Raw genomic sequence first — 288358 nt, 5'->3', positions numbered from 1 at the left:
AAATCATTGCTAGAGCTCACGCCTGACATTTCCAGTAGCTTGCCGCCTGTCTTTGTACGTATGCGCATCCACTGGCAAGCGGGAGCATGGCAAAAAAATTGACCGTGCAGCCCCCCAGATGGGGCAATGGTCGATCTCTTGGGTTCCGGCTGCTTTTGAGTCCCTCCCCTTTCTAGTCACGATGGGCTCCGCAGTGTGGTGCCGTTAACAAGGCTCCCTATCCTAGATGTTAGAAACAGGGAGGGAAGACGGGAGAATCGATGCGAGTAAAGGTTATTAGACTTGCATAAAAAATTATCTGGGGGGATGTATAGAAATTAATTCAAGGCGCTTAGATTTGTTGTGGAGGGATGGTGTGGCTGAGTGTGATAAAAGATCGGGGACTGAGCTGAACTGAAGAGTATTCAGTGAACTCTTCTGGTGTCTGAATTTGCTTTCTGTTAGGTTTGTTTTGCTCCAGAGGGCTATCTCTGTTGACACATAGATACGGGATGACAGAGTAATATAACAGGGCTGTGTTAGGGAGGACGGTGCTATTTTGGTACGAGTGTTTAACAGAATGAAATCAGGAATCGTTTATGTTCTGGAACTAGGATTTAATAAAGATATTTTTCTGTTGTCTCCATAAATTTTACTTGCGAAGGAAAAAGAGAGAGTGGCAAGCCTTCTGTGAGGAAAAAAATGAGGATGATACATATCGCAAGCTTAATCAAATGTGTGTGCATTCAAACACGTTCTGAGAGGAGAATTGGATTTCTTGCTGGCCGTGCGTCATTTTCTAAAACGGAGGTTAAACAAGGGTCAAAACGGCACCAGACTCTCTTATTGAATCTCCGCTCTTTGTAACACCCTGCGGAGGGGAAGAGGGCTTGAAGGTGGGGGAGAGGTGGTGCTGCAGCCAGCGCCCCCCGGCGCCGGGGGGGATCGCCCCGAGGGGGCGATCGGCTGGCGGCGTGGGCGAGCTTCTCCAAAAGGTGTCCCCGCTTTTGAGCAGCGTTTCAGCTCTGCCGCCTCAAGCACGAGGGCAGCGATGAAGCCGGCGGAAGAAATGCTGTCTAACCCCTGCACCCGCGGCGGCCAGCGGAGGCAGGCAGCGGCCGTGCCGTGCCGTGCCGCGCCGCGCCGCGCGGGGCGAGCCTTGCGCCCGGCCGCCCTCGGCAGGCTCCTTCCCTCCTTTTATTTCTCTCTCCTCCCTGTTACGACTATCGTTACTGTTCTTCCCCGAGCCAAAGCCGCAGCGCGATCCACCGGCGAATCACCCGTGCAGCGCGGCTGGGCGGCAGGTACGTGCCTCGGGAGCGCGGCTCCCGGCTCTTGTGCAAGTGCTCTGAGGGGACGACGCTCCCCGCCGGGGCCGAGGCTTCGGTTTTTACACGCTGTACAGATACGCAGCCCGGTGACGCCACGCACGAAGGCAGCGGTCGGGCTGCCAGAGCCCCGCCGCGCTCCGTTTCCCCCGGCAGCGCGGACGGCGCCGCTGCCGTTATCGCTGTTGCCGTTTGCCGTTGTCGAAGTGGGGGCGCGGAGGCTGCGCGTGGCGAGCGCCCCCCTGCGCGCTGCCGCGGGGCGCCGCGGCGGTTACGTAAGTGCCGGCGCCCCCCGCGCCGCCCCCCGCCCCGCCGGCGGTTATGCAATCGCCAGCACACAGACCTACTGTACCACACACCGCCCCGCGCCCCGCCCCGCCCCGCCCTCCGCCGCTCCCATTGGCCGTCCTCCGGCAGCGCCCGGCGCCGATTGGGGTGGCACCGCCGCCAGTCACGGCGCGGCGCGGCTGGCATGCGGGCTATGAGGTCCGCGCCGCGCAGTCCTGACCTACTAACACACATCCCTCCGCGCCGCCGCCGTCGTCGCACGCTCCCGCCCGCCCGCTCCGCTGCTGCCTGCACGGCACGGCGCGGCGCGGCGCGGCACCGTACCGAACCGCATCACAGCACAGCACAGCACAGCACAGCACCGCCCGCCCGGCCTCGTCCGCGGCGCGGCACGCCCGGCCCGGAAAGAGCGGAGCAGGGGATGCTCGGCGCCTCGCTGTGCGCTGCAGGTAGGAAGGCGCGCGGAGCGGTGCGCGGGTGTCAAGCGAGGGGTGTGCGCCCGGGCTGCGGCGCCTCGCCGCGCCTCGGCTGGGGGCGTCTGTTGTATAAGGCCGGCCCCGCCGGCTCCGGCTGCCGCCGGGCGGGGAGAGGTCCGTCGGGCCGGCGGAGGGGTGGCGGCTCGGGAGATGCCCGCCGAAGGCTTCCCCTGGCCGTGGAGGACGGGGTGTGTGCGTGTGTGTGCGTGCGCGCTGGTTCTTGGTGTGCCGCGCTGCCCCCCGCTTCTCCCCGCAGCGATCCCGGGGCAGCGCCGCCGGAGCCGCTCTCCCGCCCGTTGCATAATATACCGGCGGGGAGGGAGCGGGCGGCCGCCGTGCGGGACGGAGGGCTGGGTCCCGAGTGCCCGCCGCGCCGCGGCCCCAGAACCCTCGGGAGTTGCGTGCCGCCGGAGCCCGCCGGCCAGACCCCCCTCCTCGAGCGGCGCTGGGGGACGTTGCCCGCGGGCGTGCGGGATTAATGGCAGCGGCCCGGCCCCTGTCCCCGCGCTGTGCGTGCGGGGCTGCGCTTGCCTCAGCCCTTCCCGTCACTTTTTGTCGCTGTTTTTCAGGCGCTGCGGGACCGATCGCATAATAGTTCCTGGAAATGTTGCATTATGTAACCACAGAATTTGCTGGCAGCCGGGCTGGGAAGAGGGAGCTAATTATGCGATTTTATAATCTCGCTACAAAGAAACTAGGACAATCTCGCCCTGAAAAAAAGCCCCCCCGAACCCCTAACTGTAACAGATTTTGTTAAAGCGCGTTTAATAAGGGAAGTAGGCAACCCGGGTAAGCGGAGAGGCGAGGCGCACTCGCCGGCTGCGTGCCGGGTGCCTTAAAACGAGATTTGTGTGTTAGTCTATATTTAGACCCATCGCATTTTAGCAATTGTGGCTTCATGTGCTATTTCTGGTCTTTTCTCCAGAACTGTGCGTGTAGACGTTCGAGGCCATTTGCTCGGATTTTTAACTCCACGCCTTCGGAGACGTTTTATCAAAACGTATTTTTAGGAAGGCGTTTTCGCTCAGACGCCGAGCCATCTCCTCCGGTACGGGCTTTCACTTGCCGTTTCTTTAAAAAAAAATAAATAAATAAAGGGGAACGTATAATTTAAGGGAGGAAGGCGTTTAGGCGATGTCAGCCTCGCCGGAGGAGAGCGGTAGAGCCGTCCTGCCCGTGCCCTGACGGCGGCGGCGGGCGGGGGGCCAGGTGCCTCCGGCCCCCGGGGACAGCGGAGCCGGTCCCCGGGGACAGCCGCCAGCACGACAAGTAGGTTAGTGTGACAGACCCGGCGGGGAGTGGAGCCGGTAACGTGGAGCCCGTTCCCGCGCCCACCTTCCGCTCAGGCTTGCGCCCCGCCGCGCCCGGAGGGTCGCCGTCTTCCCAACGGCCGTTGGGAGCCGTTGGTGGCCGTTGGGGCGCGGCGGCCGCGCGGCGGCGGGCGAGAGAGGGCTGGGGGCGCTGGCGCTCCCCCTCAGCCCTTTGTTCTGGGCTGGGGCGGCGGCGGCGGCGGCGGCGGGCGGGTGGGGGGGGCGGCGGCGGCGGGTTGATACGGCGGGGCCGTGCTGAGGGGGGAGCCGGCCGGGCGCCATGCTCAGCCGGTCACGTAGGGGGCCGCCGGGACGAGCCGGTCAGCCTTTGTGGCGGGCGCGGTGACGGGCCGAGCTGCGGGAAGGCGGCGCCTCCCCGGAGCTCGGCCCCGCACCGCGCCCCGCGGAACGTGTCTCCCCTGCTTGCCTCTCCCCTTGTCCCACCGCCGCCTGCAGGCAGGGAGCGCCAGACAAAGGCCCCCCCACCCCGCCACCCCACGCTGCCTGCCTCCCTGCCCCGCGGGAGGGGTACGGCTCGCAGGTAGGCATGAGATACCACCACCACCACCATCCCCTCCCAGCTCCCGCCACCCGAGTGTTTTCGGCTTTCTCCTTACGTAACGAAGAACAACGACAAAAAAAAAAAAAAAAAAAAAAAAAAAAGAGAAGCCATTGCCCAATTCTGTTATTTTGCCAAGTCACTTCAGCGTTGCAGTGGCAAAAGCCGTGGCTGGGCGTCCCGTACTCTGGGGTCAGCTTGTGCTCTGTCCTCGACAGGAGAATAGCTTGAAAGTCACTGTTGGTAACTTGGCTTTCAAGACGAGGTGATATTTGTGTGTGACTAAAACAATTCCTCTAAGCAGACGAAACCAACACCACTGCGCTTGTGTCCAAAACCTCCAAAGTCCAAACTGAGTACCCCATCCACTGTCTTTATGTTCGGCATACCTGCCGTAGCTAGTAGCAGCAGTGTTTTAAAACTGTGATTCTTGATAGCATGAATAAACTTTTCTGCTACTTGATTGTTGGGATGAAGTAGAGCTTTGATTGTGAGGCTGTCTGTGAGTTTCTGTTGTATTAAAAACAATGGTACTTTTTTTCCCCCTTGTCCTTGTGACTTGAATGATTGCACTCAGTTTCATTGTGTTCGCTCCTGTGTAAGTAACCTACTTTAAGTCATCTTTCCCTCCTCAGTAATTAATTCAGTCCCTATCCTCAGCTAAAATATTGCTATGTGCATCACTTTTATGGTCCTTATTCAATCAAAATGTTGACTTTGATGGGAAACGTGAATGAATAAGAATTTGTGTTTTGGCCCAAAGACCTGATTTAAACCAACAAGTTCAAGTATTACTGAATAAAGATCCTTAATATCGTTGGCATTAACAGTTACTGTTATAAAAGTTCTCATGTTACAGATGTCTTTGACTGTTGAAGTGCTAATGCTGTCTAGAATGATCTGCCTCTACTTTCCATTTTTATTTATTTTTTATTTTTAACTCATTCCCCAAAGGACTCTTAACTAGCTTTTAAAATATGCAGCTTTCTAGATTTGACTTCAAAGCCTCGAGCTTCTGCTGTGGTGCTTTTTTTTTCCTGGGACGGGGGTTGGTTATTTTTTGGGTTTGTTTTTTGTTTGTTTGTTTGGTTTCTTTTTTTTTTTCTTTAAAGGAACCGATCTGAAAGGTGTCAAAAAGCTTAGAGTCTTCCCAAGAGAAATATGAACTTACATGACCTCCTCACAGCTTATCTCATAATAAGAAGCAACAGTATTTGCCATGCTTTGGCTGAAATTTTTAGAATATACAGACATTCTTTCTGTTGTGATAAAGTTTAAACAGAGTCTCTGAAAGATGTCAGTACCATGCTGCTTTTTTCAATCCTTTATCTTGAAATAATGGTCATGAATAAAATAAACCTTTAGCTCATTTTACATTGACTTATTTTAACAAATAGTTATGCAAACTATCCTTATGCAATAGTTTTTTCCAGACAGCAATCTCGCTGCTGTTATAACATCACTGTGATGCAATAATATGAACAATAAAATCTTCTGTTTGAGTCTTATTACACACTGTTAAGCAATGTATCTGACTCATCAGCTTAATTGACTCTTCTAGGTGACCTTGCCATGATCATTACAGCCAGTTATGGGATATAAATGTGCTTAGGATACGTAATAGAAAAAAAATGCAAATAGATGGCCAATTCCTGCAATCCGTTCTAAAAGAAAATGACAGTTGATTTCCGTGTTACAGTATTTTGCAGTGTTTGAAAATAATTTTTTTAAATCTGTTTGTTGGTTTTTTTTTTTTAGACAAGTTATATGTAACTGTCTAAAGCATGACTGTCAAAAATAAGATTGTGTAAGCAAGGGCATCTTTGGACTTGACTCAAAATGTGACAGAAGCAACATTCTTAAAAACCTGTATTAAGAAGTAGATCTGAAAGGAATTATTTTTAAGACCTCCTTATGTATCCAGGTCTTTTCCTAATTCACATGTTGAATTGATCTGTGTCCAAATTAGCATACTATGAGACTGAATCTGGTGACAGATACTACACAAATCTATCTTCTATCAGAAAGAATGCCTTACTTAAGATAGGGGGCTTTTTTCCCCCTTTCTTGAGTCGCTCCATCTTGGTGTAATTTTCAGTCTGTCCTGAAGTATTTGAATAATTAACTAATTTTTGCCACAGAGGTCGCTGTACAACAGTTAGCAGTATAGGCACTAGTGCCGCAAGACCTCCTCTTAGTGGAATGCAATCCAATAAAGAAAATGGTGCTAAAAAAGGGCAGTGGTCTTACTGCCCGGGCCACCTCACAGAATCGGAGTTCTAAAGATTGCTCTTTCTCTGTTCTGTTGGCAGTGAGTGGTAGACACTAGCATTTTACAGGCAGTGTTTGTCTTACATATTTGTACTTCAGTTGTTATATAACAAGATGCATGTTTAGAGCATCAGCTGGGATTAATTGACATAATTCTGCTGCCTTTAAATAGTGCTATATAAATTTAGGTCAGCTGAAGGTCTGGTTCATGCTTGGCATTTTAAGAACACAGTTCAATAATAGAAAGCCATTTGTTGTCAGAATAATAACCGTTTGACTTTGGCTTTTCTATTATTATTATTCTTCACTAGAGGAAAGCTGAGATTGTATTTCCAGAACATTGTGACTATTAAGTTATAGCTCTTTGTGGTCTAGTTTTTTCCTGCTGTTAAGGAGCTATTGAAATTAAGAGAAGCATATTGTCATAGTATTGTAACTTTAGTAACCATTGTTTCTATTGGGGTTTTATTAGAAATACTGGAAAGTGATGTGATATTTAAAATGGCATGATTTATACACAGATACTATACATATATTATATATGTAATTACATATTTAAGCAAGTTATATATTCTTTTCCTTGGCTTCTCAGTTTTAAACTTTTTCGTGGCACTTTGAGTAACAGTCTTAGATTTCATCCCCATCCTTCCCCCCTCCCCAAACCGTAGCAGTGAACACCTCCTTTTGGAACAATTGAACAGATCTGATAGAATCATACTGTCTTCCTAAGGAAATGGAAGAAAATACAGGTCAGTTTTGCACCTATTAACCTTGACTGACCTTTTTGAGCAACAGCTACTTTTAACATATGTTTCGTGCTCTCCAAATAATAATTTTATTTGCATAATTTGTGTAATTTACCTTTGGGAATCAGGCTGTACTTTAATGAGTTAATTTGTAGTTATTAAGATAAACAGTACTTTAAGTAATTTTCCTAACAATGAAAGCCTTTTGTAAAAATTACGTATGACACCAACTTTCTGGGTACAGCTTGGAGGTGGGTAATATGAAGGTGCAGTAGTGTTCTAAGTTCCATGATGATCTTGGTCTTTTTTTTTTTTTAATATTTGATTGAAAAGTGTCGTAATAAATTATTTCTGATGTTCCCAGTGGACTATGTTGTGTAGATGTCTCCCATTTTTTTCTTTCAATGAGATGATCAACATTTTAGCAAAAATGGGTCATCTTGTACAAAGCTATCATCATCAGTGTTCCACTGACCTAATTACACGTTGATCCTGAAACTCTGAGCACTTAAGATGCCCATGAAGCTGTAAGGAAAGGGAACTGTGTACAGGATCAGTAGTTTTGCATTGCTCCATGCCGTTGTAATGGATTCACGGTCTCTAAGCGTGTGACTGTGTAATGGCAGTAACTGATGGTAACATTTGTACTATAAATGCTTTTCCCCTTTGTGACCATGGATAACCTGTCCATCATTGCATAAAATGCAGTCACCTAGTTTTTTCCCCGAAAGTTTGAACTTCCATTTGCTCTACGTTGCCTAGACTGTCTTGCCCGCAAACCTATCCTAGGGATAATGTACTCCTCCAGTGGAGACAGCATTAAAGCTTTTCTTCAACAGGATCATAATTTTGCTAACAATGCTAGATGAAAGGCAAGAAAAAGTGTGTTGAAGGAAATCAGTGGAGGTTGGAACTGGGCCACGTCCTCTGTTGGAGAGGATTTCTTACTTAGGGTAGACCCGAGAGGTGCAGAATTTCATGGCATAATTTTTTTTTTTTTGTCTGTGAAAAGCAGTAGAGGCAGAGGGGCTGCAAATTTCAGAAGTGTTTAGGCAGGCTGTGTATTCACCACCAAAGCTTAAATTCAGCCTCCTGTCCTGTGTGTGCAATAAGGATGACGTTTTCTCTGTACCTCATAACAGTCTCGAGGCAGACGCCAACTGTTTTTAAAACGCTCTGAAGATGAAGTGCAAACTATATTCTTCAGTCTTTCAAAGTTTGGAATGCAAACTGGTCATTTTGGTATCTGTGAGCAGGTTCTACGCCAGCTCTTCTGGTACTTAGATTTTTCAAAATAGATAACCTGTGAGAGAATATAATAGCAATAACATAATCAATGATACCTATGCAAAACATGGATGACAACAACTAAAGATATGCACAGAGTTGTATCAATATGAGCTTTTATTGTTCTTCTGCAGTTTGCCATATAGTGATAGTGGTGATAGAGGCGTGGTTCTTTTTTAAGACAAGAACGAACACTTAACCATTATTTTCTTCCATTTTTGAAGGACTGAGAGAGAATTCTTCTGGATGCATGATGATAGCAAAGTGAATTGTGTTTGAGCATCCGACTGCTGGAAATGGGATTTCATTTACTTTCATAGAATTACTATCAAAATGTCAGAGCAGTAGATTTAAGCAGTTAGTTATCTCATTCTAGGATATGTTTGAAAAAATATGCTTTGTGGTAACACGACTTATTTTGCTAAATACAAATAATAATACGCAGTTACCTTGTGGGGAAGTGTATGTAGATGGGGAGGCCCACGTGCATTCTCTAAAGCAGAAATGACGTGTGATTAAATTACACAGAGGGGAAGGAAAAGATTGTGGCGCTGTCCTTCAACCTTTTGAAACATCTCAATTATTACAGTGTGAATACACAAATGCCCAGGATCAGATCCTTAGTATTCTGTTTTGACACAGTCGGATCACTCAAGTATTTTTTTAAGTCCATGGATGAATTAACTTTTCTTGATTTCTGCATACGTAATTTCTTGCTTCAATAACATGAGTTCTGTACAACCGTTTCATTAATACTTGGATCTGGGATTGTACCCTGCTTCTGTTGAAGCCAATGGCAGAATTGCTGTGGGAGCAAGACTGGGTCTGTAATTAAGTTAATAGGGTCGAGTGTTATTACGTTGTTGAATTGGCACTCAATGCCATTAACATCAACCAACCAAAAAAAAAAAAAATCTTTAACAGTGACTAATGTAAGGCAGTATTAAATGTTGGGTTTATAACACTTTATGAGGGAGTGATAAAGCAATTGAAAAATTAATCATAAGGGAAAATATTGGAATTTGAAATATAGTCAGAGGAATCATTACAGTTCATTAATTTATGTGTAAATACTGATGTTTTCCTGTGGAATTACAAAATGCAAGTGAAGTGAAATGGCTGGTTTCATTGAAGGCATTTTGCCATTATCATCAGATGGAATTTAATTTGTTTACAGACCCCGCATTGGGCTGATCCACATGGAGAAGTATTAATAAACAAGGGCTTTGACTCCTGTTTGTAAAGCAGTAATTCCAGTTACCACGATAGAAGTACTCAAGGAAGATGTGGAAAGAGCTAAAGATTTACTGTTGTTTCGTTAGGTCACTAAAGTAATGGCATTAGGACTAACTACGCAAATAGCAAACCAGTAAGACTATGTCAGTAGTTTACGTGTCTGTTTTGACAGCTTTACTGATGGACTCTGGCAGAGGATGCAAAACCATGGTCGTTTTGATATGCGCTTCATGTTTGCTGTAGGCTTGAATGCTACTTGTGTTCTGTCTATTTGTGCCAGGAACAATGTGAACAGGAGGGAGACTGGCCAAAACAGGAGTTATCTGTCTGTGCTACGGCGAGCAGATCGTACACTGGAATGGCCCAAACTGCAGAAGTCCCGTGGAACAAGGGATGTGAGCTCTGCAGGCTGTTGGGTGGTTAAGTGCGGCTCAGTGCCAGTGTTAGGCTGCAGGAGATAATGTTTGGACATGCCATTGAGCTTTTACTGATACGTACTGATGAACTACACCATTAGTCTACATTCATTTAGGAGAAAAAACTCAAACAAGCCAACAACTTTCTGCTAATTATTTTTATTATTATCATTATTAGTATTTTTCATAGACTGCAGTGTTGGACAACCACCAAAGTGGGATCACTTTGATCTAGAGACTGTCCAGATAGGCAGAAAGTCATAGTTCTTATCCTGAAACAGTCTTGTTCAAGACTAAACGTATGGCTTCTATATCATGTGGAAATGGAAGATTAGAATGTAAGAGGAAAAGGAGTTGTATTACATCTATGTAGGTATAGTTTCATTCTTCCAGAATATGCACAAATCCTGTGTTTGTAAGTACTTCCTTCAGCACGTGTTATACTGCTTCCCGCTGTGTGCCACAGAAGGTGTATGCATTTCGTCAGACACGCAGAAGTTGTTAATAATACAAGTGAATACATCGATTGCAGTATTTCAGGGCAATTATGGATCAATAGCTGTGTGTTCCCAAAGCTACACGATAAAGAAATAAAATCCCAGTATTTTTCTTTTAATGTAAAGTCACGTTAGGGTCTGAATATTGTACAAATGCGACAATGTTCAGGTGGCCTTGTCTTTTAAAATTATTTTTATATTCTGTGTGCTCAACAACGATTTTTTTTTTTTAAGTATTGGGTTGCACTAGATTTAAAGTGGTATATGCATATTAAACCATTGACTCCATGTAGCAGTGGAATGTACAGAACGGCTATACATCTTTAGCAAATCAAATTATACCGAATGTTTGGACAAAATGACGCTGCTTTGTTGTGGGGCGTATTTTTGTTTTTAAACCTGATCCAGCTGCTATTTAACTTGACAGAAAACTCCCTTTGACTCCAGTTTGAGTTTTGGATCCGGATCTAACTATGTAATTACTTGTATATTAGAGATACATTTCTCCTTTATAAACATGGCAATTTGTGGTGCTGCTTTTGCACTAAAAAGTTAGATGCTGTCTTTGGTGTGGCTGGCTTCTAACTCTATTTTCCATTAAGGCTGTATTATCGAAGACAAATAGTTACATGTCAGTAATTAACCACGGATTTTAGGAAATTCTACTTAGCTGTTCTATTAAATGTGTTAATTTTTCATGACAGAAGAGTTGGCATGGTTTGATGGAACAGAACCCAGCTTGAAACCTGAGTCTTTATGACCCTGCTTAATTGTTATTACATCACTCACTCCTCTTTGCCTTCTGGAAAAGACAAGAGAAACTGGCAGAATACAATTCATTAATTATTTTATAACTTTCCCAATTGATAATGTTAAAATTAGTTTCATTAGTCATTGTAAAAACACTCCCAGTAAACAGTGACATTAATCTGTAGTGGCTGATTTTTTTGTTTTGTTACACAGGCAAGAATCACTGCTGACTCGATAGTCAGTTCTATAAAAGCACTTGGCATACTACATTTATTTTACCAGGAACATGACTGATTGTGGAAAATGAGATATTTAAAAGCTATACCTCAGATCAAGACCAAATGATCTCATGAGACTAAAGTATTTTTGCATTAAGAGGGACTTTATAAAATGAAGGCCAAAATAAATGCTAAGTTCAAATTTAATGATTAAAATGTCTGAAGCTAAAGGTTAAGCTAGTTTTCCTTTGTTAATGGTAAGTCTTTTAGATCTAAATTTCCACTTTAATTCAAACACTCTTTTCTGAAGGTGCATGTGCCTTAATGCTATTAAACTTTTCTTTGCTATAATAAGACTATTTTTCAAATGCAAATTATTAATTAAGTGTTATTTCTCTAATGTATTTCAAAATTTTCCCTGTAAGAGACAAGGAAAAATTGCATAATGCTTTTTTTCTTGTAAGTTTTCTTTAATTGTTAGGTATTTGCATAAATTATGTGTGTGCATTTAATAGTTTGAATTGATATGATTGATCTTTAAATAGATACTTTAAAGATACTTTAAAATTCCAAGTGTGCGTATAAACATTTGTATATAGATGTGTGTATATATATACACACATCCCTGTATATGTATTTTTATAGGATGCAAAACCAATAACTAACTCTTTAATAGCTTTAATGGATAGTGGTGTTATTTTAAGACAATGGAAAGCATTCCAGCTTCTCTAAATCAGCTTATGTTATTTTTAATCCATGAGGGTCCCAAATATATAGCATTTCTAAGTCACACATCATAGCTGTTTTCAGAAGAGACACTTTAATGTGAAGAACAAGATACTTTCCAGTGCTGCTCATCAACATGCCTGGTGTCCTGCAGCGTTAAGTGTTGGAAGTTTAGGTTGGTCAGCGGTATCATGGAAAGTTCTGTGACAACATTACTGTAGGATCAAAACTCAAATATTTTTTTATTGATTTGTTTTTTCCTTGGATCATACTGTATCTGGTTTGGAAGCAAATCTGCTACCCAGGTATCATAAAGCTTAGAATAATAGTTTTCAGTGTTGAGCTGTCTTCATATTACAGCAGGTTTAATGAACCAAATGCTAGTCTAAGCTTTTTGTCAAAAGCCACTGTTGCATGTCCTGAGCCGGCAATTCCTAAAGAGTAATCCAATTCTCTATTTATTCCAGGTCTTTAAGAAGATTCCCATTGCCTCTGCCAAGAAAATTGGTTCTAGATACTACTGTCTGAGAATATGAAAGAAAGGGAAGAATGTGCGTGGATTTAAAATTACTGTATTTATCAAGTTGTGGAGTGAGACGTACTGGGGAAATAGCTTGCTCTGGTGCTTGTCGTAGATCTACCACAAATTGTTTCTGATGCAGCTGAGAAAAATGCAGACCCTTAAAAAGGAACACGGACCTGTTGACACAAGTAGCAATGTGGACAAAATCATGGTACTTAAGTCAACTTTAGCAGAAGTGTCTGAAGAATTGTCTACAAACGAAGACATACTACTTACTGAAGCAAGCAGTGGAAAAAGCAAATCCTCAGCTTGCCGGAGAAAGCGAGAATTCATTCCAGATGAAAAGAAAGATGCTATGTATTGGGAGAAAAGACGGAAAAATAATGAAGCTGCCAAAAGATCTCGTGAAAAACGACGACTGAATGACCTTGTCTTAGAGAACAAACTAATTGCACTGGGAGAGGAGAATGCCACTTTGAAGGCGGAGCTGCTTTCGCTGAAGCTAAAGTTTGGTTTAATCAGCTCTGCAGCCTATGCCCAAGAGATACAGAAACTCAGTAGCTCAACAACCGTGTATTTCCAAGACTATCAGAGTTCCAAGTCAAATATTAACTCATTTGTAGATGAACATGAACCATCTATAGTTGGTAGCAGTTGTATTTCTGTCATTAAACATTCTCCTCAAAGCTCAATGTCCGACGTGTCTGAAATATCATCCGTAGAGCACACTCAACCAAGTCGTATACAAAGCAGCTGCAGAAGTCCCGAAAATAAGTTCCAGATCATAAAGCAGGAGCCCATGGAATTAGAGAGAGAGCCAAGAGATGACAGAGGTTCATATAAAGCATCCATATATCCCAACTACATGGGAGCTACCTTTAACGTGTACTCACATTCTCCTCCTCTCTTGCAAGTTAATAGGTCCTCCAGTAATTCCCCCAGAACGTCAGAAACCGATGATGGTGTAGTTGGAAAGTCATCCGATGGAGAAGATGAACAGCAGGTTCCTAAGGGTCCAATCCATTCCCCAGTTGAACATAAAAATGTTCATGCAATAGTTAAAGTTCCAGAAGTGAATTCTTCAGCTTTGCCTCACAAGCTTCGAATTAAAGCCAAAGCCATGCAAGTTAAAGTGGAAGCAATGGATAATGACTATGATGCAACACAGAAATTGTCATCACCCATTGACATGTCCTCAAAAAGACACTTTGAGCTTGAAAAACACGGTGCACAAAACTTGGTGCATTCTTCTCACACTCCTTTCTCGGTTCAAGTGACTAACATCCAAGACTGGTCACTTAAACCAGAGCTCTGGCATCAGAAGGAACTCAATGTAAAAATTCAGAGTGGTTGCAAAACTGGAGTTGTTGAAATAAAAGACAATATCTACAACGTCTCTGAGTCAGAGAACCTGTATTTGAAGCAGGGCATAGCAAACTTATCTGCAGAGGTTGCTTCACTTAAAAGACTTATAACTACACAACAAATCTCTGCGTCAGACTCTGGTTAAGTTACTACTGAACAAAGGCTTATTGTTTTAAAGGATGTCATTTGCAGTAGATCAATATGTTTTGTATTATGCTGAATTTTCACTGGACTTGTGATGTCATTTCACTGTAATGTTCACATAATGTCTGATTGGTGTCTTTTTGTGCACAAATTATTATGAAGACTAGGTTGTGTTATGATCACTATGCCTTGTGTATAGTCAAGTAGCCTGTACAAAGGCTGTATATAGTGAACTTTATTTTCTTTTTGTTCTTCTACTATAAAGCGTGCAAGTTACCAGTTACAATAAAATACTGGTGACAAACACAGAGCATCTACTCCAGTTCAGTTTATTTTATGAACTTGTAAATAAGTTGTTAATTAAAAACTGGCTTTTTTCTTACACTGTGCTCAACCTCACTTACGTGTTTGGTTTTTACAGACTAACAACCAAATTACAATTTACAACGTATGTAATCCTTCTGGCCACCTTTTTCCTTAACACGTTTTTTTAGAAGAGAATAGAAATAAAGTGAATATTTATAAGCGAAGCAGTACCAATTTATAGCCTTAGCCATCTTTAACTTATTTATTAGTTGAAGTTAACCAAAAACCACGCAAATTCTAACCCAGTAACTAATATCAATGACCTTTATTTCTCCTTCTATCTCAGATGAGACAGTAATGAGTTTCCTGAACGTTTTATTGTGACGAACCATTTTTTCAATACTATAACTTGGTGTTTTAGATGAAATTAGTTAAGTTGGATTTGTGCATCTGCAAAGTTCTCAGAGCCTTGCAGTGACAGAATTGGACACCACCATCTCTATCAAGGGGCAGCTTGTGTGTGCAAGGGGTGCAGGCACGGAAAGAGGTCTGCACAAAGGCTGCCTAAGAGAGGCCGTCCCTCTTGCATGCCGTGCCACGGTTCTTTCCACGGCAGACCGTGGGCCACCCGTAGATGAAGGATAAGGCTAGTGGGTCTGTAAACTCTGAGCTCAACTAGGCAAGTATCTACATAAGGGGCAGACAATAGTAGTAGCAGAGTCAGAGGAGATCATCTGCTATTTTAGTTCCCAGTGTGGGACATAATGCGATTGTAAGTGTGAAGTAAGTCTTACCACCAATTTGGCCTTGGTTTCAATGGCTTAGTTAACTGAACTGGAATACCCTGGCTTACTACAGGGCATTTTGCAAGAACTTCTTGAAATAGAGACTACGTGAAGAACTGCACAATCCAGCTACTACTCGCCCCTTACAATTCATGCAGACGGTGAGTTCTTCACTTGATGACTGGACAGGGCTGCAGTGCTCTTAGTCTTTGAGAAGAGCCATTGAACCACGGAGACTAGAATTGCATCACATATCCTTGGTTTGGCTTACCAAAGTCTTTCCTTTTAAAGTTAAAAATAATTTATAAATAGAGCGTAGACTTGGCAGAGGTTCTTTTCATGATACTTCCCCCTTCTTTTAGCATACTAATAAACCAGACTAACAAACAAGCTTTTTCTGAAAAGGCTTTTTATTAATTGCCATACTGTATAATGAACGGAACCTTTCCATAGACTTAAAATACTAATTAAGAAAACAATATGTAGGTATTGTTTTTCAGATTCATACTTGACTTGAGTGAGAGGAAGTTTGTCAATTTTTTGGGGATATGAAGAGGAGTCTGAGTCACTCCCGCTAGCTCTGAAGCTTGGTCCAGCAGTCAAGGCAATGGCAAAATTCCCTGATGTCAGCAAGGCCAGGATTTGATTCTGTACCTTTTCAGGAGCTGATGATTCACAGTCGTGTTCTGGGAGGACCTTGGCACAGAAATCACTGGTACTTTCTGAGCTTTTTTGAGCCTTCTAACTGCTGTGCTGTATTTGTGGCATTCAGAGTTAATAAACTGTTATTCTTTTTTCATGCCTTAATAATACAATAGACCCTATCGCTGGGCTCTGTATGTATTTGGTAATTAATATAGAAGACATTTCAATGTTACTGAAAATAAGCTCAGGATTCTTGCATGAAATGTAAAAATTTGCATTGAATGATGGGGATATGAGACATGAGGCAGTGATTGCTACTGTCTCTTTGCTTGCTAAGTATCTTCTGTAAGCAACAATAAAATTCTTTAAATATTTTGCATATTATTTATCACATGTAATGTGTTCCAGGAGAGGACTTAAATCTCTCAGTGTTGCCATCTGTGTAAGCCTGGATCTATTGGTTTTTTCCCATTTCTTGTTACAGTTGTTTGTCATAATGGAAGAATGTTGTCCTCTTTCTAGCTCATTATATATTTTGTGTATCTGTTTTGTGCAATTAATACTTAACAGTAATGATGTAGTTAATTTGTTGAAGGATGTCATTGCAAGAAAGTTATAGCATGGAGCTTAGGAGCACAATCAGATGTTATTTATACTCCCTTTATACCTTAGTGTTATGCTTCATTTGAAGAAAGAAATAAATAATTTGTCTTTTGTTCAAAACCAGCTCTAATTACAACATGATTTTCTACTATGTTCATCGTCCTAGTCCAACACAGAGGTGTGTGAGCTGCAGCTGAGGACAGGTCTTCCTGTGCTGAAGATACTGTTTCTGCAGCTAGTGTTTGGACTACCTTCCGCGGCCCCAGCGAAGTCACAAGACGCAGGAGTGTGGGTGGTACGTTCAAAGCCCCATTCCTGGCTACAGTGGCAAGCTGGCCGGGTAAAACTCTCGAGGGCTCAGCTGCTGTAAACGTGGCGTAGGTGGCCTTGTCACCAGAGACCCTCACCCCGCTCACCCGTCTGTAGCCTGGTTTCCTTCAAGACACAGTAAGGACGGAGAGTCACACTGGCTGGGGGGAGGGAGAGAACACGGTGGGACTCTGCTCCCCTGCTCCACCTTTGAGCTGGTGCATAGGCACGTACGTAACTACGTGCATGACCGGAGGGGCTGGGGAATCGCATAGCTGCGCCCTTCCAGCCTGCCTTCCCTGTACTGTAGAACAGTACCAGAACCAGCCTCTGTGAAAAGAACGTCTTCGGCTGGTCTACCACTCTCTCCTCTGGTGAACATTGAAGGCTGGTCTGAGCACAAAATGGGCTTTACCTAAGTGGATATAAACTTGCATCACATCCAAAACTCTTGCAAGCTCAGCAATTAACTGACAAAACAACGTGAGACATGCTGAAAGTGGAATCTCATGTGAAGGAACATGGACGACTCAAAAGTAACTGAAAAATGACTGTAGGGCGTACCTTCAAATGAGAATTTTAAGGAAGACCACATACAGAAACTGGCAGCTCCAGAGACTTACTGATACAGATCGTCATTTTTCATGGGAGCACAGGAATTGCCATGCTAGATTAGTTTGGCTAGTCCCAAACCTTGCCTGTGATCACCATTAGTGCGAAGGGCTTCATGGAAAGCTTTCAGAAAAGTCCGTGGCAAATAACTGTTGATTAGCAAGATAAGGTTTTTCCTAGTGACATCAACTGGTGGCTAATCAACATTGTGAAGTGTGAGTATCAGGCCCTCTGTTAAATCTGCCTAACTTAATTACGTATAAACACAGTAATATATCCTCACGTTCTATGAACACCTATCTTTTGGTCTGTACAAAGACTGAGTGTGGATATGACCGTACACACACCAAGCCCATACACTATGATTTGCCGAATCCTCTCAATTTTCTGCCTTCAGTAAAAATTACATATTGAGTGGGTTGTATTTCCATTTTACTAATACTCTGTACAGCCAAATATCCCCTTGTTCATGAACAGGAGACAGGTAACTGGCAATTCCTGGTTAATCTTCTCTTATTATTTTGGATGTTTTCATTACATCCCTATGTCCATATGTGCAGTTTATGAGACTGAAAGCATTTTTTTTTTTGGTAGAACTTAACAGAAATGTAAAATTGCACCATAAACACATTTCTGAAGTTTTATGAAAATACCAACTTCTAAAAATTTCTTCTACTTGCTAGTACATAAATACGCTGTTGAAAATAGGCAGCGTACAAAGAATTTAGCTGAGAACTCCCAGAGACTCTAATTAATATGTCCTGTATTTTGCTGGTTTTGGCTGAGAAGGGGTTAATTCTCCTCACTGTGGGGGTCGGCTACCTTTCCAGCTTCCCGCGTTCTGCCACGTGGTGGGGGGGGGGGGGGGCTGGGAGGGGCAGGGCCATGGCGGGGATGGCTGACCCCGACTGGCAAATGGCATGTTCATCCCATACCATGTGACCCCATGACCAGTATATTGAGGGGGGGCCGTTGTGGCTTGGGGGTGGCGCGTGCTGTTTGTTTCGGCGGTTTGTTCCCCCAGTTTCCAGTGAGCAGGTCCCCAGACAGAGGAGTAGAAGCGCTGATTTTATTTCTAAGTGTAATATAGAAGCGCTGATTTTATTTCTAAGTGTAATAGAGAGACTCTTGATTCACATTTGCAGGAAGTGAGTTGTGACTGCCATGATCAGGACTAGAGTGGCCCTGCCTCCAGCCAGGTGGAGGAAAGGGGTAACCAGGATTACTGGACTGTGTGGATCCGATGGCCTGGCACGTCCGACCCACAGGAGGATAAAGCTTTAGTGGACACCGGCGCACAGTGCACCTTAATGCCATCAAACTATATAGGGGCAGAACCCATCAGCACTGCTGGAGTGACAGGGGGATCCCAAGAGCTAACTGTATTGGAGGCCGTAGTGAGCCTAACCGGGAATGAGTGGCAGAAGCACCCCATTGTGACTGGGCCCGAGGCTCCGTGCATCCTTGGCATAGACTACCTCAGGAGAGGGTATTTCCAGGACCCAAAAGGGTACAAGTGGGCTTTTGGTGTAGCTGCCTTGGAGACAGCAAATTAAACAGCTGTCTACCTTGCCTGGCCTCTCGAAGGACCCTTCTGTTGTGGGGTTGCTGAAGGTCGAAGAACAACAGGTGCCAATCGCCACCACAACAGTGGACCGGCGGCAGTATCGCACCAACTGAGACTCTCTGATCCCCATCCCTGAGCTCATTCACCAACTGAGGAGCCAAGGAGTCATCAGTAAGACCCACTCACCCTTTAACAGTCCCACATGGCCAGTGCGGAAGTCTAATGGAGAGTGGAGGCTAACAGTAGACTATCGTGGCCTGAATGAAGTCACTCCACCGTTGAGTGCTGCCGTGCCAGACATGCTAGAACTTCAATACGAACTGGAGTCCAAGTCAGCCAAGTGGTTATGCCACAATTGATAGCGCTAATGCATTCTTCTCAATCCCTCTGGCAGCAGAGTGCAGGCCACAGTTTGCTGTCACACAGAGGGGTGTCCAGTACACCTGGAATCGACTGCCCCAGGGGTGGAAACACAGTCCTACCATTTGCCATGGGCTGATTCAGACTGCACTGAAACAGGGAGAAGCTCCAGAACACCTTCAATACATTGATGACATCATTGTGTGGGGCAACACGGCAGACAAAGTTTTTGAGAAAGGAGAGAAAACATCACAAATCCTTCTGAAAGCTGGTTTTGCCATAAAACAAAGTAAAGTTAAGGGACCCGCACAAGAGATCCAGTTCTTAGGAATCAAATGGCAAGGTGGTCGTCATCAGGTCCCAATGGATGTGATCAACAAAATAGCAGCCGTGTCTCCACCAACTAGCAAAAAGGAAACACAAGCTTTCTTAGGCGTTGTGGGTTTTTGGAGGATGCATATTCCAGATTACAGTCTGATCGTAAGCCCTCTCTCTCAAGTGACCCGGAAGAAGAATGATTTCAAATGGGGCCCTGAGCAACGACCAGTCTTTGAACAAATTAAACAGGAAATAGTTCATGCAGTAGCTCTTGGGCCAGCCCGGGCAGGACAAGATGTAAAAAATGTGCTCTACACCGCAGCCGGGGAGAACGGCCCTACCTGGAGCCTCTGGCAGAAAGCACCAGGGGAGACCCGAGGTCGACCCCTAGGGTAGGGTTTTGGAGTCGGGGATACAGAGGGTCCGAAGCCCGCTATACTCCAACTGAAAAAGAGATATTGGCAGCATATGAAGGGGTTCGAGCTGCTTCAGAAGTTGCTGGTACTGAGGCACAGCTGCTCCTGGCACCCCGACTGCCAGTGCTGGGCTGGATGTTCAAAGGAAACATCCCCTCTACACACCATGCAACTGATGTTACATGGAGCAAATGGGTTGCACTGATCACCAAGTGGTCTTGAGTAGGAAACCCCAGTCTCCCAGGAATCTTGGAAGTGATTATGGACTGGCCAGAAGGCAAAGATTTTGGATTATCACCAGAGGAGGAGGTAACACGTGCTGAAGAAGCCCCACTCTATAACAAACTGCCAGAAAATGAGAAGCAATATGCCCTGTTCACTGATAGGTCCTGTTGCCTTGTGGGGAAGCACCGGAGATGGAAGGCTGCTGTATGGAGTCCTGCACGACAAGTAGCAGAAACTGCTGAAGGAGAAGGTGAATCGAGCCAGTTTGCAGAGGTAACGGCCATCCAGCTGGCCTTAGACATCGCTGAATGGGAAAAGTGGCCAGTGCTCTATCTCTATACTGACTCCTGGATGGTGGCAAATGTCCCGTGGGGGCAGTTACAGCAGTGGAAGCAAAGCAACTGGCAGCACAGAGGCAAACCCATCTGGGCTGCCACATTGTGGCAAGATATTGCTGCCCGGGTAGAGAACCTGGTTGTGAAAGCACGTCATGTGGATGCTCACGTCCCCAGGAGTCAGGCCACTTGAAGAAAATCGAAACAACCAGCAGGTAGATCAGGCTGCCAAGACTGAAGTGGCTGAGGTGGCTCTGCACTGGCAGCATAAGGGTGAACTATTTCTAGCTCAGTGGGCCCATGACACCTCAGGCCATCAAGGGAGAGATGCAACATACAGGTGGGCTCGTGATCGAGGGGTGGACTTGACCACGGACACTATTGTGCAGGTTATCCACGAATGTGACACATGCGCTGCCATCAAGCAAGCGAAGCGGGTAAAGCCTCTGTGGTATGGGGGACAATGGCTGAACTATAAATATGGGGAGGCCTGGCAAACTGACTATATCACACTCCCACAGACCCGCCAAGGCAAGCGCCATGTGCTTACAATGGTAGAAACAACGACTGGCTGGATGGAAACACATCCCGTGCCCCACGCCACTGCCCGGAACACTATCCTGGGCCTTGAGAAACAAGTCCTGTGGCGACATGGCACCCCAGAGAGAACTGAGTCAGACAATGGGACTCATTTCCGAAACAGCCTCATAGACACCTGGGCCAAAGAGCATGGCATTGAGTGGGTGTATCACATCCCCTGTCACGTACCAGCCTCTGGGAAAATTGAACGGTACAATGGACTGTTAAAAACTACACTGAGAGCAATGGGGGGTGGGGCATTCAGGCACTGGGATACACATTTAGCAAAAGCCACGTGGTTAGTCAACATGAAGGCATCTGCCAATCCAGCTGGCCCTGCCCAGTCAGAAATCCTACATACTGTGGAAGGGGATAGAGTCCCTGTAGTGCACATGAAATATATTTGCTGGGGAAAACAGTCTGGGTTCCTCCTGTCTCAGGCAAAGGCAAACCCATTCATGGGATTGCTTTCGCTCGAGGACCTGGGTGCACTTGGTGGGTGATGCGGGAGGATGGAGAAATCCGATGTGTGCCTCAAGGGGATTTGATTTTGGGTGAAAACAGCCAATGAACTGAATGGCACAATGCGAAGGGCTATATAATATTGTGGTCACCTCTGTGTTGTATCAATGATATCAGAGTACGAGCCTCCCAACCCAGGGAAGAGAAAATGTGGAACAAGCCGTGCAGCAGTGATGGAACAAAGACTGACTCGGTGTGCAGCAACCCAACGCCACACACACCACCTCTCCCACCCTGAAAGACTGGTACGACAGATGGAGCCCGGAGCCATGGGCTGGGTGACCTCAATGGACATTTTAATGGACATTTTACAGGGAAGGTCCATGAACTAAGGGAATGATGTCTGTGTATTATGTCAAAGGATGGGAAGGGGAGGGGTGGTGGTTGGTGGGGTTGTATTGGATCGTATGGGACCTGGGCATGGTGTAAATGGTATGGAATAAGGGGTGGAGAATGTGCTGGTTTTGGCTGAGAAGGGGTTAATTCTCCTCACTGTGGGGGTCGGCTACCTTTCCAGCTTCCCGCGTTCTGCCACGTGGTGGTGGCGGGGGGGGGCTGGGAGGGGCAGGGCCGTGGTGGGGGCGGCTGACCCCGACTGGCCAATGGCGTGTTCATCCCACACCATGTGACCCCATGACCAGTATATTGAGGGGGGGCCGTTGCGGCTCGGGAGCGGCGCAGCGCCGGGTCGGTGGGTGGGTGCAGTGCGTGCAGTTTGTTTCGGCGTTTCGTTCCCCCTCTCCCCTCCCTTCCCCCCTCCCCCGGGGCTTTGCGCCTCTCGTTGTTCTCCTTTACATTGCATTTCGGTTGTTGTTTCTTATAATTTTAGTTATTAAACTGTTCTTATCCCAACCCACGAGCGTTACCCCTCCGATTCTCTCCCCCATCTACCAGTGGGGGAGTGAGCAAGCGGCTGTGTGGGGCTGAGCTGCCGGCTAAACCACGACATGTATTAACGCCATATTGTTTTAGAAATACTTTTACAGTTTATTGCACAGTACGAGCTTGGTAACTACAAGAATACGACAGAACAATTTTTGGTATTTACTGCATAAGAATGAGTAGCTCATACTGTTCCATTACTGTCCAAAATTAGAAGTGAAAAATACTAGGCTAAATCCTCAGGTTTTTACCTCAGTGTTAGATTCTACTTTCCCTAATGAAGCAGACTTTTTCGTGTGTGCGATAAGGGACGTACTCAAGATGAGTGACATTACCAAGCCATAATCTTTGCAGTTCGCTCATGGCATGGTCTCCTACTGATTCTCCTGTCTCTAAGGCTAACTCCATTGTGACACAACAGCGATATATCAGTTACTTTATTCATAACATGAGTTACAGGGAACTTGCTCACATGTGAAAGAGAAGGCAGCCAGATATTCAACTGTTGGGTGTTCAGCGACAGCCCTAAAAGGACTCAGTGAATTCTGAGCAAAAGCTTAGTGCAGAGGTGTAGAGTTCATTTGCTTCAAAGAGAAAGCATCAGAAGACAGTTGGTTTTAGGACTCCAAAACAATAGCAGGAATGCATCTATTCTTTTTATGATTTGACCAGCTATCACCTGCATGCAATCCCAATGGCCATGACTAGAGTCATGGTAATTCCTCCTCCTTAAATACTATGGAGTTCCACAGGATTATGATCAGAAGTGCTTGGGAGCACAGGGCCTGCAACTCTGCCATGATTTTATGTGGGTTTTAACCTCCTGCATGCAAGCATCCTTCCTGCTTGTACTGGATCTGAGAGACATCTGGTCTGAGAAAGCCTGCATCAGGCCAAAGGTTCTGGGGAAGCTAAGCGGCCATTTAATACTACCGACGCTCACTTAACATGGTCCATTTTTTCTCCACCATCCTTTCTTCCCCCTACAAATGGATGCACAACTTAAAATGCCAGGCAGTTGTTACACTTTCCCACGCTATTGCAATTCTTGGATGTGCAAACGTCTGAATGGCCATCTAAGTTAATAACTTACACACATATGTAAAGAGATTGGTCTACCCTGCTATGTGTATGTGCCAGAGTTGGCAGCCATTATGTCTACATTTCTGAGGCATGATACTAGACATGTTTCTTTCTAACGATTTGGACCTCTCAAAATTCTCTTAAGTTTTGTAAATAAATACACCAAGGACATACTGCGTGGATATCCATGGGATATGTGTAATGCAGCCCCGACAGCCGGGGCATCGGTGCTCTGTGTAACAACCAGAAAGTATGAAACCGCAATACTGTGACATGAAAAACAGCTGAAAAGATGATAAAATGCAGTGAGAGCAGTTGCAGCAGAAGGCAGCTCTCCTTTCTCTGGGCCTTGTCCCCTCTAAGGATTTAGAAATACCAGAGGGGGTTTAGAGGAGAACGCAAGTGAAATGATAAGCTCTCAGGGGTGGATCCATCAATTAAAAGTACACACTGAACTCTAAGTCCACGCTATACGCTTCGATGGCCAATGCCTATGCACAAAGTCTTTAGCTCCTGCTCTCAAAAAACGTGTTGATGACACAGGTTTTTTAAAAGCCTGGGAGTTCAAAATGTGATCAATCAATGTCAAAAATATTTACATAAGCAAAACCTTATGGCACAGAGAAAAGAACAGTTAGACAACAGACATGGCCTATAAAGGTTGTATGGGGCTGGAAGATTAATTGTTTACATTTCCTCACTTTCTGTAAGACCAATGACATTATTTCAAAAGGAAGAGTTTTTGGCTTCTTTCATCAGACAATGTTTATGGCAGTGAAAAATACAAAAATTGGAGAAAGGCAAGCGCTGCTGTTGGGATGGTATTGAAAGGTAGTAGAATAGAACAGTTGCAGTTGGCAGGGACACACAGGGATCATCTGGTCCAGCTGCCTGAGCACTCCAGGGCTGACCAGGAGTCCCAATGCCTCTTCTCACGGCATTGACAGGCACGGGGCGTCGACCACCTCTCCGGGAAGCCTGTTGCAGCCTCTGACCACCCTCTCGGCACAGAAACGCTTCCCAGTGTCAAGGCTGAGCCTCCGCTGAGGCAGCTTTGAACCACTGCCATGCTTTGCTCCCCTTGCTGGATCCCAGGGAGAAGAGATGAGCACCCCGTGTCTGCTTCCCCTCCTCAGGAAGCTGTAGAGAGCAACGCCGTCGACCCTCTGCCTCCTTTTCTCCAAAGCAGACAAACGCAGCATCCTCAGCTGCTGGGCATCCCTCTGGCGAGCATCTGCCGAAACGGGTCCTTTCCAAGCAGAGGAGAAGAAATGGCAGTGCCAAGGCTGGGTCTGGATGAGCAGGAGGAAAGCCTGTGCTCGAGGCCAGCAGCGTGGTCACCTTTCCCTGGCTGCTTCCCAGCGGGGCAGCTTGCCGCCTGTGCTGGTGCCTGGGGTTGTCCCTCCGAAGGTGCAGGACTTTGCGCTTCCCCTTGCTGAAGTTCCTGTGGCTCCTGCCTTGGCAGGGTTCGACCCTGGGGTGATGCAGAGAGCAGCACCAAGTTGCGACTCAGGGCAGAAGGAAGGGTTTGGGTGCTGCCATAGCGAGGCTGCAGCCATCCGTGCAGGCTGGCAGGAGAACAGGGCCCCGGGAGGTGGGGGCAGAGGGTGCGGTGAGGAGGAGGCCAGGCCTGAGGTGATGGGCAGTGGGGTGTAGGCTGGCCCTGGACCCCTGGCTGGAAACATCTGCCCCGGGACCACCTGATGGCCCAGTCCTGGTTGGGCCATCCCACAGGGCAGCCTCCAGGGTCACTGATGTGGTGCTGGCCTCTTCTTGGCAGGAGAGGCCTCGGAGCTGCCGGTCTTCCTCTTTGGGGGTCGCCGTGTCCCCCCACGGGAGCGTTCAGTGCCCCGGCTGGAGGTGGAGGGCCCAGGCACAGCCTCCCCTGGCTCCTCCTGGGGCTCTTCTTGCTCCACAGGGATGGCAACAGGAGCAGAGGGGTGGCTGCTGGGGTCCTCACCAGTGGCAACGGGTGAGGTGCCGGGGAGCTCGTCTGTGCTGGTTCTTGCAGGGCTGCTGGTGGGGGCTGGGCTGGGAGTGAGAGACCCTCCTTGGGAGGCAGCAGGGCCAGGGGCAACCGTGGGGCTGCCCTCCCGCTCCCCGGCAGCACGGGCGTCCTGCCAGCCCCGCAGAGGGTGGGTGTCTCTGCTGCGCCCTTGCCCAGCGACACGTGCAGGCTGTTGCACACGTGTTGCCCTGCGGTTTTGCAGGGAGACCCCCTGCATGTGGCCCGGCCCCTCTGTATCCATGCCGTGGTTGCTGAGGATGCCAAAGATCTCCTCTTGCTCCTGATGGACCCAGCGCTGCAGGATGTGGAGGAGCGTTGGCTGGTTCTGGAAAGAGTTCATCCAGTTTGGGGACTGGAGGCCACCCACAGGACGCCTGGGCACCCCTCCTGCAGCCCACCGTTGGGGTGCTCCAGGGTGATGGAGGTTGTGGGCGGCTGGTGGTCTGGGAACTCTTCCTGCCTGGCGGACGGCGACTGATGGTGTCATGGGTGGTGTGAGGACATGCTCCATGTAATCATCATCCTCCTGCACCGAGTGCAAGATGGAGGTCACTGTCCTCTTGCAGAGGGGGCACTCGGGCTTGATCTCAGCCCACTGCAGGATGCAGGGGTAGCAGAACCGGTGGAAGCACGGCATGACAAAGCCGGGCTCCTCGCAGCTGCCCAGGCAGATGGGGCAGCGCTCCTCCAGCTCTGTGACCAGGCTCTCCACGTGCTGCGGTGGGCTGGGGGAGCCGGGCCTGTCGAGCTGCTCCCTCTCTCTGGCGCTGCAGCAGTGGATGTCGTGCTAGAAAAGAAGGAGAGGCCAGGGTCATTGGCTGGGCCGTGGAGGGGTGGCAGCAATGCCCAGGTCCCTGCAGAAGGAAACCCTCCCAGCTCCCCAGGGTGAGGTGTCCCGTCCCTCCCAGCTCACCTCTGCTGCTGTGAGCGCGCCTCCTGGGTGCCCCGGCTGCCTGAAGCTGGCAGGGCCAGGGAAGGTCCTTCGAGGGCTCTGGGATCGGCCACAGAGAGCTGCAGCGAACAACTCCCCAAGCGCGACACCAGCACCAAAGGCCTCGCTCGACACTCCAAACCTCACGAACTCGCTCAGCCGGAGTGCGGGCACGAGCCGGCTGGGTGAGAGTCGGCGCCTGAATATAAGCAGTGAGGGACGCCTCATCACAATCCATCGCTAGCTGACGTCAGAGTCCATCGCTAGGTGACATCACTGTTTATCGCTTGGGGACCTCAGAACAGGACGGCGTCGCTCACGGCGCTCACCCCGACAGCGCTGCGGCCCCAGCAGTCGCGTCCGTGGTTACCCCAGTGCCCCTGCCCCCCCCATCTCCCCTCCTCTTGGCTTGTGCTGGGAATCGGAGTTTCGCAGCAGCGACACCTCTCTAGGCAGCCTCTTGCAGTGCTGGACCGCCCTCGCGGTTTAGAAAGGTTTCCTAATGTCCAAAGGCTGGTTCTTCACCCAGCGCAGTGTGCCCCTGCTGACCTCACAGCTGGATAACTTGTCCCGAAGGATGCTGTGAGGGACGGCATCAAAAGCCTCCCTAAAGTCCAGAAACCACATCCACTGTCTTCCCTTCACCCGCTCGGCAGGCCGTCTGGTAGGAGGATCTCCGATGAGTGAGACGGGGCTTTCCCTGTGCGAAGCCCTGCGGACTGTGCCCGATGATGGCAGTGTCCTGGAAATGCCTTTCCGTAGCTCCGAGCCGGATCTGCTCCAGCATTTTTCCAGGTGCTGAGGTTAGACTGCCAGGTGTATGGTTTGCTGGGTCTTCCCTCCACCTTTGTTGTAAATTGGAATAATTTTGACTAGCTTCCAGCCAGCAGGGACCTCCTCAGACTCTCAAGACCTCTGGTAGGTGATCAAGAGGGGTCCTGCCATAACATCCACGGGCTTGTGTAGTACTCTGGAATTAACCCCACCAGGTCACATGAACTTATGAACATTCCACGGTTACAGCTGGCCCCTTACAACTTCTGTCTCCACAAATGGAAAGTCACTGTTCCCACAGTTGTGGTCCTCCAACTCAGAGGACCAGACAGCCCAAGGTCTATCACGGATATTAAAGACTGAGCCAAAAAAAAAAAAAGCATTCAATGCCTCTGCCTTTTCTGCATCTGGACATCCTCTTGCCATTCAAAAATCCTTTTTTTTTGTCTCATACAACAATAGCCAGTTTCAACCCTAGCTGAGCTTTGGCCTTCCATGTTGTCTCCCTGCATATCCAACTGATGGCTCTGTGGTCTTCCTGTGACGCCCAACCTTGCTTCTAGAGATCATCCAAGCATTGTTTGGTCCTGAGCTCCAAGAACCTGTTCAGCCAAGCTGGTCTTCCGCCCCTGCTTGCTTGACTTGCAACACAATGTGTTGGCTTGCTCCTGTGCTTTTAAACGGTGGTCCACAAAACTGACCAGCACTTACTGGCCCCCGAAGCCCTCAAAGGCAGATTCCCAGGGGGTCTGTGAAGTAGCTGCCTGAGTAGCTTAAAGTTTGCTCTCTTGAAATACAGGGTAGCAACTCTGGTGAACTTTTTTCCCGCTACACTGAAAATTCTGAACTCACCCATTTCATGATCAGTGTGGCCAAGACAGTCAGCTAACATCGCACCTCCCATGAGTCCTTCTCTATTCACAAATGGCAAGTCTAGGCAGGCACCTTTCCTAGTCGGCTGAGTACTTGTGACAAGTAATTACGTTCAACCAACTCCAGGAATTTCTCAGACTTACTTGTCGCAGCAGTATGGTGTTCCCAGCTGATGACTGGGGAGTTGAAATTTCCCGTAAGGACAAGGGCTACTGATCCAGAGATTTCTCCCAATTGCCTATAGAATAACTCATCAGTGCTAATGTTAACAGGTATGGAAAGGACGTACAGTCTTTTGGCTTATGCATTAATCTATTCCAATTTGTACATCAACAACAAATTTCTCTGTAAATCCTAGCAACACAGTGAGAGATACATGGAAACTAAAAAGAAGGCCTTGTATCTGAGAGGCCATTATGGAACTTCCCATGTTTATGCAATCTGCACTATACTCTGCGCTGGCCTCTTCAGGTATAGCAAAAACGGAAGGGGGCTTGTAGATGATGTGCAGAGGGAACAACATCACCTGCAGTCTGAATTCTTTATAAACTACTCTGTTTTGTCAGAAGTCTCTCATGTTCTTAACAAGTGCAAGATTATGGTTGAGAAGGAAACTGATTTCTCTACCTTAAGAGAAATGCTACAAACTCCTCACTTTTATGTATTATGATCATGCTTGATGAGATTATACTTAACATTTAAGAGCATGTCAGATTGCACAAAAAGTCAGCTGGCTCTCAGAAGATTACTTCATAAGCAGGATGTGATAAAATTAATTTGAGTAGTAAGAAAAGCCTGAGAGTCTCCTGGAGCCATTTTGTTACTTTTTGTTACAATCTGTATGTATGACGTTTGTGATAGTATTGTAACTTCAGTAACCATTGTTTCTATTGGGGTTTTATTAGAAATACTGGAAAGTGATGTGATATTTAAAATGGCATGATTTATACACAGATACTATACATATATTATATATGTAATTACATATTTAAGCAAGTTATATATTCTTTTCCTTGGCTTCTCAGTTTTAAACTTTTTCGTGGCACTTTGAGTAACATTCTTAGATTTCATCCCCATCCTTCCCCCCTCCCCAAACCGTAGCAGTGAACACCTCCTTTTGGAACAATTGAACAGATCTGATAGAATCATACTGTCTTCCTAAGGAAATGGAAGAAAATACAGGTCAGTTTTGCACCTATTAACCTTGACTGACCTTTTTGAGCAACAGCTACTTTTAACATATGTTTCGTGCTCTCCAAATAATAATTTTATTTGCATAATTTGTGTAATTTACCTTTGGGAATCAGGCTGTACTTTAATGAGTTAATTTGTAGTTATTAAGATAAACAGTACTTTAAGTAATTTTCCTAACAATGAAAGCCTTTTGTAAAAATTACGTATGACACCAACTTTCTGGGTACAGCTTGGAGGTGGGTAATATGAAGGTGCAGTAGTGTTCTAAGTTCCATGATGATCTTGGTCTTTTTTTTTTTTTAATATTTGATTGAAAAGTGTCGTAATAAATTATTTCTGATGTTCCCAGTGGACTATGTTGTGTAGATGTCTCCCATTTTTTTCTTTCAATGAGATGATCAACATTTTAGCAAAAATGGGTCATCTTGTACAAAGCTATCATCATCAGTGTTCCACTGACCTAATTACACGTTGATCCTGAAACTCTGAGCACTTAAGATGCCCATGAAGCTGTAAGGAAAGGGAACTGTGTACAGGATCAGTAGTTTTGCATTGCTCCATGCCGTTGTAATGGATTCACGGTCTCTAAGCGTGTGACTGTGTAATGGCAGTAACTGATGGTAACATTTGTACTATAAATGCTTTTCCCCTTTGTGACCATGGATAACCTGTCCATCATTGCATAAAATGCAGTCACCTAGTTTTTTCCCCGAAAGTTTGAACTTCCATTTGCTCTACGTTGCCTAGACTGTCTTGCCCGCAAACCTATCCTAGGGATAATGTACTCCTCCAGTGGAGACAGCATTAAAGCTTTTCTTCAACAGGATCATAATTTTGCTAACAATGCTAGATGAAAGGCAAGAAAAAGTGTGTTGAAGGAAATCAGTGGAGGTTGGAACTGGGCCACGTCCTCTGTTGGAGAGGATTTCTTACTTAGGGTAGACCCGAGAGGTGCAGAATTTCATGGCATAATTTTTTTTTTTTTGTCTGTGAAAAGCAGTAGAGGCAGAGGGGCTGCAAATTTCAGAAGTGTTTAGGCAGGCTGTGTATTCACCACCAAAGCTTAAATTCAGCCTCCTGTCCTGTGTGTGCAATAAGGATGACGTTTTCTCTGTACCTCATAACAGTCTCGAGGCAGACGCCAACTGTTTTTAAAACGCTCTGAAGATGAAGTGCAAACTATATTCTTCAGTCTTTCAAAGTTTGGAATGCAAACTGGTCATTTTGGTATCTGTGAGCAGGTTCTACGCCAGCTCTTCTGGTACTTAGATTTTTCAAAATAGATAACCTGTGAGAGAATATAATAGCAATAACATAATCAATGATACCTATGCAAAACATGGATGACAACAACTAAAGATATGCACAGAGTTGTATCAATATGAGCTTTTATTGTTCTTCTGCAGTTTGCCATATAGTGATAGTGGTGATAGAGGCGTGGTTCTTTTTTAAGACAAGAACGAACACTTAACCATTATTTTCTTCCATTTTTGAAGGACTGAGAGAGAATTCTTCTGGATGCATGATGATAGCAAAGTGAATTGTGTTTGAGCATCCGACTGCTGGAAATGGGATTTCATTTACTTTCATAGAATTACTATCAAAATGTCAGAGCAGTAGATTTAAGCAGTTAGTTATCTCATTCTAGGATATGTTTGAAAAAATATGCTTTGTGGTAACACGACTTATTTTGCTAAATACAAATAATAATACGCAGTTACCTTGTGGGGAAGTGTATGTAGATGGGGAGGCCCACGTGCATTCTCTAAAGCAGAAATGACGTGTGATTAAATTACACAGAGGGGAAGGAAAAGATTGTGGCGCTGTCCTTCAACCTTTTGAAACATCTCAATTATTACAGTGTGAATACACAAATGCCCAGGATCAGATCCTTAGTATTCTGTTTTGACACAGTCGGATCACTCAAGTATTTTTTTAAGTCCATGGATGAATTAACTTTTCTTGATTTCTGCATACGTAATTTCTTGCTTCAATAACATGAGTTCTGTACAACCGTTTCATTAATACTTGGATCTGGGATTGTACCCTGCTTCTGTTGAAGCCAATGGCAGAATTGCTGTGGGAGCAAGACTGGGTCTGTAATTAAGTTAATAGGGTCGAGTGTTATTACGTTGTTGAATTGGCACTCAATGCCATTAACATCAACCAACCAAAAAAAAAAAAAATCTTTAACAGTGACTAATGTAAGGCAGTATTAAATGTTGGGTTTATAACACTTTATGAGGGAGTGATAAAGCAATTGAAAAATTAATCATAAGGGAAAATATTGGAATTTGAAATATAGTCAGAGGAATCATTACAGTTCATTAATTTATGTGTAAATACTGATGTTTTCCTGTGGAATTACAAAATGCAAGTGAAGTGAAATGGCTGGTTTCATTGAAGGCATTTTGCCATTATCATCAGATGGAATTTAATTTGTTTACAGACCCCGCATTGGGCTGATCCACATGGAGAAGTATTAATAAACAAGGGCTTTGACTCCTGTTTGTAAAGCAGTAATTCCAGTTACCACGATAGAAGTACTCAAGGAAGATGTGGAAAGAGCTAAAGATTTACTGTTGTTTCGTTAGGTCACTAAAGTAATGGCATTAGGACTAACTACGCAAATAGCAAACCAGTAAGACTATGTCAGTAGTTTACGTGTCTGTTTTGACAGCTTTACTGATGGACTCTGGCAGAGGATGCAAAACCATGGTCGTTTTGATATGCGCTTCATGTTTGCTGTAGGCTTGAATGCTACTTGTGTTCTGTCTATTTGTGCCAGGAACAATGTGAACAGGAGGGAGACTGGCCAAAACAGGAGTTATCTGTCTGTGCTACGGCGAGCAGATCGTACACTGGAATGGCCCAAACTGCAGAAGTCCCGTGGAACAAGGGATGTGAGCTCTGCAGGCTGTTGGGTGGTTAAGTGCGGCTCAGTGCCAGTGTTAGGCTGCAGGAGATAATGTTTGGACATGCCATTGAGCTTTTACTGATACGTACTGATGAACTACACCATTAGTCTACATTCATTTAGGAGAAAAAACTCAAACAAGCCAACAACTTTCTGCTAATTATTTTTATTATTATCATTATTAGTATTTTTCATAGACTGCAGTGTTGGACAACCACCAAAGTGGGATCACTTTGATCTAGAGACTGTCCAGATAGGCAGAAAGTCATAGTTCTTATCCTGAAACAGTCTTGTTCAAGACTAAACGTATGGCTTCTATATCATGTGGAAATGGAAGATTAGAATGTAAGAGGAAAAGGAGTTGTATTACATCTATGTAGGTATAGTTTCATTCTTCCAGAATATGCACAAATCCTGTGTTTGTAAGTACTTCCTTCAGCACGTGTTATACTGCTTCCCGCTGTGTGCCACAGAAGGTGTATGCATTTCGTCAGACACGCAGAAGTTGTTAATAATACAAGTGAATACATCGATTGCAGTATTTCAGGGCAATTATGGATCAATAGCTGTGTGTTCCCAAAGCTACACGATAAAGAAATAAAATCCCAGTATTTTTCTTTTAATGTAAAGTCACGTTAGGGTCTGAATATTGTACAAATGCGACAATGTTCAGGTGGCCTTGTCTTTTAAAATTATTTTTATATTCTGTGTGCTCAACAACGATTTTTTTTTTTTAAGTATTGGGTTGCACTAGATTTAAAGTGGTATATGCATATTAAACCATTGACTCCATGTAGCAGTGGAATGTACAGAACGGCTATACATCTTTAGCAAATCAAATTATACCGAATGTTTGGACAAAATGACGCTGCTTTGTTGTGGGGCGTATTTTTGTTTTTAAACCTGATCCAGCTGCTATTTAACTTGACAGAAAACTCCCTTTGACTCCAGTTTGAGTTTTGGATCCGGATCTAACTATGTAATTACTTGTATATTAGAGATACATTTCTCCTTTATAAACATGGCAATTTGTGGTGCTGCTTTTGCACTAAAAAGTTAGATGCTGTCTTTGGTGTGGCTGGCTTCTAACTCTATTTTCCATTAAGGCTGTATTATCGAAGACAAATAGTTACATGTCAGTAATTAACCACGGATTTTAGGAAATTCTACTTAGCTGTTCTATTAAATGTGTTAATTTTTCATGACAGAAGAGTTGGCATGGTTTGATGGAACAGAACCCAGCTTGAAACCTGAGTCTTTATGACCCTGCTTAATTGTTATTACATCACTCACTCCTCTTTGCCTTCTGGAAAAGACAAGAGAAACTGGCAGAATACAATTCATTAATTATTTTATAACTTTCCCAATTGATAATGTTAAAATTAGTTTCATTAGTCATTGTAAAAACACTCCCAGTAAACAGTGACATTAATCTGTAGTGGCTGATTTTTTTGTTTTGTTACACAGGCAAGAATCACTGCTGACTCGATAGTCAGTTCTATAAAAGCACTTGGCATACTACATTTATTTTACCAGGAACATGACTGATTGTGGAAAATGAGATATTTAAAAGCTATACCTCAGATCAAGACCAAATGATCTCATGAGACTAAAGTATTTTTGCATTAAGAGGGACTTTATAAAATGAAGGCCAAAATAAATGCTAAGTTCAAATTTAATGATTAAAATGTCTGAAGCTAAAGGTTAAGCTAGTTTTCCTTTGTTAATGGTAAGTCTTTTAGATCTAAATTTCCACTTTAATTCAAACACTCTTTTCTGAAGGTGCATGTGCCTTAATGCTATTAAACTTTTCTTTGCTATAATAAGACTATTTTTCAAATGCAAATTATTAATTAAGTGTTATTTCTCTAATGTATTTCAAAATTTTCCCTGTAAGAGACAAGGAAAAATTGCATAATGCTTTTTTTCTTGTAAGTTTTCTTTAATTGTTAGGTATTTGCATAAATTATGTGTGTGCATTTAATAGTTTGAATTGATATGATTGATCTTTAAATAGATACTTTAAAGATACTTTAAAATTCCAAGTGTGCGTATAAACATTTGTATATAGATGTGTGTATATATATACACACATCCCTGTATATGTATTTTTATAGGATGCAAAACCAATAACTAACTCTTTAATAGCTTTAATGGATAGTGGTGTTATTTTAAGACAATGGAAAGCATTCCAGCTTCTCTAAATCAGCTTATGTTATTTTTAATCCATGAGGGTCCCAAATATATAGCATTTCTAAGTCACACATCATAGCTGTTTTCAGAAGAGACACTTTAATGTGAAGAACAAGATACTTTCCAGTGCTGCTCATCAACATGCCTGGTGTCCTGCAGCGTTAAGTGTTGGAAGTTTAGGTTGGTCAGCGGTATCATGGAAAGTTCTGTGACAACATTACTGTAGGATCAAAACTCAAATATTTTTTTATTGATTTGTTTTTTCCTTGGATCATACTGTATCTGGTTTGGAAGCAAATCTGCTACCCAGGTATCATAAAGCTTAGAATAATAGTTTTCAGTGTTGAGCTGTCTTCATATTACAGCAGGTTTAATGAACCAAATGCTAGTCTAAGCTTTTTGTCAAAAGCCACTGTTGCATGTCCTGAGCCGGCAATTCCTAAAGAGTAATCCAATTCTCTATTTATTCCAGGTCTTTAAGAAGATTCCCATTGCCTCTGCCAAGAAAATTGGTTCTAGATACTACTGTCTGAGAATATGAAAGAAAGGGAAGAATGTGCGTGGATTTAAAATTACTGTATTTATCAAGTTGTGGAGTGAGACGTACTGGGGAAATAGCTTGCTCTGGTGCTTGTCGTAGATCTACCACAAATTGTTTCTGATGCAGCTGAGAAAAATGCAGACCCTTAAAAAGGAACACGGACCTGTTGACACAAGTAGCAATGTGGACAAAATCATGGTACTTAAGTCAACTTTAGCAGAAGTGTCTGAAGAATTGTCTACAAACGAAGACATACTACTTACTGAAGCAAGCAGTGGAAAAAGCAAATCCTCAGCTTGCCGGAGAAAGCGAGAATTCATTCCAGATGAAAAGAAAGATGCTATGTATTGGGAGAAAAGACGGAAAAATAATGAAGCTGCCAAAAGATCTCGTGAAAAATGACGACTGAATGACCTTGTCTTAGAGAACAAACTAATTGCACTGGGAGAGGAGAATGCCACTTTGAAGGCGGAGCTGCTTTCGCTGAAGCTAAAGTTTGGTTTAATCAGCTCTGCAGCCTATGCCCAAGAGATACAGAAACTCAGTAGCTCAACAACCGTGTATTTCCAAGACTATCAGAGTTCCAAGTCAAATATTAACTCATTTGTAGATGAACATGAACCATCTATAGTTGGTAGCAGTTGTATTTCTGTCATTAAACATTCTCCTCAAAGCTCAATGTCCGACGTGTCTGAAATATCATCCGTAGAGCACACTCAACCAAGTCGTATACAAAGCAGCTGCAGAAGTCCCGAAAATAAGTTCCAGATCATAAAGCAGGAGCCCATGGAATTAGAGAGAGAGCCAAGAGATGACAGAGGTTCATATAAAGCATCCATATATCCCAACTACATGGGAGCTACCTTTAACGTGTACTCACATTCTCCTCCTCTCTTGCAAGTTAATAGGTCCTCCAGTAATTCCCCCAGAACGTCAGAAACCGATGATGGTGTAGTTGGAAAGTCATCCGATGGAGAAGATGAACAGCAGGTTCCTAAGGGTCCAATCCATTCCCCAGTTGAACATAAAAATGTTCATGCAATAGTTAAAGTTCCAGAAGTGAATTCTTCAGCTTTGCCTCACAAGCTTCGAATTAAAGCCAAAGCCATGCAAGTTAAAGTGGAAGCAATGGATAATGACTATGATGCAACACAGAAATTGTCATCACCCATTGACATGTCCTCAAAAAGACACTTTGAGCTTGAAAAACACGGTGCACAAAACTTGGTGCATTCTTCTCACACTCCTTTCTCGGTTCAAGTGACTAACATCCAAGACTGGTCACTTAAACCAGAGCTCTGGCATCAGAAGGAACTCAATGTAAAAATTCAGAGTGGTTGCAAAACTGGAGTTGTTGAAATAAAAGACAATATCTACAACGTCTCTGAGTCAGAGAACCTGTATTTGAAGCAGGGCATAGCAAACTTATCTGCAGAGGTTGCTTCACTTAAAAGACTTATAACTACACAACAAATCTCTGCGTCAGACTCTGGTTAAGTTACTACTGAACAAAGGCTTATTGTTTTAAAGGATGTCATTTGCAGTAGATCAATATGTTTTGTATTATGCTGAATTTTCACTGGACTTGTGATGTCATTTCACTGTAATGTTCACATAATGTCTGATTGGTGTCTTTTTGTGCACAAATTATTATGAAGACTAGGTTGTGTTATGATCACTATGCCTTGTGTATAGTCAAGTAGCCTGTACAAAGGCTGTATATAGTGAACTTTATTTTCTTTTTGTTCTTCTACTATAAAGCGTGCAAGTTACCAGTTACAATAAAATACTGGTGACAAACACAGAGCATCTACTCCAGTTCAGTTTATTTTATGAACTTGTAAATAAGTTGTTAATTAAAAACTGGCTTTTTTCTTACACTGTGCTCAACCTCACTTACGTGTTTGGTTTTTACAGACTAACAACCAAATTACAATTTACAACGTATGTAATCCTTCTGGCCACCTTTTTCCTTAACACGTTTTTTTAGAAGAGAATAGAAATAAAGTGAATATTTATAAGCGAAGCAGTACCAATTTATAGCCTTAGCCATCTTTAACTTATTTATTAGTTGAAGTTAACCAAAAACCACGCAAATTCTAACCCAGTAACTAATATCAATGACCTTTTTTTCTCCTTCTATCTCAGATGAGACAGTAATGAGTTTCCTGAACGTTTTATTGTGACGAACCATTTTTTCAATACTATAACTTGGTGTTTTAGATGAAATTAGTTAAGTTGGATTTGTGCATCTGCAAAGTTCTCAGAGCCTTGCAGTGACAGAATTGGACACCACCATCTCTATCAAGGGGCAGCTTGTGTGTGCAAGGGGTGCAGGCACGGAAAGAGGTCTGCACAAAGGCTGCCTAAGAGAGGCCGTCCCTCTTGCATGCCGTGCCACGGTTCTTTCCACGGCAGACCGTGGGCCACCCGTAGATGAAGGATAAGGCTAGTGGGTCTGTAAACTCTGAGCTCAACTAGGCAAGTATCTACATAAGGGGCAGACAATAGTAGTAGCAGAGTCAGAGGAGATCATCTGCTATTTTAGTTCCCAGTGTGGGACATAATGCGATTGTAAGTGTGAAGTAAGTCTTACCACCAATTTGGCCTTGGTTTCAATGGCTTAGTTAACTGAACTGGAATACCCTGGCTTACTACAGGGCATTTTGCAAGAACTTCTTGAAATAGAGACTACGTGAAGAACTGCACAATCCAGCTACTACTCGCCCCTTACAATTCATGCAGACGGTGAGTTCTTCACTTGATGACTGGACAGGGCTGCAGTGCTCTTAGTCTTTGAGAAGAGCCATTGAACCACGGAGACTAGAATTGCATCACATATCCTTGGTTTGGCTTACCAAAGTCTTTCCTTTTAAAGTTAAAAATAATTTATAAATAGAGCGTAGACTTGGCAGAGGTTCTTTTCATGATACTTCCCCCTTCTTTTAGCATACTAATAAACCAGACTAACAAACAAGCTTTTTCTGAAAAGGCTTTTTATTAATTGCCATACTGTATAATGAACGGAACCTTTCCATAGACTTAAAATACTAATTAAGAAAACAATATGTAGGTATTGTTTTTCAGATTCATACTTGACTTGAGTGAGAGGAAGTTTGTCAATTTTTTGGGGATATGAAGAGGAGTCTGAGTCACTCCCGCTAGCTCTGAAGCTTGGTCCAGCAGTCAAGGCAATGGCAAAATTCCCTGATGTCAGCAAGGCCAGGATTTGATTCTGTACCTTTTCAGGAGCTGATGATTCACAGTCGTGTTCTGGGAGGACCTTGGCACAGAAATCACTGGTACTTTCTGAGCTTTTTTGAGCCTTCTAACTGCTGTGCTGTATTTGTGGCATTCAGAGTTAATAAACTGTTATTCTTTTTTCATGCCTTAATAATACAATAGACCCTATCGCTGGGCTCTGTATGTATTTGGTAATTAATATAGAAGACATTTCAATGTTACTGAAAATAAGCTCAGGATTCTTGCATGAAATGTAAAAATTTGCATTGAATGATGGGGATATGAGACATGAGGCAGTGATTGCTACTGTCTCTTTGCTTGCTAAGTATCTTCTGTAAGCAACAATAAAATTCTTTAAATATTTTGCATATTATTTATCACATGTAATGTGTTCCAGGAGAGGACTTAAATCTCTCAGTGTTGCCATCTGTGTAAGCCTGGATCTATTGGTTTTTTCCCATTTCTTGTTACAGTTGTTTGTCATAATGGAAGAATGTTGTCCTCTTTCTAGCTCATTATATATTTTGTGTATCTGTTTTGTGCAATTAATACTTAACAGTAATGATGTAGTTAATTTGTTGAAGGATGTCATTGCAAGAAAGTTATAGCATGGAGCTTAGGAGCACAATCAGATGTTATTTATACTCCCTTTATACCTTAGTGTTATGCTTCATTTGAAGAAAGAAATAAATAATTTGTCTTTTGTTCAAAACCAGCTCTAATTACAACATGATTTTCTACTATGTTCATCGTCCTAGTCCAACACAGAGGTGTGTGAGCTGCAGCTGAGGACAGGTCTTCCTGTGCTGAAGATACTGTTTCTGCAGCTAGTGTTTGGACTACCTTCCGCGGCCCCAGCGAAGTCACAAGACGCAGGAGTGTGGGTGGTACGTTCAAAGCCCCATTCCTGGCTACAGTGGCAAGCTGGCCGGGTAAAACTCTCGAGGGCTCAGCTGCTGTAAACGTGGCGTAGGTGGCCTTGTCACCAGAGACCCTCACCCCGCTCACCCGTCTGTAGCCTGGTTTCCTTCAAGACACAGTAAGGACGGAGAGTCACACTGGCTGGGGGGAGGGAGAGAACACGGTGGGACTCTGCTCCCCTGCTCCACCTTTGAGCTGGTGCATAGGCACGTACGTAACTACGTGCATGACCGGAGGGGCTGGGGAATCGCATAGCTGCGCCCTTCCAGCCTGCCTTCCCTGTACTGTAGAACAGTACCAGAACCAGCCTCTGTGAAAAGAACGTCTTCGGCTGGTCTACCACTCTCTCCTCTGGTGAACATTGAAGGCTGGTCTGAGCACAAAATGGGCTTTACCTAAGTGGATATAAACTTGCATCACATCCAAAACTCTTGCAAGCTCAGCAATTAACTGACAAAACAACGTGAGACATGCTGAAAGTGGAATCTCATGTGAAGGAACATGGACGACTCAAAAGTAACTGAAAAATGACTGTAGGGCGTACCTTCAAATGAGAATTTTAAGGAAGACCACATACAGAAACTGGCAGCTCCAGAGACTTACTGATACAGATCGTCATTTTTCATGGGAGCACAGGAATTGCCATGCTAGATTAGTTTGGCTAGTCCCAAACCTTGCCTGTGATCACCATTAGTGCGAAGGGCTTCATGGAAAGCTTTCAGAAAAGTCCGTGGCAAATAACTGTTGATTAGCAAGATAAGGTTTTTCCTAGTGACATCAACTGGTGGCTAATCAACATTGTGAAGTGTGAGTATCAGGCCCTCTGTTAAATCTGCCTAACTTAATTACGTATAAACACAGTAATATATCCTCACGTTCTATGAACACCTATCTTTTGGTCTGTACAAAGACTGAGTGTGGATATGACCGTACACACACCAAGCCCATACACTATGATTTGCCGAATCCTCTCAATTTTCTGCCTTCAGTAAAAATTACATATTGAGTGGGTTGTATTTCCATTTTACTAATACTCTGTACAGCCAAATATCCCCTTGTTCATGAACAGGAGACAGGTAACTGGCAATTCCTGGTTAATCTTCTCTTATTATTTTGGATGTTTTCATTACATCCCTATGTCCATATGTGCAGTTTATGAGACTGAAAGCATTTTTTTTTTTGGTAGAACTTAACAGAAATGTAAAATTGCACCATAAACACATTTCTGAAGTTTTATGAAAATACCAACTTCTAAAAATTTCTTCTACTTGCTAGTACATAAATACGCTGTTGAAAATAGGCAGCGTACAAAGAATTTAGCTGAGAACTCCCAGAGACTCTAATTAATATGTCCTGTATTTTGCTGGTTTTGGCTGAGAAGGGGTTAATTCTCCTCACTGTGGGGGTCGGCTACCTTTCCAGCTTCCCGCGTTCTGCCACGTGGTGGGGGGGGGGGGGGGCTGGGAGGGGCAGGGCCATGGCGGGGATGGCTGACCCCGACTGGCAAATGGCATGTTCATCCCATACCATGTGACCCCATGACCAGTATATTGAGGGGGGGCCGTTGTGGCTTGGGGGTGGCGCGTGCTGTTTGTTTCGGCGGTTTGTTCCCCCAGTTTCCAGTGAGCAGGTCCCCAGACAGAGGAGTAGAAGCGCTGATTTTATTTCTAAGTGTAATATAGAAGCGCTGATTTTATTTCTAAGTGTAATAGAGAGACTCTTGATTCACATTTGCAGGAAGTGAGTTGTGACTGCCATGATCAGGACTAGAGTGGCCCTGCCTCCAGCCAGGTGGAGGAAAGGGGTAACCAGGATTACTGGACTGTGTGGATCCGATGGCCTGGCACGTCCGACCCACAGGAGGATAAAGCTTTAGTGGACACCGGCGCACAGTGCACCTTAATGCCATCAAACTATATAGGGGCAGAACCCATCAGCACTGCTGGAGTGACAGGGGGATCCCAAGAGCTAACTGTATTGGAGGCCGTAGTGAGCCTAACCGGGAATGAGTGGCAGAAGCACCCCATTGTGACTGGGCCCGAGGCTCCGTGCATCCTTGGCATAGACTACCTCAGGAGAGGGTATTTCCAGGACCCAAAAGGGTACAAGTGGGCTTTTGGTGTAGCTGCCTTGGAGACAGCAAATTAAACAGCTGTCTACCTTGCCTGGCCTCTCGAAGGACCCTTCTGTTGTGGGGTTGCTGAAGGTCGAAGAACAACAGGTGCCAATCGCCACCACAACAGTGGACCGGCGGCAATATCGCACCAACAGACTCTCTGATCCCCATCCCTGAGCTCATTCACCAACTGAGGAGCCAAGGAGTCATCAGTAAGACCCACTCACCCTTTAACAGTCCCACATGGCCAGTGCGGAAGTCTAATGGAGAGTGGAGGCTAACAGTAGACTATCGTGGCCTGAATGAAGTCACTCCACCGTTGAGTGCTGCCGTGCCAGACATGCTAGAACTTCAATACGAACTGGAGTCCAAGTCAGCCAAGTGGTTATGCCACAATTGATAGCGCTAATGCATTCTTCTCAATCCCTCTGGCAGCAGAGTGCAGGCCACAGTTTGCTGTCACACAGAGGGGTGTCCAGTACACCTGGAATCGACTGCCCCAGGGGTGGAAACACAGTCCTACCATTTGCCATGGGCTGATTCAGACTGCACTGAAACAGGGAGAAGCTCCAGAACACCTTCAATACATTGATGACATCATTGTGTGGGGCAACACGGCAGACAAAGTTTTTGAGAAAGGAGAGAAAACATCACAAATCCTTCTGAAAGCTGGTTTTGCCATAAAACAAAGTAAAGTTAAGGGACCCGCACAAGAGATCCAGTTCTTAGGAATCAAATGGCAAGGTGGTCGTCATCAGGTCCCAATGGATGTGATCAACAAAATAGCAGCCGTGTCTCCACCAACTAGCAAAAAGGAAACACAAGCTTTCTTAGGCGTTGTGGGTTTTTGGAGGATGCATATTCCAGATTACAGTCTGATCGTAAGCCCTCTCTCTCAAGTGACCCGGAAGAAGAATGATTTCAAATGGGGCCCTGAGCAACGACCAGTCTTTGAACAAATTAAACAGGAAATAGTTCATGCAGTAGCTCTTGGGCCAGCCCGGGCAGGACAAGATGTAAAAAATGTGCTCTACACCGCAGCCGGGGAGAACGGCCCTACCTGGAGCCTCTGGCAGAAAGCACCAGGGGAGACCCGAGGTCGACCCCTAGGGTAGGGTTTTGGAGTCGGGGATACAGAGGGTCCGAAGCCCGCTATACTCCAACTGAAAAAGAGATATTGGCAGCATATGAAGGGGTTCGAGCTGCTTCAGAAGTTGCTGGTACTGAGGCACAGCTGCTCCTGGCACCCCGACTGCCAGTGCTGGGCTGGATGTTCAAAGGAAACATCCCCTCTACACACCATGCAACTGATGTTACATGGAGCAAATGGGTTGCACTGATCACCAAGTGGTCTTGAGTAGGAAACCCCAGTCTCCCAGGAATCTTGGAAGTGATTATGGACTGGCCAGAAGGCAAAGATTTTGGATTATCACCAGAGGAGGAGGTAACACGTGCTGAAGAAGCCCCACTCTATAACAAACTGCCAGAAAATGAGAAGCAATATGCCCTGTTCACTGATAGGTCCTGTTGCCTTGTGGGGAAGCACCGGAGATGGAAGGCTGCTGTATGGAGTCCTGCACGACAAGTAGCAGAAACTGCTGAAGGAGAAGGTGAATCGAGCCAGTTTGCAGAGGTAACGGCCATCCAGCTGGCCTTAGACATCGCTGAATGGGAAAAGTGGCCAGTGCTCTATCTCTATACTGACTCCTGGATGGTGGCAAATGTCCCGTGGGGGCAGTTACAGCAGTGGAAGCAAAGCAACTGGCAGCACAGAGGCAAACCCATCTGGGCTGCCACATTGTGGCAAGATATTGCTGCCTGGGTAGAGAACCTGGTTGTGAAAGCACGTCATGTGGATGCTCACGTCCCCAGGAGTCAGGCCACTTGAAGAAAATCGAAACAACCAGCAGGTAGATCAGGCTGCCAAGACTGAAGTGGCTGAGGTGGCTCTGCACTGGCAGCATAAGGGTGAACTATTTCTAGCTCAGTGGGCCCATGACACCTCAGGCCATCAAGGGAGAGATGCAACATACAGGTGGGCTCGTGATCGAGGGGTGGACTTGACCACGGACACTATTGTGCAGGTTATCCACAAATGTGACACATGCGCTGCCGTCAAGCAAGCGAAGCGGGTAAGGCCTCTGTGGTATGGGGGACAATGGCTGAACTATAAATATGGGGAGGCCTGGCAAACTGACTATATCACACTCCCACAGACCCGCCAAGGCAAGCGCCATGTGCTTACAATGGTAGAAACAACGACTGGCTGGATGGAAACACATCCCGTGCCCCACGCCACTGCCCGGAACACTATCCTGGGTCTTGAAAAACAAGTCCTGTGGCGACATGGCACCCCAGAGAGAACTGAGTCAGACAATGGGACTCATTTCCGAAATAGCCTCATAGACACCTGGGCCAAAGAGCATGGCATTGAGCGGGTGTATCACATCCCCTGTCACGTACCAGCCTCTGGGAAAATTGAACGGTACAATGGACTGTTAAAAACTACACTGAGAGCAATGGGGGGTGGGGCATTCAGGCACTGGGATACACATTTAGCAAAAGCCACGTGGTTAGTCAACATGAAGGCATCTGCCAATCCAGCTGGCCCTGCCCAGTCAGAAATCCTACATACTGTGGAAGGGGATAGAGTCCCTGTAGTGCACATGAAATATATTTGCTGGGGAAAACAGTCTGGGTTCCTCCTGTCTCAGGCAAAGGCAAACCCATTCATGGGATTGCTTTCGCTCGAGGACCTGGGTGCACTTGGAGGGTGATGCGGGAGGATGGAGAAATCCGATGTGTGCCTCAAGGGGATTTGATTTTGGGTGAAAACAGCCAATGAACTGAATGGCACAATGCGAAGGGCTATATAATATTGTGGTCACCTCTGTGTTGTATCAATGATATCAGAGTACGAGCCTCCCAACCCAGGGAAGAGAAAATGTGGAACAAGCCGTGCAGCAGTGATGGAACAAAGACTGACTCGGTGTGCAGCAACCCAACGCCACACACACCACCTCTCCCACCCTGAAAGACTGGTACGACAGATGGAGCCCGGAGCCATGGGCTGGGTGACCTCAATGGACATTTTAATGGACATTTTACAGGGAAGGTCCATGAACTAAGGGAATGATGTCTGTGTATTATGTCAAAGGATGGGAAGGGGAGGGGTGGTGGTTGGTGGGGTTGTATTGGATCGTATGGGACCTGGGCATGGTGTAAATGGTATGGAATAAGGGGTGGAGAATGTGCTGGTTTTGGCTGAGAAGGGGTTAATTCTCCTCACTGTGGGGGTCGGCTACCTTTCCAGCTTCCCGCGTTCTGCCACGTGGTGGTGGCGGGGGGGGGCTGGGAGGGGCAGGGCCGTGGTGGGGGCGGCTGACCCCGACTGGCCAATGGCGTGTTCATCCCACACCATGTGACCCCATGACCAGTATATTGAGGGGGGGCCGTTGCGGCTCGGGAGCGGCGCAGCGCCGGGTCGGTGGGTGGGTGCAGTGCGTGCAGTTTGTTTCGGCGTTTCGTTCCCCCTCTCCCCTCCCTTCCCCCCTCCCCCGGGGCTTTGCGCCTCTCGTTGTTCTCCTTTACATTGCATTTCGGTTGTTGTTTCTTATAATTTTAGTTATTAAACTGTTCTTATCCCAACCCACGAGCGTTACCCCTCCGATTCTCTCCCCCATCTACCAGTGGGGGAGTGAGCAAGCGGCTGTGTGGGGCTGAGCTGCCGGCTAAACCACGACATGTATTAACGCCATATTGTTTTAGAAATACTTTTACAGTTTATTGCACAGTACGAGCTTGGTAACTACAAGAATACGACAGAACAATTTTTGGTATTTACTGCATAAGAATGAGTAGCTCATACTGTTCCATTACTGTCCAAAATTAGAAGTGAAAAATACTAGGCTAAATCCTCAGGTTTTTACCTCAGTGTTAGATTCTACTTTCCCTAATGAAGCAGACTTTTTCGTGTGTGCGATAAGGGACGTACTCAAGATGAGTGACATTACCAAGCCATAATCTTTGCAGTTCGCTCATGGCATGGTCTCCTACTGATTCTCCTGTCTCTAAGGCTAACTCCATTGTGACACAACAGCGATATATCAGTTACTTTATTCATAACATGAGTTACAGGGAACTTGCTCACATGTGAAAGAGAAGGCAGCCAGATATTCAACTGTTGGGTGTTCAGCGACAGCCCTAAAAGGACTCAGTGAATTCTGAGCAAAAGCTTAGTGCAGAGGTGTAGAGTTCATTTGCTTCAAAGAGAAAGCATCAGAAGACAGTTGGTTTTAGGACTCCAAAACAATAGCAGGAATGCATCTGTTCTTTTTATGATTTGACCAGCTATCACCTGCATGCAATCCCAATGGCCATGACTAGAGTCATGGTAATTCCTCCTCCTTAAATACTATGGAGTTCCACAGGATTATGATCAGAAGTGCTTGGGAGCACAGGGCCTGCAACTCTGCCATGATTTTATGTGGGTTTTAACCTCCTGCATGCAAGCATCCTTCCTGCTTGTACTGGATCTGAGAGACATCTGGTCTGAGAAAGCCTGCATCAGGCCAAAGGTTCTGGGGAAGCTAAGCGGCCATTTAATACTACCGACGCTCACTTAACATGGTCCATTTTTTCTCCACCATCCTTTCTTCCCCCTACAAATGGATGCACAACTTAAAATGCCAGGCAGTTGTTACACTTTCCCACGCTATTGCAATTCTTGGATGTGCAAACGTCTGAATGGCCATCTAAGTTAATAACTTACACACATATGTAAAGAGATTGGTCTACCCTGCTATGTGTATGTGCCAGAGTTGGCAGCCATTATGTCTACATTTCTGAGGCATGATACTAGACATGTTTCTTTCTAACGATTTGGACCTCTCAAAATTCTCTTAAGTTTTGTAAATAAATACACCAAGGACATACTGCGTGGATATCCATGGGATATGTGTAATGCAGCCCCGACAGCCGGGGCATCGGTGCTCTGTGTAACAACCAGAAAGTATGAAACCGCAATACTGTGACATGAAAAACAGCTGAAAAGATGATAAAATGCAGTGAGAGCAGTTGCAGCAGAAGGCAGCTCTCCTTTCTCTGGGCCTTGTCCCCTCTAAGGATTTAGAAATACCAGAGGGGGTTTAGAGGAGAACGCAAGTGAAATTATAAGCTCTCAGGGGTGGATCCATCAATTAAAAGTACACACTGAACTCTAAGTCCACGCTATACGCTTCGATGGCCAATGCCTATGCACAAAGTCTTTAGCTCCTGCTCTCAAAAAACGTGTTGATGACACAGGTTTTTTAAAAGCCTGGGAGTTCAAAATGTGATCAATCAATGTCAAAAATATTTACATAAGCAAAACCTTATGGCACAGAGAAAAGAACAGTTAGACAACAGACATGGCCTATAAAGGTTGTATGGGGCTGGAAGATTAATTGTTTACATTTCCTCACTTTCTGTAAGACCAATGACATTATTTCAAAAGGAAGAGTTTTTGGCTTCTTTCATCAGACAATGTTTATGGCAGTGAAAAATACAAAAATTGGAGAAAGGCAAGCGCTGCTGTTGGGATGGTATTGAAAGGTAGTAGAATAGAACAGTTGCAGTTGGCAGGGACACACAGGGATCATCTGGTCCAGCTGCCTGAGCACTCCAGGGCTGACCAGGAGTCCCAATGCCTCTTCTCACGGCATTGACAGGCACGGGGCGTCGACCACCTCTCCGGGAAGCCTGTTGCAGCCTCTGACCACCCTCTCGGCACAGAAACGCTTCCCAGTGTCAAGGCTGAGCCTCCGCTGAGGCAGCTTTGAACCACTGCCATGCTTTGCTCCCCTTGCTGGATCCCAGGGAGAAGAGATGAGCACCCCGTCTCTGCTTCCCCTCCTCAGGAAGCTGTAGAGAGCAACGCCGTCGACCCTCTGCCTCCTTTTCTCCAAAGCAGACAAACGCAGCATCCTCAGCTGCTGGGCATCCCTCTGGCGAGCATCTGCCGAAACGGGTCCTTTCCAAGCAGAGGAGAAGAAATGGCAGTGCCAAGGCTGGGTCTGGATGAGCAGGAGGAAAGCCTGTGCTCGAGGCCAGCAGCGTGGTCACCTTTCCCTGGCTGCTTCCCAGCGGGGCAGCTTGCCGCCTGTGCTGGTGCCTGGGGTTGTCCCTCCGAAGGTGCAGGACTTTGCGCTTCCCCTTGCTGAAGTTCCTGTGGCTCCTGCCTTGGCAGGGTTCGACCCTGGGGTGATGCAGAGAGCAGCACCAAGTTGCGACTCAGGGCAGAAGGAAGGGTTTGGGTGCTGCCATAGCGAGGCTGCAGCCATCCGTGCAGGCTGGCAGGAGAACAGGGCCCCGGGAGGTGGGGGCAGAGGGTGCGGTGAGGAGGAGGCCAGGCCTGAGGTGATGGGCAGTGGGGTGTAGGCTGGCCCTGGACCCCTGGCTGGAAACATCTGCCCCGGGACCACCTGATGGCCCAGTCCTGGTTGGGCCATCCCACAGGGCAGCCTCCAGGGTCACTGATGTGGTGCTGGCCTCTTCTTGGCAGGAGAGGCCTCGGAGCTGCCGGTCTTCCTCTTTGGGGGTCGCCGTGTCCCCCCACGGGAGCGTTCAGTGCCCCGGCTGGAGGTGGAGGGCCCAGGCACAGCCTCCCCTGGCTCCTCCTGGGGCTCTTCTTGCTCCACAGGGATGGCAACAGGAGCAGAGGGGTGGCTGCTGGGGTCCTCACCAGTGGCAACGGGTGAGGTGCCGGGGAGCTCGTCTGTGCTGGTTCTTGCAGGGCTGCTGGTGGGGGCTGGGCTGGGAGTGAGAGACCCTCCTTGGGAGGCAGCAGGGCCAGGGGCAACCGTGGGGCTGCCCTCCCGCTCCCCGGCAGCACGGGCGTCCTGCCAGCCCCGCAGAGGGTGGGTGTCTCTGCTGCGCCCTTGCCCAGCGACACGTGCAGGCTGTTGCACACGTGTTGCCCTGCGGTTTTGCAGGGAGACCCCCTGCATGTGGCCCGGCCCCTCTGTATCCATGCCGTGGTTGCTGAGGATGCCAAAGATCTCCTCTTGCTCCTGATGGACCCAGCGCTGCAGGATGTGGAGGAGCGTTGGCTGGTTCTGGAAAGAGTTCATCCAGTTTGGGGACTGGAGGCCACCCACAGGACGCCTGGGCACCCCTCCTGCAGCCCACCGTTGGGGTGCTCCAGGGTGATGGAGGTTGTGGGCGGCTGGTGGTCTGGGAACTCTTCCTGCCTGGCGGACGGCGACTGATGGTGTCATGGGTGGTGTGAGGACATGCTCCATGTAATCATCATCCTCCTGCACCGAGTGCAAGATGGAGGTCACTGTCCTCTTGCAGAGGGGGCACTCGGGCTTGATCTCAGCCCACTGCAGGATGCAGGGGTAGCAGAACCGGTGGAAGCACGGCATGACAAAGCCGGGCTCCTCGCAGCTGCCCAGGCAGATGGGGCAGCGCTCCTCCAGCTCTGTGACCAGGCTCTCCACGTGCTGCGGTGGGCTGGGGGAGCCGGGCCTGTCGAGCTGCTCCCTCTCTCTGGCGCTGCAGCAGTGGATGTCGTGCTAGAAAAGAAGGAGAGGCCAGGGTCATTGGCTGGGCCGTGGAGGGGTGGCAGCAATGCCCAGGTCCCTGCAGAAGGAAACCCTCCCAGCTCCCCAGGGTGAGGTGTCCCGTCCCTCCCAGCTCACCTCTGCTGCTGTGAGCGCGCCTCCTGGGTGCCCCGGCTGCCTGAAGCTGGCAGGGCCAGGGAAGGTCCTTCGAGGGCTCTGGGATCGGCCACAGAGAGCTGCAGCGAACAACTCCCCAAGCGCGACACCAGCACCAAAGGCCTCGCTCGACACTCCAAACCTCACGAACTCGCTCAGCCGGAGTGCGGGCACGAGCCGGCTGGGTGAGAGTCGGCGCCTGAATATAAGCAGTGAGGGACGCCTCATCACAATCCATCGCTAGCTGACGTCAGAGTCCATCGCTAGGTGACATCACTGTTTATCGCTTGGGGACCTCAGAACAGGACGGCGTCGCTCACGGCGCTCACCCCGACAGCGCTGCGGCCCCAGCAGTCGCGTCCGTGGTTACCCCAGTGCCCCTGCCCCCCCCATCTCCCCTCCTCTTGGCTTGTGCTGGGAATCGGAGTTTCGCAGCAGCGACACCTCTCTAGGCAGCCTCTTGCAGTGCTGGACCGCCCTCGCGGTTTAGAAAGGTTTCCTAATGTCCAAAGGCTGGTTCTTCACCCAGCGCAGTGTGCCCCTGCTGACCTCACAGCTGGATAACTTGTCCCGAAGGATGCTGTGAGGGACGGCATCAAAAGCCTCCCTAAAGTCCAGAAACCACATCCACTGTCTTCCCGTCACCCGCTCAGCAGGCCGTCTGGTAGGAGGATCTCCGATGAGTGAGACGGGGCTTTCCCTGTGCGAAGCCCTGCGGACTGTGCCCGATGATGGCAGTGTCCTGGAAATGCCTTTCCGTAGCTCTGAGCCGGATCTGCTCCAGCATTTTTCCAGGTGCTGAGGTTAGACTGCCAGGTGTATGGTTTGCTGGGTCTTCCCTCCACCTTTGTTGTAAATTGGAATAATTTTGACTAGCTTCCAGCCAGCAGGGACCTCCTCAGACTCTCAAGACCTCTGGTAGGTGATCAAGAGGGGTCCTGCCATAACATCCACGGGCTTGTGTAGTACTCTGGAATTAACCCCACCAGGTCACATGAACTTATGAACATTCCACGGTTACAGCTGGCCCCTTACAACTTCTGTCTCCACAAATGGAAAGTCACTGTTCCCACAGTTGTGGTCCTCCAACTCAGAGGACCAGACAGCCCAAGGTCTATCACGGATATTAAAGACTGAGCCAAAAAAAAAAAAAGCATTCAATGCCTCTGCCTTTTCTGCATCTGGACATCCTCTTGCCATTCAAAAATCCTTTTTTTTTGTCTCATACAACAATAGCCAGTTTCAACCCTAGCTGAGCTTTGGCCTTCCATGTTGTCTCCCTGCATATCCAACTGATGGCTCTGTGGTCTTCCTGTGACGCCCAACCTTGCTTCTAGAGATCATCCAAGCATTGTTTGGTCCTGAGCTCCAAGAACCTGTTCAGCCAAGCTGGTCTTCCGCCCCTGCTTGCTTGACTTGCAACACAATGTGTTGGCTTGCTCCTGTGCTTTTAAACGGTGGTCCACAAAACTGACCAGCACTTACTGGCCCCCGAAGCCCTCAAAGGCAGATTCCCAGGGGGTCTGTGAAGTAGCTGCCTGAGTAGCTTAAAGTTTGCTCTCTTGAAATACAGGGTAGCAACTCTGGTGAACTTTTTTCCCGCTACACTGAAAATTCTGAACTCACCCATTTCATGATCAGTGTGGCCAAGACAGTCAGCTAACATCGCACCTCCCATGAGTCCTTCTCTATTCACAAATGGCAAGTCTAGGCAGGCACCTTTCCTAGTCGGCTGAGTACTTGTGACAAGTAATTACGTTCAACCAACTCCAGGAATTTCTCAGACTTACTTGTCGCAGCAGTATGGTGTTCCCAGCTGATGACTGGGGAGTTGAAATTTCCCGTAAGGACAAGGGCTACTGATCCAGAGATTTCTCCCAATTGCCTATAGAATAACTCATCAGTGCTAATGTTAACAGGTATGGAAAGGACGTACAGTCTTTTGGCTTATGCATTAATCTATTCCAATTTGTACATCAACAACAAATTTCTCTGTAAATCCTAGCAACACAGTGAGAGATACATGGAAACTAAAAAGAAGGCCTTGTATCTGAGAGGCCATTATGGAACTTCCCATGTTTATGCAATCTGCACTATACTCTGCGCTGGCCTCTTCAGGTATAGCAAAAACGGAAGGGGGCTTGTAGATGATGTGCAGAGGGAACAACATCACCTGCAGTCTGAATTCTTTATAAACTACTCTGTTTTGTCAGAAGTCTCTCATGTTCTTAACAAGTGCAAGATTATGGTTGAGAAGGAAACTGATTTCTCTACCTTAAGAGAAATGCTACAAACTCCTCACTTTTATGTATTATGATCATGCTTGATGAGATTATACTTAACATTTAAGAGCATGTCAGATTGCACAAAAAGTCAGCTGGCTCTCAGAAGATTACTTCATAAGCAGGATGTGATAAAATTAATTTGAGTAGTAAGAAAAGCCTGAGAGTCTCCTGGAGCCATTTTGTTACTTTTTGTTACAATCTGTATGTATGACATTTGCTAATCTGATGCTTTCAATCACTAGCTTGGTTTGATGCAATTCTGCATTGTTTGTTAACGTTTATTTTTCTTCCGATAATGCTGCTCGCATAAAACTCACGTGATAACGCTCCTTAAGGAAGACACTCTCTTTCTGTTCATTCTGGCCTCAAGAAATTACAGAGACACTCCATGCCAGAGTCTCCTCTCTCAATACCATGTCTTTATAATGCGGCTGGAAGTTAACTTTTTTCCTAAAAGAGCACTGGAGTTTATCAGGGTAACAATAGCCTAAAATACACTGCTGCTGCTCAGGAGGCATTACTGCATGTCCCCCAATCATTGACTAAGATGTTTTTTTCCCTTCTCTCAATTCCCATGGGCACATCTCAGAAAGCTTTCCTCAGTACCAGCAATCTAATTGAAGCCGCTTCATTTTCCCATCCATTGCAGTTAGTTCAGATTCCAGATGCTCAGATTTTCCGTAAATTGCTGAAGCTATCTCCTAAAATAAGGAAAGCACACGGTCATTAGTTCAGTCCCATGCGCGACCCTTGACTAAAATCTCAAATTAGCCAAGGCCAGTTCTCTTGACTTCAGCATCGTTGCTCAGTTTGAAGTGTTTCTTTTGTTCAGTCACCTGCTCCTTCATTGTGTTTATCTGTATCTCCTCCAAAAGCATTTATGGGTATCTAAGCATAAATGAGTAAACCAAATTAAATTTAAAAAATGAAAATATATAGAGCTGATCCAAAAGAAACTTGACCTCCTTGTTTACTCCTGCTCTCCAGACTCTATCTCTCAATATCAGTTTGAATATTATGGTGTGTTCTTATACACAGAATGCTTTCTCAGTTCTTTCCTGACTCTGGTGTAGTGAGATAATCTCAATTCTGCTACCTTATTGTGGCTTTAATTTAGCATAAATTTTCTGGCAACATTGTATTACTTGATATTTACATCAGATGAAGGAAACAGGATCCAGCCTTCCACAAGGATCTCATTTTGTTATGGCAGAATCTTTCTGTGCAATGTAATAGGGGTGCTGGCAATAAGGAGAATTTAAAAAGGCAAAGCAACAACAGTGTATTCTTTGTCATGTAATGGTGGTTTGGTAGCTTGGGCCATATTTGTTATTCATTATACAAGTCTTTCTCTACAGAACATGGTGTAATAACTAGCTTTCAGTCTTATTTTCTTGGATTGTCTGCCTCTGCTGTGTTAAATATTTTCTGCACCATCTCTGAAAATGCTTGGCTCAAAACCTGTGGTTATTTATGTTGTAGTTACTTCATAGGAATAAAAGCTTTTTGTTGCCACTAGAATCCTTTAGAAGAGTAAGTAAAACTTGCTCCTTGGAGAGGTACTCCTTAGAGAGGTACACAAGGCTTGGGACACAAGGTAATTTTTTTGTTGTTGTTGAAGTGTTGTTGAAGACTGAATACACACACTTTTAATACTCATTCTCTTTCACCGATTCAGCTGAAGTTACAGTCCCAAAATAACCACAGGGCAGTTGCCTGCATATGGCAAATGGTGCTTTTCCTGAACTGCAGCAGATTCTCTCATTGGAATTTCAATCAGGACCATTCATGACTATTAAAGCACTTAGGTAAAGGAAAAAAGAAATAAAACTACAGATGCCAATACATTTTATTTAAATTCAAGGATGACTAGAAGTCCAAGGGCAGTCTGCAACTCACTAAAAGATTACTAAATCTGAGATATGGAAAGAGGGACAGGTTACTGGAATATGAAGTGCTTTTCCTGGAAATGATACAGTGTATGTGTTTGCCTATCTGTCTATTTATAACATGAAACATGACCCAAGCACGTTTTTCCTGTGCAACATGTTAAGCGTTGCATGGGTTTTGGATATGTATGTAATGGTGAAATACACTGAAAAGCTGCTTTTATGGGCCGACCCATTTTTCTCTCAAAACTTGTCAAAATCCCTTAGGAAACAATAATGATAATCAATAAAGAGGTATGTGTAACAGGTTTTGAACCTCAGTCCATAAGAAAATGTTTTGCATGTGGTGTTAAGTAATTTTCCTAACACTGAAATTGCATTTCTGCAGCACTCCAAGCTATTTTTTCACAGTTTGATGCAGAAGACAGTGTTCAAAACTTCTGCTAAATTTATGCGTTAGTACATTTCTGAAGCATTCACTAGAGAAATGGGAGCTCTTCTGTTCTTGTCTGTGACCATTTCACCACTCAAAGGTTATGGGAAAGAACATTAAAATGGGGTAAAGAGCAACAGAATATGCAATGAAATCAAAAGAATTTCTCTCAGTGTAGCTGATTAAGTACAGCATCAGGCAGAAAGTTAAGTAAACATACAGTAATAGAAAAAAAATCCTACACTGGGGGAAAGACTCCTTTGGTTCTTCTAATAAGAAGAATTGCTAGATGGCAAGTCTAATTCTCACAAGAACTTTGTTGCAAACTTTGTACTCAACATTTGGAGCTTATCCTGTCAAGCAGAAAGTACAACCACATGCGGCATGAGAGAAACATTTCAGTTTGTATGACAAATGTCACTTGAAAATCGGCTTTGCTTTTAATTTAGAACATTGTAAACACATCAGGAGAAACTAGTTTTGATCATTTGCCAAATATTGCACAAGTATTTAGACTAATAAATAGCCTTCTATAACAGGAAGTGTACTGTATATTTTATGTGTTCCCACAATTTTTAAGCGAGTCTCATCCCTTCTGTTTCACAGATGTTTCTAGAGAAAAAGAAAACTAGATAAACTAGCATATACTGTTATCAAAAAAAGCATTTCAATCACCAGCTAAAGATTTAGGGAACATTAAGAGTACATTTTAAATAAGAGCACATTTTAATTAGACGGTTTTGCTCACTGATTAGTCTTTCAGACCCCAGGTTAAAGTCATGCCTTACTGAATAAAATATGATGTATCGTTAAGAAAATAATCATAGGGTCTATCATCTCATTATTTGCATTGTGTAAATTACGAAGTAAGGCATATTCCAGCTGTTAGGAAAACCAACTGGTCTAGTTTCCTACACCATTATTAAATCACATGGATCAGACCTACGAATGTACAATGTACCAAATACTCTGTCTCATGCCACTGTTACCAAGGCTCTGATATGCACTGTGAGGGTTTTGTTTGGTAAACTTTGCGCTGGACTTTCCCTTTTGTATCCAAAATGTCACAGGAAGGAAGTAAGCCCAAACAACCTCTACATCTTTTAGGCGTGGCAAAAGCTCTCTTACTTATGTCCTCTACTATCCGTCTTGAAGGGTTGATAGTATGGAACAAGCAAAAGTTATTCTAAACATGGGAAGAATATTTATACCTTTAACCCTCCATGTAAACTGCATGGGGGTGGGGGTGGTACATGTTAGATCAAGGAACACATTATTATCTTTATTTGGGTTTTCACAGGAGAAAAATCTGTGATTAACAGAGTTATCTTCAACTAAATTCTGCAGAAATTTGGTGTGGCTTTGGGGAGGGTACAGGACAGTATGCAGGCTGCTCAGCAAGCTCCTGGAATGACTTAGTAATGATGCTTTGATGCAGTCAGTGAACTTTGCAAACACGGAAATAGTCTTTAAAGTTGGATTCTAACCAATGAGTTTGAGAACGTTGAAAATGTAAAGTGGATCAGAGTGACGATGACATGAGAGCTGATCACTTTTAAAAAGAGATGGAGAAATATAAAATGAAATCAGCAGACTGAAAAAAATGGAGAAATCAGGAAGACAAGTTAAGGAAGTAGAAGGTTTAGGAGAATTGGCAAAGAAGTGATACTAAGGACACAAAGTAGGAGATGGGGAATGTAGGAAGGGAGCAATTTGCTTAATGATGGGTTTCACTGGCACCAAGCATAAGCAAAACATACAGAAGGTGGAAACTAGGTTCAGTTATGTTGGCGCATATGGAGGTCTGAGGTAGAAAATGAGCTAGATACACCAACAGGAATGAGAAGCATATATGCACATCAGCACTGTAAGACTGAGAAGGGAATTGCTGCTCTGCTACAGGACAGAAAGGAGGAACTAATGATCAGTAATGCAGACAAAATTTAAGGGTTTAATATTTTTGGATTAGCATTTTCTAACAAAGTTAATGCAAGTACGTGGCCAAGACAACATCTGTACAGGACAGCAGAAGAATACTTCAGTGAGCTGGATGCCTTCAAATCCACAGGGACCAAAAAATTTCAGGAATTTGTGAGATTCTTGCTTAAACAATTATCCAAAGCTATCTCAGATATTACAGTAGCTGTTCTTGAGGAATGGGGTGATGCTCTGGGGGAAAAAAAGAAATATATTGCTTCTTTCAAAAATGGGGGGCAAACTGAAAAATTATGGATCAATCTACTTGTAAGCACTTGAAAGTTAGTGAGGAAAGTAGTGAGAACAAACAGGAGTTCATCATGAACACACTAAGCTACCTTACTCTGCCACAGGGGTACAAGCCATGGGGCAGGGAAGAATAAATAGATGGTATATATATTGACTACAGTAAGGTTCTTCTGTCTCACATGACAGATCCATAGTAGGCTAGGGAAGTGTGATCAAGATGAAATTGCTAAAATGAGGATGTAAAAGCAGTAGTATACCTTGTGGTGAGTCAACAGTTTTTAATTGCTAAACAAAAGCTAGACCAAGTGGGATTTTGCAGTAGCCTGCACCTAGTTTAATCTCTTAAATATTTCCATTAAAACTATGAAACAGTAATAATGTGTGTATTAAATCTGCAGGCAATTTGGAGCTGAAAGACACTGTCTATAATGCGGCAGACAGGTTTAAGATTCAAAATTACCTTGGAGAAATTGGAGAAAGGATATGCAAGTGAATGGATGATGTTCAACAGCAAATGCAAGATACTGTACTCAGATGAGAACGTCCAATCACACAGTTGCGTGATGAGCAGCAACTGGTTCATGACAGGCCTCCACATGACCTGTGACATGTAATGGATTACCTGTGATCATGGGTTAACAAGATCATGCTCTTGGAAGAAAGCATATTGGAACATACAAAGAGAACAGCTTAGAAGGTGCAGATAGAAATTTTGCATTAAGACTTTGGGTGTTTTCAGTTTTGGATGCTGATTTTCATGAAGAAGATGAAGCAAAGTCCAACCAATGACAGAAAATCCAGAATATGGCCATTAGAAAGTGCTCATCAAATGCAGGACCTACAAGAAAGACTGGGAAAATTGAGGTTAATTAACCTAAAAAAAGAAAAGACTAAGGAATAATACTGATAAGAATCTTCATGTACATAAAATGTTGCTGCAAAGAATAATGTAATTATTTATAGTCTATTGAAGAGGCATAAGATGAGAAGTAATAAGCTTCAACAACAGCAAGAAAAATTAGAACTGGACATTGAGGAAAACTCATAGAAAGGGTTGAGAAGCACTGGACCAGATCACTTGTGAAGGCTGTGAAGTCTCCATTGCTGGAAATTTTTAAGACCACCTCACATAAGGATCTGTCATGATTTTATTTTCTTTTTAGGAAAGGGGATAAATAGATCTATTCCTTAAAGATCCTTTAGCCCTACCTTTGTGCAGTTCTGTAATCTGTCTTGGTTCTAGTTGCTTACCTCCTTAAAAAGTTTCCTTTGCCTCAGAATTCATTATGTATAAAAATTAATCAACATTTGCAATATACTTGGGAATAGTGCTGATTGGGATTGCTGTCGTCTTAGTATAATCAACAAAAAAATGTTTAGATAATTGTCAAGGGATTCACACACTTTTCTATAGCTATACAAACCACATGTGTCCCTACTTAGGAATATAGGCTCAGCTGTACGTGGATTTACTATTGCCAGAAATATCATAGAATCATAGAAGATCTCAAATTGGAAGGGACCCGTAAGGATCATTGAGGCCTGCCCCCTGCTCTTTGCAGGACTACCTAAACCTAAATCATATGACTGAAATACATACAGTGGTGGAGATGCTGCAGGAGTCACTGGTACGTAGAATAAGGAATCATATTCCCAGTCCTTACTAAGAGGGGCCAAGATGATCGTATTATTTCAAGTCTGGCTTTCATTAGATGTTTGTGTTTAACTCCTCTTCCCATTTCCATTTCATCAAATCTTTTATTTACTGCAGCTTATCACTATCATTACAAATAAAAACTCACAGAGTGAAGTTTAATATAATTGGATGATGTTTTCTTTTTATAACATGCAAAAACGCATATATAGCCATTCTGATTTGGTCTGGATCTGACTTCAGCCACTGTTGAAAACATACTGTTCCCTAATAATACATGAAGATGTCAGGTAGTGGTTTAGCTATCTCTGCTCCCGAAGTGGTTTTTGAATTATGGTTCTATTGAAGAAACAGGTGTCTATTATAATTACACTTTTTGAAGGGATTATTTAACTTTTCTTTTCATTATCTTTTAGAGTTGCTACCACATCTTGACCTGTATCCAGTTCCTATGTAATTAAACACTTTATCACCTCATCAATTCCTTTTTGAAATGTCAAATTATCACTACTATTATTTTATTGCATAGCAATAAGAATTATATTGGTAAGAAGACCCAATTCTCTCTTGAAAAAGCTTTAGCTCATTGAATAAAAATTTGCATAGAGATCTAACTAGGAACTTGATTTAGTTCAAAAATGCAGATAAACAGAAAATGATGATATTTCACATTTATGATGTGAAAAAGCTGTATAGTCCAAGAAAGATGTTTTTGAAAGTTTTTAGCTATGCTGTAGTAGTAAAAAATGTATGAATTACTTTTTAAAGATGTAATTCTTAAGAAAAGGAATCTGTAATTCTTTTGACTAGGCTTTATTTTTTCCTGAGCCTTTTCTGCACTTTGATTTCAGACAATGAATCACAGACACTACATTTGGAAAAATCTAGTTCAGTCACATCTACCATCAATGCAAATGAACATATTCTTCACTATTTTTCCAGGCTAATCTAAAAACAGTCAAAGTATTCCCACACTTTCTTTCATTGATACAAATCAAGTGTTTTTCCTCATCCAGTTTAAATACGAATTTTCTCTTTCTAGCTGTACCATGTACCGCTGTAAATATACATCTGCCTAGATTCAGCATCTTTACTTTCCTTGCCACTTTTACATCTGTCACCCCTTTTCAGTTACCTTACCTTTTAAGGAACATGCCTTTCTCAGAGTGAGGAACTGAAATTTTCTAAAAATAAGACCTTTTTGTGTATTTGCATTAAAGCAGATAAAACAATAGTCACCTTCAAATGCAAGGGATTGGAATGGTATTGTGTCTGTGTAATTACATGGTTTATGAAAAAATACATCTAATTTAGCAAAACGGCGGAGGACGCAGAAGAAATATTCAGAACTCGGATTAAAATGATACACAAAAACATAAGGAAACCTTTTTTTCAGGATAAAATAAAGTGAAATCCTCACCCTAATGTAGTTAAAAGGAACGTAGCCATTGAGTTCAGTGGCACAGGATTTTACTATGTTTGTCCTGAAACACATTCAATACTTTGAAAGTTAATTTCATCTGAAGACACAGTGGAGGTCTTCTACTACTTTGTCATAGAGCCGAATGGATAAAAAATGTCTTGCATAAATTGCCCAACAATAATCCAATTTCAGTTGTCTGCTTTAATTTAAAACCCCAAATTAATAAATTTAAAGTGTTCTGTAGTAAAGATTTCCAACATATGTAGGACTGAATATATATTTTCTGATAGTCAGTTAAAAGATAGTTTTTTTGCCCAAATTGTTTTGTTGTTCATCTGCCAAGTCTTGTATAAAGAGTTACTGTTTTTGTAAATCTTTGGAAACTCCTAAGCGTATAAAGTAATTCAGTAGCATTATAGCATAACAAAAAATATACCCAGCAATGTTAAGGCATAACTGGGGAATTGAATCTGAGCATGCTAGGAAACCATTTAAGGGAAAAAAGCATTAGCAAATGCATGTTATTTTGCTTGTGTAATTTGTCATTAAGAAGAGAAAAATAAATATGTAGGTCAGAGGTGAAAGTTTAATTTTAAAAAAGTCCTTTCCGGTATTTTTAGCACTTATTAGAAGGGAAAACGGCAGGTCTTACAATCTCTTCTGGAATTTTCCTGGGAGAGGATGAAAATGTACCCACTCACTCTTGCAGGGGAATTGGAGCTGTTGAGAGCAGATGACATTTACTTCTTTCCATTTGACCTAATGGAAACCCTCTTACCTATGATTCCTGTACACAAGGTTTTGTTAGAGAGGCAGACTAAGGGAGGCAACAAGGTCACCTACAAATTCCCTCAGAAAATGTGTAAGTCATTTCATAGAATCATGGAATCATTGAGGTTGGAAAAGACCTCTAAGACCATCAAGTCCAAACGTCAGTCCAACACCCCCAGGACTCCTAAACCATGTTCCAAAGTGCCATGTCTACATGTTTTTTTAACACCTCCAGGGGTGGTGACTCAACCACTTCCCTGGGCAGCCTGGTCCAATGCCTGACAACCCTTTTGGTGAAGAAATTCTTCCTAATATCCAATCTAAACCTCCCCTGACGCAGCTTGAGGCAACTTCCTCTTGTCCTATTGCTTGTTACCTGGGAGAAGAGACCAACACCCACCTCACCACAACCTCCTTTCAGGTAGTTGTAGAGAGCGATAAGGTCTCCCCTCAGACTCATCTTCTCCAGGCTAAACAAACCCAGTTCCCTCAGCTGCTCCTCAAAAGACCTGCTCTCCAGATCCTTCACCAGCTTTGTTGCCCTTCTCTGGACATGCTCCAGCACCTCAGTGTCCTTCTTGCAGTGAGGGGCCCAAAACTGAACACAGAACTCGAGGTGCGGCCTCACCAGTGCTGGGAACAGGGGCACGATCTCTTCCCTACTCCTGCTGGCCACGCTATTCCTGACACAAGCCAGGATGCTGTTGGTCTTCCTGGCCACCTGGGCACACTGCTGGTTTGTGCTCAGCCAGCTGTCAACCAGCACCCCCAGGTCCTTTTCTGCTGGGCAGCTCTCCAGCCACTCCTCCCCAAGCCTGTAGCGTTGCCTGGGGTTGTTGTGGCCCAAGTGCAGGACCTGGCACTTGGCCTTGTTAAACCTCATACAACTGACCTCAGCCCATTGATCCAGCCTGTCCAGATCCCACTGCAGAGACTTTCTATCCTGGAGCAGATCAAGCCTCCCACCCCATTTAGTGTCACCTGCAAACTTACTGAGGGTGCACTCAATCCCCTCATCCAGATCATTGGTAAAGATACTAAACAAGACTGGCCAAAAAACTGAGCCCTGGGGAACACTGCTTGTGACATGCTACCAACTGGATTTAGCTCCGTTCACCACAACTCTCTGGGCTTGGCCATCCAGCCAGTCTTTTACTTAGTGAAGAGTACACCCATCGAAGCCACGAGCCACCAGCTTCTCTAGGAGGATGCTGTGGGACACAGTGTTGAAGTCTAAAGTCCAGGTAGACAACATGCACAGCCTTTGCCTCATCTACTAGGCGGGTCACCTGGTCATAAAAGGAGATCAGGTTGGTCAGGCAGGACCTGCCTTTCATGAAGCCCTGCTGGCTGGGCCTTATCCCCTGGTTGTCCTGCGCTTGCCTGGTGAGCTGACTCAAGATGAACTGCTCCATAACCTTTCCGGGTACCAAGGTCAGGCTGACAGGCCTGCAGTTCTTTGGATCCTCCTTCCGACCCTTCTTGTAGATGGGCATCACACTGGCAAGCCTCCAGTCACCTGGGACCTCCCCTGTTAACCAGGACTGCTGATAAACACAGAACGGCTTGGCAAACTCCTCTGCCAGCTCCCTCAGTAATATCAGGTGGGTCTCATCCAGCCCTGCCTATGACTGACATGGCCAGCATTGTGAAGAATTAATTGATCTTGCACCTTATTGTTTGAAAACTTTTATGAGGTGGGTTTGGACAACACAAATTGAGAGTCTGAGTGAGTTTCCTAATACTCTTCTGTCCATCTTTGATGTCTCTCGTATGGATAGCTATGCCACCTCAAAGCAAATAATTTTTTCACATTTATCCTTAAGCTTTTGCAAACTTTCTATGTGAGGGCATGACCTGAACTGATTCTAATGGATCATACAATGTTATTTGTATTATTTTTGAGAATTGTGTACAGCTATATGACTATCTTGTTACTTCAGAGCAGTTCATCGCTCCACTGAGGGAAAAAAAGCAGCAATGTGCAAAGACAGTACTGTGTTTTATAGTCGCTATATACAAAATGTAGCTTTAAAAGTGGTTTCAAACAGAGTAGAAAAAAAATAACATATTTGCATGGATTTAACTTCTTCTATGACACTGCTTTAATATTACCATATGGCATCCCTTTTATCCAGAACATACCTGTCTTTTTGTACGGCTCATTTCTAAACTGTAGGCCCTCCAAGTTGGAAATACCGCAACTCAGCCAGTTTGCATGGGCTCTGATGAGAGGCAACAAGAAGATAAAAGTTAGCAAAAGGCAGATGCTTGGCATTCCAGTGATGTTACTGACGAAGTGTAGCACTCTGTAACAAGACATGGAGATGACACATAAGGCTAGCTGGCATATCTTTCAAGACAATTTCCTCCAAGGCCAATCTTAGAAGTGACCAGGCCATTCTAATTTAAACTTAGCGAAAGCCTGTGGCAGGCATTCAGCATGGCAAATCTTAGTCTTAATGGCTAAATTTATTACAGTTGTAATACATTCTATGATGTGGGCAGGTGCAGAAATGTAAGCGGCATCTGACTATAACAGGAAAGTTTTCTGCTTTTGCCCTTCACATACAGAACAAAACCAGGGGGTCTGGATGAACAACACTGTGCCAAAGTCAGCCTCCAAGTAGCTAATTGTCTCTAGCCTATTTTGCATCCCCCACACAAGTGTGTGTGGGCATGCTTGTAAATTTAATGAAGTGCTAACTGAAAGTTTATGCCGGATTGCCAATTAGACACTAATAAGGTAACCTTAGGTAATATAAAATCTTTCTTATTATAAAGATGGAATATGTTAACTATAAGCAACCTCAAACTGCCCAACTTTATAACATGGCCAAGACTTTTTTTTTTTTCACAGTAGAAGCTTTTCCTTTTAACATCTTGACTCAATTTGCTTCTTTTCTGAAGTCACTGTGACCTCTCCATTGATTTTAATGGGTTTTGGATTGGGGTTTTAGATGTGCAGCTGTTGCTAATACAGGGTAACTATTCAAATACTGCAGAAAATTAGTAAGATGGAGTGGTGTGTAAATTTATCTTGTATGATGACCTAGCCCAGAAGATAGAGCAGAGGACAAGAGGGTATCTATTCCTTTTCCTTCGATCTCCGAGGTCACATGCAAATGGTGGTTCTCCACATATTCAGGTCTAGTTGCCCAATCCAACTGTGTCCTGGCTCCAAGTTTAGGCAAGATTGGAGCATACTTGTCCCTCCATTAGAAAGTGGACAGAATAGAAAGGGTCTACCATATGCTTCCCCTGCATCTTTTATGAGTCCACCTGCATGATGCATCTTTAATGTAAACATGGTGGCCTCTGTTACTCTGTACAAACAGTATAATCGTCAGTTTTCTCAGGCATAAGAAGTGAACTTTTACTACATTCTCCAAAAAGTGAGCTGGGTATCATGACACAGAGCATTTCAGCACCCAACTTTTAGTACACCTAGTTGCTCCGCTGTGTTCTTTGGGCTTTTGGAACCTACTTGCCCATGAGAAAATGTGGAGACTTGAGAGCGGGATATCCAAAATGCAATGTAAGCAGCAAACAATCTAAGCTAGCCAATAGGGAAATACTGAGGAAAACAATATATTCCAAAAATTTTATTCTATTCATAAGGCTCCTTATGTATCTATGAAAGAAATTGCTTTGCCACTTACTGGGATTTTTACAAATACATTTGGAAGGCTGCAGCATCTCTTTATATCTTCTTTTTCCAAAAATTGCTCTGACTTCAAATTGTTACGATTAATCTGTTTCTTACTTTTGTTGCTGATTTTCTATTAATGACAGTGCAACAGCTGGTTACATTCTATACTGGGATTGGAAAAGTAGCTCACTTGGTGCCACTGAGCATCTTGTAAGTGCATTGTTTCTCCAGGACTTACTGATTTTGACAAGTCTGACAGACCACATAATACAGCCAGTAAGAGGTTTGCAGCCAGCCCTTGAAATTGAAGTCTTGCAAACAGTAAAAATTACTAAAAACATGAAAAAGCTGATCTCAGAGAAATGTCACTTTGTTAACATGCCAAAATTAATTGGAATAGATCTTTAAATGGTACTTCAAATGATTTTTTTCAGTAATAAAAAATCGTGTATGTGCCATCTCTTAAGTAAAACTTACTTATTTTCCTGTTCTTTTCATTAAGAAAACCCACCTATCTTCACTTCTTGTTCACTATTGTGGATATTTTGTGCACTTCTGTTTTGGTATATGTGATAGTTCAAGGTGTAGAAGTTTAGAAAACTTGGTTTTATGATATGCTTGTACAAGGTTTTTACATATAACTCTACAAACATGACTCTATTTGAAAAAGAAAATTTTATAGGAGGATTTTCCTCCAACAGACTTAAAAAATAAATCACCTTACACTTTGTCTATCCCTGTCTACTTTTTCCTTTTAGCTTGTTACCTAAGCTTTGCTATTTGAACAATGGTCATCTTCTTCTCTAGACCCATTTTCTTTTTATATTTGATCCCATCCTGAAGTTGTAACCGAATTTGTGACATCAGTTATTTCCATGGCAGCAGACTGATGCTTTAAACATAGGATTATGATGAATTCAACACAGGATTGCATAAAAGGAAAACAAAGCTATAAGCAAGCAAGATTTTATTAGAGTACAACAAGTGTTCTGTTAAAAGGGTGGCAAAAGGAATAAATGCTGAATACACTTCCACTTTTTAACATTACAGTTCTGTGTGATGGTCCATACATTGAGGTTATTTATTTCAGATGTTCACAATAGTTGATGTAACATCTGTGGCACTCAGATGCTGCCAAAAGTTTCAGACATATGCATCAGTTGTGTTCTTACATATCTAATGTAAGACACAGTGGGTTTTCCTGACTACTTGCAGTTGTAAGTAAGCTCAGTAGAGGTAGCAGGCTCTCATCACCTCTGAAAAATCATCCTTAAAACATTTCAGGTCAAACTCTGAAAAACCGGAACACAGACAACCACTAGGAAATATGGCTGTACATTAATTTGTCTTAGTAAGTTTATGTTAATTAAGAAATGCCATAGGTTTAACATATGATAAAACCGCTTCTTTTTAAAAAACATTTTTAGTCCAGCACAATCTAATATATGTAATGAAAAAAATATCTTGCTTTCTGTAAATGACATTCCCTTTAGCTGATTTCCATTATGAAGTGTCTTGAGTATAATCCAGACATACAGATGGATGTGGATTTCTTTTGGGTCAAATTCCTGTTCCCCATTTTCCAGGCTAAAGGGCTACTGGTTGCATTAGAAATTTTACTAAAAATCTCATTCCGGGGTCAAAGCAGACCCTGGTAAGCAGGGACATCTCCTCAGAGGTTCCATCTGGTTTCTACCTCATCCCATACTGCATAGCTCAACTGAAGCTATACTGACATGGCTCATAGAGTCACTGAGGAACCAGATGCTGTGGTGATATCAAAACTACAAAGAAAACCACAAAAGCTTTATTATATAGTCAAAGAAGCTATGGTATTCTATGCTTCTGTGCAGTGACTACGGGAAGGATTGTCAGTTTTAGTCCTGCTGTGCCCGAGATGCATGAAACCAAAGTAATATGGCATGCCTCCCCTAAGCTTCACTGACAAAGGATGCAGGATGAGGGAAGAGAAGGATGCCAAGCATGCTTCATATCTCTGTTGCAAGGCATATCAATCCGGAGAACGTAACTAGAGTCTGATTAACACATGGATTAAGAATAACTCCAAGAACTGTCCCAATATTCCTAATTGTATTAAATATGTACTCCAGTGTTCAAAGTTTACTAGCTCTTCAGAACACCATGGGAATTTCTTTCACTAGAGCAGCTTTAAAATACTGTTTCAGAACATGGGAACATCCCATCCCTCTTTGTATTTTTAATTCTTCCATCTATAGTTAGACTGTGTATACCACAGGAAAATGGCACATTCAAAAATACTTCAGTGAAGAAGGAAACCATATTCCTAAATTTTTTTTCTGGTACACTGCAGAAACAGCACAAATGCTACAAAATTTCTGAAAGTTATGGGTCATTGCTGAAGTAGAAAACTGTGGGCAATATTAACCTAACATTCTGGCTTAGTCTTGGAAACCTGGCTTAGGGTTTTTTAAGTCTTCCACTTTATTGAGATGCTTAGATACATAAACGTTTTTTTTTCCAGCTGCTGCCAGGGTTCAGAAGACACAGTATATTGTGTTCCGTTTAGCAGACAGAACGTACTTCACAGGGCATAATGCAACTGGAATATAATTTCACCTTCCAGACATAAAGTGACATACACAAATAGATACTCTCTAGAAAGAAAATGTTAACCATGACTCTGAATACAGGTTAATTTTTGTAGATAGTTTTTCTTCAACTGATGCTTAATTTTCACAAATTGCAAAAAACGATTCCTAGATGAGATCCTCATTTTGAGGATCTACAAAAACATGTCTTTAAAGAATGTTAAGAAATCAGAAGTCTGAAAATTGCTGTGTTGGAAATGGCTGTTTACTAGCATTGGTGAATAACTGTACTCAGTCTGTGCCCAGGCATATAAATAACTAGCCACTTAGTATATATCTTTTATTTTCACATACCAATTGCTAGGCTTATTGTTCTTGATCTTAAGGATCTTGCTTTCTTACATAGCCAAATGTGTTATACTGGGATGTTTAAATTGAAAAAAGGTTGCGATTAAACCATTTTAACAAAACATACAGTCCTTAGCTTATGTAGATCCCAATTCATGTATTTTGTATCCATGTAAGATATAAAGTCTGTGATCATTTAACCTTTTGCTCTGTCCTGGAAATTTGGGTCATAAGGTCATTCAGATTCTTTGACATTAGAAGAGCTCTTATCTATTACAAAATAAGCTTTCACTGAAAATGCTTATTCAGCATATCAGACTGTCCTAATTGCATCAGTATGTAGAAGGTAAAGGATGCAGGAAAACCCAGTTAAGGTTAGAATGTAAAAGATAACCTAGTCTAATGAAACTGAAAAGAAGATAAAAAAAACCCCAGTGTTTTCCCCATATGCCATGAAAATTAATGTGATGCATTTCTTAGAATGAAATGCACTCAGTAAATCTCTGCATGACATACTGTTAATCATAAAAGACTGAAAAAGAAAACCAATGAACATAAATACATTTTACATCATAATAGCGTAAAATTTATCTTGAGTGATTTGTGCAAAATGTGTCATATTTTTCAAGCAGTAACTATGCAACTGATTTTCTTCAAAACTGCTGCAGCTTTTAGCAGAAAGGTAAACAATATATTAAACTTTTCATCCACTGTAAGCTCAGTTATTGTTTAGACATAAACCACCTTAAAAAAAATAGCTGAACAGAAGGAAAATGTAATTATGCTACTTTAACTCCTCAGTTGCTCATGAACAATAATAATGAATTCCATCTGAAAAAAAACAGTCTGTGAAGTGCTGTTGATTTTTCTATAACATTTTATAACTTGAGCATAAAAGACCAGGTTTCTCTTAGCTCCTAGTAGGGACACGGATTTCATGACAAATGTATTGCCTTTAAACAGTGCAGTTTCCTGGTAAATTCTTTCCAATAGAAAACACATTACATCAGGACAGAAGCATGAAAATATTTTTCATCTCCCAGTTGTAATGATGACAGTAATTTTAAATTTGTTTCATTGAGAGTTCCACTGAAATGTCCTTTATTACTTTAATTCTAAAACTTTTAAACAGAATATTATTCAGATGAATTGCCTCTTTATTTCACCTGATGCTTGTTTGGATAGAAACCCCACTCTGCATTTAGATATTGTTTTTATTGTTAGTAATTCTTTGTTCCAAAATGCTTCCTTCTCTGGGCTAATACCTAGGTCTATTTCATTCTTTGAGATAGCACAGATTTGACAGGATTGTTTTACTGCCTCCTTAGCAGCAGTCCAGACAGCTTTTAACCACACTTAAAGTCACCCTGGTAAAATTGGGAAATCCATTTCCTGCTAGAATTTCATATCAACTGTCTTAAATCAAATGCCAATTACATCAGTAGTGTTCCACCTGGTTTCCGTGCTTCTTGTGCAGCTTTCACTAACACCCCCTATACAACATGAGACCTTACCTTCTAAGCTGCCAAAGCAAAGATCCTCTAAGATACAGTTAACAATAATGTTGGCTCTGGAGTTCTTCAAAAGGATACAGAGGAAAGAGGAATACTTCTTCACACAAAGGCTTGTCTAGAAGGCTGATCATTAATAAAATACATGATTTTAACAATATCTATGTATAGTTGAACACGGTACATTCACTGTAAGAAAAATATTCAATGATGTTGCAGTTTGCCTGAATGCATAGTTTTTTAACCGTGTGGTAAATGTCTGTTCTGCTAAGCTACTTCAAAAACTCAAGAAAGCTTTTTAAAAGCTTTGGCAAAAGGAGACGTATCAGCATTCAAAAACTTGGCGTTGTAATTAGATATAAATATCCCTATTTTTAGGAATCTCCACTGTTGGTCAATTTTCTATTTCCACTATATTTGCTTACATCTAGCCCCATAGACATAAACACCTTTATTTCATGCCCTTTTGGGATAAACTGTGGGTCTTGCCCCAAAAGAAAACATTCTATGTATTTTCTTCACTACATGTCTGCCCAATTCCTGTTTTAAGTCCCTAAGGCCCTCCTCATGGGCTGATCTTTCAATATTACATAGTTGTAGCTCTGTGGCAACTACTGCCAATTTACCCATGCAAGAGGCCTTGCTCAGCATGTTTATGTTCCTGTAATTGTTTTAGCATTCTGTCTTGTTTGTGATCTGCAGAGGCTGGGTAGACAATTTGGTTGTTTCTACCTTCCACGTTTGGGAAGTAGGATTTTAAGAAGTCCCTTGTGTAACTGGCTAACATATGCCAGGCACTTGTCAACTAAAACAATCCGATGCAGTTGTCTCCATTTTCAAGGTGCAAGAGCATAAGCACAAATATATAGGGTTACCACAAATGCAAAGACAAAATCTCTCCTGTGCTCCAAGGCACAACTACATTTTTCAACAACACGTTGGAACCAGGTAACAAGTGCCATCTAAGCAAACTTGTAAGCATACCCAAGTAGACTGAGTTTAGTAAGAATAATTTCTGAAGAGAAAAAGGGAGCTGTAAAAAATCACATATCTTAGCATTATAATCTCAAAGCTGCTCTGAGCAGAAAGAAGATAGACAATCTAAGGAAACAGCTGCCTCCAAAACATACTGAATGGGCATGGTGCCAGAAAGGGAATACGCTGTGTGTGCTACATGCTTATTAATAATATATAACAAGGGACTTTGCTTCAGCAGTATCAGTGTTAAAACAAGATCAAAAAGGCTTTTAAAAAAAGTTAAAAATCAAGATTGGCAATGCAAGTGTGCTAACTGGGTAACATATTAATGGCAGAATTTTACTGATTATTAAAAGGAAACTATGTGAAAATTAGAAGAGACAAAAGCCCCTGGCAGGTGGTATGAAATTGAAACAACCTTTATAAGCCAATTTAGAGAGCAGGTAGCTAATGTATCTCACTCTCAAATATCAAGCCACTTTACAGTGTCAATTAATTTCCAACCTGTGACAAAGACAAGAGATTTAGCTCAAAAAGCCAAAATTGGGTGCTCCATTTTCACCCTAAAACATGTTCCTTTTTCACTTCAGTTATACACTGCCACGGATGTGCTCATCCAGGAAATATGAAACTATTTCGTTACACCTCATCTACAAAAAACAATGTAAGAAAATCAAAGCAACTTAGAACAGGTGAGATTCCTTCTCATCCTCACTCCCGCTTCATTGTACACACTGTTTGCACCTTTTCATTGTTACCTGCAAATTGCATATTGGTTAAATACATATGCAATTATTCTTCTGCCGCATTTCAAATGTTTTAATAGTATTTTATTAATACTAGATGCCTAACTGAACATCTACAAGTACTTTCACACTCCTTGATTTTAGGTACCTAATTGAGATCTTAAGTTTAGAGGCCACACTCCTCCGTTATACTTAATTAAGAGCGAGATTGTTCCTCTAGAAAGTGAATCATGGCAGGTGCCCTGCACTAAAGCACGTTGAACAATATTCTGCAGAAACTCCTCTCCACTAACCATGCAGGCAGACTCCCAGTTTCTGCACCTAAATACTGTGCTGCCTCAGTTGCAACGGTACTGCATCAAAACCACAGAAAAAGTAAAAAGCCCCAAATCCCCCTCCCTTCAGACTATATTTTCAAACAAAAGGCATAAGCAAAGCAAAAAAAGGGGTTGCGCATTTCCCTTTCAGTCTCAGTCCTGTACAATGTGAGAACCTGTAACCTGCTCTGAATGGGCTTTCCAGGGTAATTCCAAATGTAAAATTAATTAGGGTGGAGGACCTTCAAGTTTTTTTCCCTTGGATTAGATTATGACTGAGTGACCTTACTAAAAGTAACAGCCAAGTGCAGAGAATTGCTGAGCTATTCTCCATCTACATTGGTTCTGTTTTCATTCACGCTCACATTGCTTCTCTGGGCATAAGGGAGGCCGAGTCAAGATTTATACAGTTGTGCTAAATCAATTTATTTTACCCATCACCAAGTATCAATATTTGGATTTCAGTGTCCAGAAGCAATCAGGTTACCAAGCAATGCTGTATGTTATTTAGATACTTACTTAACATTTTTTGTTCTAGTTGCTCCATTTTTCTTCTTCTTACTAGGATATATGTTTAAATTATAATCTGCATCTCAATACACTCTCCCTCTGTAACTAAATGTGCTTTCCATGTACTACTTTGACTTTAAAGCTGTGTTGTTACAAAAAAATCACAGTGAAAAAAAAGCCAGGGAACAAGAGAATATGGAAAGCTTTGCTTTTACCAAGAGTCCTGATTCATACTTGAATGTCAGAGCAATGGGAGGAACTGAATACACAGTATTAAAAAATGCACTGTAGTATTAAATTACCAAAATAAAACACTTATATGAGTATCGTGCAGTTTTAAGCATTTATACAATTCAAAGAACAGAATGACCCACTTGTAGCAGGCATCTTCATGTCTCTTGTTGCCAAAAATTTGAAATTTCATTAAAAAAATTTACTCTGTAGAGTGCAAAAAATCTTCAAGAGCTTTAATTTTGCTATATTACAATGACAGCTCTTCATACATGACAATGACCATTCTTCACAACCATACTGTTTTCAAAAAACACTGAAGAGGTCATTGGAAATAAAATCTTTTGTCTAGATGTAAACATGCCTTAGCATTGTAGATGTGAGAAACTGCAGAAAAAGTGAAATCAAAATTGTTTTCACTTCTTAATGCTAAGAGAGTAAAATCAAACAGTGTAACAGGCGTAAAAGAAAACTGTACTTCTAAAGTTCTTTCAGCTTTAACCATGACTGTGGGCGTTTGTACAATAGACACAAGGCTGCTGGGCTTGATTCCATATGCTGACCTCTGCTCAGGGAAAGTGTTTGCGAGTCCTTGAGTCTGGGAACCGTTGCAAATGACAACGGTACAGAGACAAGAAGTCTGCCTTCAGCTTCAAGGCAACATTATGGTACTGTAGTGAATCTCGTTCTGCTTTTAATATCTTTGTATCTTATCCTGTGTCTTTTAGAATAGTGCTGTATGTTTCTATTGACATAACTGGGTACGATTTTTCAAAATTCGTTCTCATAAAACAAAACATTCTACAACTGTGAACAAAATTTCCAGGACAGGCATTCTTTACGCCTTTCTGCTGGAAAAGTCTTTAGCATACTGCAGGCACTACTGAACAGGCTGTTATTCTCAAGGTATAGTCCTGTTCAAATAGTAAAACATAATAAATGCAAGGCAATGGTCTGCTTGTTCCTCCCCACTACATTTGCCCTTCATGATGCTCTACGAGAACAAGCAGGACATTATTTTTAGACTTTCATTTCTCCAGAAGGAAGGCAGCGGAGGAGCTGCTAAGCAACTGCGTGAAGGAGAGGAACGCAGTAGCTGGTTTTCCCAAACAACCACCAAAATGGCTCCATCTAAGCCTCTGTCTAGAAGCGGTACGGATTTTTTCCTCTGATTAAGTAACAGTGAATTTTGAAAACAACAGGGGGTGGCTCAAATGCATGTTTTCAATTCTTAAGGCCTAATTCTTCCAAGTAAATACATGTGAAAAAGACAAATTTCTCAGCTTTAGGAGCCTCTATACTGTCCTGGATTAATTGCAGCTACAGCAACCTTTCCCAAGTGCTGTGTAAGGAGTCAAAGTGAACTTCTTTATTTGTATCTAATATATGCATATACTCCAGCCCAACTAAATGTTATACTATTAACACACGGATCGCTGAAATTCTGCCCTTTTGAAACAGGTCATAATGGTCTTGTAACACGTGAATTCACAACTCAAGATGGCAATTACCTCCCACCTCCACCCTTACCGCTGATATCCTTTGACTCGCTTCATGCTGGCGGGCCCGTCAGCATGCGTTGAAGGCAGGTAGACACCACGGGTGGTGTTGCTTACACAGCTAAACCCAGCTCTGAATACCAAGTTGTATTAATTGGATCCTTACTTTTGCAAAGTAACAGTAATTCCGAGTGCCCAAAAAGAGGAGGGTGCGTGCAGATCGAGAGGGGAAAGCAGAGCAAGCAGCCTTTTATCTCTGTGCGCAGAACACGGTTATTGGCTGTAGTTGCTTTGGTCAGTGCTGACACCACCACCGGGCCTGGGCACGGTTGCGATACCTGAAAAGAAGCAAAAGCAGAATCACGTGCGTTCATTCCGGTACCACCTCACACAGCGCAATGAGGCCTGAGCATGTTGCCTTTAAGGTGGTATCTACGTAAGTTCTCCACAAATAAATGTGCTGCGTATCTTTTGCCACTATCAAGAACCCTCAGTAAAACTAAACAGCCATTTTTACCGATAAGAAACTTTTCCGCGGAACACTGTGTTTCAAGCTGCGTGTGAAAAACCTCCCATCTTTTTCGGGTAAGGAGTCTTTCCTCAGCACCGGCACACCCGGCACCGGCCAGCCCAGTCCAGCCCAGACCCCGCGGCCGCCGACGCCCCAGCGGCTGCCAAGCGGCTGTTTGGCAGGCGGGCAGCGCGCGGGGCCCTCGCGCCTCGCCGACGGGAGGGCGGGAGGCGGGGGGGGGGGAAGGGCCGGGCCGGCGGCGCCCCGTGCGTGCCGCAGCCGGTCACGTGGGCGGCGGGAGCGGGGCCGGCGGTGGCGAGAGGCTGAGGCGGCGCCGGCGGCGCAGGCAGCAGCATGGCGCTGGCGCTGGGCGGCCTGGGCCTCCTGCAGGGCCGAGTCAGGCTGGCAGCCGCAGCCGCCGCGACCTCCTCCCTCGGCCGGCCCGGCCGCCGGGCGCCGGTGCAGGGAGGCGCCGCCACTGCCGCTCTCCCCTCGGCCGGGAGGAGCTACGGTTCCGAGGCGAAGGAAGAGGAGGAGCTGCGGGTCCGGTACCTGGATGATGAGCACAAAGGTAAGGAGGGGAAGGCAGTGCCGGGGTGGCCGGCCCTCTCCCACCGCCCACCACCCGGCCGGGGTGACCCACCCGTGCGGGGCTGCCGCCAGGGACCGCGGCGGGGTGGGAGGGGGAGGTCCTGGGGGGGGCCTGCCCGACGGCGAGGGGCGGGAAAAGAGCGGCGGCTCCGCCTCCTCGGCACCTCGGACGGTGGCTTCGCCGCAGGGCGCTGGGACCCGCGGCGTGCCGGTCACGGAACTGCGTCAGCCTGGCCTCCGTCGGCGTTCCCTCTTAGGAGCGCCGCACCGTGTGTGCGCCATGTGCGAGGTACGCCGCCCCGAGCCGGCGCCTCTTGGCCGCTTCAGCGGGAGAAAATGAAGTTATGCAGCAAACTGCTCTAGTGGGGCCGCGTCCCACGCCTGTCATGTGCTTGTGTGCAGGGGCAGACAAGGACACAGAAACTGTATCGACGTTTTCTGTCTTGGAAAGTGTGGCTTCAGCACTCTTGCTCATCTCATGCCGCTTTCCTACTAACTATCTCCTCCTTGCTTTTAGCGCTGTCAACTGCTGCTGACCTTGTTCAGCGCAGCTATACCAACAGTCTTGGTTTAACCCATCTAGTTAAACAAAGAAAATCCATCATCCAGAGTGATCTGGAGCCACTGCATCACTGCACGGACATGTTGCACTTCTCCTGTGGTTTGGTGCTCACCAGATTTTGGTGGGGCTCTTCCTTTGGAGGTGCTTCACCTCCTTTGCTGGTTGTTACTTCCATCCCATTTGGGTGCAGCAGGGCTAGGAATGGCGGAGAAACAGTAAGTGCAGACTCAGTTCCTGAGAGTTTATTTTTAGAGCCGCGACGTTATACCAGCTTTTATGGAGAGGGCCATAGTGTGGAACTCTGTTCATCCACAGCACATGGATCTCTTTTTGTGGAGTTTGTCTTGGAGTAACTGTACGTTGAGACGCACAATTCAGTTTATGTCTTTCAGCGTGTTAACGCAGTTATTTCAGACTTGTTGCAAATTCAAGCAAACGCCTGTGAGTTGAGTATGCAAATCTATTGATTTGTATACATATACAGAGAGGTAACTTTAAAACTTCGATTTTAGCATGAGGCTTAGAAGATAATCCTTTTTCAAAGGAAAATTGAGGTTCTGCTTCCATCTGAGGGCAGGTCCTTCTGTCACTGTTAAAGAGTCAGTTCAGCTGATGATGCACCCTGATCCGGGAATCCACTTCTGTCTTAGTGGCTGTTCCGTGCCCAACTCTTTCCAGTTCCTTTAAGACGTGCTTTAGTCCTGTTTTCTCAAACAACTGTGGAACTTGGAATTAGTTTTAAACATCTATTTGAATTTTTTTTAAGTTATTGAGAATTGAGGAAGAGGCAAGGCAGGAGAAGAGAAGAGTTTGTAAAATGTTGGAGGAGTGTTTCTGCTTGGTTGTTTTGTGCTTTTCCAACAAGTAGAAAACACTTGAGTCCTACCAAAGATCATTATTTCTGCTATTACACAAAAAGCAACAGAATTTAGTACTGTGTTCCAGCTGTTGAATCAGCTCAGAGCCATTGCTTTTGTAATGTTACAAAGGTGTTGTTTACTGTGTATCCATCCTAAGTTCATTGCTGAGTGTTTTTGATGCCGATACTGTAAGTTTGATTGTGCAGAGAACTGGAGGAGGTTTTTGAAGAAAAGGTGCAGAGATAGCTAGAGTTTTACATGTCAGTAGCCCACCTCTTTTTATCTTTTCTGTTGCAAAAATCTTTTTGAAGTTGTTTTTTCTTTCCTTCTTAGAATGTATATCTTCGTTAAATGCAGCATTAAAAATGCCCCAAAACATGGAGACAGCATTTGGAGTGTTAAATCAGCTGTGTCTGTCGTAAGGAAGAATTCAGTTTTTAATTAATGAATTCTCTTCAGGAGAGGGGATTTTCTTTGTCTTTGCCTTTCAGAAGGACATAGAAAAAAATACTGTTTGTTAATAAAGGATAAGAACAAGGGTCTGGAATTAAGCCAGGAGGAGCCATTAGCTTCATATGCCTCCTTCGAGGAGGACAAAGAGCAGACCACGTTTCTGTGAAAGAAGCATGTCTCTGCTTCCTCCCTGTGCTGCTACTGCACACCCTCCTCCTTGCCTTGTCTGTCAAGTTCATCTATCTTTATCTGCTTACAGCATGACCCCTGCTGTAATTAAATTTGTAATGTAAAGACATAACATTACATTTGTAATGTAAAGAAATTAACCCCTGCTGCATTAGGACACTAACTTCTTATAAGCCCCTGTTTGTTTTTCTTGGTCTTCTCTAACCTACTATTCCGTTTCTACTGGTTCATGTTCTAGACCTTCCCTGGTGGGGCCCCAGTGCTGTTGCCTCATTGTATTCTTCCATTACCCTCTCCCTCTGACTACCTTTTACGGCACACACATGCTTGTTTATGCTGTGGTTATGTTCTTTCCACGCTTAGTCTTTCTGTGCTACTTGGAGAAGGATGTGTTGTCCAGGGCCTTTTACAGCTGAGGATACTGGGAAGGCAGGAAGACTGACAGTAACTTCCACGTGTGTCTTGTAGCTCTAGACAAATCTTTCCCTGTGGGCAAAGCAGCAAACTGTCCTGCTTCATGACGCTGTCAAGGGTTCATGTTTCCCCACAGTTTTTGGGAACTTGCTAAACATAAACTGAAATGAAACAATATTTGAAAGGGCTAATTATTGAAATTCTAATTCAAGACCTTCCACTTTCCACATTTGAACTGAATTAAAATAAAGATGTGAGATTTTTGAACAATGTGGTTGTAAAATGCCTGTGTATTCTGAGCAACGTGTTGCAACTCGTGAAGCTTCTAGTGACAGTCTTGTGTGAGTATAGGTGAATGTCAGTGCATTAGTATTTTCAGAACTTTTAGCCAAGTTGCATATCTGATCACATTACAAATTTTAATAAACGTAGGGCTTTTGATCTTTAAGTTATAGATAGAATTAGGAGAAATGTCTCTGTAGTTTTGACTCAAGTGTTGCAGCATTGTTTGCTGTGATAGAAATATTTGTAAAATTCAGATTTTACGCTAGAACAACTCTGTATGCTTACATTTTCCAGCTTATATAGCTGGTTTTAGTTCAGTTAGAGTATGCAGGACAGCTTTTTGTCCTCATCAGTTATAATTTTAACATACATAGAATTGGCAGAACAACTATAGTCTCAGTTAAAGTTGTTTGTTCAGCTATTGGAAACTGATAGTTAGCTGATAAATCGGAAAAGCTTTCCCTTGTGCTCTTTTTAAGTAAAGCAGGTCTGAGCAGATGAGATCTACTAATTCAAGAAGTGCAGGAAAGATTTTTAAGTGGTGTTTAGAAATAAAAAAGGTACAGATATGGGATTTTGAAAAGTGTTTTTTGTGTTTCTTAAAAATATTGCCTAGAGCACATATGCATGATTTCGCACTTAAGTACTTGATAAGGTGATCAATGGAAACCACCGGAATTGTTCATGATGCACTCACCATAGATTCTTGTTTTGCTTAAGAAACTGTTCTAGGATAGGCATCTAAGTTAACTTGTCTGCCTTGCTTTATTTGTGTAGTTAAGTGATACAAGCTTAAAAATAACTTATGTCTCTTTGATCATCCCTTCATTTTTCAGTGCATAATTCAGAATTTTTTTTAGTTATGAAAAAGTACATTTGGGTATATCATTTGTGTGAGTGTGTATACTTAATACAAATAAATGTATTTCCATAAGTACTTTTTATACAGATGTGTTGAATCTTTCTAGCTCAGGCAGAATTACTAATATGAGTGTAAAGACAGGAACTATTTGTAAGGAACCATTTAAATGTGCTTCTGCCAAACACTGAGGATGAATATTTTTTGAAAACTAAAAAGTACAAGATAAAACAGATAAAAATCATTATTTAAAGTAAGATTTCCTGTGTGCTGATACAAACTGTAGTTAAACCATGATCTAATCACTTAAGTTGGTCCATGCTGTTTTGTACAGTATAGAAAGAAATATGATCTTCTGTCTCAGCAGTTTTAAATAATGATAGCATCATATATTTTTGCTATCACTCTTAAAATACAAGAACCTTTCTGTATGAACTGCTTATATGCAAATCCCAAATTTAGTTTGCACCATGCAAGGAGGATGTTTCTGGGTATTTACAGGTATTTTGAACCTATCTTTGATATGTGTATATATATTTATCTCACTAAAATACATTTTTTGTCTTTATTATCTCTGACTTTCATGTAGTTTTCGCTTAAACATTAAGAATTATGTCACAGGCAGCTTTCTCTTTTGAAAGCAGAGAACATATTGCATGTTTGCATGTGCTTTTCCTCTGATGGTTGGCTAGGCAAGTAGTATGCAGGGATATGACTGCTTATATTAGACAGCATTGGGAGTCATCCTAGTCTCTAGTCCCTTGGAGAGCCTAGCTAATAGGGTGGAAGTTAGTTTTTAATATGTGGATGTAATTTATAATAGATGCACATTAATTGCTGAAGAGCATTCTAATATAATGTGGAGATGACTCCCAGGAAAAACTATGAAATTAATACTGAGTTTAGCATTATGTGAATGCTTATTCTTTTCTAGTATATCTGCTACTTCTTTGACACCATACAGACCTTGGAATTTTATTATTATTATTGCTTTTGCTGATATTTGCTGATGAATGTGATGATAACTTTTTACATTTTTTTTCTTTTACATATAGAAATTGTTTTCAAACTATTTGTCTTTCTATTTTGGAAAGCACATCTATATATGTATGCTTTAGGAAGAGTGAACCATGTTTAAATTCTTTGGATGACGATATAACTGGTATTTGGAAATACGTAAGTTTTCTGTATGACTAACAATATTTGTCAGAATGGTTACCCCATGACAGTATTGCCTGAATGTTTTGCCTTTTTCTTGCCTTTTTATTTTATTTATAATTCGGTTAATGGAGCTCTGCAGTATTATATGGAGCCTGATTATTCCTTTTTGCCCTGGTTATGAAAATCTGTCCCATCTAAAATTGATACACCCATGTGACCAGGGGTTTAAATCTTGAGTGTGCCAAATGGGGAAGACTCAGCTTAAACAGTTTTTGCCAGGAGATTCTTGGGAGGGGCTGGGACTGGGGAAGGGAGAAAGATTAAATTCTCATCTGGAAATCAGGAATTCTATTTTTCAATTTCTGTTTTGTAATTTTGAGCAGATACTTAATCAGTCTTTTTTGATCACTGATTAACACATTGGGAAAACTTCCTGAATATTAATGCCATATTAAAAAAACCTAAGAATTTGTTTTAAGGAAGCTCAGGTACTATAGTAATGGCATATTAGAACAAAACTGACTCAAATGAGAATTCAAGGCATGTCTTCTTGTGTACATCACTGCAATATATTGTTTTCTCTTGTAAAACTTTTATGCTTTTCCTATTGTAGTTCTTGCTTCATCTTTTTTTCCTATTTAAGAACTAGAACAACTGTATGGGTATCATCTTTATTTACCTCTTATTTTTTCTGGAGAGGGGGATAGAAGTGGTAAATTTATGACTTGAAATGACATTGCTAAGAAGAATCAACTTGTATGATTTTTCTTCAAGGATCATCCCTTCGTAGGAAAAATATTAAAGGTGCTTTAATGTTATTTGGAACTTCCCTCTGAACACACTGATATTGGTGGTGGAGCAGCAGTCTTTGGGCTCTGATGGGAAGAAGAAAACTACAAGTGTAATTAAAAAGTGTCATTGCCTTTGAAAAAAGCATACTTCTGGAAAGGGGTTTATTTCCTAACTGAAGAACAGTTTGGGATGATAGCATCACTAGTTTATTCAAACATAGGATTTATAGTGTGCCTTAGAGTTTAAAATCAAAGCCAGGTCAAGTGTCTTTTTGTTGCTTTAATGAGTGATGCTGAATTTGGAGTAATCCTCCTGAAGAATAATTTGTGACAGCAGAAAAAAGTGCTACAGTCAGAAGCACTACTTGAACACTGTCCCATTTGCGTAAAGAGATTCCTGTGTAAGTGCTCAATAAGGACCCTTGCAGGAGGTCCTAGATGAACGCCTCTAACCACGGGGATGAACAGGTGGGAATTTAGGTCTACAGAGCAAGGGAGTGAAGGTCATTTGTGTTAACCAGGCTCCTCTCCCCTTTTAGGAGGTATCCGTACATAGCAATGGATTGTATGGAGCAAGCAAGAGGCATGTATGCTCTCCTACTTGCGTTTAACCGTTTTTATTTGAATCCTGAGAGTGCTAGCTGGCGAATGGAGGACTTTGTTTTCAATTTTGTAGCTGCAGAAGGAGCAGGAGCTCTCTTTAATCTCGTCCTGTGTGTGTGCGTGTGCACATACATGCAGGAGGAAAAAGAAGAAGGGGAGTGGGCTCAAGCACTGATAGGTCAGTCCTTTGGGAGGACAGGATTCCCTGAAATAAAAGAAGTAGTATGCACTGAGATGACAGGACAGGCACTCTGTGGAGGCTAGGAGAGCCAGATTACATATAGATTGTACATGCAAAGCTGAGTGGTGAAGTAGTAAATACCCAGGCAAATACTGAGTTTCTGGAATTTCTTTTTTCATCTATTAGACTGATGGCAATACTGATGGGCATTTTTGTGGGAGATAGAGAGCCCCCTTCTTGTCTGTCATTCCCAGTCCCTGTCCTAGACCTTCGTCTTTTTCCCCTTACCCTTTCATTCTCAAAGTAAAACAAAAAAGTCCTTAATAATAAGACCTTACCAGGGCTGCATCAGTTTAATAGGACTGGCGCTGATGCTTAGAATTCAGGGAATTCTGGTGTGTTCAGGAAGAAATTGTCTAAAAGATTGATATAAGCTTGATAAACTTAGACATTACCAAGATAAACTTTTCAGAATTTTCCTGTTTAATAATCATGCCTGTTAAACTGAGGGGGTGAAACAAGGACAAACAAATGGTATTTCTGCTGCAACATTCAAACTTTTGCACATGTAATCAGTCAGTGAGACAACTGATGTCTAACTGGACTAAGGGAGCTCTGAATATGTGATTGGAGCTGTGTACTAAGCACGGAGTGCACTTTTTGTGTCTTGGGGAGAATTTTTACATTATTTCTTTCTTTTTAAGCAACAGTTCAGGTTTCCCATTGATAGCATTCTTTCTGTGTTTGTGACTTCCTTTTACCTGCATTAGAGTTGCTAGTCTTAGCTGTGGTGGCATTTCTTGCTTTAAGAAGTCTCTGAAGGCAGGCTGTCTAAATATGGAAACATATGCTTTACAGTTAAGTACCTTTCCTGATTGCGTGTTAGCACTTCACATGCAAACATGAAATTTGTGCATGCAATTGTGTAATTACACATTCAGCCTTCATAAGCAGTATTTCTATGTGAAGGTGTTAAGGCCATATTTTTGTTCTTAAATGTCATTTCTGTTTAGCATTGAAATGTTTAACATTGGAAAATATAAGTCAATTTATTTTCTTTCAAAAGCTCGGTAGTTAAGTGATTGCATTAGTGGTTTTTTTTTTTTTTCAGTCCTTGATGCTTTTTCTATAATTTCAAAATAGTAATTTATGTATATAATATATATTTTACTACATTGTAACAATGTTACAATTTTCTTCCCCTGCAGGAATTGTGGTGCTTGGATTAAACAGATCTCATGCCAAGAATGCGCTTAACAAAAATATTTTAAAAATGGTAAGTGAAAAGAATAGTTTGTAGTATAAAGGTAAAATATTGAAATTAACTACTTCAAAAAATGTTTGGTTATTCCCCTTCCTCCTTTTCTCTGTAGATGTCAAAAGCTGTGGATGCTTTGAAATCTGATAAGAAAGTACGAACTGTTATATTCCGGAGTGAAGTCCCGGGGATATTCTGTGCTGGTATGCAAACTTAATTTTCCTGAGAAGTTGGAAATCTGTATCTGATATTGCACAAAAAAAAGCCCAGATTCCAAGGAAACATCTTGTGTATATGTTCATCTCAGTAGCAAACAAAATATTTTTTGTATGATTTTCCTCAATTGCTGACAAGAACCAAATACTGGTTTTATTCTTTCTGTGTCATAAAGTATTTCAAAATATGCAATAGATTATTAATGGTGGTGGAAAATTATTTAATTGAGCTCCTAGAAAGTCTTGCCCATGCTTCAGAATAGGGCCAAATAATGCTAGAGGTCATATAAGGAGGCTGTGTAGAAAGCTGTATCAAAACCGTACCTTAAATGCATTAAAATTAACTTCTGATTAAAGAAACATTCTTAAAATTGAAATTCATTGTGAATGTGACTATTACTGCAGACTGAATGTATGCTCAAATTAAAAAGAAGAACAAACCAAAACCAAAAGCAACACACCCAAAGCCACATATCAAGCAGTCCATGTGTCTTGCCAAAGTGCTCAAGAAGACAAAAGCTTTCAACTACCAAACACCAGGAAACAGAATTTGTCAACGTGTCAAAATCAATTGAAGCAACCTTGTCTTTTGTGATATCAAGTGAATAGTCTCCTTATTTTCAGATGTCACATCCAGTTCTTTGTTGAAATTTAATTTAAATCTGTTTGAAACTGAAAACAGAAGTCCGTCAGTTTCTTCTTCATAATATATGAATAGAAGTGTCAGGAAAGAGAAGGAGATCAGTTCTAAAATCCTTCTTTTCTGATCATTTATGCAGTCATTAATCTTTCTAGCCACACATAATTCAGCTTTAAATACAAAATAGTTTTTCCAGTTTTTACATATGTAACATACCTAAGTACTTTTAAATGAGTTTAAAACTTTTTCTGGTTGCTTTTAATAAGTGTTTTCATCCAGATACAGTTTGTCACTTATAAGACTTGTGAAAAGAATTGTCCTGAAAAAAGGGAGTAATCAGTTCAGCATTTACTATTACGTATCAGTAGGTTAAATATGCATTAAATATGTTTGTATTATTCAGCACATTTAATTTAAAGATTGTATCTTGTTTTAAAACAACAAGTTTTAAAGAACAGTAGCTAATAATCTTCAGAAAAAAAACATTTAAAAGCTGTGGTTTTTAAACTGGTAAAGAATGCAGCATCAGAGCAATGCATGCAAATGGGGTTTCAAGTTAGGGTACATAACAGTACGTTGTATAAGAGGGTGTATAAGAGGGTGGCCATTGGATTTGTTTTCAATTGTTTGTGGGTTTGTATTTTGTTGTTGTTACTAACTTTTTTATTTAACCCATTATTTTTATGGTAGTGTTATATAGGAAATAAGCAGAAGTACTGATTTTGGGGGAAAGTATCTCAGGTATGCTATTAATACTGTATTTATGAGCTACAGGTACTTCTACAGTATTCTTTGTTGGCTGACTTCGCAGAGATGTTTTGCTCTTAAGATTTAAATTAGGCATTGTTGCTGCTGACTAAAAAAAGGTGACTGAGAGTATATATACACAACTGACTGTAGACAAGATGTAAGGGTTTTTATGTGTGGACATTAGGAAGGGAAATTAGCCCTGAAAAGAAGACTGTTAAAGACTAGGGCTGGATAGCTATATCCAGATCTTAAACCAGGTAGTAGAGATAGGGTATGGACTAGGGTGTCTGTAGTCTTTTTAAAAAAGTGACAGGTAAAAGTAGGGTCCTAAGAAAGGAAACTCCTGCAGCTGAACCAGTGAAATAAAGGATGTTCCAACAGTGATAACTGAAATTTAGGGTGAACCAGAAGACTTGAGGCAGAGTTTGTCAATGAAAACAGGGAGAAAGAGCTCAGTGGCTGGGTGGGTTCCTTCTATAGATAACTTTAAGAGGTGTCTGTAAAGAAAATGAAACTAGAGAAAGCATAGCAGGACATGGACAAAACAGGTAACAGCTTAGGGAAGTACACTGAAGGGAAGAACATATTAGATGTAATGAGGCGTTTTCTGGAGAGGATGTGCTCAGAAAATTCAGTAGAAGGAAGAAAGTGTTTTCAAACTTAAATGTTAAAGGACAATGTGTTGTTTTAAGAACACCTAATTTCCTATTAAAAAATGCAAGGGTTGTCGTGTGAAATGTTGTCACATTTTCATCTGCATTATATTGCAGTTCAATTAGGCTAAACTTTGAATGCTTCTTCTATTTTTTGTATTTCCTAGTTGCATTTTCTTTCTTGCGTGTGTGGGAATGTATGTTTTTAAAAATAATTTTTTATGATGATTTTTTGGACCACCGTCTGATGTTTCACAGACCGCAGATTGAGAAACTTTGCCCTAGAATGTAATTCCCTTTTATGTGTGGAATGAAATCCAAGATCCTTAAATCTTGCCATTCCCCAGCTATCAACAAAAAAAATCTGTGAAAGCCACAAGTCAAGTGTCTTGTTTCCTTCTAAGGGCTGGTCCACAAAACATGGCATCCAACTGCTCTTGCATGAAATGATTGAAAGATTTAAACTCTGTGGATGACTTCTGTGGATTTGACTATGATTCCAAACTATGGAATTTTCACATGGTGAAATGGGGGGGAGAGGGGGGAACAAGGAATTGTATAAAAGAATATAGACGTATGCCAGCAATCCTATCCTTTCATTTCTGCATAAAGGTTTGCTTTGAACCTTTTACTGCTGTTTTCTTTGTATCTTCCTTCTTATGCTCTATACATCCATGGGTGCAGAAAGTTCCTCATTAATACTCTAGTGTTGATCAAAAGGGACACCAGAAGTCAAAGAAGAGCTTGGCTGCGGTTAAGGATGCATTATGTCTGTGAGGCCTTTGTGTGCTTCCATCAGAAGTGCCCTGGCTCTGAGTCACTTCTTGGCCCCTTTCTTTCTCTGTCTGAAGCCGAATAAATAAAATATTGGCCTTTCTGGAGTGAACATGTATGACCAGTCCTTGACTGTGTAAGCCTACACTGTGTCTCTGCCCAGTTCTGCAGCCAAGGCAGGTGAGTCTGTAAAGAGGAGTCTTTTTACTTCCTGGCAGTATTTCATCCTCGAGGAAGGCAGTGTCTGTGCATGGGATGAGGCAGGTGTCCCATGGGTAAAAAGTCTGTGATGAAGTAATTAAGAGCTGTGTTGTGTTCACAAAAGGGGCTGAATTACATTTACATTGGCAGTTTGCATAGCTTCATTTTTCATTATTAATGTAATTTTAATATGTATATTAGTGATATTGCTCAGGTAGTTTCGTGACCAGATTTTTAGGATTTTTCATCTTAAAAAAATTTCTGGAAGTGTAAGTGTGTGTGTAGTACTGTTGGGAGATACGGTACTATGAGGAAGGGAGGAAGGATTGTCCACAAGTTGTTGCAAAATCTTATTTTGGAGAGGCAGTGTATTCTGAGAGACAATCATACAGCTTCTGAAAGAAGTTAAAATTCCATTCCCCAAGAAATACATTTTTGTTTTCAGATAGTGTTAAATATTTGTGGTCTGAAGAGTTGAACAGCCTAATATTGCGCCTTAAAGCTTTTGTTGTCCAGTGTCCTAAGGCTCTGAATAAAAGGCAAAATAACATATATAGAACTTCTAGTTCTTATAGAATTTTGCATTTGGAAATGTTTTTTTCCCCTCCCACTCCTGTTGCTGTGTTTGGTGACGTAAAATGGGGATTATGTTATGTTTTGCTATTACAGACTATGGATATTTGAGATCAGTTTAATCTTTTCTTTTTAAACATTTTGTTTTTGATGGTTACAGTAATTAAAGAAACAGACTTCTTTTATATTTTCTTCCTTCTCCTTTTCCACCTGCTATTCCTTGTACTGTTGTTTCCCTTAGGACTGTCCTGTTCCACCAGCCCTCTTTTCATGTCCTGTCATGAAGGCACTTGTATGTGTTTTAAAATAAATTATTCCTCATGTGTTTGTCTCAGGCAGTAACTTATTTGCCCATAGTCCATTGGTTCAGTTTACAGCTCACACTAATAAATAAAAATCCCATGCTACTGTTTTACAGATCATCGTAGTTATTGTTTTATTTTCTTTCCTCTGGCGCCTGGCCAACCAGGTCAGTTGCTTAATTCTAACAGTCCCAGTCCAATGAGAGATTGTTTCTTTCCTAAGAGTCTACATGTGAGTTCTCATCAGTTTCCCTGCATCCATCTACCCTCTGTTGATAGGCAGAAAAATTCTGCCGTCTCATATAGTACGGGAATGAAATGCTGTGGTTCCCTAGAGGAACAGACCACTTCTGGATCTCATTTTGCATGGGAGAGTTAGAATGAGAGCTTCCAGGGGCAAGAATCCCTAACTTCTTGAGATTTTTTTTTTGGTGACTCGGTTTAGAGTGTAATTGTTAAAAACAGGCTATTCAGTATTGCTTCTCCAAAGTGAACTTCATTAATGGAAATAGAGGCTGCGAGGCTGATGAGTTATTTGCTTTGCATATGTGTCCACACAAAGAAAGAGAGCTTTGGGGCAATTTTTAGTTGACAGATTTGAAAAGGTGTTATTCTTCGGATGCATTATTTTGGAAAACTTTGAGACATAATTGGAATATGTGTAGTTAACTTATTTTTTTTTTTGTAACTGGCTTTTGAGACAATTTCAAAAATTTGGGTTTTGGAGCTCTTGAAACCGCTTTGACCTAAAAGTCGCTGCAGCTTGGCCAATAAAGCCCCCTCTTGGAAAAGCAAAAGTAATCTTTTTGCCAGCAAAAATCTGTTCGGGTCTGTGGTGTGAGTTAAGCCAACACAAATGCTTTTCCTGTTGGCATAAACTTGCCTACGTCAGAATTCTGTTTCCAGCATAGCTGAATTGGCTGTATGGTGTATGGTTCCTGGCTGCTATTTCCAGCTGGTGAAGTTTTCAGGCAGAAGCTTATAAAGCAGACAAACCTGGTAGAGCAGATCCTTGACAACTTCTTCGTTTGTGAGGTTTCAATATAGACTGAATTGAAAAAAGGAGGAAAGGAGTTCCATGATAGTTCTCAAATACTTGACCTACTCTTACTTTTGTAGAACTAGCAAGAGTAGTAGGGAAGTATTACTGTGGATATGGTCTCCTTTTTCCCTCCAAGCTCTGTTAAGCAATCAAGGAGAGAGCATATTTTGGTCCTCCAGATTCCGGCTCCTGCACACGCAATAAGAACAGAGTTCATGCAATACTCCACCATTCCCTTCTGAGGGTTCAGATCATACATGAAAGTATTTTAGTGGGTTCTGAATACTTTTCTTGCTGTACATATGTTTCATTCTCCAAAATAAATACCTTCAGAGGTAATCCATAGCTAGGTTCTGTCCTCTTCATTCCAGACTTTCACCAAGGTTCAGATTCAAACTGATGCCAGCTGCTTGTAGACTGCTAGGCTCAATGACAGTTGCATTTCCCATAGAGCAACATGAGTTATGTGAAGACTGGCAGGCTGGTCAGCCGTGTGACAGCTATGTCTTGTGAGTGCACGCATAGTAATCTGTTGAGTTTGGAGTCACTTACATAATTCTAGTATTGGAATGTAGTTCAGATGAGTTCAGCATGTTATTTGATGCATGTTATTCTGCCCATGTTTACTTTAACCTTGTGACTAACTGTAGAACAAGGTACTGGGAAATTAGCAAATAAAATTGCTGGTAGTTAATGCAGAAGATGGTGGCACAGTAAATAGCTGCGTGCTTAATTTATGCTGCAAAAATAGATAAAGATACATACAACTTTTAGCTGCAGAAAAAATACAAATAGAAGGTTTTGCAAAGTTTTTCAATAAGAATATGAGAATATAGCCATGTTTATTTTCTTTATCTCCAAAAGAGTTATCCATTCCTGTTGAGGAGGCAGGCATAGGGAATGGGGTACGAAGTTGGGTGGGACTGACAATAACAGTCAATAGCAGTCTTTAAATCAGCTCTAATCAGCTATGAAATTTTCAGCTAAGAATCACTTGTCTGCCTTCTCATTGATGATTACAATGCCTGACTTGAGAAAATTATAGGAAGGTGGTTTACCCCTCCCACCCCCCCATATGTTCAGATTTCACAAAGTTATTCTGTGGTTGGGAATAGAGTTTTTAATCCGGTAGATTGGGTTTACGTGGCAAGGTTTTGGTAGCAGGGGGTTGGCCTCTGGGAGAAGAGGTGAAGAGCTGTCCCTGTGTTGGACACAGCAAGCTCCAGCCAGCTCCAAAATGGACCATGGTTGCCCAAAGCTGAGCCTGTCAGAAATGCTGATGGCACCTCTATGACAACATGTTTAAGAAAGGGTAAAAAACCATCTGCAGCAGCTGTGAGAAAGACGAGTGAGAAGAAGTGTGAGGGGAACAGCCCTGCGGATACCAAGGTCAGTGGGAAGGAAGGGGAGTAGGTGCTCCAAGTGTTAGACCGGAGATTCCCTTGCAGCCCATGGAGAAGACTATCGTGAAGGAGGTTGTCCCCTTGCAGCCCATGGAGGACGGCTCTGGAGCAGATATCCCCACTGTGGCCCATGGAGAACCCAATGCTAGAGCAGGTGAGCATTCCCTGAGGAAGCTGCAGCCTGTGAAGAGCCCTGTCAGGAGCAGGTTCCTGGCAACAGCTGGGGCCTGTGTAGAGTAGCCTATGCAGGAGCACGTCTTCTGGCAGGTGAGGCCCATGGGGGACCCACACTGGAGCAGTCTGTTTCTGAAGGGCTGTACCCCATAGAAAGGAACCATGCTGATGCAGTTCTTGAAGAACTTTAGCCCATTGGAAGGACCCTTGTTAGAGCAGTTCATGAAGGACTCTATCCTGTGGGAGGGATCCTATGCTGGAGCAGGGGAAAAGTGTGAGGAGGAAGGGGTGGCAAAGACAACTATTACGGTCTTATTGCAACCCCCATTCCCCATCCCCCATGTGCTGCTCAGCAGTGGGGAAAGAGGTGGAAGGGTTAATAGTGAAATTGAGCCAGGAAAGAAGGGAGGGTTGGGGGGAAGATGCTTTTAGTTTTTTGTTTCTCAGTATCCAACTCTATTTTTAATTGGCAATAAATTAAATCTATCTTTCCTAAGTTGAATCTGTTTTGCCCATGATAGTAACTAGTGAGTGATCTCCGTCTCCTTATCTCGACGTGGGAGCTCTTCATTTTATTCTCTCCACCATCCTACTGAGGAGGGGAGGTGGGAGACTGGCTTGGTGGGCACCTGGCAGCCAGCCAAAGTTAACCCACCACATCCAGTTATGGTTTTTCCAAAACAAGACTGAGGCAAGATCTTTATACTTGAGGGATTATGAAACTGAGGATGTACTGGTTATATAAAGTCTCAGAGGAACTTGTGTAAAAATCTGCTAAATAAAAGTAATCAGGAAGCTTTCTTTCCAGTTGCGTGAGTAGTGACCAGTACTGTGTAATTAGTACTGTATGGAAGCTAGAGTGGATTAACTTCAACAGAAGAGACTAAATCTGTAGCTGCTTGGTTCTTTCTTCCATCGCTTACTTGACATGCAATATTCTTTTCATCCAGCTTGTGCAGGATGTGTGTCCTCTGAGCACTTGTCAATGAAATATTGTGTGTCCCTCTCCTCTAGTTTTTGAATTCTCTAGTGACAACTTCAGTTTAGTTACTCCTTCAGTGACAGGAACAATTTATAAAAACATTATATTTCTGTTTAAGACTCCATTCTTCCACTGATAGAAGACTATTTGAATTGAAAGTACTTTCAACCACAGTGTATTTTTATCCTGTATTGAAGTTTTTCATAGGCTGAGTGAAAGTAGAGAAAACTTTATTCATAGCTAATATTGCCACAGCATAAAACTTAAAAGAAAAGTTTCTGGTAATTGGTTCTATTCAGCTGGGATGCTAGTTGTTGGTATTTCCATGCAATTTTTCTTCCTTTTTTGGTCTTGAATGAGCTGTAGCTTACTGCGATTCACCAACACAAAGCTGGTGAACAGCAAATTTAAGATCAAGCCATTATTGTAAGAAATATTATGGAAGCTGGCTAGAGAGCCATCTTTTTATTGGTATTTTTCTGCATTGATTTAATTTTGAGATTTGCCTTTTAAAGCTCCTGAAACAGAACATCTGACCATTCCTTCTCTTGTGTGGTTTGTGACATCTGATTCAGAAGTGGAAATGTAAAAGGTTCATTTATCCCAATAATATAAACATTCTTCTTTCTCTTTCCCCATTAGAATTGAAGCCATCTTGGATGTGAGATCCATGCTATTACTTAAGATTTACCTAAAAAAACCCAAAACTGTCTGAACTGGTCCTTGTCCTCTAGTTATTTGGTGGTTCTTGCCAAGCAGAATCTGTGTTTTTGTGGACAGTGGCTTAATAGGAATGATCAAGTTAGTACTTTACTAAGAGCTCTTAGCTAAGGCTGGGCTCTGTAATACAATCACATGGAACTACAAACCAACACCTACTTCAGTTATTTGATGTATAGGGTTATTTTATGTGATGGATATTTGTCTTTAGAACCAGTTTTGAGCAACAGAGGGCTATACTATATGTCATTCAGCTGGCTTATGTGTGCTGCAAAGTATAAAAGCAGAATTAAAGTGTGTACCTTTGCCTATTGGAGAACATAGTGAGATTGTGTTAGGTTTTAATGGCTGATAAAAAAATCTAATTTTTAAAATTATTCTTTTTACATAAAGAATTGTCTTAGGCTTTTAATCTATTAGAACAAATGCACGCAATGAATGTGACATTTTGGATTTCTGTTTCTGTGAAAAAACACCTAAAATTATTAAATTCTAGGTAAAAGATATATTTCTGAGAGAGTGGAATTTAGTTAGTTCTTTAGTTTAACCAGAGGAGGGTAACAGGAAACAGGAATGACTTTCCCAAAGCCCTTAAAAATTTATTGTAAAAGCTTGGGAAAAATTGATCAAATGGAATGCCTAAAAATACAAAATTGAAATATTAGGTAGCAAATAATTTGTTATTACATTCTGGAGAAGTAGTCAGGAAGCATAAATATACTGGTGAAAAGAGAAATTTGTTTGGATTCTGTGTATGGGAGTCAGTTGTTCTCCAGGGTGTCCTCTCTTTTGAGCAGCTGTTCAGAAAGCCTAAGGAGACAAATGTCTGAAGGATACAATTGGCCTTTTGGAGCCCCCTTCCTACATCTAGTTTACACTAAGTTGGGTGATGATTTTGGAAGTTCAGCTTGATTTTTTTTAAAATGGCAAACATAGAGTTTGAGCCTAACTTCAGAGCTAAGACTTTTATAACTAAATGACTGAATGTCATTTCATTAATGAGAATAAATATAACTGTATAGCTTACGATTAAGTATCTAAATAGCATCCTGAACAGCTGGAGAACTTCTGCAGTTTTGTGAGACATTTGAAACTGACACAGTGCTCAAGATCTTTTGTATGGTTACAGAAATGATACAGAAGTCTCCTGAGTAGAAATTTGTAGTGACCTGGTGTGCAAACTTGACACAAGCCGGAGGTGTGGAGAAGCGTCTTCCAAGTGTGTCCCAGAATTTAAATGAAGGTGACATCTTGTCAATATGATTATGAAGCAGTAAAAGGCATCTCACTTGAATACCTAGAACAATGAAACGTGTATGCAGACCTTACTTAAAGTGCTGTAATGAAGTTTCAAACAGGAAGTCTTTTCTGGAGTGGATTTTACCAGAATAGACTAAATTAAAATGGAAAAGGTACCAGATGGATGCAAAACATTTTATATTGGGTAAACTGTGTTCTGCAGTGGATATTCTTAGGTAGTTGGACAATTTGTTTTCCCACTTCCTCTTAGAAAAAGACTCTGCTTTCTGTGCATAAAATATATCCAAATTTTCATTTCAGTATTTAGAGAATAATCAGAATAGTTTTGCTCTGTATGTGTCGTCTTTTTTAATGTGCTTCTCTAAGGTTTGATCAACTGATGTCTTTGGTGATGTAACTGGGTTATTGGAGATGTTTGGTTTGAAAATTAATCTTCAATAGCTATACTATGTATCTACTGCAACTGCAGTGCATTTAATATTGGTTTTAAAAATCTGTTCTATAATATTTCTATCAGGTTTATACAAACCCACTTTTTCTAGATTACCTGCGTAAATTACTACCTGCATTTCATATGGTTGTTACGGTTGGATTTGACTTTTGGAATATAGAGTTTGTGGCACTGCTTAGGATTGCTTAGGAGTTATGTTCAACTTCATGTGCAGCTACTTGCTTAAATGCATCACACTTTTTTTTTCCCCTCCCCTTTTCTATTCTGTATCATTGAAGCTCATAATTTGATGACTATCGATGTACACGACACCGTGTGAGAAATTTTTATTATTACCTACATGTACAATACAGAGATGCGCATATGAACTTGACTGTGGTAAACAACACTTACCTGGAAACTTGCATAACCATCATGAGACCAGTTCTGGTGTCTCTGTGTGTGTATCAAAGTCTGAGGATTGCAAGATTCAGTGCTGCTGAAGTCTTTGATTTGGTAGGGTAGACTAGTGGAGAGGTTGCTGTATCTGAACAGTCTTTGTTTCTGTAGAAGTGACCAAAGTGTTCTTGGTATGCTTGAAGTTCTCGTGTTCAGGAAAACCCTTAACATGGCATAATTTGTCATCTTTAAGCAAGCTATAGGCTGTGTAGATTCCTGCAGGATAACTGTTGATTTAATATCTAAAGCTACAGGAGTATCTCTGCAGCCTTTACTGATATCTTTAGGCTCTTTGAAGTCACAGGGCAGTTCAGGTGGGTCCTCTGATATCCTTGTGTGTATCAGCTTTCTGTAGCTCTTCAGAGAGCTATTTTGAACTATACAGAGGTATTTTGAAGTATTTGGATTGTCTCACCTCTGACTAACCTAGGTGCTAACAAATGCTTTGAGTACTAGTGGTCTTATCTTAAAAACTTTTACTGGGCATGGCTGGGATGAAGTTAATTTTCTTTGTAATAGCCCTTATGGTGCTGTGTTTTAGATTGGTGACCAAAACAGTGTTGATAAGACACCAGTGTTTTAGCTGTCACGGAAGAGTGCTTGCACAGTATCAAGGCATCTTCTGCTTCTCACTCTGCCAGAGAGTCAGCTGAGGGTGGGCAAAAGGCTGGGTGGGGCACAGCTGGCACAGCTGATTTGAATTGAGCAAGAGAATACTCCAGAACATATGACATTGTGCTCAGCAGTAAAACTGGGGAGAAGTTTTTCCAAAGCAGACCTTGCTTGGGACTAGTGAGGCATCAGTCTGCTGGTGGTGGATGACTGCTTTTGCATCACTTGTTTTTGTCTCTTCCTTGCTGCCCCCTCTCCCCCCTCCCCTGTACTTACTAAAATGCCTTTATTTCAACCCACAAGGTTCTGGGTTTGTGGTGGTTTTTTGTTTTGTTTTTGTCCCTTTGCTTTTGTTGTTCCATTTCTCTTCTCCATCGTGCTGGTGGGAAGTGAGCAAGCAACTGGGTAGGCGCTTACCTGCCAGCCAGAGTCAAACCCAATACAAAACTATAGTTTTGTATCACAGCAGCAATGAAATCTGGAGACATTAGCCGGGGTAGCTCCAAAAAAGTTCTGTATTGTAATGAATACCAACGTTACTATAAGATTACCATACTCCTTTTTGACTTTGCTAATGGGATTTTTGAAGTCACGTTAAGCCTGTTCCAACAGGTGTTGCAGCCCTAGAGGGTTATTCTTTTTTCCTATTCTATTTTCAGAGTGCAGTGGTGAACTCTTAAGTACTTAGGGAGTACTGAACTCAGTACTTAGGGAGGTGCTCTTTAGCTATTTTTAATCCAAAAATATGTTTAGCACTACTCAGGTAGAAACTCAGGTTTTGGAAAGAGATTCTTTCTGTACTTGTAGCCCTTCATGCTTGGCAGTTTGCGCAAACTTTGAATCACGCCTTGTGGGTATTGTTATTCTCACTGCTTTACCTGTGGACAGTTGCCATTTATTACTGGAGTCTGGAATTGCAGTGCCTTAGAGAATTAGGTAGTAGATTACCAGTTTGAGATACATTCCTGAATCACAAGATGTTGTTTGGCTGGTTTTTGTGTTATAGGCCTGCATCAGCAATGTCCATTTGCTTTGAGTCTTTCATTTCAAGTCTTGGCATGTAGAGGAAGTTATCTGTATATAAGAGTGAAGGTGTTTAATTTTTTCAGATATCTTAAAAGTGGGATTAGTATCCTAACCTGCATTAAGACAATTCAGGAACTTAATCTGTCTTTCCAAGCTGCTTGTACATCTCTGTAATAAACACATTTTAGATTTCCCAAGACAGCTTTACATATTTTGAAACGGAATTTTATTTGTTTGCACAGAAAACACAGAGGACTTTATTAGATAGGATTCTGTCTTTTAGTAACATCAAATTGTTCATGGTTTAGTGATGGAAATGGGTCAGTATGGGTGTTGAGCAATTTGGTTAACTCCAACATGATATCAGACCTCTTTTAACCTGATTGTGAAGGAGGGTGGCTATTTTAATTCATAGAATTCTCGCTCTTTTCATAATCTTCAAATACTGGTTAAAAGAAAGCAATAAAATCTTTATTATGTGTAGATTCCATTTCTGTCATAGACTCTCCTACATCTTCTCGAAAGCTGCAAGCTTAGTTTCAGACGTTGGCTAGGGCTTTTGCTACAGTTTTAGGGCATGCATAAGGATCTGTTTTTTGTCAGATGTTAGTCACTCATCTAAGCTCCATACAAAATGGTTAAAACTCTATGGTTTTAAGTGGCTAAAACCAGGTGAAGATCACTTTAACAGAAACATACAGATTATTGATTAGGCCGGTTAATACTAAATTGATAAGGATAATTTTTGGCTCAGCCTCTGCTACCCAGAACACCACTGGTAAATGCATTTGTGCTTAGATGAGGAACTTAATTCTTCTTAATTTCTTTTACGTACCTCTGATCTTTTGACTTTCCACTGTGGTGTCTAAGGTCCAGATCTCTTCCATAAGTATTAAGTCAAATTGTGTAGTCGCTTCCATTTGAAATACTCATGTCACATCTGTGGATATTTGACATCTTGATTTGTGAAGAAAGGCTGCTGGTTTTCTTCACAGTTCTCTGAGGTAGGTTGTTACAGTGCAGTGTATGAGCTAACTAACCCTGTACCCTGGTGTAATAAGTGCCTATGGCACCTGGTTTCTTTATGGGTGAAGGAACTGAGCCTGCTTAGCCATTTATATCCTTAGCTGAGAAAACCTGCTGGCAAAAATAATCTGATCTCATGTGCTTGGTGGCAATGTGTGCTGGAAATAGAATACATGTGCGCAACACATGGCAAAAATAGTTATTGCATGGTAAAGAATTATTTTCCACTTGCTCTTGAAAAGAATAAAATGGTCATGTAATAGAGGTATTTAGGCATATCTGAATCTATGGCATTTCCATCTTAAGACAGTTTACAGCAGTTAGTTTCATATCTGCTTCCTTCTATAAATGGCATAGAATAACACACGATGCAACTATGTATATGTGTGCTAATTGCCACAAATATGAAGAAAAGCTTCCAATAATTAAAGATTTTTACTTCATCTTCTCTAGTCTTTTTCTGCTGTTCACACTGGTTTCCTTTAAGGACACCTTTGTTGTAGGTTTACTGCAGTAAAATACATTTTTTTTTTCAGTGTCTAGATTGAATGTGCAGCTCTTGAAAGCCAGAGGAGAACAAAATAACTGAATCCACATAAATGTAGCATAGAGTTGCTTCTATGTTCACAGTTATAATATGTTCATGCAGCAATGCAGGAGAAGTGGCCATAGTGAAAATGGTATGAATCTTGTATTTTAGTGTTTTTTTTAATATGCAGCCCATTGACAGTTGTTTTGTACCTTTCAAAATGTTTTCCTTTGTAAAAGTAATAATGGTAATAGGAAAATGAAGAAATTTTCTTCAGAAAATGAAGTTTTCTGAAATCATACAGAAATGAATTCTGAAATTAATTTTCTGTAGATCATTTTCCCCTTGTAGAATTTTTACTTTTTTCCTATTTAAGTGCTAATGCCATATGTATGTATTAATAAATAGAAATATACATGCGCTTCTGTTTATACAAATCAGGCAACTTTTTTATTGTCTTACAGCAGAAGAAATCTAAAAGATAAGTAGAAGAAATGCTGTGACTCTTCCTCAGATCCTGCCTGTTTCAGACAAAATACAGCCCCCAAAAAGCTATTTAATGATAAAAAGGTGCAGATATGTAGCTGTCCACAGTGTCCCTCAGTATTTTCCAACTCAATGTCAGTAGTTTAATAGTGAAGCAGCAGGGTTTTGTAGGATATAAGAAATTTAGGTCTAAAATAGTCTTTTGTTGATATTTTAACATTTGTTTGTCGAGTTCCTGTCACCAGCTGGAACTTACTGACTACATGTGGACAGACACAGTTTTTAAGTGATAGAGCTCTGGGCTCAAATACCACCAATCTGTATAATTTGTTAAACCCCTCCAGATGGCAGGTAATATTCCAGTGCTGGATCTCCTTTCCTTTACTTTCTTTCTCTGAAGTAATTTGCTGACAAGTCTATTGGCTGGTCTTTTAAAAATAGAAGAGATCAAATATCTCTGAAGTATTTCAAAATAACAAGTCCTTAGAAAATAGAATTGAGTTTGCAACTTTGGTGTTGAAAATATCTTTAATAGATGGGAAATTTTGCTATTTACAAGCATTTTTGTTTATTTTTCTGAGTCAATTTGAAGCCTTAGGGGACACTGGGAGTAAGGGGAAGTACTACTTGAGAGCTGTTTAACTTGGTGCTTATGAGAAATAGAATTGCAGCTGCTGTTTTCCTGTCTGACTTTTGTGTGAACAAAGCATGATTACGAGATGTTCCTGCTCATGGCTCAAATGCTTACTAGTCCTTACTTTCACATAGTACTGTGTGGAATGGCAAGACTGTGGCCTTGAGTGCTGGCCCAGTATTAATATGAGCCAGAGATGTTTGTGCAGGAATGCCAGCCATTTTAATGCATTTTTTTTTTTTAGTTCAAGATTTAAGCTATCTGAATAGACTTCAAGTGGCCAAAGCTGAACTCCATATCTTTAACGTTGAAGGCTTTTCTTCTGTTCGAGTTTTCCCACAAAAGTCTCTGTTCTTCTCACCTGCTGTAGCTTGAAAAGGTTCCCAGTCAAACTCAGTAGTCGCCTCATCCAATCTTTCTAAGGCCATTACTTCAAATTTTTCCTCAAGTTTGTTTGTAGTCTGCTGTATGCAGACAATGATCATCTTGTAATTGGGAGGCAAGAAGTCATGATTATTCTTACATATATTCTTCACAGGATGTGTTTATTTTAATGTACTACCTGTATTTTTTACCTGCTTCTTTAACTGTTCCACTGAAAGTATCACTTGCTGTGTAGCTGCACAGAATCCAGTGTCACTGAATCTTGGCCTGCTGAAAGCTTCCAGCTAATATAGCAATATGACTACTACTGATCGTTGAGGGGATAAAAAAAAGGCAGCTAAAGAGATACTGGGTGATGCCTTTCAAATCAAGGGGTGGGATGGAAGGTGATGAAAAAGAAGAAAAAGGCTTTTACCTATGCCTTCTTCTACATTCAGGTGATATAACAGTTCAAACTGTGGTTTTTCTCAGGAAGAACTTCTCCGTTCTTCAATAGGATTTACGTCTGATTACTGACTTCAGGACTTCTTCAGAAGAGATTCTGACTTTCTCTTTTTTACCACTAACACACTTCCCCCTTTTCTATTTACAGCTCATAAAACTGGGTGTGCTGTTAGTTAACTATTTTTGCAATTATTACTAATCAAAATAGATAAACCCAGCAGTATCAATTCCTTTTAACATTAAAAAAAAAACATGTGCAGTGGTCAGATATATGGTATATGCAAAAGATTTGAGTCAGTCATCTGTAATAGTGCAATGAAACATGTCTATTTTTTGCTGATTACTTAATTTACTAGAAATCAAAGTGGAACAAACATCAGGTTGCTCAAAATTTTGGGGGTGTTCATATTTCTTTGAGTTGAAAGTCTTAGTATTATTCACTAAAAGTGTTCAGCCTGAGTATCACTATTTATTTAAGGTTAAAGAAGAAAGATGAATCTCACCACTAGCAAGTTTTAGGAATGCCTGCTTATTAATCAGAAGATAAAAAACTGTGTGTCACTTACACGGATTAGATACTAGCAGACTCACTGCAAAGCTATTGTAATTGATACAAGTGAGATGTGGTGTTACATGAATACTATTTTTTTCCAGCAGTAGTGGTGTTAAAATATCCATACATTCTTATTCTATTCAGTAAATTATGTCTTTGTTTAAAAACCATGAACTCTGGTGCTGATCTCTTTAGAGGATTTTCTTACAGAAGGTGTAGAATAAATAGAAGTCACTGTTAATGATTCTACCATTAGTTTGGAGCTAAATAGTAGGGTAAAAAATGCAGCTTTTATGACTGTATAATTTTAACTGTTATTCTGTATAAGAATTCAGCTACGTTTCATTGCCAGAAAGTAGATGCACATGATATTATAGGCATGATGTAGAAGTACTTTTAGTGAAGGTTGAATTTAAAAATGAAAAATGGTTTGAGGAAGTTGGGTGTTCAGACTACCAGAATGACTGGATTAAAGAAGTACTTCTGTAAAGCTTATTGTGGAAATAACATAGAAATACAAGTGGTGTAGGAAGTATTTTTACCTTTTTGTTGTTGTTAAAAAACCCCCTTTGTATTAATTAATAATTGCAACATACATTGCTTTTTATTCAATGCTGATATTTATCATTACCATGATGTGAAGTGTAAACTTATGGTCTTGCTGTGTTTAAGTAGCTGGACTGTATGAGGGATTATTTGAAGATAGGGACAAACAGGTTTGTCACGATTTGGTCTCTCTAGAGGTCTGTATTTGTGATTCCTAGCTACTTACTGGGTGACCTTCACTGCTGCCACCACTGTCTTCTCCTCCTGGATCTTCCCCACTGATTCTATATCTGAGAGTCAAGGATGATGCAGCCTTCATGCCTGTCTTCTGCTAGTCCTGATTTGTTAGCCTGACAGAGGTCGCTAAAAGTGAGGCATAGCACAGGATCAAAGTTAATATTGTCTTGACTTACTCTTTGGAAATGGGTAACTATCGTGTTCTTGTACCAGTACCGGTGGCTTTCAGGTGCCATGGAGGAAACTGCAGGAAGCCCTGTTGTGATAGTTACACAACGTTTTGGCTTTGTAAGAGGATACTAGCAGCTAGTGGATTGCTGAGGCAGTTGTTGGGTGATGGAAGTGTCACAAAGAGAACTGGTAGGTATGTAGCAAAAAAATCAGCTTTGTTTATTTGTATCCTTATAATGACTCTTTTTTTCCCCCTTCTGCAAGTGAAGATGAATTCAGGAAAGGCATGTGAGGTATAAGCTGCCTTTTTTTTGTGTGTGTGTGTGTGGCAGAAAAGGTTAACAAGGGGAATACTGTTGGGTGCTTCTAAATTTAGAGCTGGGCAGACAGGGTGGAAAAAGAGCCAGCTGACTTTAATCTATATCTGGTCTGAATTTGCATAAGCATTGAAAAGGGATTGTAGAACTTTTTTGTATAGAGTTGGGGTTTATATAGGCTATATAGGGTTTATATAGGTTTATATTCAGGATTCTTGAATTTGAGGAGGGAACCTGTCTGAATTAGCACCTTGGCCTTTAAGAAAGGCTTGAGATTCAAAAGGTTACAAGAAAAAAAAAGGTAAAAACAAAACAAAAACCAAAACCCCAAAGTTGTACTTTCTGAAATAGCTCATTTATGGGAATTGATTTTGCAGTTAGTGCTTTAAATATGCTGATCTGTGTGTAAATTATTGCAAGGTATGAGATAACCTATAGCAGTGGAGCAACAAGGCTGCCATCTTACCAGAGGGAATGCTCAGGGCTGGCATCCTGCCAAAGGATCAAATATACAGGAATTGCAGACATTTTGTTTGTTCTTCACAGTGTGATATTCTCAGGAACTTTTCTGTGATGCAGAGGGGTTATGCAAAAAGTGCAGATATCCAAGTCGTGGTGACAAATTATGACAGCAAATCTTATATGGAAAAATAGCAGTATCAGTTTTTAGTTAAATATCATATATGCATGTTTAAAGAACTTCAGGAATATAAAGTCCTGCAAAAAAAAAAAAAATTATTCATTTAAATTACTTCCTTATGTAGAAAACATACATAGCATCCTTCATACCGAACTTTTTTTCCCTTGACTGAAATGACTGCAGCCAACATTTTTCTCATATTGTTTTGAAACTTAGAATACGCCTCGCTTTTTATCAAAGTTATATGTAAATGCATTTTTCGTTGTACTCAGTTCAGTGTGCACAAATTTGTGTCTGTACTGGTGTGCAACGTGATTCATGGTTGCTGTCAGTAAAGCAAATGATTACTAGAGAAAGTAGGTGGTTAATCTGAAGTTACGAAAGGTGAATTATGAAGTCTGCTGCTTTAAAAACCTTGCAATAACCATATGCTGTGAAATAGTTTTTTAGACAAAATGTTATTTAACAGGTAATTAATGAAAAACATATAATGACCTCCTTAATATGTTTGTGTAACAGAACGGTACCAAAGACAGGCATAACCCAGTTAGATAGGTGTAGGGCCAAGGTCTGTGTTTTTAGCCAGATACTGTTTATAGCTATTTGGGGTGTCAAAGACAGGTTTTAAGTATATTAATTCACTCTTAAGTCTGGGTCCCATGACAGCGTACTGGTTTTACTTTTTTGCTTCCTTATATGTTACATATTAAACTTTCTTCCTAATGATCATGAGCATATGTATCCTTACTTATATTACTTTCAGATCATTTTGGATCTTTATGGTGTGCTGACTTTCTAAGTTTTGTGCATCTGAAAAATGGATTTTTGAATAGTTACATATAACTTCTGGAGTTCTCAATTCCCTTTTATATGAGAAAATTTTTGGCATTTCGTTAACATTTTGTGATATGTTAATGACTTCTTTACCATTGTGGTTTTTATTTGCTACCTGATATGTTTAAATCTCTAAAGTGCGGTTTTGTGGTGTTTTGTTTTTTAAATCCCAGTGTGAAATGCACTAAAATGTAGAGAACCAACTCATACTTGCCACGTAAAAGTGGTGATCATATCTGTTTAATTTCTAATTAAATAAATATCAAGGCAAAATTTAAATATGAGAGTTCGGATAAAACTGTGTGGAGACTGAGACTATATGTCATGGGATTCCTTCCTCATTGAAAAGTTTTGAGGTACTCTACAGCATAGGCTAAATTAACGTGAATCTTAGATTTTTACCTATCCTTAAGGAATAAGAAAACAAAAAAAAAAGCGGTTATGCAAAGCCATGTTTTGCTAACAACACACTGTTCTCTTAGAGACTAATCTTTGAGGAAATTATATTTTATTTTAAATTTTACCTGTTACATGCACATGCTTGATGTAAAGTTTAAAATACGAAATCTCAGAAAAAGGCAGAGATTAAGTAGTACTGTTCTGTGAGTAAGATCTCTCTTTTCAGTAGTACTCATAAAAGAAGTTCATTCTCAGAAGGAAATTGCTAGCAGTTCTTTGTAGGTATTTCAGTAATACTTTTTCCCTTTAACTTTCAGATCTCTCATACCTCACAACTAAAAACCATGATTCTTGATGAAACGATGTTTCATTTCTTAATGTTCTGAACTCGTAATTGAGTTATAAGTATTGATAGAGTCAATTTGAACATAAAATCTTGAAAATCCTTAGGGATACACTGGAGGATATTGTGAGTTTGTGTGTTCTGTAGCATTTAAATATTTATATTTGAATACTCCTTTTTATTCTTTAAAAAACCCCAAAGCTTTCTTTCTATCTTTTAATCTCTCAGATATTAATTATATAATATTGGAGGAGTTGTTTATTCACTTTACCCCTGGCAAATGGGACAGAATCCCAAAGAGTGACGCAGAAATACTGCTCAGATGTGCAGAGGTATGTTTAGGATAGAAGAAGCTCAGCTGGAGCTCAAACAAGCAAAAGGTGTCAAGGATAACCTAATCTATGGCTGTTCATTTGACAGAAGGTTGGACCAGGTGATCTCCAGAGATTTCCTCTAGTCTAGACTTTTCTGTTATTCTACTAAATAGGTGATAATCTTTTTTGTTACTTTGTGGAAGATGGTCCGGAATAGTTAATTTATATTTATGAAATATTCTGTCTGTTCTTAATTGATTGGACTAGATTAATTTATATTCAAGAATACAATCAGTGGTAGCTCTAATGGGTAGTGATTGATAATCCAAGTATCCTGGATCGGGCTGAGCTGGGAGGCGTGGTGGAATTCTTACTGGAATGCATGAGTATTTTGTCTGCAAAGCATAAAATATTTTTTCTTTTACACAGGCAATAGACTTCAGTAGTGGTTGACTTTGTTTTGTACTGTGATTTGTCAAGCATATAGCTTTACACACAGAAGAACGGTAGTTGAAAGCAAGTTAAAAATCATTAATCTACACTGGTGACATTATAATCAAATTTGAATTATGCTTCTGTGGGTTTTTTGGAAAGGATTTTTAAGGATATTAACTTGAAGTACGTATCTGTCGGCAGAATAATATTCATAACTTATTTACTACTGTGGTCTGTGTATTTAACAAAGACTAATTCTATTTAAACGAAGTTTTGCTCACTTCAGACTTAACACTACCTCTAAATAAACACATCTGTTCAGTGAGGTATTGCAGTGTCTGTTCGAAATTGGGAATTAAGTTATCCTGAATAGATGTCATGATGTAAAAGATTTATTTCTGGAATAATTGGAAATTTGGAGAAAAAATTGTTGGTAAATCTTTCTGAGTTTGAACTTAAGTTAGCTATAATGTTGTCCTCAAATATGCACGCACAGCTCCCTTTGTGGTATTCCTAACCTCCTAAAACTTGATTGGGGTTCCACTAAAGATTTCAGCTCATCTTGGATTTCTTGCATGGCTTCTCTAGGAGATGCACACATCTGCCTTTGAGGAAAGATATTTACACATAGCCTGGTGGGTGTGTTTTCTGTAGTAGTTGTAAGTTAATCTATAATGTATGTCAAAGTTGGCCATTTGCCTCAGCATTTTGGTTGAGTATCTTGAGTGTCTATTTTATTGTGAGGCGGAGGAGGGTATTAATTCACAGTCTGCTTAATTACTTTGTGTGGGAATAAGCTGTGGGTACATAGCAGTGCTTAACGTTTTAATTGGTGAGGTAGTGCGTGTTCTGTACTCCTAGTTGAAAGCATTGTAAGTTTTCTTCATAAATTCCTTCACCTGTTTCAATGGGTTATGAAACATGTTATAGGTGGTGCCTCTGCGCTTTGCATTTTTTAATATTTCTAGTTCTTCACGACAAGATGCAGAGGAACTGTACAGAGTATACAATGGAGTGTCTTCTGATATTATTGGATGTCACTTTCTTACTGAAATTTTGGTGTGCTGACAGAGTTGGTTGATCTGTGTTTAGCAAGATCAAAGGGCAAGCTCAAAATAACATTGTTACAGTAAGAATTTAATACTTAATTCTACCTCAAATGCCTGTGCATGTGTCGCTTCCTTTCCTCTTCTCAGAGGGAAGGCACTTTCGTTGCCTTTTGACACTTGATAGAACAACCTCACTGTTTAATTTTTGTGTGCCAGGTTTTTAAAATAATGACTTTTAAATACAAATATTTATCGAGTACAAATTTAAGTATGATGTATAAACCATGAAATTTTATGTCTTTCCAGTTTACAGCTTTTGTGGTGTGTTTTGGAAGGATGAGTTAAAGCATAGTATAGGACAGTACTATACAAGAAAATTGCTAGGCATTTATGGTATTTGGAAAGTGATGCTTATACAAAGATGTTGGAACAGATTTTTCAAACACAACACTAGCTTTTCAACAGTATATAAATTCTGTTTAGAAAATGTGAAAATATCCAAATAAGGCAAGAGGGGTGGGGTCAGAGTAATCACTGTAAACCTTGGTTTATTTTGGTGTGTTCTCTAAGTTAAATACCCATCCTTGTCACACAGAAGTGTAGGTGGAAAAATTCTGGTGAATAAAAGCAATATGCCTATCTTGCTGGACTGCCCTTGGCTTTCTCAAATAAACATTTTGTCTGTTGTCATTGTGAAATGCAATGCAGGTACATGCTGTAAAAATTGTCTAGACTGACAGTGTACAACAGCCAACCATTGAGTAGCCAAATGTTTAAAAACATGCAAAGAGAGTTAATTGATTACATTGGTGGTTTTATACTTATCAGAAGTAAGGTAAAAATAACTAAACTTTCTGGGTTCTTCAGTATTGGAGGGCGGGGAATAAGAAAGTGATGGATCAAAATCAAATGGGGATTTTCCTTTGGATTGTCGAACCTTGGTAGAAGTGTAGGGAGTATTTAAAACAGCATGCATCTTCCCCACAGTGGTTTCAAGGTTGATCTTCGAATACCAGTTTATATACTAGCTGTTTAGCAGACCTCCAAAAGACCGTACTGGTATTTTCAAACAGGGCTGTTCACTGGAAGCCTGCAGGGAAGTTCTCTCCTGCCAGTTCGCTTCGTAAACTTGGAAGTGATGCTTCTGTGAATTAAGTTGATGCAAGAGTTTCTTCACAAGTGGAGAGTGCCTCCCTTAATCTTAATGTAGCTGTAGGAGGAAGTGGCTAATGGCACTGTCAATGTAGTCTTTTGTTGTTGCACTTCTCTCTTGTCCTGTAATAACAGCTAGTAATCTGAAAATGGCACTGCATAGTCTTTAAAAGGGAGTTCATAAAATGCTGGGAGCAGGGAGGTGAGAACTGGGGAGCATGACCCTTAGAATCACAGTTAGTTTGACTAGCTTTTGCTGTGTTTCTGAGTGGATGAGATTCAATCAGTGGGACAAAGCATTGAGATGCCAGAAAGAGTAGTACAGAGAAAACAATGATTCATTCTTCAGTACAAACTGGATGGATGTGGGGACATAATTACAGTGTACAATCAAATCTGCAACAGTTAGTTTGCCTCAGCTCACAGTGGCTCAGGTTCCCCCTTTCATATATCTTTGGGTAGAAGGGCTTAGAGAGCCCTGCGTTCAGTGTGGTGTGGAGTCATGGGCCCACGGTACAGCCCCTGGAGTCTATTGGGAGTGGGTGTGGGGAAGAAGATAGGCCCAATGTGTCCACAGTTTTCAGCGGTGGCCCATGGGAAAGTTGCAGAGGTTCATTCCGTGAGAGTTTTTGTGGTTTGAAAAGCTTACCTACTTTGTTGCTCTCAGCAGTTGAACAAATACTATTTTCAGATACTTTAAAGTAGTAAACTTGGGGTGAGAGGAGGGATCTTTGATTTCAGTAGCTGAGAGAGAAGTCGTTTCTGGTTGAACCTGCACTCTCCTTCATGGTTGTCTTCAGAAACTTAACCTTTCCTACCTCTGACTTGAGAACAGGTTTTGAAGAAACGTGAATAGTTTTCTGCTATATGGGTCAAGGAATTCTTCAATAATTCTTTTGTCAGTGGTTGAATCTTATAACAGGAAGAAAAGTATTAAGCCAGTGGAAGTTCCATCTCCTGTGAACCCGGGGATGCCAAGGTGTGTGCTCTGTTGGAGTTCAGTGAATGGGGTTTCTGCCTAAAAGTCTTCTCTCTGAAAAAGATTCAGTTACTATTATTATGCTTTGGAGGGCTAAAATAGGAAAGGGTTAGGAAAAGAACTTTTTCCATTTCCTTGATAGTTATGACGGAGAAATACTTAAAAAGGGAAATGTAAGGTTACAGAAGTTGTTTAAGGCACTAAGATCGACTATTGTACTAGAAATTTTTTTATAGTACTCAAAGCCATTAGTTTTAAATTGGCAGCCTCCTTTTAATCCATTCTTAGAAAAGTTTATGTTGAAAATTTAATAGGTTTCTGTAAATATCTTCAAGCAAATGTATATTCTAAATGAAGGAAGGAGTCTGCTGTTTATGTATGTATAGTTTTAGAAGGGTTGGGCTTTTTTGGGTTGAGTCCATTTTTTTAATGAGCCTGAATAAATCAAAACCTAAAAATTGCCTTAGTCTTATCTTGTCAGTGTATTTTCTTAACAGTAATATTAGAGGTATTTTTTAGGTTCAGTGCCTCTCTTTTGAAGTTTTCTTTGTGTACTTTTCAAGGCTATCCCACTGAGCAGGATTTCAGTGTGTGGAAGTTTTGAGTCAAATTGTTCAGTCATACGATTTTCTTGTTCATAAAGCACACAGTTTCTTATTGTTCCTATATAGGTGGTGATTTGGACAGAGTTGTAGAAGCTAGACCAAGACATCAACTGGTATCATAGAAGTGATATTTTTTCGTTTGCACACTTGCTGATATAACTTTTAAGGCAGGTTTTGTCATCATGTTTTATAAAACTATTTTTAGCTACAGAATCCTACACATAAGTGCATTTGTGAAAGTTGCTTGCGGTTTTGTATGTTTTAGAGTTCTATCCAGATTTATCAAAGCAAATTTATCAAAGCAAAGCTTTTTAGGTTTCTGGCAAGATTTCTGTATGCATTGTTTCTGAATTACTAAGGTAGCAATTGCAATTCTGCTGCAGTGCAGGTTTGGCCACAGTAATTCCTGTTTTATACTGCCTGCTCAACTGGCCTGTCATACTGTCTTCAGTTGGGGCATATCCTAAAAGGTTGTTGGAAGCTTTTGGCAAGGTGTCTGATAGTGTAAATTAAACTTGACATTATTTAGTGAGGAACACGCAAATGCAGTCAGGACTGATGCTTCATTGTTTTTATTTTGACAAGTGTAGAAGGAGAACAAAGGTTTTTGTGAAATGAGGAACTTTGCTATGATGGAAGTAGAAGGGGCAATGTAGAGTTCCTTTACTGGGCATGTTGCGTTAAAACAGGAGCTGGATGCCTATCAGAAAATGTCAGATTAAGGTACTGATTTTCACAGAGGTAGACTACAGTTATGAGTTTCAACTAATGCTGTCAACAAAAGTATATCTAAAACTATATTTGATGAAGAGGCTCAAGAGGGTCTAGCATGAGTTAAGTCCAGAAAGGTAGAAGGGGGAGGCTCTGACTGCTTAATTTAAAACTTGGAGTAGTTACAGTCTTAACTTAATCTGAGACCGATGCATTTTCCTGTATGGATAAGTATTTAGATTCTCAGGATAGAGAAACATGAAACTCTTTTTGCACTGGTTATATGACTTGTTTTAGCCTTTCAGACATATGCCAAGAGACTAACTTTATAGGTTCATTTTTACCAAGTGGAAAAAATATGCATCAAGTTGCAGTGGAAATGTTGCTCTTCTTTGGAGAAGAAATGTGTATATGCAGATTTTGTCTTTTTCTTATGTTCTTGCTCAGTAAGAAAGATGGACTTCCTGCTCTACTCTGTATTTAGCTATTACTATTGTTATTATTATTACTGTCTGTTTCTAATTTTCTTCACATGTTCATGAAAGAAAATGTTGGGTTTGCATATCAGTGAATTTTTAGAAACACATTTTTGTAACCATCTCTAGTTACAGGGTGCTTTTTAAAAAGAATTATTTTCATATATTTTTGAAGAAGTAGATTAAAAATTTCAAGTTTTAGCATTTTTTTTTGGAAGAACAAAAAAATGTGGTACATAACTTATTCAAAAATACATTTCAGTAAAGTGAGTTGAAAGTAGTACAAGGTCCACTGTGGAATTTTTTTATTTACATAAATGTAGTCTCCTACTGTGAAAACATGTACCCAAGGTACATGATGATCGACTAATAAAAGAATAACGAGCACAATATGAAAAACACATATTTATCAGACTTTGTGACACAGTTGGGAAAATAAAAGTGTATGACAGATGAAATATTAGCATGAATGCTATTCTTTGTAAACTGTTTTAATATGAGAAGTGGTGTCACTGGGCGAAATATACATAGTGAAAATCTGCTGGTGTGTAATTTGATGTTCTGTATTTTGTTGATGAACAGTCCATGTTTTCCTTGAAATCTGTGGAAAATGAATGTGAGTAATTTGAACTGTCCTTGTCTCAAATTAGATTAAATTTTTTTTTTGAATCCAGGAATATTTTATTTTTGAAAACATGTTTACAATACTGTATACAGATTACTAACATGTATGTGAAATGTCACTTACAGGTGCTGACCTTAAAGAAAGAGCAAAAATGCACTCAAGTGAAGTTAGTTCTTTTGTCTCAAAAGCAAGAGCAACTATTAATGAAATGGGTATGTAACCTCTCACTTGAACAATGTTATTTCAACTGTTACCTGAGAAGTGTTAGATCAGAGAGGTAACAGAAACGTGCCTGGATAATTCTTGACAGGTAGTAGGACAACTGTTTATATTGATATATATGAACATAGTGTATTACTTCTTTTAAAATGTTCCTAATCAAGTGGAACTTTTAGAATGATAGAAAAAGCTAAATCTCAACTGAAATAGAGGTGATTTGCCGTGCTGCTTTCATAAAAGATGGATTGTTCTGCAACATCCAAGTACTTCAGAATTTAATTTTTACTATTGCATTCTTGTGGTTGGCATATTTAACACAGTCTTTAATACATTTTAGAAACATGTTAAACATCAGCTGTTGATAGAAAGTTAGCTACTAACGCCTTCTGAAAATTTGTTTAATATGCACTTGTTCTGTTGCAGTAAAACCTATTAATAGCTCATGATTTTAGTTGACTTGTACCAGTTTTTAAGGTAGTAATTTTTCTGTAAATTTTACATTATGAATTCACCATCAGATCATTATGTTTCTACATCTCTGCTGCTCAGCTTTAGTATAATTTTTTTTTCAACAGGGCATTGCTGATATGTTTTGTCAAAAAGAGAAGTCAAGTGTACAATTTTCTTCAGCAATTAATTTCATAAATTTGATTTATATATGCAACCTATTTTGCCACTTGAAAATTTGGCACAAAACTCTGATGAATAAATTGTTTCTCAGAATGTTTTTAGATGCGTTTCCTTAATAACATTGGTTTGGAAGAATGTTATGAATGGAAACCAGTATGTTTTTGCAGGTAAATGACAGACTGATTAGGTACTTCATGGAGATACTTCTGTCCTTGAATTAGTGTCTTGTCTTTGAAGGGAAGCAGATCCTCAAGGCTCTTTAAATAAATAATATCAGTAAAATATCTAGAAGAGAATAGTTCATTAATTTCCTGCAGCTGATACTGTATTTTGTGCTGGTAGCTGTCGTTTTTTTTTGGAATGCCAAGCAACAGACAAGAGGTTGTTCCATTTATTTACTTTGTAAGATTTTTGGGAGCCTTCCGTAGCTCTGAGTAATAATCTTTCAATCTTTCTTGGACTGAAGTTACTGGAAATATTTTCTGAGCTGCAATTAAGATTAAATAGTGGCAACTGATTTCAGGATTCTCCTATGATCAGGAAATAGTGATTTTTTTAAAAAAAAATTAGATTATTTGTCATTTTTTTAAGTGAGAAAATTTCTAAAGTCTAAAGAAGTATTTGGATTTGGCATTCTGCACTGAATGACGGAAGATATACACAGTGATTTGATGCTTTGTTTTGCTTCAAAGTTGAAAACAGTTTAAGACAAATGTTTGATTGTCTTCAGCTTCATTAAGGTTCCTGTGAGAGTCTTTAACTACTGAATACGTAAACAAATTTTCAGTGTTACCTAAAAGGTTTACAGTGAATCATTAGGCTAACAGTGAATTACTTGAAGTTTAGGAAATGAGTATGAGTGTTCATTCATGATCTCTAGTCTCTTTCTCAAGAAAGAAGTATGAAATTTTGAGTAAGTGAAATTAATATTTGAGGATCTAGGTCACTGAAGTACCTAGATAAGAAGGTCTGTGAGGGGGTGTAATAACAGCAATTAGGCATGCTGTAGGTTGGAAAAGACAAAGAATTTGAACATAGCCTTTTTTTTTTTTTTTTAACCTGATTTTTGTAATTGATTTTGTAACTGATTCTGTAACAATTACCTGAGATTGTAATAAAATAAAAACTTTTGCTTTGGTTGGGTGTTTCTTCCCTCTCCCCCTTCCTCCATCTCCCCCTTCCTCCCCTTTTAAAACACTAAACAAAACAGTCGCTAGAAGGTCCGCTATTGGTTACATGATCTTTGGCCATCTCCCAGTTCATTTTTTTAAAGGCTTATATATAGGTTTAGGGAAGACTATTGAGATATCACTTCATGTATGTTTGGATTTTCATACTATATAAGTAGCTTTTATTTTTTGGTCACATGAGGTATTCCCACTGTATACATATTTGAGGCATTGTTGGTTTTGAACACATTGTGCCAACAGTAGATGTATTTATAGGATGGATCAAACATTTTTCTGAAGGGTCTTTGTAGAGCAATTTAAAATGTGGTTTCCTACATCAGGAACTGGTGGAGAATACAAAAAAGTAGATTTTATAAATGAGATTAGATAGGTGGGTGCACAAGGCGTGATGTTGTGTGATGCCCTTATGAACAGAAGTGAACATTAATTTTGTTGGAAGTCAGAGGTTCTCAGTTCTTCTTTTTTTCTTCTGAAGAATCAATCTGGCATTACGGAACATATTTTTTGTAGAACTAGTGGGACATTTTATTTGCATTTGCTTACTGCAATGAATCTGTATATTGAAAATAATAATGGTATTTTTCCTGCCCAGCAGCAATCAGAATGTTGTGAGATGGGTAAAGAAGGGAAACAATTTTCAAATTATTATTTGCCACTGCAGAATGCTATATAGCTAGGGAGCAATATTTCCAGTCTCCCACTTTGTTCTTTTTCTATCCAAGTTTAATGCTGTAATCTCATTTAAAATATGTTCTACTTTTTTGCTTTTCAGAAATAGGTCATGTTTTGATAATTGCGTTTGTGTTCGGATGTGTGACCTACTAAGGAGTTTCTTCTTTTTTAACAACATTTTTGAAAGAAGACCATAAAGTTAACTTTGTAGACAATATACACAAAAGGTTAATTACCTCTTGAACAACTGGATAAACTTAGCTTTTTAGAATTGAAGTGCTTTGGCTTTCTTTAGTTCCTGTCAATTTCATTAAATTTAAAAACCTTACGCTAGTGGTTTTATAAAAAGCTGCAGTATCATTTTGAAATACAGCTACAGAAGAGAATTTTCTGGAAATTAAAAGCATACTGCACTTGTTTTTATGGGATTAATTTATAACTTCTTGCTAAACTTGGGTGAAGTATTAAGACTGCAGTAAATACTGCTTGGTATAAAAATAAGCACTTAAAAAAAAGCTGAAAAATTTCTACTGAGCTATTAGTTGCAGTTCTTAGAGTTTTGAGGGGGGAAAAAAGTCAAAACAGCCTCTTTTTTTAGCAGTGGTTGATTTTGCTAAAATTGTACCAGAATTGTGGGGGCTTGTTTGTTTTGGGTTTCTTTTTGGTGGTTTTTTTTTTTTAATAGTAGGAATTATTAGACTGCTTGCCCATTACTATATTCTACCTTGAGCCTCTTTGTTACTGATGTAGGGCTGTCTTTACCCTCAGAAAACTAGCAGAGAAAAGCACTAATAGATCTCTTGCAACCATGCAGGACAAAACAGGCCTCAATAAATGAAATCAAATGTTACTGACTCCCAGGAAGCTTGTTTTTGATGGTATGGAGCAGAAAAAAAAAGCTGTTGTTGCAGGTCAGATCTTCAGCGTATATTTTATGGTATGACTCCCATTAAGTCCATGTTCTTTATACTGGCTGTGGGGTCTGGGCTGTGATACTACCATTGTGTATGTGTTAACTGTTGGGATGTCAGTTGCAAAAGAAACTGAGGCTGTGCATGGAGCTGAATGCGATAGCCTCCCTTCTCCAGAAAAACACCTTGTTTAACAGAAAGAAAAAGTGAAGCTGCAGAAAGAATTTGAATTTGGCAGGTATTTGTAATTACTGAGAGTGACGTTTGGCCACAACCTCCAATAAGTGAGAAGCACCATTGGTTAGCAAAGCTCTTCCAAAGAACATAGGTGTATGTACCTAAATCCTACAGCCTGACTCTCTAGGCTACTTTTTAAAATTAAAGAGTGGTCAGGCTTGATTTTTATGTCGCATTTGGAGGCAAAATACCTTACTTGTGGCCGGATGGAACCTAGATATGAACTAAGCTAAGGAAGACATTTTTAATCAAATACTAATTTTACTTGTTTTCTGTTGGAGATATTCCATTCTAACAAACCTTATAGTGCTTTGATTAATGTATCTGGTTAGTTTTGAGGCATAAGTTCTGATATAACTTCAATAAGTAGTGATACTTAGTAACTTTGTTTAGATATAATTTTCACAGATGTGATTAATTTTGACATAGTCCAATTTGAATAGGATCCGCCTGAATGAAAACACCTTGCCATTAGTTACTTGCCTTTGTTGTTTTACTGTGTGCTTTTTATTTTATTCCAATCAGATAAAACTCTATATTTACATATGTTTTATTTTTCCTTCTGAACAATTTTGTGTCATTCTGTCTTCTTCTAGTCATCATCAAACTTGTAATTTACCTGAAAAAGTTCTCTTGTTCATACTTCAGAACAGTCTCTTCTCCAATAAGTTCCTTTTTTGACTATTGAAGACCACGCATACTTGAAATTCTAAGGTTGTGCCCCATTATATGTCATGGTTTATTCTGGGATGCAAGCTGTCAAAACTTGATCTCAGAGGTCCCAAGAGTGGGATCAGGATTATGTAAGTTTCACTTGATACCTGGTCTGCTAACTGCCATGCCACCTTCTGATTGTAAAGTCTCAAAAAATTGGCAAGAGTCATCAATGAAGGGGTCAGCACAATACCTTATTTCACTACTTGAGTTTCTGGGGCTTCTGTGGAGCTTTGGTTAACATTAAAAATCCTGATTTAGTAATGAATGCTCTAGACCTGATTACTACTCTGAGAAGTAACTGCTGTGTAACATTGACCAAATCCATCTGTGTGTGCTGGAGGTAAATCTGGGCAGCAAAGGTGGAGTGCTCTAGTCTGGAAATCCAGCGAGAAGAACTGTGGGTTTCTCTTTTAGGGAAGAGCATATATAGTTTGTAACTTGAGAAAGCAATCACTGGGTAGGTGCATAAAATATCAGAGGTAGCTATCAAATTTGAAAAGGGACAAATTTACAGCTAGCAGCGCCATGCTTAGCAGCCATCCTTAGGCATCACGGTCTCCCTGCGTTGCTGAGACTGTCAAAAGGAGATTTTGGCACAGTATTTCTCTTGTTATGTTGTTGCCTGTTCAGTGAAGTGTAGAGCGTAGCTAATACAGTCCAAGACTGCTAGCATTCTGAATGCATTGCTGAGCTCTTGGTTGTTTTCCAGTAGTAGATTTACTGCTTCTCTTAACATTGAATTAATTTAAGATACCCTTTGACTAAGTATTGTCTGTTTCCTAAATAGACAGTACTGTCCTTGCAGAGCTGAAATTATGGGCTTTGTCAAATTGCACTGGATTGTTTTTAATTAAAAAACACAATGCTAAACTCTGTACCATTATAGAGGCAATGAACACAAAATTGAACTTCTCTACCAAGATGTTTATTAGCTATTTATATGACAGCATTGCTTCCACAATTGCTGATACACTTTTTTTCCCCATAATAATAACTTTCTATAAAACTGTTATAAGAAAAGATGCAGAAATGGGGGACCTGAATATTAGGATGAGCTGACTGTCCATCCTTATAGATCTGAAGATTACGGAAGGAGGTGGCTTTGCATTGCTGATTCATTATTTGGATCCCTGGCACTGCTGTACAGCCTTTACAAAAATTACCATAGCCTCTGCTGCAGTTTAGTTTGCCTTCTGGTAGTAATTCCAAATGGTGTTCTAAGAGGAAAAGAGACTGTGCTCTGTACACGGCTCTTTAATTTTCTTCCCACAAAAAGTAACTGTACCAGAAGAAGGGTGCTGCTTGCTCAAATGGTTTATTGAGATCAACATAGCCAGCTTGCACATTGACTCTTAAAACAGGCCTCGACTATGACTTGCAATCCAATGCTTCTGCTCCCTCTCTAGGGAGCCACATTGTGTATGTTTGATGTGTTGGGAAACCCTATCCTGTCCTCGCCCTGTCCAGGTTTGAAATTGCATGTTCCGATCCCTGAATGAGCAGGAGTAGTTTGTTAGCTCTTTTGCTTTGCCTGTCTTGGTCTCTGGCTCTGTTCCTAGAGCCAATTGATATTCAAAGGGCAGTGACTCCTGGCATGGCACTGGAAGTATTATGCTACTATTCTATTGAAGAAATCCTAAAGCTCAGTGCTTGGGCACAGCATTAGGCTTTGACTTCAGAATAGCATGTTCAAATCTTGTATTGAACATGGCTTTTGCCTAGGTATGCACTGCTTTTATGGTATTACCAAGCTACTTTATCTGAAAAAAAACCCAAAGCTTACTGGGAAGCATTAGGGAGTGCTTCCTCTGTAGCGTTCAGTAAACGAGCTGACTTAAACTATTACTTAATATATTAAGCTAATTTAGAAAAAGATATTTTAGGGCTAGACTGGGGAATGTAGGTATATGGAATACTGCTGAAAATAGTTACAGGAGAAAAATTCTAGAAATGTTCAGCTAAAATGGTCACGGTCTGTGGGATTTTCTTAGTGTTGTGTCAAACAACACTACTGGCTCTAAAGAATGTGGTGTCTTCATACTGTAAATCAAACAAGTAGACAATGAAAAAATGAAAAAGTTGTCCCACTGGATTCTATTAACTATTAGAGATTATAGTTGTGCTGCTGCTTGAATTTTATTTTGTGTGCTCCTAAGAAAGAAAAAAACTTATCATCAAAGTAGAATATAAAAATGTAACTGAAATAATTTATCCTCAGCATTATCTCTTTGTTTCGTAAACTCAGTGCTTGAATATGTGCTATGCTATTTGTGTGAGTAAAAAGTTCTTAAGTGTGCTTAGTAAGGATAAGAAATACAAGAAATAACTTTCATTTTTCTCATATTGAGAGCTTTTCTGCATTTGCACAGAAAGTAGATTCTGACATCTAGGGTTTATATTCTTATTGTTTTACTGAGGGCAGAATAAGATTACTGGAAGAAACATCAGTAAATACGAAGAAACTGAGGAATCTGTTTATCAAACTGAAGTGTATCACTGAAGATGAATGAAATACCCGAACTATTTTATGTAGTACAAAAAGAGAATCAAGGGAGAGTTCGCTGTAGAAGACTGTAGCTACAGAGTTTGATTAAACCATCTCTTTCATTTCCATTAGTTTCCCAGCTTTTGCTCCTATTATCAAGAATATAAACCACACTGTCTCTATTACCTGCAAATAATAAAGGTCCAAATAGAAAAATTTAAAATTAAGAACATAATATTTGTATATTAAGTTATTTTTTGTCAATTCAAAAATATTTTTTTTCTAGGTCATTTATAAGAGTGAGTGGTCACTGGATTAGTCTGGGAAGTCAATGGGATTGAGGGAAATGCCTTAAGAAAACCCTTTAGCTACTGTCATAATAAAAGGAAGACAAACTTTGCTAATATCTTTTGCTTAATAATCAACTGTAAGCAAGTCTGGTAACCATTTTCATTAAAAACCAAAATTCGCTTACAAGTTCTAAAAAATATTTTTTTTACACAGCTGACTCTTACTGCCAGTTGTCTGCCTGAATTTTGAAGGTATTAAAGCAAAGATAATAATGTTCAAATAAATCTATCAACAGTAGCACTCTAATAAGCTTCTTATCCAAAGCACAGGAATTAGAGGGTAGCTAAAAGCCTTTCACAGTTGTAACTAGCAAATGTATGGGAAAGAATTGTGTGTGTCCAAAACCACATGGAAACCATTCAGACTGAAAAAGTGTGGTCATGTTTTTGCAGATGAAGGCATATTTAAAACATATGTAAATATGTGAGTTACTTTGAGTAACCACTTTTTCATTCTTTTTGTAGTTATGACAGGTAAAGCTTTGTAGCATTTCATTACTTGCCTTGCACAAAAATGGTTTGACCAATCTTCTTTGCCTTCAAGTTCATACAGGAAGATTTGACAGTCTCTCTTAGCCACTTTTGTATGTCGGTACATACATTGGTTGGTTTTCATAATGTTATAGAATGGATGAAAGTAGTTGTTGAAGTATTTGGTTTCTGTTAGCTTTTTTCCCCCTGCAGAAAGGCCTTTTTTGGTGGCGGTGCTTGCAATGGAAAATGCCAGCAAACTCTTCTAGTCACTGACTTGATAACGGATTTTAAAAGACAAGGTAAATATCTGAACCACAGCTGACAGTGCTCTCCAAGTGCAAAGCTCTTGTGCCATCTTAATGTTATTACTGTTCTTCAGGAAAAGATCCCAAAACATGAAATCAAGATGTACTATTTTGTTCCTATTATATTTCTGATTTCCTATGATGTGAATTAACTTATGTGAAAGTGTAATTTTGTGATTAAAATGTTCTTAGTCTAAAGAACATTTCTGTTACCATAATTGCCCAGGGACTGCCTCTACTTGCCACTCAGGATGCATAGTTTATGCCCTTTTTTTTTTTTTAAGGGAAAAATCTTAATTTTATGCTCAAGGGCAACGTCACCAAGAAAGGTCAAAAATCTGGATAGGGAACAGATGGAAGAGAAATCTAATCTGAGTTACAAGATATGAATATTTAGGTGTAAATTTAATTATTTTAAAAGCAAATTAAAAATCCATTCTCAGTTATTGTAGCAAACTAGCAAGTACTTTTAAATAACCACTAAAGCTGATTCAAAATTCCTGTTTACATCGGTGGTGTTTTGAAAACTTCCCTACCCTGAAACAGAAAATTTGCCAGTTTTGGGTTAGTAAAGAAACTCTGTAAACCAACAGATTTTGAACCTTTCTTACAATATTGTTGGTGTAGGAATCAGTCCATAGACTTGCTGTATTATGTAGTTTTAAGCTATTGTTAGTTGAAGTATTCACTGAAGAGAACTAGGATGTAAATAAGTACATTGTTTGTAATAATAAACCCCAATTTTATAACTCTTTACCTGACATTTTCACTCTATGGTGTGAGTTCTAGTTCTTCTTTCTTGCTTTCCTAATGGCTGACCCATCAATTATGGAATCTACAAATATGTATTTAGTTGCATTTAGACATTTCTGGGGCATGTGACCGTTCTTTTTATCGATTTGAGGGCTCCATTATTTAAATAACTGTACTAAGAAACAGAGAGGGAGATTTCTTATCTGTAAGTTGAAATTTGTCCTTGGGAAAGTGCTAGAACAACTAACTACTACTACTTCTGGGCATGTGAAGGACAAGAAAGTCATCAGGTGTAATCAGCATGGATTCACAAAAGGGAAATCATGCTTGACCAGCCTTATAACCTATAATGAAATGTCTAGTTTGGTAGATGAGTGAAGAGCAGTGGTTATTGTCTACCTTGGCTTAAGTAAGGCTTTTGACACTGTCTCGTATAAGATTCTCATACAGTAACTGATGAGCATGGACTGGATGAGCGGTGAAGTGGATTGAAAATTGGCTGAACAGAGAGGTCCAGACGCTGGTCATCAGCAGCATGAAGTCTACTTGGAGGCCACTAGCCAGTAGTGTGTACCCCAGGGGCCTGTACTGGGTTCAGTCCTATTCAACATCATTAATGATGTGGATGATGGGACAGAGTGTGCCCTCAGCAAGTTTGCTGATGACATAAAAGTTGAAGGAGTGGCAGATGCCCCGTAGGGTTGTGCTATCATTCAGAGGGACCTCAGCAAGCTGGAGAAACAGTCTGACAGGAACATCATTAAGTTCAACAAAGGAAAGTGCAAAGCCCTGCAGCTGGGGAGAAACAGCCCTGTGCACCAGTACATCCTGGGGGCTAAGGATCTGGAAAGCAGTTTTGCTGAAAAGGCCCTGCAGGTCCTGGTGGACACCAGGTTGAATGTGAGACAGCACTGTGGCCCTTGAGGCAAAGAACCTTAATAGTACCCTGTTCTGTGTTAGGAGTGTTGCCAGTAGATAGAGGGAGGTGATCCTTCCCCTCTCCTCAGTGCTGATGAGGCCACTGCTGGAGTACTCTGCCCAGTTCTGGGCTCCCCAGTACAAGAGAGAGGTGGAGCTACTAGAGAGAGTACAGCAAAGGCCATGAAGGGGATGAATGAACTGGAGCATCTCTCCTATGAGGAAAGGCTGAGCAAGCTAGGACTGTCCAGCCTCGAGAAGGGAAGGCTCAGGAGGTCATCTCCTCAATATATATAAATATCTGAAGGGGAGGATGTTCAGAAGATTTAGCTAGGCTATCTCCAGTGATTTCCAGTGACAGCACCAGAGTCAGTGGGCACAAACTGGAATACAGGAGGTTCCTCCTGAACATCAGGAAACACTTGCTTACTGTGAGGGTGACCAAGCACTGTCACAGGTTACCCAAGGAGGTTATGGAGTCTCCCTTCTTGGAGATCTTCAAAAGCCATCTGGACATGAGCTTGAGCAGCTTGCTCCAGGTGACCCCGCTTGAGCAGGAAGGTTGGACAAGGTGACCTCCAGAGGTGTCTTCCAACCTCAACCATTCTGTGATTTAAAGATTTGTCACGTGCTGCTGGCATATGTAGGCAGATATTTGCCACGCTTTCTTAATCTGCTCGAGTTAGATAATGAATTGTGGAACTTTTTATATATCCCTCGATTGATAGCATACTTTCTTCCAGTAATCCATGTAATACAGTATGCAGGATATTTTTAGACAATTCATCCTCCTTGCTTTGTTTTATGAAATCCATTATTCAAAAGGAAAAATGAACTGCTAGAAATGCCCCCTGAAGTTGCTTCTCCTAGTAAGCTGTGCACTAATCAACAGTATTTGTCAAATAATCAGAAATGTACATGTGAAATAAATAGCTTAGACAGTCTATTCCTCCATTCTGTGGGAACTCAGTTGTGCTATCATGTAAATTTGAATTCTCTTGCTACTTCTGTCTTAGTTGGAGACTCACAGTTTTTGAGAGGAAGAGAGTACTCGCACTGCTTTCTTTATAGTTAGTACTGGGAAACAAGAATTCTTCCTAGACCATTGGCTATCTGTTGATAATTAAAGACAAGTCAGGTTTCTGAATCTGGTTCAGTAGGTGCTAGAGGTAGTCACCAGCTTCTGATCTACATCTGAATAACTGTTCTTTCCAAAGATTGATTGCCAGAGGTCACTGAAATCAGAAGAGGTGAATAAGGACTTTTTTCAACATGGTCCAGCTATAGGAGGACAACAGAGGAATAGCAAGAGGAGTTCAGGTGACTGTCTGTCATTTTAGTGTTTTGTATCAAATGCTTGAAAAGGCACGCTTTAAAGTGGGGCTTCATTTGAGTGTTCCTAAATCCCAAATTCTGACTGCTGTGGTTAGTTGAATTGAAAATTCTCATCCTAATCTGTAAAAGATTACTTCAAAAATAGAACCATATATCATTTGTTCATTGTTATGGATTGAATGGGCTTCCATAGAGTTTTTTTTCTGATTCATGGGAGTCATGTGGTACCAGTGCAGACCTTTTACTTTAATAGAAACGGAATTCTAAGGCTACTGGACTTCAAGTTCTTTAGTAATGGCTCCTATATCCTAGGTATAGGAAGGAATACTACAGGTGTTATTCCGAGTGTTTGAAATTGCTGTCAAGCTCCAAATGTGTGGTTCTCATAGGAAGTTTATTGGTATGTGAACAGCCTACATCTGAGAACTTTGTGCCTAGCTCAAATGTTTCTTCTTTTTGTACAGATATGTGGTACAGTCGCTAACAGAAAATACTACAGTTATAAATTTACTTAGCAAGCAAGGAAGCCACTGTTAGGAGGTCAGTTCCTTTGGATTTGACACATTCTACATCAGTAACTCTTTTTTCTGGGTGTCATGTATTTTAAGTTGATCAGTCTGGACAAGTCGGTACAGGCTGATGTGCTGGTTTTGGCTCGGATAGAGTTAATTCTTTTCACTGTAGCACCTGTAGTAGTGAGGGACCTTTCTAGCCTCCCATGCTCTGCCACGTGGGCAGGAGGCCGGGAGGGGCGGGGTCACACCCCAGACAGGTGACCCCGACTGGCCAATGGGATGCTCGTTCCATACCATGTGACACCATGGCCAGTACATTAACGGGGCAGTTGGTGCGTGGGGGGGCGGTTGTGGCTCAGGGACTGGCGGCGTCGGGTCGGTGGGCGGTGAGAGGCTGCGTCCCATGCTGATGGTTTTGGCTGTTTGTTCCCCCCCCCCCCCCCCCCCCCGGGTTTCACCTCTCTCGTTATTCTCCTTTTCATTGCATTATTATTGTTGATGTTGTTGTTATTATTGGTTTATTTTAATTATTAAACTGTTCTTACCTCAACCCACGAACTTTACCCTTCTGATTCTCTCCCCCATTCTGCTGCTGGGGGAGTGAGCGAGTGGCTCTCTGGGGCTGAGTTGCCGGCTAAACCACAGCAGTTCATCAGGAACGCAAGTCACAAAGTCTGGAATTCTGGATAGCCATATTATTCCTCTGCCTGTTCCAGGAACTCTCAGTAAGGGACTAGTAATAGTGATAGGTCTTCCTTTGAACCCTAGGATGCTGTCTAAAGAATGTGTTTATTGCCTCGTATGTATAATCTGCTGTATGTAATGTTTCATAAAGGCAAGATTATTTTGATGTATAAATTGTTGCCGTCTTGTTTTTACTGTATTTATTTACCCATTCCTTATACTTCTTCCTTCCTTCCTCTTCAATATCTATAGAAAGTAGGTTTTTCCTAGTTGATCAGACCATTTCATTGTCGGTCAATAGTGAGAAAGTGAACTTCTGCAGGAATAGAAAAAGGCTACTTGATAGTATCAAGTGTAACTCAGTTTCGTGTCAGATATTATTTTACATATCTGTATCTTTGTAGAAACTTTTAAAATCATTTAGTTAGAGGACTAAATGGTCACAAACGATTCAGGTCAATAGAATCCAGACATCTACTTTCTATTAGGGGAATGTCAGTGTCTGCAATATATGAATCAGATGTGTGGGCTTTGTTACGCACATCTTCAGAAACTATTTCTTGGTCAAATCCTCCAGAGCTGGTGCCTGTGTTCATATGCTGCTCTTTCAGTCATCATATAATCATCTCTAAAAAGAAAGGAAATCCCTTGTTAGTCACCAGCAGTGGACATCATGTGCAAAGTCACTTAAAGATGAAATAACAATTACCTGCTTCAAAACAATGGTGATTCTTTGAGATTGCTTCCTACACATGTAATGTGTAGGGAGATCTGCTCTGCAGGCAGATCTGGATAGGCTGGACGAGTGGGCCAACAAGAACCTTATGAAGTTGAGCAAAGACAACTGTAAGGCTGGGAAAACATAATCCAGGAGTGCAGTACAGACTGGGAGGATCCACCTGGCTGGAGAGCAGCTCTGTTGACAGGGACCTGGTGGTCCTGGTGGACAGGAAGCTCAACATGAGTGAACAGTGCGCTGCTGCAGCCAAGAAGGCCAAGAGGATGCTGGGCTGCATCAACAAGGGCATCACCAGCAGAGATAAAGCAGTCATCATCCCACTCTGCTCAGATCTTGTCAGGCCACACCTGGAGTACTGTGTGCAGTTGTGGTCCCCGCTGTACAAAAAGGATGTGGACAGGCTGGAAGGGGTCCAGAGAAGGGCCACCAAGATGATCAGAGGACTGGGAAGCTGCCATATGAGGATAGGCTGGGAGAACTGGGTTTGTTCAGGCTTGAGAAAAGGAGGCTCAGAGGGGATCTCATCCCCATGTGCCAGTACTTAAGGGGTAGCTGCAAAGAAGATGGAGGCTCCCTTTTTAAGCGGAGTCACATGGAGAGGACGAGGGGGAATGGACACAAGTTGCTCTTGGGGAGATTCTGACTGGATATGAGAGGGAAATTTTTCACAGTGAGGACAGTCAACCATTGGAATAATGTCCCCAGGGAAGAGGTTGACTTGGCCACATTGGATACCTTCAAGAGTTGTCTGGACAGGGTGCTGGGCCATCTCACCTAGACTGTGCTCCTCCTAGAAAGGTTGGACTAGATGATCCCTGAGGTCCCTCCCAACCTGAGATTCTCTGATTCTGTGATGTGTTTTTATGTGCTTAAATGCAAAGTCCTCCTCTTGTCACTTTCTGTACTGGTGACAAAATTATGGGAGAGTTTAGCTTACTTTACTCTTTATGTCTTTCAGTAATGGAGAGTCACAGGAAAGCAGGAGGCATCCCAAGACTACAAGATGCTGCTGGTCAGCCTAACCTAAAACTACATGTAACATATGTATTTACCAGGAATGCATTCCTGAAGTTGAGCTGAAGATCCACAGTTACTACAGAGTAGGAAAAAGGCCCATTTCTTTATATTGCTGTCTATCATCTTTCTAACTTTTGTTTGAGCTTTTTATGGTTTATTGGACTTAACTAGCTGTATCATGCTGTTATCTTTAGTTTCTCTTAATGGGTTTTTTTGCATGCCGTTAATTTCTTAGTTCTTCAGTTTACCTGTTGGTCACTCTACCTGTATCATGTCTGGAATGGCCAATAAACATAATTTTGTATAGGTTGTACCACCTTGTGTCCTAACAGATTACTTCTCAAATAACTTAACACATAATAATTATTTTGATCTGCTTGTTCATGTTTGTCTCGTCTTCAGCTAGTCCAAACTCTTGTTTCTTCTCCTGTGATCTCAAATATAGAAATGCATTTTTGGCTTATATCTGACTCTGTTGCCAATTTAACATTAACATATACTGAAAAGGGCCCTTCTTTTTCGTTATTGTACTTAGAACCTTCCTTTTCGGTAACACCATTAAGCATTGATGTCACATTAGGACATGAGTATTGGCTTTTGCTTGGGACACTTGTTTTATATGCAGAATGGAAGTGTGTATACAGAATATACAGCATGTTGTACAATACAATAGATGTGTGAAGTAATCGTTTACGAATTTGTTGTATGAACTGGCTTATTATTTAGTGTCCTTCATACTCTACATTTTGATGTGCCACAGTAGATCAGTGGAATTCTCTGTCTACAGTTTAATGCTGCTTATTACTTAGTCTTTTTTCAACTACTTCCAACAACATTAATCTGTGTATATATACATTGTCTACTCTTGTCTGTATGTTGTACATTCTAGTTTAATTATTTTGTTTCTTTTCTATATATTTCTCATTCCTTCTGTGGACTTTACTATGCAGTTCATGATTGCACATTGATAAACCCATGTCAGATCTGGAATCTAGCACTAATTAGTAGTACAATTGCCTGAAATTTATATCTGTTATTTACAGCATGACAAAAATCTGGAATGTTAAAGAATAAACCCCCATGGCTTCTTGGCAAAGCTCTAAATAGATTTTTAGATCACTCATAGCAAACGAGCCTTGCTGTGTGGAATCATTGTGGAGGCTGACCTGTCTATGTACATAATTTATTGTTCTTAAAGTTTGAGCACATACAACTCAGTTAAGTCTACAGGGCATGATTTGTCAAATATCATCTCTGGTTTTGTTATGAGCTGAACAGTTTTGGCAGTTGTGTAGTAAAATTATGCAGATGCTACAAAATATGAATATTCCAAGAAGCTTTACCCTTGGTGGTAAGTTGTGACTCAGTTTACAATCCAGAGCCATTGCTAATTTATTTCTGTATTGCTTTTTCTGATGCTTCACAAGAACATGTTAAAAGGATTAACTTCTTCAATTCTTTTGATAGGTATGCACAGAGCTATTGTAAAGAATTTGCATTTTGCCTTGCATTCATTGCCGACTTCCACAACAGGGGATCCTTTAAAATTAATACCCTTGGGAAGTGCTGATTCTAGCATATGGTATCAAACTGCTTTTCCTACCTTTGAATTATGAATTTTAGTGTTTCTTGGTAGGAAAGCTGGCTGTAATTCTTGAAACCAAGCTGTTTTATAATACTCTTCCTGTAAGTTTCACTTCCTTGTGTAATAGTCTACTTGAATTGTACTATAGCTAAATATGGAAGTTACTTATCATAGAGAAAGTAGTCTGCCTTGGAGTACTGCAGAAGTTGTGTAAATAGTTCTCCAGATACTGTTTGCTAGTCTCTGAGAAATGGAACATACATGCAGGCAGTAACGGCTGGAAACCACAGTTAATAATGACTGTGCCTTCATGTTCAGGCAAATTATTTTTCATTTACCTATGGCAAAGGCAGATTATTTTAAGAGAAAAGCTGGCTGTATCAGCCTTGAACTTGTAACGCAAGGCTGTTCAGCAAATTGGTTATGGTGATGGGGTTATGAGTTTCTGTCAGAAACCTGGCCCTGCTGGGAATGAGTTGCCTTTTCTTCTTGCCTTCCCTTATTAAGTAAATAGAGAAAGCAGATTTTACTTCTATTCCTCTGTCTTCTATGCCTTCTGTGGTAGATGGCAAATATAATGGATAAGTTGGGCTCTTTTAAGTGACTGAAAGTGCTTGATGTTGCAGACAGTAATCAGTAGTTACTTTTCTTATTGGAATTGATTCAGAATAATCACTAATCATTATCTAAACCAGCAACGAAGGGGCTTTGATTTAAAGCATCTGTTATAATCTTGAAAAGCATTGGTAAATTTTTGTTCTTTTCTTAAAGACAATTGGATTTTTGTTAGTTGTTAATCATCAAAGGATGTCAGTTTGCCGCTAAAAATAGCCTTTCATTTAATTTTATGTTTTGTTTTGTTACCCAGTGAGAGACTACCTGTTTGTGTGGAGATTTATTCATGCTGATATACATTAACGTTTAATTGAATTTTTTTTTTTTTTAAAAATGAAGTTATCTGAAGTGTATCTGTCAGAAAGGAAGAAGGTAAGCTAGGTAGCACAATTTCTAAATTTAGAACTAAGTAGTTCACTAAAGAAAAGAAGTATTATTTGTAATTAATACAGTAAATTAATCATTTTTGGTCACCGTACACTTGTAGATTTTAAAAGGAGAGAATATTCTCTCACACTTCATTTTCATTTATATTTTGGCAGCAGGTTTTCTTTTTAAATTTCAAACTAAGACTGAATTAACTGGTCAATGAGTTCAAGTAGCTGAAACATTAAAACACAGAAAATAATTTTTTAATATCTACAGAAAAGCTATTACTATCCAGAGTTGGTTTAACATTTCAACAAGCTGTACACCCAAGCGTTCAGCTAATGAATTGTTTTTTACTCTCTTTGAAACTTTAGTAGTACTCAGATATTGAGTATAGTTTAAAATTACTGGTAGCTTGTGGTAAATGTGATGTTAAATTTAATTTAAGTGGTAATATACAAGTTTATTTCTCAAGTAAAAAATACATTTTTTTATCAAACTACTTCGAGTTCCAGGTGAAGAGGGAAGAAGAGAACTTAAACTTGTTGGAGGTGAAGAGCATTACTATAAGCTGAATGTTTTAATGACTTCCTCATGTCAGCTAAGGTGATAAACCATGCCATGGTCACACAGGCCTCTGTAGCCCTGCTACCTGTCATGTGTACTGGCAGCATGTGCTTCTGTTTATCAGACTGAAAACTTTCCTGCATTCCATTAAGCTGTTAGCTGCTGCTTTACAGGAGAAAAGGGGCAATAGTGGCGGCCGCACCAAGTCTGGGAATATTAAGACAAAGAGAGTTCCCAGCTACGCTAGCATCACAGATGCTATCATAATAAGGCATCTGTATTTCAACTGGGACTGTTTGTGTATGTGCCTTTTTTACGTATTCCTGTTTTATTATTTGCCATCTCTGCTATGTATGTTTTTGGAGTTTGGTATTCATATTTTTTTCCAAAAGTGGGCAGAAGCTAGAGAAAAAGGATTGCAAACCTATTCAGCCATAGAGTGATTAAAGGGGGTGTGTGTGTAAATTTTTTTTGCCAAAGTGTTGCTGAGCAATGAGTTTTTAGACCCACTTTGTTTTATGAAACTTTTTTCCCATAGTGTGACTGTACTTTGAACGAAATAAAATGAAATGGTGTTTCAGAGAAGTTCTTTATAAGGCTGGTGTTAACTGGTACTTTCTTTTTCAGCTAATTTGCCCGTACCTACTATTGCTGCAATAGATGGAACTGCATTAGGTGGTGGCCTAGAACTTGCATTAGCCTGTGATATAAGAGTGGCAGGTAGGTCTGAATCTTCTTTATAGAACATAGAATTATTAATGTTGCAGACAGCTTTACTAGTCCTTGTTTTGGCATCAATCTTATAAAACTTATTTTGTATTTGATGTTATTTATAACCAATTATTTAAAAGGGATTTAGCAAAAACCTGTCAAAGTACTTGCTAATGTTTGATTTCAAATAACTTACCGCTGGTAGGTGGATTGGTCTTGTTACATGTTTTATTTTATTCTTATGACCTTCGTTTTATCAGCATTGCCGGAAGGGTTATGTAGTTGTTTTGGTATTTTATTTAGTAATTATTCTCTTCTGTATTTTGAAGTGTTCTAGAAGGAGATTTGATTTTATCGAAACATGTTGCAGGGAAAAAGCAAAAGTTGTTAGTGAGAGTATTATTACAGAAGCAATTAAGCTGTTATAAAAGAAAAGTGACAACAGCACTTGAAAAGAGAAGCCTTGACCTATCCAGCTGTCAGAACTGTAAAGCCATTTTTCTGAAAGTAAATGGTCCTGAACAGTTGCCAGTAACTTAGGGTATATAAAGCTGTCTGACCATTAGAGAATTCGTAATAATCAGATACAGAGTCCTACCTCTTTTTAAGACGTTAAATAATAAGTCTTTTAGTATTTTATGTTTTGCAAATAAGTCTCTGTTACTCACTGTAATTTCTTATTTGCTATGTGAAAATTAATAAGGTACAGGACTTGCCCTAATGGGAGTAGTTGGATCTTTTTCTGAAGGTAGATCAGTTGAATCTATTTAAAGATTTTCAGAGACAAATGCTTTTTAAGTGATTTATTGTCTTTATGAAGGAAATGTAATAAATTAACAATCTTGTAGGTCATTATTATGTGTTTTGCAAAGGCTTTTTTCCTATAGATGATAGTAAGAACTCATTTACATTCTATTTTTTAGCCTCTTCCGCTAAAATGGGCCTAGTTGAAACAAAGCTGGCAATCATTCCAGGTGCAGGTATGAATGTTTTGCTTTTGTTAACATGGATAACTAAATAACATGTGCTCTTTCATAAACAATTCAAGATCAAATATAATTTCTGCTAATTTTTATATTTCTATTAAGGATCATGACATGTTTTAAAGCTTATTGCTCATATTACATTGCAAAAATTAATAAAGTGTATTTCTCATTTTTAGGGAGTGGCACTTGTATATCATGTTTTTAATAAAAGTCTTCATTAAATGAGTCAGTATAAAGTGATTTTGTAAATGACATTTGGTGTCTTGATTTGTAGGCTGAATGATCTTGCTGAGGATCAGGCTACGAAAAAAGATAGTTAACTATCAGTGTATAATAGTACTTTAAATAACGGTCCACTTTTACATAACGTCTGGTACTTTAGGATTCAAATGCTGCTTGTAAATTGGTTGTAAAAAGTTTAAAAACTGGAAATATAGATATTTTTGTCTTACCAACATTTTTAAGATTTGGGGGTCAAAAACCTCTTTTCTGTTCGGAGGGCCAGTTGACTGGCTTTTCCTGGGTTCAAGGTGAATGAAAGTTATAATTAATAATGTTCAAGGAGGTTTTCATGTTATGAAACCTTTTTTTATGGATAAATCGTTATCACTTGAATTAAGATATCCACCTCTCTGTGGAGAGGTCAATAACTTGAAAACAAGTGCATCCCTGTGACCCTCACCTAGCTTTGGCCTTCATTCCTGGAAGTTCTGGGAGACTTTATACCCTTTCTTTGCCCTTATTTTCTTTCTAATGGGTAGAACCTGTTTTGAAGGCACGGTTCCAATTTTAATGGCTACCATTGCAGCACATGTAGAGAGGACAGTAACAACTATCGTAATGGGAACACTGTAAGAACTTTGTGTAAGAAACTATCCCATCTAGACTAATCTAGACAAGTATTATACAATTTCAAATTCTCTGTTACTATGGTTACTGGTGAGTTGTGATTTCAGTCAGTATTTTCTCCCTGTCTCTTTTTATCTGTGGTCAGAGCTACATTTTACATAAGGAAAACTGAGTTATGATGACTGGTCTCTTTTTAGTGGTGGATAAAGATAATAATATGGATGATTTTAAGCATATATTTCCTTCTGGAGGTATTGTCATGAAATAATGCGCCTTGGCAGTAATTCCTCGTGAAGAAGTCAGAAAATAGTTTTGTTTATCTTTGTTGGCAATTTTTTCCCCTTTGTCCTCCCACTCCACCCTCTCCTAGGGAATTCTGCAGGACAGTATTGGAGACACACTCTCCAGTTCAAAAAATTTGGGTCAAGTTCTCCATATATTTTCAGTATTCAAGTTACTTAGGTTGTCTCATGTTTCCTTGCTCTCAGTTAATTATAGATGTTTCAAACTTTTAATGCTTTCACCGTAAAATGCTAGGTGACTGACCCATTATGAGTTTCATTCAGAATATTTTATTGCTATTCAAAGACTGAGGTTTGAAAAATCTTTTTTTTTTTCCTCATCTTAAAATGATGATTTGGGCATATGCCTTCAGCTCCCTAAAATATAACAGATTTCACCATGTTACAATTCCTTTTAAACTTAAAACATTTTGGGGTATGTTCAGTGATTAATTTTTTCACTTTTCCTGTCAGCTTTTCTGAGGACTGTTTTTGCTAAGCATATTCAAGCTTATCACAACTTTTTCCTGATCAGCCTGTACTTGCACCAATCCCGTTGAGCAATGACAGGCAATGTTTCAGCCCTTTTTGGCTCCTGTCATCCAAATAGTAATAGATCATGCTTTGTGTCATCAGAAAGCGAAGAATGACTGAAGGAATTTTTCATATGTTGTTTAGGTAGAGAAGCCAGATATGCCCAGTTGAACAGTAGCCTTCGTGGGTTAATGGAATATATTCTTATAGTGCTTACCTGAAGCTGCTTTGGGCCAAAGCAGGACTGGGCAGTGGAGCTGAAAAGAGAGCTGTAACCATTAAGAGGCCTCAGTAGGTTTCTGCTGTCATCTAGTATGTGTGAAAGGCACTGGCAAAATGTGCTGCTGCTTTGAAGCAGGCCCCTACAACATAGCAAGCTACTACTGTTTTTATTCTGCTCCATCAGCTGCCACAAGCATGTGATAGATGTAAAGATTTTAACTTGAGTGGTAATTGACGCGGGTGTTTGAGGCTGTATGAAAAACGTCTTTATTTTCTGTTTGCCTTTTTTAAAACCACAGGAAGTTACAGTCAGAAAGCTATGTTAGAAGAATGTTAGTGGAATTCAATAGTAGTAAAATAAAGATTCAGGGCAGATCAGCTAGGAAATTTTGGGCCTTTATGTTTTGTTCTATTCCATCCTATTTTGAAATGTGGTCATCAAAAGGCCCAGTCAGCTGCTGTCTAGTGACCAACCAGTTTTGACATAAATTTCCCAGGTATGAGAAATTTTGCTCTTGAATATGCACAGAAGTATTGCAACCTTCTAAAGGCTAAGGCTGAGCAGCAGTTATGTGAATCCTGATTAATATACCAAAATGAATCGTTCCTTCTAAGTCTGCTTGGGGTCTCAACCAAGTAGGCATTGGTAGAACATGCCTTATCTGTGGTAGCAGATTGAGTTTCCTCAGAAAATTCGTCCATGGCAGACAGCAAAGCAAGACTGAGTGGGGTGACAGCAGTGCCTCCTTTTTATACAATCGCTTTGTGTACAGACCAGCTGCTCAGGTTTTGAAGGAGAAGGAATCCTTCTTCTGCCTTTGGAAATTTTCAAATCCAGTTCTCTCCACTATGAAAAGAGCCTTCGCTGCCATACTGTGACTTAGGAAAAGTAGAAAATCTTTCAGTTTTTCCTCTGCAGTAACTCCCACTGTCTAGTAAGAAAGCCAAGATTCAGAGAACTAGAGGAAGTGTGTAGCAGAGAGGAAGTGGCTTGGTAACTTGGTGCTGTGGAAGTTACCTGAGAATGAATATTGATTATTTTTGTCTTTTAAAGGAAGTATGCCAATCAATTTTAATTGCACAAGTAGTCTTATGCTACCACAACATATATAACGTAATGTATGTGTGTGTGTGCACGTGTGTATATATATGTATTTGTGTGTGTGTGTATATATGTATTTGTCTGTTCCTCCCCTCTCTTCCTCACTTTTCTTCCATGTGAACTTGGGGTCTGTTGGCCAGTTGTGATCTAATTTGACTACAGGGTAGTGGTTGCAAAAAAAGGTAGTCCCTAGAATTTTATTAAAAGTAGGTGGGCAGATGAATGGAAAATTTTATTGTCATCAGATTAAAAGTTTCAGCATGAACTAACCTATTCTTGGGCATGAAAGAATGGGCACAGGAGCAGGAGGGAGATGTTGTGGATGTCCTAGCTGTGGCAAATGTTTCAGCTGGAATACTTCTCTCACTAGACAGCAATGAGTTCATATGAGACAGGATTTCATGAGAAACCAGACCTCATTAGATCTGTGGTTTAAGGAGTTGCTAGTTATCAGCCAGAGTGGCTTTTCTCAAAGCTGTTCATTGCTAAAAGGAGTTGATTTTTTGGATCTCTTAGTCAGAAAGCTGTTTAAACAACTTATTTTCTGTGTATCGCTGTAGTCTGTGCAGAGCTCAGCATAATATAGGAAGAGTCTTTTTTACACAAAAATCATGTTCCTTTTCCTTGTTCTTATTTCCCAAACTGAAGTAAAAAGAAGCCAACCCTTTCATTAATTGAATGTAGTTTCTGGTGTCTCTCAACTTGCAAAGCAAGTGTTTCACAATGGCAAGTTTCTGCTTAGCTGAAAACTGTATTTTGGAGCATTTGTGTCTAAAGTTCTTTGTTTCTCTGCTTTGTAACTTTTTAAAGCTATCTCCATCCAGGATTTAGTTCTGTTGTTTGTCTCTAGACTTTCACAATGGATGTCATACTGGGCCTGCAACTGATAGACGATGCCTTGATCTGCTTTTGTTTGTCAGGATCTTATTTGTATACCACTCAGTAATAATAGATCTGTTATGAGAAGATGAAAATGCTTGTAAACAACATACATAAACTTTCTTAGCCTGTTAATAAATGAGATATGATTGGTTGGACAAAGGAAAATATTCTGTGATAAGTAGGAAAGACGGGTGTATATATAAAAAATAATTTGGGTTTTCTTTGTGTATTTTTTTTTTCATGAAAGTATCATGTGTAAAGCTGAGGTATTGGTATACGTCAACAATTATGTTTCCACAAAAAAGACAAAATAAAATAACGGAACTTCATTGAAATTAATACACTTCTGTCAGCAGATCCTATGACCCAGCGAGATTAAAACTATAGCTACTGGCCTGTGTATTTACAGTTGTCACACTCCTTTTCTTGTTTTGTTTATGAAGACATTTTAATTAGCAAGGCTTCATTCATCTCATCAAAACAAATTTTGCCTTCGTTCTTCCCTGCTTCTCCCCCAAACCCCACTACTTCATTACAGAACTGCCTTTCACTGTTTAAAGGTAAAATAAAAACCCAGCACATAATTCCTGGAACGATGCTTTCCTTCACAGCATTCAATTTCAAAGCGTATTTTACCAAGAAGGCTTAAAAATAAATAAATTTTAAAAATACCTGTTAAGTCTTTTAAAAAGGCTTTGTAAATAAGCTGTGTCTTCTTTCTGCATCTTAAAGTTACTTGAACCCTTTTTTCCAAAGGTGTAAGTGAAGCTTTGTTGCATAGCAGGCTGAACAGTTCTCGTCTTTAAAATACATACTCCTCTTTCCACTTCTGTAACAATATTGTTTTGGTTTTTTTCCTAAACTTTAAAATTTGTTTGGGGAAGTTATGGTATTTGTAGATTATACAACTATAAAAGATGACAGAGGAACACACTGAAAAATTAGTTTTCTTTGCATAGGAAGAAAATGAGCATAAGAGTGAAAACTGGATTTAGGTGATCATTGTTTATTTTCCTTATCTCTTAAAGTATTCATTGTTCACTTTTGAAAACAACAAAAAGTTCTCTATTACAGGATTTATTTTAAAGCTGAAACAATAATTCTATTTTGGATGAGAAAGATGTCATGGGAATTTCCAGATGTGAAAAACTTGTACAGAATGTGATCTTCCTAACAGCAGTAGTTGTATGATTCAGCCAAGTGTAAAGGTTAAATAAAATGTCAGACATTTCTAGTTGAAATCTGGCACACCTTACAATATATTGTTAGGATATTCTTTACATTTTTATACTTCAGTTTTAACCGTAATATGAATAACTGCATTTAACAAATCCGGAAAAAATTGAAATGTCACCATTTGTGGTGGTGTCTGAGGTAGGACTTAAAGGCTTCTGCACATTTAGTGTAATTTTTCTGTATGTAGGTGCTACTTGACAGTACATCATTCCAGAGATATTTAGAAAGAGAAATCTGCTTATTTTGTATAACTTTCTACATCTTAACTGAGTAGTCCTATACCTCTCCATCCCATCTTTATCCCTGCCCTTACAAGCCTACTCTTGTCTTCTCCTTAATGTTTTCTATCAAGTGTCCCTAGTTCTTACGTATACAATTTTTGCTCATTATATGAGGACACCAACTGAGTCCTCTTACCTTTTTAAAGTTCAACTCAGTCCTGTGACAACTGACTGACTGATTGGGGAATAAAACCTGAAGTGAAAGAGTTAGCTTTGAGTTTGTTACTTTTTTTAAAAATTTTATTTTCAGTTAGTGCATATACTCTCTTGTGACTTCTCTTACTTCTCCTGTTTCCTTATCCCAGTCTTGTGTCAGTTTTTTAATGTTGTAAGGTTCCTAAATTAAATACTGGTAGAAGACAGTTTTAAATAAGCTCCTGAATCAACACCTTCAGCATTTCATCAATATTGTCCTTAAAAATTTCTTTACTGTGGAACCACCAAGAAGATGCACTTCCTTCTTATTCTTCCCTTATGATTAAGAAAAGCTTTTAATTTTTTAACTGAGGCCTTACAGTGATTGCTGAGCATTTACAGTCCTAGGATGATTTGATACTGTAAAGACCCTACATTAGGTACTGTAAGAAAATTTATCTACTTTTTCTTCAATCATCTGAAGTCTACATAGCTTTATTTGCATTGTGATATTTTGTAATGTTTGTTTTATGTGTCGTGTTAAATAAATGGCCTGAAGTAAAAAAGTGTAGAAAACAGATGTTTGAACATCCACTCTTTTCTTAAAGTAATTAAACACAATATATAGAATGTTACTAGAGGGAGGTAAATTGGTTCTGCTTCTGTAAGTTAGGGAGAATTGCGGTTCATATGTTTTCGTTTTCTTAAATAAATATAAGCTGATTTTCATCAAATGACTCATTTTCTCCCTGGCTTTATGATCAGTTGTAATGGTGATGATGTTGAGGCAAAACTTCAGAATGTCATGCAATACCAACACTGCAAAAGCTCCATACGAAAAACTAATGTTTTGCAAATCTTATTTACAGTCTCTCTGTATAAACATAATACTTTGCAAGTAGTGGCAAGGTACAGCAGAAGATGAGATGATAGGAGAACTCCACATCATCAGAACTGCATGAAGCATACAGTCTTTACCTTTGCAAAGTGGTACACAGGCCAAGCTGTGCTCTTCCCTTTACATGCTAGCCATAGAATACTTTCCAAAACCATACTAAAAGCACAACTAGTACTTCCTACAGAAGAAGGAGGTATCCACAGCTATCATCAGTGTGCCAGGTGACTGCAGTTGTATAGAATATTTGAAATGTCAAGTTCAGTATAAGAAGTTGGCCACATCTGACATTCTAGTTGTTTCTGCTAGCAGAGATTGCAGAACATTTTCTTCCTGACCTAAATCTGGACATGTCTTGTTTACAAATCAGAATTAACAATCAGACATTTGAGAAATTTCTAGTATCATAAGGAGCAGCATGGTGTCCCCAACTTATTGTGTCTAGTTAAAGTTAGTCCTTTGGTACTGCAGAGGAAGAAGAAAGTAAAATAAGGACTAAAGCCCCAGAAGCCAAGTTGAGCATCAGAGGAAGTATTAGAGGAGAGAAGGGGTATTTTCTTGGTTTTGGAAAGCAAAGCGTGGAAGGTCTGAGATTAATATAATGTTCCTATGGAGAAATCAAACATTAGCAACAAAAAATGATTGAACGTTCTTTAGACTTCTGTAATGTCTTGGGAGTATAAAAACATTGTTCTTTATGTCAAGATTGAGTTTTGGCATACTCATTCTTACAAGCTGAGCAATGTTATCAGTTGTTTTCCTCATTCTCATAGGTATAACAACTACATTTGCTTTCATCAGTTTGAAAATTGTTTTGTGAGATTGATGGATTGTTTATTTTTGAATGACAGCCAGAAAAAAATGAAAAAATACAACAAAAGGTTTGGTTTCTTCCATCTTCCTTAAATCATGTACATTTAAGCCCTGTTCAGGTACTGTTCTGGTGAGCATGGGTTGTGCTCTCATATCTGTTCCTTTTCCAGACCATTTTTGTGGCATTGGTAAGTAAGGCATGAAGCTTTGTAAAGAAAGCAAACCTGAACCTTGCTTTTGCACTTTGATTTTTCTCACCATATGTAGAGTAGTATCATTTTGAATAGAAAGTACAGTTTAGGCAGACTGTAACAGTATGAATGGAATTCACAGTAGGTTTCATAGCATAGGTGCAAAGTAGGATATATTTACTTGAGGTAATGTCATGGTTTAGCTGGCAACTCAGCCTCACACAGCTGCTCGCTCACTCCCCCACTGGTAGATGGGGGAGAGAATCAGAAGGGTAATGCTCGTGGGTTGGGATAAGAACAGTTTAATAATTAAAATAAAAAGCCACCACCAACAAAAATGCAATGGAAAGGAAAACAATGAGAGGCACGAAACCTGGGGATGGGAGGGGAGTGGGGAGGGGGAATGAACCGCCGAAACAAACCGCACGCACCGCACCCACCTGCCACCCGCCCACCTGACGCCGCCCCTCCTTGAGCTGCAGCTGCCCCCCCTTAATATACTGGTCATGGGGTCACATGGTATGGGATGAACACGCCATTGGCCAGTCGGGGTCAGCTGCCCTGGCCGTGGTCCTGCCCCTCCCAGCATCCCACCCACGTGGCAGAGCGTGGGAAGCTGGAAAGGTCCCGACCCCCACATGCACCACAATGAAGAGAATTAACCCCTTCTCACCCCAAACCAGCACATTCTCCACCCCTTATTCCATACCATTTATACCGTGCCCAGGTCCCATACGATCCAATACAACCCCACCAACCACCACCCCTCCCCTTCCCATCCTTTGACATAATACACAGACATCATTCCCTTAGTTCATGGACCTTCCCTGTAAAATGTCCATTAAAATGTCCATTGAGGTCACCCAGCCCATGGCTCCGGGCTCCATCTGTCGTACCAGTCTTTCAGGGTGGGAGAGGTGGTGTGTGTGGCGTTGGGTTGCTGCACACCGAGTCAGTCTTTGTTCCATCACTGCTGCACGGCTTGTTCCACATTTTCTCTTCCCTGGGTTGGGAGGCTCGTACTCTGATATCATTGATACAACACAGAGGTGACCACAATATTATATAGCCCTTCGCATTGTGCCATTCAGTTCATTGACTGTTTTCACCCAAAATCAAATCCCCTTGAGGCACACATCGGATTTCTCCATCCTCCCGCATCACCCACCAAGTGCACCCAGGTCCTCGAGCGAAAGCAATCCCATGAATGGGTTTGCCTTTGCCTGAGACAGGAGGAACCCAGACTGTTTTCCCCAGCAAATATATTTCATGTGCACTACAGGGACTCTATCCCCTTCCACAGTATGTAGGATTTCTGACTGGGCAGGGCCAGCTGGATTGGCAGATGCCTTCATGTTGACTAACCAGGTGGCTTTTGCTAAATGTGTATCCCAGTGCCTGAATGCCCCACCCCCATTGCTCTCAGTGTAGTTTTTAACAGTCCATTGTACCGTTCAATTTTCCCAGAGGCTGGTACGTGACAGGGGATGTGATACACCCACTCAATGCCATGCTCTTTGGCCCAGGTGTCTATGAGGTTATTTCAGAAATGAGTCCCATTGTCTGACTCAGTTCTCTCTGGGGTGCCATGTCGCCACAGGACTTGTTTTTCAAGACCCAGGATAGTGTTCCGGGCAGTGGCGTGGGGCACGGGATGTGTTTCCATCCAGCCAGTCGTTGTTTCTACCATTGTAAGCACATGGCGCTTGCCTTGGCGGGTCTGTGGGAGTGTGATATAGTCAGTTTGCCAGGCCTCCCCATATTTATAGTTCAGCCATCATCCCCCATACCACAGAGGCTTTACCCGCTTCGCTTGCTTGACGGCAGCGCATGTGTCACATTCGTGGATAACCTGCACAATAGCGTCCATGGTCAAGTCCACCCCTCGATCACGAGCCCACCTGTATGTTGCATCTCTCCCTTGATGGCCTGAGGTGTCATGGGCCCACTGAGCTAGAAATAGTTCACCCTTATGTTGCCAGTGCAGATCCACCTCAGCAATCTTGGCAGCCTGATCTACCTGCTGGTTGTTCCGATGTTCTTCAGTGGCCTGACTCTTGGGGACGTGAGCATCCACATGACGTGCTTTCACAACCAGGTTCTCTACCCGGGCAGCAATATCTTACCACAGTGCGGCAGCCCAGATGGGTTTGCCTCTACGCTGCCAGTTCTGCTTCCACTGCTTCCACTGCCTCCACGGGACATTTGCCACCATCCAGGAGTCAGTATAGAGATAGAGCACTGGCCACTTTTCCCGTTCAGCGATGTCTAAGGCCAGCTGGATGGCCGTTACCTCTGCAAACTGGCTCGATTCACCTTCTCCTTCAGCAGTTTCTGCTACTTGTCGTGCAGGACTCCATACAGCAGCCTTCCATCTCCGGTGCTTCCCCACAAGGCAACAGAACCCATCAGTGAACAGGGTGAATTGCTTTTCATCTTCTGGCAGTTTGTTATAGAGTGGGGCTTCTTCAGCACGTGTCACCTCCTCCTCTGGTGATAATCCAAAATCTTTGCCTTCTGGCCAGTCCATAATCACTTCCAAGATTCCTGGGCGACTGGGGTTTCCTACTCAAGACCACTGGGTGATCAGTGCAACCCATTTGCTCCATGTAACATCAGTTGCATGGTGTGTAGAGGGGATGTTTCCTTTGAACATCCAGCCCAGCACTGGCAGTCGGGGTGCCAGGAGCAGCTGTGCCTCAGTACCAGCAACTTCTGAAGCAGCTCGAACCCCTTCATATGCTGCCAATATCTCTTTTTCAGTTGGAGTATAGCGGGCTTCGGACCCTCTGTATCCCCGACTCCAAAACCCTACCCTAGGGGTCGACCTCGGGTCTCCCCTGGTGCTTTCTGCCAGAGGCTCCAGGTAGGGCCGTTCTCCCCAGCTGCGGTGTAGAGCACATTTTTTACATCTTGTCCTGCCCGGACTGGCCCAAGAGCTACTGCATGAACTATTTCCTGTTTAATTTGTTCAAAGACTGGTCGTTGCTCAGGGCCCCATTTGAAATCATTCTTCTTCTGGGTCACTTGAGAGAGAGGGCTTACGATCAGACTGTAATCTGGAATATGCATCCTCCAAAAACCCACAACGCCCAAGAAAGCTTGTGTTTCCTTTTTGCTAGTTGGTGGAGACACGGCTGCTATTTTGTTGATCACATCCATTGGGATCTGATGACGACCATCTTGCCATTTATTCCTAAGAACTGGATCTCTTGTGCGGGTCCCTTAACTTTACTTTGTTTTATGGCAAAACCAGCTTTCAGAAGGATTTGTGATGTTTTCTCTCCTTTCTCAAAAACTTTGTCTGCCGTGTTGCCCCACACAATGATGTCATCAATGTATTGAAGGTGTTCTGGAGCTTCTCCCTGTTTCAGTGCAGTCTGAATCAGCCCATGGCAAATGGTAGGACTGTGTTTCCACCCCTGGGGCAGTCGATTCCAGGTGTACTGGACACCCCTCTGTGTGACAGCAAACTGTGGCCTGCACTCTGCTGCCAGAGGGATTGAGAAGAATGCATTAGCACTATCAATTGTGGCATAACCACTTGGCTGACTTGGACTCCAGTTCGTATTGAAGTTCTAGCATGTCTGGCACGGCAGCACTCAACGGTGGAGTGACTTCATTCAGGCCACGATAGTCTACTGTTAGCCTCCACTCTCCATTAGACTTCCGCACTGGCCATGTGGGACTGTTAAAGGGTGAGTGGGTCTTACTGATGACTCCTTGGCTCCTCAGTTGGTGAATGAGCTCAGGGATGGGGATCAGAGAGTCTGTTGGTGCGATACTGCCGCCGGTCCACTGTTGTGGTGGCGATCAGCACCTGTTGTTCTTCGACCTTCAGCAACCCCACAACAGAAGGGTCCTTCGAGAGGCCAGGCAAGGTAGACAGCTGTTTAGTTTCCTCCGTCTCCAAGGCAGCTACACCAAAAGCCCACTTGTACCCTTTTGGGTCCTGGAAATACCCTCTCCTGAGGTAGTCTATGCCAAGGATGCACGGAGCCTCGGGCCCAGTCACAATGGTGTGCTTCTGCCACTCATTCCCGGTTAGGCTCACTTCAGCCTCCAATACAGTTAGCTCTTGGGATCCCCCTGTCACTCCAGCAGTGCTGATGGGTTCTGCCCCTATATAGTTTGATGGCATTAAGGTGCACTGTGCGCCGGTGTCCACTAAAGCTTTATCCTCCTGTGGGTCGGACGTGCCAGGCCATCGGATCCACACAGTCCAGTAATCCTGGTTACCCCTTTCCTCCACCTGGCTGGAGGCAGGGCCCCTCTAGTCCTGATCATGGCAGTCACAACTCACTTCCTGCAAATGTGAATCAAGAGTCTCTCTATTAACCTCAGAAATAAAATTAGTGCTTCTACTCCTCTGTCTGGGGACCTGCTCACCGGAAATTGGAGCAGCAGCTTTCCTGGAACAACCTCCCTGAGTGATTGTTTTCCTTGCAGCTCACATACCTGTGCCTCTGGGGTTGAGGTAGGTTTTCCATCCCACTTCCTCATGTCCTCTCCGTGGTCACGCAGGTAGAACCATAGGGTGGCCCATGGTGTGTATCCCCTTCTTTGAGCAAACGGATGCTTATTCCTAACAGCTGAGACACTTCTCTGTAGAGATGGGGAGTAAGACATATCTTCTTTGAGTTGCTGGACCTCTGGAGATAGTTTCTCCACAGCAGAGACTAGCGAGGAAGAGATATTTGCTTCATAATTCCGGACTCTATCAATCATGTCCTCCACTGTTGGTGCCTTGTCCCCTTTCCAGGACATCACTGCTAATGAGTTTGCATGCGAAGATGGTGTGCTCTGTACAAATTTCCGCCACATGGGTCATGTGCACTTGGCTTCATCTGGATCTTTGGATGACTGTTGATTGTCCAGGTCACCATAGATCACCTCAAGCACAGCTAATTCCCTCAGGTACTGGATACCTTTCTCCATGGTCACCCATTTTCCTAGGTGATATACAATATCTTCCTTGAAGGGGTACCTTTCCTTCACTCCGGACAGAAGTCGCCTCCAGAGGCTGTGGGCTTGTGTTCCTTTTCCAATTCCTTTGTCAATGCCCCCTTCCTCAGAAAGGGAACCCAGTTGTTTGGCTTCTTTTCCCTCTAGTTCCAGGCTACTGGCCCCATTATCCCAGCATCGGAGCAGCCAGGTGACAATGTGCTCACCTGGTGGTCTCTATTTCATTTATGACTTCTTCCTCCTCTCCTGATGATGGCCCTGCTTTTTCATCATCTCATTCTAAATGAGTTGACGTTCACTTCCAATATTTTGTCTTGTGTATGGGGGCGACTGGTACTGACATTCTCTGAGTCAGCTCCAGTGCTTGTCCTGGGGTTTTGAGTGGCTGCAGTGTTTGTCACTTTGCATTTCAATCCAGACACCTTCTCTTCCCCTTGGGGGCACTGAACACTGTTGAGCAGGGCCCGGTACGCATGGGCCAGACCCCAGCATGTTGCAGTGATCTGTGTCTCTCTGGAGTTCCCAGTGTAACAACATACTTTCTCCAAATATTCTACTAGTTTTTTAGGATTCTGCACTTGTTCGGGGGTGAAACTCCAAAACACTGGGGTGCCCACTGCCCTAGGTATTTGCCCATCCTATCCCACATGCCCTGCCACTCGTAACTATCATGCCTTGGGGCAGATTTCTGGGTGATATTCTTAAGTTGCTTAGCCAAAACCAAAACAATATGCCCAAAAACTAACAATAAGTGCACCTTAACCACCCAAGGATGTTCAAGATACAAAAAGGTTGTTGTAACAAAGGCACAGACATCATAGAAAAAAGTTGAAAAGATACCATTCTGTATTTCCTCCATATAAAATCTCTCAGAGGAGGAGGTATAATTGCTAATCGCCTCAACAAGGTGGTATCCGAAGTACAGTAACGGTTTCAGCAAAAACCCCAAATACCAGATAAAGCTGAAAACAAATATTTGCATAACAAATCTCGTAGGCAAAACATCGCTAATCACAGCAGAACACAGCAGACTAAACAAACCAACACCAACCTTTAACACAAACTGCAAAAAGGACAACGTGGTGCTGTGACCAGCAGCTGTTATTATCTCCAACCCTCGAGCCCCACCTTGGGCGCCAAAAAAGACTGTTTTGGTTTAGCCGGCGACTCAGCCCCACACAGTCGCTCGCTCACTCCCCCACCAGTGGGATGGGGGAGAGAATCAGAAGGGTAACGCTTGGGTTGAGTTAAGAACAGTTTAATAATTAAAATAAAAATAACAACAACAAAAATGCAATGAAAGGAGAACCATGAGAGGCACGAAACCTGGGGCGGGAAGAGAAGGGGGAGAGGAACGAACCGCCGAAACAAACCGCACGCGCCGCAGCCGCCTGCCCACCTGACGCCGCCCCCGAGCCGCAACAGCCCCCCCCAATATACTGGTCATGGGGTCACATGGTGTGGGATGAACATGCCATTGGCCAGTCGGGGTCAGCCGCCCCGGCCGTGGCCCCGCCCCTCCCGGCCTCCCGCCCACATGGCAGAGCGCGGGAAGCTGGAAAGGTCCCCGACCCCCACAGGCACTGCAGTGAAGAGAATTAACCCCTTCTCAGCCAAAACCAGCACAGGTACTCGAGTGCAAAGGACATGGAAAGAATATGGAGAAAAGAATTATCTAAAATGCTGCTAGGTAAAGAACCCTTTATTTTTCCAAAGCCAGTTAAAATTTAAAATTATCTGTATACACATTTGCAGCTAATCAGGTAAATCAGTTTTCTATTTACTCATAAGGATCCATCAGGGTTCATGAGTGCCTTAGGCAATATGATTTTCCCCTTGCACAAAGTCTGGAATTAATTTTAAAAGTTGTACGAAGCCTAATGTACTTTGTACAAGATTACCCTTTTTTATTTTGCAAAAGACCACCCTTTTCATCCCCAAACATGTCCTGAAACCAGCACCTGCTGAGCACTGTCCTTTCTTCCTGTAGAAGACAGGGCTCTTCCTGTCTTCTCCGGGGCATATAAGGCATCTTACACTATAGGGCATCTCAGTTATGCTCTCTATTTGGCAAACTAATGCAACTTTTTCTCTACTACTCCTATCTCTACGGTAACACAAGTGGTGAGGAGAAAAAACTCCTTAGGGAGTGTTAGGAAAGGCAAAGAAAATAGGCAGGTAAAAGTAAGGGTCTAGTACAGAAAATTATTAACCTCAAACAGTCAGTGATAAATGAAGCTGAAAATGCATGAGCCAGTCAATGTGGTTTGGGAATTTATTTTCTAATTTCTCGAGGTGGTGAGGGAAAATAAAATTTTATTTTTTAGTGACAGAATCAAGCAGAACTGTATCATTACCAACTATCAGTATGTACATGTGAAAAAAATACCAGGGCAGTGGAAGACAGTAAAGTAAAAGGAGTGCAGAAGATTATTCATACCATTTAGGCAATTTTGTAAGTCTTAATTGCTGTACATCGCTCCTGTCTCCTCAGCACTCACAGCCCAGGAAACATAAATCCTTATTTTAGTTCTTGGATTGTCTCTAAATAAGATGTGTGAAAAGGGTGATGAAAATATTCCTCGCGGTGTTAAGAAGCTTATTTATCTGCATAGTGATAGACACAATTTAATATAAGATGACGAAGGTGAGACATTGGACGCTAATGTATATACCTGATCATATTACGTATCACTTGGTAGTTTTCAATAGTTCCTTAGAAGTCATGACCAAATGTGTTTTTCAGTTGCAGAAGCTGAGATAAAAAGTATGTGTAGAGGACCTGCATAATTTTTACAGGTGAGAAAAGCGACATTCATACTTAGGAATCAAACAGCTCATAAGCCACTCTTTAAGTGGTTTTAAGTGACTCAGATTCTGTGGCATATCATCCCTCCTTGCCCTCACCCATTATTTTTTTTAAGCCTACAGTTTGACGGAACCTAGCTATGATAGTGCCACAGCCTACGTATATTTGGGATGGAGTCTGCAAGAAACCTTAGATCTGTACAAAGAGATTGTACAAAGAAGCAGAGACAGAAGGTGCAAAAGAGAAAGAGGAGAAGAGATATGCATGCTGATCAGGAGGTTACTGACAGAGAAACAGGACAGGTTGGAGGTATAAACCTGAGGACTTGTGAAGTTTTTAATAAATGAGAAGAAAGAAAGATGACGTTAAAAGTTCCCTGTTGATTCTCTTACAGAAGTGGTTTATTAAGAAAATAATCAGTATGGGTTTTAGAAACATATCCATGTATCTAGTGTTTTGTTCTGTTTGTTTTTCCCAGATACTTCCCACAGCATTTGTGAAATTTAAGTGATGGTATGTACTTCCAAAACTTAGTTACAAGCCTTTATGTCATTATTTGGTCAAAATTTCCATTGACATCAGTGTTTGCCACAGCAAAGACTACAAAAACTATGATAATCCTTTAGGATTTGTTTCAGTAGTAATGAATCCAGAGGGAATCTAGTAGGAAAAAGAAAACCCAAAATTCTGAGGAGGTTAAATGAGTACTATGTTTCTGTCTTTTAAATTGTAGGCCATTTGTGTAAGTCATTGTGCAAGTGACCCTTTCTGCACATAGCACACAGAGAATAGTTGCAGTTTAGTCATCGGCATGTGTTAGTAAGGGCTTGTGTAAGCAGGGATTGCTGGGTGAAATTAATGCACTGCATTACTTAAGTCATGTTCAAGTCTGGCTTATAAAAGAATGTTGTGGGATTTTTAGCAGTACAAGAGTGGTTTTCTTGCAGTATTTCAATTTACCTTCTGCACTTTGCTTGGTTAGTGAATGGAAAGCAATTTACAGGAAGCAACAGGCTTTGGAAAGATGAAAAGGAGATGAAATGTCTTCTGCTGTGTATTATTATTAAGATGCCCCTCTTCAATATGTCTCCATCTCAATATAGATGTTACTGGGGGCGAAGAATTGGGAGTGGGGCTCTGGAGTACCAGCTGGAGTGTATAAATGGGGGCTAGTATAGACGCAACAATGCTTGGTAAGTTCCTAAAAATTATGTCGACAGCTGTTAAGCTCATCCATACTCAGTGTGTTTTTTGAAGAGAAGCCAAGGAATTTTTAATCAAGGAAGATTACTGAGCAGATTACTGTGTGCTGAATATTTAAAAATAGACTTACTTTTATTAGTAAAAACTCTTTGTTTAAGCCTGAAGTGTTACATTTTTCACTGAAAATGCAAAAGCTGTTTTGATTTAAAACAGCATTAAATTATTATGAATGAGATGGAAAGAGATAATGAGATGGAAAGAAGATAATATTTATTCTGTTTAATCGGAATGTTTTATAGGAATGTCAGTATGAGTAATGTGAGTGCATTTTAACTTTAAACTTTAATGGATCTCAGACTGACATTTTTGGGGGAGAGAGGATTTTCAGTGACCTGTTAGATTGGAAAATATCTGACTTAAAGAAAATTCTCTATGGAATGTTTTTGTGTGAAGTTATTTTGGTAATCTGCTCTCATAGGACCAATTGCTAGTCTTTTCCCACCCTAATGAAACTAGGTCACTAGTTTTTGGCACTCATCCAAGTTGTGAGATTTATTTGGTGTTCGAGCACACTGTCTAGAAATAGTGATGCAATGTCAGCAAGGCCACTTTTCATTTCATGAACATAATTTCCAGTGCCCTGGAATTAATTTATTCACTGACCTGTTAATAACTGCAATCTGTCACTGGCTTACAGAGGCAGAGGAAGTGTCTGGAAATAGTCATGGTCACCCTACCAGGTGATTAGTTACAGGATTTCTGTTCAATGTAACATTTTTTTGGTTTTGATCATGTAGAAAAGTCTGGCTGTTAATGAAAACAAACCAGCAACTTAATCGAAAGGAAAATACTTGTAATTAGTAAATATTGGAGAGAGATAACTGTTTTGCAGTGGTTGCTTTGTACAACATTATACTGTAGTATATCTGAGAAACGTTCTGGTTGAAAAGTGTAGGAGTTCAGCATGTGTAGATGTTATATAATTGCTTGAAAAAGCACATTATGGTATTACTGTTGCTAAATAAAAGGAAAACTAGTAATTCAAAGTTACCGGTGTTCCAGGTTTGTTCTCACTCCCCTACCCCACTCAATGTTTTTGTTAAAATCAGGATTGTCTCTTGCCACAGGCATGGCAGGCAGTTGCTTGGGGTGTTCTGGATAGCAAAATAGCTGTTAGCCTTTTTCTACTTCACGTGTGCTGGAGCCCTGGAGAGTGAAGCTTGCTTCTGCCATTGAGAGAGAAGGGTTCAGGGGTCAGAAAACAGTTCTTACTGCAGAGTGTCACAGCTGGCTGTTCCTAGTAATAATGCTGTTTCCAGTGCTTCTGTTTCTGCTGTGGAGAAGCAGCAAACCTAGCTCTAAAGGGACCCCTCCCCTTTTCTGCATCCTACCTCTGAGCCTTTTACCTTAGATCTGAATGTTTCTTCTTTTCCTCATTTACCATTCCCCATGGTACAAGCTGCACAGCATCCTGGCCCTTAATCCACTGTCTAGAAAAATTAAATTTTGCCTATAGCAGTAAGCTGGCTCTGATTAAAGTATCAGGCACCATCACTGTATGTAGTAAACCCTACTCTTGGGTATATATGGGAAAAGGCTTTTCTAGATTTGTACAAAGATGATCTTTGGGCACAGATTAAAACTTAATAATGAGAACCGGTTGTTTTGGGGTCTAATTTAATACAGTTCAGAAGCTTCTGATTTAGGGTACTTCCTGTGGTGTTGAAGATATTAAAGGTTCTGATGGAACTTTCAGCAGAGCTCAGTGCTGATCTGGTGTCGCTGCCATTGCAATCATGGAAATAATTGCCACTCCTGCTGGTCTCCGGTTTCGTGATCAGTAGTGTTTTTCTTGAAGGTAAAGTTTCAGAAGACAACTTGTTGCCTGGACTTCCATGGCTGAGCAGTGGTAGCTGAAAACATGTCCCTTCTTCACAATGCTTTGGAAAGTAGGTGTATCTGAATGGCTATATTTATTTCTAATCAGATTTTTTGTGAGTCTTGCTTAAATGTTTTCCAGTATTTGAGGATGGAAAAACACTAGAAATCTTTTTAGTGGTAACTTATAAATTGAAATCGAATATTTTTGAAAATTATACCATGATATAGTGTATCTGAACTCTTTAGATGGGCCAAGCACTATTTTGGGGTGAAGTTGTGGTGTCCATAGACATATCATCCTACATCTCTTTAGTGCTAGAAGAGAATTTATAAAATTCAGATCAAAGGCTTGTTGCTTTTTTGGTTTAAAATGTAATAGGAAAATGCATTTTTGAATTAAAAAAAAAGGACAAAATTGGACAGAAAATAGCAGCGCTGTCATTGACTCTTGCTAAAACCAGTATTTTCTAATGGAGAGTTGTATAAAGGACAGTAGCTACTGTGTACTCATCCTTTTAGTGATATTTATGTTATCTGACTGCTAGCTATATGATTCCCCTGTATGGAACAAGAAAAGGTCTGGTTGCTTTGTATAATAACCAGTCTTTCAGCGTATGGTATGCTAGCAAATTTTGATGACTTGGCCCATTGCATCTTTTGATGTCTCCTTTGTTTTCAAATTCTTTCAAGTGACACAGTAAATTAAGCTGTTCTCTGTTCACTAGATCTGCTGACTGTCCCCCAAAGTCTTTGTAATAAAAAAGAGAATAAAAACAAAGTAAATTCCTGGTGAGTCATTTTCTAATATGTGATAAAGCAGAAAACCAAAACTGGGGATGAACAATGTAGATCAACATTCTGATCTAGTAAATTACATAGAAGCAGAACATACTTACTTGGTTTTTCATGCCAGACGAACCAAATGAAAATGATTTGGATACATCCTCCAGTGTTTCAGACAGATAGTGTTTTTCTTTAAAACATATTATTGATGTCTTTTTAGTTGTATTCATTTTGAAATGACTTATAAGGAAATGCATTGACATTTTTTAGTGTTCTTATGCGATTCTATTATTAGTACATAGTGTGATCATTGTTCAGATAGTTGGGTTTTGGTTTTCTTGTTTTTGCCCATTTTTATGTTTCAGCATGAAATAAAGAAATGTGTTAATGTTTGGTGGCTTTCTAAACTCATAGTTGTTTTGGGACATTGAAACTGACATGTTTGCAAAATCCGTCAGCCTGAATCACTCGTTCACCTACATTGTAGGAAGCATAAAATAGAGCAGTTTAATCATCTAAACATTGATGTGAATGCTGTTCTTGAAAATTTCAGTGTTCTAGGGTTCTCTGGTTTTTTCGGTGTTACTGTGGCAGGTTTTTTCATTTTGCTGAGCTGAACATCTGCTTTATTGACTGTTTCAAATGAATTTCTATGACACTTTTGCTAAAGGTTTGCACTTACCAAGAACATAAGCTAAGTGCAGTTTTTATCTTCTGTCATTAAGTCACTTTTCCCCCCTGTTTTTACTGTGGAAATTTCTTTGGTAAATCTCTCTCGTGTCTCTCTGTTTTCTTGTAAAGGGTCAGCAGGTGATACCCCTCCCAGCAGAGCTGGAAAAAAAGTAGGTCTTGTAGAAAGTAGGTGAATGATAACCAATTAAAAATCTTGAAAGTGTTCATAGCTTTGACCATTTTATGTGTGGAATTTTTACTGTACGCTGTAGGACTTTATAAGTCTCACCACCAAAATCATCAAGCCATTGTCAGGTGCCGTTAACTCAAATACAGCTAAAATTTCCATGAATTCACATGTATGCTAAACAGAAGGAAAAATTAAAGCATCTGTCAAGTCACTTCTACCATATATGAGTGAGGGAGGTGCTAGGTGGATATTAGCCAAGTCAGATGAAAAATATTCCTGGTACAGAGTTCCCCGCGATTTTTCGTGTAGTGGAAGCCCCAGTGTAGCGGTAAGTGTGGGAAAACTTGTTGTCTTTTTAGGAAAGATCAATGAAGGGTATCTACTTTAATTAGAAAGCTGGTATTTTCTGTACATTTTCTATCACCCTCTTTCTAGAAGAATCTTAGAGTGCTATCACACCTGGATTCAAATACAGGCAAGCTTAAACTCATCTTTGCTCTGTGTACCCTGTGAACTGGTAGGACAACTCTGAATTCAGACATCCAGGCACTAGGTATTCATCTTAACAGTCAAAACAGAGACACAGAGTAGCACAAGGACACAAGGGTTTCTGAGTTGTCATCCTAAAGCAGGAACCAACCTTTCCCTTCAGACTGTTCCTAGAAGGCAGTTCATGCAAGCAGAAAACAGCACGTGGGATTCAGTTCCCTAAGCATGGTATCCGGTGCCCTGCAGCGTCTGGCTGGGGCTCTGGTTACTTCTGTGTTCTCGCTCTGAGTACAGGAGTTGTAGATACACTGTAATGTCCAAAATGCTTTTGATAACTCATTGTAGTAAGTTGAATCCAATGCATTATGTCAGTGTTACGAGGCGTCAATCACAGAAGATTTCAAGGGCAATCTTTTGTAAAGTACAGAACGTAAAAGCATAACAAGTTTCTGGTTTTACATTCTTTCAGATGAGTCTGTCTGTGTTTTTTAAAATTTTTTTTTTACTTAGAAGGGACAGGCAATTTACAATTATGTGCATGTAATTTGTGCTGGTAAGTGGTAACAAAGTCATGCGAATGTGACAACTGTGAACACATATTATCTGGCCGTTTTTGTAGGCAATACCAAAACTCCACAGACTGTCCTAACAATATGAAACTCTGTAACACTACTAAAATGTACGGAGGTACAATGTAGCTCTGTACATAGCCATCATAAATATGGCAAAGAAAATCTGAGAGAAAAAAAGTGTGCTTTGGAAATAAAATTTAGTAAGTGTAAGTTGTATGGATTTAGCCAGTAATTTCCATTGAATTGTGATACATAAAACCTCTCGTAAAAGATTAGAGCAACTCTTTTATAAGTCATATGTCATAATATCAGAACATATGTTCATATTTTTATTCTTTTTTTAGTATAAACTTTGCTTTTCAGTTCACTTTTAATTTTACACAAAACTGAAAAAAAAAGTCGAAAGAAAAAAGTTGTAATAGAATTGACTGCTGTCAGTATGGAAGAGAAATGTGGTAATTTGAAGACTAAATGCTCTTTGGTATAATAATTCAGTCTGAAAAGAAGCTAGTAGGTACTGATCTGTTATTGAGATTCCTGAAGTTTGACTCTAAATTCATGTACTAATTGCCATGAGTTTGGCAATAAGCACGGCAATATCTGTAGACTGTATGTTAAATTTCTTTCAGCTGAGGGAATTAATAGACAATTTTGACCCAGATATATTGGGCTGACAGTTTCTACAGGACTGGACCCAAAGTAGTGAAAGATTTGTCACTGCTTCTCCAAGATTTGCTATTAGAGGCAGAAACAGAGTGACTGAATTTTGATATTTTAGTTGTTCATGAGGATGTTATGCCTAGCCAACTTTATAACTACTGTGGGTGATCAGAAGTTTTCATGCTGAACACTTAGAAGTGCCAGCTATCTTTCTGGATTACCATCTTTGCAACAGAATAGGAGCTGACCCAGAGCATGGCACTGTGGCCATAAAAAACTTTACTTTCTTCAATCTTGAAATGAGAAATAGGAAGAAAGTGACACTGAAAGTACAAAAATAAGCAACTATTGTTGTCCTCCCTTGTTGTTCATATGGAAAATAATAAGCCCCTGTGAATTAAGAAGCACTTACTTTAGTCTTGGAAGTATTGAAGGTCTAAATAGTGGAAAAGGCTGGTACACTGTCTGTTCTGAGCTCATCACACTTCTTCATTTTAAAATGAGTTAAAACCCAAGTAAATTCTTACCGCGTTCCATAAAAGGTGTGTCCTAAATTAGAGTATGGAGCATAACATATTGTAACTACAGGTTTTCTCATTCTCTTGAATTCCCTGCAATGCAGATGTAATGTCTTTAGGCAAGACTGTTTAATTTTGTTCCTGGTGAGATGACTCCACTCTTTACTTTGCCCTTTGTACTTTACTACAAGTTTATCTTTACAATGCCTTTCTTACTGGAAACTTAAATTTAGTTTGGTATGCTTCAGTGTCTGCAAAGACAACATTTTATATGCTTCTCTACTCCTAGAGAAGAAACGTTTATAGATATTGTAGCCAATAATAGTAATAAAAATTCTCACTGTTTCCTTTTAAAAAGAACATCCATATCCCCCCCCACACCCAACAACCAAACCAAACAAAAAAACTCCCAAATTAAAAATATCTTCTCCCAGGAAAATATGTATTGGTATAAAACAAGAAGAGAGAAAGAAAAATCAGTGGAAGCTATGTTTAGCAGTTGAAGAGACAGTTCTCTTTCTGTTGGGCAGAATAAAATAATTGTTAGACTTTTATCTCTTTCAAGTTTGGGTGACGTACATTTTAGGAGTGTTATGTAAATGTCCATTTGCTCACCCTGTCATCCAGCAGCAAGCTACTGCATAAGAAAACTCTGGTCTTTAGAATTCCTTGATCTGGACATGGTCCTGGACAGCCTTTTTAGGTGACCCTTCCTGAGCCAGGATGTTGGACAAGATGGTCTCCAGACGTCCCTTCCAACTTCAGTCATTCAGTGGTCTTTGGCAGTTGGATGAAGTATCAAAAGATAGTGAAAATCATGTTCTTTTTTTTTACTTCTCAGAATCAGGGTAAAGTGAGCTTCCCTGTTGTAAGCAGAAGTACTAGCACAGCATAAAGAAACATGTTAAATGTGTATGTGAGTCTAAATCTGGTTTGGTTTTTTTTCCTCTTGCTCCCTCCATAGTAAAAGGAAGTACTACTTTCAGAGTAGACTAACAAAATGACAGCTGGTGAAGTATGATGGATCAATGGAAAAATCATTGACTTTCCTGAAAACAGTTTGTAGAACAAAATATTATTGCAGTCTCATGTTATTTTTCTGATTTGTTATCTTTTTCATTCTCGTTTCCTGATGTTGTAGGACTTCAGATTATCACCTCTGACAAAACCTCTACTTCACGAGTTTCATTACATGTATGAGTTGTAGTTAAGCCTTTTAAAGAAAGGTGGTTTAGTCTTTTAAACCAGGCTGTTTTATGATCTCTACCTTCCTCCTACTTTGTGTGGTGTGGATAGTAAATTCACTTTCATATTCTTTTGCTGATGGTTATAGGCTTGGTTCAGAACTTTAGTTGTACTCCTGCTTAACTAAGCATAAGGTATGTAAGCTAAGTGTGCAGTTACTGGTTTGATGCCAAAGGGAGTTTGCCTTAGGCTGTCACATCAGAAAGCCAGCTTGACTAACAGAAAGGGAAGTGGGGTTATCCTTACAAATCAGTGTAGAATAATAGTGAAATGATAGTACTGCTGTGGTTAAGGTTGAGATGAAATTGTCTGTTCACTCTAAAAGCAAGATGTGTTCTGATATTATCTTAAACATGGCTGTTTCTTATTGAAAATGGGATTATTGTGAACAGTCACATTTAGGGAGCAAGAGATTCACAAGGTACAGTGATTTTTGGCCCAGAGGGTGGCAGGATGGAAGATATAAAAGGAACAGGGAGACACCCTAGTACTATATCCAGTTCTAATTTGGTGGTGTGTGAGGATATACATTTAAGGATCAGATTGTTCCAGTAGTTAATTTCAAAGTATATCACTAAACTGTAGAAAGACTTAGGTAATGCTAAGAAGCATTTTGAGATTGGCAGTGTATTTCTAAAGTCTTAGCTTTTGTATGCGGCTGAGGAGGTGTTTATCTGAGCTGAGCATTAGTATACTCTAGCATGTCTGACGTCAGTGACTGGGTTGCATTGGGGTGTTTGTTCCCAGCTTTGGTGGGTCACACTGGGTTGTTTGTTCTAGGTTTTGAACCTAAATAAGACCAAACACTGAGTAGGAATCTTGCCTTCAGCATTCTAGTGCATATGGCTAGTGTCTCTGCAGACACAAAGAATATATGGAATGATCTTGACCAAAAGGTTATCTTTTGAAAATAATATTGAGGGAATTACTTTGGAGATTCAGGAAAAAATTTGGAGGAGTTTTTGGTTTTATTTGTTTATTCTTGTAGAGGGTATAGTTTATCTCTTGCAGAGTTTTCATCGTTCTCTGAAGCAGCTTTTGACAGAGGTAGGGTTCTGCATTTGCTGAACAATTACAACTGAAGTCCACCCAGAATGCCTAAGTAAACAGATATGAAAAAAACTCTAACACTAGTGTCAAATTTTCTCAGCTTAAAGGAATTGTGCTCCCTTATTTATATGCACATAGTCCAATTCTGTCAGGGACAGTGTTGCTCTTAGGGCTTTACATAAGCACATCAATAAGCACTTCGCTTAGGGGGAGTGCATTTGCGAAATCATAGTTCATAATTTCTCTGGTTATGTGGGTTTTTCTCACAAAGAGAAATGAATGCTTACTATTATAATAAGCATTTCTAGTATTCATATAGCATCTTTATCAGATTACAGGTTTCTGAAAGGGTAAACGTAGATAATATTTTATAGGGAATCTTTAGTGCACAGCTCAATAGACTGTAAAGTTTGACACCAATGATATATTTTTAGTAGATTAGATAATAGAGTCATCAAGTACAGATCAAGTGCAGAGTATGGTTGGCTGACTCTACGTGACCGAACATGACTTTTGACTTTTATTGAAAGAGAGGTCTGGCAGTTTCCTCTGCTGCATACATGGTCTTTACTGTCCCTTTCATATGCAAAATAGTGATGCATGCTAGAATTGAAGTAATATCTGGGGAAAAGTTGAGATTACGTTGATTTTACTTCCTGCTACTTTCCTGATATTTAGAGATTTAGGTAGATGAACATAGTATCTTTGAAGGATTTCAGGCTTGAGAAGTCAGCAGTAGAAAACTATGGTGACATAGTTATTTTTAAAAATAATTATTGGTTATGAATAGTGCGTTGTACTGTGGAAGAATTTGAAAATTTGTTTTGCATAAAAGGTGTTATTGATTTATTTTCAATCTTCAGATATGTGTGAAGTGTAGCATGAGTAGGAATATTTTTGCCTATTTTGCAAATATAAAATAACTCCAGACTAATCTGCACTACTGCAGAAGTGGGATATTGGGACATAAACTATCCACGGTGTAGCTCATTGATTTTTGAGTGTCTGATTAAAGTAAATTACATCAATCACTGGGGTGGCAGTGTAGAAATATGAAAGTGGTGTAATAGTAGTAATAATTTCCATAATGAAAAAGTCAGCTTTAAGAATGTGTGTAGGAGGAAAATGTTTTCCAAGAACTAATACATTTACATATCATTTCATCTAAATAGAACACACCTCCATATGACTGATATTTTCATTTTTAGTAATCGTTGACATTATTTGTCAGAAGTTGCTTGTGATTCTGTTGTTTGAACATTGGCCTGCTAAGTTTAAAAATAATATGCCTTATTCTGCTTTTCATTATGTCCTATGATGAGTCAGATATTTTCAGCACTTGTTTGTCAGTTATTTTCATGGTCAGTCTGGCAATTATCTCTATGTTGTTTTCACTGTGATTTACTAAGCTCTTTTAATGGTGAAAAGGGCTGGTTTGCACATTTCTTTGCTTCCCAATCAAGTATGTAGCTCATTTAATATAAGCAAAACCTTAAAATTTACTACTTTTAAACACAAATCAGAATTAAGTGAGGCACTCATTGCCACAAAAAAAATTTCTTAAGGTGTTAGGAGGAATTTTTTTTTTTTAAAATGACTGATCTATTGTATTAAAGACTCAGAATAATTTGGGGAAGTTACAAATCTCTCTACTTCAGTAAGTTGATCTTTCACAACATATGGTTAAGGAAAATCCTGATCGATTCAATAATGCATCACACTCTTGTCTGTGTATCTTTTATGGGGAAATCGGATGTTGAATATGAAACTAGGTGAAATATGGCTTGATACAGTCAGTAAACTTAATGTAGTGTTGTTGCAGAGGCTGTTTCATAATGTTCTGCCGTCATACCTGTAGTTTAACAGTTTAGAAGCAGAAAGTAATCAATGAAATAGTACATCAGTTTGAAAATCATTCAAGCTGGGGGAAATGCAGAAGCTTGTTAGAAGCCCTCTGCTTAATTATTCTAGTTCAAGGTTGTGTTTACAATATTAAAAAAATAGATAACAGAAGCGTACTTTCGGTCTTCTGCTTTCAGTCTTAGAAAGCAGACATCTTAAGCTTCATTATAATTTGTCAGTAGAACTTTTGCAGATTAGATAATCAAGGATAAATATTCCCAATATAAAGTCCATATTGTTTATCTGTGCTTTGTATCACTAAAATTTTGGTTGCTAAACTTGCCCAGTGACGGTAGGCAAATATGAATGGTTCCAGATAATTAGAATGCAATTTCACACAACTAAGGCCTCTACCATTTACCTGGAACTGAGCTTTCAATGAACTCTGTAACCTAGGTTAAATTCCTAGAAGCTGATACTGTCATTGTTGTTGTGAATATTTTCCTGAATCCAACCAAATTTAGACTTATGAGATAACTTAGTATAGAAAACATGTAATATTATGGTGAATCTAAATAATTTTAGTGGTTTGATAATTGTGTCTGCTGTAACTTCAGCTGTTTCCTAACTTAGGGTCATGGCCTAAGATGCAAAGATGTTCTACAGACTGTTGCTTACTGTACTTGCTCTTTCAAATTATTTTAAGTAGACACGATGAAGAGTAGTTCAGTGAATGCGTAGTAAAATCATAGGAGAGATAGAATTGCTTGACCTGTATAAAGGTGTTTTGTGCAGGAAAGAAAATACAATATATTGTGATTTAGAGATAATATTTACTTTGAAGGACATCTAACTACAGTATGTTGCAAGATCTTAGATATTTTTCTTTGATATGTAAAAGCTTAAATTTATAATGCCTCTGGATAAAATTAGGTCTTGCTACTCCCTTGGACTTGCTATTCTGCAGCAGCTCATCTAATATTCTAAGTGAAAAAGGATGGTGTTGAAGGGATTGGTACTATACCCAAAACATTTTTATTAATTGTAAATGTAAGAATTAACACTTTACAATAATGTTTATTTTCAGCTTGTGCAGAGTGTTGTATACATGTACATGCATGCATACACTCATGTTTTTAGGTGAATGGTAATTCACTAGGTACTTTAAGAGCAATTTTGTTTTTCTATTTTATTTTTTAACTTGTTTTTTTCTGAATGAGTTTAACCTAATTCCAACTTGAATGTTTTGTTTTAGAAGCAGTTTGTGAAACTGTGTTTTAAAAAAATCTAAAAAGTGATGATCCCAGAATAGGTGTTTGGAAAACAGTAAGTTTTATATCTGGTTGCTAAGAAAGAAAGTAGAAATAAGTGAAAAATGACCTGTAGCCACCAGAACTGCCTTCTCTTTGACAATGAAGAAGTTGAAATAATGCTTTTTTTTTTTTTTTTTAATTCTTGACTCTTAAACACTCTAAAAGATTAGAAAAGTGTCTATGTTTTGACTAGTGCTGAGTGATATTGGTATTTCTTTTAATGTCTGCCTCTTAAAATTTCAAAACAAAAATAGATGCAAAAGTGTTACTGATGTTTGTTAAACATCCTTCTTTATCTTTTTTCTTTTTTTTTTAGGACTACCAATTATAATAAAAGTATTTGTTTTCACTGCATGCAGGATGTTAGTATTTCCCATCTGTGTGACATGCAGGTTGTTAGTTTTCGTTTGAGCTGTGATAAATGTTCGTGCTGCTGATCACTACTCTAAGCCAGTGATGTTACTATCTCACACTAACCTCAGGATTGAGAAGTTTTATTCAGTGTTTGAGGATGTGAGGACGAAACAGTTGAATGGTCTCAGCAGATAGCACCACAGTTTGCTCACAACAGTTACCACATTGAAAAGATAAAACATGAACTCTTGAAGAGCATCAGTGAAGAAGCTCAAAGGGGTTTATAGTCATCTCAGAAACAAAAGGAAGTGTTTTCTCACATTCCAGATCTAACAGGTGAAACCTTGTTTATTGAAATGGAGGAGCTGAAAAATTACTGTAAAGCTTCTGAAAATTGAAGCATTGTCAGTGTCGTAGTCATCAGTGGAACATAGCCAATGCGACTGTGTAAGCTGAATAGCTCTTACTTCAAGCCCAGTTTCTTTTTATATTCACATTCAAAAAAAGGCAAAGGTCTTTTAGCGATGGTGGCAGAATGAAAAGTGGAAACACATACTGTAGTTGGTAAGAGAAACTTCTGAAAAGTGGAAACACATACTGTAGTTGGTAAGAGAAACTTCTTATAAGATGGTGAGATGCTGGGATATCCTTGCAGGTACATCTAATTTTGCCTATATGGGTTTATTAACCCAGAAGTAAAGAGCTGTAGGAGGGGTCAGGAAAAAGACCACCACAGGCATGGATTGTGTTGGGTTGTTTGCAGTTGTGAAGCATTAGAAAATTTAGAAGGATTAACTGTTGTTATACTATAAGTAATAAAGAACTGGTATAAACCAGAGAGAAAAAATATTTTAAATGTTGCAATTAGTTTTGCATTCACTTATGTATGCTATTCAACCATAGCATGAGTTTTGTCTGCAGAAAATGTCAGACGCCACGTGCATGCAAATTTGAAGAGGCAAATGCAAAAGGAACCTTTCTTCTTTTGAGTTTGCTGTCTCCATGCAGGATCCAGCCGTCTTCCGGCAGTCTTCCATCCACTGTGGGGTTACACAAAGCAATGAGCAATTTTTAGGGTGTAATGGGATGAAAGTGTTAATTTTGAACATCTGACACTCCTTAGGATAACTAAAAGCTTTTCACAAAAGCTGGAGTAGGGTAGAAATAGCCAAATTGGTTTTGTTTTGCACCATGAAATGTAGAATTTAAACAGAAATACGGAAGTAAAATGCACTGTAGCTGGAAAACAGCTGAATTAATACATAAATGGTGAAATGGCAACAGATCATACCAATATAATTTATCAAAACAGCACCTCTTTTAGGAAACTACTTTAACACTTCAGTATTCAAATAAAGGTGGTCATTTCAGGACTTCTGTTTAGATTTCTACTAAATACCTTTTGTGTTAGAGCACCGCTTCTTTGACCCTAACATTCCTCTGCATGTCAAGCCTTCTGGCCAGTTAAGGATTTGTATCGTACTTTAATCCTTATTTTATGGAGGAGCGCTTGTAGAATAGTTTCTCAGACGTTTAGAAAATGTCTATTATATGAATCACATTGTCTCAGTGGAATAAAAACTGGTTGAGCTGTGGTCCACATCAGCCTCTTGTTTTATAGTCATATGAATCAGTCTTTGAGTATTATATTATTCATACCATGAAGCTAGTGCAGTAGAATTAGGCTGTTATGTTACATGTTGGAAAAGAAATATGTATTTGTACCTGGACAATTGGTCTGGAATGATGTAATGGAAGGCAGTCTGTTAATTAGCCATTTACTTTAAAGTTCATTAACTCACTCCAATTTTGAATGTGATTTAAAAAAAAAACCCAAACCACCCGAAACCCAAATTATTTGTATGCCCTACTTTATCTCTGTGATATTTAAATAAGTGATTTAAAGCAAGTTTCCAGTTGTTTTTACATTTAAAAAAATAGGCTTTCTTCTGAAAACTGCAAAGCTAACACACTAAGAACAGAACTAAGTAATTGAGAGGATTTGCCAGAATCTGTAATAGCAAAAAAGTCCTTTTAAAAATATTTGGTATCATTCATTTGTACTGTTGTAGCACATAAATCCTTTGGCTATGGACCAGAAGCCTGTTGTTTAAGGCAAAGTGCAAATAGGAGCAAAGTGATTGTCCCTGGTGGAAAGTGTATGTATAAATATAGAAAAGATGCAATATATGGTTTCAAAATACAAGGAAACCATGACACCACATTATTTGGTTTGACAGATAAAGGTTTTAGTATACTCATGATGTAGCCTCTTCAGCTTTTTTTAGACAACAGAGTAAAGGATAATTTAAGGCCGAACTGAAGACAGTAGCAAATATCTCCAGAAGACTGCTTTCCAGCATGAAGCGTATCAGGGAAGAAGGCACAAAAGTGCTTATTTCACAATCTCAGAAGTGAATGGTGGAGACTGGCATTACTGCTGTAGTTCAAAGACCAGATTCAATCTTTTAGTACTGAATGAGATGTCATGGATAGGGTGAAATGAAAAACTAAAAGCATTACACTGATACTTCTACTCAAAGAAAGCTGAGCAGAGTCAACAAAAGATGCAGAGAGAGGGACAGCAAGATCAGAAACGCAGAGTAGAGATGCCGTCTTTGACATTTAGGGAATGAAGTCTTTGCTGAAGTTTCATCCTTATACTCTGATCAACAAAGGTGTGAAGGATAATCATATACACCATAATCTAAAGCCATTGCATCTTTCAGCAGGACTAACAAAGACCACCTTTAACATATTCTAGGTGGAGAAAAAAAAATATTTCTTTAATATTCTCACACTTCGTTTCTGATCTTTATGACAAACATTATTTGATTTGAAGAATAGTTGATTGATGCTGCAAATGAAGCTGAGTGGGGATGCACTATGGAAATAAACGTTCTGAACTGGCAAAGGAATTGTAGGAAGCTTTTAGAGGAAATAAGAGTACACTTGATTGAGTAAATGCAGCTTGAATTGTGGATCTCTCATGTATGCTTTCCACTTGTTGAGATGATTGTACAAACCATTTCTTCATCTCCGATCCCTTAATGATTCCCTTAAGCCACAGAGGGAAGTGTTACTAGAACTCTTTTGTTTCTGACACAGTCTTAGGTTCACAATTTTGTAGGCTGGTCTTGTTTTCTCCATATTAAAACAAGAAGAAAATTTTATACCCAACAAAATACAAAATGCATTGCTATTAAATCTGAAATGGGCTAAACTTTTGTGATTGTGTTAATTATTCCATCACCCAATGTTTACACAATCTAAAATTCCTCAATAGGATTTTTTGATTGGACCACAGTCAAGTTTAAGTATTGGTTGAGGTCTGTAAGCTCAAATTTAAACTTTCAAGTACAAGGGTGAACAGAAGCTGTAGTTTTCTGCATATGATTCTCCAGCTTACAGGTGGGGCTTATCTGAGCAAGTGAGGCTTTAGAACCAAAGATCTTGTATTGCCTACCCCAAAGGTCTGTCTAGCCCTCTGTCTTGCTTCCACAGGGCAAATGTATATACCTGATACCTCACTTTATTACTTTCCCAGTCTCTGTATTTTTTGATTAGGGATTTTCTGAGCTGGATGTAGTTCATATATTTTTAATAACCCTTGGTGGATTTTTCTTCCATGAATTTGTCTGATCTTTCTCCCCCTTAAGCCCCTGCTTTGTTACATGCTTTGTACTGTATTTGTACCACTGAGCTGATTTTGCACAGAGGGATCTGTAGATTCTAATGTAACAGTGACCAGATAGTTAGGTGATGTTTGTATGATCTATGTACCATCTTTTTTTAAAAAATGACCATTATATCATTACTAGTGTCTGCAACTGTGGATTCTCTGAGCAGTAAGGGAAGTAGAAGTGCTGACAAAACTCGTGTATTTTTTTTTTATTATTTTCTGCTCTCTCAGTCCTTGCTCCTTACCTCACTCACACTAGCTAATTTGAGTCTGTGTTAACCTGACAAAGGACAGTTGCTTCATTGAATGCAAATTCTGGTGACATAGCCATGATGCACTTTTTCCTGATGTGGTTGGTTAAACAATTTAAATAGTTACTTGGAAAGGTGTCAGCATATTACAAACAGCTGTGCTGAGAGAAGAGATTACTGCTTACTATCCTACCCTCAGCTGCCGGTCTTGCCCTCCTGCCAGAAGTCATCACTCATTTAGATCTGCTTGCAGAACAGCTTGCGCAAACTCTCCTTTATTTTAGTAAAAATAAAAGGGCTAGCAAAGACCTATGATTTAAGCCATCCAGGCTGATTGTGATTCTGAGTCCAGGGATCAGTTTTAGACGCAGCCTCACTGGTGTTTAAAGAGGAGCAATGACCTCTTTCACTACAACAGCTGGACCTGTCTGACTGACTAAAGCTATTATCAAGCAAGGTGAACTTCCCTAGTGTATTCTAGAATGACAGAATAACTTAGGTTGGACAGGCACTTTTGAGGTCATATGGTCAAATCCCCTGTTGAAGTTAGGTCAGGTTGCTAAGGGCTTCTACTGCCAAGTTTTCTGTATCTTCAAAGTTAGTTATTCCTCAGTTTCTCTGACCAACCTGTTCTTTGGTTTGACCACCCTCCTTGTGAAGATTGTTTCCTTCTGTTGTATTAGAATTTCACTTGCTGCAACTTGTGCCTTTTGCTTCTGAGTCTTTTGCTGTGCATCTCCGGGGTGGGTTGGTCTCTATCTTTTCTATAACTACCCTTTAACTAGTTGAGGATAACAAGGACATTGTGGTAAACTCTCAAAAACTTCCTAAATTTGTGGTAAATTACAGTCTTTGCTCTCCCCTCATCTACTGAGTTAACATCTCACCATCAGGTTGGTCAGGCACTGCTTCTCATGTGAATGAATGCAAATGACTTCCAGGCAGATTTGCACTGTAGTCTTCCCAAATACTTAGGTTAGGCTGGTTGGCTTGTAGTTCCCTGGATCTGCTTTCTTGGAGAGAGGTTTGACATTTGCCTTTTCCTAGTCTTCACATCAGGTACTTTACTTGATTACTGTGACTTTCCAATAAAAGAGACCCGTATCATAGTGACATTAGCCAGATTCCTTAGCACCCTTGAATGCGTCCCATCTTGTCTCTTGAGACTTGCCAGGGTCTAGTTTGCTCATGTGGTTCCTGACCCAGTTATCCTCTACTGTGGGGAGTACTTCAGTCCTGCAGACATTACCATGAGGCTCAGGAACCCTGGTGCACCTAAGAGCAGACCTTGACAATAAACAGCAAGGCAAAGAAGGCATTGAATAATATTTCAGCCTTTTTATATCCTTTGTTGTACCTTTTCTATGTGATTTGGTGCAAATAGAGAAGCTCTTCTTGATTCCCTCCAACTCCAGCTCCTACTTCTATTTGTGCTTATGCAGGTGATGTGCCTGTATTCCTCTTCAGTAGCCTGTCCCCACTTCTGCTTCACCTACACTTTCTAATGCTCTTGGGTTTTTCTCATTTTCCTTTGAGATGTTGTATTTACTGTCTTTGTATTTGCAGAAGGAATTTATCATGAAGCTTTCTGCATGCTCAGTTTTTTTCCTGGATGACAGCTGCTGGAATTTCATCTGCTTTCAGTTGGAGAAATACCTAGCTTTAAGCAAATAGTTCAATAACCTGAAGTCTCTGTTCATGAGTAATTGAATATGTTCCATAATTGCAGCTCCCACTATCTCAAGTGGGAATGTGGTACTAGAAATATGTTTTACTTGTTATGTTGTGAAATGCTAGAGCTAGAGTGCAGTCCACAACCTTATAATAATTATCAATTTATATAGAAGAGTGTACAGTAAAATCAGATTAACCTTCTTCTGGTTTTAGAGTGATTATTTCTGTTTAGTCTGTTGATAAAGTGCACAAAGGCAATTGTTAAAACAAGGCTTATTGTTCAAACAGTATGAGAGGCATTCAAGTGTCTCAAGCATATGCTTAAGCAGTTTTCATTCTCTTTTCTCTTTTTGGGATTTAAAACTTCCCGTTCAAAATAGGCAGCTCTGAATATCTGGCTTATAACTAACTTTTTTTTAAAAAAAAAATCATTCAATCATTTTGTGATAAGTAAATTTATTTTTAACAGAGAACTGTAAAGGTTGCAGTTAATGTCCTTGTTATAGTGGCTTTTATTAGCAAATGTATATTTAATTTTATTTCATTGAAAGAAATTTATAAGATGTTATACTGTTCATGAAGAGTTATTTTATGGCAATAAAATGCAGAAAGCTTAATTACAGCCGTCTGTAGATGTAATGGATATGTGTTTAACACAGTTCAGGCCTCACTAACCAGTTTAATGGGCCGATCAAAATTCTTTCATAATGTTTTTGTGTTTGCAGCACTTACCATGTACAATAAATCTGTATTTTTCATTTTGTGTGGTATATGAAAAAGTACAGAGCTTTTTTCTTGCCAGTGTCTTAAATTAGACAACTCTAGTGGTTTTTAAATGAGGAGTTAAACTGCATCCAAAGCCATTTAATCATACCCTTCCGAAAAAGAAATCTTTTCCTAATATTGTCTTATGAGATGATGACTTGTCTGAAAAGACAGATTGCTCTCTTGGAGTAAAGGAGTTTAGAAGGCACAGATATTAGCTTTCAAACGATTTTATATAATAGTTTACAGACATGTAGGATGTTCAGTGACAGTTTCAGGCTTTATGTGATGAAGTAAAATGAGTTTTAAACTCTGATGACTTCATGTTGAACAAAGTGAAATTTTAGCTTTGATCTTCAGGGGTGGAACTTAAGACATGCATGATGACTCAGTTGTGGTTCACAGTATGACGGTTTTAGTAACTTGCTGTTGGATGATGCTACATGTTGAGAAGTCTGTAGGAATAAGTGAAACAACTTCTGTGTTGTAGCTGCAGTTCAGGTAATTAATGTTTCAATTATTATCCTTATAATCAGCCCAAATTGACAAATATTGTATTTTTTATTAAAAGCAACTGCATTATGTTTTGAGGCTTTGAAAATATACATTCTTTCTATAATCTAGTTAGAGCATATGTGCGCTAAACTAATTATTGAAATCCCTTCCTGATGATCTTTACATGGTAAAGGAACGAAAGAAATGTAGTCATGGTGTAATTATTACAGCAAATTGCATTTGACATATAACAAGAAAAAAAGAACAACCTCAGTATGCTGTTGTCATTCTGTTGCTTCTGGTTGAACCTAAAATGTAATTACGCATATGCCAGTCAAAAGCCTCTTTTCCTAGGTTGTTTTGAAGTACTGCAACAGTTTCTTTTTGGCAAGTTAACTTTCGAGATGAAATAACAGAGAGATTGGTGGCCAACATTTTACTATTCAGTTCCCCTGTCAGTGACTTCTGAATTAGGAGGTAAAGGGATGATAAAATACTGACATCTGCCTCTAGGAAATTCCAGTTGGTGTTTTAGCATTGGCAATTCTGACACTTTTGAAAAGCTAGCCGTTTTTAATTCAGTTACTTCTGTGAGTTATAAGAATAATTTTAGAAGTCACATGCAGAGATATAAAATGTACTGCAGCAAGGATTGTAATGACCACAAGAAAAATCTTGGACAGGTAGAAGATGCAAATAATATACAGCTGTCTAAAACATCTCCTCAGTTTTTGATTTTCTGTAGAAACTATTACATATGTAGTAGATGAATATATGCAGTATGTCTATTATAACTCTTACAGGTATGTGCAGTATCTCCAATGAAATTGATACTGGTGGTATTTAAAAGACGTTGTTGCAGTTATAGAATATAAATTATTGCAAGTTCTTAAATGAGTTTGACATATTTTAATTAAAGTTACCTAATTCAATATACTGTGAGAGAGCATTATCAAAAGTAGAAAGTGCTATATAACAGCTAGTATGAAAACTGATTTCTTAAGTAGCACAAGTCAAAAGAGTATTTCTTCAGTGAAAGGATTTCAAAGTTGGTTGATTGGCCACTAGGGAGGAATATAGGAATGTTGTCAGGGTATGCAGAGATGTGACGAGGAAGGCCAGGGCCCACTTAGAATTAGGTCTGGCAATGCATGTCAAAGATAACAAGAAGGGCTTCTTTGAATACATCAGCAGTAAAAGGAAGACTGGGGATACAGTGGGCCCACTGCTGAACAAGGAAGGGGTTCTGGTAATGCAGGATGCCAGGAAGGCGGAGTTACTGAATGCCTTCTTTGCCTTGGTCTTTTTGGCTAAGGCTGGCCCTCAGGCACCTCAGCCCCCAGAGAAGAGAGAAAAAAATCTGGAGAAAGGAAGACTTACCATCGGTTGAGAGGATTGGGTCAGAGATCACCTATGCAAACTGGATCCTCTCAAATCCACGGGCCCTGAATGGGACGCACCCACAAGTGGTGAGGGAGCTGGTGAATGTTCTTGCTGAGTCACTCCATCCTCTTTGAAAGGTCGTGGAGGACAGGAGAGGTGCCCGAGGACTGGAGGGCAGCCAATGTCACTCCAATCTTCAAAAAGGTCAAGAAAGAGGACCTGGGGAACTATAGGCCAGTCAGCCTCACCTCCATCCCTGGAAAGGGTACGGAGCAGTTCATCTTGGAGGTCATCACCAGGGACACAGAGGAAAAGAAGGTTATCAGAAACAGTCAACATGAATTCACCAAGGGAAGATTGTGCTTGACCAACCTGATAGCCTTCTATGATGGCGTGACTGCCTGGGTCAATGAAGGGAGAACAGTGGATGTTTTTTGCCTTGACTTCAGTAAGGCATTTGACACTGTCTCCTGTAGGATCCTCACAGGCAAGCTAAGGAAGTGTGGGTTGGATGAGTGGAAAGTGAGGTGGACAGAGAGCTGGCTCAGCAACAGAGCTCAGAGGGTCATGATCAACGGGGCAGAGTCTGGATGGAGGCCTCCAACTAGTGTTCCCCAGAGGTTTGTGCTGGGTCCAGTTCCGTTCAACATATTCATCAATGATCTGGATGATGGGAGAGTGTAACCTCAGCACGTTCGCTGACGATACCAAGCTGGGAGGAGTGGCTGATACACCAGAAGGCTGTGCTGCCATCCAGCAAGACCCGGACAGGCTGGAGAGCTGGGCTGAGGGGACCCTGATGAAATTCAACAAGAGCAAGTGCAAAGTCCTGCACCTGGGGAGGAACAACCCCATGTACCAGTACAGGTTGGGGCATGACCTGCTGGAAAGTAGCTCCACTGAGAAGGACCTGGGATTGCTGGTGAACAAGCTGACCATGAGCCAGCAGTGTGCCCTTGTGGCCAAGAAGGCCAACGGTATCCTGGGCTGCATTAAAAGCAGTGTGACCAGCAGATCAAGAGAGGTTATCCTCCCCCTCTACTCTGCCCTAGTGAGACCACATTTGGAGTGCTGTGTCCAGTTACGCCCCCTCCAGTTTAAGAAGTATGTGGAACTGCTTGAGCATGTCCAGTGTAGAGCTACCAAGATGATCATCAGGGGACTGGAGCATCTCCCTTGTGAGGAAAGGCTGAGAGACCTGGGTTTGTTCAGCCTGGAGAAGAGAAGACTGAGGGGGGATTTCATCAATACCTATAAATATCTAAAGGGTGAGTGTCAAGAGGATGGGACTGGACTCTTTTCAGTGGTGCCCAGTGGCAGGCCAAGGGGCAACGGGCACAAGTTGGAAAACAGGAGGTTCCACCTCAATATGAGAAAAAACTTCATTACTGTGAGGGTGCCAGAGCACTAGAACAGGCTGCCCAGGGAGGCTGTGGAGTCTCCTTCCCTGGAGACATTGAAAACTGACCTGAACGCATTCCTGTGTCCCCTGCTCTGGGCATCCCTGCTGAAGCAGGGGGGTTGGACAAGATGATCTCCAGAGGTCCCTTCCAACCCCTGCCGTTCTGTGATTCTGTGACCTACACTGTGCCTCTCAGGATCTCCCTCCTGTGCAATCAGCACTGAACTCTGAGATCAGTAATAACACACAAGGCTGCTGTGAGTAAAAGTAATGAATTCGTAAGCAGTATTGGATCGAAATGTAGCATACCATGAAAGGTGCTGGTCCAGATATGGTTTTGTTTTTTTTTTCTTCTACATTTTTTTTTCCTGGTGAGAGCTAATACCCACCATTATTTGTTTCGGTGTCCTAGCTGCTTGACTAAGACTTTTCCTTCTAGAGTCTACATGCTTCTTAAATCATATTAGAGCCTGTAAGATTTCTTAGCTCCGCAGCTGGGATTTTGTATTAATTTGGCACCTCAGCCATGACAAGCCTAAAAATTGTATGCTAAGGCTTTGCAGAGGAATGGATTTTGGAAACCTTAAAGTCCTTTGTTCAGCCCTTTCATCAATATATGACTTGATGGGAGACTGGGAAGGCTCCAGGATGCTCACTGAATTGACACTGGGGCTTCTTTGTTACTTGGGTTCACGAAATGAGACTTAGAAGGTGCAAGATAAACTCCATATCCAAAACCAGGAGAGAATTCCAAAAAGTGTTCCAGAGAGACTGTGTTTCAAAATGCATGTATTTCAAAACAGAGAAATTTTCAAAATGTTCCCTAATGAAGTGTCAACAGAAGCTAAAAGTTTGCAGAGAAGGTGTTTGACATGCAGGAGGGTATTGGAGCGTTTAGAAGCATGCAGATGGATGACATTTTATCATCAAACTGTGTTACTGCAGATTGTACTGAACAGGAAAATGCACTTTGAATAACTTGTTCTGGAAGATATTTAGTATCTCCTGTTAACATGTATCACTATGCCCAAAGTTATCTTGAGCTTGCCCTTTTAAGTTTCCATTTCCATTCACTTTAATAATAAAATAACTGGAAAGCCCCCAGTGCTGAGAAATTCTATGACACATACAGAATATAAGCATGAAAGGTCATCATAACCAATAGATACATGTTTTTAACATAAAGATGTGGCAAGATTATACTAGTGCCTTGATATATTTAAGTATGACGTTAGTGTATGTTATTTTTGTCTTCAATCAGAGTGCAAAGTTTTGGAGCATATCGCTACATCTCAGCTTCAGAAATGAAAGTGAAACGCTTAGATGGACAGAAGTCTATATATGTTAAAATGCAAACCTTTCTACATTAAGGTTTTTGTGGAAACCGTCTAAGGTACTGCTTTGCTCAGGAGAAGAGATTGCGTATTGCATCAGGTTTTGTTGATGTATTTTCAGTTTTCCAGTTGGCATTTCCTTATTTTCAATTTGAGGACTTTTACTTTATTTGTGATCTATAAAGTTCACATGTTGAAGCAGACTGTCAGTATTCTTTGAATAAGACCCATGGTGGTGTCAAGGAGAGGACATGATGAAAAGTGGGTCTTTATTGTTGTAATGTAAAGCTTCAATTCAGCAAACTGCTAAGGCAAGTAAATATTTTGAATATAAGGTACCAACTGATTTCCTTGAGGTGTAGATCCATACATCTAGATCTCCTACATACACTGATGTACTTTGCAGATTCAAGGGATAACAGTCTTTAACATTATGTTACATTACTCTGTGTAATGTTCACTAATTTGCTTTAAACATGAGCTATTGTTTGTGTATGAATAACAACAAAAATTATAATTTCCTCTTGGCACAGAGAACTTCAGAAAGCTAGAAAGAGCTCAGTGCAAACCTAATCCTTAATGCTATGGTAAGGTTACTTACATATGTGTATATGCATAAGGTGTGTATATATTATATATTTGTAGCAGCTGTGGTTTTCTAAGTTTGGAAATACAACCTCACATAGTTAGAAAGCAAAGTAGATTTTCTAATGTGTAGATTGTGCTGGTGTTTCAAAATGGATTTTGAAAAGTACACTGCAAGTGAAATGTTGTTCTGTTCAACTTTTAATGAACTACAGAAATAGCTATTATTCACTGATTTAACTTTTATCTATGTGAAAGTATTGATATAACAAAATAATTGCATTTGAGTGAGGTGTTTCACAAATAGGCCATGACACTGCTTCTGCTTGCAGCGCTGTGGGTGATGAAGAGAGAATGGTGTGCTTCAGTTTCTTCTCTGTGAGAAAGAAGGTATATAATTGCAAGGGGGAGTACTATGAGTAACAGCATGATGGAGGACCACTGTGTAAGGAAGGAAAACCACAAAGAGCAGCTTGAGTGGACTTTGCCTCTCTCTGAATGCTTTAAGATATTCAGAGTAGGACATGAGATTGCTTGGGAAGCTTTGCACTTGCTTGCCTTCAGCTGCAAAAAACGTAATACAGAGCCTTCTGTGTCACTTCCTGTCCTCCAGAATTTTCCTGTCCTGCAATTTCTTTTCTAAAGGAGAAGAGGCCTTGGTTACTTTTTCCCCCCTCAAAATCTTAAAAGTGATCAAGCTTGTTACGGACTGATTACTTCATCAGATTTCATTTCTGAGAAATAAGCTTGAATACCTTTTGTTCCAATGTATATTGAAAAAATTAGCTATATTAATTAAAAAGTCTGCAGTAGATCTAGAAATTAAAGTTTTACATCAAAAGGTAGTATAAGTAAATATTTACCACTTATTTCCTATCCCCTTGAAAGCACCAGATTGTAATGGAAATTATGACAAAATTTCTTCCAGATAATGAAGCTGGGAACGTCACTGTAAAGGCTTTTAATCACTGTAAGCCCATCTACTGGGAATTAATGCCATTCTTTTAAATATTTAATATAGCTTCCATTATGAACTAAGCATTTGTAGGTTACAGTTTCTGCCTAAGCACTTTTTTAAAAAACAAAAAATATTGAATAATCATCTTATAAATCATCATTAAAAAAAAAAACTTAGCATTTTGATTAAACAGTTCCAGAATAAAGCAGCGATCTGATAGTATTCTAAGAATTTTGGGGGTAAGCCTAAAAAAAAGTCTTAAGGCAGGACTTGTTCAAAATTATATCCTGTCACATCATAACATGCAGCAAATAAGAACCTTTAACAAAAAACCCACAGGGAAAAAAATGAAATTAAAAAAAGCAGTAACCAACAAACCAGAATAAAATGCTGAAAAGAATTGCTAAGTTTCAGCAGAGCACTCTGAGTTAATAAACTCTCGGTTCATTTCATCTAGATTTCATTGTTGTGGTTTCATTGAAATAAAGTCTGGGTTTTGCTGTCTTGTCTTGAGATGCAAGATACAAGAGAGGAGGGCATTGTTTTACTGGTTATTGTTTAAAAAAGTAATGTGATTGCTATCTTTTTATGAATAAAAACACTTGGGAGCTATTCTGAGTTAGAAGGAAAACTATATCATCATATTTCACACACCATTTAATGTAAACATTATATTTCTTTCATGCAGTTTGGGGCTTATGTTCTAACATTTCAAATAGGTTTTAGTTAAGTAAAAATAAACTCCAGCAGATAATGTGGTTTTCAAGGTAAACTTGCTTTGCAGTTGATACAATACAGTAGTCAATGATGTAAGTGAAAAGATCTTCACTTTCAAACATCCTTTTTTGATTTTGTTTGTCAGATATATTTTGTGTTGTGTTTTGTGTCTCTGTGGCCTTACAGATTAGTATGTTCAAGCTGATTTGAGGAAAAAAAAAAAGATACAGTCCAGGTGAGACAGTGGGCTGTTTGCAATTCCTCTTTGACTAACAGGTATAGTGAAATTCAGCTGGAGTGAGCTTCATATCGGCATAAACGATGGCGTGAGTGTTTTGGCATTGCTTAAAGCTCTGGAGAGGCTTTCATTGTACAGATAGGGTTAACAAGTATTTTCTGTAGATCATGTTGTGTGTTACAGGATGTAGAACCTGACCTTACACAAAAGTGTATAGAGCACGGCTTTTCCTGTGTTTTTCTGGCATCTTAATAGTTTTCAGAGTCTTGATAACTTAGGTTGTTCAGCTTCTAGAAAAGTGACTACTGAGTATGTGTGGCTAAATTTTACATGAATATTTGGTCCAGCACGAGCTCTGCTGGATTAACTGGACATGACCAAACTAATTCTACTGTGAAAGTGCACTGAATCTGAGGCCTGGCTTTGCTGCACTTGTGCAAAACCACATGTATGATTCATCTGACCAGGATTGTCATAGATGTCAGCATTTAAAGTCTGCCAGGGCTACACGTATCAGGGGCTTCATTTAATATGGTGCTTAAAAATGGCTTAAGGGCTTAAGTGCAGTTTAATGGGAAAAGAATCCCTGAAGCAGATTTCATGTTGCCTACCAAAGTGCTAGGTAACTGCTTTTTATTCTTAATGAAAGATACGCTCTTAGATTTTTGTCTGTTTCTACCCCTTCTGTTCATCTGAAAGTTGTACCTGTGTGCCGTGTTTATAACATTTGTTGAATAGTATTAAACTGAATTAGTTGTCTTGAATCACTTTAACACTTTTAAACACATGAAGTGGTATTCTTAAGTAGTGTATATTGTCCAGGCTCTTATATGTTCAGGCCTAGGAAGATGTCAATAACATCATGGGAGAACTCATGATGATTAGTATTTCTATTAAGTAAATGCAGAGATCCAGTGCTGAGTGCCTATATATATTTATACATGTCTATACATAGACACACACACACACACAGATATATATATGACTGTCTCCATTCAGTGCATAGTGCCAGTATCTGCTTGTGAAAGTCCTTGTTTCTCTGAGGCTTCCCAGGAAGATGCACATGGCTGTCAGTGGTCTCAGGATGCGTTTATACAACTGACAAGTTCCAGTCATTTGGGCTGAAATTTTGAATGCAAAGTGACTTTCTGAGTATAATTTTAGTGGGACTTTAAGTGGAAACATAGGCTATTTATAAAAAAAAAAAAGCAAGCCACCAACTTTTTGGTCTGGGAAGGTTGCAGGACTTTACAGAGGACCCTGTTTTAAGAAGGTATCTTTTGGTGACCAAAACTTGACTAAGCATTATTATTGGAATCATAGAGTCATAGAATAGTCTGGGTTGGAAGGGACCTTTAAAGGCCATCTGGTCCAACGCCCCTGCAGTGAGCAGGGACATCTTCAACTAGATTAGGTTGCTCAGAGCCCTGTCCAACCTCACCTGGAACACTTCCAGGAATGAGGCATCGACAGCTTCTCCAGACAACCTGTTCCAGTGCCTCACCACCCTCATTGTAAAAAAAATGTATTCCTTATATCTAGTCTAAATCTACCCTCTTTTAGTTTAAAACCATTAACCCTTGTTCTGTTACAAAAGGTTCTACTAAAATGTCTGTCCCCATCTTCTGTATAAGCCTCCTTTTAAGTATTGAAAGACTGCAATAAGGTCCCCCCGGAGCCATCTCTTCTCCAGGCTTAACAATCCCAACTGTCTCAGCCTGTCCTCGTAGGAGAGTTCCAGCCCCCTGATCATTTTCGTGGCCCTCCTCTGGACCTGCTCCAACAGGTCCACGTCCTCCCTGTACTGAGGACTCCAGAGCTGCATGCAGCACTGTGGGTGGGGACTCATCAGAGTGGAGTAGAAGAGCAGAATGACCTCCCTCAGCCTGCTGGCCACGCATCTGGCTGTGCAGCCCAGGATATGGTTGGCCTTCTGGGCTATGAGTGCACATTGCCAACTCATCCACAGCTTGTCATCCATCAGTACCCCCAAGTTCTTCTCTGCAGGGCTGCTCTCAATCCCTTCATCCCCCAGCCTGTATTGATACTGGGGGTTGCCCTGACCCATGTGCAGCACCTTCCACTTGGCCTTATTTAACCTCATGATGTTCACATGGGACCACTTCTCAAGCTTGTGCATGTCCCTCTCAGTGGCGTGCTGTCCCTCAGGTATGTCAACTGCACCACTCAGCTTGGTGTTGTCTGCAAACATGCTGAGGTTGCACTCAATCCCACTATGTTACTGATGAAGATAGTAAGCAGTACTGGTCCCAGTACAGACCTCTGAGGGACAGCACTTGTCACTGATCTGAGCCATTGACGCCTACCTTATGGATGCAATCATCCAACCAATTAATCATTGACTGAACAGTCCATCCATCAAACCCATCTCTCTCCAATTTAGAGAGAAGGATGTTGTGGGGGACCATGTGAAAGGCCTTACAGAAGTCCAGATAGATGACATCTGTAGCTCATCCCTCATCCAGTGGTGTAGTCACTCCATCATAGAAGGCCACTAGGTTGGTCAGGCAGGACTTGCCCTTGGTGGAGCCATGCTGGCTGTCTTGAATCACCTCCCTGTCCTCCATGTGCCTTAGCATAGCTTCTAGGAGGATCTGTTCCATGATCTTCCCACGCACAGAGATGAGGCTGACAGGTCAGTAGTCCCCCAGGTCCTCCCTTCTACCCTTTTTAAAATGGGTGCAATGTTTCCCTTTTTCGTCACTGGGTACTTCACCTGCCTACCGTGACTTTTCAAATATCATGGAGAGTGGCTTGGCAACTACATCAGCTAATTCCTTTAGGACTCTGGGATGCATCTCATCAGGTCCCGTAGACTTGTGTATATTCAGGTTCCTCAGGTGGTCACAAACTTGATCTTCTCTTGCAGTGGGAGGGACTTTCTTCCCCCAGTCCCTGCCTTGAGGTTTGTCCACTCAAGAGGTGCAGGAAGAGGGGTTGCTAGTGAAGACAGAGGCAATAGAGTTGTTGAGTCTTCCACATGCTCTTTATAGATTTTTCTGGAGCTTCCTAATGATGTTTGTCTGTTTCTGTTCAGGCATGAGCAGTATTTTCCTTGTATTGAGAGGCTGAAGTCAGGCTCCAGGGCAGAAATTGTAGGCCTTTTCCTGTGCTTTCGGTGACCCTGTTGCAGTGCCCACCACATCAAAGCATATGGCCAGCTGCGGAGCACCCCAGCACGTTGCAGAGTTTCACAGCTCATAGGGAGCGTGAGGAAGGAAGATGCAGCTCAGGACTTTCTAGTAGGAAACTGGGCTACAGAAGGAAGCAGATCTAGAGAAGAAAGGGGGATTTCTGAGGAGCTACATTGGGTTTTTAGGTGGAAAAAATTGGTAGGTGATCTTGGAACTGAAAGGATAAGGTGTTAAGGAATCAGTAGCTACGAAGCAATTGCGAAAAGCCTGCTGAAGAGCCACAATGCTGGGTAGGGGACTGGGGCTGACCAGTCAACAAGCAAATGAGAAGAAGGGCAGGGCACAGTGTGAGTGTCCAAATGGACAGATGGTACATGAAGAATGACGTTTGGATGGGGATGTATCAGAAATGACTATGCCCACTAAAACACAGTCCCTTACAGAGTTAGGAACAGAGCCAGCATTTTTTAAAGGCTTATCTATGGTGGAAGAGGGGGGTCGTTTTAAAAATTTATTTGTTTAAAGTACTACTTAAGCTGTGGTAATTCCTCTGTGGACATAAATAGTTCTAAGTTAAAAGGGACTTAACTTGATTTAAATTCATTTTGAAATTGGACTTTCTTAAAAATAAATCAGTCTAGTATTTGAGAATGCTCCCATACAGGCAATCTGCAAGTTGCATTACTCTTCTGTCATCAGCAGTCCTAACTGCAGCTTGTGTTGCTAAATACAATGGTATTTAGTATTACTGTAGAAAAATTATACTCTTATCTTTTAAGAGCAGAGAAATCCAGTACCTTGCAACTGAAGGTAATATACTTTATATGGTTCCTCAGAAAGTATACCTTGTATTACTCCTTATATGGATCCTCAAAAAAAGGAGCAGGGGCAACACCTAGGACATTATACAGAAATATGTAAAATCCAGTTTGGAAGAACATGATTCAAAAGTTAAAGACTCAAAAATTAGCTACTATTATATGCAGTCTTGCACAAAACTGCATAGTACAGCTTGCAAAGTATTACGCCAGGTCTTTATTTCTATGCGTTATTCTGTGTATTCTTTTATTTCATGGGCCTGTATACTGATGCTGCTCATAATGAGATTTTTTTAAAGACTGAAGCTTGTCCAAACACATTGTGTGGATTGTAAGTGACATGTTCTGCAGACATTGCTACCGGTGTCAAGCCAAATTTTACTCTGTATTCCAAAGCAGAGATGTTAGAGAGGCTCAAAATAAGGCTATTTTTTTTTCCATATGAGCAAACCACATTTTTCCATGAGTTTCATTCTTAGGTACAGCTGAACTGTTTTGACTGAATTAAGAAAACACCACATGAACAGCCCAGCAATATGAACTGCTTGCTGGGCAATACTTACAAAGGGAAGAGCAATTAAAGAACTTGAGCAATTATACTCAGTTAAAAATAGCACTTTCTGTTGGGAAATTTTATGTGATATTAATCTATTGGGAAATTTTATGTGATATTAATAAAGGTGATACTACTAGCACTGCTTGTAAATAAAAATATAAATGCGTCATATTGCTAAGATTCTTTATATTGAGGATTAATTTTTAGATGGGTTTTAACTTTTTCAGCATTTGCTTTTGGAAGAAGTAGGCCTGTGATAATCCGCTTACCCTACTATATCATAAAAAGGAAATTAATATGGATGTGAAATGAAAACTGGTTACACAATTGCGTAAAGTACAAGATCACTAGATGATGCAATAGAAGATGAAAAATATAACACTAATCCAGAAAATACACAAAGTTCCATATTTGTTTTTGAATCCCTAATATACATTAAAATGATTACTTTGTAGTTGAAGTAGCTAAATTAATTTTATCTTCTTGAGCAGAGGAGCATGAGTAGTCAGGATAACATGATATGGATGTGAGGAAGCATGAAAACAAGAAAGACTATTAAGTATAATCCCAACAATAGGAATAGGTACTATGGTAATGGGTACAAGATATTATCGTTTCCTGAAATTCAGGAGATGGGTGAAATATAGTCAGAACTCCCTTTGGTATTCTCTTCACACAGAAGCTTAGAAATATTTTATTAAATATTAATAACAACATAAAAGACCTTTGGTTGTATTTTCATTTTAATTAGGCAGGATATATATGCCATTCACTTTGAAGCCGAATGCTACTCCTTTGTATTAACCTGCAGGGGGTACTAGAAAATTGAACCAAGTAGCATTTAGCTGTTTCTCCTCCTGCCATGAGATAATTAACATCTACTCTTTTGCAGACTCTCTTAGTGTTACCTAATCCCCATATACAGGTTTCATATTGACTTCTAGAGTTTGAGCAGTATGGTGTGAAATGCTGCCTCAGCCCGTTTCTTGTAAATCACTGGAACTGAGGAAAGTTATTAACCTTCAACATAAACTGCTGAACTTACAAGGGAAGCTTAATCTCCTATTGAAATCAGATTGGGGAGACAAAATGGACAACAATTTCAGGAGGGAAATAAAGCTGTGTATAATATACTGAACCCATTTTGTTTTGTGGTGAACAATAAAGGCACTGGAAAACCTAAGAAATTAACAGTAGCTGCTATGGCTAAAAAGAACAGGAACTTTTCTGACACATAAAGCTAAGGCAGAATTAGTAAGAAGCAAATGAAGAAAAATGAAATCAATTGTATGAAGTCAGTGGGTTTCTAGACTCTTGGCCAGCTATTTACCCAACCTGCCTATCTCTTACATAGGTTTCCTAGTCCACATCTAAAGCAGAAGAATCATCATAAATGGGGCTTGAAGCTTCTGATCTAGGAACCAGGGATCCTGGGGCCTCTGTTGGGAGAACATTGAAGAGCTGCCAGGCTCCTTGGCCAGCTTTTTCCTCTGGCTAATGGCCTTGGGCATCCGCTTGGGCCAGAGCTTGGTATACTTTAGCCAACTGGTCCAGTAGCGTAGTGCTTCTTAAGTCTTAGACCTAACATATGTAGCTTGGTCAGTCTACCACAGAGCTATAAGCTTGCCAATCCTGCAGTCTGCGGGACTGGACACTCCTCATGGCTAAGCTTCCTCAGACTGAAGAGACTGGTGGACTTAAATGAGTTATGCATGTTAACAGACAGGAAACAAAGCTGCTTTCAGAGGAAACCCACCTGTGTTCCACTCCGTGAAAACAAGTATGTTTATACTGAATATCTCACTTACTAATGAATTCACATTTTCCAATGATTATCAGAAAATCTTTAACAAGTTTGACTGTCACTGCAATGCCGCATCACTCTACAGATGCATTATGAAACATGGTAAGTTGCATCAACACATTTTTTCATGGATAACCTCCTCCATGGAATAGATGGTTTTCCTTTAATTAGCTAATGCTCAACATTTGTATGTTTTGTTTCCCCATTGTGTAAAATGAACATGATTCCCTATTTCCTTTACATTTTTCAGCCTTATTCTGGGGACATGATTATTCATTTTTCCATATAAAAGTCCATGAAGGTGATAATACTGCATCTTGCATGAGTGTTACAGAAATAAATTTCAGTAGTATCTATGAGACACCCATGCTGTGGTCATGTTAAGAAGTTTACTTTTTCCAAAACTGTTTTGAAGTGAAGGCATATTAATAGCTTAATTTTATCAAGAAGGTAGAAATCCAGCAAACAATAGGTTCCCTCATCTCCTGATTGTCCTTCACTTTTAGAGAAAATGTAAAGTGGTTAACAAAAATATTAATCTCTACCTTTCCCTTTTTTCCTTTTTTTTTAAACAAAATCATATTAGTCTGGTTGATAACACTGATCGCTTTTCCTGTGTAGTTTGTAAATAGTAACAGGTGTAGTCAGGTTTGTAAATTTAGAAACTTCCACATCTGCTGTAACACATCATCTTAGGTTCCACCACTCTGCTATTAGAAAAGCCAATTTAGCCTGTTACATAGTGGTTACCAGACCTGGACTAGAAGTTGCAAAACAGTTTCTGATGTATCTCACTTCCCTTGTTCTCAGATGTGCACGTAGTATGTTAGAACTACCTGAAAATATTAAACCTATTTCATACTGCTAGAACAGTTGGTTTGAATTTGAAAATGCTAATGCTTGATCAAAAGAAATCCCTGTGTTTGCATGTGGGAATCTGTAAGAGTATTAGCTCTAAGGTACTAAGGGGGAGGAAACAGGTAGAAGGAATGCTTTTGTTAGTTCATACAAGTTTTTCCCTTTTTTGTGTCAATAAATAAATTAATACAGCACCTCCCCCAACTACTCAGTTATGAATATTAGAAGTGGACACTTTCTGTGTTGCATAGGAGATAAAAAATATTAGTCTTAACTTTTGTTTCTATTAAATAATTTGATTACTCAGAGGTTCTGAGGCACAGAAGGTCAAAAATGTTAGTCTTTTGTTTCTATTAAAAAGAATAAACAAAATCAATTGATTATGCAAAAAAGATAACCAAACTTATTTCTTCCAGACATTCAGTAACTGAATTTAGGAATCTCATGTAAAACACAGTCATGGATCATTTATACTGTAATGTATAAAAGGCAAACTTTAATATGTTAATTATATTGTATGGTTGTCATCATGCCACTGTAGAACACTGATAACTTTCTTGGAAGACGCAACTAACCCAACTCCTGAACTCCCAATAAGGATAGTGTAAAGGATGAATGAAACATCTGACACTTCTCTGAAACTGAAGCACAGCTTTCTAATTTACTGTGACCCCATTTTCAGCTGCCATAGGGTTGAAGACCTTGAAATAAGTAGGATCTATGTATCAGGGCAGGGTAGTACAAAAAACTAAATCCATTCTACTTTGGGCCAATACTAAATTTGAAGCACATGAAAAATATACCCTTCATATGGGTATGAATAGTGTAACTCAGTTTTTAATGAAATGGTTTACCTATTTTGAGGTCCATCATTACTGAATAATAGTACAGCATCTAATTATTTCCACTTCGTATTCATTTATGACTGTATTTTGTAAGAAAGAAAAACAGCTTCCAAACTCATAATGAATTCGCTGTATGTCTGGTATTTTTATTTAATTTCCAGAAAATTCAACAAACGAAATGGCAATTGTGTACTCTGCCTTAAAAGAACAGCTGTGCAAGTTAGTTCACCACAAAACAAGTTGGACAAAATGATTTATGAAGTACTGTTTCCTTAATTATTTCACAGAACCTCTCTGGCTCTGGAGACTTACTTGAGCCAACTATTACAAATCTCTGAATTTCAGAAATAGTAGATTCCTGTCCTTCCTTCTTTACCTCCATTTTTCATAATGTATTTCAGTTTATGACCAAGAATGGCTTTTTTCCCTGATTCTCAGATGCAACTGAAAGCAAGATTATAGGAAAAATTGCCCTAGACACTATGAATCCTTTGTAGCTTTATACTATCAACTCTGTATTAGTGGTCTTTATATTTTAACATGAATTTGAGACCTGAGTAACCAGTGTTAATGAGATCACTGAGTTAATCTGAGCTTTAACAGCTAATTGTTACTTTGAAGTTTTGTGAAACTGTAAAGAAAATAGGAGGACAGGGTGCAATGTTCTTGACATATACATAAGTGTTCTAAGCAAAAAAATACAGAGGCCTACCTTGATGCATATTTTTAACATTATTTTGCATCTGAGCATGAAGAAGTATGAATGACTACGCTGAAATTTAGACTATCCCAACTAAAAGAGGATGCAGGAAGTTGGTTAAATGTTGAGCTTTTAGGTCAATATGCTAATATCATTAATACCTGCCGGAAGGAATGGCTATTTGTTAGTCCATTATAAATGGAGTGAAATTCACCTTTTAGCTTGGTTTTATGAGATCCTCATAATAAGCTTCTTTACTTTCATGATTACACAGAATGATAAAACATATTTATTGGCCTGACAGAATTTGGGTGGTCCTAAGATTTTTTCTAGGTGTTTCTACAAAAGAATCAAGCTAAAGGAAGCCCTCATTTGCCCTGTTTCTAGGAAATACAGTGATGATCTTGCGACAAAAAAAAAGAAATTCAGGAGCTCTGCACAGGGTTGCTTCCAGTTACAATCACCTGTTCCAGTTCCCTGCAATGGCAGGCTTACTCCCTACACTCAATTTCCCAGTGGTTTTTCTTTGAAAGAGTTCTTTCTTCCCATACCCCGTCTTCCTTTATGTGTGCCTTAAACATCAGCTATGTGTAGTTCATACTTGGAGAAAATGTTTCCTTTTCCCTTGGGGAGGAAGTAGTTGTCCCTTTCCCATCCAGCATGTTTGCATGAAACCACCATTGCTCTCGTATTTAGGGAGCTAAAATGATCTAATACAGAATACCGTGGGGAATCATGACTGTGTAGTGTAATAAGCAGGGGGAGGTTGTCTGTGGGATATGAACCTACTAGCCTGAGCTCACAGGTGTGCACCTAGCCCTCTGTCCCATTATGAACCAGTAAGGAAGGATGTACGTATTACCAGGGCTGGTGGGTTATCAGTGCAAAACGATTAAAATTGCTGCTGCTCAGTGATACTCCACATGTACAGTGCAGTAGCGTATAAGGTGACCATCACATTAATGGTCTCATTTTTATTGCTTGTATTTTATTTTTATCAGTTCAGATAACCAGGATTTTCTTTGCCACAAATTCTCACTAATATGAAATAGTACATGGCTTGAGTTCAAGCAGCAGACTGGAGAAGAAGGTTAAATTATTTTCTTAAATAAGACATTTTTAGGTGTAGGTAGGACTATTAAAAAATTGAAGGTTCAGTTCAGTGGCTGCACTAAATTATCCATCAAAATCAAGTGGTAAAACCAAAGTTTCTGTTTCAGATAAAATACAATCTTCTGTTTCACCAGAATTTATTATTTAGGCTCTTAAAAAAACCCAAGGAAATAGAGATACATGAACAAGCAACCAGATGAGAGAGACTAAGACAGCAATGTAGACTGTCTGAAATCATATTTACGTTTTATAACATAAAAAGCATAAGGGCCATGATAACACATTGCAACTTATCCTGCTTTTGGTATTCCATTGGATATCTCCACAGAACACCTACAGCTTGCTGTGTGGCCTTGAATTATACATGCGTGGTGAAATACAGCCCAGTTTGGTTAGGGTTAACAACGGAGGTTTGATAAAGGCTTGCAATTTCTGAGCTGTTTCAGTGGTGTACTTGCCAGAAGAATAAATGTTACAACCAAGGCTGGCTGGGGAAGAGGGTTGACAGTTCTCTGGGTGAAACACATCTCAAGCTTAAAATGAAAGAGAGATGGGAATTCTGTTACAAAATACAAATTTTTTTTCTGGGAAAGAAAAGAGCCCAAGAAGGTGATGTGGGCCTATGCTTGCTCATCAAATTCCTAGCCTTGTAGGCAGACGGCGTCTACAAGGGGTTTCATTCACTGTGTGTATTCTTTTTCTAAAGATTCTGTGATTCTCTTCAGATTTCAAGGGTAAAGTGTCCTTTATTAAATAAAACCTTTCTTTTTTTTTAATTTCTTACTCATTTACCATGTATTCTCTGAAGGACTTGCACTGAACTAGAGTTTTTGAAGTTGCCAGGCTCCAGAAAAATGTTTCTAAACTGTGGTGGATTCAGTAGAGCTCTAGCATTGACTTTTTAATCAAGCAGGTGGATTGCTGCCAGAGAAGAGTCAAAGGATCTGCATGTGGGTGTGCCTTGAGAGATGCAGAATTAGGAGCAGTAACCAGGCTATAGCACACCCAGAAGCACAATGGGTTCAGCAGCAAGGCCTGCTCACATCAGAACGGTCTTGCCTCAAGAGCAGCTAATGAGAAGTGTGTAGTGCTCCCTATCTTGTTGATCCTTAGTGTTCATTATAAACTATTCGTAATGACTTATGTTAATTAAAAGATATTTATAAAGTTTTTTAATAAGCACAGTGTTTCTGGCTACTATCCTAGCTCTTGCTGCTGATATAGATTCATTTCTCCGTTACCTCCTACATGTATAGCCCCAGCTGTCTCTCTTCCTAGAGTTTGGATGTAGGATGTAAGGAAAATAAAATTAATGTCTTATCTTTGATCCTTAAAACTGTAAAGGTCCATGAAAGCCAACTCATCTGTGCGTGATTAGATGACAGAAGAATTTAATTAGCACTAGATTCTCCATCTATATGAAAAGAATTGCCATTGCATGCTGCTGTTTTGCATTCCATGCTGTAAACAGTGACTTCTCTTCTGTATTGCTGTGTCACAGCAGCAGGTGAGAGGAATATAAGTGTTTTCTTAGTGAAATTTGTATCCTTAGTGTTGTAACAGTCTGGAAGCTACAACCTGGGAATAATCACTTATTTAATACCTTTATTTGTTGATTTCCTGTCAGTTATTGGCTTTTGGGTTTTTTTTGGGAATTACAAATTGGTTAGAAGGTGATGGAAGATCTGTAGTTTTCTGCTAAGGAAAAATATCTGAGTAATCCCAAGTAATACAATATTAAACTACCAGTTTGCACTTACTGGGGGTAGGTCCACTGTTACACAGTAACTGTCCTAGTAGAAAATCCGTCCATGAAGTTGTTATATATATCTACACAAAATTATATGCATATTAAAAATTAATTTGGACTGTAATGGCTTTAAAAACTCTGATTCTCAAAAAGTTAACAATGCAAATTAAATGAAATAGTGTTTGTCAGTGAGGGAAGATTAGTTTAAATGTACCATCTGTTGTCTGGACTTTTAATAGTAGTGTAACTCAAAACAATGTGCTAGTCCTACCTAAACTCGACAAGTTCATCCTGAAAAGCAATATATGGAACCAAGGGTCAGCTGAAAGTAGTAAAGAGATGTCATTTCCTGATAAGGACATGAACAAATAAGCAATTTTGATTTTTTTACAATTAGTTTTGTTTATGTTGAATTTGTCTTTGAATACCTGGTCTTTCGTATAGTCTGGAGGCTATCTGCTGCTCTCAGTGTAGGTGAGTAGTGACTGAATCATATTTGTATAGTGAATAAAGAAGTTTTCTGCAGAGCCTGTAAAGGATGATCCTGGTTTTGGCAACGTAGCTTCTCTCCCAGCCTGTGTCATAGGCTTCTAACCTGGTATGTTCAGATCACTTAATCTGCAGTTTCTTAGGTGTCAGTTCAGTGGTTTTAGTATTTTGATAGCCAGTCCAGAGGTACTGACCATGAAAACCTGAAGCTGAAGTCACTAACGCTGTTTGTATCTCTGAAAAAAAAATGAGCCTTTTATTGTTTCAAGCAAGGTATGCAGATATCCGTGTGATCAAAATTAGCATGTGGAGAATATCCTATAACATAGGCTGAATGCATATTTATATTTACACTTGCGATGAATTTATTTTAGTTGTTAATTTCTACTATAAGTTTTAATTATTCTTGCAGGTAGGTAATATGCTTACAAGGAATGGTAAATAATGTAACATTCAGAATACAAAGTAACATGCACAAATAAAAACATTTTAATTATTCATGTGACTTACAGAATTTTTAATAACAGCAGTGATTATTTCTTCACATATCAACTATTACTGTAAAATAACAAATAGAAGGATCAGTCTGGGAAGTAAAAAGAACAGAATGCTCTTCTGGCACTCCTAGATAGCACTAAAAGTCTAACAGATCAAGCTGAAAACATTATGAGTTTTTCTGAGTATCAGACTTGTTATCTCAAAATTGACTTACGATTTACTGAAGAGTTTGCTTCTTGCATTGCACTTTGTTATATTAATGAATTAGCTTTGAATGATTTGGTCAGTTTTTTCTTAGTCTGTATTTTCAAAGCAGTGTAAAATGTTCTAGGCATCATGTTATAGCTTGGGTACTAGGCTAAGTGCAGTGTAGCTGGAGTGTGTGACTGCCTCACCTGGGAGGACATCCTACTCAAGATGAAAAATACGCTTCATACGTACGAGTTCATTTTAGATGTATTTAACAGTAGAGCGAGCACTCTGCCTTACTGGGATTTGACAGCTGAACTGGGTGGGGTTGTGTCCACCTACAGTCTTGGTGGCTTTGCTGTTTTCCCTCGGCTCCCATTCTGTTAGCCACCAATTCTCCATTCTTTAGTGCTGCTCAAGTCAGACAGTTTCAGGGATGAATAATTGTAGAGGTAAATTCTTAAAAGCCCATTACTTTGGAACAGTTGAAAGCAGATTAATTTGATAGTAGTCAAGATGGGAGAAAGAATAGGGTTAGGACTAGGAATTGGTTTGGGGGGTTAGCAAAGTGGTGGATTTCTTTGCTGTGTGGAAGAATAAAATGGGAGATTTCCATAAGGAGAGCACTGAAGTGAGGAAAACATTAAAGTCACTTGCTCATAAGCAGTGAAGACTTCAGATTTAATAGTCTAAATTTTGGTTTGCTTGTTGTTTCTTTATTTCAATTCTGTCCGTTAAAAAGTAAAGTAATTGTCCCAATTTGGGATAGTGATCTCATTCAAAATATAAATAAAAATAGGATACCACTATGGTAATTAATTTTTTTTTTTATTTCACTCGCCCTAAGTAATTATGATAGTTTTTTTCATTACTGTTTTTTTTATCCTGATTTTCACATGAATCAAATTTTAGCTGTCATAGTCAATCCAAAACTGTAAGAACATGAACTATAAAATTATTTATTTAAAATACAAGTTAAATGGAAGGTTTTATCTAATATTGCTCATAAATCCCACATGATTTGTAAAGTATGATCATACAGAGCAGCAGTGGTCTAAACCTCCTACCTGTTGTTACAGCTGAGTAATGACTTCATAAATGTGTGGGTGTAATTTTGAAACTGGAAAATGCCTTCTCTTGGGCCATTTATTTCTATCTGCAGCAAGATGAGTTATGTTTTAATGTGTATGTACTTGTAAATTTTGTTTTAAGTTCACTTTCTGTCATTGCATTCCCAAACACCAATAAGACCAAGTTCCTATCTGGAGTAAGGCAAACGGCCTTACCAAATATCTGTGCGTGCTCATGTTTGTTGCATTTGTTTACATTTAAGTAAAAATTAATAAGTAGATTAATGATCTTAGGTATTTCTCTTTTCTTCCTCAAACAATTTCAGATTACAAAAAAATAAGGCAGATTGTCAGTGTGTGCATTGCTAATACTATGAGTCCTGGGAGTCCACGGGTAGTGCAGATCTGCGCTTGTCAGGCAGTGTTCAGTCTGACAATGGAGTCTGTGCAGTTGGTTGTACCATGCTTGTGAGGGAAATGTGGAGTAAGCTCCTTACACCAGATGCAGAATCTCTTTTGAAGTGGAGTCCATTTTATAAAAATCAGGTTCCAGATGCATTTTTTTGTTCCATTAGTTTCATGTATGCAGTTGTTGTCTGCTGGGAAATGGTCTTCTATCTTTCTCAATCTACTTGAGAAAGAGGATTACTTATTTTGAAAATAAATTAGTTTTTCTAAATTATCCAACTATTTCATCTTTCTGTACAAAAGCTGTGATTATTTAACTGCTTGAGAATTCTGAAAGTGTATTTACACTTCCTCTCCTGCATCGTAAGTGTTCGTACATCTTCAAGCCAAGTACTACGTTCTTCTGATTCAGGCTGCCACCTTCAAGCCACCCACGCATGGCAGTTTGGTGTATTCTAGGCGTTTTTCAGATAAGTTTTTAAATAAACCAATCCACAGATGCAGATGAATAAAACAGATTGTGGAAATTAAGGACTGATTTGCAAATTAAGTTGGCAGTTTTGGAGCTGGGGTTTGCCACTGCCAGGCTGGTGTAGGTAGCAGGTCACCCTGCCTCCTTGACCTCAGGTAGGATTGTGCCTGATGTTTCTGCAGGGCGTTCTTCAGCTTGACTGGCAAGAATACCATGAGCCCTTTTGGCAGCCTACTACAAAATTTCGCTCAAACAGCTTCTCAGTCATCACAGACCCCAAGGCATCCTCTGAGTCAGCCTCAGGCCACTGTGTCAGGCTTTGCTTAGGCCTCAAGCCTTCTTCCAAACAACGACTTATATGGCCAGACATGAGACCGGCCTTGCCTACTGCCTGCTGTTCATCAGCTCAGTGCTTTTTCCCCTTGCAGAGATTATGTTTTGTTTCTTTCTTCTCCATCCTGTTTTCACCCAGTCACTTGCATCTTTGTTGATGTCTTTCCTGGTCTAAGCTGTTTCGTTGTTAGTGGGTTATCCAGTTTGTACCTGTAAAGGACTCTTCATGTTTTCTTCTGTGAAAGAATTTGGGATGGCTGAGCCCATAAAGATTTACACCTGGATTAAGTTAGCTAAAACATGAACAATTTTGTGGGATCAAGGCCTAATCTGGGAAATAATATGTTGGAAACTTGGTGTTAAATATCGTCTTGGTAGAGTGTTCAGGCTTTTCAAGTGTTTAATATTTTGAAAATTGCTTAACTTAGCAATGGATGGCCAGTACTTTAGAAGTGGAAAATATATTTGTTACACAGACTTTTAAAATATAACTTACATAACTGAAAAATATCGTCTTAAAATAATAATTTTATCCATGTTAGTTTATTTATGGGCTCATATTGTTAAGGATTTGGTGTTATATGAGCAGCAGGTTTCTGTGTTCCATATTTCTATGAGTTTCAATGGAAAGGAGAAAAATGTACTCCTTACAGCTGGCTGCAAAACAATCACAAAGATACATTTGAGATATTTTTTGGCTGACTTGAATAATTAGAAAGTTTGTGGCTGACAGACTTTGGTTTCACCTTTGATTATTAATAAAACATTAGAAATGCACAGTAGTCTTTAAAAAAAGAAATCTAGAAACCTGTCAGTTAAATCAATCTAATGTGAATCAAACAAAGCTTGTGATGTAAAGGATAGGATGGAAAGACTCATTTTTACTTGCCTTAATAAACAGGATTATTACTGAACTGAAGTTTGGATTTTTGTCAGAACAGGATTTTTTCCAATATGTTTTGACAGAGCCTTCAGCTATGAGAAACTACTGACTGTAGATATTCTCTGCCAGAATGATGAATCTATTTCCAGTAAGCTAGTTGCTTCATCTTGTTGGATATACTCTTGGGAATTTATCACGTAATTCCCTTAATCCAAACCAGTTGTGTACATATTTTGTAATTGATGAATTGCTGACAGTAAATAAATATTCATACAAAATCAACTATTTGTTAAAGAAAAAAAATACTGTTTAACAATTTTCATACCAGAACTTAGCAGTCTTGTATTTACTGTGTCTTTTCACATGAACTAGACTGTCATCTAAAACTGCTGTTTACAATTATTACAACATTGAAAATATACCATCTCAGATAAGAATGCATTTACATTGCAACTCTATGTCAAATGCTTTTATCAACACAGTGAGTAATACCAGATCACTAGTCCTTGAAATAACATGTCATTAAATTTGTGAAGATGAAACAACTATTCTTCCATCAAATTCTGCTCTACTTTTAGATGAAATGCCTTGGTTAAGTAATGTCTTTGAAGACTGGGTGTTACTTCCTTTAGCTCTGATTGTAGTTGGCAGGCATTATATGTTCTTTGTGTATTACCAAAACAGAACATCTATCTGCGGCATGCTCTCCGTCTTTTCTTCATAAATGGATGTAACTTTGGTGTGTTGGATGTATTTTGGTGTGTTGTTTGCATTTGATTAATTGGGTCTTACTGCTTTTGTGTGTGCATATATCTTATTCCTACTACTGAATATATATGATTGATGTACTGAACTGTTGGCTTCTGCTCTGTGAATATTAATCAAAGACTATGCTCCTCTGCTTAATGGCTGTGCAGCATAGGAGGCAGCCAAACAACATAGACTATAGTCTGCTTCTTTTGCTCTTTAATCATTATTGTGTAAGACACTGGCAAGAACACTTTTTTTCATCTATAAACACTTTCATGATTAAACATATCCATTGTTTGGTCAAAGTTATGAAATATTGTTGCTCAATTAAATTTTGTTTTCAACATTTCCTGGTAAAAGCAGTAATAGAAGAGATAAAACAGTAAAGGAAGGGGAGATAATTAAGTAGAAAAAAATACTAGGCATAGCAAGCAAGGAAGAAGCAGAAGATGTGGAGTCAGTAAATTCAGCCTCATATGGTTTCAGGTCTTATGGTTTGGACAAATAGCTTTCTTTAATCAAAGGGCAAACCTAATGCTTTTCTAGATTCCATTACTATGGTGAAAGGGATAGCCTATGACTAAACTAATCTTAAAGAGAACATTTGCTGTGTACTGATGTATACATGAAATGTGTATAAGGATGTCGATTAGGGTGTGACAGCTTCTTTGGGTGAGAAATTAAAAGGCGTGTTCAGTATTTAAAACAAAAAAGCTGGTAAATGTGACGGTACAGCTCAGTGTCAGAAGTAGCAAGCTTCTTGAAAACACAGCTCACACTTTTATTACATGTAGTTCTGATATAAAGGTTGATAGCTACAGCTTTAGTCATTCTCTGTGAATCTCACCAGTGAGGCAGCCAAGGCTAATAGGAAGACATAGGCTTCAGGGTTTGTCATATTTTACGAGGGGTTTTGTTTTAGTCTCCCCCCCCTACACCCGTTTCATAAAAATACCGTAGAGTAGGAGCTTTCTCTAAATTATGCTGTTAGCAAAATTTTTCCCCTAGCACTATCACTGCCTAGCTGTACAACTAGCAGAAACATCAGAATTTATTGAACAGGAGTTCCTTTTGCTGTTGCCTGTTGCCCTTGACCATTAGGACAGCCTTGCTAAAATCCCCTCAGAGTCGTGGGACCATAAAGAATATCACAGTATTTGTATTTACTAATGTTGTTCTACAGATTTTAACTGTAATGAATTATACATTTTTTTAATTCCTCCAGTTTCAGCCCAGAAAATATACATCAGATTTTCTTACAGATCATGATTTTGTAATATTCTAGGAAGGTATGAGGCAGAAATCTCCAAATCTCCTTCATTTTTATATGATGTAATGTGTTCAAAGGCAGGTCTGTTTTTACAGAAGGGAATACAGTAGTACTGAAGCTTGTGATTCATAAAAAACAATAGTTCAAAGCTGAATCATTGAATCACAGAAACTTTTTCTTTGTTTTCAGTCAGTCTGTTTGTCTCAGAGGTGTATTTAAAGTATTTTCAGGAAACATCAGTAGAAGAACTGAATGGCTTCAATAAAATACTGACTTAGTACGCCATTATCTAGTAGAAATTAATCTATTTTATATTAGTTGAATACCCATTTATCCATTGTTGTACCACCTCCCTTTGAACACTTCCTATAAATATTCCTCTTGCATATATACCTATATTCATATTTGAATATATTAGCATGTTTTTGCAGATATAGCTATTTGGAAAGAATTTTTTACTTACAGACTGTCTATATAAATTGAATATTTTTTTAGATCGATGTCAAAACGGTAGACCTTGTATATTTTCAAAATCCTTTCTCCTGAATAAAGGCCATTTCCATTGTTTAATTCATACAAACACCTGCTTCTGTGATTTGAGGCTACTTCTTCAGTTTTGATAATGATTATTCCTACATTCTTGTTTGTCAATGCTGAAAAGTTAATTGTTAGTCCAACTAAACAATCTTCACATGTCTGGTTAATGTAGTTACTGCTTATTGACCTTCTGAAAATGCTGATCTGATAAAGAAGCTTTTAATGTAGTAAGAAAAACTAGCTAAAGTTAGGTGCCTTTCTCTGCTAATCCACACCTGCCATTGTCCTTCCCTGTTTTTTAAAATCAAGCTTTAAGATTTCAACAATAATATGGAAGTAAGAAGAGACAGAACTGTGGCTTTTTAAAGACCTTGTCTAGTGGTTTTAGTTTAGTTTACATATAAATTTTTATTGTCCCTAATGTATGCAAATTTTAGCATGGATTACAGTCTTGTTAGAGTGTATATTCTTTTTGAGTGTAGTTTTTCAAAAGTGTTCATATTGTGGTGATTAGTATCATAAAAATATACAGATTGTTAAGAAGAAGCAGTTTTGGATATGGTAATTTACTGGTAAGTAGTTTTCCTTCAGCTTTTGGCTGATACGAATAACGTAAATTCTCTGTAATCAAACAGAATCTCTATTAATATTACCTCTTTTCAGTTATTTACATGTCTTTATAACAAGCACAGCACAGCAATTGATTTTGTTTTAGTTGTAGCTTCAAAACTGAAGAAGGCATTTAGGAATGCCTTCGTATGATCGTTTAATTTCTGTATGTTCATGTAATTGTTTATGGAATTAAAAATGAAAATACTTGAACTGAACAGGGTGTCTACATTCGTGGTATAAATGGATGGGAAACTAATACTTGGACTTTCTCTTTTTTCCAAACTTTAGGGGGGACACAGAGATTACCTCGCACAATTGGAGTGTCTTTGGCAAAAGAACTAATCTTCTCTGCACGTGTTGTGGATGGTGAGGAAGCAAAATCGATAGGATTGATTAGCCATGTGGTAGAACAGAATGAAGCAGGGGATGCTGCATACAGAAGAGCATTAGCTCTGGCAAAAGAATTTTTACCTCAGGTAAAACAAATTATTTTTATTTTAGTTTTTAGTTTTTACCAAACATTAACACTGTTTGAAAAAGAATCAGCTGTATTAAGAAAATCTGTCATGAAGTTATGTATTAAAAAGCCATTCTAGTTATGCGGAGAGCAATCAGAAGTTTTCTGTCCTGTGTATTGAATGGTGTTATTTGGCAATTATTTCATAGTGAAGCAGAAATACTGTCAATCTTCATATATTATGATGTGGTCTCTGTACTGTGTATTTTGGCTTGCAAGCTTTAAACAAAAAAAATAGCATAAGGGTTTGTTTTTCAGTAACGCAGTTATCTCAATAGTGTTCTGTTGCTGTTGAACACTTTGGAAGAGAGGCAGAAAAGTCCATATGAAAGGGGACGTATGGCAGTGTAATGGCTATTTTGAAAACATAAAGCTAAAAGTAATTTCAGTATTAAAGCAAAACCCATTTACTAGTGGGAAGTTTGCTTTCTGTCCTTTGTGTGTAAGCTCGGTGAAAGAATTATGCTGTTATTGTCATTCATTCTACATGACATCCTATCTCTGTCTTTCATAAAATAATTGAAATGGGATTGTCTGAATTCCTGTGCTTTAGAACTTGAAAATTTTAATAAGAAGTTTAAGTATGACCCTTACAAGAGTCTTTGTATTAGCTGATTGCTACCTGTTCCCCTGTTGCCATACTCCGTAAGCTGTTTAGAGTAGGAATGTGAGTTTGGAGCTTTTGATAAACCTGCTTTTCAAGTGAAGGGTCCCAGGTAGCAAATTCATAGGAGGCAGAAGAAGAAAAGAATTAGTAAACCACTTTATTGGATCACAAGTGTAACAGCTAAAATTTTTGGAAGTGGAAAATGCGACAGATTATATATGCCATTTAATGTAGGTTATTTGTGTCTTGAACACCCTCATAGAAAGATAAACTTGAAGAATATAGTAAAAATTCTAACATACTGTGATTCTGGAAGGTTGATTTATAGTTACAATTTCACGTTAGAACCAGCTCAAAAGCATTTGACTTTTCCCAAAGCAGCAGGCCACTTCTCTAAAGCAATGTCTGAACATTCCGAAGCTGATGCTGATGGATAGGCACAGGATTGAGACGATTCCCAAAGATGTCCCGCTTGACAAAAGTGGACCTGCTCAGCACCTTTGAAATGTAAACCAAACACACTGCTTTAATTAGGTTCTTCTGAAAACAGTATACTCTCACTTTTTCTCAATATCAAAACTATCAGTTTGGAAGCAAGTGTCTACAGTAGTGATGTAGTTTAGGATACTTGACCTGTTTACTATAAATCTAATAAAAGTCCAAATTCTAGGTCCCAACATAAAATGCTGATGTGCAGACTCTTCACTGCATAATCTTATAGATTTCGATGAAATATAAATAAGCTTTTTCTTTCATTTTAGGGACCAGTAGCAATGAGAGTTGCAAAACTGGCCATCAATCAGGGAATGGAGGTAAGCATCTGTACTTCCCATAAGAGTACGCAGAAGTCAGGCTGGCAACAGGTCTACAGTGGTGATTTTTTTTCTAGAACTGTTTTTAGTTTTGCGATATATAATCTTTCAAAATATATTTGGTCAAAACTTTTTGAAAGATGAAATGCAATTTTTTTTATGTCTCAGACTCCTGAGACTAGAGTTGATGCTGAATTCCATAATGAGGCTTAGTAACCTCATGTCTGTCCAGGAGTATTCCACTCTGCTAATTATTAATTCTAAAAAGTAAACATAAACTACTATAAGCAAGTCGTATTTCAAATGCTGGGCAGAAAAAACCTCAAAGTCATACTTTGTCAAGGCTGCCAGTGGTCTCAGTGTTTAGTAACTAATAAAGTTAAAGGCCAGAAGGCATGTTATTTATTTCCAATATTTTAATAGAGGTTAGTGTTAAAATTATACCTGGATTCTGATTACCTATTTGATTCTCATTGCCACTGCCTCTTGAACATTATTGACCTAGCTCTAAAGCTTATTAAAATCCAGCCCTGAACACATCTGGACATGAGTTTTACTTTAGGCTTGTGAATCGTCTTGCTGAGCTCAGTAGGACTATTCATATTTAAAGTTAAGCACATGAATAAGCTTTGCACGAAGAGACCTTATAGCTAACCTGGGGCAAGGGAAAGGGGATCACACCTCATGCAACATCTGAATCCAAGAAGACAAATTTAAGAATGGTTGTTTTTTCCTTGAAGTCTCAAAAACAACCAGTGACATAACTGAGTTCAGCAGAGCATACCACCAATAAGTTTTGGCCTGAGAACCAAAGTTAGATGTTGTTTTGCAAAAAGTAGGTTTGTTAGGTTTCCACAGCAAGTAATGACAGAATTCAAGATTTACTTCAGTGGTACCCAAGGTTCAAAGTGCTACCAGCTAAATTATCTAGCTACCAGGTGTAGAGGACTGAAAGTTCAAAATCATTATGTTTATAGAATTAGGACAATAGGGTTAGAAGGACTCTGAACGATCACGTAGTTCAATCTTGAGGCCCCAAACAAGATCTACCATATCAAAACCAATCAAGCCAAATGTTCATTCAAGCTGTTGTTTCAAACCTTCCATGGCAGAGATTTCATTGCTTCCTTTGGTGATCTCTTGTATAGCTTATCTTCCCTTGACAAATTACTTGTGGTGCATAGCCACAGTCCTTTCATTGGTCATGTGGAAGGCTGGTAAGTTCTGCAGCAGCTGATGCTTACGACAGGCAGAGAAGTAGCATGGGGAAGATTCAGCCTTTTCAGCTGTTCAGACCAGCTCACAAATTAAAAAATGTTATTAAAACTAGGTGATGATGCAGGATGGCCAATGGCCGCCTTGTTTTTTTAATTTCAAATCCATTTAAACTTGAATTGATGTTTATTTTGTGGCATGGCATCATCTTCTTGTATGACATTTTGAAGATAACTTGTTTCAGAACAATATTTAAATAATCATGCAGTACATTAAATCTTTCCTCCTGTAGTAAATTAAATTATTACAAATGTGCAAGTAGCTAATGGTTGTTAGTCCAGATGATTTGTAGTGAAGAACATACATTGTTTTGACAGTGTTTTACATACTAATTGTATCACCAAATAAGGAAACTGTTATAGAAGTACTAACCACTCTCACCACGTGGCCGTGTATCATTTCTGTGTTAAAGTAGTGTAGAAGAACTTTGCAGAAGTGTTTTAATATGTGGCATGTAGAAACACAGGTTTTAAGTTAGTCATCAGGAAATAATATATAGTAAATATACAAAAATACGCTTTTAAAAAATGTTATATTCTTTTCCTCAGGTCGACTTAGTAACAGGTTTAGCAATTGAAGAAGCTTGTTACGCTCAGGTATGTAACTATGATTACAGGAAAAGACCGAGAAAACAGGCTTTGTTGATGCCTGTTATGAAACATGCAGAAATTCAACTGGAAATTGCTCTGTGACTTCTTCTACAAATATTTTGGCACTGTATTTAGACCTTCCTTCTACTTACTCTCTTTTTGAAAGGAATTTAAGGAAGGAGATGTAGTTTAGGACAAAAACATCTCCTTGCCAAGACTGGTAGGTTGAAGGTAGTGAAACACTACCAGCTGTATACCTAGCCAGTCATATGCTGCTGTACATCTAGTCCAAGAACCACCTTGCTTTTGCTTTGTTTTTTGTTGTTGGTTTGTTTTTTTTTTTTTTTTAACATGAAATAGCACGAAGGACACTTCTCTAACATGTGGCACTAATGGCATATGTGCTAACCAACACAGTTGAAGCAAACCTCTTTGCCAATGAAACACGGGAATTATGTATTTGAGTTTGTATGTGCTTGGAATTAAGAGACAGGTTTGTGATCATAGATACAGAAGCATCAGCATTAGATGCTTATTTAAAACATATGGTGATCAGATTAATAACCTACCCACCCAACCTACCCCACCCCCCAAAAAAACCCCAAAACCAAAAAACCCCACACCAAAAACTCAAAGACAAACCCTGAGGAGTTTCTCACAGTCACCTCTTTGGAGAAAAGATACTCCTCCTTCTCCCAGACTGTTTCTTGGTGTTATATTGTGCCTTTGAAGTGTCTGGGAAATTCCTGTATCTGAGTAGACATTTTAGTTCATTTTCTGTTGTATTATATGTATTATATGTTGCATGCTGGATGCATTGAAGAACTACAATTTGTATGAAAATATTTTTCTTGATATTGTTTTTGGTGTCAATAATGAATTGTTACTCTGCTCATTGCAGACTATTCCAACAAAAGATAGAATTGAGGGTCTTCTTGCATTTAAGGAGAAGAGACCTCCTCGCTACAAGGGAGAATAAAAGAAGTTGATGCCTTTAAAATACAGTGGGATAAAAGTACTGCTATGTGGACCATTAAGGTGCATTTTGCATCTGCGCCTGGAATATCACAACCACCAAAGTAAAAGCAAATCATACTGATGTTACATTTTAAATGTGTCCATACTTGTACTGGGCCCAGATAGAAATGTGTGTCAACTCATGCTCATTATGGTTTCTGAAGGTTGATCTGTGTATTGGCAAGGTCACAGGTTCATGCAGCATTTTAAAAATTTCATATGTGTAAAACGTACCATTCCACAACTGAAAAAGCTCTGTAAATTCTTTATATAGACAAAACCTATATGTGATGTTAACTATAAATCTGCTGTATCATTTTATCAAAAGTGACCACTGAACACCAAAAATAAGAAATTGTACAAAATATGCATTAAAACGATTCTGTGTATCAGTAAAAATTATATTGGAGTATGCTACCTGAGTATGTACCTTATTAATAAAGCTAAGGGAAATGAAAAGGATTATTGTTTGGAAAATGTTAAGCTTTATTTATCTGACTTACACTGTTCTAAGTAAAATGAAATTAACTTCAGCACATAATGGCGTCCTTTTGATGAAGTCATTGCCATTATATTCATTTAATTGTATTAAATGAAGACATTTTTGAGGCCAGCCTTTAATTATGCATTCTTGTATGTTAAACCTGGCTTTGTCTTGCATTCTTCCAACATACCATCTGATTAGCCCTGTCTGCTGTGAAGGAACTTTATTTCACTTGCCCCACTTATTTTAAATTTTTGATGATTGTATTAAAGATTGTTGTGCAGGGATGTGACTAATGCGCTGTTAATGAAACTAGAATTCTCTTAATCTCCAGCATATTCCTTTTGCAGGTCCTAATAATGTATATTTATATACAACAGGGATGATACTGAAATGTTCTTTATTCTGTGGCAGCCTCAGGGTTCTTTTCATGTATTGAAAGAGAAATCCAGTAGGTTACAAGGTGAGAAAACTGTTGTAATTCATACTGTATATTTGCTATGGACATGGCATATATAGCAAATGCCTGGAAATAACCTCTTAGAAAGTATTTTTGTTAACTTGACTGGAAAATAAAGATGGCTTAGCAGTCAGATGCTGTCTTTTTATATGAAAACAAATTTCTTCATGTTTGGTTACCATTGGCTCATGAAACTTGTGCAAGCTCTGCTGTTTCTGCAACATTAACTATGGTCACTGTCCATATCTATGATGATAAAGCAGCTGATCAACATGAAATGACAAGAACTCATTTAAATTCATATTTAGACATATCATTACATGTAAATTGTTTATAACTGGTAGAGCACACACTTTGTTGACTGGTAAACTTGCTGAGTCGATCATTTCATGCATGATAATTTTCCAATAAAGTACCAGTGCTTATTTTGATAGTCATATAAAGCCTAGAGGGTCATTTTCTCCTGTTTTTGAAATGCTAACATGTCATTTTCATTTTTACTGAGTAGGAAATAATTATGTTAATAGGGGAAAAAATATTATGTCTATGCTGACGGGTTTCTGTTTCATAACTTTGATATACAGCCTGGTTATTGAGCTGCCTCTGTTTCTCTAACAAGCACTGATTAAGTAGCTTCTGTGAATGTCTGTTTTAAAAAATCTAATAACTTTAAATACTGTGGCATAAGGCTGTATAGATTTATGCCTTTAACTAGTAGTTTTGATATCAGAAAATAATTCTGCTGTCACAGTGGTCTCTCCATTCCTTTTCTCAGGAGAAGATACTGTCATATTGTAGCAATTTGAGTCCCTTGTTTTAAGTCAACAGTTTGAATGTTATTACAAAGCGAGTATCAGTAGGACAATTTTTAAAGGTACTTTCTAGTGATGTTGAAATAGTTCTGAAGGAATAATATTTTAGCAAAAGATGTGTTAATCACTTACTGTCTCTGTTATTAAGTGGTCTGTTATGGTGGCTGCAGTGCTTGTGATTAATAGCAATATTAGAATTCTGCTTCCACAAGATGGTGATTTGTAATAGAAATGCTCTTATAAAGGCTGACTGAAAGTTATGATCTCCTTCAAGTGCTTAGGCTCAGCTCTTCTAGTTCCTGGTAAAGCCATGCTTTTCTCCACAATGGCTGATGGGTGAGTGAGACCTGGTCTCTGCTAGTTTCTTGAAAGGTTATCTCATGGTCCCTAGGCATAAGCAGCTTTTTCTCCTGCTCCTGCTGAGCATAAGTGGATAGTGAGTTCTTCTGCACTTCTCCACTGAGTTGGATATTGAAAAGTTAAAACACAGGTAGAGCTAATTACCTCTCAATGGTGGAAGTGTAAGTTCAACTTACTAAATTGCCTAGAAATTCTTAGTTTCATGCAGAAATCAATGTGTGACTTTATATAACACATAATTTTAGCCTTTAACTTATGAAAGCATTTGTGTTTTCAATATTATTGAAGTAACTCAAATTCTTACTAATTTTACTAAATTTCTGGATAAAGTTTTCAGCATTGTCTGAATGGCTTAATTCAGTTCAGGGCTTTTGAGTATCTCACCTGCCATGAAAACGGTGTTTTATTTATTCTAAGTTTGTGTAATGATACAGTTAAGAGCACTTGGAGGATGTTGTTCTATGGAACATTTCTGTTATATTTGCAGAGCCATTTGTGCCAAATTGTTGTTGAAATTCTGTCAGTCTACGTGCAGTTACTCATAGTCCTACACTAAGGTTCATATCAGTGCTTTTCTAGAACTGCTTTTAACCAGCTGTATTCAGAATAGTAAACATCAGGATGTATCATTTGCAGCTGCTTCGTATTTTCCTCAGTCATTGCCCTTCGATGCATTTAAACATAATCAGATTTGTTGAACAGAACAAAAAATAATGGGTCTCTCCAACACAGGAGAGGGCGGAATATCATGCTACTTGGACCCTGGGTTTGGGAGCCTCAGGGAGTAAAGTAAGGGGGTTGGTACTCGTGATGTTTCACATACCAAAACCAACCACAGAAGCAAAGTGAAAAGAGTAGTTGAAACATCTTAATTTATCACAAACTTAGTTTTTGTTTCATTGCTTTTCCATGCAAGCAAATCCCTGAAAAGGTGTGTATTGAGATTAGCGAGAGGATTTATCTACAATTAAGAAAAAAGATAATTGAAAACCGTTGATATTTTGTGTGGTGTACATTGAACAAGATGTGCTATCATGTCTCATTAGTGAGATTTTAGCCTTGTTCACCTAATGACACTCTTGAAAAGCCATGGGGCTTCATTGCCTAGTGAGGATGGTATAGTCAGTGTACTCAAGGTGTGATAGTGATCACGATGATGTGGTTATTTTAAGATGTTCTTTTTCTACACACTTTTAGAAAGACAACTATCTCCAGAAATGAGAAAAAGGAGAATAATTGCAAACAGATAAACCAAAAGGAGAGATGTGTTCAGCTAAAGGTAATGAAATGCCTCTTGTGTATTTTGAGGGATTATAAAGACTAGGTTTTCTCTTTGTGCTTTTTTTTTTCTGTTGGCTTTGCTTTCTCTGAGTCTGGAGCTCGGACACCAGGGTCCAGGGAACAGTTTTAAGAACTTATATGGGTTGTTTTCACTTTAAGAACTTTGATATTTTATAAGCAAAGTTAGGAAAGTTTTAAAAATTTTCCTTAAAAGTTTTTGAAAGAGGTGATCAGAAATGATCATGTTATCACCAAAGATTGGTGACAATCCTTTTGTGTCCCTGTAATCCTTACCAAAGAGGTAATGTAGCTTTTTTTATTGTAGATGTAAATTATGTTCAGTTTCAACCTTGGAACAGAGCTGAAGAGAAGTTTCCTTAGCTATGCAGAGCGTACAGTGTTCATGCAATGTATTCATTATGCATTATAACATATATGTGTGTATACTGACATGTCATATGCATGGATATGTATGTGTATGTGTGTATGCATACGTGTACTTATAATTAAAATTCTTCAGGCTGTCCGACAAGACCAAACCCCCCTCGTGATGTGATAGTACTACTCCAGGAAGTTTTGAATTTTTTTGTGCAAGAGCACTTCCAGCAAAAACCTTGAACCCCACACAGCATGTACCATGACTGCTACAAGTGGCCATACGTGCAGTATGGAAGCTCTGTAACACAGAAATTCTGCCGTAGAAGCAGCAGTCAAGTAGCGAGGAGGCGCATGTATGTTACTGTATTTCTGGTCGTGCACATTTGGTAGTTCAAGGCTAGAATAAATGTAGCAGAATTTGAAGTGTGTTCTAAGTTTCAACAAAGGTGTGGCATCCAGATAGTGCATTCCTCCCAGTGCTATAGTATTGTTTGCTTCTGCAATTTGGACAGGCCTACAGCAATCATAAGCAGCTCATTAATCAACAACTGTCATAGATTATAAGATCAGTCTCCACCCCCCTTAAATAAGTCTAGACTTAGATTTCATCTTCAAATTTTATCTAGTAGATACTTCTTCCAAGGACACACACTCACATGGGAAGAAATATGAAGTATGTTAAAAGAATTTATTACAGAGGGTGTGAATGTTCTTTGTCAAAGCTAAGATCTATTGCAATACTTGAGTTCAAAATAGTACATTAACCCTCTAAGGCATAGTCTGTAGATGTATGTTTATAAACTCTTCAAAGTTCTGGCTAGTGACTGCTACTCTTTGAGTATAATTCCTGAAGCATATGCTAATAAAGCTTTTGTAACATTAAAGAAATGAGAATATGTTGCATAATATAACCATTTTCAGAAGAATATGAAAAGTTTTTTATTTTTTTAAGGAACTTATACATCAAATTGTTGCTTCTTTATTCTAGTAACTGCTAATTGATTTAACATTTTCCCTTAAGCATAAGGGAAATTGTGATATCATCTTTGGCTCAATTCTTTCTAGCATGTTAGAAAATCTGATGCCAGTTGTACAAATTCTTAAAAAATGTGTCTCTTTCATGCAGTTTAGAAAGACAAAGTTTAAAATTTTATTTGTAAGGATAGGGATCGGAAAGTTCTGTTTTCATTACATATAAATGTTAATACATCTGTATGCTTGTGTGGAAAGAGTTTGACTCTGCATCTTTTGTGTAGTAATTCTATACTGCTGGGACTGTTGTCTTCAAAGCTGGTCTGTAGCTGAACTATTTTTGTACAGATACGTAAGTATCCCCAGCTAGTGACCACTCAGGGCTCAATCTGTGGTTCATGTTGTCCTGTAGTTGTCATCTTTTGGCCAGCCTCCCCTTCCAAGTAGCGGTGAAAGGAGGAGAGAGCCAGGGCGCACACTTCGAAGAAGCAGTGAGTCTAGGAAGGATGGATGGGAGAGATGGTTTGTAGGGTGTACTCAGACGGCATTTTTAAGCCACAGTCCACTTCAGCGCAGTCATTTTTAGTATCTTCATGAGCAGCTCCACAAAGTGGATTTTCCTATATTGGTTGGTTACAGCACCTGAATTCTATACCCCAATGACTAGTAGAGATCATAACATCCAAACGTGATTCCTAGACTATCTGTATCTCATATGAAGGGAGGGAGGAGACACAAAAATGGCATAATGAGGTGGGTTCTGCCTAATTTACCAGTTCGTAAATGAACACATGGATGTGGTTTTTTCCACTTTGCGCAGAACGAAATTCCTTTCTTCGTTTCGGATTCCTACCCTTTTTTCCAAATCTTAGCTGAAATCAGTCCTTTTTTGAAAAAGTGAAGAGAATGTTCTGCAGTGCCTTGATCTATCTAATTGCTCAGTAGTTGAAAGACTCACGAAACACCAGAGCAACTCAGTTTCTGCTCCCTTCTTTCACTTAATTGACCTGAACTGAACCCTCCTACATGAGTGCCCTGGTCACTGGATACTCTCAGTCACTCCTGATGAAACTTTTCTACTTTAATTACTTATTCTACAAGATAATTTGTTGAGATGTAGAGATAATGACCAGTTGCCTACTAGTTTAGAGAGGGAAGGCCTGCCCTGCAGCCCCTCGTGCAGCAAGTATCATGCTGGTTTTTTAATAAATGCTGTAGCAAGGACCAGAATCCTGCTCGCTTTAGTCTCGTCCCGAGGATCTCCTTTGTACTCTGTGAAGTCCTGTCTGCCAAGTGTAAAGATGCTGACTGAGTCAGATTCCTTAGGTGTGGAAGGTTTAATTCATAAATCCTGAAAGGCCTTAGGTACAGCACTGTCTAATTGCCATTGCCTAATATCATCAGAATTGTGACTTCCTGAAGCAAAATCGCAGCAGGAATTTTGAGAATCTAAATTTTGGACTTGGGCATCCACATCCCTGCGTAGAAGTAGTCTTAGTTATGTGTGTTTGTGATTATGCTTCTAGGCTGCTATACTCTTTAGGATTATTAGGTAAGCTTGAAAATACTGCCTTGAAGTGAGCGAGGGATATCAGAAATCGCTTTAGCTGCTGGTGACATATCGTAGATCCCATGACTGAACCAAGTTGCTATTAACAGGTGGTAATACTTGTGGAGCCTGACTGTCCCTTCTGTACCAGCTCCCCAAAGCAGTCATGCTGTCATCAGTGAAGTAGAAGGAAATCCTAGCAAGTCAGGGAAGAGGTGGTGTAGGAGCAGCAGTGGCATAGCTACGCTACCAGGATAGTTGGCTGTGCTAACACAGTTGTATGAAGCTGGTTATTCCAGCTCAGCAGCCTGATTCTGCCAACAGAGAAGCACAAAGCAGTTGTGTACAGAACGAACTTTTGATCATGCTTTGTCTGTGTATATGCATAATATATAAAACCTATGTCCATATGTCCACTCTGCTTCCAGCACGTAGTTTTAAGGTTGTTCACACAAGCTTTTGAAGCATTGTTTCCATTGTTAAAATAGCTCATTAAAACCACATCTCCACAGGTATGTGTGTTTGGAGTTACAAAAACATTTTGTCCTATACATGTTTTTATATTTCGTATAATTACAGCATATTTATCTGAAGTATTTCGCAAGTATACTTTTGTGTAATACTGGTAGGAGATTAAGTAATAGCTACTTACTAGCACTATTGCACAAGAACATCAAATGTTATTGTGATGTTCTGAGATTTGAGGTACCAAGCATGCTTTTGGCTGTTTTGTTCCTGTGACCTTTATGCTCTTCTGGATAATACAGCAGTCCTGTAACGATGCACATGTTTTCCTTTACACAAATGCCAGTAACCACTTGAGCAGGGCACTTGATTCTAGTTTTGATGGGTGGTGCCTATAATGGACAACGGTAGTCTATCCAAGCCAAGTTGGCCATCTTTGCGCTTTACAGTGCCAAAAACTTCAAAGCTTCTTCCTTTTAGAACTCTAAAGCAATACAAGTTTGTGTTTCTTCATATCATCAAACTTAATTATTGGCAATAAGCAACTGCTGGCAGGAGTGGCGCATCACATGGCTCCATTTCTGCTTTAGAAAAGGTCAGCATATGGCATAAACACTTTGCTGTATTATGCAGCCTTGTACTCTGATCACATAACACATGCTTCAGAAAGCATTATGCAATGTTATACTCACTGATTAATGACTGCTTGCACAAGAAGTTTTTCATTACCCTGAATGCTAGCATCCTGGGAATGATTAACTTTGTGACATAACTCTCATCACATAAATATGGAAGATTCAAATATAGCCTCAAAATAACGTGTTTCAGAAATAACTGAACACTTTCCTGCTTAGTACTGTGTACAGTACATGATTAACAACTGCTTTAAAACTTCAGAGTTGAATAGAAAAGCCTATTTGTGAGAACTGAAAACAAGATTTATTTTTAGGGTTTAAAGTTTTACCCAAGATGAATTTTGCACACAGCAGCATCTCATTCGCAATGTTTTTCCTCTGCTTGTGTAAGTTTGAATTTCCTGAGAAAAATCTGTGCCAACTATTTTCAGTGTTCAGCCAGTGAGTTAAACAGAACAAGTCAAATCTAGCCCTTATTTAGACCAGCAACTGCATGTGTGTAAAATGACTCAGTCCAGTGTGTTCAGTATTATAGTGCATACAGTTGTGTGCTTAAATCAGCATAGTTAGAGTAAATTCCCAATAATTGCCATTTTTTCTGCAGGCAGAGTAATAAAGCAAAATGTAGTCCCAAATGAAAGGGCTTGCAGACTTACAGTCTGAACATTGCTACACATTCACATTTAACATTTTCATATTCTGTTGATTGATGATTCCATGTTCAAATTTTGCAGATTCTTATGTTAAAAAGCATGATAATACTGCATCACAGATGTTATCATCTTAAGGATGTACAAAAGAGGAAAAGCCTATAAAAAGAAATATACCTCACCATATTCCTCCACATATGAAGATTTATCCTTTGTTTTGAAGTAATGTCAATTGCTACCAGTTATGTATGTTTCAACAGCTTTGTTAAGGAGAAAGTTAATTTGCCTGTTCGGAAATTCAAGATCAGTTTTCACAATGAAATAACTATATTAAACTTCCGCTTACTAATTTGCCTTTAAATGTCAGACTAAAAAAAATGACATCTGCTTTTTATGATTCTCTCCTGTTAAGTAATCCTGCTCACAAACAGTCACATTAAATAAAGCTACTGGAAGTCCTTGTAATAGGGAGGATGGTTTAGGATGTCACCGTGTTAATGCATGTGTGCCACTTCTTCAGAAATAATCTTCACTGAGAACAACTAGAGAAGGTAAATATTGACCCTCAGTACGTTCTCTTTAATTTTTGCCTTTTCCTGCATTCCAACTCCTACAAGCAGTAGCAAAGGATAAAGGAAATGGCCTCTGACTAAGCATTAGCTACCAGCGTGCCCTCATTATAGCTGAGGGCTCTTATTCTCGCTTAGCCTACGTGCAGAGCCAGCTAGTCTTTCAGCTGTGATGACGAAATGCCATGCATTTCTTCCTGGAATAGTACGCAGATAAGAGGCCACTTGTTATGCTGAGGTTTCAGATGAACTCCACTAAGGGTTTCAAAACACTATGTCACAATTATATCAAGTTCGTTTAGCAACCAATTCATTTCAGACACTTTTAAGATAAAAAGGGAAGAGATGTTAGTTTATTTTCCCTCATGGTTTCACTGTTTAAACCTTTACAGGATGTGACTGGATAGTTTATACATGGCCTGAATTTATTAATTTTAAATAAAAGTAGCAAAACGGATCTGTTCCCCCCTTGAAATTCATGTTATTTGTAGTCTCTTATGTGTGCCTGTAACTTCAGAGAGAGAAAAAACAAAAATCTCTTGTCTGTGATATGCTGCTAGAAAGGTCATGCTGTGCAAACTCAGTTGCTGAGTGCCTTGAACTCATTCTGGGTCCAGCAAAAGCTGAGAGTTTCCAGAACCTTGCAGCACAAAAGGTTAATCCTTTGTCCTGGGGTTGAGTTCAGGTGCTAGGACGTGCATGCACAGTATGAGCCCAGTTGACCTAAGTATTTCTTAGCAGTGGTGGGAGGACCTGTTTATGAGATCATTTTGCAGATTTGGGACCTGTTTAGGGGATTCCGTGCACTAACAAAAGCAACTCTACTGGGATCAAACAAAACACAACAGCATCCAGACTGTACAAGAAAGAGGAATCTATGATGTGTTTGTTTCAAACCAAGCAATATCCTTAGTAACAGCAATAACTGTATGTTATTGTGCAGAGAGGAATATATTGCCTGGAATAACCAATGGATCACGTGCAGGTTACGTAGCTCTCTTTGCTCACCCTTAGACAGTAATTACACATTTAGAATCTGTGATATGCCCCATTTCCGTTCATTCATTAAGGATGACATTAGGTCAGTTGCAACTTGCCTTTCCATTGGGTCTGCATGCCACTTTAGATAGATGTAGTCAGTAGAATGGAGAGTCTTACAACAATAAATCTGAGTAAATCACAGCTTAGATAAGTATTTAACATGAGAAAAAAGGCCAACCCAAAACGGCACCTCTTCTTGATCAGTTCCCCTGCAGTTCTCTATTAAATACTAGTATCTCATTAACTGGGAACTAAAAGCTAATTTAAATTTCCTTTTAAGACAACAAAATTTTCCTTTTCAATTTACGTAATGGAATTTGGATCAGGTCTTAAGTCTGTAACCTTATTCCTTTAATGCCTTCCAAATAAATGTGTAATTCCCAGTGAGATCACTGGGAATCTTGGCTATTCATAGTCTGTTCTTTCTTTTTTACTGAAACTGTTCTTCAGTGAAGAGGGTCCCCTTTGAAGAGGTCCGGAGAACGCTCGAGTTATCAAACCCACCACTTCCCAAAATTACCATTTTTTCCCCCTTCTTGTGCTAGTTATTGACTACCGACTCAGAAAAAATAAGAACAGATTTCCCTCATGAATAAATTATTTCATAATCATTTACTAGAGGTAGATGATTCTTACACATTGCTATGAAGTGGTCCTGTCCTTGCCAGAACAGCATAGACCAACAAGCCTATGTTTCTCCATTATTTTTCTGTTCTCTTTTTGTCAAAATGTGTAAGTCAGACTACATACTGTTGCTGCAGTGGTCACTAGCAGGTCTTTTTAAATGTTAGGCAATTCATTTTCACAAAAATTCTGATCTACCAAGTATAAATATGAATTATGGGCATCTCCTTTTTTGAACTGCTGTTGTGAGCTTTGATTTTAATTAAATGCCATGGTGACAAATTTTTAGAAATGGTACTTGTTAAATACTACTACTTCCAAAGCTACTTTGTTTTGTAATATTGGTTGTTTATAAGTCATTTTACATGTTATTTGAAGCATCTTGCTGTGGTTTATCTTATTTTCTATCTTTAGAAGATTTGATCTTAATGTCTGAAAAATACTTCAGGTTTTATGGAGTATCATGGGGCAAAAAAAAAAACAACGCACAGTGCCTTTCTTGAAAATTTTGCTAAAAAGATAACTGCAGTTTTGTGGTTCAGAACCTTGAAATGTTTTAAACTGAAATTACTACAATTCAAAATTTGTCATCTTTACTGAAATCAAAAAAACAGTGAACACAGTCCCACCAGTGCTTGTACTGGGAAAACCTGTTTTCTCCTCTCTTTGGCCTTTGCCACCTTCTGCCCATCCTTCCATGCAATCCCTGGTCCTGCTGCCCATGACATCCCCTGCTGAGGAGAGGGTGTATATACCACCTAACCACAGGTATGTGCTGTTTGTGGCTGGAGCCCTTGAAGAGAAAGCCTGATGACCAAGTTACTCAAGTTTTTCTTTAGGAGGGAGGAGGGAAGGGGGCACTAGCTTGAGCCTTTGTATTCCATCAAGCCACTTACAGAAGACCAAGGGATCATCCTCCTCTACCTCTTTCAAGTGCAATTTACATTGTGTAAGGGTTTGAAAGACACAAGGGCGAGGACTGACTGGTAGTAATACTGTCCCTTTGTTTCTTAGGACTCTTGGTGCTTGTGTAGAGCATAGGGGATATCTGCAGGGTTGGGTTTTATCTTGTTATGCAGTCAGTCATTCTAGCTGTCAGAGGCATAAACTCTGCTGAGGACTGAGAAACTGTTGTGACAGGCTTCAGCCAATAAGCAGGGGTCCAGGTCCCGGGCCGTCTTGAACTGGCATAGTGATTCATTGTTATCAGTATCCAAACTAGCTGGACATGTACCAGCTCAGATTTCTTGACATGCATTTGCAGATCCTAATTGCAGAATATCTGTAATGGGCATTTTTTTTAAAAAAAAAAAACAACATTCCCTACAAATCAGAATTCTTTCCCATCTTAACTAAATTCAAGTTAAAGTAAAAAAGGGAGAGAGTCTGCATTGTGCTCTAAATATCAGCAGATTTAGTCTATTCTAAGTCATAAAAGCAACAGCAATAGCACTTGCTAGTCAGTCATTCTCAACTGAAATGTAAACAGTTTATACTGGTGTATTAATAACTGATAAATAGGTGTACTGAACACTTACAGGGGTGTTACAACCCTGCAGTATTGCTTTATGAAGTAAACAGTGCTTACAAGAAACATAGTTGTGACTTTCAGTCTTGCTGTGGAGAATGTAGGACTTGGGGTTGGGCTTTTATGCCTATTATCTATTCTTCAGAGAATTATTTCATTGCTAGAAGCAGATGGTGATTTTTAAGCCCACTGCTATTTTGGTGTACTTTAAAAAAAAAAAAAAAAAAAGGTCCTAAAAATAGACCAAAGTTACCATATCCAGCAAAAATATGTTGTCAGCTCTTTACTCTGCTGGGCTGAAAACAAATCTGTCAGCAATTTCTTTGGGTTAAAGTATCTGAACGCTTGTCTGGGTTTTTTTTGGGGGGTTGGGGGTTTTTTTGGTGGTTTTTTTTTTGGGGGGGGGGGGTTTGGTGTAGTTTTTTTCTGTTGTTGGTTTTTGGTGTTGCTTTTTTTTTAAAGAAAGCATTTTAAGTGGTTTGGTAACAGAGTCCATTTAAAGCTTTAAGTATCAACAAATTACCATCTGTTATTATAAAGACACTTTATCAAATTGATGAGACCTGCACTCCGGTTAATGTTGTGGATCAACTGCGTGAATTAGACTTTAAAGTCTGAATGAGTCTGAAATCAACATCTTCAGCTCTGCTGGCACAGACATTAAAAACCAGCCCATTTTCTGTAATCATGAAAACGAAAATGAGAGTGAGAATTATTCATGTGGAAAAAAAAGTACTGATAATGCATCTTAGTCAAATAGGGTTCTTATGTTTGCTTTAAAATATTTTTTGTATTAAAAGTGTAGTTTGACAGAATTATTGAATGAGAAAGGGAAAAGTCTTCTGGATTCCCTGTGCACCTACAGGTGATTGACATAACAAGAGACCTACAGTACAGTGTTTTCAGAAGTCTTTTCAGTATTGAATCATTTTGGCATAACTGTTGGCATAAGGGTTGTTGACATAAAGGTAAGGGTTCAGGTAAAAGAAGGTGGTATTTGTTATCTCTATAGCATGCGGATATATCCTGGAATGATGGATGCAGAAAGCTGAACCAGGAACAGATTTCTAAGGTAGGGATTTCATTTTAATGATCTCAGTGCAAAGTATTTTATCTGGCAGCATTTGTGTACCTGAGGTACAGCTCCTTAGGTTCAAATCCTGTGAAGTTTTAAGAATCCTTATGTTTGTTGGAGATCGGCAAGATCAATAATTCCTCAAATCAAGACTTTATTTTACTAATTAAGTGGAGTGAATATTCACTTCCTCTCTGGAGGTGCCCAGGTAGATCTAAGTGTGCTAGATCATGCCTGCTGGCAGCATCAACCCCTTTCCATTGACTCTAGAGGTGACTTAGGCTCTGCAGTTTGGTCTTTCAATTCACATGTAAGTTACGTGCTTACAGCAAGCAGCATGGCACTTCTTGTCAGAGAGTTCAGTATATGCTCCAGAGCAGACTTCCTTCAAACCCCCTGAACTTCACTTGCAGTGTTCAGTTTGAAAAACTGTCTCTCTATAAATACATTGTCAGTAACATTGGCAGCCGCTGTGCTGTGAGGTGGAATCAGTTGGGCTTGAAACCAAGTTGACTGAAGTATGCCTGGAGACAAGCTCTAGAGCATGCAAGCTGTCATGTGAAGGAAAGGTGGGAGAGGAAACTTGGATACATCTTCTGTTGTAGTGTACTGAAGAGTACACTTACATCCTGTGTGCCAAAGACCATGAGCTCTGTGCCTAGACCTGCAGCTTTAGCTGTCAGGTCTACCTCACAATGACCAGCACTGAGAGTACAATGTATCTGAGAACCTTCCTACAGGAGCCTGATGTTGCTCGCTGCAAGGACTAGTAGATTCATGCACATGAATATGGGTAAAGTGTGCCAGAGTCATGGAAGTGCTGTAGATACAGACCATTTCAAGGAATGGTTGTATCTGGTATGGTATACATATATATACTTTGCTGTCAGTTTGTTGTTCCATGTTTCAGATGTCTAACTCTGCACTGATCAGTGCCAACCACGTCTGTGTTTGTTCATCCAGTGGAACTGCACTGTGGCCTGTTCTGGGTCTGGTCCTCTACAGCACCCCAGGACTGGGTGGGACAGACTGTGAGTTGAATTATAAAAGGAATCCACACGGGAACAGTCTAATTTCTGAAACAATTTAAAGTTTTTAGAGTGGTGAACAAATAAAATTTTGTTTAAAGAAAACCCTTCTCCTCCTCTGCCTTTTAGCGTTTCAAAGGCTTGACTTTTTTTGACCATAATTCCCATTATTGGAGTACTACCTTCTAAGTAAGACTGATCCTGGATGACCATGTCATCTTCCTTATCCCCCAAATATTGATATTTCTGTTGTCTTTTCCCTGCAATAACAGATTACTTCCCTTCTCACACCACCTTTTTGGAGAGTATTAAAAGCCTGCTTTTTGTACACAGTCCTGCTGTCCTGAGATGAGAGAATCTGTGGGACAATGGAAAATGTGAAAAAATGCCAGCTCCTGCCAGGACAGGCATGTGATTTACCGTGATGCTGGGGCTGAGGCAGCCAGCACTCTGATGGTTAACTTCTCCAGGCACAACTACATGGCCCACGGTGATCTCCAGGTAAACTTCTGGTAACGCAGTCAGCGACTGCTTTTGTTGGAATTAAAGCAAAAGGAAGATGAAGTGAGAAACTGTTTTTCATGTGAATGTTATGTCATTCACATCATCTTAACCCAATGATGACCTTAAAGGAGAAAAACGGAAAAAGTCACTAAGCAAATTTTTCTGTTCTTGGAAGTAGGATTTGCTTTGCAAACATGAACATTTGGCAAGTTTCTATATTTTCCTCATGAAAACTAAATTGAAAGCTGAGGAAAAGAATCTAAATCAAAGTTGAGGATACTGATTTGCACTGACCCAAACACACACTAGCTGAAATCAACAGGAGTTACATGTCTTAGCAGAAGAGAAGGCGGGAGATCAGATCTACCTCCTTAAAAAGAGGCACAAATTTTCTTTTTTAAGCTTTACAAAGGGATCTTCATTTGAAGAGAACAGGAAATGAGCAGAAATTAAACTACACCGACCTTGTTGTACCTAGTATTTTTTTGTAAAAGGATGTAGGCAGTTGATAGGTATGTCATCTTGTTTGTGTATATACATGCATAGAGACATGTAAATGCTTTTCAACAGCTCCAACTCTCCAACATATGTCAGTATCTCCAGGTGCATGTAAGCCTTCTGAACCCTACAGCCTTAATTGCATAATATAGCCTTATTACAAAATATTACCACACCGTTTACATTATTTCATAACAAAAAGAAATACTATTACAGAACATTTTTACCCTTAAGGGAAAATTACTAATTATTTTAAAAGTTGTCTGTGTGTGTGTTTGTATATGGTATATGGGGGTATATAAGCCTCATTATGGAAAAATGCAGGGGTGGATTAAAGCAGGATCCGTGGGATACAGCCCCAAGGTCAGAGGAGTTTCAACAGACAAGAATGTCAGAAGCTAAGCAGACAATACCAGTACAGTTGATTATAATGAGCTTATTGGGGTGATGTGGACCACTTAACTTGAGGGGAAGGCAGCTTTTTTGAAGGCGAAGCAGCTGTGAGAAAGACTCTCATAGGCCTGGTCAGAGAACAGGTCACATCCACAAGGTAGTTTTGGTAGAGAGCAGGTGTTTGGGTCTCCAAGTGGAGTTCAGACATTGGCATTCAGCTTCTGCATTCTCTAGACGGCAAATGGATTGGTGACTTCTGAGACAAATTAATTCAGTTATCTGTCTCCTGTGTTCAAATCCACATTTGCTTCTTGCTGCGAGGCAATAGTACAATTGCTGGGCTACTGCCTACGCCTGTCTGAGTTAGAGATTTTTTTCAGTGTGTAAAGTTTTGTTTGATTTTGTTTTTCATGACTGAGTTCTTGTTCCTGCTCATACAATTGCTTCATTACTTCATCTGGTGACCAAAATGGAGGTCCCCCCACACCCCCAGTGGGTGCCTGGGTTTCCTGCCCATGGAGGCTCACCCTTTTCTATGTGTATTCGTGCATGCCCCTCATCCACGTCAGAAATTTTCTGGTCAGTAGTACAATTCCAGCAGCTTTGAAGATTCACTCTAGGTTACATCTCTTCAGGAAATGGGGTGATGAATTCTGATTGTCCCACAGCCAGGGTAAAACTCATATTAGCTCCAGCTATGCTGAAAAAGAAAATGGTGGCTGCTATTTTTTATATCAGCCTGACCCAATGAGTGGAGTAGATGTACACTGAAATAAATATGTTAGATTTAACCCCTTCAAGGGTAGATAGGAGAAACACCTGGTTTTGCTGTTTTAAAACTGGGGCCTGGGCCTGCACGAGGTGTCTAACCAGCTGGACCATGAAAGTTTTATGTTATTCTGGAGTGCAACATTTAAGACAATCCTGTAAGGGCTCAGGTGCCTTCATGGGCAGGCAAAGACTGAGTGTTTTTTTTGTTCTGAGGATTGTAATGTGGGTGCATAGTTTCTTTTTTTGTCTCTGACAGTCAGAATTTGCTCGAGTTTAGGATTTCAAGAATACTGGGTTTGATACATACTTAGGCCTAATTCTTTTATAGAATAGGACTTATTTCTCAGTATCCTAATGGGTGGTGAAATATGAGATACAAAAGGCTTTCTGCGAAGTGCGTGGAACTCCACTAGAAGACGACAATGATGTCTGGTGTAACAGTGGGAGATGTAGCATATCGTGGCAATGGGCCCTTAAGACTTTTAAATTAAAACGTGCATCTGGTGTGAAATATAATTTTTCAAAGTGCATTTTAGGGCTTTTTATTAGTCTCTCCAGAATTCTAGATTAATATGGTGAAATTAAAAAAAAAAAAAATCCCTACAAGCAGTACCTGGGACCATAGCACCTTCTCTCCCTCTCATGGAGCGCTACCAGGAGAGAGTGTTCTCAGAGGGCAAAGCAGGCTCAGGGTAGTGGACGAAGGGAGACTGTCCACAATCTTTTTCTCATGGTTCCACTGTCCTAAATTCTCACCTGCTGAGCTGGAACGGGGGTGTTAGCTTGGTGGAGTGGAAACTTCAGTGTTAGTCGGAGGAATTCCCCTTAAAGGACAGGAAATCCCTTCTTGGGCAGGTGTAGTAAGGGGGATTGGAAGCAAATGTGTGCTCTGCTGCCATCTCTCTCCTCCAGCTGAACTGTCTGTTGAGAAGGGGGACTTTATGGTATGTAGATGTGGCCTAGAGCTTAGCAAGTGACACTAGCAATTAGGATATACAAGGTGGTTCTGAGCTTGCTGTTGTGTTGCATATGCAAAGAAGGTTAATACCTCACCCCAAGGGATGACAGGATTTAATTCCTCTATGTCATCTGGAGGCTTTTTAATGCAAAGAAAAGCATTAAATACTGCTTTTGCAGGGCAGTGCTGGGACATAGTCTGTGCTTGCGCTTGTGCTCATTCACCTGTTTCCACAGGCTTCTTATGAAATATGTCAGAAGCCATGTTATTATAGAAGTGCACAACTGAAATTTCTCCATGATTTTGACAGACTTGAATTGTGCGGCAGCTAACACCATCCAAATATTTCCCATGTCTCTGATCCATCTCCTACAACCATTGCTAGCTTGTGAGTCCTCGCACTCCCTTCTTCCTGCAGTCCCTTCCAGGCACCTCTGTATCTCAGCTAGCTGTACAATATATGATTGACCACTGAGAAGATGGGGGCTTCCAGCTCTCTGACCATGCAGGACATAGTTTCATTTGGCAGTGGAGAATCAAAACAGTAACTTGGTATATCATGGCCCATCTATTTGTTTTTAAGGTCTGGTGACCAAATCTTCATTTCTTGTCTTTCCCTAAACACAAGCATACCTCTGCAGGTAGGAAAGAAAGCAGAGCTCCAAGGTTACCCATAGCTACTAATAATGATTTTTTTATAAAGAACTTGCTTGCAATGGCAGCTGACAATCAGCTGGACTTAATTTGTGAGTGACTGAGGCGAGTTTGATATGCAGCAGCTGAGAGAGGTCTTGCTTTTACAGCATATATGGTGTGCCAGCACATCCCCCCTTCATTACCATTTTTCTGAGTAGGCTTCTCTTACAGTGTTCTTTGAACTGCATTGTAGGGCTGCAGGTGTCAATTATTTCAGTAGTCAAATAGACAACACCTTCTGCTACCAACTATTTATATTATCAGATTTTTCATCATTGAAAATTAGAATAAAAGAGGTGTATTCACTAAAAATTGTCACATAATTACATATACCAGCTATCTGCAGACACAATGCACGTATGCCTGTGTCTATTTAATAAGTATGTAAAGTAGAAAATTGCACAGACTGTTGCCATTCTCTTGTTCTCCAAGTCATTTAGTGTTGGGATTATAATGAACTCACAGCTTAAGTTGAATCCAAAGGTTACCAAATGGGTCAAACTGTTCATGTGCCTTTGTAGCTGTATGCTACTAGATTCCTATTACTGGTTTAGACTAGCACAGCAAAAAGTAGACCCATCTGTGCTCATGTTGTTTGCTAAAATTGAAAAATGCTTGTTCTTGGGAGTCCAAGCAAAGCAAACACTGTTTCATGGAAAAGTTTTATTAAACTACAGATCGGTTCTCTGTAGTCATCGGTACTCCAGTCAGCACACAACCTCTCCCAAACAGAAGCAACTCCAGGTGGCATAGCATTGCTTGAGCTGTTAGCAATACTCTGAAACCTGTGCAAAGTGCTTGGGCCTCATTTATACCTCTATAAAAGAAGATAAAGGGTCTGTTTAAACAGTAAATATTGTGTGGAAAACAGTGTTTGGTAGTTCTAGCAGATATTGGTGGTTTTAATGTCTGGAATGGCATATTTAGCATTAAAAATGCAGTATTCCTTAAATTTAGCACTAATGTTTTCGAAGTAAGTTTAGAAGAACTGGCACAAGTATTCTTCAGGTGAGCAATAACTGTGTGCGTAGCGGAACTGATGATTCCAGGAAGTAATGATGTGTAATTCTGTGACATACACATGAGTGTACTACATATACTTATGTACCTTTAATATGTCTCTGCTAAATACAGAGACTAATAGATTCATTAATATGAATGAATGTAGTCACATGTATACCAATATGCTCATCATAACTTAATTCATGAAGCATATTTTAAACAATCTTTATGGAAAGAAAACAGCCTCCATATCTGGCTTTTCAGCTATCTTCTCAGGACCAGGAGGTGAACTTGGATGTTACATTTGACTTATCTAGTGTAATTGCTGAGCCTAGCATCTTCCATCAATGCCAAGGCTGGCAGCACAGCAGTCATTCTGGCTTTCCTGAGCACCTCTGCCGGTGTGGCACAGCCCTGCCTTTGGGGCTGAAAGACAGTTTAATTCCCATCATTATCCTCTCGGGCTTGTCTGCTGGAGAAGGGTGCCCAGCAGTGTTGCATTTTGGTCAGGAATTGATTTACCTAATCTGGCTGGATTAGAGCAGCAGTGTCTTTGATATGGTCAGCACAGCAGGTAGGTTCTTGGTCAGAAACCTTGTGTGTGTGAATTGCCAAGTTGCAGCTATCCGGCTTCACTCAGTCAGACTGGCATTTCACAGGGTATCTGTCTTTGACCAACCAGTCAATATTTAGCACTTGTAACTACAATGTCAGTCCATAAAGTACAACCTCAGCAAAAACCCAGTGCATAACTTGGCAGCTGGACTCTCATTTTCAGAGAAAACATGTTTTTGTCCACTGTAAAAACGTAACACAAAATTTCAGAGTCATTGTCAGTTTCCTTTTTCAGTCATCATTGCTTCTTTGCACTCACTTAGTTTCATAATGAATAAAGTGATACTCTTGTTCTTTATCCTCCTGCTCGGAAGGAAAGAGGATCAGGAAGTTGTGGAGAATTGGTGAAGAACACAGAAAAGAAATCCCTACCTTTGCCTTGAATCAGTGGCATGGCATAACTAATCAGGCTTGAATTCATAGGTTCTTGCCTGTCCCTTAAAATAGAAGCTGGGTGTGGTGGTGGTACATTCTGAAAGTAGAGTCTGTACTTCCTAAAAATAAAGTTAATTTATCATTGTAAGCACCATGGAGTACCAGCCTGTAATCTTCTCTATCACCAGTGGAATTCAGAGCTCCTTATTGTTGGTCAGGATGAGGCCATGAAATACAAGTAGGTATTTTTGGCAGCTTTCAATAAAATTAATTATTGTAAAACTGAATTTTGCCCCATCTGACAGGGCATTTTGTCTATGTCTTCTGTCATGGTGCTTGAAGGACAGAATGCAGGAAATAAACGGGTTTGTTTGTATGGGGCTCTCTTGAGTGACAAAAGTCAAATGGAAATCCAAATGTACTGAAATAGTACTAATTGTACATGCACTTTTACTGCCTTGTATTAGTTATTCAAAATTATTTCTCCTCTGAAAAAGGCTGACAAGGAAAAGTTCACATTTTGCAAAGATTTATACATGATTGGACTTTATGTGACTTGATTAATTGTGGAAATAAAGTTAACTACACACCTAAAACTTGGTAGGACTGGGACTTTCTTCTCCTTTATTTTATTCTTCAGAATAAAAAAGAAAGTGTATTCAGATCTTGAATTGAATTTATATGACTTCCAACAGGACCGAGTTGATGATAGAGTTAAGATTGAAGGATAGGTTTTAGATTAGTGTCACATGGTTCCTTTCAGCTCCTCCTGTGTCTTTCTCAATCATAGTATTGTTCATACCAGTCAAACTAAATTTATCTCTGATTATGCACTCTAAGTTTCATTAATGCACAGATATTTTTCATTTGTTTTAGCTGACAAGGTTATATAATTTCTGGACCTGGTCTATGTGGCACAGTGCAGCACGAATGACCCACTCAAAGCTCTGTGTTGCGGTGCTAGATGTTTCTGGTATCTGCACCAACTTGCTTCTAAAGCACGTTAAAGCAGTCAGCAGTACGAACTCTACTTCATTGGGTTTCCCAGAATGGAACATTTTGCAGTGTTTTTATTATTGAAATTTCTGTTTCGTCAGTGTTTTACCAGTAGATCTTTAGCAAAGACATTTTCTTGGTCTTGCTGCTGTCTGGTGTGGTGAACTTTCCCCCAGCCCAACCCTGCCTCCTGCATTGACCTGACATGTCATGGAGAGGAGAGCCGTGCAGCAACTGACTGTGTGTGATACCTGGAGGTCTTTTCTGAAACCAAACCTTCAGTTTTGAAGGGCTTTTTGCCCTAATACAGAAGCATCTTGGAAAAGTGGAGACTGTTGGTTGGAGTCCATTAATGTAGCTCTTAGCATCGTTAGTGTTAAATGAGATTAACTTGAAGGTAGTGGGACTGCTGATTCTGCCTTGGGCTGTCTGCCGGAGCAGAACTGTTTCCTGAATGCTGTCCATCCCTGTGTCTGAGGCAGGACTGCAGGCATATTGTTGCGTTATCAGTGTGCTCTAAACCTATACTTCAAAGCTGATGTCAACAGTTTCAAACTGAAGCCTGGTTATCCATGAGCTCTGTGAAACGGAGTGCTGCTTTGATTGCTCATGTGACAGAGAGCAAGAATTGTTTTTTATCGTCTGTAGCATGAACTCTGTAGCTCAAAAATCAATATTTTATTAAAATAGAAAATGTTAATTTACCACAACACCAAAAATGGTATTTTTCTAAAGATATCTTCTAGAACCAATGAGCTGTGGCTTGTGGCCTTAAAGCCTAGGCTTTTGTTTCCTCTAAATATACTCTATTGTGTTTTCTGTGTGTCTGTCATGTTGACTAAGTAACAGACAGCAGGCACAGGACCAGGACTCATGTCCCATGTACCATGTAAAACAAAACAGGCAGCTCTTTGAATTGTGAGGCTAGAATGCCATCAGGGGCTGCTTCTGCAGTCACAAAGCTGGAATGAAGGTGCCAGAATCCCAAGAGAGTTGCAACCTTTAACTCAAAATATGCCCAGAGTTTACTTCTTACATATAGCATGTTCTATTCTAGTGCCTACTTGGTGTCATCTTTAAAACAGCCTAACCTTTCAAATTTCTTGTTGCCCTGCCTCAGGTTACTTCTGAGCCATCCCCCAGCCTCCCTCCTCTGTTCTCCTCTTTGCTGTCCTTTACCAGTGTGATTTTCTGCTGGTTTTCTGCTGTTCTGTGCCACCCCATCATGGTCAGGGTCCTCCTGGCTGCCCTGGTGCTACGGCTCTGCTCGGCATCAGAGATGTAGGCAAGGGCAGTGATACGCTCAGGTCCACTGCCTTCGCTCTCGCTGCATAGTGCTTCAGCCTGTGAGCAGTCCCCCGGACTTGACATTCAGGGTCTTGTAGGATCCAACTGCTACAATCAATCAATCACATGCCACTTGTGTGCTTTGTGCCTGTGTGCTGTGAATGAGAGAGAGAGAACAGGATCCTGTGAGAGTAGGTAGCTGACTCATATAATTTTCTGGCCTGATATTATCTCATCAGCAGTAGATTTGAATAATTCACCAAAGTAATGCTCCTACTGCAATTAAAAGAAGGATTATTTGCAAACGCTCTCTTAAATTATTGTGGATCACACTTCTGAGAATACATTAGAAGGTTCATTTCATGTTACACCTTCCTTAATTCAGGACTTAATTTATCTAAATTTTGTGGCCTATCTGTTCAAAGGCATGGTTTGGCAGCTGTCAAGACTGGTGTGCCAAACTGTTGATGTCTTTTCCAAATCTGAAGTCTAACAGATATTGCTCATGGGCTGATCGGTGATGCCTAGCACCTGGGACAGATAATGGTTCTTAACACCCCAAACAGTGTGTCATCTGCCTGTATCCCACCTGTGGCATGCATGTTATCAACCCCTAGTTCTGGCAAATATGAAAACACCCCTACCCTTTAGCAAGAAAGATGGATTTTGTGCATGACTAAAGAAACCAACTCCTATGATGTCATCTGCCAACAATTAATATGTCAGTTGTTTAGAGGAAATTCTGCAAGATTTTTTAGAAAGATTAAATTCTTTTCAGGTTGCATTATTATAGTTGCTTACCTATTCAACTGAAGAAGTACAGTTGATTATTTTCTTTCGAGCCTGCCCTTGCTAAGTACCTAGAGGGTACTATTTCAGTGAGGATTAACTAAATTCCCTTCAAAACATAGCTGTTGATCTCTGTTTTCAGGGTTATTTCATCTGAAGTGAATTCCAGTTCTCTGATGTTTTCTGTTTTGATTCTTAAATACTGTGATAAATGTTAGGGTCTATTAAGTTTCAACTTTCTATTTTTATCCATTGGTAAACACTACACCAGATGCGGGCGTGAAGGTCCCTGAGAAGCTGACGGAGTTCTGCTTTTATTCAACATTTTTATCTTTCATAACTGAGAATTTCAGCTCATTTTTTAAGGTTGTGTATGTGCTGTTTTGGTTTTTTTTAAGAGCTGAGAAAAACAGGCTTACGCAACTTAGTTTGCATAAGTGCAGTGAGTCATTCACATTTCTTTTTTGCGTGTGTCTCTGTGTGTGTGCTGTATCGCTTTATATAACCTTTCTTTGCAAAAGTACTATGTGAATGCTAAGAATATATTTTCCCTGTAAAACAAAAAAGAAGTGTGCCTATTAGGCAGTTAGCTGCTTCTTGGTGATGTCTTCTTATAGATGCTGTTCCTCAGGAGGGCATTTTGGTGATTCTTCTTCCGGCTCTGGTTCTTCAGTGGCAGGGACCTCTGTCCTTTCCCCTTCATGGGCAGAGTTGTGGGTAACTCCACATGATAATTTTGATTGTATGTATGTATGTATGTATTTACACATGGGTTTCAAATATGTGTAGTCCTTTCAGCATATTGTAGCTTCTTCTTTATCACACTGTTTCCTACCATCTAGGGAAGAGTGGAGCTTTTAGAGCAGAGTACCTCTGTGCATGGTTGGAAGAAATTTGGAGCTTGAATCCTTCACATAGCTCTCAGACACAGGTGGCAAGCATCCTCCATCAGGCACGCTTACAAAGAAGTCCTCTGGAAGGCCTGGTCTTTTTTGACACTGCTTCGTACTCTGTATGATAAAGTGTACCGTGAATATCTGGCTGCTTGGAGTTTATTGTTTTGAATGCAATTACAGGTATTAAATGTCAGTACAGTTTAAGTCCTAGAATTGCTGTTTTGGTTTATGTTTATATGTTTCAGATGTGTTTTTCTTGTCATCTGATGGATGGTGCTATGTGTAACTGTGGCAGGGAACTCACTGTTAGTTTTCCCAGAAAGGGGGAGTGTGGTTCATGGTGCAGAGGTGTGTGCACAGGTCATCGTCTTGCCCCTGTGACTGTTCTGAGGATTGCCACTTCATTTCTCTCCAGCTCTTTGCTGTATCATCGTGTTTTCTGATCTCATGTACAAGTTCTCGGCCATTCTACAAATCTCTCCCAGCATGGAATGTTCCCCACAACAGTTTCATACTGATTACTTCTGTGCACACTCAGAAATCCATGCGCTCTCCTCCACAGCCCTGTGTAAAGCCCTGATTTTGATTCCAGGACCCTTCCTTTCTATAACCTCATTTTTATTTCCATTAAGGTACATCACAGTTTTCATTTTATTTCAGTGGCATCCTATGTTCTATGCAAGTAGCATTGTCCATCATCTTCCTTGTTCATTCTTGTGGCAACATTTTGATGACTGCGGTAATCACTAAAATAGAGATACTGTGTTTTTTGTCTGATACAGAGAAGATGTTTGCAGTTGCAAGAGAAGACATTGTTCGTCTACTGCCTAATAAGCAGATCAGCAGTATCTGGGGTCTGCAGAAGTGCCATGAAACATTCAGGTACTGTTTTTAACTGTTTACAGTAGTGTACTCAAGTGGACGTTAGACGTGAGAATAAGACTTTAATTCATCATTAAGAAATTGGATTTACATAAGGAATTGTAGTACCTGTATAGTTTCAAAAATATGAGCAATTTTCATGAGTGCATGTGTAAAACGAGGCATACACTTAGATTCCTTGCTGGATTGGTGTTCAGAAGAGCAGCTCTACTGGTTTGGGCTCTAAATGCAATTAGTATACCCAAAGACAAAAATACTGAGTAGGAGTCACATAGATAAAACTGTTTCCTCCAGCAACAGTTGACAGTAAGGCACCTCATTCACTCAGCAGATAATAATTGGCATGACATCTGGAGATAAGAAAGATCTCTGAACATGTGGAACTCTGTATGAATAAGAAAAATCTCCTACTCACTCACACAAAAACTACAGTTGAGAGTAACTCTTCATATTTAATCCCCTTAAAGAGGTGTTTGCACACAGTTGTGGACATTATCTGCATGGGCATAGTATTGTGTCAAATGGCTCCTTTTATGAGCAGGCAGATAACTTAAGTTGTCTACACCTTTGTATTAATCATGACCTCAAATGTGGGATGTAAAAAATGGGAGCCTTTTAACAAAAAAATCACACAGCAAATTCTTTAACATTCTATCTTGTGCTTCAAAGATGATGGCTTAAATTTGCTGATCCTTGAAGTAGCTCTTGAAGCTCTCTGTTTCTAATCAGTCTGCTGTCCCTAATGAGCATTATCCTTGTGCCCATTTTTATGCCCACACTGCAGAAGTCTATTATGTATATTGTCCATAGAAGTCAATAATGCATGCCAGCGGTCTCCATGTAGCACATACCATAAGTGTATCAGGAACTGAAAAAGTCTCACTAGAAGGTGAATGTCCACTTGCATAAAAGGATGGCCCTGTAATGGTACACTTGTATGCACTCCAGATGCAAAGATAAGAGTCTAGAGAAATGGGATGGACTGAGCACATACGAGATCATGTAGTTTATTCAGGAAAATATACCCTCTGTTCTTAAAAGTCACTGAAGCTTGAGCTTAAATGAAAGTTTCTCTTCCTGCTATTGCCATTTTGCAGATTTTTTAACATAATTTAGTACAAAACAAAAATTGTATTACTTAAAGAAAGAAGTGACTAACAGGCAGTGCATGAAAGGAAAGAACAAAAGCTTCACAAGGCTCAAATTAATCTTTCTCTGCTTTTCTGTTGCATCCTCATCTGGCTGCTTGAGCACCAGTCACTAGAGCTAAAATTTTTAGCAATTGGGTTTTAGAAGTTTCACAGGAGTTCAGCACAAAGCAAGTTAACTTTCTATAACCGTGATAAAGTATGAATAATTACACTTTAAGTGACCCTTCTGAGATGCGTCCATCTGCCTGGAGTAGAAATCTGGGTCACTACTCCACTGAGCAATAATGTAAGACACCAGGACACTGCTGTATTCTAGATAAAGTAAATTGCCCTCTTCCTGCTGAAGTCAAAGGAGTGATCCTACTCATGGCCATGAGTTTGTTCTGAGCTTGTCTGAACAATGTCAGTGATATGTTTTCTATGCATAAACTAGAAGGCTTGTTAAGCTTTACATTTTAATCTATTCTTTACTTATTGACTTGCCTTTGCCCCCTGTTCATTTTAATGGAATTTTTTAAAGATTGCCTTCTATATGGCAGGAAAAATGACTCAATCTATTTTGGATATCAGTGAGCTGACATGTGAAACACAGTATATCCTTCACCTTAACCAAGTAGCCTCAGCAAGTCACCGCTACTGTTACTGAAAGCACACGGCCAACAAGTTAGCTCAGTAGCAGAACGGGTAGCATGGGCATCAGCTCATTTCTAAAGTTTACTTATAAAGCTTCTTCTGAAAAATTCCAGGGTGCCATGGAGAATTTCCTATCAGAAAGAATTGAGGAGAAGAGCATTGTTCTACCCAAGGCATGTTCTTTGGGTGGATTTTTGGCACTAATTGAGCCTGCGATATGTAGAAGCCACCCCATGCCAAGCTCCTGCAGGGGTGTCAGATTACATTAACAACATATCAGGAAGCAAGTTTTCAGTATTACCAGCCTTGGTCGGGGTCACAGGAACAGGCTTGAAATACTGTGTATGAAAAATCCTTTTTAGAGATATATGGGAGGGGAAAACAAGCTTCAGCAACCTATTATTGGAGACTTTTTCTTGAACCATTTTTTATTTGTGAGCCAAATACTTCTGTAATTAAGCTGCAAAATTAAGGGAATGTGCTTTGCTTTTAGTGGAAATTAACATTGGTTTTCTCCAGGCATTCAATCACTTAACTCAGTTGTCTTTTTATATTATTCAAATGTGATACACATTAGTCAAACATAAGTGGTTGAAGAATCATGTTGCAGAATGCCTCTTGAGAGAGAAGTATGTTATAAACATTTCTACTAATGGAATATTTATGTTAATGTAAATTAACTCCATAAGGGTGGCAAATCCTTTGAAAGGTGAACGTGAAGTTCCTGCTGCACAGTGGATGCTTTTATTACTTCGTTACTTGTACAGCACAAAGAGTGGTGTACAGACTTCTGCTATAGCCAACAAGGACTTTGCAAATGCAGTTTGGTGACCCTCAAGAATCAAGGCTTGTCACACACTGGAAATATAATGCAGATTTGTGTGATGCTGAAGACTGGAGGGACATTTTTCAGAAATATTTGTAAGAACTGTCATATGAGAAAAAATGCAAAATTAACTGAGTCTGTAGGAGAGTAGAACGAAATAAAGAGCTATAGCTAGCAGGTAGCGGATTTAATTAGATGGATAGAGATAGTGATAATTTTGGAGTGGGTGATCAGTTGCCAAGAATATTAGGGATAGGGACCTAAAAATGGCAAGAAAGACTACAGCTATTGTCGTCTCTATTTCCTGTAATCCAAGCTATGGACATTTGCTTAGAGGCACGAGATCTGACAAATGTTGGAGTGGCGCAGGGGACTGGTAGCAGACCTTGCTTGGAAAGCATTTTCATAGTTATAGCTGAATTCAAGACCCAAGCGCTTTCCAGAGAGCAGTCTAATGCAGGCTTCCCCCTGGAAGCAACTGCTTTGTAATCCCCTGCTGATAACCTGTCTGCAAACTCTGAACTATGGTATATGCATATGTACATACATGCGCATATATATGGTACAGACCTGAATCCTGCCATGAGGCAGAAGATGGGCACGACAACTTCAGGGATGGCAAAATGAAAGAGACAGTTGCGTCATCCTTTGGAAGGCAGTGCAGCAGCCAACAGAGCCATGTCTGTTGTAATAGACTCCAGCTCTATCTCTATGCTCTTGCGCATAAGGGGAAACAGAAGCCCTGGAGGTTAGGGAAGGGCAAAGTACCATGAAGTTGTGCCCAGGGGGTTTCTAAGCAGGTGAGGATTTACCCAGCTGCCTAGTTTGAAGTTCCCTACCAAATATAAGAACAACCTGCTAAAAACCCTTTATAACTTTGGGGGTTTTGTTTGCTTGTTTGTTTTTGCAGCATGTAAATTTGTTATCAAAACGATTTATATTGCACAAAGCACTCTTTCAACTGTGTTTTATTAATTCAGGAACAGCAATGATAAGATCTAGTTCTTTCCAAAGAATTTGGTATGCCACATCTCCCAGATGGGATCAGATTACAAAGACAGTTCAGCTCCCAGTTAGGCTCTTCAGTGAAGTGGTTAGATTTTTGACAGCACTCAGCATCCAGTGGGTCTGGTGTTCATTTTCAGGAATGGGAGCTGGTGAGCACTTCTGAAAACGTAACCTTTTGTACTTAAATATTTGTGTGTCTTCTCCCAACCCCATTTTCCATGAAGTTATGTGATATTTTTTTCACTGTTATTTTCAGAGTTTGTTTCCTTGCTTAATAAAACAAAACTAAATAGTTCTGTAAGAGTTCCACTGCATTTCTGTGCATTTCTGTTCAGATTTTTGTCATGACTTTTTTCATATTTCTGTGATTTTCATGATATTTAAAACCCAAATGTTCATAAATATGTGCACAAATGAAACTGCAAATACCATGATAGTTATACAGTAGTGATAACTCCAAGTACAAATACTAAATTTAAAATGTAAGTTATTGTTTGTATAGCCAATTAACATGAATGTCTGATGAATCACAGTAAATCCACAAACACATGCTGAACTGGGATTTTGCACATGTAAATCTATTTGCTTTAATGCCTTGTTCCTTGGATAAATATGACAGTTTTATGTGGCTTATATCTCTCCAAGAACTACAGATACTTTCTTCCAGTGGAAATCAGTATGGTGGCCTAACCCACTTTAAATATTCCTGTCTTCCAGGTTATTCTTTAATTATTATTCTATCTCTTGAAAGATCCTCTGATTTTCAGGCATTGTGGAAATGGTTAGGTTCTAAGCCATGATGGATACCTGTGAATACTTAATATACAAGATATAGCAAGGCTGGTACGCTCATGATGCCAGATGAGTCTGCGACACCTCTAAATCATTGTCACCAGTGTCTCTCAGAATTTTTTTCCTTTCTAGGAACGTCTTACTTATCAAATCGTCTTTGTTATTGTCTTTCCCCACAACTCTATCTTCACCCTGACAGCTCGGCTTCCACTCTTCATGGTGCACACCGTGCTTTTGTCATTGACCCTGTACCTCTCTCCCAACTTCTCCCTACATGTTGATGCCATTTGTGAGCTCTTCATTCCAGTGCTTCCCAAGGACCTGCTTTCTCTACTGTGCCAAAAAGGCACTCATCTATGCATTAAATGTCCTCAGCAAGAAAAGCCAGCTTCAGTCACGATTTCTTTTGTTCCATTCTCCTTCCTCTTATCAGCTCTCTGACTTTTATCACAGTACCTTTGTCCTCCCTGTTTGTCAAGTCAAATCTGTAGTTTGGATATGTTCCTGGACAAGCAGCCACTCTTTTGCTTGCCACTGTAACATGTCTAGCACGTACTGGAGTTCAGTCTATTAAGAAGTTTATTTTGATGTAGGTAGTGATTAATAGTCACAACAATTAATGAACTGTTACTGGTCTGTCAAATGTCTTAGTGGCCTCTATTTCATTCTTATGAATCACTAGCAGTGGCATAAGCATGGCTAACCTGCAAGTCAAAGTGAAGGCAAGCAATGAGGTGTGACTTCTGCTTTTTACTAAATTCTCTTTAAGTGTTGCCTTGCCTTCGCATGCCACCCCCACACCCTTTGGCTGTTCACATATTCATTGTCTTCTTGGTCTGACTCTGAGCTCAGTGGGTCAGTGACCCTTTAGGCTGGTTCTTGTTGCACTTAGCACAGTGGTCCATATCTTGCCTCTTCCCAGAGTGCCTGAACGCGATGTTAATGCTTTACTATTTAGGAGATAGTAACAGCATGGGTGACATAAGATGGAGAAGCATGGAGGCATTAGGCTGATCTTTTGTTCCTCAGAAGTGGTCTCTGGTGCAATGGATGGTAAGGGGTGGGTGGGAGGTGGTTGGGATGGGAGTCTTCCATTTCCCCCACCTCAGCTGAGCTCTGCCTGTTTCATGGCTGTTTGAAGGGTTTCGTTGCTCAGGACAGGCTGTCTGGCCCCTTTCACAAACACTCAGATCAGTTTCAGCACATGGAAAAAACAAAGGTCTGGTTGCATGGTGCTGGGGGAGAGGCAGCATTGCATAGCTTCAGCAGAAAGCTAACCTTTCCTTCCACTGTTCTGCTCTTCCCCCTCCTCCCACTGAGCCCTGCAGAGAGAGATTAGCCATCAAACTGTAAATCCCCCAAGTACAGAAAGTAGTAAACCTCCCATCCCCTCCCCAAGAGGACATGTATGCTGACAACAGCCTCATTCAATCTGACACCTGTTTCACTTTAAAACAGGACCCTATAAATAGAGTGAATGTAACCCTAGGTGGCATTGCAAAATATTATGGAAAATGCGGCTTACAACCCTGTGAAGAAGGGGGAGTAGAGAGAGTGGGGGTGGGCAAAAAGACACTATCTACCATAAAAACCTGGCAGCTTCATGCAAGGGCTGTTGCTTTTAATTTAAATGCTCATTTCTAATTCTATTTTCAGATCCTCTCTGGGATTTTAGGAATGTTGAGACGTGCTGGTTATAAAGCCCTAAGTACAAAATGGTCACGGATGGCTGGAATGAGGCATGTTCTAATGGAAACAAATCACTTGTCAGTAAGCAGCCTTCAAACTTTTGAACAAAAGCTCAAAAGGGTCAGGGAAAAGACATGTTTGTTGACTTAAAATGGCTGGATGCAGGTCATCAGAAAGGCATAGGCTTCAATATTGTTGAGGTAACTCTTCAGTTCTATGTAAAACTGGAGTTTTAAATGAGGTTACGTACTTTGATGGCAACCACAAATGGAATGAGCAACTTACATTAAACAGAAAGCTTACACATGTATAAACTGAAGTGTGCATACTACCAAAATGTAAAGCGCATACACCACTGCAAAACAGCTGCAGAATGGAGCTCAGCTCCCCAGCTGTGGGAAGTACATTTAAGTGTATAGACATGAATGTTTGTGAGGAAGCCTGTGCTCTATCTACTGAAATTTAGGGGGGTGACCAGTACTCCTGTAACATAAAAGTAGGTGTCTCTGATTAATTGGCTAGTTAAAATAGTGTAGCTTAGTTTCGCAGTGATTCCTGAGTCTGTTTATTCAACTTTCTGTAGGTTTTAACTCTAAAATTCTGCAATGCTATTCTTAAAATTTTTTATTTGCTTGTGAGACCCATAATGAGGTTCATGACCCCTGGACTAACAATAATGAGGGATCAGCCCTTCTTTTTCCTGTGTAGCATTTTGTGTTGCCGTGTAAGATGAATAAAGTTGCTCTATAATAAGTTGTATAAAGTGGATGAATTATAATCTTTGCGGAACTTGATGTTGAATCTCCTAATTCTACTGTAGCTTGGTTTCGTAAGAAAATGAGGCTTACACAATCTTTCTTTGCCATCAATCTGTCTGTCTGCTAGTCCCCCTCATGAGCAGCTTGTTCACTCTTCAACTGGATTTGAAGAAGGATTACAGATAATTATGTTTTGACTAGATTTGTGAAAACTGCTTTCTGTCTAGAGAAAGAGAGGCAGTGCCTCTGCAAAGGGGAAGACAGGTTAAGCATAGGTGTCAGCTAAGCGGTCAACACAGAGGTCCTTAGCACAGCACATGCTGTTTTGTGCATACAAAACTTGCATGAACCAAGGATACAGTGGGGACTGAGGAGACAGGTTTGGGCAGAGGTGACTAGGGAAAGGAAGCTGACGGGAGAAAGCCTTGACCTCAGTAAGTAACCAGCTTTCATTTCAGTGTTCATGGAATAATTTCTTTTTCGTATGGAAAACAGCATTAGAAGGAAAGGGAATGACTCTGTGAGGTAAAATGATATGTGTGAGCTTCAAAGCATGGGGCAGGCTCTTGGTATTTCTGAGGTTTACTCCACTAAGTAAACATTTTCCTGCCTTCAAAGGAAAGAAACCGAGACACTTTCTTCACAGAGATCTGACTTGCTCAGAGGCTCCAAATGACTCAGCAGCAACGAGGTACAGCATAGAGACATGTTTAGGCAGCTTAGAATCATAGAATCGTTTAGGTTGGAAAAGACCCTCAAGATCACTGAGTACAATCATAAGCCTAGCACTGCCAAGTCCACCTCTAAATCGTTCCCCTAAGCACCACATCCAAACCTCTTTTAAATACCTCCAGGGATGGTGACTCAACCACTTCCCTGGGCAGCCTGGTCCAATGCTTGATAACCTTTTTGGTGAAGAAATTTTTCCTAAAATCAAATCAAAACCTCCCCTGGTGCAACTCGAGGCCATTTCCTCTCATCCTATTGCTAGTTACGTGGGAAAAGAGACCAACACCCACCTCACCACAACCTCCTTTCAGGTAGTTGTAGAGAGCAATAAGGTCTCCCCTCAGCCTCCTCTTCTCCAGGCTAAACCAATCCAGTTCCCTCAACCTCTCCTCATAAGATCTGCTCTCCAGACCCTTCACCAGCTTTGTTGCCCTTCTCTGGACATGCTCCAGCACCTCAATGTCCTTCTTGTACTGAGGGACCCAAAACTGAACACAGTATTGGAGGTGCGGCCTCACCAGCGCCCAGTACAAAGGGACAATCACTTCCCTACTCCTGCTGGCCAAGTGGGGATAGCAGCTTACACAGCTTATTTCTTTGTAAACCTTCACCCACCATGTGTCCTAGCCACCCCAAATATCGTCCTTCCTCAAGACCCTGAAGCTCAGCAGTACTCCCCACTCCTGCCTTATGGGTTGCTTTTTGGGTCCTTTAAGTCTGCATCTGCTAGTACTGCAAGAGGAGAGTATTGCCTGTTCAAGCCCAGCAATTTCTTGACATCCACAAAGGTTGTTGTATGTGTTGCCATGACAAGGAAAACAGCTTCCAAATGCCACTGGTTGGTTTGCTTTTCTGCCAGAAATGTGGGGATGTTTCTGAAGGAGGATTATATAGCAGCAAAGTAGCCTGCAGAGAGCTCCAGGTGGTACAGACAAAAGTGCTCCTGGTACCTGAATTAGCTTGTTTGAAGTTAACTTGGGCTTGTCCATAGTATCCTGCCCTACTCACCTGCCTTCAATTTAGCAGCTGATAGTCATTGCTGTTTTATACTGCTCTTCTTTTCTGACCTGTCCCTTACCTGAAGGACACTTGGAGACTATAAGTAGGAGTAATCCTGGGGGCAGCCACACTGTGTCTTCTCTTCAGATGCTATGCCGCCTGGGAGGAAGTTTATTGGTGGTTTGGTCTTCTCAGCTTTGGTGCCAATGTATTAACAGACATCTTGTGTTTGCGTTAGGAATGGCATTGCCCCGAGGGTACAGAACACTGCTTCAGTCCTGCTGCACCACTGAAGTGCTGTGTTGAGGCCAGATGCTCCATTGTAGACTAAGCTGGCTGTTGGGGTAGAGGAGGGATGAGGCAAGGAGTAAAAATTGCTCCCAGTACCATGTTTAGTTTGTATATGGGAGTGCAGCAGCACTGGGAAAGTGCTAAAGGTTGGGGGGGAGGGGGAGGGGCAGGCATACTACTGCAAATTGCTGCTGCATCTACCAGTAAGACAAGCTGATTTCTCTTTGCCTAAATGAGCATCAGATGGGGAAAAACACTTTTAGAAAACTTAAGCCTTGATAGTACATTTATTTCTGGGACAGAATTATGCCTGCTGCTCATGTGACTTGAATGTAATGTGCTTGCGCGCACACAGAGTTTTTGATTTTTATCACATGGCTGCCAAAAATAACATCGAAACATATAAGTTAAGCATGCCATTATAACACAATGGCACTTCATTACCGTCCAGGGCAGCTCAGGTTTCCTTCTGAGCATATCACCAGCAGGCAATAATGGAGGAGTACAGAGGGCAAGTAAAAGCAACAGTGCAACCTCATGGCATTTTATCCTAAATGTCAGGCATGGTCAGCGTCCCCTGGTGAGTTCTTCAGTGTATGGATTTAGCATCTTCAGTAATTGTCTCTCACAGTGTTGAATTTAACATAAATATGGTAATATCGAATTGGCTGCTTCTGGATTCTTTTTTCAAATTACAGCAGTTGGTCTTATGAATAATTTCTCTCTAATCAGCTGAGTCTCTCTTTCCTCTGTAACTCTTCTTCTAGTCTTATTTTCATAACATGCTACTTCTCTGACTTTCAATTAACACTTCATCTACGTTCTGTACTTAGACACAGTAGGTGTAGCCTTTTGAAATTCTTCCCTAATGTGATTTTAGTGCTGTCACTTCAGTTAGGGGCATGGTAATGACTAACCTCTGCTTCTGTAGCTCTGTTCCTATGTTGCATAATGACGTTTCAGAAGTTCTGGATTAATGCAGGTCAGTTGATAATTTGGGGCCACATGGCAATATGATGCCTGGAAGAAATCTATTTGTAATCTGAAAAGATCTTACAGGAGCATTGCATAACTTGAGGAACATAATAGCTCGTTAGCCAGAAGTCTGCAGAGTGAGGATGGGTAAACAAAACCTGATTAGTATCACTTAAAAGAAAAAAAAAAAAAAGGCACTTTGTTTCTTAAGTACTCTTCTCACAGTACAACATCGTAGTAGCTCCAGGTAATGGTAGATATTGCAAATAAACACTTCTGCTCTGGAGGCCTGTCACTTACCAGTGCTCATCCTGTGCGTTGGCGCAGCACACCCTCAGCTCCGAGTTTCCTTGCTAAACATGCCAGGTGTGGCGTTGCCGTAGAAAATCGTGCTGTGCCATTTGCTCCATTCTGGCCCTTACTAGCCCATATGCCATCGGGCAGCTGTCAACAGGCAAACAAAATAAACAGAAAGAGTAAATCCCATGTAGCAATCCTACTAGCAAGTAGTTTTTTAGGAAGTTGGTGGGGGAAAACACAGTAGCTAATGTCTATAAGTTGTGAGTGCACTTTCTGTCTAGAATGTAAGTTGTAAGTTCTTTTCCAACCTGATGACAAGATTAATTTTTTTTTTTATTTAGCTCATTATATAATGAGAATTCAAGATGAGATCATGATAGCAAGACCACAGCAGTTATCAGGGAGTGTCCTGGAGCAGTGAGTAGCTGGCATGGTAGAGAGGGTTGTTATGAAATTGTTTTTAAAAATAATTCTGGAATCCTGCCCCTCTTTCTGCTTATTTAAGGTTCATATGCAATGTGTTGAATGTTTATGTCCTGAATTATACTGGTAGTGGATCCTCCCAGCTGGTCTGTCCAGTAAATGTTGACTAGTATGATCATGTTTCCATGTTAAAACTTTAAAAATAATTTAATGATAGCTAAGTTTAGTGACATCATTTTAACACCCATATGACTTAACTCTCCCTTGCGCTTTGCCTGAGACCATACAACAGCTGCATTGTACCCATATATGTCCCATCACTTCAGGCACAGTCAAATTTTTAAAAGAGGCAATTATACTGTCACAGATCACTGCATCTTTCTCAGCTGTATAGGCTCTAGTTCCACTACAGAGATGCTTGAGCTTTCTTTAGTCTTCATAAATCTTAAAAAAAAAAAAAAGTTTAAAGTTTCCTAAAGGAAAGGCTGTAGTGATTCTTTTTAATAAGGTTATTCTTTTCAGGGTGAAAAACATTACTTTGGAGACAGAGGATGTCTTCTTAAAATGGTGTATTGCCTTTATTATCAATTAAGTGATGCAGGGCAATATTAATAGGTTTATTCTATTGATGAAGAATAACGTTATTTAAATAATAGTTGAAAGGTGCTGATCTTCCCATTAGAAAGCTTTTGCACAGAGAACCTCTGTTGTTTAGGGACAATTATTTCTGGAAAACCTTGTATCACCTGTCTTCCCTACCTAGCTGCTCAGCTATTTTCGTGCAGCTGTGATTGGGTATCAGTTTGCATGTTGGCAATTCTGTTTATAGTAAGATAAAATGCACCATAGTTACTGGCCAAAGTTTGCTCTTAGCTATACTGCTGACAATTCAGGGTAGGCTAGCATCATTGACAGATGCAGAGCTGCGAACAGAATTTGTTTGCCTTTTTCTATTGATAGGGATTTTTTGTTGTTGTTCATTTAAGAATATAGTTTTTTCATTTCCATATGTAGTGAAATAGTGGTTCTCATGGCCAATATCAGAATATTTTTCCATCAAGTAAGAAAAGCTCTTGCTGCAGATAATGGTGTAATCTCCTGCTGTGGGTGCAAGGGCAATCTGTAAGAAAATGAACATTGAGTGTGATGTCTCATATGTGTCTCTAAATGGCCTGTAATAAAAAGCCCCCTTGCTATGCCGTATGTTTGTATTTCACAGGACTGCTAGTTCAGAGGATTCTGTCAAAAGTTTTACACTGTCTTTACAGTGGGAGAGATGGGAGAACTAGTTTTGCTCACTCCACATCCCGCTGAGGTATAAAGCTGTCGTATTTTTGCCTTCAGGTCTGTATAGCAAAGATGACTGAACCAAGTCCACTTAGGGCTATGCATGGATTTAGCCATCCCTGGTGTCTCTCCTTTTGAAGTCCAGATTGCAGACTGATCCTGTAGGTAAACGTGGCTGTGCTGTCAGTTTCACCCCCCCGAGAGGGTGGTTTTTTAATCTGATTTGCATGGCAGGCATACGTCAAAACCTGTCCTGAGGTATCCGGTGGCAGGTGACAAAGCTGAGGTATTAACAAAGAGAAGAGGTGACAGCATAACCTGTGTAATCGATCATCTGATCCTCAAAGCTGTGGTCTGCGTCCTCCGAGAGAGGAGCAGCCACTGGTCTGCTAGGAAGGGCGTGTGGTCTGCCACAGCCGGCTGCTGGCTACTGTTCCCAATTAGTTATAAAATTCATCTGGTTAATAATAAATTCAGTTAAAAACTAGCTAAATAAACCAGCCTCATGTGGCTTGTCAGACACAGTATTGTGTTGGGAAGCCAAAAGATGCTTTTGCTCTCAGTTTTCTCAGTCTTATTTTGTAACAGTAGGCAAATTGTCCCCACCCCCACTCAAAACAAATCCATTGTCAGTCCTGCTTGTCAGACAGACAAATTGCTTTGGGAAGAGGCTGGATTTCAGGATGTGCTTGTATGGTGTCCAGACAGGCCTCGGCCAAGACGGGAACCTCTAACACTGTATGAGCATCTGTGCTAGATGTCACTGTTACAGCACAAAATGAACCAGTGTGTCCTTGGACGATGGGTCCCCTGCTCTCTCTCTAACCTGCACTGGGTTTGGGAGGCAGCTCAATAAAACCAGTTTTTATAGAAGGAATCAGGTCTCCAGGAAAGAGAGAGTGAAATGAGAGGGACAAGAAGACTGATGTTGTTGCCTAAGTTAAGAGGATAAAACACAGTAAGAGATTTGGGGTTTAGAATAGAGCCTGGTTTGAGAGCAAAGGCCCAGTGGTTGCAGCTGACTTAACAGGAGATGGCAAATCAGTAATGTGGCTCAAGTAAGCATCCAAATTTTTCACCTGTCCTCTATAGCCATGGTAGGTCAAAGCACAGTTATCCAGGCTGAGCTTGCAGGGCTGAGGGATTGTTGTGCACTGCCTTTGAGCTCTGCCCAAGTTGTGGATGAGCATGAACACAGAAGTGATTTCCCCTCCTGCTGGAATTGAATGCTCCCTGCCTTGATCCCAAGTCCCATGGGAGAAAATCGGAAAGCAGATAATGAATCGGTTTCTTCTCTTCTTTACTCAGTTGTAACTGTGAGTAATTCAGCTGAAACTGGAGTTGGAAGATTGCAAAGCTGGTGTTGGTGAGAAGAAAATGAGGCCAATATGTTTTTTCAGTCTAAGCAAGAAGAAAAGCAGGGCAACTTCATGAAGGCATTTGCTCTATCTCTTGTAAAAATTTAAAGAAGTGTCACTACAAGAGTGCAGAAAATGTTTTAATAATATTAACGCTTTATTTTATTTCCCAGCTACTTTGTTCTGTTCTTGGCCCTCCTTTAAAAGTAAAACATTGGGAACTGAGGGAGTCCAGAATCAGCAATGAATATCATTAATGGGATGCTGTCATTAGCTTTACTAGGAAAGTGCTTGTGGCTGACTGATAGGAAGTGCTGTGAAAGGGACAGTTAGCATTATGGATGGAAGTGAAATAGAGATTAACAAGATTAAGATTATTTAATTGCCAGACACTAAAAAAAAAGCTAAGATATGTCAGTACAGAGGTGAAGATTTAGTTGCGTTTATTAAGCTTTTCTCTAATACAATCACCTAAGTACATACTGTGAAATTTAAAGGCAATGTTTCCAAAAGAGAAGGAAAAAAAATATGCTTCTAATGCACTGCATAATGGTGATAGAGGGCATCACAGTTAGCATAAAGCACTTCAAGAAAAAGATTAGACGTGTCCAAACAAACTGAAATATGCACTTGAGTTCCAAAAAGCAAATGGGCACTGCAGACATTTACCTGCATTTGTGATTTGTGGCCCTTTGAGGGTTGATGCAATAAGAAGAATCAGGTGCTTAAGTTATTCCACTTACTCACCTGATTTGCCTGTGTAACTGTCGCTACCTTCCCAGCTGGCTGAGCTGCAATTCCAGGTAGGGAACACTCAGAACAGTAACTCTTAAAAAACTGGCAGCATGTGTAAAAATGGGTAAATGAAGGGACAGAGCTTCCATAGCTACACTAACCAAGCAAGCATTGTTTCATAGTTTTAGCTGATCACCTGCTGAATTCCTCCATCATATTTGAAGACAGGTCACTTAATTAAATAGGATACTAGGGATTGTGCATGTATCCAAAAGCAACATGAACCAATTGCAGATTGGTTTTGCTGTTTCAGAAAGCACGGTCACATACACACTCTTGAAAGAAGGTGGGAGTGAAGCCAACGCAGAATTAACCACACTGAATAACTTGCACATTTTCAGCGAAGTCTTTCATGTATTCTCTGCTTTTCAAAAGTGAACAAGGGCCAAAACCAGTCGCATCACTTGGACTTGCTATAATGAACTCCTGCTTCTCTGTAGTCTGAATCTAAGCCACTATCCTACACATACCACATCATAAGAAACCACTAACCCTAACCATGAGACCAGCACATTCATGTCTCTACAATATGTTCCTTACACTCACATTAATAAGTGAATATAATGTTACAATGGCTGTGCCATTAAACAACACCTGTTCAATACAATGGAAACAAGGCACTCCATGATTAAATATATTATCTTCTTGACAAAGAACTGCACAACTGTTTGGCTAGAGCTGTGAAGCAAATGGTGTATTTACATATGAAAAGGAATTTGTGTACATTTGATGAATGACAGAATAATTGCTGTATATGGCAAGGAAAAGGGATGTAAAATATTTCATGTACTCATTACTGTTATTGCAAGTAAGTGGGAAAGGCTTTGATAGAGCTGTGGATATACCTTTCGTGACCACTGCAGCTAGGCGAAGGACATACAGGCTGCTGGCAGCATTACAAGAGTAAGTTTTAATCCTATAAATCTTAGCTGGAAAAGGTCTGGTACAATGTGTTCAAATCATTCCCTGGGAGCACACGCAAAATGAATGTTTTGCCCACTTGAGTTTCAAGGGTATCAAATGTGGGTCTTCCACGTTTGCACTTGGATATCTGGTCCAGATTTTAATAAATTCCTGAAAGTGATTTTTTTTTCCTTTTTACTCAGTGAACATTTTTCTTTTTTCTTGGTTTCATTCACATTAGTCTCATTACACCTTTCTAAACCACTCACAATTTTGGATCTGGCCCTAGCTGGACAACCTCAGCACAAACCTCTGCAGAAGAACTTTTCCCCTCTGGGAAAAAGTTAAAGAGGGTGGAGCACATTAAGGTGGGCTTTATACCTTCAGCAACAAATTGCAGGACAGGAACAGAGGGTTATAGTCAAGATACTAGGTAAAGGCAAGAGAAAATGATAGTTTTCTACTTCAGTCACCTCTGCTACACACACATGTATGCACATACACAAACCGTGAAGGAGACACACGATTGCAAATTTCCCCTGAAATCACTGCCCTCAGCAGTTATCTGGAGCTGAAAACTACACCAAAAAGTAGAGATGCTGTCCTTCCATATCATACTGCCCTGGTAGGAGGAGGAAGATAGCAGCTTTAGTGTGATACAGCCACGGAAAGGGCGAGAGAAGGGTCCTGGCTGGGTGGGAAAGCACAGTAGGTTCTTGATTTAGGAGTATCCGTGTTTGGAGGTGTTGATCTGATTTGCAGAAATGCTAAACCCTCACAGCAGAAACTGATGGCGGTGAGAACCATATTCAGCAATTACAGAATGCTATCAAGTACTGAGAATTGTAGCTGGTATCTCAAACTGGCTCTCCAAATGACCTTACAGTGTGGACAAATTTTACTTTATTCTTGCTGAAACATGGCTTCTCGTGCATCTAAAAATTGTAATAATGACGTCTCACTTTTAGTAAATGTATTCAGGTTTCTTTAAAGAAGAAAAGCAATCAGAAAACAATGTGAACATATTGCAATGTAAAAGCCAGATTAAAGCCCAAGAAAAAGAAATTTCTCTTTTGCTTGTACAGTTTGAAAGGCATGCAGCAAATGACACCTGAGATCCCATGCTGAATGAGTAGGATAAACATAAGTATTGAGTAGCTGCCCATTCAATGGAATAAGGCAAGGTTCCAGCAGAAGAATGTCTGACCACATTTTATGTTATGTACCCGCCTGTGGGTATGAGATGAGTAACTGAACTCAGCCACAGGAACTGAGCTAGTGTAGTGGGGGGGGGTGGGGGGTGTCAATTAAGAGGAAGCACAAAAACCTTAATCTTGCTCCTTAATTTGCTCATGTTCAAGTGTTTGATTTTGTGAATCTTATTATTCTTCTCAGAGTTTTCTTCTCCAGTGCAGTTCATGGGTATGGAAAACAATGACAGTCCTTTCTGAAAGACAGCTGGCATGGCTGATTCCTCAGAGCACAGGACCACAAACCAAACCTCGTCCTGTCAGCCTACGTTAATCTTTTCTATGGCTCGCTTAGCTTAGTGACCCATCAAAATGTGGTGGTGTATAATGACCCTTTCTTCTATAAACGTTTTTCCCCTCTTGTAGCTGATTTTTGTATCTGGACAGTATAGTGCACACTGCATAAGTAACAAGCTCCTGTCAGTTCATAAGCATGCCCAAGAAACAGCGATTCCCTGGTGAAGACTTTTAGACTAGCAAGCAGGGATGTCGGTAATGAGATCTTGCACATTTGTTCACTCTTAGAAGATCAGAACATACCTTGCCAAACCCTCAACCTTTAAGTGGAAATAGGACACATTGCCCTTCCAAGAAGACATGGATAGGATGGTACAACTCTTCTGACATAGAAAAGGAGGCCTAAAAGAAGCAGGTCCTCTCATCTAAGAAGACAAGTAACCACAGTTTTCCTCTTCTTACTGATTCTTGTCAGTAGGTTTGTGCATTTGTGTTTTGGAACGTAATGCATAGCAACCATGTGTGGGCAAGCAAGATGATATACAAGTACTAGTGCTTTCGTACCTGGTGATTAGAACTACAGCTCATAAAAATGTTATTTGATCTGTTTCCAATTATTCCTCACTATATTTAGTAACAAAATACAGTTTATCAAAATAACAATGATAACAATCATATTTACAAACACAGTGTTTTATCAAAACTAGAAACTCTATTTATACCAAACAAACATCCTAAATTTGGGGAAGGAAGGGGAAAGGTTATTTCCCCTCTCGCTGTTAATCACTCACATATGATTATTTTTTTCGGTGTTTCATTTCTTTCCCCATTTAACTTTTCAAGGATATAGGCATGTGATAAAGCTGGTAGCAGCACAAAAGAGAAGGGCAGATATTCATCCTTCTTTAACTTATCCCCAAATTCTGATCGTCACACAATTTGTTGCACAAATGACCATAAAAAGAGGGAAAAAGGAAGACATTTCTGAAACTAAAAATTTTGCAAAGGAAAAGCGGAAAAAAAATTTATACTTTGAATTGTCAACTGGATTTTTTGAAAGTGCCTCAGATCAGTTCTTGAACAGTAGACGTTTAGTTTCTGGTCATGGACTAAGGAATGTTGCATTGTACTGAGATTAGTATCAGACTCAGTATAATACATACACTAAACTCCCACTCTCGTTTGTGAGTGTTTGCCACTGTCAAGAATAAGCAGAGTTGTAAAGAAGGAAATATTCGGTAATAGGTTTAACTTTCATCAGAGCCCCTGCCAGAAAAAGTGATCAGGATAGTACAATTTCTCCTGCAAATGTTATTCTTCTTTTCTGTTCTGAGTTAAACAAATTTGGTGGACCTAGTGAAAATATGTGGCCTCACTCCACTGAAAAGGTTTCACGTATTTTGTTTAACAATAGAGAGCATTGTGTTTATTTCCATAGATCTGGCATCTTTGGCCAGTTTTGCCTTGAGCACACAGTTACTAGTAGATGATGAGGTAACTTTGTTAGTAAACAAATGAACAGAACGGATGTTAATGCTAAGATGAGCCAAGGAGGGCAGCTAGAGGGCAGAAAAGGCACTTTTCTCCCACTTCTTGTTAGGCCAGTCAAAACTGAAATCCCAAGATGTACATGGTGTAATATTAGATATGCTCAATACATAGGCAAAAAGTGTGGTCATAGCACAGTAAGACAGCAGATGTTATGACAGACAGCCTTCAGCTGAGGTTGTCAGAAATTTATGTGGCATCAAAGCATCCCCATCTTGCCAGATGTCCTACTCCATGAGCCAGATAGGCACCTACAAGCTGGCTTCCTGGCTGGCTTTTTCTCTGAGGCCCTGAGCAAAAAAGAAAGCTGATTAGCTTGAGATCCAAGCAGACTGCAGTACTAAGCACCACTGATAAATTAAACTCATTTACATTCTGCTCATAAAGATTCTTCCCTGAAAAGAAAAAGTTTCAGATGTGTTGTCTACTCCAGACGTATTACATTCTCTCCCCTCTGCCCCAGTTTAGGTTTTTAATTGAAAAAGAGGTACGTAGCTGGAAAAAGCTAGATCTAGACTTGGTACTACAGTGCATAATGCTGCTTTCTCAAGTAATAAAGACTGGGCGCACCAAATTTGGAATGGAAACACACAGGGAGTTTCCACCCCTTACAAAACTTACCCAGCAACAGCCCACTTACTAGGCTGGCACAAGGGAGCACAGAGTATGATTGCTATAGAGCAGCATATACGCGTCCATCATTTCTAGAAAGTTAAGTTGTGTGTCTTTATGTGATATTGTCGTGTGCTATATTTTTTAGTCTTTCTCCCCCATCATTTTCTGACTCGAAAAGGCAGAAGACTGTTGACTTCATATTTTCCACTGGGCAGATGTTATTTCTTTTCCCCTTCCGTGTTTCTCAAGATTATTTAAATTAGGTTTTAGTGATTTTAACAGACATGAGAGGTGTCATAGTGAAAACCTGACAACAAAGTCCTGCGTTAGTTTCATTTACGCAGATGATGACACAACTACCTTGTACACAGGCTGCAGCCAGCAGACCTTGGTCATATCCTGAGCAGGTCAAGGGCAAGTTCTATGCATATGAAACTAATTTGGGGTTGTTGTTTTTTTTTTTTTATTATTATTTCCTTTTGAGCTCACTTCTAAAGCTCCGTTTGTACTACCCTGATACCACAAACATGTCTTGGTAGGACATATATTGTACTCTGTCTAGCTATCATAATGCCAGTCACTGATGACCTAAGATAGCCTAGTGCACTAGCGAGTACCTTTAAAAGTATGTGTTAATTAGATTAATTAGATAATTTCCCCCAAACTAGCCAAAAATAAAATAATAAATACAGAAAAATTTCTATAGATCTACATGTACTTATACACGGGTATGTACTTTTGTATTCATACAGTTCATAGTGATTCTTCAGCAGACACAGTAGTGGGATAATTGCACAGGGATTCATTTCCAGTAAGTGACAGTCCATCTTTTTAAGTATGGTAAGTAAAGACCTTTGCAAGATTTTTATCCACATTTTTTAAAAATAATCTCAGGTTTTACAATTTAGGAATTAAAAATGTTGACCATTTTAATGTCAGTTTTAAAAGGGCTAGGAAAATGGCAAATAGTGTGCACAGTAAATCCGTGTCACAGCAGAAACAATCAGAAGAGTAAAGAGTAATGATTAAACATTTAATCAGAAGCATTATACTTTGTTGTGTTCTCATTGTAGCTGCAGGAAAAGATGCTGTAACAGATCTTTAAATAGAAAACCTGAGGCTAAATTCTACTTCATCCATCAAAAGCAGCTGCTAGGAGATGACCTAATTTTAGTGGCTTATCAATTCCTTAGTGCTTGTTGGTTGATGTAACTTTGATCCTCTGATGCTAGATGACTTTTGTGCTGAATATAGCTAGAATTTAATGTGAATCTTTTGGATGGCTGCCCAGCCAAGCTGCATAATCCAAACAAAGAGAGCGAGCAGTACATGATTCAAGCTACTCACGTGTACAATAATACAAATATATGTATCCTGATTCCTTTGGGCAATCAGCTCCATGTCACCAAGCACATATTTCAAATACAATGTCCTTCTGGGTTTTTTTGGTGTGGGTTTTTTTTTCCCCCCAAACAATGCTTTGCTTTTCATTGGAAAAACAACACAAGATGCAGTGAGACTCAGCTGCTGCCAAGAAATAATGATAGAGTCAATAATTGCAGGACGTTTTTAATGAATGTTTTCCAAGCAAATCATTGCTATTTCAAAGGGCTGTTATTTCTATTTATGTAGAGATTAGCCTACACGTTATCAAGGAGAGGGAATGGTTCTATGTTTTTTTATCATTAGTTTTTGTTGCATTTTTAAGGTTTGTTTGTGGTTTGTGTTGCTTTTGGTTTTTTTTTTAATCTAGAAAATGTCTTTGTCTCTCTGTCTTACTCTTTATCTGGACTGTAACTTGTTTTCCTTTTCCTTTCTCTCTTTCTCTTTTTGGCTGTTCAGTAAAACCATCTGTGACACACATGCAAGTTGCTGGGTGTGTGAGCAATGCTTCACACATATTTACTTGCCCTACTTGGCATTATTTGCTAGTCATTAAAGATTATGCAGGAGTTTTTCATGTCCCTTTTTTTTTATTCTTTTAGCAAGCTAAGGTAGGGATAAGAGAGTGGTCAGGCTGTTGTACAGCTTTTTTTTTTTTTTTTTTTTTTTTCCAGGGAGAGACTGCATCTAGACTTGAGACTGGGGAGGATTTATACTGGGAGGATTAGACTGGAAGGATTTCTTGGTTTTCTTCCTGGCACTGACAATCATGTATTGTGTGAGCTTGGGCCAGTCACTTAGGGCCTGTTTTTCACACTCCAGTTGAAATAAATGGGAACTTCTTGTGCTCAGCACCTCTGCAAACCAGGCCATTTATCTCTCCTCCTTTCATTTATGCACTGATAAATATAACAATCTTCGCCTTTGCATATGCAAACTGGGTAGAAGGATACAAATATGGGCAGTTAAATATGCAAATCCCTCATTTCAATGCACAACCGTCCATTTCATACAAGCAGGGATTTCTACATTTGTGAGCCTTCGGTTGTTTTTGGAAAAATGGGCCATAAATAACAAAATCTATATAGACTTGTCAGGAAGGCAGAGCTGAAATCAATGTGTTTGTGTAGCGTCTTTTCTGTAGTTTCACTTCTGTTAAAAATACTATTAGCTATAATAATAATTTTAGCCTACTTTATTACTGGATTAAACCGTGTTGTCAACATGCAGGTGCCTTGGGCTTTACATGCTGATTGTAGGTTATTACAAGACCCAGTGTTAGCTGTTTTACATACTTTTGGATTCTTAGGTGGGCTTAATTATCCTTTCAGGGTACCTGTATTTCTTCAGTGACAGTAAGGGTGTCCAAAGTGGCTAGCCTGCAACTCAGGATTGCCCCAGTGAAATGCCTACACTGAGACAATATAAACATTTCAATATGCCCGATGGACATATAGAAAGGGCCGGATCTGGTATGAAAAAGAGAAAAAAGAGAATGTTTGTAACGAGCAGTCAGATTGATGACTATTTTCACTCTGCCTACCTCTGCTCAGAAAAAACGCCCAGTAATAAGAACAAATATCTTCAACAGAAATCAGGGTGATCATTTAATTGCTACTGTTCTTCACATAAAAATGTTAGTGCCTTGTGGCGCCTGGCTTCTATGTCCTGCTTGTGTAGGAACTTGCTGGAAGTCAGAAGTACTGAGGGCCTTTATTGCAGTCACAAGATACTGTCCACCAGGTTCATTGCTGTTCTGCTGCTTTAAAATGATCAAATTTTGATGAATATCACAGGAAAAAAAAAAAAAAAAAAAGACATTTCAGTAGCTTTGCTGTGGGAAAAAAATTAAATGCGGATGTTTTGCCCAAAGTCTCACAAAAAGACCAGAGCATAACAAGGACATCTGACCTAGGGCTTCAAATCTGGATCTCGCTTACTGGGACAATTTCTCCTGTCCAAACCTCCTTCTTTGCCACTATCCCTCGGACTCCAAGATGTCCCCTTTCTCATGGGACAGACTAACCCATCACACAACTGAAATGCAGAGGGATGTTCATGCATCCTAGACAAAGCCTTTATTCACAAGACGTTGCACTTTCACCTGTCTCCAGTGCATGCATCAGTCATGGGCTGGGGAAATGCTTGCCTTCTCTTTGCATGAGGTACACACCCCTAGTGATGGTCTGGGAGGATTCGCAGCATGTGTGCAAACCTTGGCTGCATTTCAGGCCGCAGGAATTGCCCCAGCCAGAAGACTGGCCACTCTTGTGGCAGAACAAAGAGCTGAACACACAGCTCTTGTGCTATTTTGCCAGTCTTCCCGGTGTGCCAGTCAGCTTCCCAAATTGAACCTGATAATTACAGTGTTGTGTGTAACCATGAGCTTAGCAGAAGTCTTCAGTGAAACTGGACCAGCTTAAACATTTATGACCCAATTTTGCTCCCATTGGACTGGACAGATTATTATCTTCAATGGAAATAATCTTAGATGCTCTATAAGTGTCAGAGAACAAACAAACAGCTGCTGCCTCTAGAAAGGAGCGATGTATTTTGAGAATGGGGCTGACAGCCAGGCATTCCAGACTCTTCATGCTGGCCTTGGGCAGATCCTGTATTTGTCCTGTCTCCTAATCCCCTGCAGCACAGACAGAATTATTTTGCCTTCCTTTGTTGTGGGTGTGTGTGAAGATTAAATAAACCACCTGAAAATTACGAGCATTAAAGTTATTATTTTGTACTATCATCAGGAGCCTCTCACTTCTAGTCAGTCCCCTGGCTTCTGATGTTTCAGTTGAAAATTCCTGCTGGTGGGATGTTTTTGCTGCATTTATGGCTTTATACTTCACTGAGGGTTTTGTGATCCTTGTTACTAAAGAAAAAAATCTCCTACTTTACATGGTATTCCAAAGATTAATTTCATACTTCATGGTAGCAAGTCGATATTGCGAAATGCCAGGCTTTACTGCTGTCAAGATTGTATTAAGTAGTTAGGGCTAATAGAAGCGAAAGTTTCCTGCTTGCAGGGTGAGCTGCTAAGCAGCATCACCAACTGGCCCAGTTGCCTGGTTTACAGAGGAAGCCAGCCGAGGCAAGGATGGGCTGGGAACCCAGATGCATCTCATTGACCTGGATGTGGCAGCTGTACTCTTCTACCAGTACTTAACCCACATTCTGGATATCTCTGGATGTGGGTTAACCTACTTGCTGAATATCCATGTGTGCTTTTCAACCCACTTGCTAGGTCTGTGAATGCAATGTAAATGAGGCTACAGTGGTGTAAAGTATGATATTACCTTTGTGAAAACAGGCTTAATGCATAACATAGTTACAAGAGTAGATGTGATCAAACATGGGAAATGACCCTGAAATGTTTTCAGAGTCCTACTTGTTCTTCCAGCATCTTTGAACTTCTACTTTTCAGCAGTGTGAAAACCAGTTTAGACATGGATTACTTGTTATAGAGACATTAGCACTGAGTGTTGCTAAATGATCACAAATGAGCAGTTAGCAATTTGAAAGCACTCAAACTGTGAAATATTTATTTAATGGAACCAATATCCTAACTAATGTTTGCTGCAGGTCAAGTGAAAAAATGTGGATACAAAATCAGATATAATAAAATATATACCAAATTCTACCCTGCTTTCTGATTTTTATGCTTGTTTACACTTTATCCATGAACCGCCCTGTATAAAAGCTTGTCTTCATAAACACTTATGCTTTGTGCTGAATTACGTGCCAGTGAAGTTACTCTGGATTCACAGTGCTAAAACGGAAAACTGAGTTTTCAATGCCTAAAATACTACTATTTGCTCCTGCAGTCAGACATTTGTGCATGGAAGAACAGCATAAAATACCAGTTTTGCCTTTCAATGAGTAAACAGAGACTATGGGGCATTTTTTAGCATTTTCTGAGGAAAAGATCTCATGTATGTGTGATTAAAATACCAAACACTGATCACAAACTCACAGTCCCTTTGCTAGTAGTCCATAAAGATCCACCTGTCTAACTAGATATTTGGAAAATATTTTGAGGGGAAAAAAAGCGTTTGTTAGTCAAGAGACTCCACAAAATACCTCACCCTGACATGTGTCAACATGTAAGAAGGTGCTGGAAATACAGTGCCTGTGGTGATCTTACTTCACTGAAATTTTAGAAGTGAACTAGTTCATGGCTTTTGCTGTAAATAGTGTAACAGCTACCATCTGCGCTCTTTCTGGGCAAAAGCCTGGAAGCCCGTGGTCCTTCCTGGGGCAGCAGGGTAAAACCAATGAGGGGCAGCCGTGCCCAGCAGGTGCCAAGGGAGCTCTGGAGGCACCTGAGCAAGGCTGTGAGACGTCTGGGCAGGCACATTGAAGTTTTGCCTCCAGACTTTATTGGAAATAGCTCTGTATGATTTGTTTGTGGTCACACACAGTGTCCATGGGTGAGCAGAGAATGAATCCAGGTCTTCCACATCCTTGGCAAGGACCTCAGGTAATGCACCATCTTTCTTACCTTTTTCTGATGTTTTAATTCACAGAAGAAACTGGTACCAAAGAAACAGTGAGTGTGCTATAGCTGTGTGACTCAGACAACTATGAATTTCTTTGCTGTTTTCGTGACTTATTTTGTTAAAAAAATATAATAAAAATTAACAGTGCTGCAGTTATGAGGATTGTAACAGAGTTAGTTACCAGGCTTAGATTTTCAAAAGAAATTCCCTTAGTTTATTTTATGTTTTTATTTCCTTCCAGCTTGACAAAATTCAGAAAGTAAGACTTGTGTTATTTAAGAATGCCTAGTGTCTTTTTTGGAAGGAAGACCCAGGCTGTGCTACATTGCCATTAATGGAAATGAGAGTTAAGAGCCTAATCCTTTTGCAGCAGGGGAGATTAGAGCATATTGTGAATATGATTTCAGTGTATATACTAAGTTCCCCAAGGGTATCTCATCAACAGCAACTTCAAAAGTTACTTTTATGCCACTTCCACTCAGCTGACAAGAACACTTGACATTTTGAGAAGGTTTAGAATAGAAAACATTAGCAGTTCGTGTTGATCATGTAACTCATTGGCAAAAACACTACTGTTTAAATATCATGTTCAGTCATCGCTGGATTGCAATCTAATGAGCGTAAAAGATGAGTACTTCTCAAAAGTGACTTGTTTTGTAACTTTTACGGTTACAAACTTGCAAAATTAAAAACATGGACATTTACTTCTCCCCAAATATCATTTTCAAGGACAGTGTCCTTCTGTGCCTTCGAAAGACACTCCAAACAGCTGTAAATATGTAGCCATGATTCTGTACTTTCTGGTCAGTGAAATTTCAATAGGAAATTTTCATTGTTATGAACAGGATTAGGAGTCTTGCTAATGTCATAGTTACCAAGTATGTTCTAGCTTGTCTTTGAACACCTCCAGCTTTATGCATGTATTTAGCCATTATCAAGGAGCAGTAATCTTCAAGTAAAAGGAGATGTAATGTCCTCTTCCCTCCAACTGACATAATCACTGCTTGATTTTTCCTCTAATTGAAAAGACCGGCTTTTAGAATAAACTTTGGCATGGATCAAGGAGTGGGATTGCTGATGTCTTTAACTTGCTTGTTTATTTAACTTCCCAGTACATAATCAGTTGAATAAAAATGACCTTCCCCTAAATATATCTGAGTGGCTATACTATATTATACTAATGACTGCAACATGCAGAAAGCCAAAACAAGCATTTTGCCAGTATCAACAGAAATGATGAAAACGCAGTTTGCAGCAATGTATGAATTATTGCTGCCAGCTTGCAGTTCCCAAGTTAACTCTTGATGAAGTTATAAATTGTGACAATGAATACTGTTTCTATCTTGAGTCACACTGTGGGCCAATTTCTGCTGTCATAAATTGAGACTAAAACCATTACAATTAGATGGTTCTATTTCTGTCCAACTGAAATCAGAATTTTCCTTCCAAAAATCAAATAATGATGGTGTGAGATGGAAAAAGGCATACATGGTGATCTGTGTTGCACAGTTTCAACCAGTACAGGTACAGAGGTGGAAGGTAACTCAGTGACTCAGTCTGGGAGTTAACTTATGCCAAGATGTGCAGTTCAGAGCTTTGTTTGTGAACAAGGAAGTAAAAGAAATCTAATTTCAAGCTCCATTGGAAATTGAGGGGAAGCGAAGAATATCTGAGAGAGAGAAAGCAAGGAAGGGATAGGATAAAAATTCATGAGAGATATAAGGGGCGGGGGGAGGAATGGAATTGTTTATCTGAATCCTCCCTAAATGTCTTCAGAGACTTCGTTCCAGACCATCCTAGTTTTAGCTTTTTAAAAACAAATCCTCCCTCTTATTTTAAATAGGGGTATGCTAGAATTAGAAGCACTTATCCAAACCACCCAGGCTTTAACTTTCAGGGTTCAGAAAAAATGGGACCTGGAACTGAAGCAGCTTTGGTTTGGCTTTTGCAAAATCCAAACCACCTTTTTGTTTGCCCCCCTACCCCGCGCTAGGCTAAAGCCTCAATCAGAGAACTAGCAGTGAATGTGTAAAAACAGCACAGACTAAAAAGAACAACTGCAATTCAGCTACCTCGCTCTGTGCAGTGCTGACTTATATGATACTGGAAAAATAGTAGAAATGTTTCCACTCGGGAGTAGCTATGGAAGGAAGCAGGATCGTTTTGGGAGCCTGGAGCTGTATTCATGTAACAGTGAGGCTGTCTCCACAGACTTCCACTGACGTTGCATCCCAAATCTATCTGTGCTAGATAGCTTGCGCCTTGGCTGAGAATAGCTGAAAGTCTGAAACCCTTTCAAATATAGTGTGTGTACCCTGTTTCACTTCGTTGCTTTACTTCATTACTGTGGTAATCTCTTTCACAGTGAGTGTTTATAGAAAGCTTGTTCTCCAGGTTAGAAAACAAGAATTGCTTTCATTGTTGGGCTTCTTCCAAGTTCCATCGTTAATTATAAACATATTTTCTTCAAATCTTTTCTCACAACCTTTTGTTTGGAAACTTCACTGTTTAAAGACCTGGGTAACATCACAGTTTGCCAAAGGCCATATTGTCCAAGGGGAAGAATATCCAGGATAAAGTACTTATCTTCTTTTTCCCCTTGTGCAATAATGCCTCATTACTGCTGTTACTTGCATAAAGGATGATATTTCTATTATCAGCATATCTGCTGTACTGCACTTTCAACATTTAAGAGCCATTGAAAGTAATAAATTTTAAACATGTTTTGCTACGGATGAGTTTGGATTAACTCCCCCCTCAACCTTTAAAATCTTGGGGACTTTTTTTAACAGCAATTTGCCAGAACTTTTTTTAAAGTTTCTGGAGCAGAGCAAGCTTAGCAATTCTAACCATAATGGAAGCATTTCCAAATGAGAATATTCCTTCTGAAAATATGTCCCCTGAAGAACAAATTATGTGGAAAAAATTAAAAATCGTTCAGAAAAATTCCAGGCAATCTTAGTGCATTTTTCATGAGATAAGTCTCCATTTTATGAGCATACCCTGCTCCTTTCCAGTTCTTTTAATCTTCTTTTCTGTAATGTTTTGTTAAGGAATAGTCACAAACTATTTTGTCTTTTCCAGGTAGAATATGGAAGGGTTGTTGCACGTATCCCCAGAGTGGCTTTGTCAGAGTTTTTACTGGAGAGAATGGAAGTCACACGTACTTCAAATACTTTCCTGGACAGGGTCATCTGGAAGCTCTGGGACATGTTTTGAAATAAAACTGTAGCAAAAAATTGTAAAACCTAACAACGACTTCCTCACCATGGAAAACTATACAGACCGATGATGTGCACAGAACAGTGATTCAATATTAGTGTAATTTCCTGTAGTAAGAGCCAAATTTTAGGACACTGCATAGAAGATTAATATCTTCTGCTGACTCACCCTCATCTTGCTCCATCTTCATATATTACAATATCTCTGGTCAGTATCAGCCTTGGGTTGATGATACTGCTGACACATCTGTCCTGTTTTAATGCTCCCCTATGGAAGGGGCTTAGGGTCAACTTAAGTGTGATGTGAAAACAGGTGAAATTCCCACTTGCTCTTTTACAGTCTTTTTCCTATGCAGGAAAGGCTGGGACTTGGTTTGGTTTGGGCTTTTTTGTTACTGTTTGAGTTAACATCACAGATAAACTCATGGGTGGGTATATATCCGATACATATATTGCTGTAAGAACAGGTGGGAATAGCTGTAGAGACTCATTAGTTTTATAGTTCCACTGTTGTTGCCAGAAAATTACATGTTGCTTTTCCCCAGCCTGTTTTGAACTGGAATAACTCCCAGAAGCTTACCCACCATTTTCACGTAAGTAGTATATGATCTGAAAGGTGGGAGTTTTGGGATGGCACGTGCATCCATCGTTATCTTTGAGAGAGATTTAGAGACATTTGATTTAACCTGGAAGGGGAGGGGGTTCAAACATACTGGGGAAGGAGCTACTGCTACCAGTAACAAACATGAGTCTTGTTCCTTGCGGATACAGCTACACACAGTTGCTGGAGCCTGATGGATGAGTCCACATGTTCTTTGGTGGTGGGAGCACGGATAATGCACAAACTAATGTGCCAATACTTGGAAAATCCTGTACAAGACTACACAGTGGCAGTGGTAGTAGGAGCCAGGTAGTAAGTGTAACTGATGGTTTACCTTCTTGAGAAACCAGGATCACCCACTAGAACTGGAAAACAGTTACTCCAATCTATGACAGAATCAGTGTACACAAGAATTGTGAGATTTTTGATATTCCAAACAGAAGCAAAGGAAGGGACCTTAGACATTTCTACTTTTTCTGCCTATCCTCTTTTTCTGCTGTAAGTGTAGTAGCACACTGTCCTTCTGGCTCACAGAGATTTCCTCTCAACTGAAGCATCTAAATACACAGTGGTCTCAGGGGATAGAATGTCTTGTGGGAGCTCATTGTCTTCCTAAGTGAAAAGAGTACAGATGTTGGGTTTGGGGACAGGTGTTTGATGCTTCTACTTGTTTTGGAGGCTGGAAAGCATTCAGGCCTGGCCATTGCTAAGGAATAGAACAGATCAGCCTTCTGAGATGGCACATGCCATCGTCCATCACCCCTTGTTGCCTGCTGAGAGGCTGGGAGTGCAGTCTCAGCACAACAGCCATGGGCCTGGTTTGTTCCTAGAAAGGAGAATGCCTCACCCAGGCAGGATAGAAGAGTTTTTGGAAGTTCCCTGTAGTATTTCAGAGGCTGAGACTATGCATACCAGAGGGCGCTGGGAGGAGAGATGAAATGCAAGATGCTGTTGAGCGTTGACCTGAGAGTGAAAGAGTATGTAGCAACATTAAATGTAGTTTGTGTGTAATGATCTTTCTTGTGCTTCATAATTTAGACAATTACAAATGGCACTTTTGAATAAACAAATCTGAGCATTGCTGCAGGCATGCAGAGAGCACTATACACTCATGTGGTCCTATCTAGCAAATAGTACAATGCTGTCTTCATGATATTGGGGCCACATGCTTTGCATGGAGGACTTAAACATTTACTAGCAGTAAAATCCATTAGGAAAGGCACTTGTTTCCTCCTATTAGCTTCCTCCAAAGCCAGCATATTGAAAATAGGCTGTTTCCTTCTCCAGACATTCTTTTTGAGATGACAGAAGCTCCCCCCACCGCAGCCTTAGCACAGGAACGTATTGACTTAATGCTTTCTTTTTATTAATGATTTTGTATTTTGATTTTGTTGATGTATTCCTGCTATCGTAATGCAGATCCCAATTTGATCTTGAATTCAGGGAATGGAAAATCCTGATAAACATCCGGGCTGCCGTGAATGCAAAGGACAAAGCCTTTGTAGTAAAATGTCTCTGACATACGCCCATCAGAATTGTTTGATGTGTTGTGAAAGGCATCTGCCTAAAAAAAAAAAAATGTTTTTCCTCTTTGGCTTTGTTGAGCAGACTGTAGAAGTAAATGACACATAGTAACCCTTCTTTTCCTCTCCTACTGCCCTCTTTTTGTTTGATCTTGCAGCGATGTGATAATGGTGAGTCTGTAACTTGAAAGTAATTTCTGTAATGACTTACAGCATGAACAGAGAGGTTTTTATTTTCTGCTGCTAAAGGGAGATCAAAGCATGATCAAGAGATTAGACCTGTTTTGAGAGACAGAACTGAGCAGTCTATTTCTACCTCTGTCACTGAATTGCTGTGTCAAACCGGGCAAGTCACTTAACTTCTCTGCTATGCCTTGGGCCTTTGCTGTGTACTATAGCTAGTAGCTTACACTACTAGCAAATGTTTTGCATGGCTTAATCATAAATGACTGCCTTCTTGCTAATTAGCCTCAGCCAGTGCAAAGTTCATTATCCTTGTTTTCAACCTTTGCACCAATACAGGGGACATGATGGCTGGTTTTGATTTAGGTTTGGTCACAGCTTGCAGGAGGGGAAGGAAGAAAGAGCTGAGGTCTGCAGAGGCAATGCAGGCAATGGCACAGACTGTAGGATGCTGGGAATTTCTGGGCTCAGGGCTGTACTGTACGAAGGACACCGGCATCAGAGAGACGTTATTACAGCATTTTATCTTGGCCTGGATTAGTTTAAACAACCAGCTGAGCTACTAGCAGCAATATACACAGTGCAGGCCAACCTCCCAAATAAGTCCTGTGTCTCACATTGGCTGCACTTGACTTTCGGTCACCAGGTTTTTACTGTGCTGCTGCTTCAACTAGTTCAAAGAACACTAGCTGAGGTATGCTGGCCACCTCTCGGAGCTGTAGTTTGGAGTTAGTGCATGCTCGTGAGCTCAAACTGGCAAATGAAAAAGTCAGGTCTGTCAGTCTGCCAGTGTGCTGCATCTGCACGAATGCACAATCCGCTGAAAAGCAATCGACTGGCCAAGCCCTCCAAATACCAGGGCAAAGTTGTGCCAACAGTTGTCTCCCTGACAACCGTGTGAGCGCTCTTATATGTGGAAGAAATCAGTCACAATCAGTCTAGAAGGAAAAAGCTTGTGTAAATCCCTCTCCTCTAGAGAAGGCTGCAGTTTTGCCATCTGTAAAGAGAGAAAGATGGCAGGAGCGTCCCGTTCTGTGGCAATACTGGAAATTTAATCTGTAAGTACGTGCAAAGGCAACGTGATTAAATCAGAAGTATGGGAGCAATACAGTTCTGTATGCAAAAGTAGACTCACATCAATTCTGCATCTTGTACACAGGCAACCTAAGAGAATAGACTCCCTACTGCAAAATGTCTGCAGTCTGTGTCTCTGGAGAATCAGTAGGAGTTGAGGAAAACTTCCAAATGTTGCACGCATCTGTGAGGGAAACAAGGAAGCTGCCTTCTCCTGAGTTATGAACAGGGAAACTTGGGAATAGAGAGATTAACAGGCTCTGTGTATAGTGCAATGTGTTGTTTTTTCATTTTCAGGCATCTGAGAAAGAAGCAAATCCCCCAGATTTCCCAGTATGACACGGCCAAGCAAACCCCATGAATCCCTGCAGCAGTTGCAACAGTGTCTTCTTGCTTTCTGTACTCTGTCCTTCTAAGGGGAAACGTTGGATGGCATACAACACTTACAAGGTAATGGTAGGCTAGCCGCTAAAAGCTAACACTTGTGGCTTTGGGTTCCAGGAGGAGAGGAACAGGAGGGCAGCCCGTTCATACCAAATGTCTGAGAGTACCTTACTCACGGGAAGCACTGGCAGACTATAAAGTGTTCTGTTAATTATTGTTGACATTGCATAGAGAGCTTCATGCTGTTCTTTCTCTGCCTGCTTCGACTTAATTTGTTTGAGAAAGTACTTTTTCTGTGCTGCAGATTGCATAAATTCATATACTCTACTGCACTGACAGATGTGTCTTTGTTTTAGAAGCAGCCATTATTTTTTTTCAGTGCTGAATGCGAATGGAGCGTTTCGCATTGGTGGCTTCCAAAAATATTTATAAAGCGAAGCTGAGCAGCTCAAAATATTTTGCCCTCCTACACCGACATTCACAAGCCTCTGTAACAGTATTATCAAAAGCATTTGCAGTGGAACACGCGTGACTCGGCCTCAAAAACTGTGTTAGTCAACAAATGACTGAAGGCATACATTTTAGTTAGCTCTACCCCACAGAACGTGGAGCAGAACCCAGTTAACACAGCTGTAGCTAAATGGGGCAATTAGTCTACACTGTGGGTCAAAGACTATCTTATAATGATCTTTAACGCTCGTAACTTCTGCTTTTCTAAGGAAATAGGGGGTGAAGATGTAGAAAGGGACTAAAATTTGCCTTTATCCCTTTTTCTGCTGCTAAGATATGGTTTGACTCTTCACTGACCTTCACAGGCAGTTCGTGCTCTGAGGATGCCATGACTCCCGTAATCTGGCTGTGAGTGGTGGCATTGTTCGCCTTCCACATCTCACTGCTGATGATTACCTAGGTGTCCTTCAGCTCACTCTCCCGTTCACTGATTCTTCCTGAACACACTGCTAGGAAATGAAGCACTCTGCAACCACTTGAGCGGAGAGAAATGCTCCCTGTGAACACATATATACATCAAACTTACTCTTAGGTTTCATTATAAATTAAAATGACCTCTCTGCCAATTGATTGTAATGATTTCCATAATCGTCACCACAGTATTGAAACCAGGGCTTCCCATGTATTTCTTCCCACAAGGAGCCATCTGAGTGAACTACATCTGCAATCAGTGCCCTCCAGCTGCAAGTAGAAGACGGTGGCTGACTGACCTCGTTAGTACAGTGACCATAATTGACACTCAATTATTTGAATGAGAAAACCATATGTATTCCATGTCCATTCTCAGCTTTGTGCATTTTCGTCTTTAAGGTCTTAAACTGTTGTATAATGGATAGCAGCGAGTCCAAGGAAAACTACTTATAAACCTGCTAAATAATGTATATCTCAGTTGGCTTATGGTCAGCCCATCCCTGCCCCAAGGAATCGGGGACAGTGAGGCTAAGCACCACGCTGAAACACTCTGATTGTCCTCGACAAGCAAGTGGTTAGAAAAGACATTTTAAACAGTAGGAAGTCTCCCTTGCTGAGTAGTATAGCAAGGAGCTCAACAGCAGGAAGAGGCAGAGTCTGTCCTTCTACACTATCCCGCCTTCCCAAGTATGAGTTTGTGATGATGGAAAAAAGGTGGGCAGCTTTACTCAACAATGAAGAGGAACTCCACCTAATCCCCCTTCTTCATTATTTAGGAGTTAAAGTGTCACTCTAATGTACTCAACGGCTGCACCCTGGGTAGGATGCCTTTTCCCTTTAATAGGTGTAGAATTTTCTTTCCTCATAATCCGTGCATTGTTTGGACAAAAGCCTTTTCTATACACTTGCATTTTTCCTTTGCTAGATGACTTTTTTTTTTTAATTGCTGGTGAGTGTGTGACCCTTTTGTCATCCGTATGCAGTGTTAATTCTGTGGTATTTAAGCATGTCAAAATGAAAAGTGCCTCAGCTGAAGGTCATTTTCAGTGGAGATTGGTGATTGATCTTTTTTTTTGTAAAAAGCCATTTACCTTGTTTTTGTGCATTTTGGAGACTTGTGGATTGAAGTTACTTCTAAAACTTTGAAACAGGAAATAACAGCACCCTTTCAAGCATGTGTTGTCATGTATTTGCTACCCTCCTGCTTATAGCTTGCAGCAGGTGAAAAGGCAGTAATGGGTGATCCAGAATGCAATTAAAGGAAGAAATGTGGAAAAAAGTAACAGCAGACGCATGCAGTCTTTTATACCCTATGAAGTGTTAATTCCCCTTAAAGAATTCCTAACTTAATTAAAAAAAGAAATCGATTTTCCCATTTGGTCAGCTCAAAGCAAGAGAATACTAATAATTTTGATTAAAATATTATTGAAGAAGCTACTCTAGTATTTTGTGGACTGGGCTTGAACAGATATGAGAGGTGGAGTTTGCCTTAATATAAGTTTGCCAAGGGAAGTGGGAATTGATATGACAGATCATCTCAGACTATCTGAAGAATTGGGTTAAAGGATGAGGGTTGACAGGGATGTTCTTCTGGCAGGAGGTAGCCTTCCAGATGAAGGATGACGTGTACCTGTGCAGAAGGCGTTTGTTTTCAATGGCCAAGCCCTGACTGTGAAGTAGGCTTCCTTTTCTCTGGGAGCTTATCTCAGATTGTACCAGCTCCTACTTCGGTGAAGAGCACCTTTCTTTGACCTTGACATTTCTGGCATAAATGTTTAGGGGCGTGTAAAATCTGAAAACAAACGCCCTCTCCTTGGGGAAAGGATAAGTGAACAAACACTTGATGGATGATAGTGACATTACTTAATGCATGACTGATTTGCACACTTATTCTGCTCTCACTGAAGTCGTAAGTGACCGCAGAAGAAAAGGCACAGGCAGATGCCTAGACAGGCACAACGTTTGAAGACACATTGATTTCCCAAGGAAGCCTTGGACTTGCCTGCCAAAGTCTTGCTAGAGCTTTTGAACTTTGTAAAAGTGCAGTTTCAAAATTCACCTCCTGCCCCAAAAGTACAAATGAGGTTTTGCAACCCGCTCATGAGACTCAAAAGATGCTGATCTTCCCATTGCAACATGGTGTCTCTGTCTTAAGAAAGCTTTTTTTGGAAAACATCGGTGAGTTACTTGGGCTTGCACGCTTATGCCTGGGAGGCGCACAATGCAGTACCCCTTAGGTGAACCACCTTCTGTTGAGAACAGCATTGCCACTGTCCCTCACCAGGTGGGAGCCACAGACGCTGAGCAGCAGCCGCAGGTGGGTAATGCATGCTGAGATGGCCAACTGCATGGAAAGAGCGGAGAAACAAGAACTGGCCAAACTGGTTACAGAGGCCCAGTTAGGGGCTCCCTGATACCTGGTCTTGTTCAGGCAGGCTATGAAACCTGCTGCGGCAGGGTGGCTTCATTCGGAAGGAGCCTTGCACTCCTGTTTTTTTCATCCTCTCCCACTCCCATTTTTGTCCTAATTCCTTCTGCCCTTTCTATAGCATTTTGATTGAAAGAATACACTGGCAACAGAGTGCTGCATTGGAGGGAGGCCCCAGTTAAACTGGTTCCAGATGTACTCGAACTGGCCTGGCCGTGTGTGCTGAAGAGGAAAAGTGTGCCTCTCCAGTTCGGAGAAGGCACCCATGTGCCAGGCGGTGCACGTGGCTGACTGCCACAGTTACTAACCTAGTATTAACTGCATTAATTGTGGACATAAACAGCGTTTAGTGCCAAGCGTGTCACAAGCTGATTATAAAAGCTGTGGTGTAGGTCGAATTTCAAATCATGCTTCACTTTTAATTTTAAGCGCCTTTTCCTCCCCCCCTCCCCCTCCGAAATTCCTTGAATGTGTCCGTGTATTTACGAAAATACAAATGTGTGTGGAGCGGGAGAGCTATGAGGTTGTAAATATTATGAGAGTACCTGCTAATGGCTGGGAGCAAATTGTCAGCAGTGGGCTGGAGCGCCCCCCCCCAGCCCTGTCCCCCTCGGCCCAGCTGACCTACTTTCTCTGCGTTTCTCCCCATAGCGCCCGGCCCCCTCCCACGCGTGGGTCTCAAAGGCTTTTAACCCTTCGGAGGGCAGCGGCGGCGGCAGCATCCAGCGCCGGTCCCGGTGCCCCGCGGCGCGCCCCCGCTGCGCGCCCGCGCAGGGAGCGGGGCGAGGGGGGCGCGGCGCGGTGCGGTGCGGTGCGGTGCGGGGCCGGGCGCGGAGCGGGGCGCTGGTTTGCCGGGATGGGCCATAAGCCGGCCCATAAACCATCCCGTCCCCGCAGCACCATCTGTTGGAGAGGTTATGGCCCGGCACCAGTTGCCTCGATCTGAAGCACGCTCTCTGTTTAGTTGGTTATTGCCCTAAGCTTCCTCGGGATTGGTATCCGGCCCGGCCATTATCTCCCAGCAATTAATCTTTAACAAAGCAAATAATATCCGTAATAAAATACGATGTATCTAAAATTCTCTGTACGCACAGACATGGTGCTGATGGTATTTCTGTACATTGCAGCCCCACCTTCCTGCAAGGGGACAGGCCATCAAAGCGATTTGGAAAGGCTCTGCCCTTCGTGACTCACGCTCCGACACTTTGTCTGGGCAAGGCCGTGCCATTATTGTGACAAACTGCGCCCGGCACGGTGTGTGCTGAATACTGGCTTGGTGTGAAGCGCACATGTAAGTGCTTTGTAGCAGCCCATGTGCCTAGCATGGTGAAATAGCGCTCAGTATGATTTTCATCGGATTAACTGTAACTCACTTTTGGATCGCATTTTGCCTTCCTGTGTTTCTGCTAAATCAGTGGGGTCATTTTTTTTTGCTCTTTTTAGAAGAGTGTTAAAAGAAAGGCCCTTAGCTGCATAAAAATTTGGAAAGGGAGAAGATAATACCCTCTCATTTTTAAATATAAAACTCTTCCTAAACAGGCCAGAAGTAAAATATTCTGAAATGAAAAATTTTCCTTGGGTGCACACCCTTTAGAGTACAATAATCTTTGCTTAGTTTGAGAAATGCATGCTGGGTTTTAATAAAGATTATTGGATTATTGGAAAACCTTGTCAGCAAAGCGTTTCTTGAGTCTGTAAACACCACTGAGTATACAAACAAAGTGTATGCAAGTACACGCAGATAATGAAACGGGCACTTTGTCCGAAGAAGTTGAAGCTTCCCTGGTGCACCTGGTGCACCTGGTAAAACTTGGAACAAAAGCAAAACTGCTGGGAAAGGAGTTTCCTGGCAGCAGGGATTTCGTAGTTTCGGGGCCAATGGGTGTTCATGGAGTAATCAAGCTCTGTGGGCACTGTGACCCTGGAGTAATGGCTGTGGGTCACTCTTTCGGCTGTTGGGTCATTGAAGGATGGTGGGAATTTTAACCTGTCTCTGATCTAGAAGAAGGCAGGTGTTTTGAGGGGACAGGCTGACAGGTGTGCTTGGCCGTGCTCCATTGCTTTAAGACATTTCCCACTGAGGATGTCTTTGCTGCTAGTGGCTACTGACCTATTTGTAACCTGTGTTTCACAGAAGTTTTGAGTGTGGTAAGTGGAGAGTTGCAGGGACATCTGGGCTCAATCCTCCCCCTCCCACAAAGGAGGCACCTTCAGTCAAGCTTTGGGCCACCTAATGGTGTTGGATTATCCTTAGCTAATGTAATAGTGTCCTGCTGTTAAGGGTAATAAACAAATCCCCTACGGACTGTCAGATCTTTCAGCAGCTTTGATAGGAATAACTGCCAGGTGTCAGCAATAAGGCCGTGGTCCTTGGCAGGGCTTTATGGTACTGTCCCTGAGATACTGGGATAATTCCTGGAAAAGAAGGATTTTATGGAGGGGTTATAGGTGTTCGTTCACCTAAATGGGTTAGGGTGCTGCTGCTTCCCATGTGTCTTTCTCAAAACACAGTGTGAATATTGGGTTGCAGATGGCAGTCACCCAAAAGTATAACTTAGACGGAGTACTGGGTACAGCCAAGTGCAACTCTTTACCTCCTTTGCAGTTGTCTCTTTCTCACTAGCTATCCTGGTTACCAGATGGTTCAGTCAGGATTTTTTCTTTTTTTTTGTTTGTTTTCAAACAGTCGTATGCAAGTCGCAGTGAGCAGTAATGTGCAGGGACAAAGAATTTGCACATTACACAGGCTGTAAATTGTAGGCACCCATCCAAGCAGAAAAGTGTAGATTTTGCAGAATAATTGGTAGGCAAAAACATCTCAGCTCAAATTTAGTGATCAGTTTACTATCATAAACTGATCTTTAGTTTTGTTTTACACAAAACAAATTGGTTTTGGCTTCGTTAACAATTAAGTCAAAACTGAGTAGTGACTGCAGGAGTTGGTCTAAGTGACAGAGTCCATGGGATAATCTTATTAAGGGGAATTTTTCATATGTTTAGCTTAACCCACAGAATCTGTGGTATGGGAAGTAAAAACGATGTTGAATGAGTGCCACCAAGTGTCCTCCTGCTGTATGTGAAAGCCCAGGTCTTAAGTGGGAGAAACACAACATTGCACCACAAAGTTTTGTAACTTTGAGAGGGACATCACAGAGAGAGCAAATTCTGTTAGGGTAAGAGGAGTTATAATTAATATCCCATTGAAGTACAACAGTGACCTCTGGAGATCTGATAAAGGCGAAATGTCTGTGGCAGGGGCAGAAATACAGACATAAGTCTGGTTAGCTATCCAGTTCGTCTGTCTGTCCCATTTGGTGTTTCCTCTGAGTGACTGGTGCTGCTCGACGTTGACACTGCGCGATTTGTGGCTGCGCTCTGTTATGTCAGACGATGGTATGACACACCTGACCTTCCTTTAGCAGGGCTGGTATGTATCACAGGACTTCCAAACAGGTGATATAAGTTACAGATTTGGCAATTAACATCTCCCTTTTTGCCCTCCTTCTGCTACTGTTGATTGCAATGCCAACCTCATCAACAGATGCAGTGGGGGCAAGGCCGAGACTGGGTGTGCATGAACAGCAGAGTTTCAACAAACGGAACAAGCTAAGTGTTGCCAAATGTCCTGCAAGATGGTTTCATCCTGGCTTCTCTGTAGATTAAAAGGTTCTGATGGATCTTCAGATTTTCAGTTCATACACACCAGTGTGATTAAATAAGAAGGACTTATATTAGTATATCTTTAGTCTTACAACTTGCTGAAATTCAGATGATTCAAGCAATGGATGTCCAAGCGTGCCAAAACTCTCATTGCATTTCTCTGTGGTGGAAGCCGAGGCAAAGGTGAGCTGCCAAAAAGCCGTTTTATGTTGCGCACAATAATAACTGCCCCTTGTCATGCTGGAGGTCATTGCCTGGATTTTTACACTGCAACCAAAGACTCTGTCTAAAGCAGCCACACAAAGAGCATGAAGGAGATTTTTCCTGTGGTGGGTGGCAAACGGATTACTTCTCAGCAGTGTGAAGTGCCTTTTGTACTGGTGAAACAACAGAATGGGAGTAGTCTAGGACAAATGTCTAGCCAAAGAGAGTGTTTATTGCAAGGTTCTAGTAATGTACTTATTTAGAGATGACAGAAATATTTTGGCTCACAAAATGTACGGAAGCCTGCATGCAGAATTTTAACATCTTTTACTGGAATATATTTACACATAGGTAAACTGATCAGTGCCACGGCATGTGACATCCATTAAACTCAGAGGAGTGCCAGGGAACAAAAGGGAGCACCGTACGTTGCAGGGACTCTGGGCAGCGAGTGAGCAGCAGACTTGCTCTGTTTAATCAGCAGCCCATTGTATGTCTCAGGGCTTTTCCACAGGAGTTAATGGGTGAAAAGACTTCTGCTGGCACAAATTTCCCATTGTAGCACACTCTGTTCTGCTCTGGTTTACTATTTCACCATAAATTAACTTAAAAGAGTCAGATTTACCACTGTCTGAGCATGCTGTGAAAAATCTCCCTTTTGAAACAGTGTGGAACTCTCCACGATGAAGGCTGGAACCAGAAAGTACAGAAACAGGAATAAAGCTAGTGGCCTTGAGCTATTTGGAAGGACTTTTCCTTTTTGTATAGGTGATGTGTATTTTGTGGGACCTATGGTATACAAAGGGGGTGTCAGTGTTTAACCCCATCAGGCAACAAAGCACCACACAGCTGCTCGCTCACTCCCCACGGTGGGATGGGGAGGAGAATCAGGAGAGTAAAAGTGAGAAAACTCATGGGTTGAGGTAAAGACAGTTTAACAGGTAAAGCAAAAGCTGTGTACACAAGCAAAGCAAAACAGGAATTTATTCACTACTTCCCATCCCCTTTGTATATACAAAAAGGAAAAGTCCTTCCAAATAGCAGGCATTCAGCCATCTCCAGGAAAGCAGGGCTCCATCACGTGTAACAGTTACTTGGGAAGACAAACACCATCACTCCAAACGTCCTCCCCTTCCTTCTTCTTCCCCCAGCTTTAAATGCTGAGCATGATATCATATGGTATGGGTTATCCCTTGGGTCAGTTTGGGTCAGCTGTCCCAGCCGTGTCCCCTCCCAGGTTCTTGTGCACCCCCAGCCTCCTCACTGGTGGGGTGGGGTGAGAGGCAGAAAAGGCCTTGACTCTGTGTAAGTCCTGCTCAGCAATAACTATAACACCCCTGTGTTATCAACACTGTTTTCAGCACAAATCCAAAACACAGCCAGGTACTAGCTACTGTGAAGAAAATTAACTCTATCCCAGTCAAAACCAGGACATTCTTGTCTTACAGGTGGGTTTGGCTTGGCTCGAGGCAGCAATAACCCAGTTGCTCTCTTTCCATTGCTATAACTAGCCCCACAAGGCACTTGCCACCGTCCATGAGTTAAAGTACTGGTCAAGTCATTTGGTCTCACAACATGTTAAATACATGCTATTGATTTGGTATTTACAGGTAGGGAGAACCTTCTAAGCACCACTGTGTGGTGTGGTAGATGATAACTACCTCTCTGCATGTGGGTAGGTAAGGCAAGGTGCTAGAAGTATATGAACAAGGTGAGAAGTACCTTTGTAGACTCAGATAAATGCCTAAGCTTTGGTTTAGACAAAGTTAACCTTCTACATAGCATAATAAGGAAGTAGCTGTCCTTTTCCTCTTGTGTCCTTGCCAAGCACAATAGATACAGTTATCAGTATTCTTGCCAGTAATTCACCTATTATCTCAGTTTAAAAGTATTTCATTGTTTCAAGGACAGTTGTTAATGTACTGGAGAATATTCCTATCGGGCTGTGGTATCTGGGTACAATCTAGTCATTCATACAGGAGGGAAAATAATAGCTTCAGCTCTGAAATGGCCAACCTTACTACAGTTTCGAAGCACTCTTTGGGGAGCTAAATAGAAGGAAATGGCAAATTGAAAAGGGTTGCTAAGAAACAATTTCAGATGCTTCCAGATTTTATGGAAGAAAAAAAAAAAAGGACACACCCACAGAACTGGACTAATAATTTCCAAAAGGAAACTATTAGATAGCTATTCTTCTATTAGCCAACAATACTAGTTTACTAAATACGGAAATAATAATGAAATAAGAGCTTTGGGGCCCAGTATAATTAATAAACATGAATGGGGAGGTTCTGCTGAGGAAAAGCGTTGCACAGGGCCTAAACTTCCAGTAAAGCTTCCACTTTAATAATCTCGGTGGAGAATCACTTAAACAAGTTGCACAGTTGATTGGACATGTTGCATTGGTGAGCATCAGGTGGAAAACCCACAGTAATGGCCTGCTTTGATGCAAGGAGAGTTTGTGCTGTCATGACAACTGATGTGTGGTATATGCAGACATGCCCTGCAAGGCAGTCCCACACTCCCAATCACTTATCAGTAGCAAAAGATATTCTCAGCTTCCAATTTTCAGCTATTAAATAGGTATAAGAGAGCAACCTCACAGCTGTAGCTGGTCCTGGATACATTCTTCCTTAATGCACACAGCTTCAGGTGTTTGGTTTTTTGTGTCACCTACCAGCATTTCTTCATGTTTCTACCCAGCTTAGCAGACTGTTGAGGTCTGGGTTTATGGATGGGTTGGTTTTCCTTTGTTTTTTAGACCTTTAACAATGTAGGTTTACTCATCCAATGTCTGAAGGACTACTTTAATGTATCTTAATATCTGGCTACAAAATGTCAGAAATTATACAAACCAGTTAATTAATAGTTGATGACCAAGTAAGTCTTTTTTTTTTTTTTTTTTTACACCTTGCTACAAGAAACATTACGTGTGAACAAGTCAATGAACCAAAAACCACATCACTGGGCACAATTTAACAGAGTAGAAAGCTGTGGAATACCTCTCAAAATGACATGCCCAGTATGGTTTTGGTCATGGAACAAGCTATGGTTACTTCAGTTCTTGTTTAGTTAAGTAACACAGGAATATACTGATATTGTGACTCTATTCTCTCACGTTATTCTTAATGTAATTGTACCTTTAAACATCTTTGTCTTTGTCAGAGCTCGTTTTTTACAAAACCAAGTAGTAGATGGTTTTTATTACAAAGAATTATGTTAAAATGTAAAAATAATTTTAAATAATGATGTGACACAGAGTTTCCCTCCTCTAACAATTAAAAAATTTAAATTTTTAACTAATAGCAACAACAAAAAATTAGGTACAATGTTTATTTGGTTGAAGACAGCTTTACTAATGCCATGCTAATTGATGCTTAATCCAATTTCTTTTGAAGTATTTCAGTTAAAGACACTTGGAATGGACTCTGAAATACTAGTTCACAGGTAGGAAGATAGTTATTTTGATTTCACTTTTTATTCTAAGGCTGGTTCGACCTCCCTTTGACTGTAGGGTGAAAAAAGGTGGCATTCTTCAAAAAGCAGTTTCCTTTTATTAAAATCTTGTGCAGTCAAAGAAACACAGCTTTCATTGTGCTTTATGCTGAGTCATGTGCTCAGTGGATGATTGATCAACGCTTAGTCAAGCCTGGACATGGTAAACTACAAAAGCAACATGATGAATGGAAGCTAAAATGTGGTTCAAAATATAGTTCCTTCTTTATGATCAAATTGAAGGAAAATATTCCACAGGGATCTCAAATCCAGGATAAAACTACCATGTTAAACATGACAAAGTTTAGTTTAAGGTTGTATTCTGACTGCCATGCAGACATCAAAGAGAAAAGTCAAGCAGAAACAAGAGATTGCCGAGTGGACAATGTTACACTTCTTAAGTAGCAACTGAGCCTTTTGGATTTCAACATTACTCAAGCATCTTGGAAAATAAAAAGAAAGGTGACACTATCTGACCATGTTCCTGCACTAAACTGACTCTCCTCCTACCATCTACCTCAGTCCAGATCTTTGGGGACAGTGTCCAGGAGGGGGAAGGGAGTTCTGTCTCCTTGAATGTCAGGTTCTCAGCTGCTGTGATTTCCTCCTATCTTCAGTCTTCTTCTGCTTTAATTATCTTTTCCTTTCATTTTTAAGAAACAGCACCTGGAGGTACGACCATAATCTTTCTTTAGATGTTTTTTTTTCAGCTACTAACTTTGTATCTCATAGTCCTTCACAAGGTGAGTACCTGCATTTACATGTAGAAATGGGAACAATTTATAATGCCCACGCTTGTATAATTTGTTATCTTTACTCTCCTTTGGTCCCCTGTGTGTCCTTGTAGTTTTGGACTATAGGCTCTCTGGGATAATTCCTTTCCCAGAGAGTTAGGCAACATGATCTTGAGTAGGTTGTTAAACATAATGGCACAGTAAATAATAAATAAGGAATAGCTTTTTTTTTTTTTTCTGTAGTAGCAAAGGTGGATTTCAGTGATGAAATTACTTGAATTACCTGAAGTAGGGACAATAATATTTTACGAAGTCACTACTTACTACTTACTGGTAGCTGCCTGATAGTAACACCTTGTGATCAATGTCCCCAGGATATTGCAGTTTCAAAGGTACCAAAGGCAGAAACCCAATTGTTTCTTTAAAATATTTCTCCTGGTTGATGAATGCTAGTGGCCTAGCACTGAGGTGCATGCTTCCTACCATCCATCACATACAATTTGGATGTGCCTGTTGTTAGGTTGTGTGATTAATTATGTGATTAAGTGTGGCTCCTCTGTCTGACAGAGGAGCCCAGCATGCTGCTGGAAGGGTGGGGAGCCCCAGCAACCCCATGAGAGACCCAAGCCCCTGCCCCATCTCCCCATGGCTGCTCCAAGAGACAACTACTGGAGAAATCCATATGACCAGCCAGTGAGGGAACAGGACAACACCACTGATGGTATTTGCATGAGGGCTGACCATGCCTGTATGTGTGGTTGGCTGTGTGGGCATTTACGTACGCTTAGCTTCGCTACTGGCTGGACTGGGGAACACGGAGTGGTGGCAGCCGGACCTCTATCAGGCCACCAGGTTTGTCAGCCCCTAACTTTTGTAAATCCTTTGCACCTCATTAGGTTGCTGTTGACAGGGAAGGTGATACAATCGGGCAATTCCAAGGTATCTCAGATGTTTTCAAAATAGCCTGTCTGAAAGTTTAAAAAGCAAATAACATATTTTTATACATTTGGTTAGAAATTATATTTTAGCTTCCATGCATACAGTTACTGGAAGTATATTTTTGTATCTTGATTAATAATACCTTTTGAAATAAATGTGGTTTTAAATGAATGGCAGTGAAGGAGATACATTTTCATGCAAGAAAATCCTTTGGTAGAGTTGAGATGCACATTATTTTGTTTGGTGGATACTGTTGCCCCCTGGAGGCCATTTCTCAATTATCCCAGTATTAGATTGGAACTTAAATTAAAACTTAGAAATGTTTGCTATTATAAACAAAATATTCCCTTTAGTAATTAAAAATATTGTGATTTTAATTAAAAGGGTTTATGAGCTTATCAGAGAAATAACTGATTTCTTACTATGCTAATTATTTTTCTACGTTTGCTGTTTAGATTTGCAAATTACCAGACAGTAAAATTTAATTGCTTTTTAAGGGAGATGAATATTTAATTTGAATACAGTACTTGGGAAAAATAAGGATTTTGTGAATGTGTGTGTTTGTGTGTGTGTGTGTTTTAAGCAGTGTAGATAATCAAACTAGGAAGTACGAGTGTCTCCACATGCACTGTAGACATGTTTCTATGCAGTGCTACTACTGCTCATGTAAGCGCATGAAAAAGGGCAGTGCAAGGCTGTGAGTAGAGGCAGTCCTGGACTGCATTTGTGCTTTGTAGCTGCTGTATTGCCCCTGGCTGGAAACAGCGCTAAAGTCAAAGGCAGCTCACAGAGCTAAGAGTTTTGCATGGCCATTGATAACAAGGGTTAGGCTGATGGCCAAGGAGGCAGTTACTCAGATCTCACATCCAGCTCTTTCTCTACTGCATGGCCTTCTGGTGAGGGAGTCCCACTGGGCTCCATGCAGGGGGCACACAGTAACGGTCACGCCCCCAGGGTGCCTCACAGGCATGCTGAAGTGGAAGATTTCTGCATTTGTCTAAAAAAAAAGCACCCTCTTTTTCCTTCATTTCTGGGTCTGCTAGAGACTTTGAACATAGTACAACAGTTTGGTGGGTGACTGCAGCTGACAACCAGCCTAGGTAGCCGTGACTGTTAGTCTTTGGCCATTGGAGTCAAATCTGAACCACTGAGCCAATTGCATTGGTAATAATTAATTGACCTCCCCATGCAGAAAGATATTTCTCAATGTGAATAAAAGTCTATTTCTAAATATTTAGTTCTTACAGGTGTTGCTAATCACTGTCACTAGTGGTATGAATGAAGTATTAATTTATACATGTCTAATTGTTTAGCTTTTGCAATTCGTCTCTTGTCTACACTTATAATTAGACAGTTTTTTCTTCATAAATGCTGCACCTCCCAGCCTTTTTTCTCTGCTGGTCCTCTGACTTGTGCTGCCTCCCCGGCCCTGTGGAGCACTGGAGTTAGCTCTTGCTATTCTTCGCTGAGCTTCCTGCCCCAGCGAGCACCAGCATTTCTGGAGATAGCCATACTGGCAAAAAAGCAACCCTATACTAGTGCAGGGAGGAACATAAATATCTGTGAAGGAAACAGGACGAGGACAGTGCTTGGTACTGCTTCTTGTATGTATTGCCTAATGCCAGTGAGGCTGAGGCTGCTGGTGGTTGGTGAGCCATGCACTGTGACAGATGCCCAGTTCTAGACATATTCTCTGGATTTGGTTGTTGTTTCCCATCCTCACATCACCCATATGCTGCAGGAAGGCTGTCAGCTTTCTTGACAGGCATACAGAGAGCATTCGTTTCTCCTTGCAAACTCTTATTTGTCTGAAGGCTGTTAGCGTCCTTCCTTCTCCAGCTCTTCAATTTCTTCCTCTCCTCATGGCAGGTTCAGTACTCCCTCTCTGAGTGCAATTCATGTTATGCTTTGCAACCTTTATGCAAAACGTAACCCAGTCTGTTTCACTGAGGTTTGTTAGTACTTCAGGTAAACTGAGTGACAGTCTTAAAACGGCTGAAAAGCATAGGAAGAGTGCCTATTAAGGAGTGCAACATCTGGGTTTGCATTAGTTATTTTTGTCAGTAGTATCAGTACCACATGCGGTATGTTCAAGCATTATAATATAGCTGGGTAATATCCGTCCAAATTATTATTGCTTTTTCTGGTCTTGGGCATGAATAAAGACTTCATAGAAGCTGAGATGCCAGGAATTAGTAGCTGAAGCTCTCAGTATGTTCCCTAATTAAAAAGGTTAAATTTTTCTCCAGTGGAAATGTTCAGTCTGTGACATAGCTCAGCAGTGTTGATATACCAAAAAACATTTAAATTTTGAGGACAACCTCATGGTTGAGATTACATATGTATACCTCCACCTTGTTTTCACTTATCACCTGCATACATTAATGTTTTATCAGTTTAAACAGTTACATGTAAACCTACAGCAATAGTCTATTACATTCCTTATAAAATTCTAGCTTTAGAAATAAAGACACAAACAGACAGAAAAGCATTGAGGATGCCCATAACGGCAAATGGAGAAGTCCTTACCCTCCTCCCTGTCTGCAGGTTCTGTCTATTTCTTCGTGGCAGTTACCAGCCTGCCTCTCCATACCTAATCCTCCAGCCAGGCTCCTCCTTACACTATTTTCAGTATACAACTTTTTTTTTTTCCCCCTTATTCTACTGTCCACAGCTCCTGAGCGAGCATACTCAAGTAAATGAGGTTACCCCCCAGCTGCTTCCTGCACTCCCTTTGCACAGCCTGGACAGCTGGGGGTCCCAGCTGGCCCCTTGGCCGCGGGCTCTGAGCAGCCACTTTCCAGGCAGAGGCAGGTAAGGAGACTGGTGAAGCAGGAGGACGTAATAGGAGGAAGGAGGGCACTGCAGAGACTGGCACCCTGTACAAAAGCCAGCTGAGGGCCAGGTGGGATGTGCAGCTCATCCTTCAGGGAAGATCTGGCACAGCTTTGCCAAAATTGTCACAGAATGTCTAAGGTCACCTTAGATTGGAGTGAAATGGGACTTCCAGGGGGGCAGGTGGGGGTGTCACCAGGTTGAAAACGGGTGAAATATCCCTCTCCTATCCTTTTGGAAAGGAAAAAAAACCTCACTGTGCATTATTTGCAGGCAGGAAGCTTAAAATAGGGAGGGGAAAATCAATATTTCTGCCTTCAAAATGTCATTTTTCCCCTTGGTATGCTTGAGACTTTGGTCATGACAACACTTGAGAAATAAAGCCTGCATAGGAAATGAGGCCTTCTGTGAAAGGAAGGGAGCTCAGGCTTAGGACCCAAGCTGGAGGAGAGTGACTAAGGTCAAGGCAGACCAACAGCACCATCTGTGAGATAAGCCTACTCAGCATACCCTCAATAAATGCTACCAGAGAGTCTTTATGTTTGATACACAGAGAGTGCTTTTCCTTGACAGTCTTGAGAAAAGTGAACAGCTCTTACAGGGAGACTGAAGCACCAAAGAAAAATGAGGTGTCTCCCCAGAAGGCAAAGGTGGTCTTGGAGATAAATAATCCAGGTGTGCTGACTTCCACTATATATTACTTCTGTTGGTTAAAAAAGGGGGGAAAAAGGAAGATCTTAAAGCCATATTGTTTTGGAGAAGAGAGGAGGTTAATATATCCACTTCTGTTTGAAACATACCCCTTTTTCCTGTAAAAACCTCCAGTTTTAGGAATGGGGCTTTAATGGAAGGTTTAGGCTAACCAAGGTAGCACTGAGAGCTAAGCCCACCTTCTGTTTCTGCTCTGACCACAAAAATGCCAACCCTAACAGGCCCAAAGGCAATGATGAGGCGAGAGTTGCTCTGTGTGCATGCTGGGTGATATTTACAGTTACAGGAATATGAATAAAGCGTGCTCCAGAAAGGCGTTAATTGCCGTCAGTTACAAATACCACGGCAGGAAGGAGAACTAAAACCAGCATGCAGTTTCTTGTGTTGGTAATGGAGGGCAAGTATAGCCACAAACGGAAGATTTGAGATAGAAAAAGGTATTTGTAAATAACAGTGAGGTGGAATTCTAAATTGGAGCAACCACACGCTGACAGTGTGGCCTCGCGGTCATCCGCGCTGCTGGTGGGGCCGGAGCTTGGTGTTGTCTGCCACGGTGAATGGGTGGATGGATGGAGGATGTCACTGCTGCATGTGTGTGCATGGAGCAGCTGGCCAAGGCACTGCAAAAATTGGCAGAACTTTCAGCACTTTTCTCCAAAGCAAAAGGGAAGGGGAAAAAAATTAAAAATCAAAAGGATTTACTGACACAAAAAGATGTCATGCACTGCGATGCACCAGCAACCCCATCCTTAAAACTCCTGAGAGTCACTAACTCAGTTCAGGTGTATTCCTCTTGCTGGGCCTAACTTACACAGCCCAGTAATCCCCAAGCCTCTACACAGCTGGTCTGGCCCAAGACGGTGTGACTGACTGGGGAAGAAAAACACACAAGACCTTTGGAATGTCATTTCCCATAAATTACTTCTAATGAATTATTTACAGTTTACATTAGAAGCCATACCCTACACAATGTCATTAAACTTTACAAGGGTTTGAACGAACAGCTGTGTCTTACACAATATATTTTCATCTTTACATGTAAGAAAGACACTGGTTTGTTGCAGGCTGTTCACTAGGCAAACAACATTACTTTTTTTTTTTATTCAGCCACACGGTAAACTGCCATTACTTGCTTGAAAAAATTGTACCTCTGTTTATATTGAAGTATTAACAGTATTTCTTAAAAGCCAGCTTACTTTGGCCTTACAGGTAAGGTGTAAGGTTATTGCTTTCACAATAATTTAGAAAATGAGTTTATTTCAAAATTATGGTTACAGCTTCAGTGCTAATCACTTGTGTCATAGAAATCTTTGGGTGATAGCTGTGGTCAAGAAAGCTCCCTGCCTTCATTCTCATGTTAACATGGGGACTTGTGCAGCTGTTAGATCAAAGGTTCCAGAAGCTTCCCCTGCTTAGAGGTTGGAGATGCTTTAAGCCTGGACAAGTTTAGTCTGGTGGGGATGTGGGGTTGAGGGCAGATTTTTCTTACACACAAGCTGACACAACCCAAGGAGAGTTGGTACCTGATGTCTGATACGACTTATAGGGCTTTCCATACAGGCCTAAAGTAGACAAGGTCTTCTGCAAGGGCCTTGGAAGTAGTTCTCTATCCCATAGCCACAGCTGTGGGGACCAGTGAGGACAAAAGTTATATCAGATTTTCCTGTAGTTCAAAATGTGAGGATGTTAACCTGAATCCATACACCTGAATGCCAGTGACTGGATGAAGTTGGCATGGCAGATGTACTTGGAGCAGCTGTGTAGCAGCCACACTTGGGCATCTGCCAGGCTCTTAACCTCTTCCATCTTTCAAACCAAGAGACAAAGCCTGGCAGTTCCTTCACACCTCAGAACAGCTTCAGAGAAGGGGGCACATGCCGGTGCTCCCCATTCTGGGCTCTACTTCTCATTGAAGAGACTTGAAGTAAAGCTTCCAAACCAGAGGCTGGATCAAAAAAAGGTGGTGATTCACCTGCGAGTGAGTGTGATAGACAGGGAGAGACGACACAAGCCACCTGCATCCAGAGCTAGGGCACTGTTAGCTGGCTTTTCCTAAACTGTCTTGCACATTTATTGTTTATTTCTGACTTACACAAAGGAGCAGCATCCAAGTGCATTTTTTAAACTGACAAATGACAAGAAATTAGGTGGCTGCTTTCCTGATTTCTTTTCCTGATAAACAAGGCCTCCCCTTCCCCCTGCTGCTCAGTAGAAGTAAACAATATTCCCTGGGCCAAAATTTAGCCTTCCTCTGGCTCTTCATAACATTTAGCTCACGGCAGTTAATGCCATTAGTCAGAGATCTCCAATTTAAGTGTCATAAAATACTAATTATAATAAGGTGCTTGATGTCTCTCTGCGGGTGTACCAGCTCAGGATGCTGCTGAAGTCCTATTGGGTAGGAGTTACCGGGACAGAATGAGAAAGGTGTTTTGTTGCGCTACAGAGGAGGTTAATTAGAAAACTTCTCACATTATTGGTGAACCTAATTAATTTTGTTACTTTAGAAGAGAGTCCTGATTACATCTGGAAAATAGCTGATAACCCCAATAGCAAATTATGGGTAATTTGATACAAGACTGCTCAAGTTTATGGTTATATGGCAACAGCATATTTTGCTGACTTTTGAGTAAGAGTAATGACTAAGACCTGGGCAAAGAGAGCAGCACAGAATATCCACAGGGCCTTGTTATGGTTTCCTGGGAGGAAGTCCTGATGATTTCAGGGAGTAAAAGAGGATGTTGCCATGGAAGGAGACTTGCTGGTTGTTCCCCATTTTCACTGAGCAAATTATGTCTGGAGATCCTAAGGATACTGTTTGACAAAGCTTACTTGATTGCCCTGTTTAAACTCTACTGCGTAGTACTAATGGGCTTCATTCTTTATTCTCTCTATGGGTTTATAAATAAACAGTTCTTGTCAGACACATTATGCACATAGACTTCCATGAACTCAAAGTTAATATGGCTTTCAGCCACCCCTCTACATCTGCCCTTTGTGAAGATGTATTTCAAAAGCCATTTTCCTGCCAGCTGCTGAGCTGGTGATAGATGGGATTTCATTAGTAAGGCAGATAGATACAAGCTGACATCCTGGTTGAATCAGTCACTGGAGCTGCAGGCTACAGGAAATCCTTAGGGATGTGTGTACAGGCATGTAAAACCACCAAGGAAAAGAGCAATATAAAGTCTTTATCTTTGTTATTGCTCAGAGCTGTGATAGCTGTCCCAAAGGTTAGGCTGGCTTTGGAACTACTGGCTGAATGTATCAGAGAAGCCCTCTTCAGTGAAATAAATGCCTTTTATTTTGTTGTATTGCCTTCCTTATAACACATTTGTTAAACCTTGCATGTTAATGCAATAAATTCACAATTACTTCTGGCTTGCTACAGCCTGTTGCTAGAAGTGACTGGGAGGCTGGCAGAACTTCCCAGGGATTCACCCATGCTGGAAAGTCCCACTGAGGTTTTCAGGGTGTTCCTGCCCTGAGCTGCCAAGCCCGGTGTGGGTTCTGGTAGCACAGGGTGGGGGAGCAGAGGCTCCTGGGCATGTGCTGCCCCACACTGCTGGGGAACGCAGCAGGGCAGTGGGCGGAAGGCATAGGACTCCCCATGTAACTAAGGGGCTGTAGATGAGCTTCTAGCTGCCTCAAATGGTCAGGTAGGGGCGCTGTAATGAAAAGAAGGAAAAATGAAGATGAGATCTTGCCCACACTGGACAGGGTTTTCTAGCACAAATTTCCAAGGGACCTCTGTTAGAACAACAGGGGAATATTTTGTGTAAAGTAATCCCTTTTGGCTGTGTTGGCAATTGTGAGGTTTTTTTGCCAAATGGATCTTGCATCTAGAGCTTTTGCTATTGTAAGCATGTCAGGCAGGGAATGAAAAAGAAATCATAACTGCAATGACAGTACCTTTCATCGCTGATGAGGAATGCCTACGATCACACACAGAGATGGGAGATGAGTAAGAAGTTTGAGGCCATGTTTTGCTCCAGCTAAGCAGAGATGCTAAAGAACAATAAAGTGGAGCAGTTTGCATAGGAAAGTCTCTCAGGGTGGTGGGATGTTGGATATGCGCCCCTTTTCTTTTGGAAAGTAATAGCATTAAATCATGGAGAAGAGAAAGGAAGATGCATACTCTTCTGAAGAATGGACTATTACATCTCTGTTTTTACCCCTTTCAGTCTGGGGAAAATATTGTGCAATGCAGGTGGTGGACGTGTTGCATTTAGAAAATCAAAAGATGATAATCCTGTTCTTGTAAAACTCAAACTCAAGATGGGTTGCATAAGAGAAGAGACCTGGCAGTGCACATGGTCTGATCACAAATGGAAAGTTTTACATGTGCTTCTGTGTTTCTATAGATCAGGAGTTTGTAAGAGATTATGTCCTGCCCCATCAAACTTTCATGCTGTTAGTAGTTAGGTGGTGTGAGACAATTTCTGTCAGGAGTCTTTGGCAAGCAGAGTGCCCAGCTGCACTGAATGTGACAGGTGGAATGTTGATCTACAAAATTTGAAGCATTCAGGTTAACACACAAACTACATCTACTTGGAGTTTCCCAAGCCCTTTCTCACCCAAATCTGAGAATTCTGATGCTAAAATTCTGCTTGTTGCTGCCTTGATAACAGGAGTATTTCTGTTTGCTCTCTCACTGCAGATACCTGAAGAAAAAGCTGTTTGTCTTTTCAGAAGATGTTTAAAATAGTTTACCTGACTTATTTTCATTTAAGCTATTGTAATCAGTTATGTCTGGGTATGTTTTTTTTCTTCTCCATAATTAGACCAACTTACAGTCTTATCTTCATGCCATAGTTTAAATCTTGTGAGTAGAATCTCAATAAAAGGCAAATGCCAAACCTTTTTGTAAGCATTATTGCTGTTTGTTGGGTAAGTAGTGTAAGTACTGAAATCTGAAAAGGTTCCACCAACTACACGCTCAAAACCATTTCTGTGGCAAAACTTATGGAATACTGAATATTTACACATAATAACTGTCCCACGTGAATTGCAGTAATGCCATCTTAAATATGTTCTTTTCAATGCAGAACTAACATGATTGTAAAGCATAGATTTTTCTTCATTCAATTTCTAAAAATCTGGCTGTCCTGCACCTACTAGCAAGTAATGAAGGGTTTACAATCATGCTGAGCTGATGTCCTGCTTTCACAACCACAATATGTTCATGAGCACATCCAAAAGGAGCTGAGATCAGCCAGCGTAAGGAGAGCTGACTTTCCCTTTAATGTGCAGCCAGTGGAGAGTATTTCTGTAAACACAGAAGGAAACCAAGCATGTAGATGTTTGGGAAAAAAGTTCTTAATTTATGGAAATCACTGCTACCCGGTGGAAGTCAGTGAAGCTATGACAGCTCATTCCTTGCAGCGGATCTGCCCTCTGGCTTCTGCAAATGCTTGCTTGTACGGGTAATGTGGGACAAGCTGAATGTGGCCATCCATGCTGACTAATGTCCTTCCGTGGGAATAGGACACCACTCTCAAAAACATTACTTTTGCAAACTGTGCGCTGCATAGGAACTGGTTTCTTTCTGGCATTGCAATACAATGATGCTGCAGCCTGCACTCAGAAAGACTCTATTTCTTACCAATTATTAAAAGCTCTCATATTACATCAGTGGTAAAACTCTTATTACCTGACAGGAAATATCTGGCCAAATCAGAATACATCTAAAAACTTCAGCATATATTCTTACAGGTGAGAATATAAAATCTGTTCCTTCCTCTCTAGGTGTCAGGACTAGAGGTCTTGCTGATTCAGACCTCTAACGGACACTATTAAATAGGTTCAGGAAAGATTTCAGTATTCCTGCCCATCTCCACATCTTTGTAGGGATTTACTGTTGCTGATTGTTTTTCTGCAGAAGATCATTTTGCCAGCAGTGTGCATGTGGAAATGAATCTGGCCATAAAAAACAAAGAAAAAGAGAAGAAAATAAATCCATAGTTGGAAGCCAGAACAACTTACGATGAACTTGTAAAGAAAAGCCATTTTCCATCCCTTCTTCAAAACACAATGTAATTTCTCTGAATGGATTCCTACACATTTTCTTGTCCCTGGTGGATATGACATGAAGAAACAGACTCAAAGTAAGGGAAGCAAGACTTAGGCAAGACATTAAAAGCAGAGATAGTGAAGCACTGGGACAGATTGCCTGGAAAGGCTGTGGAATCCCTGTTACTAATGTTTGATGTTTGTCTTATCTTGTCTAAGATAAGACAAGCATTTGCAGGGAATGACAGAGACAGTGATTTTTGCCCTGAGAAAGAGTGGATGGCCTCTTGAAGTCAATTCCAGATTCCTGCCATCCTCCTCTCTCCTTTCCCTGTGATTTATGTTTTCTTGAGGTTTCTGCCTGCCCTCTCCTATTTTCCTAACTGCATATTATGCAGGACTTGCATATAATTGTTGGGTATTTGAGCGTAATAAGCTGTTTTTCATTTTCTTTGATTTTCCAGCTACGTTTTGGTTGTTACATATCTGAAATAGCATATGACCTTGTCAAACCACACTTCAGTTAACTGTAGTTTGGAACAAAGAGTGCAGTATTGGATTTGGAGTTCGGCAAAGAACAAACCATTTTCATGCTACTATCCTGCCAAAGAAAGACGTGGTATGCTTGAGGTGAAGGTCCTCAGAGGCCACTTAGAGGCCAGTGAGCCATCTCCACAGCCACAAAGTATACAGGTTAGATCATAAGGAGGCTATTAACCATAGGATCGGCTGGGTGGTCTTCATCCCTCAGCCTGGCTGTTTTGCAGGCTATGCAAATCCTTACTCAGCAGATGAGCAAAGGAAAAGATGGAAGAGTGCTTCTTTCTGCAGTAGGTAAACCACACATTTCACTCTGCTCTTCAACTGTGTTGCTTGAAGCCAAGTTTCTGTTGAGTCATGAAGCCAAAGGGACCACTGTGTTGCCCTGTGATGTAAAGAAGATGAGACCCAATCTCAAAAAAAAAAAGGTTCTTCAAAGAGATATTAGGATGCCTTTTCCTGAAGAATTTTACAAAACCTTCACAGTAGAGTTTGAGGGTTATTCTCTCTTTAATCACAGAATCATTAATGTTGGAAAAGATGACCAGGTACAACCATTAACCTAACACTGCCAAGTCCACCATGAAACCATGTCCCTAAGCACCACATCTACAAGTCTTTTAAATACCTCCAGGGATGTTGACTCAACCACTTCTCTGGGCAGCCTGTTCCAATGCCTGACAACCCTTTTGGTGAAGAACTTTTTCCTAGTATCCAGTCTAAACTTCCCCTGGCACAACATGAGACCATTTCCTCTTGTCCTGTCACTTGTTACTTGGGAGAAGAGACCGACACGTACTTTGCTACAATTTCCTTTCACATAGTTCTAGAAGGAGATAAGGTCTCCCCTCAGCTTCCTTTTCTCCAGGCTAAACAATCCCAGTTCCCTCAGCTGCTCCTTAAAAGGCTTGCTCTCTAGACCCCTCACCAGCTTCGTTGCTGCTTTTTGGACTCGCTGCAGAACCTCCATGCCTTTCTCGCAGTGAACACAGAACTCGAGGTGCGGCCTCACCAGTGCTGAGTACAGGGACACGATCTCTGCCCTACTCCTGCTGGTCACACTATTCCTGACACAAGGCAGGATGCTGTTGGCCTTCTTGGCCACCTGGGCACACTGCTGGCTCATGTTCAGCCGGCTGTCAGCCAGCACCCCCAGGTCCTCTGCCAGGCAGCTCTCCAGCCACTCTTCCCCAAGCCTGTAGTGTTGCCTGGGGTGGTTGTGACCCAAGTGCAGGACCTGGCACTTGGCCTTGTTGAATCTCATACATTTGGCCTCAGCCCATTGATCCAGTTAGCCCAGATCCCTCTGTAGACACTTCCTTCCCTAAGCAGATCAACATTCCTGTCCAACATGATTTCATCTGCAAACTTACTGAGGGTGCACTCGGTTCTCTCATCCAGGTCATTGATGAAGATAAACAGAACTGGCCCCTGTGGCAAGCCCTGGGGAACACCACTTGTGACGAGCCACCAGCTACATTTAACCCCATTCACCACAACTCCTTGGGCCCAGCCATGCAGCCAGTTTTTTACCCAGTGAAGAGTACACCCATCCAAGCCATTAGCAGCCAGTTTCTCCAGGAGAGTGCTGAGGGAAATGGTGTCAAAGACTTTACTAAAGCCTAGGTAGACAACATCGACAGCCTTCCCCTCATCTACTAAGCCTGTCACTTTGTCCATAGAAGGAGATCAGGTTAGTCAAGCAGGACCTGCCTTTCATGAACCCATGCTGACTGGGCCTTGATCATCAGCTTGTCCTTTACGTGCCTCATGATGTCACTCAAGATGATCTGCGCCGTAACTTTCCCTGGCACTGAGGTCAGGCTGACAGGCCTGTAGTTCCCTGGATCCTCCTTCTGTCCCTTCTTGTAGGTGGGTGTCACATTTGCTAGCCTCCATTCAACTGACACCTGCCCGGTTAGCCAGGACTGCTGATAAAAGATTAATGCATATATGCATGCATATATGGGAATATACCTATGGGGAAATAAGCCTACAGGCTAGGCTGTGTGCTGCCGCTCCTTAGGCAGGCAGTCCCTTGACTTGTTTTGAATGTTTGCCACAGATAAAGCAAGAAGGCCTTGGGAGGGCTTATAAATCTTGACCCCACACTACCTTCATATAGCCTCAAACAGCATTACTTTGAATACAAAACTTCTGTGTGTTTTATCTCACTGCAGGCACAACTGACAAGTGTCTTTGCTGCAAGCAGAAAAGTGATTAGACTGTGGCAAGGTTTTTCTTCTCTCAGCAGAGGCTGAGTGAGTCAGTCTAAAATACCTTCTACTACTCGACTGCCCACCCTTTGTATCTGGAGCACCCACTGATGCTGATGGATACTGGTTTAACGATATGTGTGTCTGGGTTAGGACAGCAGATGGCCCTAAGTATTGTATTTCATATCACAAAATTGACCTTAAGAATCAGCTATGGAAATAATACAAGGGTTAAAGTGAAGGGGAAAAAAATAGTCTATGGGGCCATCAAGGTCTATATTTATATCTTGTTGCCATGAAGGAACCAGGACCTGAAATTGGCGGTTGAACAGTTATATTCACAGAGAGTGAGCATGAATATGTGTGTGTAGGGTGTGTTTTTCTGCTAATATAGAGCAGGACTCCCCTATAATTAGAGGTGGCAGGTGGCGAGGTCCTGCCACAAGCATGCATTTACTCTGGCTCCTTACTCAAAAATAGGATTTGGGGAAGCGGGGAGGCATGCAGGAGGATGTCACAGGTTCTTGGTTTTTCCACAAGGTGCAACTAACATGGTAACGCCAAGCATGATTGATATCAGTTTGAAGAAAGCTGGGTTTTATTTTTTTTTCTGACCTTAACCAGACCCAAAAAGCAGTCCCAGGCTGTGGCTTCAGCAACCGGCAGCATGAGGCCAGCTGAGTTCTGTAGACTCCCACAAAGGGTGTCTTGCTTCCGGCAGATGTCCCAGATACCAAGCCATTCGATCCCACCACAGAAATAGTTGCGTAAAATAGTGTGTGTTGGCTCTGGCCTGACAGTGATGGGACTGTTCCGCTTCGCTGGGCAGGTGGAAACATCCCGCCAGGGCTGTGGCTTGTGTCCAGCAATCCTTCTCCCTCCATGGGGCAGCGAGGTGCCTGTCTGCAAGAATGAGAAAGGGAAGAGATATGGGGGAGTTTCCCCTTCCCTTTTAGAGTAGTGCTTTATAAACTGAGATGTGTTTTCCTAAACAACTGCTGGCACCTAGCTTTGCTGCCAGGAGGGATGGGAGAGGGAATGCAGCGGGGCCTAAGGCTTCTGACACGTTTCAGGAGTGTTGATGTGCCTTTAGGAAAATAAGGACCTAGAGCCAAACCCTCAGCTGGTGTCAACTGGCAGACACCAGTGACCACAGGGCTGGGAAGCTGATTTACACCGGCTGGGGATCTCGCCCTGGAGAAGAAGCATGAAAATACCAAAATGTTTTACATTGCACAACACGAGACAGTGTGGAGTTCTCAAGCCCAGGAGCACCATTGGTGTTGAGACTGCTGTTGGTCTTAATGCTGCTTTCCCTTTTCAGTGTCATGTGCTTCCAGTCTGTGGTCTTTCCCAGCCTTGCTGGAAGCAGAGCTGTGCCACAGCAGAATTTGAAGCTGGTAACAACTACTGACCACTGCATACATATACTTTTCAGAAAATCATGCCATAAAAATCATGCCACAAATTATCCCACTTCCACAAAATAGTCCCATGTGGACGGGTCAGTGAAATCATGCACGAATGCTGCTTTTGAAAACAAAATGTTCTAGCCGGAAGAGGCCTTCTGTTTTGTTCAGTGGGTTTCAGACCTGGCTGAAAACTGGCTCTGCATGCCTTGCCCTTCCTTGTAGTTTTATGGGAAGTGTACTGCCATTCTGAGGCAGTGTGAAAGTGGGCCAGGCACCACACCCAGAGGAGCAATAACCTGGTACCATCATCAGCAAAGTGATAGCAGCACAGCCCAGCAGCCTCAGTACTTCTCCTGGATTGTTGTGTGTGACAAAGTCTGTGCTCCCTCACTTGCAGGAAAAGTGAACTAAGTTAATGTCCCTAGGGAAGTTCAAATATGTGGCAGCCACACATGCTGCCCCAAGTCTCTGCCTCCGTTGGCTTGAACCACTTGAGTAATGCAGAGTGTGCAAAACAGGTGTCAGCTCTTCTGATGCTGGCTGGAAAATGTCACTGTTGCTTAAGTAAAATTTAAATTATTTTACAAGCTGGAAAACAGTGGAAAATATGCACTTGCACTCTCCTGCTTTTCATGAGCTGTTTCTGGTGTCCAGGATTCTGGTAACCCTCTTCAGTGTAGTTGCAAGTGTGAGCTGCTCCAGCTCCCATCTGCAGCAGCTCATGGCTTTTACAACCTTCCCATCCTAAAAGGAATATTTTGTGGTGTGCTGGCAGTTTGTTTGTTTGTTTATTTGTTTTAGAAGAATCTCCAACCACAGCAGATTTTTCCATTTTCTAGAAGAAGCACTGTAGGCCAAAAGAGGAATAATAAGAACTGGGAGAAAATATAATAGGTTAATGTCTCCCTAGGTCTATAAAGCAAGAAAACTAAATTGACTGTCAGTGTGAACGTAACCACATAGGATCAAAACAAAAATTCATCCACTCACATGTCCTGACTCTGACATGTGCTTAGACCAGCACATGCTCCCAGGGCATCCTCGGTATAAAACTTCCTGATTAACAGTCATGCTCAGAGACTTGCCCTGCTGGAGGTTATTGAGTCTGCCTTCAGTGGCCCTTTTAAGGACCTTCCCTCCCTGGCTTTTCCTAACTGCTTTTTGAACCTCCTTATATTTCTGTTAAACAAAGCATCTGATAGTGGTGAGTTTCACCATTTCACACTATGAGGACAGAGTGATGGGCTGTCATTTCTCAGCCTGCTGCAAAAGCACAGAAACATAGAGAGCACAGGAAAACAGCAACCTCACCGGACTGTGTCGGCACCTAGCACTGATGTGAAAATCAGAGGTGTTAGGTGGAGCAGGATTTGTCTGTGCTATGGAGCAGCAGCATCTAAACAAATATTTTTGCTAGGCTCCAGGTTAGAGGGGTACAAAGGGCTGATGCCAGGTCCTGGTCTAGCTAGGTGAGGCCCTGACTGCTAGGATATCAGTACTATTGATAAAGTTTATTGCAGCAGTACCTAAAGATCCTAGCTTGGATCTGACCTGCATTTTCTAGATGCTGCAAACATGTAGCAAAAAGACAGCTCAGCTCCCGAAAGCTGACCACTGAAACATTTATTAAGCAAGAGCAGGCTGATTCAAGTGTGTGGTCAAGGCTGTAGATAGCCACTACCTTTCTTTTGCCATTTCTAGATTTGCTGGATGTCTGAGCCTGGTGCTAGGCAGTGCAGATTTTGGGAACACCTGTCAGACCATAACCAGAAAAATGAGAAAGCCCTGTTGTTTCCTCAACTCCTTATAATGTTCTTTAAAGAGTACCCCCTGCTCCAGGGTGGAGTGCACAGCTGTCTGACACATTTGCAAAACTAATCTTGCTCTTGATATGCCTGGAAGCCGTTAGTCCAGTCCAAACTAAAACTCTTTTCTTGTTGACACTAGCCACTCAGAAAGGCAACAGAAGTGTGTATCTGTGTGTTAGCCAACACAGTGCTTCCCTCCAGAGGTGTTTAAAGGGGAGGGTGCCCAGCTCCCTCTCTTTGTTCTTTGCCTTCACCAAGATCTCTGAAGTCTGAATCATTGCCTGACAGTGAAGAAAAGACAGCCTTGTCCTCTGTAAGCTGCACTGTGTTTTGAAATAGGCTGTCAATTTCCTTAGTAGTGGTAAAAACATAACTTCTATTTTAGTTTTTTTCATTGATAGATCAGAATAGGAACAGGTCTGTAGCTTTAAAAGTCTGGTGCCCTAGACCATCCTTATATCTGCTCTGGGACTTTACAACCTGCTGTTAACACAACTTTATTTACTAAACAGGATGCAGAAAAACTAAACAATCTACCAGGAAGCTCTAAAACGTAATGTAAATCCTCTTGTGTTGTTTAAGTCTGGTTGTGCTCAGTGCTTTTAGCTGGGATATGTTGTACAGGTGATTTCTTTGCTTTTATGGAAGGCAAGGTAGAAGAGAAGGTAAAAGTATAGTGCAAGGACAGTGTAACACTAAGGCTGAAGTTTGTGAAATTGGCCATTGTATTGCTTAGTATCTCAGCAAATAAAGTCAAGTATATGCTTTTAAATATTAGTTAAGCCATGGCCTTCATGGACTGATATTGAAGAATATTGCTGTTTGATGAAATAAGGCACAAAAATAATGCTGGTAATTAGTTATTAATTTTTTTTTCTTCTTTTGCTTGAAACTCTCTTTTAAAAGCTTGAAAGAGGGTTCTCTGGTTGAAACAGGACTGTGCAGGTGATCAGAAAAGGACAGAAGACTTGAGCTATCATAGGAAAATGATGAGCCAACATCAGCTATGGTATAAATGAGAATGTCTCAAGAAGCTTATTGAATTTGTTCATAAAGGTGCTAAGTGATAAATGATGAGGAAAGCTGCTTGTCCTATTTGTATTTGATGCATGCCAGCATCTGAGTTCGCTGTTGGTCTGAATGACAGCAAACATCTGATGGCTTACATACACGTACTAACAGGATCAAAGCAATTTAGGAGCTTAAGTTACAACAGATATCTAGAGGTATGTTTCTCACAAGCATCTAAAATGTGACCTGACATATTTTTTTTTAATCAGCATATGATACACTTGCTTTTTGTATGCATGTATATTAGCCCTAGAAATGTCTTTAACTTAATGTTTCTTGTACCTCCCCCACTACAGAATGCTTTGACATGTTGTGGAAAAAAATAAGCAGCAACAAATGTGTTTGAACAGTAAGTACGCACAAAGGATCTGTATCTTTTCAGATAGACATCTAGATCAGAGTTGTAGAATACCAAGAGACTTCCGCAGGCAGAAGGATGTTTTTGGAACAGTGTGCAAATGTCCCAACTTGTTGAAACAAGCCAAAACAAGACAATTTATTCCTAGATAATTGCATCAAATCAAGTTTGAGGTAAATGCAATTTTGCCTGTGGAGGGAGATAAAAAAATGTGGCTAATACAAAATAGGAAAACAGACTTCAGGACCAAAATTAGTTCCTAATATAGCTTCAGTGGAATCAGTAGATGTTACAGTGGCAATGAATATGACTCACATTATCATATAGAAATTATATATATATGAATATGACCTTTTCAATATATATGAAAATGACCTTTTTAATAAGTTAGTAATCACTTCTAATAATGCAATTATTAAATGCCATTTTTCATAATGAGTTAGCTAGACTGTTGTAAAAGCATTTATCTAAGGCTTTTTTTGATGAGTCCTGAGAGAGGCTCTGCAAAGTGGCACACCTGCTTGGTACTCCAGTATTTTCATGCAGTACCACGGGCCATAGTCTGTTCTCACTTATGCCAAGAAACTGCAATGCAATAGGAAAGCAGGACTTCTGGCCAAGGGGAACACATATTTGTCCTAGATGAATTAATTTGAGAGAGGATGGTTATTCTGCCAATATTCCTATAACAAACAATAGCTTCAAAGTACAGCTGTAGTGTCCCTAAAATTAAGAGTTTTGCTCTGGTCAGAATAGGTTGACCACATTTAGCATTTGAGTTCTCTCTGTGGTTGATGTCTTTAAAAGGCCTTTTCATTTTTCTTCTTCTTCTTTTTTTTTTTTTTTTTTTTTTTTTTTGTGACTGGAGGTGATTCTTGAAATAAACTGTTCCAGCTGTGGGGAAAAAATGCTCACAAATTTTCATGAAAATAACGTTGTTTAACATTGTTTAAATTTAACATTGTTTAAAACTGCTCAATTTAAAGCAACAAATTTCTTCACAGAGGTCATGAGGTGTATCTAGACCATCAGAACATTTAACAATGATTTTACTGTCTAAAGAGGAAAGTGAAGGAATGGGACGAGATAATTGAGGGAATGGGGCTTGTGAAGTCCAATAATCAAGAGAGAGGTCTATGCCGGAGCCTTCATGTGAGAATGGTGCTTGAGGAGCAAAACTTCTTTAGCTCTCCAGCGTAAACCTGCTCCAGTCAACACTGTGATCCAAAAGACACTCCAGGAGAGAAGAAAGCTGTGGCTGAAACTTGCTAAGATGACTGGCTTAACCTTCAGTTTATCTGTTTATGTATGTTTTTCAGTCCACGTCCTTGTACACACAGCTTGATGAAGATGTTGAGGTTAAACTGTAGGATAATATTTGTATAATATAAGGAACTGTACAAAGCTCTGAAGGGCAGTGGCGACACAGTTTATATTTACCATATGTCTGTACAAAGCATGGAGCGTGATCTTGCTTAGTGCCTCCATGAGCTGTCAGACCTGCAGTATGACTACTCGGCACACTAGTAGTAGCACTAAGGAAAAATGAAGAATATTTAAGTACTCAGAATTTGAAGGGCAAATAGTGAAAATTGGATAGTGTTTCATATCTGCTTCATCCCCCTCTAAACACATAAAGGTGGCAGGGTGTGTGTGGTTTCTCTTAAGGAGATAATAATGGATATGAAATGCAGTCTGTTGCTGCTTCACGCTCACTGTAATCACCTTTCGTCCCTGCATGGCTGCTCTGCGCAGCCCAGCTTTCAGCTCTGTTTACCTCCTCCCCAGCCTTGCCATGGCCGAAGTGGCTGCAGGAGCTGCAGAGCATTGCATCTGGGGCAGCCATGGGAGGCAGGGATCAGCAGCCACAGGGGCAACCTTCTCTGGCTGTGTGTGCAGCAGGTATTTTCCTGCATGGTCCCTGGGCATTCTTGCTGTGGGCTTCACTGCTTGCCCTCCATCACTCATTCCATCGCTCCTGGGGACATCTTGGCTCCTCCTGCACCAGTTCAGCCTGCCATGCAGAGAGCCTGGCTTAGACAGGACCAGGCATCTCCCATTGCAATGACTGCAAAATATCACCCACCATAGACAAATATCCATGAGAAGGACTGTCGCATGGGTGTCCCCCTAAAGCATGTATTTCATGGAGAGATGCAGATTCAGACTGACCGCAGGTCAAAGAAGAAATCAATTCTTTCTGTGCTCAGCCTCTGAAACAGGAGGCAGGTGATTTCCATAGCTAAAGAGGGAATCTGGGTGGGTTGTTTTTGTTTTTTGTTGGTTTTTTTAAATTATTATTATTTATCAATTTCCACCAGAGGGACATGCTCAGTAAGGTCAGTGATTCAGCACAGATGTCGAGGTGGATAATTTCTTCGTTTTTTTCTGCAGGGTCTGGAACTCACCAGAGACCCCAGGACAACACAAAAACATAGTTTTCCACATGTTGGTTCTCATGTAAAGGATGAGACCCTTGAGTTCACGTGGTCTAGACTGAGGCATACAGAAGGTCACTTCAGTGCAGGATTATTAAACTTGACCTAATATACTCCTTTGAACAACAGTTTGATCTGCATGTCCATAAAAGGTTTCCTGGTTGTGTATGTGTGTATGCATGCATGACATAAATAAAATATGTGCTGAAGAACTGAAGATACTGAAAAGAAATCCCATAAAATATTTTTACACAGAACAGCTGCATGTCTGGTCTATTTAGCTTTATGTTAATTTCCGACAAGTAGCTTCAAATTTCTCAGCGCAAGATTCTTGTTCTTTCAGCTATTCTATAAAACTTCTCTTTTAAGCCCAACACATTGCTCTCTTTTCTTCTCCTTCACCATACATCTGCATCAGACATTATATTCGTTCAACAAGACAGCTAAAGTCACTGGCTTTCAAACTTGTGCTGTGTATTATATTCTCCTACTTGACTCTTGTTTTAAATAAAACTTTGTTCTTCATCTACTCAGAGACCAGGAAAGGGACAATTTGGCTGCAAAAGGACATGCTCTGGGATCAAATGGGGCGGGCTTGTGGAATGGGTACAGCTCCACATCTGAGTTTCTATTCACCTTCATCCTCCATCGTTTGGGGTTTTCTGGGCCTAACAGTAATCCGAGCAGCTCATTTTGACAGATTTAGAGTGTTTCATACCGTAATTGGAATCTCACTGCTTTAATGTCTTCATTCAAACAGTTTGTCTGATCACAGCACTGAAAGGGAAGTCTTAAGCTATACATAGCTTTATGTGAAAAAAGGAGGTTTATGTGATTATGGTAATAGTTCATAAAATCTAGCAGACAAAGAATAATTTAAAATTCATTTATTCATAACAGCAGAAGTTAATATTCTTCTTGCCTACAAAAGAGTTCCAGACATTAATATTTTCTCCTGGATCTCTGCTATACTGCAGAGCTAGTTTGGATTGCTTCAGTATTACAGATACCCTAACTTCTTTTTTTTTTCTGTCCTTTTTAGTCTCTTCAAAACACCGTTTTTCTTAAATAAATAATGCTGATTCCAGGAAGATGATATCAAAGCTGTCTTCCAACTTTCCTGAAGATTTATGTAAGTATTTGAACAGAACACTGAATTCTGGACTCTGTTTTGCAGCTAAGCATTTTACTGATACAGAATAAATCACTTCCCTACAACTGAAGATTTAAGGTGTAAGCAACTTACCATATCCTTTCATAATTTGAGAATTTCTTGTTAATAGTGAATTTGCTTTGGGAATAGGGGAATAGTGTGTATGCATGTCTGTTTATACGTTACGTACATTATTTCAGTAGGATATTGCTTTTTCCTTTCCTTTCCTTTTCCTTTTCTTTTTTTTTTTCTTTTTCTGATAATCCTCCCCTGTTTCTTCAGCATCTGTCTTATCTAAGATGCTTCAAACCTCCCTAAATGTAATTTTAAACTGAGCTCATAAAAGGCTGGCAACAGCCTCAAATACTTAACTAGTTACTTGGGACCAAATGGAGTGCTCCCTTGGCCTGACTTTGTCAAAAGCCTTGCATCTGAAAAAATTTGGCATGTAGCCGTGAGAGAATTGACCAGTGAAGACCGTAAGGACAGTGATGCAGATTAATCTCTGTATTAACTTCACTGATGAAATACATCTGGAACATATTAAAACAATTTTGCTGTGTGATCTGTCAGTTATCTGCTATCATTCTAGAGAATATTTCTTTAAAGCCCTGCCCTCCAGGTTAAATTAATTCAGCAACAACAAACTGACAGATCACAGGAGATGCTTTTCCATAGAGGTGTCTGCAGGGGGAATCTGCAGTTTTTGGTGTTAGGTCCATTGCCTTTTCATGTTTTTATCAGGGAGCTGAAAATACAGGGAAAATTGCTGTTAATAAAATTTGCAGATGACAACAGAAACAGAGAACTGCTGCAGAAATACTAGTATAGTCGGGACAGGAAATTTCAGGAGAACAGCAATCTGGCCATTTGCCCTTTTCTTAATACGGCGTGTTGGCTGATAAGAATCCCTGACTATACATGCCTCTGTGTGTATGTGTGCGCGCACACGCGTGGGCTCACACACAAGGATGGAAATAATGCAGTTCTCTTTTTTGTTAAACACTGGTGACCCCTGGTGAGCTTCTTGCATGCTCGCTCTACCTGAGAGGTGCATAGCTGGAGACAGGGCTTTGTCCTTAGGCCAGAGCAGGGTTGGATGAGACCACCTGTTTGGGCCATTCAGATCCACAGGATCCCCACCTTCCTTGGCAATTTCTGCAGCTTTAGAAACTTGGCTGGTTTGAACTGTGTTTACAGCTTTGTTGAGTTCATGTCTGGGGAGAATTGCCCCAAGCGCTTTAAGGGAAGTGACCTTTTCCTTTATTCGTTGTCACACGCAGACTGTGAGGAGCAGAAGCAAATAGGTTGTTGGCATCACAGAACTGATCTGAAGTGTTTTTGAGTTACAGGCCAAAAAAAAGAGGTGAACTCCTGACCTTGAAATTTATGGGCACTTGGCTACTCTAAGAGAGTGTAACCTTCTTTCTGGGGCCTTCAGCTTCACCTAATCACCTAAATCTAGGTACACAGTTTTCAAAGTTAAAAAAAATCATGCGCTGTAACTAAAAGGGGAAAAAAAGTTCAGTTCCAAAAATACACTCTGCCACAGAAAAGAGACACCTTTCCAGAATATAAGAAAAATCCCCTCCAACAACATGCACATCTGCCCGCGCAGCATCATTCCTGTGATGACAGCTAGTGCCTCATTCCTTCCCTGCTTTCTTTGCACAGGCTGTGAGACTGGCATTCCTGCTGGAGCAGCCCCAAAACAGGATGCCTGAAACAAGGAAAGAGGAAACAAGTCATTGGCGTGATCAGCATTTGTCTAGAAGGCAGAAACATCACTGCTACCAATCGTTTGTCCAAGGTTTACATTGCCATCCTTAGCCTCTGCCCCTGGCTCATCAGCAGCAAGTGGTACTGCACAAGTGGTGCTCTGCAGTGTGCCAGGGCTGTGGTGTTGTCTCCCCCATGGGGTGGGATGCCAGGCTGTGTTCCCCAGCAGCGGTGGGAGGTGGCACTGGGCATTTCTTTACCGTATCACTCCTGCCTGGGCAACCACCCCCCCGCAGAAGACTCTTAAGACTGACAGCTGTCCAGTGCCCTTTGCACAAGACTTGCCAACAGGCAAACAAGTTTCCCTGGGTGGGAATGTGATTGGTGAAGAATTATGGTCCGTCCAACAGGAAGACCAAAGGCCATACAGAAGTGCAGGAGCAGTGAGCATGCGGCAGTAACTGCAAGGTTTTCCTCCTGGAATGGGTAGAGCTTGGCCAAGCTCACCCCACCTCTGTGGGCTTGCTGCAACCAACAGCAAGACTAGAAAGTGCATGCCTGTTAATTAGTGGTGAAAATAAAATATTTCTGAAATAAGGCATATTTATAAATGGTTCTATGTTGCTAAGCACAGCTTAAGAAAAATAAATAAATCAACCAATGAAGGCACATTATTTTAATCTTACGTGAGCCACAAAGATGAATTTTTTTTTTTAACAATGTGTTATCACAGTGCCCCTACAAACATGGTGTGACTGCCAGGGTGCAAGCTGAGCCTTATTGCTGGCCTGAACTTCCCAAATCCAATTTCTAGACACTTTAAGTTTATTAGCTTATGAGTGGAAAACTGTGTCTCTCAAAGTTTTTTCACAGGTGATGTGGCTTTTGTCTCTTCCCCTTCCCACCTCACCCTGCTTTCAGGAGTTACTGATTTCCTGGAGATCCCCAAAAGCATGGGGGCACATCCCCTAGCCAGGGCATGGGCACACTGGAAGCAGATCAGCTCCTTGAGGAAGCAGGTCCAAGGGCTGGCTGCATTGACGGGTTACAGGGATAAACGCCCCTTCCCCTTGGAGTACATGTCCCAGTATGGATGACATTTCCAGAGTGTGATGCCTGTATTAGCTGAAGAGTGTGCAGTATTTGGTTTTTTGTCCCACAGTGGGCTGAAGGTCCAACAACCCCCCCCAAGGGGTTTGGACCACCACACCAGTGCTGGCACAGTGTTGTCCCACCCACCCTCTTCCCCCACCCCCACACTGTGGTGGGCCTTCCGAGGATTGTGACATGCATGGGTGCTGAGGTGATGACTGGCCAGAGAGGCACAAGGGGTGGCTCTAGGGGCCCATAGCCTCCTAGACACTGGGGAAAGTGCCAGCACCATCGCCAGCACCATTGCCTCACGCAGGTGAGCTGGGACCACACCTCCTGGAGAGGGAAGGAGGGGTCCTGGGAGGGCCCCCAGCAAGGACACCTGGAGACGCCTTCATGCTTGCAGGGTGGTGCAGACCTCCACACAGTTAATATTAAATGGCAGCCTGCAAACAACCTTGAGACCCAGACGCCTTGGGTGAAGCACAGGGCCTAGGAGAGGCTGGATATTTCAAAAGGGTTTGAAGGTGTGTCACAAGCAGGAGAAATCAGCTGCTCGAGTCCAGGTGGACTGATTTACAATCTGAGTGATGGCTTTTATGTTCTCAGAGATCCCTGACACCTGGCTGCAGTGGTCTAAGATGATCAGTAGTGTAAAATTTACTGGTGTCGGGAGGAGGACAACCTAATTCAGAGAGTAATTCAGGGTATGAATTGTGATGAGGAAAGATGGGGACAAGTCCTTGGTGATTACTTGCAAGAAGGTTTGTGAGATTTAGGCACTTATCTAGGGCCTAGAAGACAAATCTAGACTTTATCATCCAATAGCAGGCAAAGCATAAATCAGCTTAGAAAAGCAGGCATTTGTTATTGAGACAGTCTAACTGAAACTTGTATTTCAAAAAGGTTCAGAAGTTTTGGATGCCTTGTTCTTTCACATGCAGAAGTCGTTAATTCACTCCAGAGCGCCACCTCCACCCCTCCTTTGCCTTGCCTGGGATCCCAAGCTGTCCCTGCCCCAATCCTGCCTGGATCCCCGGTGTTCTGTGTCAATACCCGTGTGGTCGTCATGGTTGTACCCTTGTGGAGAGATACCTGTGGGTGGTGCCCGTTGCTCTGCTGGAGATGAGGTGCATGGGACATGAGTGTGTGCCCAGCAGCTTGCAGATGGTCCTCAGCTCCTTCCCTGCAAACTTCTTTTCTCCACAGCAGCAAGATGTCTGGAGTAGAAAATGCTTTCCATAAATTCGCGATATATGGTGACACATCTGCCAGTGGCAACAACATGACGGGGAAGAACTTCTCCAAGATGTGCAAAGAGTGTGGGGTGATGGATGGGAAAGCCGTGACCAGCACTGACATTGACATCGTATTCAACAAAGTCAAGTGAGTGTCACAGGGAGGCACAGTGGGCAGCACAGCCAGGTGGGAACAAGGAACAGCAGGAGGCAGTCAGGCTCTCATGTGAGGGGCAGCCCTGGGGGGTTTCCTATTCTGCTGCTACCCAGCAGCCATGTAACTTTCCTCTTGGTCTCCCCTCACCATAGGACTAAGGGTGCCCGTACCATCAACTTTGCTGAGTTCCAGCAGGCCATGAAGGAGCTATGCTGCAAGCGCTTCCAGGGCAAGTCACCAGAGGAAGCACTGCAGGCTGTGTATAGCCTCATCGAGGGGAAGGAGCCTGGCAGTGTGGGCACCACAGTGAGTATGACTTTCCTCACTTATTGTGTACCTTGAGCTCTGACAGGACCATTTGTCCCCGCTACAGGGACATGTGCTGTCCTCACATGTAGGACAGAGCTTGTTTGTGAGCTGTTTCCTAATGTTGGCTGCCTCTTGCTGGTTTCCTTTCTTGCAGAAAGCCACCAAGGTTGGTGGGGTCAAGAGGCTGACGGACACTAGCAAATACACTGGAAGCCACAAAGAGCGTTTTGATGAGAGTGGCAAAGGGAAGGGTCTCGCTGGCCGCCAGGATCTGGCAGAAAACAGTGGCTACGTTGGCGCCTACAAGGGAGCTGGCACATACGACCAGACACACTAGGATTGAAACTCCTTAAGGAAAGAAAGACTTTTCCCCTACAACATGGGAGGAGAGGCAAATAAAAATCTCATGCAGCCTTCTGTGTCTGTGCACCCAAAATCCGGTGGTGGGAATGCATGGGATGGGTACTGGATGACTCCAAAGAGTGGTGCAGGTTCCCCATCTGACCACAATTTGATTACTCTGTTGTGGGGTTAAATCCAAGCACAAGCTAGCCTTCTGGAGGAAATTCTTTGGGCCAGCACATCTACTGCCATCACACTGCTTTGCATTTCTAATCAAGTGAACAGTAGGTTAGTCTCTGAATAGTCACTCTTTATTTTTATTCTCCCTTCCCAACACATTATACTTTTTGCTCTGATTTTTGGGTTGGGGAGCAGTGTGTTCAAGTTTTTGCGCACCTAAGATGGGTTACATTTGAGTTGATGGTTTCTGGTGGCAAAGAGACCACCAGTGATGCCTGACCACACCTTGAAGATGCTCTTACAGGGCATAGGATGCAACATGTACCATACTGTGGAGAGTGCAGGGTACCAATAACACCAGTTCCTGCTTTTTGCTTTCCCCTTCCCCCAGGTTAATCCCTCTCACCCATTCCTTGGACTTGGCATGGTCACTCATTACTATTTCCCCAGGCTTCAGGATGCTGGCAGCTAAGGAAGAGTTTGTGAGCCTGAGGAAAGCAAATGAAGAGCTGTGGTGCAGGTGATCAGTAAGGAGGGAAGGACTGTGTGGAGCTCAGCAGGTCCTCTCTACTTGGGAGAATGGTTTGTGAGCTCTGCCTGCACCCAAACCCTTTCCCCTACTCCTCTCTTTTTCTCCCTGTGCCTCCCAGCCGCTTGTGTTTTGGCAGGCTAGTGGGACTAATATGCCCCTTGTCCATGCTGCTGGATCTGTGGCTGTGTGGGCAGTTTTGGGGTCCCTGGTGTGGGCACTCATGCAGGATACACTGCTGGACAGCAGAGGGCTGAGAGAAGCTCCTTGGGTGTGTAACTAGCTCTCAGCACACCGCAGCTGCCTTCTCTGCTGAGCGCTTTCAGTGTCCTGGAGTAAGTATAACTGAACTTTTAGGGGTAACTGAAACAGCACCTTTGGGACAGTTTCTCCTGACATTATGGAGACTTATTTAGCTGTGCTATTCCTGTCCTACAAACCCTCATCATAGGCCGTGACATGGGTGCTCAAGGCACAACACTTGCTCAGATTATGTTGCTCTTTGTCCCATAGCACTCATGAATGTCCACCTTGCTGCCCTAACCCCAGATAACACAGCAGTTGAGTGGATCTAGCAATTAAAAAATCCCACTCATTCACTCACTCGGTCTCTCATGCTGTCCTTACTTACCAATGACTTTTTAAGCTTTAAAAGTGACCATTGTGCCCCCAGGTAACTCATGTGTGTAAAGTGGTTTGGTGACCCTGGGATGTGTGGCAGAAAGTCCCACAGGGAGGTGACATGGGGCATTGGACATAATCAGCAGGGTCTTGGTAGCTAGGGACTGCAGGGGTGACCTGGGAGGAGGAAGGGGTCACAGACCAGCCTGTGTTGGCCCACAGCCTGAGCACAGCTGGAGTAGAAAGATGCCATTAGCCAGTGCTGGAGCAAAGAAACCCCCTGAGCAGGGGCAGGCACACAGAGACATTGGAGGAAGTATGACTCTAGAAGGACTGTGGCTGGTGGAGAAGGCCACACCAGAGCAGTGCAATGAGAAAAAGGACCAGCAAAAGAAGAGGAATCACAGCAGCTGACCCCAATCTCCTCCACTGCCCATGCCTCCTCAAAGGCACTGAGGGTATGGGAGACCAGGAAGGAGGCAAGAGAGCCTGGGGGGAAGCTGATATATTTCTCCTAAATTTTTTTTTAAATTACTTGTTTTTATTTCTCAATACCAGGATTGATAATTTAAAGTTTATTTTAGTTTGCAATAAAATAAACTGTAAAATTCAGACTCAAGACTGCTTCTTTGCCCAAGGCAGTAGGAATGTGATGTTGTAAAAAGGAAATAATAGCTCCGGAACGTATGTTAAAAAATTAGGCCTTATACCTGCTTTTTAATTTTTTGTATAACTCAGATCTTTAAAACACATACTCATGGTGGCTGTCCTCAGCAACACTGTCTTGATATATCATGTTCTGTACAACAGTTTAAGCAAAGTACCTGTAAATTAAGAGATAACGGGATGTTGTACAAAAAAGTAAAGCTAATGCACTCGGTAAAACAATGACAGAATATTCTCACATGGCTCTGCTTTTGGTGGCGTAACATTCCTTATTTAAATACTATCAGCAGGTAGTTGCAACAGATATTAATATTTCAGAGCTATGATTGCTATTCCTGACACTTTCTCTTATTAGTTCCTGAAGTGGCTCTATTCACCGTGTTGCTCTCAAACACACGGCTGAGAGGCTGCAGGACTGTCTGACGGTGCCCAGAACCTGGACACAGCTCTTTAACTGTTTTCTGTGCTTTGCTGCATACGTCATAGTCCCCTGGTCTTCCCAGGATGAAGGGCTGATTGATTTCTTCCCTACAACATAGCACTATATGGGGAGCATAGCTGGTGCATGTTACAGTGTAATCAAAGGTATGGGATTGAGGTTCTGCCGGTATTTTCCACACTCCCTCACCCCTAAATACTTATTAACACATGACAGGTAATAATCAGCAGGGTCCTGCTGATGCTTGGTGGCCAAGCAAAAAGGTGTACTGATTTCATGGGCCCGGCAGTGTACTACCCCCAAATAGTGCGTTTTCAAGCAAAAGATGTACTTACCAGTGGTTGCACAGCTGTATCCGTGTTCAGGTTTGGTGTGGCATCTGATCTCTCCATTCTTTCTAGCTGCATTTCGAACACCTTGTGACATTTTCATTTTGAGGAAAAGGAAGACAAGGACTACCCTCAATAACCAAGCAAACCTTGAGTGTACGTCTTTGCTTAGGCCCTGGCATCCATGTAATTAAATGACTCAAGAAATTGCCCACATACAGTTCTGCAAACAAACACAGGAATGTGTTGTATTATTAATTTCTTTTTTTCTTTTTTTTTAATGTATATATAGCTGGCATGGAAAAAAGCTGTGGGAGCTTTGGGAACAAACTGAGAGCTTTGTACTTGTGCTTGTGTAGTGTGAGTTCTGGTTTGCATTAACTCGGGTACAATGTGACACTGGAGGGTGAATTTCTGAGACATGATTCAATCTGTACTTCATCCTGTAATCTAACTTGTGTAGTACTCCAGCACCAACAAGAATCACT

The 288358-nt window shown here is 40.7% G+C and overlaps 6 protein-coding genes across 10 annotated transcripts; 4 read left to right on the top strand and 2 right to left on the bottom strand.

Annotated features, from left to right (window-relative positions):
* Positions 1–1769: 1769 nt before the first annotated feature.
* LOC104040773 (nuclear factor interleukin-3-regulated protein) lies at positions 1770–16588 on the top strand. The gene is made up of 2 exons (XM_064437953.1): positions 1770–2044; positions 12555–16588. The coding sequence occupies exon 2, from the start codon at positions 12744–12746 to the stop codon at positions 14118–14120; it is 1377 nt and encodes a 458-aa protein (XP_064294023.1). The 5' UTR covers positions 1770–2044; positions 12555–12743; the 3' UTR covers positions 14121–16588.
* Positions 16589–25348: 8760 nt separating this feature from the next.
* LOC135310538 (uncharacterized) lies at positions 25349–26970 on the bottom strand. Its single transcript, XM_064438541.1, has 2 exons — positions 26588–26970; positions 25349–26461 (listed from the first exon to the last, which is right to left on the bottom strand). Exons 1-2 carry the CDS (start codon positions 26831–26833, stop codon positions 25415–25417), a joined length of 1293 nt encoding a protein of 430 aa, XP_064294611.1. The 5' UTR covers positions 26834–26970; the 3' UTR covers positions 25349–25414.
* A 7442-nt stretch (positions 26971–34412) lies between these two features.
* Positions 34413–39062, top strand: LOC135310458 (nuclear factor interleukin-3-regulated protein-like). The gene is given in 1 exon segment (XM_064438000.1): positions 34413–39062. A coding segment is annotated over 1 exon segment (1377 nt). The 5' UTR covers positions 34413–35217; the 3' UTR covers positions 36595–39062.
* Positions 39063–47820: 8758 nt separating this feature from the next.
* On the bottom strand, positions 47821–72423 carry LOC135310669 (uncharacterized). 3 transcript variants are annotated; one of them, XM_064439516.1, is made up of 3 exons: positions 72287–72423; positions 61904–61983; positions 47821–48933 (listed from the first exon to the last, which is right to left on the bottom strand). In XM_064439516.1, exons 2-3 carry the CDS (start codon positions 61922–61924, stop codon positions 47887–47889), a joined length of 1068 nt encoding a protein of 355 aa, XP_064295586.1. In that variant the 5' UTR covers positions 61925–61983; positions 72287–72423; the 3' UTR covers positions 47821–47886. The 3 variants fall into 3 exon arrangements, 2 of the variants coding, with proteins under 2 accessions (XP_064295586.1, XP_064295585.1); XR_010370776.1 differs by lacking the exon at positions 47821–48933 and adding an exon at positions 49486–52063; XM_064439515.1 differs by lacking the exons at positions 61904–61983; positions 72287–72423 and adding an exon at positions 49060–49442.
* A 488-nt stretch (positions 72424–72911) lies between these two features.
* AUH (AU RNA binding methylglutaconyl-CoA hydratase) lies at positions 72912–192383 on the top strand. 2 transcript variants are annotated; one of them, XM_064439517.1, is made up of 11 exons: positions 72912–73202; positions 80789–80856; positions 80954–81041; positions 107069–107155; positions 121036–121089; positions 124858–124950; positions 125865–125921; positions 186777–186964; positions 188374–188424; positions 190248–190295; positions 191191–192383. In XM_064439517.1, the coding sequence occupies exons 1-11, from the start codon at positions 72986–72988 to the stop codon at positions 191266–191268; spliced, it is 1029 nt and encodes a 342-aa protein (XP_064295587.1). In that variant the 5' UTR covers positions 72912–72985; the 3' UTR covers positions 191269–192383. The 2 variants fall into 2 exon arrangements, with proteins under 2 accessions (XP_064295587.1, XP_064295588.1); XM_064439518.1 differs by lacking the exon at positions 121036–121089 and having other exon boundaries at positions 72913–73202.
* Positions 192384–192525: 142 nt separating this feature from the next.
* On the top strand, positions 192526–286925 carry LOC104053411 (tubulin polymerization-promoting protein family member 2). 2 transcript variants are annotated; one of them, XM_064439519.1, is made up of 6 exons: positions 192526–194701; positions 215780–215879; positions 280139–280228; positions 284270–284446; positions 284608–284761; positions 284919–286925. In XM_064439519.1, the coding sequence occupies exons 4-6, from the start codon at positions 284277–284279 to the stop codon at positions 285099–285101; spliced, it is 507 nt and encodes a 168-aa protein (XP_064295589.1). In that variant the 5' UTR covers positions 192526–194701; positions 215780–215879; positions 280139–280228; positions 284270–284276; the 3' UTR covers positions 285102–286925. The 2 variants fall into 2 exon arrangements, with proteins under 2 accessions (XP_064295589.1, XP_009513146.2); XM_009514851.2 differs by lacking the exons at positions 192526–194701; positions 215780–215879; positions 280139–280228 and having other exon boundaries at positions 283685–284446.
* Positions 286926–288358: the final 1433 nt, after the last annotated feature.

Source organism: Phalacrocorax carbo, chromosome Z, assembly GCF_963921805.1.
Source record: "Phalacrocorax carbo chromosome Z, bPhaCar2.1, whole genome shotgun sequence".
NCBI lineage: Eukaryota > Metazoa > Chordata > Aves > Suliformes > Phalacrocoracidae > Phalacrocorax > Phalacrocorax carbo.
Note: the sequence above shows the minus strand (reverse complement) of the source record. Positions and strands in the feature narration are given on the sequence as shown.

Excerpts from the sequence above, each read along its gene's own strand:
- LOC104040773 (XM_064437953.1), top strand. The coding sequence starts at position 12,744 with ATGCAGCTGAGAAAAATGCAGACCCTTAAAAAGGAACACGGACCTGTT.
- LOC135310538 (XM_064438541.1), bottom strand. The coding sequence starts at position 26,833 with ATGAGGCGTCCCTCACTGCTTATATTCAGGCGCCGACTCTCACCCAGC. Across the intron at positions 26,462-26,587 it reads GCGCGCTCACAGCAGCAGAG|CACGACATCCACTGCTGCAG; the intron begins GTGAGCTGGGAG and ends CTTCTTTTCTAG.
- LOC135310669 (XM_064439515.1), bottom strand. The coding sequence starts at position 49,305 with ATGAGGCGTCCCTCACTGCTTATATTCAGGCGCCGACTCTCACCCAGC. Across the intron at positions 48,934-49,059 it reads GCGCGCTCACAGCAGCAGAG|CACGACATCCACTGCTGCAG; the intron begins GTGAGCTGGGAG and ends CTTCTTTTCTAG.
- AUH (XM_064439517.1), top strand. The coding sequence starts at position 72,986 with ATGGCGCTGGCGCTGGGCGGCCTGGGCCTCCTGCAGGGCCGAGTCAGG. Across the intron at positions 80,857-80,953 it reads ACAAAAATATTTTAAAAATG|ATGTCAAAAGCTGTGGATGC; the intron begins GTAAGTGAAAAG and ends TTTTCTCTGTAG. Across the intron at positions 188,425-190,247 it reads CCATCAATCAGGGAATGGAG|GTCGACTTAGTAACAGGTTT; the intron begins GTAAGCATCTGT and ends TCTTTTCCTCAG.
- LOC104053411 (XM_009514851.2), top strand. The coding sequence starts at position 284,202 with ATGAGTGTGTGCCCAGCAGCTTGCAGATGGTCCTCAGCTCCTTCCCTG. Across the intron at positions 284,447-284,607 it reads ATCGTATTCAACAAAGTCAA|GACTAAGGGTGCCCGTACCA; the intron begins GTGAGTGTCACA and ends CCCTCACCATAG. Across the intron at positions 284,762-284,918 it reads CTGGCAGTGTGGGCACCACA|AAAGCCACCAAGGTTGGTGG; the intron begins GTGAGTATGACT and ends CCTTTCTTGCAG.